This window comes from Centruroides vittatus, unplaced genomic scaffold (assembly GCF_030686945.1).
Source record: "Centruroides vittatus isolate TY-2023 unplaced genomic scaffold, ASM3068694v2 contig_883, whole genome shotgun sequence".
In the NCBI taxonomy this organism is placed as follows: domain Eukaryota; kingdom Metazoa; phylum Arthropoda; class Arachnida; order Scorpiones; family Buthidae; genus Centruroides; species Centruroides vittatus.
In genome coordinates this window covers 1,427,656-1,704,346 of record NW_027122575.1, presented here as the reverse complement: position 1 = coordinate 1,704,346, position 276,691 = coordinate 1,427,656, and the positions used below count along the sequence as shown (strand labels likewise).

General features: G+C 30.8%; 5 protein-coding genes and 1 pseudogene across 7 annotated transcripts; 4 read left to right on the top strand and 2 right to left on the bottom strand.

Moving 5' to 3' along the window:
* Nucleotides 1-8,157: 8,157 nt before the first annotated feature.
* Nucleotides 8,158-18,393, bottom strand: Rrp47 (Ribosomal RNA processing 47). 2 transcript variants are annotated; one of them, XM_067280372.1, is made up of 5 exons: nt 18,128-18,393; nt 13,796-13,862; nt 13,660-13,715; nt 9,885-10,008; nt 8,158-8,383 (listed from the first exon to the last, which is right to left on the bottom strand). In XM_067280372.1, the coding sequence occupies exons 1-5, from the start codon at nt 18,260-18,262 to the stop codon at nt 8,328-8,330; spliced, it is 438 nt and encodes a 145-aa protein (XP_067136473.1). In that variant the 5' UTR covers nt 18,263-18,393; the 3' UTR covers nt 8,158-8,327. The 2 variants fall into 2 exon arrangements, with proteins under 2 accessions (XP_067136473.1, XP_067136474.1); XM_067280373.1 differs by lacking the exon at nt 8,158-8,383 and adding an exon at nt 8,665-8,734.
* A 3,532-nt stretch (nt 18,394-21,925) lies between these two features.
* On the top strand, nt 21,926-27,445 carry LOC136983540 (sulfotransferase ssu-1-like; annotated as a pseudogene).
* A 2,027-nt stretch (nt 27,446-29,472) lies between these two features.
* LOC136983548 (double-stranded RNA-specific editase Adar-like) lies at nt 29,473-31,128 on the bottom strand. The gene has a single exon (XM_067280309.1). It carries the CDS (start codon nt 31,126-31,128, stop codon nt 29,473-29,475), a length of 1,656 nt encoding a protein of 551 aa, XP_067136410.1.
* A 10,059-nt stretch (nt 31,129-41,187) lies between these two features.
* Nucleotides 41,188-89,682, top strand: Sirt2 (Sirtuin 2). Of its 2 annotated transcripts, none has more exons than XM_067280368.1 (18): nt 41,188-41,270; nt 46,865-46,927; nt 50,145-50,172; nt 52,001-52,029; nt 55,013-55,046; nt 56,672-56,785; nt 63,874-63,915; nt 69,711-69,817; nt 79,295-79,351; nt 81,861-81,929; nt 84,351-84,480; nt 86,349-86,408; nt 86,698-86,753; nt 86,832-86,908; nt 88,471-88,522; nt 88,600-88,667; nt 89,163-89,229; nt 89,299-89,682. In XM_067280368.1, the coding sequence occupies exons 1-18, from the start codon at nt 41,229-41,231 to the stop codon at nt 89,386-89,388; spliced, it is 1,185 nt and encodes a 394-aa protein (XP_067136469.1). In that variant the 5' UTR covers nt 41,188-41,228; the 3' UTR covers nt 89,389-89,682. The 2 variants fall into 2 exon arrangements, with proteins under 2 accessions (XP_067136469.1, XP_067136470.1); XM_067280369.1 differs by having other exon boundaries at nt 41,191-41,270; nt 46,865-46,899.
* A 9,979-nt stretch (nt 89,683-99,661) lies between these two features.
* Nucleotides 99,662-108,580, top strand: LOC136983539 (lymphotoxin beta receptor inhibitor-like). Its single transcript, XM_067280301.1, has 4 exons — nt 99,662-99,715; nt 103,020-103,279; nt 107,387-107,544; nt 107,637-108,580. The coding sequence occupies exons 2-4, from the start codon at nt 103,035-103,037 to the stop codon at nt 107,810-107,812; spliced, it is 579 nt and encodes a 192-aa protein (XP_067136402.1). The 5' UTR covers nt 99,662-99,715; nt 103,020-103,034; the 3' UTR covers nt 107,813-108,580.
* Nucleotides 108,581-133,788: 25,208 nt separating this feature from the next.
* Nucleotides 133,789-275,148, top strand: spn-E (spindle E). The gene is made up of 36 exons (XM_067280367.1): nt 133,789-133,973; nt 145,449-145,515; nt 149,023-149,232; nt 159,637-159,858; nt 159,934-160,056; nt 160,132-160,212; nt 167,995-168,153; nt 168,230-168,333; nt 173,984-174,039; nt 176,383-176,440; nt 177,176-177,260; nt 177,999-178,161; nt 181,064-181,161; nt 190,026-190,157; nt 194,796-194,958; nt 199,989-200,052; nt 201,332-201,395; nt 203,469-203,576; nt 203,650-203,754; nt 211,516-211,623; nt 218,477-218,580; nt 222,965-223,036; nt 229,779-229,901; nt 234,437-234,524; nt 234,609-234,719; nt 234,799-234,912; nt 239,598-239,702; nt 239,799-239,921; nt 252,889-253,023; nt 253,378-253,518; nt 261,209-261,279; nt 261,402-261,608; nt 264,753-264,891; nt 268,985-269,091; nt 271,217-271,438; nt 274,883-275,148. Exons 1-36 carry the CDS (start codon nt 133,807-133,809, stop codon nt 275,010-275,012), a joined length of 4,329 nt encoding a protein of 1,442 aa, XP_067136468.1. The 5' UTR covers nt 133,789-133,806; the 3' UTR covers nt 275,013-275,148.
* Nucleotides 275,149-276,691: the final 1,543 nt, after the last annotated feature.

The window sequence follows — 276,691 nt, the reverse complement described above, 5'->3', positions numbered from 1 at the left end:
GCAACTACGCCGTTCAATTTGCCAAGCATTGCCTTGGCTCCGTCGGTACGTACTTGATGACATAAATCCCAAGATATATCTTGCTTTTTGAAATATGAATCTATCAAATTAAATCAAATCTTCTTCCGCAGTTGTTCTGGTTGGCAGACTTTTGCAAATTAGTATATCTTCTTGAGCAGCCATTCCATGGATATATCTCACAATAACGAGCAAGATCGCTAATCCAGCTCTATCTGTAGTTTTGTCAAGTTCAATAGTAAGGCCGCGACTCCACTAGAGCAAAAACGGCCGTAAAAGCTTTTAATCACGTGACCAAGATATTTTACGCCTGAGCAGGTCGTAAAACCAGCGTAAAAGCGAGTTGAGCAGTGTTCAACTTTCGACGCAAATACGGCCGTAAAACCGTACCATCCACCAATCAGAAGTCAGTAAAATCTAGGTCATTGTGACACGTGCGAAAATGGCGGAAAACGAGCTTTTGTATATGTTCTCTCGTGGCTACTTGAAAAAGAACTAGAATAGATCCGGAAAGATTTATCGAAGACATCGGAAAGTATTCATATATCTAAGACAAGAGGTATCCCGATTATAATAATGGATGCCTAAAACACGAGATATGGACGGCCAAAGGAAAATCTTTCATTTAGAGGAGTATATAATAAAAAAGCTAAGCTTATAAGTGCTGTATATTATCTTAGTAATTCAATAATAAACGTTAATATATGAAAGTAAAGATATTATTTTTACTACATTTGTAATTATAGTACAGAAAAAACTCGTAGAATATAATCAGATCTTTAATCAGATATATAATCTTTATATCGATATATTACGTATACAACCGTAATAGTACTGTCGCCGTAAAAACTTTGCTAACCGGACCTCCACCGCAATCGGAGCGCAAACGCAAATAGATCATGTGATTAAAAGCTTTTACGGCGAGGGGTTTTACGGCCGTTTTTTGCGCTAGTGGAGTCGCGGCCTAAGTCCTGTTCAGAAGCTTGCAAACGTCTTATGAGCTCATTTTCACAAAAATTAGACATACCTTTAACACGCTTTAAAATTGTAGTATCCGAAAGGGGGATCAACTAATTTAAATAAAATACAATCAACTAGAAGGGATACAAACTAACAATCATATAAATTGAAATACAATCAACTAATTTAGCATGTTCTTCCCCAATCATGGTAGTAACTACATCTTTTACACATGGCTTAATTAATTTTTCTGCGATCGTATAAGGTTCACCCTGTTGAGCAATATGATAACTGACACGATACGATACTTCCAAAGCATTATCATTATCTTTTTTTAACAAAGTTCATATCTTTTTTCTATTCTTCAACTCATTACATTTTCTTTTAAAATACTCAGCATTTTTATTTTGTAAAGTTATATGATTTGTTTCCAAATGTCTTTTCAATTTTGCGGGATTTAAACTGCTGTTGTGCACACATGCTATTTACATTCAATGCATAACCCTTTTGGTTCATTTTCATCACCAATCCATGTAAAACCAAATTTTATGTATTCTTCATTATACTTCCGCTATTTACGAATGGGTAAATCCGAATCACCAGACGACTTTTTGGTACTAACATCTGGTTCATTTTCAACAGTAGTAGCGAAACTAGTTCCCGCATCAGTGAAATGAAGCTTACCAGTTTTCAACCACATATCCATTATTGCTACGATAGTCTAATTAAATTGTAAATAAATAATAAGAGTTATCAATTATGATATAAAAACAAAATAAATACTCACTTGTACGCTTGTATGTGATTGTATTTAACAGATAGAATGAGATTAACAGAACTAATATGTGACGTCATGCGTCTTGATTGGTGTATTTGAAGCACGTGACTTTTACCGAATTTCAAGATTTTATTTTATCCATAAAATTACCCAATCTTCCAGTCTGAATATCGGTTTATTTAATACGTACTCACTTTTCGAACCTTTGTATCCGGTACTTCTTTACTGTCCACAAAACAAACGTTTTCGGCCTCACTCGAGGTCTGCCTCAGGTTAATTCAATGCCTGAACGCATTAAGAAAGTTTTAAAGGCCAAAAGAAGCTATACTGATTATTTAAGTATACTTTTTCCAGAAATATGATATAGACTTTTGTCTGCGTCAAAATCCTCCCAATGCATATGTTCTTTGTATGTTACTATTATTAATAAAATAATTACGTTGTTCAGATAAATATATTATAATTATATACATAAATATATAAGTATGCAAATAAATATAAAGTTTTTCGTACTAAATATGCTTTGCAACATTTTTCAGTTTTTTAAAATAGTCTCCTGCGTTCTTTGGGAAGATTTTGACGCTTATTGTATTTATGTATAACTTTGTAAATAAATATAATGTTTAATTACTTACTTTCGAAGCATTTAAAGTGTTTTATTAATTTATAAATCTATGTTAAAAGTTTAAATTCAATATAACTCATTAGCTTATGTAAGCATGCAGTCATATTATTTTTAATAGTTAAATCAGTTGTGAATTTTGACTACTAAGTCGGCTATTTTAGTCGTATATTCTCCAAAACTAACGAATTAACGACGCCATTGTGTATAAGTTTTCTACTGTAAAGTGTTCTTAATGTATAAGCTTCTCTTTTCTATTAGATTTCAGTTATTCAATATTTTAATAATAATAATAATAATTGAAATAGGCACCAGATTACACATTTAGAAAATTTTAACGTTTGATTTTCAAATGGAGAGTTTGTGGAAATAAAACTGAGCATTGGGATCAAAACCATGGAAATGGACGAGTTTGAATCCTTGGAATATACGTAGTATATTAGGAATTAATTTCTATTATATACAGTATAATGAAATGTCAGATAACATGATATGGATAAGAAGAAGAGATGACCTATTTTGATTTCCAATGATTAATTTTCTCGTTACTCAAAGTTAATATTATTTTTTTAACTCTCCCCGTCCCTGTGAACACTAAGATGGCCTTTTATTTTTATTTTATTTTATTTATTTTTTTTTTTAGCGATTTCACGTCGGTCTGCCGGATAGTGAGTGAAATAAGCCCGACAAATTCGGATAGACCATCCTCAAAAAATTCCTGGGTTTTTCTACTTGTTCCCCAGAGCAATAGGCTACCATCTTAACCGCTCGGCCATAAGGCCATTCAAAGTTATTGTACTGTTTAATTATATACTTTTTGCCTCGAATGAATTACTTAATTATCTCAAACTTCCAATTGGTGGAGATATCCACAACCTCCTAGATCGTGTTTTTGAATTCTACCATACGAGAGCGTGTCTTAGCAGCTATTAAGATACTGCTAATTGTTAGTGTAGGTCTGGAATTTTTAGTTTTTCATTGGTGACACGCCTTATAAAACCAGTTCAGGTAGATATTGTGCAGTGATTGGCTGCCGTAATGGCCAGAGTGTTCTTTATAAGTGGTTTGAAGCTGTATGCGATGTACACGAAAACATGATGCATCGAGATTGTCCATGTATTCAACCAGGTTGTTTCCGGGTTATTAAGAAATAAAATCGAAATAAGAAAATCGGTTACAAACTAATTTCAAATATTTTCATATTATAAGAAGTAAAAGTAAAAAAGTGAGTTGCGTAACTTTCCTGGCTGTTATGAGATTTTATTTTAAAAATATTTTTTATATTATTCAAAATAAATAAATTTGTGTGTAGCGCCATCTCTTATGAAATTTTGGTTATAAAACTTTCTATATTATTAATGACTATAAAATGGCAAAAGCTTAATTTTGTGAGTAGTGATGAGTTTTATAAAAAATTGTAAATGGTAATAACGAGTAAAATCTTCATTGAGTTCGACTCCCATCGAGAAATGACATGTGACCTCCATCTATCTCTCACTGCTCGATCTTTAAACACCAAAATTCATAGCCCCTTGTATACAAGTTACCACACCAAATTTCGTTCTTTATCTTCATCCTATTCCGAAATATTAAACAAAATAAACACCAACACCTCATGCACATACGTACTGTACGGTACATATCCTGGATTTGAGTTATTTTCACTGTTTTGGGTTCGAGGGATACCCAAAACGTCGAAATTTCAAAAACTCAGATAGTCAAATGTGACATGATTAGAATATTATGGAATGAGAGTCGAGGGATAGTAAAACAAAGTAAAGATTAAAACTGGTCGTAAAGCTCTTCAACTTCATCGTATTGGAATAAAAGCTAATATCTAATCATTATTATATGGTCGTCTTCACCAAGAAGACGACCATATGATAATGAGGTTTTCAGAATTCCATAAAAATTAAGGTTAGGTTTGTTGTTGAAATCACATAACCATTTTTTGGGCTGAAATTTGAAAAAAATTGTAGATCTATAAATTTCCACTGTCGCCCGTCTTTCGTTAATCTTCAGATCGGTTGTAGATAAATAAAATTCAAGACCACATATGGAAATCTTAGGGACAGAAGGCCCGATTAACTATATATAAACCGATGCAAACCAGAAGTCACATTATTTCAATTCAAAAGTTTCCCCCGAAAGGTGTTAGATGACTGGTATGGCTCCGTTGCTAACAAAAAAGTATGATGTACTGTACAGGGACAAGACTACTAATTTCAGGTGGAGAGCATATATTTTAAATTAAATAAATTAAAAATGTAATTAAAAATTGCAGCCCGGCATTGTGACGGTGGAACAATAAATAATTGCTCGTTTATAATTCAAAATATGCTATACACACATATGTATAGAATGTTCTGAGTAGTGAGTGCATGCATGCAGGTGACGAAGAGTGTGTACTTTGAAGAATAAAATTCAAATATATTTTAATATTATTTTAATGTAATGGTCGGCGATGAGATAGGTTGATGTTTGCATGATGACTGATGATATAGCTGTGCAGTTTATGGATATAAATAACGCTGAAGCATACATGTTCTTTTGCATCAGAAAACTTAAAAGTGCGAGCAACAGGTGATGAGTGATTCTCATCCGTTGAAACAGAGAAAAATTTAAAAGTGGGAATTCCATAATCTCTACGATTGGTTCTTCTTTTAAACCATGTAAAAAAGCAAAAAACTTGAAGTTTGCAAACTCCATGCTTTATTTATGTTAACGTCTTATGATTAAGTATATATACTAACGTTACACTTAGATAACTCATTATCAGGGGTCACAATTTGCGAAAATTTTATTCATCTTGCAATTGCTTTTTGCATCGGGCGATTGGAGTGACAAATAGCCGCAGAGCAGTCTGTAGAAAGAAAAAGTCACTTGGTGAAAAAGATTTCACAGAACATGAATCGGTCTTGGTTCGAAATAATTTCATTGTTAATAAACCAAAATTAAAAAATAAAATTGCTTGAGAAAATCAGTCATAAAAACTCTAAAAGTGCTCAGCAGATAAACTTATAGAAATAAAACGCCTTAATTCGTTGCTGAGAATAATATGTATTTTTCATAACAAACGTTTTATGCCTGGTTGACAGGCCATCTTCAGGTTAAAAGAAAATGGAATAGAAACGTTCCATGTACAGAATATAAATATTTAAATCAAAATTTAGAACAAAAATTTTTAAAAAATATCCAAGATAAACGGAAGAACATATAAAATTAACACAGAATAACATTAACACGAAATAAAATTAAAAATACAAAAATCATAAATCGTCCAATAAACTAAATCTAGTCTGAGTTAGTAGTGTACTTTTTAATCATGTATTTCCACGCTGACAGCAGGCTCTCAGCATCTCTCTCATTTAAACATTTTTCCCGTAGCCTACTTCTATATATTTCCATCTTCTCCGCCGTCATTGATAAAGTGGGGAAAGATATAGGTTTTATAATTGTTGCCTCATCCCATTTCACCACCGAACCTTGGACTTGCCACAAAACTGTAGCATTGGATCTTTTCTTTACGTTATATCTATGTTCTTTTAATCTTACTCTCAAGCTTCTGTTGGTGACGCCTATATAGTCTTTCTTAACATTTAGTTGTATGTTCTCATAAGGCACTTTATAGACACCTGGTTTTTCTTCTGTTCTTATTCTATCTTTATCATTTCTCAATGTCTTATATATAGGCTTATATATCTTATATATAAAAATGTGTTTGGTGAATGGATTGGCGATTGCTATAAAAGTCAAAGTGACCCCTATTGTGAATGTACGCTATGTTACTTTTTTCTTTTTTTAAACTCTTTCCGCCCTGTGGGCACTAAGAGGGCCTCTTTTAGCAAGGCCATTATGGGTTCGGCTTGGCCCACAATGTGGTGGCCGGGTGGTGAGGGATGGAGCCCGACATATCCGAACGGACCACCCCCCGAAAAATTCCTGGGGATTATTCGACCTGTTCAGATTCGATTCCGGGTCCCCCAGAGCGGTAGGCTGCCACCTTGACCGCTCGGCCATCCGGCCTCCTATGTTACTTAATACATAAAACCTTGTATCTATGTTATTTAATGAATTAAATATGTTTTAGGTTTTATGTTTATGCTTAATTTTCATTGTGAATGAGCCATTGTAGTGGTTACACTCCGAGCTAACTTGGCCTTGAAAACAAGGTGTTTTGGTCAACATACGACGAAGTTGCATGGGTCAATGGACAAATATCGTTCATTAGTTTCTTTTATAATTGCAGAATAGGCTAGAAGTCACGAATTTTCTGTTGTTTGAGTCCCCTTGAGGATTAGGAAAAGGGCAACTGAGACAAAGAGGGGGGGCATGTGCCCCAAGGTACGGGCACCTCTGATAAATTTATGTACTAAGTAAATAAGTTTTTAAAAATTAATTTCATATTTTCAAATTCTGTTTTATTGTGCACAAGTATTTAACTTTGAACCAAGGAACATGTTACCTATGGGCCAGCTTAATTTGAATAAAATTAATATAAATATATCAAACATTTTATAGGTTTTTTTTACCATTTCAAACTATATGGAACAGTCATAAAACATACTAGTAGGCTTTCATAGAGGCGGCCAAATATCTGTAGCATACAGGCGGCTAACAGCACAAAACATGCTCTGGATAGACATACATTGCTATTTTATTGAAAAAAAAATCCAACAACGCATTGCATAACTTTCCTGGATTCTGAGATTTTATTTAAAAAGTAACATATTACTAATCATAATGAATAAAATTGCATGTGACACCATCCGTTATCAGATTTTATTTTAAAAATTATTTTTTATTATAAAATGGCAAAAAACTTAATTTTGAGGTTACAGATGAGTTTTATGAAAAAAATTGTAAATTCTAATAACCAGTAAAATCGCCATTAAGTCCAACTCCACTTGCGATATGATACACAACTTCTCCCCACTTTTAACCACCAAAATTTAATACACAAGTTACTGCGCCAAATTTTGTTTCTTAATCATTACCGGATCCCGATATTAAACAAAACAATAGATATCAACACACACCCCACCCACCCCAATTTTTTTTTCATAGTTTTGGATTCAGGGGTCTCAAAACGTAGGATTTGCAAAAAACCCGGAGGATCAAGTTTTTGACAGGATTCCAATACATAACAAGCCAAGAAAGTAAAATTAAATGTATTACAAATCTGTAATTACAATGAATGAGAATATTTTGTTTGCTTTCTGTAACAGACATCAATTTGAATGAATTATAGGCCTGTTTCATATTTGTATTGATTTTCTTTGCTAACACTTAAAAAATTATTCTTAGATATATTCATATTTGTTAAAAGATCAATTAGAAATTGTAATTATATACTAATTATTAGAGGTATTATAAACTTGTAATTAAAAATTTTTAATAAAAGTTTACAAGTCACATTATTGGGTTGCAATTTTCAAATTGCAGACTTATAGATTCCCACTGTCACGTCCATTCTTCCTTAATCTCGAGAATGGAGTTAGATGAAAATCAAGACCAGATACCAAAAGCCCCCAATTAACTATATAAGAATTTCTGGTCTGAACCGGAAAACAGGATTTTTTTTAAATTAGAAATATTGTTAAATACCTCATTTTCTATAAACTTACTTGTATCTACTGTACTTGTAAAAATCAAACCAGTTAAGATTATCTGTCACTCAAAACTGATCATAAATTTCTGAAATTTTTTTGTTTTTTGAATATATAATGCCTATTTTGAAAACTTGATTTCACTTTACAAGAATTATTAAAATTATGAATATTTTTCATAAAAATTTTTATATATTTCAAATTTAAAACTTTACAAAAAAATACATTTAAAAAGTTCATATTAATAATATACACATGTAAACTAATTTCATTTTAACTGTACACTTTTTTTTTTTTTATCAAAATGTATATATTATAGCATATAAACTTCACTCTTCTGTTAGATAGATGAACTAGAATTAGAAGATTTTGGATTTCCTTCCTTTTCTTGTTTGACTGAAATATAATCATAAAAGTTCTAAGTTAAATCTTATATTTATTTAAATACAGTATACTTTTGCTAAACAAAATTAACTACTGAATGTGGTTGTTCAAGTTACTTAAAAGTTTGGCTTGGAAGGGAAAATGTAAAGAAAAAGAAGTATGAGGAGACTGTATACCCCATAAAAAAGCTGGTGAAATCAGGTTAAAAAAATAGAGCAAAAACATCTAAATACAGGAAACTTTTGTTGAGTTTTATTATACTTGTATGCCAAACTTCTTTCACTGATACTGCTCAAAGATGTTCAAATGTTCAGCCAAATTAATGTAGGTGCAACGACTTTAAGGCAGATTTTCCTCGGGGTCCTAGAGTATAAGTATGAAAAATTTGGTGCAGATTGGGCAAAGGGTTTACGAGTTAATAAGGGAATGAAATAACAATGAAAGTGTTAATTAATAGATTAAAAGTAATTGCAAAATGTCACATCATGTGGTAGCCAAATAACCAATGAAATGTTAAAATTTAAAAAATAAGTTTTAATTTCATAAATATTCAATATTTTTAAATAAAACCTTCAAAAGGACCACAAAAGTGGTGGTCAGCTCTTGAAAGAGCTATTAAGCATAGACACCTTCTAGATTTTCTGGTAGCTTGGTGTTGCTAAAATCTCTCTTATTGTAAATCTAGAGAAAAAATGATGAATTTGGGATTGCATAGTCCAAAATGATCAAATGAATTTATTCAAAATTTAAGGCTTCCATAGTCCTCATTGAAGACACTAAATATTTTAAATGTTATCCAAATCGGTTCATTGATCTTGGAGATATTAACAGTCAAATTTGGTACTTTAACATTACATGTATGGCTGAGCTCTATGATAAATACATTTATTTAAAAAATTTTTTTAAATGCACATATTAGTTTTATTTTCATTTTTGCATCTAAGTGTTCTTTGCAACTATTAAAAGTGGTTTTCATTGTTTTTATTTATTACTTCACTAAAAATTAGAATTCTTATTAAAACTTACAAATTTAATATGACTTTAATTAAAACAACTATTATGTAAATAATAATTATGCACTAATTAGAATAAATTAATGAAAATAAAATATACAGTATCATATTTTTACTGCATATTTTATTCAAAACATTTGTTATAAATACAATTAAAAACCAAATAAAATTCATTAACTTAAAAAAAAAAAATTAAAAAAACCTGGTTCAAATCAAGTAGAGTTCAGATTAGCAAGAATGCAATGTAATTAAGTTTATAAAAAACTTAAACCAACACCTTAATGTTCGCTGAGAGATTTATTAATTTAACAAACGTTTTCGATCTAATCGATAGATCATCTTCAGGTTAAAAAATTGATTAGATTGAAAACGTTTGTTAAATTAATAAATCTCTCAGCGAACATTAAGGTGTTGGTTTAAGTTTTTTATATATTGAATTCTGCTGGGTACGAGTGTGGTTTATATTGTAATTAAGTTTATTGAAAGAGAGAGCTTTTTACCGTCACTATCTGGTTCCCACAAAGAACTTCTCACAAATCTTTTAGCAGCTTCTTTGTCTATTTTAGGAGCCTTTTCCTTATCAGCAATTTCTTTTGCTCTTAACATGTACATTTTAATTCTGTCCTATAAAAATAAAAATTATAATTTACCTAGACTCCAAAATTACTACAGACTTTTATACTGATATTGATAAATCGAACTAAAACAATCAGTAGATGACTAAAAATTTCTTTTTTAATAATATAATATGTAATACAATAATTTTTGTTTCAATATTCTATTGTTATATTTAATAAGTGAAGTACAAAAATGTAAAATATGTATAGAAATGTTTTGTTACATTCTATATAATTAGAAAATATTGCAAATATAATTCACTTATTATAAATCACATATTAAAAGAAGCAAAACATGAACGTCACTCACACTCAATCAAATAAATAATTGCAGAACAAGTTAAGAGAAGGATCTGAAGTAAAATATTTAAATCTTTTAGCATGAGTGTTGGAAAATGTATAGTCATTCTCTGTTCATTCAGGAAATATGGTCAAACCAACAAAAAAATAGAATTAGTGCAATAGTAGAACTTTGTTTATAAAATAGTAGAAATTCATAGCACGGAGATTTTGATAATATGACTAGTGAAATATTAAAGAATTATTGATAGAAAAAGAGGCTGGTGAAGCAGATTTGGTGGAAATAGAATCAGAGGTAAAGCAAATCAATTCAGAGAAAGTGTAGAGGAAAATTCAAAGTTCTAAATTTTATAACAAAAAGCATGTGGGAAGGCATAGATTTAATAGAAAAACAGAATTTTTTTTCTTGAATGCAGATCTGAAAAAAGCACAAAATTCAAAAGAAACTTCAAAAATACATAACTCCATACCATGAAATTTGCAAAGATCTATCAAGCAAAAACAAACAAATGCAGATTACTGCATCTTTTAAAGAAAGAAAGAAGAGAAAGAAAATCTAAATGTTACAGAAAAATTTCAGGTATAAGTTATTCTACAATAGAGAAAATGATCTTGTTCAATTACGCTTAACAGTAAGGAAGAGAAAGAAAATTAAATGACAGTACATTATTTAACATACGTGTTCTGTTCAAAAAGTTCTTAAAACTTATTTTTCATGATGTCTTCAATCTACATTCTTTCAAAATGGATTTCAGCACAGAAAATAGGAAAAAGTCTGCAGAAGTGAGGTCAGGTGAGTAGGGTGGGTGGAGAATTGCAGGTGTTCCTGTTTTAGCCAAGAAGTCACAAATCAGAAGAAATGAAGAAACTTGTACTGTACATTGTCATGATGCAGGATCTACAAAATTTTTCCAGAGTTCAGGCCTTTTCTTTCTGGCACTTTATCTTAGGTACCTTAGTACTTCCAAATATTTCCAATTCACCATTTGTCCATCTTGTAAGAATTTGAGATGCACAATATCTTCAATGTAAAAAAAAAATTAGCATGACTTTCACTTTCAACCTGACCTGTCATGCTTTCTTTGGACATGATTTCATTTTTCCAACCCCTGCAATGAATGCCTTTTCGTTTCTACTTTGTATCTGTAAACCCAAGTTTCATCACCAGTAATAATTCTTTTTATGAAGGTTTCATCCTCATTGGCACAATCCAAAATATCTTGACAGCTTGCAACCCATGTGTCTCTCTGATCTTGTCACCAGTGGTGGCATAAACTTTGCATTGACATGATGCATCTGCAATTTTTCCTTGAGAATGCTATGGCAGGATCCTATTGTATATATTGTACTCTTTGATGATTTCTTGAACTATCAAATGATGATTAGAATCTCCACAAACTTGTGCAACATGAGTGTTGTCAGATGAAATCAATGGTTGTCTTCTTCTGACTGCTGAACATCCTTAAATCTCTTGAATAATTCATAACATGGCATATGACTAAGACACTTCTTGCCATAAACCTGCTTCAATATTTTATGGGTCTCCGTAAGTGTTTTCCCAAGCTTACAGCAAAATTTGATGTTGATCTGCTGTCTTGCATGTCAGTCATCTGCAAAATCACAGACCATCCTCTACATGCAAATAAATAAAAACCTGTAACATGAAAACTAATTGCAGCACAATAAGATGGCAACTGGTAGGTTATGAAGGAAGATCACTGCTACCCAACATGCATCACCATACATTGTTGCCAGATAACATTGCATGCTATTTGAAATGTTCCAGAAGTTTTTGAAGAGACCATATATATGTATCACAGTCTGTAAGATGTTTCTTTGGTTATTACTGTTTTTAATAAAAATTAAGTTTCCAATTATCTTAAAAATAAAATGGCATATTTTTGTTAACTTTTGGAATGTATTTCCTCTTTTCATACTGGTTTTTAGTTTTGATTTTGCACTATACAAAATTTTATAGGAACCTAACTGCAGTATTATACAAGAGTTACCTGTAATATAATAAACAGTGGGCAAACAATAAAATGTCAATAGAATGAGCAAACAATAGAACAGTATAACAGTACTCCTAACTTACAGCAACTTATGACTTGCATCAACTATTAAACTTAATTATATAGAAAATAATGCAATTTACTTTCTACTTAGTTAAGAAATTATATTAAATCTATTTATAAACATTTTTATACTTATAAAATAAAAATCACTATAATTTTAATTCTATGTTCATTCAGAGAGTACAAACTTTAGTAGTAGTAGTAGTAGTACTAGTAGTAGCAGCAGCTCCTTCAGACAGAAAAACAAATGAAGTTTATTCTAATTTCCAATTCATCATTGTTAATAAGAAATAAAATGATTTTAATATAAATTTTAATTCAAATGTTAAAATAAATTCAAGCCACAGTAGAACTTTGCTTAATGAGCACCTTGCACAATGAGTATTTCACATAACGAGCAAAACAAATTTTACAATTCACATAACAAGTGATGAGGAGAGAGGAAGTCCCGAATTGTGCACATGGGGCATGCTCCATCAGTCTGTGTTTAGTACTCATTCTGCTAGCATCTTAATGTCGCTTGTGATCACATATTTTTCCAAACTTGTGTTCACAAATATTACTTATAAACATCAACAATCATAGCCCATTATATAATAAACACGCCAAACGATAAGCCAAATTCTTGGGTCATTAATTTTAATGACCGATTCCAAATTAAATTTTAGAAATGTCTGAATTAAAAATTAACTATTTATAATTATTAAATTTAATACAAGGTGGAAACATAACTGCCCACCTCTAGTCAAATTAATTAATTTCTAATATTTAATTATAGCCTTTACATAACCCAAGAATTTGGCATATCGTTTGGAGTGTTTATTAAACATATTAGCTGTAAATTTTTTGTTTCTGCAAATCTAATTCTCATTCCAGGATGGTTCATTCCATGCTCGAAGAAAAGATTATGATGATTCACACCCCTTAACAGTGTATATTGTACAATTTTTTTTGAATAAACGTTATACATAAAACATTTGAGCATTTTTTCAGTGTGGAACGCATTATCATATTTTACATTAATTTCTATGGGAGAAATTGTTTCGCTTAACGAGTGTTTTGCATTATGAGTAAAACTCTGGATCGAATTATGCTCGTTAAGCGAGGTTCCACCGTATTTATGACCATTGGGTCTTGAAAAATGTAATTTATTTATTCAAAATAACTATTTTTTTTAAATAAAAAAATGTCATCACTTTAATAACATTGTTTCTTAGTAGTGTCAAAATTTTATTCATTAGCTTTGATAATGGTATGTAAATTATAGAAAAGTGAAAACTTACTATTTCAGCTTTAATTGGATGTTCTTTGGGATTCTCTCCTTTACACACCAAATACACTGTCAAGAGTATCAAAACTAAGCAATGTTTTCAAAATTAAAATATACTAAAAACATTTCATAAATATTTAAACACTTACTCCAAAACAATGAGTTCATTGTATATGCTGATGTTAAATGTAACCTTGCTTTCTCTAATGGAGTTAACTAAAATAATATTAAAATCAGAATAATTAAAAATTATAATTATTACAGTAAATACAAAAATAACATTTATATATACAGTATATTAAATATTTAAATATTAACATATAAATTTGTTAGTAATATTAAATTTTACTCTAAGTATACTTTACAGTTCTAACTATAGAATAGCTAATAACATTCACAAATACAAGTTAATCAGACTTAATAATAAAACATTTCTGAGCAGATAATAAAGAAAAAATTTTTTAATTTTTATTTTGTCACTTAACTAAGAAGGACAGAAGTAAATATCTGTATATTAGTCAGTCAAGTACTGAATTTATTACTATTACATCCTTATGTTAATTAATAGTTTAGCTGCTAATCAAGCCATTACATGTTGATTTATTTTTATTAGTTTTGTTTTTATTTTATTTTTTATATTTTTTAATATTTTTAATTTGTGTAATTTTTTACATGTTCTACAGAAAACTGTTGATAATATTGGTCATTAGATTTGAATCATCTCACAATTAGAATTTTTATGAATTATTTGAAATTTTTGTTATTCAACTGTAGTTGTTCATGGTTTTTACATTTAATAAAGTCATATTATTAAGTTTGGATCTGGCAAAAAGATATACAGTAAGATCCCATTTAATGCTACCTCACTTAACGCTGATTCAATATAATGCAGTCTGCTTGAAGCCTAAAAAAAGCTCAACATTTACGCTGATTCTAATTATTGCGGCATTTCATTGATTCGTATATGATACGATTATTTACGAACACGAACCAATCAGAAAAAAGTGGCAAAAAGGTGTATTTCTTTAAATCTATGTTTGGTGCAATTTTCGAAATCATGGATGCCATAGGGCATAGGCAATATCCACTTCACTTGACAAGAATTAACTGATAAATGTGTGAACAGTGTGTGGAAGAAGTTATGGGTGAAGGTATCCAAGAATTCTCAACGAGAAGAGCCCATCGTTGAATCGTTAGGTTGACCAAATTGTCAACCTAATCGATACAGTAGGACTAGGAGATGTAGAAAAGCAGGATATTGAGGAGTTACTGCAGATTTCTGGTGAGAGCCTTAACAATGACGACATTCAAGAACCAGCAGAAGAAAGAATTCATGTAGAACTGGAAAATAGAGATTCCAAAAACGAAGAACCCAAAGAACTTGCTACAGATTTCCTTAGTAAAAGTTTGGTCACGATAACCAAAATCGTTGATCAAATTGTAGCGAATGGTCAAGATTTTGAAAGGAGTGCAAATGCAAAATTAGGAGTTTTGGATGCGATCTTTTGCTACCGACATTTGATTAAAGAAAAAAAAAAAAACGACAAATGAAACTTCACAACTTTATTGCAAAAAAAAACAAATTTCAGAAAAGTCAGGACCTTTGTCACAAAAAATGAACTTTATATTTCTGTGTGTATATGTTTGTGTGTTATTTAACATATATTATTATGCAAATTAATATAAAAATAACTTAAAATTAAAGTAAAATGTTTATTTTTGGTCGCATGTTCACCTATTTCTATTTACTCTATGTTAAAATGACCTTGTTTAATGCTGTTTCGCTTAGCATTTTTTTCATCTAGGAACACATCCCCCGTGTTAAGCGGGGTCTTAGTTAATCTCAAAAAACATTTTATCAAGTAATAAAGTGACTCCTTAAAAATTATCAGCATTTTGTCTTATGGATAATATTGTTACAACAACACCATTATGTTTCTATTGTGCACTATTGATTCTAAGCAATTCATGAATCATATTAGAGTTTGCAATTTTAAAACACAGTGAAAAAGATAGCCTAAAAAAAGTTGTATGTCAAGAGGGAAAGTCTAGAGTCACCAATGTAAAGTCAGCACAAATTTTGGTTCTATTTCAACTTGGATCATGTTTCCTAAATTCAAAAACAAAAAAAAAAAGTAATTCCAGAGTCTAGCTTATTCCTTTAATATATAATTTATTAATGCTAAAATCCATTACAAAAAACCAGAAACTAGGGTACTTTTATGTTATGGATATGCACCTCACACTGCCATGTCACACTGTTGCATTGCTTATGAAATTAAAAAGGCTGTTGCTTTATGATTTCAAATGAATAATTTAAAGTATGCAAAAATAGAAATGTAAATAAGTATTATTTCAAGTTTTCAAAAGTTAGATGATTCCTTTAGGTAAGTTGTAAGGAAGAACAAAATCAAGTTATTTTGATGATGAGGACCCAAAGTCAAAGTAAAGTTGCCAAAGAGTTTAAATACACCCAGACTGCTATATGTGATTGCATGTGATTGATGAGAAGTCTAGATACAGCCTGTTAAACTTTTCAGTAACTTCACACTGACTGAGATTTCTCTTCATCTAAATAACTTGAACCCCTTACTCAATACCATGATTCACCTGTAAAAGAAATAAACAAACAACATAACTACTATGAGTCAACAACCTGTATATAAATTACCTCAAAGTAACTTCTATCCAAGAATTTACACTTTGTTATTTAAGAACAGTAGCTTTAATGATGAGAGTTTTGATTAAAGTAGGAGAAAACCCTTATTGAAAGTCATAAAACACTCATTCATTAATTCATAAAACTTATTGAAAATCGTAAAACATAAACCATGAACTTATTTTATTTTTTCAACACTTAAGAATTCTAGTTTACTGTAAATTATGCGATTTACAAAAAACATTCAAAAATTATATATACAAAGACTCATTAATATTTGGCCAATCCAGTATATTGAAGTTTCCATACAATTATTATAAAATGTAAGGACATGTGATAAAAACATCAAATTACAAGAAGCAGATAATGTTCCATGAGTATTATCTAATCATTACAAGTCTTGAGCTTGATAATGCCAATAATTTGATCTTCTTCTTGACAATGGCTCAAAATCATGTCACATTAATATTCAGTCATTACACAGACAAGGTAATCGCAAGTCTTTTTTTCATGTTAATATGTAAATCAAAGTCACTGTGATTTGTCATTTCTCATGCTGCTATTGGAGAATTCATATTAACCGGATTAGGGAAGTGCAACACTTCAAATGGGACAAAACAGTTGCAATACAATGTTTGAGCAGCATCAGCTGGTAATCTTACACCATGAGAAGGGATCTTCACACAGGGAGATTGCTTGTGTATTAAATATACCATGCAGTACAGTTGGTGATATCACAAGACAATATCAAAAAGAACAGAAGATAGAAGGTCAACCATGTAAACTGAGTAACCAAGAAAGGCTCTCTGATTGTGAAAAAGGTGAAGAAAAACCAATGACTGAGAGCACCTAAAATTACAATAGCATTGTTGCAAGAACGTAAAAAGCAAGTGCACCTGAAGACAGTTTGGAGGGTCCAGCAAAATGAGGCTACAATGGAAGAGTAGCAAGAAAAAGTCCCTATGTCAGCAAAGTGAATAGAATGAAAAGGTTAGACTTTGCAAATACCCATGTGAACAAGTAGTCAGCATGGTTGACAAATGTTATCTTTGCAGATGAAAGTAAATTCAACATTTTTCAATCAAATGGTAAAGTTCCAGTGTGGCACAAAGCAAATGAAGAACTGAAAAAACCAAATTTATAGGCAACTGTGAAACACAATGGAGGAAACGTAATGGTGTGGAAATGCATATCTGCAGCTGGCACAAGCAAACTGAAATTTATTGAGGAAACCATGACAAAAGAACATAACCTGACAATTTTCAAAGAATGCTTACACAAAAATGCAGAAAAGCTGGTGATAAGAAAAACATTCAAATTTTACCAGATGACAATCCCAAACATAATGCATATATAGTGCTCCAATGGCTTTTCCATAATTGCCCCAAAGTTATCGAAACGCATCCCCAATCGCCCGACCTCAATCCCATTGAGAATTTACAGGATGAACTTTGTTTTAGAGTTCAGAGAATGCCAATTACCTCAAAGAAAGAACTGAAAGATGAGGCTGACAGAAGAATGGGTAGGCATTGAGCCTACATATACAAAGAAAATTTTTGTAAATATGCAAAACCGTTTGAAGGCTGTAATAAAAAATAAAGGATACCCAACTAAATATTAAGACCTATTCATTTGTGTTACTCGAGACAATATTTTCACAATAGTATAGTAACCGAATATTTAAGTGGCTATTATTATACACATTAAAAACATCAACTTCACGTGGGGTGGCCAAATATTAAAGTGAGTCTCTGTATATTTATTTAAACTACTAGAGCCTATCAATTTTTTAGTCGTAAAATTTAAAACTGAGTGATCTTACTCTTTCGTCATCGAAATCAAACTGTAGTAAAGTTTGTAAAATATCTCCCATTTTTTCGAGATTGCCATGAAAAGTAACAAGTTGATTTTGAATTTCAGTCGGAAAATCGTCTGAATTCTCCATCTTCAGAATCATATTTTTTCAAAATATAATTTGAAATCTCTTAAACTGAAATCTTCTTATATCAATAACAGATATATATTATATGTGTACAAAAACAATAACACCGTTCCCACTACAATACATAAACATTCGATTCCAGTACGGTATAATATACAGTATATTTTCCACGTGTTTGATCATTTCTTTTATCGAAACAGTGTTGCCAGAATTACAACTCGTTTAAAATTGTTTGGAACAAAATATCTTTTTCTAAATTATCGTCATAAACTGAAAATTTACAATTTAACCAAAAAAAAAAAAAAAAAACAAAAATTACGAATACAGTAATTTTAACTTTTTTGTAAAAGTGAATAAATATTGGACTGAATACAAAAATATCATTTATGCCATTTTTTTAAAATTATTGTTTATTTCCTGCATTTGGAGCTGTCCATAAATTACGTCCATATTTTCCTGTGAATTTTAACTCCCCTTTTCCCTTGTCCCAGTTTTTCCAAGTTTCCGTAACCCTTTCCTCTCATTGGACGTCCAACGAAAGTCAATCCCCCTTAAAACCTTTATCACTATGAATGATCAATACCATAAGTACAAATGAAACATGCAAGAAATTTTGAAATAAATACAATAAAATGCATAAACTGTATAAAATTTAATAAAATAAAACGGACGTCCACTGAAATTCAACCCTTCCCCTCTCTACGGCCGGATGGCCGAGCGGTCAAGGTGGCAACTTACCGCTCTGGGAGACCCGGGAAAAATCCCCAGGAATTTTTCGGGGGTGGTCCTTCCGGATATGTCGGGGCCCGTCTCTCACCACCCGGCCGCCCCATTGTGGGCCTGGCCGAGCCCATAATGGGTTTGCTAAAAGAGAACATGATTTAATGTACAGTACAGTGAGTACACGGTATAGCGTAGCTAGTCTTTATTCAAGCACAGCTTTACATACCCTTGACCTTTTCGAAGTGTATTAGCTGTTCTCTTCACGACATGTCTAACACATGATGGTCAGACCGTGTTGAAAGTATAAAGCTCTTTGTAGTCGATCTGCCAGGCATTACATTAGCATTAGAAAACCTCTTGGAGTTGAAACTAACTGCCAAAACAAGAACAGAAATTAATGGAGCTATGTCTTATGTCACATCCTTCATTTGTGTGATAATGTCTGTTGTGTGGTACAGAGTGTTAGTTCTAGTTGATATCAGTAAGAAGGTTATTCAGTCCAGAAATGTAACGCTGGATGTCGAACTTAAAAAGGTTGATTTCAGAACTGACAAATCTTCGGAACAGCTGAAAAAGTACGTGGAGCGTGGAAAAACATGTTGCTTCTAATTTGTGCATAGAAGTGAAACTCTATGGAACTCGGGGTAAAGCAAAACGCAAAAGAAAAAAGTTCCATGATGAAGGCGCTACAGAAGAAGCAGATTTGTCAAAACAAGATGAAATAGATGAATCTTCTGTAGAAGCATATTTCAGAAAGTCTGTCTTCTATGTAATATTGGCTAATGTTATTGGCAGACTGACTGTTCATTTCAAATCTGCAGTGAGCATTTCTGAGTTCAGCTTCCGCCGGAAGTACCGAAGTACCGGCAATTCCTCAAGATGAACTGAAAGAAAAATCAAAATTACTGACAGATCAATATCCCGCTGATATCAGTGAAGATTTTGTAATGGAGATTAGCCATTTTCCATCTGTTCATCAAGCAAATTTTGGAGAGGGCCAACTGAGTCTATTGAAGCTACTGCATTGCTTGAAAAGATATAAGCTGGAAGGACTCTTTCCAAATATATGTTCTGCCTCCGTATTCTGTTAATATATTGTTTCATTATTGTTTATATACTAATGTGTATTATTGCTTTTATCATCTTTTACAGAAGTACTGTACGTCCTCTTTTTAATATACTGTATTTGCAAGTATGTTTGAATGTAATAAATGTACAGTTATGACATTGATTTGTATCCATGTGTAGGTGAGGGGGGCCATATCAGTCTTGTTCCAGCACTTAAGTACATGCAATAAAGTTTCTAAGGAAAACGATTAAGAGCTTGCTGCAGCGATCGTGTTTGTGTATTGGTAAATAAATTTGTCGGTTGTCTACTTTTTGTGTATTTAGTGTGCTGTATTGAACAAAATGTTTAAACGGCCCGCGCTCGTCATTTTCTCAGTTATCTGGCCCACTGTGAAAAAGTTTGGTGACCTCTAATCTAAGCGAACAATGTGAAAATTTTAAAAATTGAACATGTTTTTCACACCTACCTATTTTAAATTAAAACATGCACCGAATATTTTGCCTAGGGGTAAATAGGTTCTAAAGCTGGCACTGGCTCTACGCGTTCATACATTTCTTTTAAACATAAGCTTTTGTTTTTACTTCAGAACTGAAATTTATACATTTTTTTTCTTTTTGTTTGTTTTGGCCATTTCGCCCCATTAGCTTTTTTTCTATACCCATCGAAAGTTCGGATAGGCCCACAATCGGGTGGGCGGATAGGAGGGACGAAACCCGATATACCCGGGGTCAGACCACCTCTGAAAAATTTCTAGGGAGCGATAGGCTGGCGATTTAACCGCCTCGGTTACTTGGCGGTCAATTTTAATTAATTAAAAAGATATTATTCAAAATAGAATAAACCTTGATTTAGTCAAATTAGACCAATGATAATGATAATGATAATCATAAAAAAAAAATCCAGTAACGAGTTGCTTGGTCATTTTTGACCGATTGCCATACTATCCCTCTGTTATATATAAGAGCCGGAAAAGCAATAGATATAAACTTCAAACTTTTCTCATGAAACATATTGATATTAAATATGGATTCGTAATGGATATAAGCACAAATAATTCTATTGTAAAAGTTATTTTAAAAGAACTTAAATCAAGGCATATAATATGAATGTAGTTAATTTATTAATAAAGAAATAGTCAACAAAAATTATACTCCAAATTTTATTAATTTGTTATAAAACATCAAAAACTAGCTATGGAATTTTTAAATACAGACTGATTACATGGCAATTAAATATTAATTAAATAACTGTATGAAATATTTATTGAATAAATTATAACATAACAATTTTATTGCTTTTGTTAATTTTTTCGTCAGATGGAAAGTTATTTTTTTGAAAATTAAAGACAAAGTCTGTCCAAAAGGGACCACCATTTATTTTTCTTGCGTTCCAGACAACACATGGGTGGATAAAAGCAACAAGTCTGTATGTCACCAGTTCCTTTTTTAGAAATTACCTGTAATTTTAATTGGATGTATTTTGTGTTTTTTAAACGGACATTTTTAAACTTCTGGCAACGAGTAGCCTACGGAGAAAGGTCAGTTGCCAAGAATGTGTTGTCTGGAACGCAAGAAAAATAAATGGTTGTCCCTTTTGGGCAGACTTTGTCTTTAATTTTTTAAAAATTTTATTGCTTTTTAATTCGCATTATTTATTATTATTATTATTTCGAATTTACTTAGACCGCCATTATAAATAGTATTATGGAAGTAACACAACGGAAAAGTCGCTGTGCAATCTAGTGAGAGAAAATAAAATAAAATTCACATATTGTCTGACGTATTAAACGAAAAGTGCTGATATTGCTATGAAATGTGCTGATTGGTTTAACTGAAGCGACATCACGCTTGACGTTGCTCTCAAGTCGATTCTTTCCATAGATAGACTGTACGTACTTATCCTTAGAAGCACGATCATATTTAAGAGTTTCAACCTGTTATAAACGAATTAAATTAATGCATTAATTGTTTAACAAGACATTTCAATTAATAAAAAAGTGAAAATTTCGTACATCTTTAGAAAAGGTAGGAATATAATATACGTATTAGTTGAATAAGAACTTTATTATTAATTGCAAACACAGAACTAAATAAAGATAATTTGTTTCAGAAACGAGTTTTAAAACTTTTTCTTTAACTCATTTAGAATTTGTTTACAAAAATTATATTTAAATCAAGTATATTAAGTTTATTTTGACTACAAATTTTATTAAATTTAGTTTGTTTATTAAATGATGGCTAATTAAATATTGTAAATGCGCATCTCAATGCGTTTGGACAGTTAGGACGTGAGAATATGATGATAATCTGAGGATAAGAACTTTCTAAACCTTAAATTTGCTAATCAGCTACGACTTACACTATCTTAATTATTTCTTGTTATCTATTTAGAACAAAACATGATCTGTTTTATTAACAAATGTATCATAATAGATAACTGAAAAATTGTATGGTTATGCAAACAAAAATATCTGGCATGTAAAAGATTGCGCCAAGTAAAAACTATTTCAAAAATTCCTTATTAAAATAAAAATGAAGTAATTCTCAAAAAATTTTGGATTTTGCAAGCTTTGTGAAAAATTCAAGCAAGTTCAAAAAAATCCAGTAACAAATTACGTAACTTTCCCGGCTGTTATGAGATTTTATTTTAAAAAATACGTTTTATATTATTAATTATAATAAATTAAATTGTTTATGGCATTCATCATCTGTTATGAGATTTTATTATCAAAAACTTTTTATATTTTTAATTAATATATAATAGCAAAAGGCTTAATTTTGAGGGTAGTGATGAGTTTTATATAAAAAAAAAAAAAAAAAAAGTAAATGCTAACGACCAGTAAAATCTTCATTAAGTCTTCCGACCCCTTTCGACATACGATACATGACCTCCTTCTATCTTCCCACTTTTTCGGTCTTTAACCAACAAAATTTAGTAGCAACAATGCCCCTTATATACAAGTCACAATGTCAAATTTCGTTTCTTAATCATTGCCCCATCCTAAGATATTAGACAATTTATACGCTAACACACCCACATACATAATATCCACAGAAAATTTTCCCGTTTTTTGAACTTTTTGGGTTCACGAGGTCTCAAAACGTGTTCTGCAAAAAACGCGGTGGGTCAAATTTGACACAATTCCAATACCTTCCCATCTCATATATACGTAAAAGCCAGGAAAGTAATAATAGTCTAATCAAATTTCATAAATAAATTTTAAATTTAATTTTTACTTTTCCGACTGTTTTGTATATAACACGGGAAAGTATAGCAATCATATCAAATTTGACCCTCTGGGTTTTTTCCAAATCTCCACGTTTTTGAACTCCTGAACTCAAAGTGAAAAAACGGGGAAAATTTTCCATGGGTTATGTGCAGTGGTGATATTCGAAATATTTAACAAGGGGTTCGCTAGCAGAAAATTTCTCCCTGACAATCACCCACAAACGAAACATGGAAGTTTTGGCTAGAAATAAATACAATACCTTTTCTTGCAACCATATATCTAACAATCAGCGGCGTATTTAGAACGTAACGAGCCATGGGAGAAGGCCAGGTAACAATAGTATTTTACAGCTGTCGACCTTTTTTTTTTTTTTTCTCAAGGCAGAGAAATTCTTTACCGCAATATGGCGCTTCTACAAATACACACGTCATCATCTCTCGAGATACATTATACTTACTCTTTCGCTGTCCATAGCCCAACACGTCTTCCACACCATCTTGTATTGTCTCGCGCGCGTGGCATTCTGGGATCTCTCTTATGACTGGATCTACTTTCAAGAACACTCTTGAATCGATCGCGATTAAACCTCGATTGAAACGGTCGAGAGAGATCGCACCAAGACATACTCCCTCACCTTGCTCACAATCTAGATTGAAATACTCGGTGCAAACGGGGTATAAGGCCCTAGTTTAGTAGTATTACGGAGTATAATACGCATATTTTAATATATTTTTTTAAAAAAAACAAACCCACTGAGAAATGTTCCGTGTGTTTAACAAGGTTCGGGAAAAACAAACCCACTGAGAAATGTTCCGTGTGTTCGGGAACAAGGTTCGGGAAACTGAAAATTTTAACAACGGGTTCGGCCGAACCTGTGCGAACCCGCCGAATATCACCACTGGTTGTGTGTGTGTGTTTGCATTTTGCAGTGCAAAACTTTACAGCATTCAAACTTTACTTGCTTTTAACGAGCAAATGTTTATGGGTTATTGTATTATTTAATAACCAAACAAAACATATTTTTATTTTTAAACATGTATAATATTGCGATGAACAACTGATGAGCTCTTAGTAAAATTTCAGTTTTCAGGAATATGTATTGAATAATAAACTACAATAATTATGAAATCTTATTTACAAATTGTATTCTGATCACCTCATCCGACAAATCTGTAAAATATTGATTTTTAAAAAGTCTGATCACTTTATTCTAGAAATAAACCTCTCGTAATCGATTTGCCATATTTTCGTCAAAATTCATTAAATCGCAGTGTTAATGTGATATCTTTCAACTCTCTGATCTCTAGACTTTAGTCATTGGATTAGCTAGTGTTATCACTGCTACTCCATGAATTATCCGATAACGCTCAGTTTTGCGTCGTAAAAATCTCCATTGTTGCTTTTATACATGACAAGACTTATTGAGAAGTTTTCAATGCTTATGAAAACATCGCTTTAAACTGAAATCTATAATAGATAAAATAGAAAAATACAAATTAATTTATTTTATGAAATACAAGATTATTTTATTTATGAAAAGCACCGTATTATAATCTTATAACCCAACGTTATAAGCATTCTTTAGAACAACATGACGTCGACGATATTAATTAACATACCAGTAGTTCTTTACGATAGTTTCAATGTATAGCCGAAACGAGCCGTAGCTACGGGGGCTATGAGGTGGCTAAATTCCTTCAGCTTAGTTGGCAGTACCTGTATGCAGACGGCCGGATGGCCGAGCGGTAAAGGCGGCAGCCTACCGCTCTGGGGGACCCGGGATCGAATCCGAACGGGTCGAATAATCCCCAGGAATTTTTCGGAGGGTGGTCCGTTCGGATATGTCGGGCCCCGTCCCTCACCACCCGGTCGCCCCATTGTGGGCCTGGCCGAACCCATAATGGGCCTACTAAAAGAGGCCCTCTTAGTGCCCACAGGGCGGAAAGAGTTAAAAAAAAAAAAGTACCTGTATGTAGACTACTACATATGCCAGTGGCGTAGTGTAGTGGGGGCGATAGGGGCGGCCCGCCCCGGGCGGCACTTTTAGGAGGCGGAAAAATTTCACAATAAATAATATCTTGTAAAAATACCTAAATAAGGGGGCGGCAAAATTTTCCTCCGCCCCGGGCGGCTGACACCCACGCTACGCCACTGATAGGTATATTTTTGACCCGTCCGAATTCGATTCCGGGTCCCTCAGAGCGGTAGGATACCACCTTGACCGCTCAGTCATGCACATTATAGACATGCTCAGCCATCCACATTATAGACATATCTTTTACGGAATCCTTATCACACTATCTGTCGCAACTTTTTTTTTATGTAACAATGAGATATTTTGAAAAGCTATAAATTAGACGACTAGATGGTAGAGAAGGATTTTTTCCGGTCTGTGGAGGCACTAAGAGGACTTTTATTCCGTATCCATCGCGCACTGACGGGTTGATGACCGAGCTATCTACTTTCGGGGGAACCAAAAGTGCACCATCAGCCTATCACTTCGGGGAGCCAAGATGAAATCCGGATGAGTAATCTTAGGAATTCCTCAAGGAAAATCTGTCCCAGATATGTCGGGCTTTATCACTCATCATCAGGTCGGCCCGATTGTGGTCGTGGCAAATTCATAATAAGTGAAGAAAAAAAAAGGTGTTTTTGATGTCCCATAGAGCAGAAAAAGTGAAAAACGAAAATAAAACTATAAATTAAATTTATATTTTGCTTAAACAATTAGCTGTAAAGATTTTAACGATATAAGTTTATAAATATATAATTCATAATCATTTATTTTACAAATAAGTGATTATTATAAGTTATCTTATTAGTTGTATTGTATGACTATTTAGAGTATATTAATGAACTGTATGATTATTATTAAATGTAAATTTTTTTTTACAGTAATGGCCGAAGAAAAATCGAACACAGGTATACCATATCAAATTATTAGTGATCTCAAGTTTCCAAAATCATTCTTATCAGAATGCATAACTTCTACTATTCAATATAAACCGAGGAATGATGATATATTTCTCTCGACTTTTCCAAGATGCGGTACTACTTGGACTCAACAAATTTTATCTCATTTTTCATAAAGGAATACCTCCAAAAGATGGCAAAGATTTCTTGTTATTCTCTCCTCATTTAGAAATGATGGGAATAGAAACTGCAAATAAAGTTAGGCCGTGTGTCTTAAAAGTACACTTGCCATTTCACTTAACACCGTATGCACCCGAATCAAAATACATCTACGTTGCAAGAAATCCTAAAGACTGCTGTGTTTCTAATTATTATTTTCTGACAAGAACTACAGGAAAGATTAAAATAACATTTGATGAATTTTTCGAACATTTTATTACTGGAGAAATACCTTACGGAGATTATTTTGATCATGTATTATCGTGGTATAATCATCGAGATGATTCAAACGTTCTTTTCTTAACTTACGAAGAAATGAAGCAAGATATTCATGCTTCTGTAAAGAAAATTTCTATATTCCTAGGTGCAGAGTATTCTGAATTTATCAACGATAATAAAATAATGAAAAATATAGTTCATTTTAGTAGCTTTGATTTCATGAAAAATACAACAAATGAAAATTACAGTGCTATTCGTCTTCAAAAAGATAAAGACTTGGGGAAAATTCATGAAATATAAGAAAAAAGAAATGTTATAGATTCAAAGATTGTAAGAAAAGGCGAAGTAGGAGATTGGAAAAACCATTTTTCTGCTTCTCAAAATGAAAGAATAAATGAACTGATTCAATGTAGATTTGGAAATACAGATTTATTGCATATTTGGAAAGATTTATTATAACTCATTGTATTACTGGTGTAATATTTGTATTAGAAACTGAATTCAATGAAATAAAATAACTGTTAAATAAATTTAGCAAAGTAGACAATACATAGATGTCTTCTGCTGTCCTTATTCATGCACTTGAAGAAAAAATTAAGTTCCACGGCAGAGTCGAATTTTCATTTGAGGCTACTCGTCCACCTCAATGTGTAAAACGTTAAAAATTATTTTCCTCTGGCGACGGCACAATAAATAAATTTCATAAAAATTGTTTCTTTTAGTATAATTATACTGGACATAAAGGATAGTACTTTGCATTGCAATAAGCCTGAAATAGATCATATAGTCTGGGCATTACTGGATTATGAAAAAATTAAAAAAAGAACATATGTAAATTCTTTCATATACCAAACTCACAAATGTATATACAAATTAATTAAAATGTTTGCAAAACAGAGAAATTTAGTCTTATCAGTGTTAATATACAGGTTATTAATTTTCAGATCTTTAGTTAATTTCCGTGATATATTAATTAAATTGTCTTGAATAACCTTTGTATTGGTATCCGAGTACGATATTACAATATCATTTGCGTTCATTATAAGGTTGGTTTCTGGTAAAAATTTGAAAAGGTCGTTGACATAAATATTAAATAATAAGGGACCTAAGATAGACCCCTGGGAGACTCCTTTGTTAGATATAAAAGAATTTCAAAGTTATTTACCTTTATTACTTTTTATTGAAATAAATAACTTTACACGTGGACTTCACGAGTAAACGACATGGTTGACTTGCATGTGGGTTGTTTACATTAATTAAAAAAAAACGTTAACTCTGCTGCTACGCGACAGAGGGAGCCTTGTCATATTTTTTCTTTTTATTACAACCTTTACATCATAATTACGATCTGATAAATAAGATAATAGCCAGCACAACGGTGTTCCTGTCAATCCTATATTTTTAAATTTATTTTCGAGAATTAATAGATCAACACTGCTAAATTTTTAGAGTGATCAACAAATGCCGATGCTACTGTGACCTGTCGAGTCCCATGGTAACTAATTGATTAATAATGCGTCAGTAGTGGACAAATTCCTTTTATAACTATAATACAATGGAACTTCGGTATACGACCTTTATCCGTTCCTGATGTTTGGACTTATACCGAATAGGACGTATACCAAACCAACCTTTCCCATAAGAAGTAATGTAAAAATGATTAATCCGTTCTCATGTAAAAAAAACTCCTCTTGATATGGTGTATTAATGAGGTTGTAAAATAATTGAAACACTTGTAAAATAATTGAAACAGCTAAAACTTGTAACAGTCGTCCTGGAATGGCCTTTCTCACCTTCGCGTCACATTACTTGGATAGCTACATCTCTCTCCGCCCTATATAGCTTACACGACTTTTGTTCTAACTGTAACGATTGTTTTCTTTTATATAATATACAATTAATTTGATTTCGAACCTTGTCTAAAACCTCACCCATAAAATTAATCTGTTTTAAACTACATTTTGTGGTATTCGGCTCGCTGTCGTCTCCGAGGTATTTTCTACGCTGCGTCTAAAGTTCAGTTGCTGGAAACCGTCGTTAAAAGCATTTACGACCCTAGCCGGCTCCGTCCGGATATGTCGGGCTCGTCCCTCACCACCGCCCCATTGTGAACCTGGGCGAACCCATAATTGGCTTGCTAAAAAAAAGAGGCCCTCTTAGTGCCCACAAGGCGGAGAGTTACAAGGTGCACCCTAGCCGACTGCTGGCCTTTACAGCCTGAAACTGGGTGCATGATCCGATGCATACACAAACTCAATCATTTGCATATCTCTGTCACCACTACTCGCATTCCTTCGTGGTATTGCGATTTGACTTTTGAGGAGTGTATCTATATTAATCCGGAGGAAATTATATAACGAACGTCACAAAGATATACACTGTATACAGTATTTATAAATAATATGGCAAGTAAAATATTTTAAACAACTTTATTTTGTAAATTCAATCTAAAATGCAAATTTCAAAAAATAAAAAAAATAAAAAAAACGATAATAACAAAAGTAACAAATGCCATCACTTGAATTTCGACCAGAACTTTTTGCTTGGCTTACTTAAATTTATATGAACATTCAACATTTCTAAATTATAAGTTATTACAAATATGTTTTCACATTTCATATATAATCATAAGGCTAGATATAGTTTTGTATAAAAGTTAATTAGGAATCTATTAACTTCAATGACATTGACAAGACATTCAAGAACACATTTTTAAAAATAATATAATGCGCATTTAAAGTTAACATTAATACATTAAATTCGTATTTTTCTAACTGTTATAAAGATAAATCAATACCAAATAAAACAAAAATATATAGTGTTTGTATATTTGGTAAAATTCCATTGGTTTTATTATTCAAAATCATCTTGATGTAAAGGTTTCATTATCCAAACTCCTAAACCTGCATTTTCAAATGCTTCTTTCAAGGTGCTTTTAGCCGCTTGATAATTCAAGCAAGATTGTTTTGCTTCCGAATAAAACTTTGGTTTTCTGTTCAACTGTCGTTCAGCAGCAATTGGAATGTCGTCGTATAATTTATTAAATCGACAAAAAGACGCTTTCTTACTTAAACTCGAAATCTTTCCATTTTCTAACTTTCCTGTTGTTGAATTAATAATTTCAGGGCCTTTAAATCCGACTGACCAAGTAACACTAAAATCTGGATGTTCTACAAACTCGCAGTTTTCAGGATTTCTTACACAGCATATTTTAGGTTTATTTAAAAGATAAGTTTCCGGCAACGTTTTAAGCGATTTTTCAAAACGACCCCATAGAGCTCTAAATATATATCCAGGATAAACCTCACTTCCAAAAACAATACTTTCCAGATATATCGGTTGTATGAAATAATTAAGAAGAGAACCTTGAATGCCTAAAACGTTCCACGAGGCAATTTTATCAGAACAAGACATTGATATATACTGTTGTTTCTGCTGTTTAATTAACTCTGTTGCTTGATTTCCATCATTAACTTTAATAAGTAACGATTCGTTTCTGAATTCGTTTTTTGATCTTAAAACTCTACATGCAGTACGATGTAAAGATTTGCGATTAAATTCCTCAGGCAAATATATTCTCGAATCACCACAAGGTGGATCACTAACGTAAAGATGAAATTTTATGTTGGGCTTGAGTCGGTAACCTCCCGTTTCTTTACATTCGGTAAAGATTGAATCATTTTTCCGTCCAGTGGCTATCAACTTTAAATGACCATACAGAAAAAGTTTCAAACATCTTCGTACAAGCACTTCCGCATGACAATCATTCAAAGATTTACCATCCATGCTTATATTTTTTCTAACAATACATTTTGTGCCAGTGCTTAAGGCAATAATTTCTATTTTATGCATTTCAGCATCACGTGTCATGGAAATTCCGGCTAGTACTTTCCATTTTCTGTAATCTTCATAATGGACCATTACTTTCTGAAACGTTTCGTGAATACCACTACATATTCCATTTGCTATTGATTGAGGGAGTAAATATTTTTCCGGTAAAGGTACCTGATTCACATTATTTTTCAAAAAATTAATACCATACAAAGTGTGCAAAGCCGATCTCGCAGCTGCAACTTTGGCTAATTTTTTGGTTTGATCACAGCCTTCAAAAGTAATATCGTAAACTTCAACACTCATTGTGAACCTCTCCAAAGTAACTGATTTATTTTCTTTTATTAAATTAAATTTCAAATCCAAATGAAGTTCGTTTAGTAGCTCAACGGGATGTTTCCGTCGTACACCGGTATTCATTACGTTGTTGTGTATTTTCTCAGAATATTTTTTCGAATTATGAACATAACCAATTGCAGCTAATGCATTCTCTGCAGCAATACGTTTCGCCATTTGCTTAGCACGACTTTGGCCAGTAAATTTTTGATTATCGATTTCAAGAGATACGGTAAATATAGGACAATGCGCTGGTCCCTCACTTTCTACTGTACATTGTACATCAATGTTTAATTCGTATAATATCATTAATGCATTTTTCTCATGGCCGCTCTTCGACATCTTTAACGGTCGATCTGATGAAGAAACGCCTTTTCTCTTTAACGATTTAGTTGAATTAATATTTAAACAATCGCCAACTTTCATTTTGATATTGACTATAATTAAAAATTTCGCAATATTTCAAAATCATGCAAGAAATTGAGTAATTTTTATATTATAAAAATTCCAAAAATGTCAGTTACATACTCACGTTTTCAAAAAGTTTTTCGTGTTGCCAACCAAAAATAAAAATAGTAATTTGCTCGTTATTATTGACGTTTTGACTTTTCATGATATATTGATATTTAAAATCTATAAAATTATATTTATAGAAATAAAACGCTTAAATATAAATATAGTTTAATTTAAATAGATTGGATTAATTAGGTGAAGATATAGCACATTTACACTGTACTGTACAATCGACATCAATATTATACAGGGTTGCAAAAAAAGCAAGTTTTTTAAAAAAATAACGGTTTTTTTTGTTTAAAACAGCTTTCTGATAAAAAAAGGAGCATAGTTTTTTTGGATGTTTTAAAATTTGATTTGGTTTTTTTTAATATTCCATATTTACGATTATTACAAAACCGAGAAATAATTACTTAAGTAACGATTACCTGCTACTAGCATAATGATTTCTTGAGAAACTAAGACCTGGATTAACGAAAGCGTCGTATAATATGACAAAATTTGGTATTCATAAAACTTGTCCTAACCGAAATATGGTAGTCGGATGGCCGGATGGCCGAGCAGTTAAGGTGGCAACCTACCGCTCTGGGGGACCCGGAATCGAATCCGGACGGGGCGAAAAATCCCCAGGAATTTTTCGCAAGAATGGTCCGTCCGGATATGTCGCGCCCCGTCCCTCACCACCCGGCCGCCCCATTGTGGGCCAAGCCGAACCAATAATGGCATTGCTAAAAAAGGTCCTTTTAGTGCCCACAGGGCGGAGAGTTTAAAAAAAAACCGAAATAGTCGTAAATGTCGTTATATACGAGAGAGTCGGTTGTCTCAAAAGAAAATAATTCAAGATGGTCGATAGTATTTAGCTTTCTTGATCGATCAGTGGCATGCAGTCTGTGGAAGCGTTGCTTCTTTTGTATTTTCTAAAATATAAATACATATTGTGCGATTATCATCATAGACAAGTTCTTATATCTTTGTTTCATGTCAATGTATCTATTTTAGAATTAAAATAAATAAACTGTTTATTTTGTCATTTTCAGTATTTGTTTATAATTTTTAAAGAAACACAGCTTCCCTACCATCAAATGTCACTGCACGCCACTGTCAATTAGTATATTCAGATCTTTATTTTTGAATTTATTATATCGTGGGGTTTCCTGGGAGTTTTTTAAGGATGGAAAAAGACCGCGAAAAGAAAAAAAAAACAATATTTTATGTTTTGGGCGTTATTTTTAGTTAACGATCGGACTTGACTCCTTACACCACCATCCTCTCTCAACAAAAAGAAATGAAATTACCGTATTTATTCGAATATAAGACGATCTCGCATATAGAACGAGATGTGACTTTAAAGTTCAGAATAAAGAAAATTAGATTTATTGATACAATTCTAATTTTATTTCGTTTAATAACAAATAAAATATCAAATGCACGTAAATGTACACGCAAAAATTACTGGCATTTTAAACTTCAAGGAAAAATCTTGTGAAATCGACAATATAATTTGTTCACGTAAAGCCGGACAATCGGGAACCTTTTTTTGTTAATACTTAACAGTCGATTTCACTCTTCGTCGATTACACGTGAGTTTCTTCGAATTCTGAATTCCAAATAATCACCTGTTTTCACGTGGGAATGAATTACAGTAAATCTTATATCGGGCACCCGTATAATTTTGGAATTCAATTCAAAAGCTCTGCTTTTCCTATTGCTATTCATCTTTACTCCTGACAATACACAAGAACTATTCAAACGACCCAGATAAAATGCTTTTGTCTTTAAACACCAGAAGGTGAGAATCCGGTAAAAAATGCGAATACACAGTTTACAAAAATTATAGAAAAACGAAAAGAATCCTTCGTTCTCGCGTGTGGGACGACCTAAGTACTTGAAGCAGTGAAAAATAAATAAAAACCTCGTCTTTTATGAGAGTAAATACGGTATTTCTTTTAAAAGGGATTCCGAATCAATAGTACCAAATCAAGTGACTGTATGGTTTCCACAATAATTTAAGATTAACATTATGAGACATCAACATAGTACCGTACTAAGGTTTCTCATTTCCCGGTCTTTTGCTTGTCCCGGAATCCCGGGAAAAGGAACTGCCCGGGAATCCCGGACAAAATTAATTATTCTTAAGATATACAAAATGTCATGAAATCAAATGATTTAATTATTTTTCGTTTTTTAAACTAATTTAATACGTTCTGCATCCTCCAAAATCATATTAATAATGCTGTATAAGATATGTATTAAAAATTAGGTTAATGTTACCCTAGGTTCCGAGATGGCGGCGGGGGAAATTTTTCCCTACGTTGGAGACTGCGACGGGAAAAAATTTTTCCCTCGATTCAAGATGGCCGCGTTTCCGGCCGCCATCTTGAATATCTCTGCAGACTCCGCGGACGTTAACCGAAATACCCAAAAGAAAGAAAAAAGAAAAAAAAAATTTTTTTTTTACTCACTTTTCGATGGTGGTTGCCTACTTTATCCTACTTTTTTTCCCCTTTCCGATCCATTCTTTTTCCGGTTTTGCCAGCTTGGATACTTTCCTTTTCTCTTGGTGCGGCTCTTTTCTTCCCTGTTCTTTTCGATTCGGCTGCTCTTTTATTGATCGATTGGCGTTTCCCTGTGTTCGATTTATTACTACTTGGCCATATAAACGACAGAATGCAACCCCAAGAAATGTGACCTAATTTACTTTTAAACGTTCCTTCAAAGGCAGAAGTCTTCGTTCCGCACTTACTACATCGCAAGAAACAGCTTTCTCTGTTACTCCGATGATATAATTTGCATTTACAATCGCACGGAATGCGAACGGACTAGGTTGGCTGTATGCCTACTTTTACAGTAAATTTCGGAAATTTCAATGCGTAATCGATACGGGGAGGCAAACGTAGCTCCAAAAAGTCGTCTTCCATTGACTTGTAGAAATCACGGGTGGTGCAACTCGACCGAAATTCGTCGTTGAAACTCAAATCGGCAAAACTACTCATTATCGAATAATAGGCAATAAACTAAATGCGGGGAGGTGGTGAGGAAAAAAAATGAAATATCGTAACCAGAAAAAAAAACCACAGCAATTATTCCAATACGCAATTCGTCGTAACACTTCAGTAACCGATTCCAACTGGAAACTAGTCGATTTGCATAAAATTGCATTGAAATGAACAGATATCACGTCACAGATAGAGCATTTGCATATTCGTTCGTAACACCACTACGAATTTCCCGCCGATATTACTCTCGCACGACGTCACGACAAGGCTCCCTCTACCGTCGCAAATTTACACACGACCGTCACCGTTTCGAGGTTAGAGGATACTCGGCAACATCGTACTCGGGGTTGAAACCGAACGGGGAAAAATTCTCAACGACGTCGACGTCACGACTGTAGGGAAAAAATTTTTCCCCGCCGCAGTGGCCAAGATAGGGAAAAATTTCCACCGCCGCCATCTCGGAACCTAAGGTAACATTAACCAAAAATTACCTTTGAATTACGTAGAAATTTTCACAAATAGAAAAAATTTATTAAAGTTTGCTGGAAATTGCATACAGCAACGACAAAAATGCCTTTGAATTGAGTTGAAAATTAAAAAAAAAATGAACTTAGATCAAACTCCCAACTTAAAAGGTAATTTTTGATTTTTTAAATAAAAATATAATTCAAAATATTGTAAATTTTTATAAGATTTTAAAAAGCAAAGATGGTCAATACTCCGATCACTCAATATGATTCTTATTTTAGTAATGAAAAGTCTTGCTACCGAGAATGCCTTTACCGATTCAATTGATGTGATTGGAATCGTGTTTAATGCATTTAAGAGAAGACAAATATTATGTGTTTTCATCTGTATCCTGAAAGATTTCTAGTTCGTTTTCGAGATTGTAGTACTTCTTTTGTTCTCTAGTATTCTTGATTTGTCTACCTCGGCTTCATTAATAGAAAGATCATAGCCCAATAATTCGGCAGTTCGTTTGTCTTTAATAATCAGGTTATGAAGAAAAACTTCATACTTGCAGACTTCGTACTCGTTTGTATCCTTGCCCAATTTGCACAACTTGGCGTTACGCAGTTATTGAAGCTACTAAGCATGGTTAAAAATTAAGACAGCATAAGCACACTTATTCCAGATATTACTGGTAAAGAATTTTGAGAGTTCTGCCACAAATAAGCTACGTATTGATTATTGACCATTTGTGACCTGCCATAACGAACAAAAGTTAAAAAAAAACTAGTAAGTAGGTTTAAAATTAATAAATACAAATGTATTCTGACAGTTAATGAGTTAATGATACTTTCTATTTGCAAAATTTCCTCAACCTTAACATAAAATAAGAAAAAAGTGAATTTTTTTAAAAATTTGCGGGATTTCCCTGGGTAAGAAACATTTCCCGGGTTAAAAAAACTACCGGGATCCCGGAATCCCGTTTGAGAAACCCTAGTACCGTACGTAATGCCATAAAATTTATTAAAAAATAAAAATTTAATTTACTGAAATTTTAAAATGATATACATAGCTATTAAAATTATTAAGCGTTTATAATGGATATTAGAATTTAAACTCTAAAAATTATTTTAAAATAAAAAATATTAATGCACGTGATGAATTTTGTATCTGTTGATATCCTGTTGTTATTACTGTATTTTTATACCAAGTTGATATAAATTATAGTTTGACGATTTATTAATAATTTATTTAATTTATTATTTGGTATAATTAATAGTTATATAATACAACTAATAATAGTGTAATGATATATATTATATTAAAAAGTAACTACCAGAATATAAAAATTCACAAACAAAATGATAATATTATTTTTAAAACACTCTCTTCACTGAATAACAATGTTTGGACAAAATTTTGCCATCGACATTTTATAACACGAATATTTAAAAAAAATAAAATTTTCGAATTATTATACAGTCAAACCTGTTTTTATGCGCTCTTTTTATGTGCGATTTTTATTTGTGCGATTTTTTTAATGCGAATTTTTAATTTATGCGGTTTTTTTTGTGCGATTTTTTATTTGTGCGGTATAGTTGGCGACTAGTTTCGTGCGATTCGTCATGTCTCACGTTGACTTATTATAGCTAAATAAACTTATTATAGCATAAATGCACTTATTATAGTAATATTATTGCATGAATATGCGAAAAATGAAATAATTTACTTTTTAAGTCAACAAAACACCACCTGGACAAAAATATGTAAAACAGACGATAGACCAGACGATGCAGTCAAGTGCTGACATCTGTTGTCAATAAATTCTATTTCGTACGGTTTTGAGTTATTTTCTATGTGAGACTTTTTTTATGCGGTCCCTGTTGACCGCATAAAAAAATGAAGTTTCGTGCGATTTTTTTAATGCGTCTTTTTTAATGCGGTCCCTATCCCCCGCATAAAAACAGGTTTGACTGTATTATGTTTTATTCTAGCGTTGTCTTTCATTTTTGTATGGCGCGAAATTTGGAATAATCAATTTTGGGTGCGAGGATAAAAATGTTCCTAAAAATTACAGTTGTTCTTTTGTCGCTGTGTGCCGTTTCGATGTTTGTAAGAACGCCACCCGAGAAAATCTGAAACCTACCTACAAATGGCCTTCGCCGAATAACAAATCCAATAAAAAAAAGAGGTGAGATTCGGCTGTTATGAGATTCTACTTAGAAAATAACTTTTATATTTTTAATTACAATATAATAAATAAAATTGGGTGTGGCGCCATCTGTTACGAGATTATGAAAACTTTCTACATTTTTAATAGTGATGTAACGAATAGTATATTTGGCCTCAGCCGAATACCGAATATTCGGCTAGGAGCGTGGCCGAATACCGAATATTCGGCCAAACTATTTGGCTTGATTAACGCACGTACGAAAATTGGCGCGCAAACCGCATTATGGCAAGGATCGCGCACTCTGTTCTCTATTGGCCCGCTGTCACTACGATTTTTTCTTCCAGTAGGTCTAAATTATTTAAATTAATTAATTAAATTATAATTATTAAAGTTAATATGAGATGGAGCCTAACGCCTACCTCTAGTGTCAAATTGGTTTATAATTTATATAATAGCCGTAAATAGCCCGCTATGATTCGGCAGTTGTTGGTATTTAGATGTAAGTTATAACTTATAAGTTATTTTATTTGCAATCGATCTTTTTAACTCTTTAATTAAGCAGTAAAATTTTATTTTTACTATGTATTTGTAGACTGAATAGTGCCATAATGATATACCTTAGTGGGGACATATGGTCTAGTTTTTCCCCAGTTGTGGAACAGTTCACAAATAGATAATATATTTGAAGTTTTGTGATATTTTGTTGCTATAGTTTTTTGTCAATATTTTTAAAATTAACATGATTTCAAATGTTATCTTTTGCATATAATGAAAAATGCTCATTGTTTGCTTTATATATAAAATAAATTATATATTAGTTACTCATCTTCTAGAAATAGATAAATAATTCTTTCATTAAATACGATAAGTTTCAATAAAACGTTTCGTAAATCATTTTAAAATATCGTAAAAAATATAAAAATATACGCGAATACGAATATAACATAATTTACTAAACAATAATGCCTGATACATTCTAACCTACACGCCATCAATGCCATAAGATATCGGGTTATAGTATAAGATAAAGGCTATAATATTATTTAATTATGAAATAATTTAATACTAGAGTTAGATGCTATTTCTTATTAACTTTAATAATTATAGTTTAATTTTCAGAATTAATAAAAGTTACCAAAATGATAAATTTACTGTGTTTTTGTTATTTCTTACTCCTGTTTTTAGGTATTCGGTATTTGGCCGAATAGGCCGAATACCGGGTAGTAACCGAATATTCGTTACATCACTAATTTTTAATTATTATCGAATGGTATAAAATTGAATTTTGAGAGTTATCATTAAAAAAAATCTGTAAATACTAATAACGTATAATAACATCATCAATGATCCTACTCGTGATATGACACAGGAACCCCTTTATCTCTCCGCCCCAACGACCTTTAAATTACGATATTAACAATTAAGTATTAGTTTTTTGGAAACTTTCACGATGAGAAAGAGAGTACTCGACGCTCCATATACGAAGTAACATCTGTCATGGCGGACTTTCACACGGTGACTGTAAACCGCCGAAGATCGTGAGCGTCGGTACTTCTGATTGGTCATTTCATCATCCACTCTCTCTTTGTTTTGAGTAAACACGGTCTTTTATCTGATTTGAAGACGTGGAATGCCTGTAAGTGGCGTTCTAGACATAGTACAAACGATAAGTGATCATGTAACATAAACGTAAATACCTAAGAATGAGTATAAAATTGAATACTTATAAATTAAGCATCTTTAAAAGCAAAAGTGCGCCTTCCAAATAATATAGTTATTTGAGGGGACAAATTAAACCGGACAATATTCTGTAGGGGGGAACGCAAAACTAACGATAGTATGTCAAATCCATCAAAATCCCAATGAAACAAAAGTTTTGAAAGTACTGTACATTGTTGACCATGTTAAACATAAGTGGATGAACAAGGCTGTACTTTTCTTTTTTTAAGACACCTGATTTAAGTATTCAATTTTACACTCATTCTTAGATATTTACATTTATATTACGTGATTACTTATCGTTTGTTCTTTATCTAGAACGCCACTTACTGGCACTCCACTTGTCTTCAAATCAACTAAAAGATCGCGCTTGCGCAAAACAAAGAAAAGGTGAAATGACCAATCAGAAACACTGACGCTCACGGTCTTCGGCGGCTCCACGGTCACCGCGTGCGGATTAAAATTATGCGTCAGAGTGATGAGAGATGCATTTGGTCAGTACTAACATATGCACTTAGAAGTAGGTAGGAATCATCACGGTAATTGGCTATAGCTGTCACCTGATTTTGATGTCATTGCCTCCTTTTTTTCCTCTAGAAGTGCGTGATTGCATCATATAAAGATAGTTCTGTACAGTACTGTAGGATTTTTTTTTTCTTAGGACAAAATCGTAATATAATGGTTAATAATCTTAATAATACATTGATCCTAACTAAAAGTAGCATCGAAATTGATTATGAGCAAATTTACTAAGTATTGTACTGTACATAATGGTTCTCATATTTATAATATGTTAATTGGGCTACAATTTGAAAAAAATTGTAAATTTCCACTGTCGTCCGCCTGTCTTTTCTTAATCTCGAGAACAGAAGTAGATAAATAAAAGACGAGACAAGATATGGAAACCTTAGGGACAGGAGGCCCCGATTAACTATATACGAACTTTAGATGAAAACCGGAAATCACGTTACTGTATTTCAATCCAGATCTTCCCCTGAAAGTTGTTAATAATGATCTACAAGACTCTATCGTTAAAAGAAAAGTATGATGTACATGGGCAAGCCATTACTAATTTGAAGTGGAGAAAATATATTTTAAATGAAATAAATTTAAAATGTGATTAAAAATTGCAGCCAGACGTTGTGATAATGTCACAATAAATAATTGCTCGTTTCACATATACGTATATTTGAGATCACAATAAATACGCGTTAGCCAGTTTTATAGTTAATTGCATTACTCGTATACAGTATACTGTATATCCGAGTAATGCAATTAAGTATAGAAAATCAGTTTATTATATAAGCAATTGATTTTATTTTCAAGTGTGAAATGGAATTTTTTACAGCCTGTGCTCTTCTAGAACTTTGTCTTAGCACTATTTCATATCACCTGCGCCATTTGAGGTAGTTCGTGCTTTGAAACCCGATAAAAGTAAATGCTTGTGGTTAATACTTTAGCTCTAGATCAAGGGTATTCAGACTAAATTGAAGGAATTTAGGACTGATTAAAGTATCCCGATTTACTTATACATAAATTGACAGAGCGGTTAAGTTAATGATGCTATTAAAATATTCAACTTAATCTATATTTTAGAATTAGTAAACAGTCTTTCTTTGGGTATTTTACTTTGATGGTTGTTATGTACAGTATATAACACCAGAAAGTAATGAAATCATGTTAGTTGACCCTCTTAGTGTTCTGCAAATCTCAATGTTTTGAGACTCCTGGAGCCAAATAAGTAAAAACTAAAATAAAATACAATAATAATAATAATAATAATAATAAGCAGAGAGAAAAAATTCAGTGGATGTGTAGACATGGCGTTTATTTTGTTAATATGTTTGGATGAGTTAAACATTATGAAACATATTTTGACACGTTAATAATCCTCTCGGCGGCCCTGAATTTGGAAATGTATTTGGAAATATATTGAAATATATCATTTAGTTTATTAAAATGATTATAACCACCTGTTTTTTCTTTTTTTTTTTTTTTTTACCTTACTTATCTCTTCCCTATGTGGTCTTTTTGCAGATCTGTCGAGAGGAAGAGCAGCTGAAAAATTTCCCCTGGCCCGTAGTGATCCTACCCCTATAAATTAATATGTTACTCTTGCTAACAAAATTAGAATCTTTAAGGCTGATTTTTATTCATACGTAGAATGTTTCTTTATTTCATTTGTTAAAAGAAAAAACAAAAAACGAGCCCGCTCTACCACAGGATCGGGCCGGATGGCCGAGCAGTCAAGGTGATAGCCTACCGCTCCGAGGGACTCGGGATCGAATCCGACGAGTCGAATAATCCCCGGGAATTTTTCGGGGGGTGGTTCGTTCGGATATTGTCGGGCCCCGTCCCTCACCACCCGGTCGCCCCATTGTGGGCCTGGCCGAATCCATAATGGCTTGCAAAAAATAATTAAAAAAAAACCCAGGATTAAATATTAATGGAAGCGACAAAATTATACACGAAAAATATATATTATTTATTATGGTAAATTAATTGTAAATAATTTTGAAGAGAGCGTAACAGAGAAATTCGACGATTTCTGGGGCGTATTTTGGCCAAGCGCTAATGATGCAATATTTGTAATGCTGAGAACAAGTTTGTTTTGGTTGACGAAATGGCAGAAGGTAAATGTTAACAAGATTATTACGTAAAAATACTTACCGAATTTCGTTCTCAAAATAACGATTATAGAAAAAAGAGAGTAATAATCTATACTATCGAACTGTAATTACTTTTTCAGACGTATAAATTAGTAATCATTTATCGGAATTATATTAATTAATGAGAGATTTTACCCTTAACTTTTGATTTAAATGTGCCCTTTGATGATTTTATTGCTTAATATGTCAATTTCTTCAGATTATATTTTATCTTGTGAAAATCATCAATTTCTTATTTACTTTTTATTATTATTATTATTAATTATTTTTATATAACTTTCCGCCTTGTGGGCACCAAGAGGGCCTTTTTAGCAAGCCCATTATGGAGTTAACTGGACCCACAATAGGGCAGCCGATGATGACCCCTGAACGATTACTGGAGATTCTCGACCTGTCTGTCTCGGGTCCCCGGAGCCTTAGTTTACCACTTCTTGGCCATATGACCTTCTTATTTTGTGCAAAATGATGGCTTTTTAATTAAAAAGTTACTTATTATTTTAGAATTGCATTAATCATTTTATACTAAATATAACTTCATCAAAAACTGGAACAGTACATATAGAATTGCAAATCACACCTAAACACAAATTTTCCAGCAAATAAACGTAAAAAACTTACAGATTGAATGTTTTCGGCCACAAATTTATTGGTTTTCTTCGGGAAAAAACATAGAACGCTTTTTCCGTTTATTTTTTCCTGAAGAAGGCCGATAAATTTGTGGTCGAAAACGTTCGATCTGTAAGTTTTTTACGTTTATTTGTTGGAAAATTTGTGTTTAGGTGTGATTTGCGATTTAATCATTTTACTTATAATAAGTAATCGTGGATAAGATATGATAAAGCTTCTATCTTGAGGAAACCGTGTTTTGTATTTTCGTTTCTTTTCTTTTCTTTCGAAGACACAATGTAGTGACGTAAACTTAAACACTGGGCGAATTTTTCATCCTTTTTATTCGGTTGGAACGCTTTTTTATTACATAACGCGTTTCGGGCCGATGCCCCTCTTCAGCCAACTAAACATTAAAAAGTGAGAGATATACAAATATTTAAAATAAATATCGTGACAGTATACATAATTAGTTTTTTAGAGGTTGTTACCTTCTAAATCCTGGTAAGAGCTTGTATACCGTTAAAAGCTGGTCCGTACCTCATTCGGTAGTTTAGACGGATGTAATAGTCCAAGGGTACGAATCTTGATAAAAATTCCATAAAAAAGGAAGGTTTAGTATCAGTCTGTAGAAGTATACGGGGTTATTCTTTCACAAATCATATTCGTGAAACCATACCTGAGATTCGAACCATACCCCCCGAATAATTTTATCGGAAAAGAAACCTATTAAAAAAAAAGGAACATTCCCCTGCTAATGCTCGACCAGACATATGCAAATTAAAAATAGATCGTGCTCCGCAGTTGAGGTGGAGGAGTACGAGCTCAGTGTTAGACAACACACCGGAAGACGAATCTCAGGTATGGTTTCACGAATATGATTTGTGAAAGAATAACCCCGTATACTTCTACAGACTGATACTAAACCTTCCTTTTTTATGGAATTTTTATCAAGATTCGTACCCTTGGACTATTACATCCGTCTAAACTACCGAATGAGGTACGGACCAGCTTTTAACGGTATACAAGCTCTTACCAGGATTTAGAAGGTAACAACCTCTAAAAAACTAATTATGTATACTGTCACGATATTTATTTTAAATATTTGTATATAGTCATCTCTCACTTTTTAATGTTTAGTTGGCTGAAGAGGGGCATCGGCCCGAAACGCGTTATGTAATAAAAAAGCGTTCCAACCGAATAAAAAGGATGAAAAATTCGCCCAGTGTTTAAGTTTACGTCACTACATTGTGTCTTCGAAAGAAAAGAAAAGAGATGATAAAGCTTGTTACAATATTTCAATATCATAATCTGAATAAAGTAGTTATACGGTGAAATAATATTATTATTATGTTGGGTTTAGTGGGTTATACTCGGTTGACACCGGTGGCTGTGTACTATGTCAGACCAGAGAACACACCTGTAGAGGAGAGAACAACAGGTACAATAAGCACCCTATCCATCCTCCACAGATGCCTTATTTCCTGGGCAAGTTCTGTGTAATTGCTAATTTTTTCAGTGAATGTGTTTTGTACATTGTTAGTGTTTGGAATGGATATGTCTATAATGTATGTGATTTTATTTTGTTTGTCAATGAGTGTGATGTCTGGTCTGTTGTGGCACAGAGTGTGGAAGAAGTTATGGCTAAAGGTATCCAAGAATTCTCAATGAGAAGAGCCTATCTCTGTATTGTTAGTTTGACCAAACTCAACCTAATCAATACAGTAGGACTAGATGTAGAGAAGCAGGATATTGAAGAGTTACAGCAGGTTTCTGGTGAGAGCCTTACCAATGACGATCTTCAAGAACTGGCAGAACAAGGAATTCATATAGAACTAGAAAACAGGGATTCTGAAAACGAAGAACCCAAAAAATTTTTCTACAGATTTCCTTAGTAAAAATCTGTTAACAATAACCAAAATCGGGATCAAGTTGTAGCAAATGATCCAGATTTTGAAACGAGTGCAAAAGCAAAACAAGGCATTTTGGATGCAATCTTCTGCTACTGACATTTGCTTAAGGAAAGAAAAAAGCGACAAATGAAACTTCACGACTTTATTGCAAAAAAACAGAAATTTCAGAAAAGCCACGACCTTCATCACAAAAAATGAACTTTACATTTCTGTGTGTTCATGTTTATGTGTTACTAGCTGTTACCTGTGGCTTCAGCTGTGCAGATTTTGCAATTTGATAGAAATAACCCTCCCTTGGTACTTCACTAAGGTTCTCAATCATTAGTTGTTACTAATTTGGTAAAATTACTGATTTTTGTTTGTTTCAAACTATGGACTGCTAATGCACCTAAATTCAAGTTTCAAATATTATGGGATTCTGAGATACGATAAATCTGAGTTTAATTTTTTTTTGAAACATAAGTGACGTTATCTGAAATTCCCTAAATTTAAATTAATAATAAAATGTAAAAATACGGAGCATTTACAAAGATAAAACCTTTGTTGTTACCTTTTCCTTTTTGTCGTTGCACACCATCAGTAGTCCATCGGAAATTACAAAAATTACAGAGATGACCTTCCCCTTTAGGCTACTGCCTTCACAACAAACATGCAAAAATGGTAAAACGTCCTCTGGTGTTTCGCCACTATCACAATAATATTTTTTAAAAAATTAACAGTAAAATTGTGGCCGACGTTATTTCAGACACCATAGTAATTATTTAATTTATAACAATCTAAATATATAAAATTCTCACACGCGCGACAATCAAACACAGGTCTCATCAACTTATACTAACTTATAACCATCTTACAATTAAGGAAAATGGAAAAAAGCAAAAGGGATACGAAAGGAATAGAAATACCTGGGGGTTTTCATAGCAACGTGCTCTTGGATAGGACACCACTTTGAAACTCTCCTTTATTCATGACTCTCTTTTTGTTGTAGACCTTTCGTCTATTCCTGACTTTGTTGTTTGTCTTCGAGGTTTTCTGTCCGTACTCTATTTTTTCTTTCTAACTTCTTTTGCACTTCTCAGTCTCAGATTGTCCTTCTCGAGGTCTGGAGCACTCTTTTTCCCTCCCTACTTCTTCAAGGTTCTCACCAAAAGTGACTGTTTCTCTGTCTGTTTGGCCCCGGGACCCACACCGTCTTTTGTTGTACTTATTTTTGTGGAAAAGATAATCCTACCCAAGGGCAAACGGATTAGACAAGAAAGTTCTAGAAGGAATTCAGAACAAAGAAACAGGAAGGAAGGCTAAGATTAATTCAAATAAAATATACAAATATACAATATCATGGCTGACAGCCACACTATAATCGAACAAATATGTAATAACAAATTTGAATTTAAATGATTTGAACATTTGGTTAAAAAATCGTAATATGTAAATATTGTATGTTTGGAAATTAAGTTATTACCATCAGAAACAAAAAATCACATCTGAAATAGTACAATAGAAGCCGTTCTTCCGGTTAAGCCTTAATGCTCTCCCTGCAGGGGAATTTTGAAAAATCCCTTCTTAGTGTGCATTTCCATGACATACCCTAACTGTGTATCAAATTTCACCACTTTAGGTTCAGCGGTTTGCTCTGGGCGATGATGAATCAGTCAGTCAGTCAGTCAGGACAAGTAATTTTATATATATAGATTTAACATATATTATTATACAAATTAATATAAAAATAACTTAAAATTAAAGTAAAATTTGTTTATTTTTGGTTGCATGTTCCCCTATCCCTATTTACTCTATGTTAAAATGATCTCGTCGTTTAGCGCTTTGTCATCTAGGAATGCATCCCCCATGTTAAGTGGGGTTTTACTATATTTTCAAAACTACTGACAATAATACCCATGTTTATATAAAGTTTTTTTATTTACAATGATCCATACTATTGTATCCCAACTGATTTCCCTCTTTTCCTGATTTACCCTGTATATGTATACACACATACATACAATGTAATAAAATTTATTTTAAATTTAAATTATGTAGCAACTTTTTGTGTATTCTATAAACATTTTTTATGATTTGAGGAAACTTTTAGCTTATTAAAGTGTCTATTATAAGCTTAATTTATAATGAAGAAATATTGAAAGCTTGCTTAAAAACGTTATTTTGGAGAAGTAAATACTTCTGTATATAGTCTATAAAATCTTTATTCAGATAAATGAAGAATACATTTTTTGTTTAAGGGGCTGTCCATTAATTACGTCTGCATTTTTTTTGAAATTTTTTACTCTCCCCCTCCCCTTGTCCCAGTTTATCCAAGTTTCTATAATCCTTTCCTGTCTTTGGACATTCAATAAAGCTCAACTCCCTTAAACTCTTTATTACTTTAAGAATGATAGATATCATAAGTAGAAACAAAACATACAATAAATTTTGAAATAAATGTATAAAATTTAATGAAATAAAACACAGACATGCACTGAAGCTCAATCCTTTCTCTCCCCATTTGACTTGTCATAATTCCCTCCCATCCTTCTAATGTGGGCATCATTTATGGACAACCCTTAACCAAATAATTGTAATTTTCCATTTCAGTTGTATTAATTATGATATCACTTTAGAATTGAACTGACTTAAGCAGTTTGAGATTGGAATGATGATTGTTATAATTTTCAAACCAGTTTATAAGATTACACTTACATCTTGCCAAAAGGAAAGAAAAATTTCTTTGAACAGATATTAGCGAGGTTGAGGTTGAAGTTTTAAATGCAAAAACATACAAATGTCGAGCATGATTCCACTGACTATCCAAACACCATTGTCAAACTTCTAGGCTTACAGGAAAGAGGCACCGAACATCTGACATACATGTTTTCGTGTTGAAAACTTCGGCCTCAACCTCGCTATTATCTGATGTCAGTGAACATTATCAAACTCATGTAATGATTCTAATGTTTTAACATGGAAAAGATTGGCTTCTGTTTGAATTAAATATATCTTTAATGTTTTGTAACATGAAATGATGGATTTATAATTATTTTTTAGGTGGAAAAGAGAATTCAGAAGTTCCAAATAAGGAGGTGGTGTTTTACTTTGTACAAAAATTCAGTTAAGTTTTTATTTATTCCCTTAAGCTTTTAATTTCAGAAATACAGTAGAGTTCTTCAAACTCGACTTAATGTGGACTGAGAATGTGACAAGTTATTGAAAATGATGAGTTTTACAGATAGCAATGATGCTAGTCTAAATAGTGGATACTAATAGTGGCTATTTCTATTTGTAGTCAAATTTTAATTTTAAAAAATGTTGGCTGTTCAGTGGCTACTTTTGAGTTAGTGACATTTGCCTTGAAAAAAAGGCTTATATTCTTTGTTAACACATGAAATTGATGCTATTATTAAAATAGTATTGCAGGTGAAGAACGATAACTTATTTGATCCTAGTGTTAAGTTATATAGGTAAAAATTAGATTACAAGTATTATTTTTTAAGGATGAGTTTAATGGAATATTGAATTATTGAGAGTCGAGTTTCTGGGACTCCACTATATAATTAAAATTTGTTTTGACCAAAACAATTTTTATTCTAAACAGAAAAAGTAAAATGCAGATAATTAAATATAGTGTCAAAATTATGTGTTGAAGTATCTAAATTAAAAATGATGATGATAAACTTTTATTGTATACACAAAGGAATCAATAGGGAATATTTCTTATTTTCAACATTTTAAATTTTTGTATGTTCCTATTAATAATTTTAAATTAAAATAATTTTATTATTTTTTAAATTTTACAGTATAATAAAAGATAAATTCAATAGCATTTAACATATTTGCTACCAAAAATATTTTGTATTGCTGTTATCAACCATTTTGCTATAACTTTTTTGATCTGATATTGTTTACTTCTATTTCTATTAAAAGTTACATAAAAATTGCTTTTGAATTATTTAAGTGTTGAAAATATCAAAGCAAAAATTGTCTTCTGATGTAAAAATCAAAATATGAGTCATTAAAATAAATATTTATTAAATATTTTAAGTATTTTCATTATTAATAAAATAATAATTTCATTATTTATAAAATAATAACCTTCAAGAACAAAATACAATTTTATAAACAATTATTGGGCTGCAATTTCCTATAGACCTATAAATTCCTACTGTTGTCCATCCATCTGTCTTTCCTTAATCTGGAGAATGGAGTTACATAGAAGTCAAAGGGCGAAGGTCGTGTGGTGGCACCCTTCGATGCAACTTTCAATGCAAACCAGAAGTCATGTTATTTCGATGCGAAATTTTCCCCCAAAAGAAGTTAGATGACCAGAACAACTCTATTCTAACAGGAAAACTATGATGTACAGGGAAAAGACACTACTAATTTGGGGTAGAGAGCATTTATTTTAAATTAAATAAATTTAAAATATGATTAAAAATTGCAGCCCAGCCTGGTGACGATGTCACAATAAATATTTGCTTGTTATAATAATAATAATTTTTTTCATATATTTGTTCAGTTTGAATGGTTATATAAGAAGAAACAAAATGAAAATTGTATGTTAGATTATATAATTTATCATACATTTTATCTTACAATATTTTTATATATAATTATTGACAAGACTATGATCGTATTTATAAAATCTTAGAGGTATGAAGGAGTATATGTCAAGAGTAGATATTTGGCAGAGTATTAGGTGCCCAAATCATTTGCGCATAAAAAAATCCAGACTTGTAGGTAATCAGGAGACCGAGAACAGAGTCAAAATAAAATACAAAATGGCAACACTCTTCTACAAACAGGCAAAATAGGCACCTCACCCCATCAAAGTTAGGTGGGGAGAGCACCACCCACAGTCATTCTAAGAAGTGAACTCTGACCTTAGGACTGAACACACAGTATCTTCTATGTTAAATAAAATTTGTAATTTAATTTAGTAAATTTGGGAGTGCTTCAAATATGACATTAAAACAGGGTTTTATGTCGTTACAAGTGGGTTTTTTAACATTATCTAGTATAGTAAAATTGTGGGACCAATAAAAATTTGGTGTGTAGGGCAGAAGGCACCACCACGTGACCTTTGCCCTTTGACCTCACTTTGCTCCTAAACTCTAACGAGGAGAGACATCTTTTTACTTCATTTAGTTAACCTTTCGATTCGACAGCTGTGCTGATCTTGGATTTATATTATATTTCAACACTATTGTAAATATTGCATAGCCGATACAAATTACAGTAGAGCATCAATTATCCGACTTAATTGGGGACTGGGGTTGGTCGGATAACTGAAAAGTTGGATAACTGAAAAGTATGAAAAAATACATTATTAGTATAGTGTATTAGGCCTGGTTTAAATACTAGCCTCCCTTTCATGGTCGAGCCAGTGCTGCCAGCTAAAACATGCAAAAATTTAACAAAAATAGTATTAAAGTAGCCTAGACATAACCAAATATTGTAGCGCCACATCACTAGCGGACATTTGAATTTGCCGACTAGAATGCGGTCGGTTAACTGATAAGTCAGTTAATCGGGGGTCGGATAATCGATGCTCTGCTGTAAATAACCTATCAGTTTCTCAGTTAATTTTTACCGGCAGAACAAAAGACGTGGACATCACGAACAAGGTAGGACATTGCCATGTACAGATTTTAGCCACTCTGCTAAAGATGTTATATTAGGGTTAGGTTTGTTACATTCAATGATGTTATAATTGGGTTAAACTGTATATTGTTTGTGCAAAATAAAAAAATAATTTTGGACGATACAATAGCCACGATTTTTTTTTTTTTCAAAAACGGGAAATTTTCATTAGGCATCGACAAAACTTTAACCTGGGCTGACACACAATGGAAAGAAATTTTGACATGGATAGGTTAATTTCACTGAAAATGCATCGTGGACAGCCTCATGTATGTGGTTGGCAAAGTTTGAATGATTGCACTCAAAACCAGCAATACCAAAGAAGATTGGAGAATGAGAACGAGACCCGCTGGAGCATCAAAGTGATTCCACTCAATAGTGAGTCCTGTCCCAAATATGGCTTTGCTGTTTTACTTGTTTAAACTTTAAAAACAATATAAAATCTGTTATGTCAGTTTTATTATTTTAAAAATTATCAAAACTGTTAAACATATTTGGCCAAAAATACATGAAAATACCACTATAAAAATGATTGCTATAAAAACATCATTTACTCATATTAGGCATGTATGATATTGAATTATCAAAGAAAATAATTGATATTTGGTAGCAAATCTGTTAATTTTTGCAAGCATATAACAACATTACATTCAGATTTTATTCTGATATTATGTTTAAATATTTTCAGGAAGAAACAGGAGAATCATCTGGAATTGGTAAGTTTTTTAAAACATAATTTGTAGCTTTTTCATATTTGATTAAATGTAACTTTTTCACATAAACTTTTTCACATTTCTGAAAATTATGGAATATCTCCTTAATTTAAGTTTAAAAAATTACAAGCAGATTTTAAGAATTTTATTTTATTATAATCAATATAGTTTTTGTGAAGATTAGAGACAAGAAAAATAATATTTTGAGGGTGGTTTGATAAGCTAATTTCAAAAATAATCTGTTTAAAGAAACAAAAAATGTTTCAAAAATTTTGAAAATATTTTGACTTAAAAGACCATTATCAAGACCATTATTTAACAACTAATAGTTCTATAATATGAATTTTTCAGAAATAAAACAACAATAATATTCATTATGTAAATAATAACCTGATAATCAAGAATTGAAATAATTTTTTTTAAGTTCAAATATATTTCAGATTGTTTTAAAATAGCTGATTAAAATATTTATTATTGTAAAAGCATATGTTGAAAAAATTATATTAATATACAACTGTATTAAACTTAAAATATTTTAATATTTTATAATATTTAAATGTATAAATATTTTATTAGAAAAGAACAAAATGAAAATAAAATTAAAAAAACATTTGAAGTTAGAAACTATTTGACTTTTTGATCATCAAACTGCTATTCATATTATGAATATGTTAGTAAGAAATCATTAAATAGTAAAGTTTTTAATTTTAATTAAACTTACTAAACATTTAAAATAATTCTAAGTTCCACATAGAATTATTTTATTATTGTTTTTACTTATTAAAATTCTCATATTATTTTAAAATTTTAATATGTAAAATTCCTATAAAATTTAAATTAAAAAGATGAAAAAATGAAAAAAATAGTATACAAAATAAAAGTTAATACAGAAGAAGTGTAAAAAATAATGAAAATTAAAAAGTAATAATAATAATAAATAAATAAATAGATAAATATATATATATATATATAATGGAGTTAAAATTTGAATTAAATTTTAATGAATTAAAAGTTATAAATTGTAATGTTTTAATTTTCTAATGCTCACTAATATTTCTAATAGTTTTATGGTTCTGTTTTATATTTTTTTTATATAAAATACTTAAATAATACAAATCTTAGGGTTTGGAATTTTTGATGATATTCTTATAAAAGAATATATAAATATTTGTGTTAAAATTTTTTCAAGGCTTTTTTAAGTAAAAAAAGAAAAAATTATTTTATAAAAGTATTCTTCAGTGATGATTAATAATTCTTTATGAAAGCTAATTTGTATCTGAATGTTATTAATATTTAAATAAAAAATTAGCATGAAAAAAAATAAGTAGAAATTCAATAGCAATGTTGTTGATGATAAAAAAATATTCAGTTTAAATAAGCAAACAACAAACAAAGAATGAATAAAATTTATTCCACTTTTGTTCTACAAATGTCAGAGAAAGAAAGAAAAATATGTTTTAAAAAATTATGAAAAAGTCGGTGACTCCTAATAGCAAAAATAGACACACTTATTAATAATGAACTCTAATTGTGTACAAAAAAATTATCTTTATATATGAAATGAGAAATGTACTTATTTCTGTCGAGATGAATTTTCTCTCGATAAATCTTAATTTATTGAGAAAGAGAAAACTTGGTTAAAATTTTATTTTGAAAATATGATGATGATAATATATGTTTGATTGTTTGCATTTTCTATCACCTTCTGCTATTAATAAAACAATGATATTTTTTTACTTTAGTTAAAGAATACATTAAAAATATATTTACTATTACTGTAGAAATTAAATGCAACAGAGTATAATAAAATGTGTATATTTAATAATTGCAGGTCTGGATTGTCCATCAGAGCATCGTGAGGTAATGTCAATAAGACAGTAAATTTTATTTAATTTTATGATAAGTGTAAAAATATTTTTCAGCAAGTTTGATTAAACTTTTAAAAGAAAAAAATTCAGCCATAAAACTAACAAAATTTTTGATATTAAAATTATTTTGAATTTGTTTTATTGTCTTTAAGGGAAGATGTCCAAAAATTAATATATTCTATGTTAAATATGATATTTAATATGACAATCCACCTATACACACTGGGGTAAAACCACTGAATCTTCTTGAAACCTTTTAACCGTTCGTTTACAAACTTTGAGCATCCGCACCGGTTAAAAGGTTTCAAGAAGATTCGGTGATATGATATTTAATACACACTAAATAAGAACAGAATTATCAAATATAGTTTTCACTTTAATTTGATTATGTTGATAAGCTTAAACATTTCAAGAATTGCAGTGAAATGAAAGATAACACTGAACTTCAATAAAGAATATAACAATTGGTATTTGTGGTGTTACCTAAATAGTAAGCTTTCAGTATCTCATGCTTTACTATTAAACCTGTACATAAATGTTTTAAAAATATTCATTATATGGATACATATTTTCAGATGTTACTTTCCTTGTAAAATTAATTTTCCTTGTATAGCTGTTCTGTTATAAAGATTATTTGTTTCAATAATTGCATGTGTATTAATATTCAATTATAAAACAAAATATGTTTGCAGAAACAAATATATGATGTATGATTTTTGTAACTAGATTTTACCTTATTTTTGCATAAAATTTTGTTTTGGCTATTTCAATTAAAATGAAAATACATGAAATCACCACAGAAGCTGGAACCTTAGCTTAGAGCAAACTTTACACTTATAACACAACTTCCAGTATCTAAGTTTCTCACAATTGTTTCTCTTGAATTTTAAAAGATTTTTAGAAAATTGGTAGCTGAATTTTAAAATATAATGATGCTAGAAAAGATCAGTGGAATAATTTGTCTTTTTGGTTCTAATACCTGAAGAGATCCTTTGAAAAGACTGAAAACATTTGTATTTGTGAGAAACACAGGTACTGGAACTTGTATTATAAGCCTAAGTTTACTCTAATAAAGATATAATGTAGAATTGAAAACAGTCAACCAATTATTCTTTAGTATTCTTTTTATATTATTTATTTATTTCAGTTTGACACAAATCAAAATGAATAAAAGAAAAAATACTAAAAAAGTTTTATACAGCTTTATTTTATTTGTAAATGTAAAACTGTGAACTTGTCTCCTCACAATAGATTTATAACATTTTTCCTTGAATGATAATAGAATTATAGGTATAATACCCATGTTCAAGCTTTTATCATTTCAAATATCTAAAAAGTAGATTCAGAATGCAATTGTTTATCTTTATAAACTATCTCCCCTATTCATTGACAAGTTTTAACATTTTATTTTACATATTATTTTAATTTTATTGAAAAAATTATGTATTGGATTTAGTTTACTTTGGTTTTATATTTATGAATTTTGCTTTATATTTAATTTGATACATTACTCTAAAAATTAATTAGAATTCATATTCTGTAATTGTTAATTTTAAATACATAATAGTTTATTTACAGCATAAGTTAATCATTAATCATTAAATATCATAATTACTATTTATGAAATTATAATTTTTGATATTACAATTGATTCTTGATAACTGAAAGCAAAAGGGACAGAAATTTTTGTTACAAAAATTATCCTTACTTAGATTGTAAATATTATTATGCAATCAATGCAGTTAGATTTTAAATATATTACATTTTAATGATTTTATGATTATGATTTACAAAATGTTTGCCATTAATGAAAGAAATCTGATATATGTGGGTCTGACATTGACAGTTTATTTTGTTGTACTTGACAATATACTCAAGACACTTGATTGCTTCAAGATTATCTTGTTTCATGTGTGATATAGCTTCTAAGAAATTTTGCAAAAACTTAAGGACTTTTTTGGACTTCTTACATGTGGAAAGAGCAAGTCATTTGATATCAGTAAGATTTATTCATTTTCATTGTATTTACTTGTGTGTTTTTTACTTCAGCAATGATGTCATTTTCATATAATTGTGTGTTGTATTAACAAACTCAACCAGTCTTCCTGAATATAGTAGATAGATTCTGCTGAAAATTCTGATTTGTTTGACATGTCGACATTTTGTTGACCAAACTCTCATTTTGTAATTTTTCAGTGATGCTTTAAAGAACTTCATTCCAAACTTACTGAATCACTTTCAAAGTTTGTAGTAGATTAATTTATACTTACACGATTTATTTCTCATGCAACTTAACAACTTTCATAAATTAGCTTTCTATACTGCAATTTGAAATTTTGAATAATTTTTTCATCTGTAGGTTACAATCTACAGGCTATGTTTGATAGCAAAAACTAAACTGTTACAGTTTTTAAAGGAAGGATCATCAAATATACAATGCAGTTAATAAAAAGATTAATTTGTCTTTTTTGACTAACACTTATTTCCATTAGCCTATTGGAAAGTTTGACATCATCCAGTAGATATCTTCTATGTAAGATGGACAAGTTACAAAACATCTGTAAAAGTTCTTTCATTATATTGAATATATAGAGTAGATTTCTGCATTGAGATCTTTCTGGAAACTTAAGGTTGCTCATGATTGCTAAGCATTAAACAAATATCCACAAGATTTTTAGAATGCTGTAGCTTCATTCTTTTTTTTCTTATTCAACTAAAATTCTGTTATTAAATACAAATGCCTGTTCAGTTTGCTTTGCATTAATCAAATATTTTTTTGGAATATGAGCAGTCTTTTCATATTACCAATATTATCAAGAAAACCATAGACATAATTAGACATAAAATAAAATCATGAAGATTCTAAGCCAAATTCTTTGTTAATTCAAAATATAATGACATCTGAGTTATCAAGCATCCAAATATTAAACTATTTTTAAAAAATATTCTATGACAATAATTGAAATATTTTGTAGGACTCTGAAAATGAAGCTTCTGGATTTAAGATGAGTAAGTAATTAAATATTTTTATAATTTAATTCTTTTGCTGAATCTAAACTTTTACAATCTTTTTAATTTCTACCATTACAGCTATTTTAAATATTTAAAAAAATAATGATGATAATCAGAGCTATATGCAGACCTGGAAAGTCAGGGAATAAGATTTTTTAGCAGGAAAAGTCATGGAATTTGCAAATACTGCAAAATCCATCTGTTGCTTTTTGCTCCTCTTTGATCTAAATACATTTAAGTTCAGTTCAGTATAGGGGAGTCTATGAAAACTGGAGCGACCAAAAAATGGCAAGATTTGTTGCTCATATCTCGTAAACTATAAACAATAATCTAATGATTAAAATTTTGTAGGATAGAGAGTTTGTGTTTGTATTAAAAATAGTGGGTAGTGGAAATTTGCAGTTGTCTGTGAACACTGAAAATGGTGATGCTGCATGGCATTTGAGCAGTGTATAACTTTGGATTGTGAAGAGATAAGCCCTTGACATTGGTGTAAATTTGTACAGAATGACAGGATTTACAATATTATATAGCAATAACAGCCAATAAAATAGAATTTGTAAAAGTTACAAGCTGATAAGTGTGCAAGTTGAAGAAAATTTTCATAATTAACATCATTGGAAAGAAAAATTTAAAAGAAATCAAAAAAGCCCAAAATGACTAATGCTGAACAGTACAGGTTGTATGGAGAGCGTAAGAAAGCCAAGTGCGTCATCAACTCCGACATGAATACTTTCTTTGAGTGTGCTGTTGTCTGAACCAATAGATATTGACTTGGAATGTGATAATCTCCAAAACTTTATTCATTTACATCTTATCCTTCCTCTAATAACACACAGATGGATTCATACCTTAAACAATTGCAATTATGCCCCCATAATTGCAATCGTTACACAATCCTCCAATTTTTTGATGTGTGCAACATCTGATTAACCCTTTACAGTCAGTTGATGCCATGGGAAAGGCAAAGAACTGTCAGTCTGCTTAATAATATTGTGTACAGGACATTTTTCGACTGTGTGGTGGACCTCGCACAATTTGTGTATTTTTATTTGTTGTATTCTTCACTGCTGGCTGCATACAGTATGTGGAGATGATAATCTTGCCAATTTTGATGGATTGACAATCTGTGATATCTTATCTCTGACTGCATAGTTTCATCCTCAGATGGCCCTCCAATGTCTACATTTTTCAGAAGTGTACCAAAATATTGCCATAGAGTTAATGTTGGGTTGTCAAAAACTTCATTGACAATGACCTGCTTTCCCATCAAAACTCCACTGCTCCCATTGTAAGTTTCAGGGAGGGATGGGAAGAAATGTAATGACTTGAATGGATCTGTGCTGGATCAAAATAACATGCAATAAGCAATTTCTCCTCCTCACGAAGTGCATGATTTATTCTGTTTAAACTATTTTTAATTTTCCATCTTCTTGCTTTAACTAGCCCAATTAATTTGAAACTTTTATATTGAATTTATACTTGTAAACTAAATTAATTTTAAAATAATTTTCAATAGCATATTTAAATAGTTTTTATGAAATATTTTTAGCTATAATATTGAACTTTTAAAATAGAAATATATAAAAATATATATATATATATATATTATTATTATTTAGTGGATATGTTAAAAGGACTGTTCTATAGTATTGGACAAGAAAGTGATAAACCAGAACAGTTACTGGAGGAAGTGAATTTTAATGGAATTTGTAATTACATTAAGAAAGATAAATGTAAGTAATATTTTTGCTATTTTATGTAGATAATTATTGCAAAATATTTAGTAATAATATACAGTTGATTCCACTTAATTAGGACATGTTGGGACTAATCGATTTTGGCCCAATTAAACAAACTAATAATAAATTCTAAAATAAAATATGTAATACACAGGTAAATAAATAAGTAGGTAAAAAAATAATAATTATTTACTTATTTTAATGCTTTATTAAAGCAAAATACAGAAAATATTTGTACTATAAATTTTCCAGACTCATGATGATAGATAAACGATTTGCATCATGCTAGTATTGCCAAATATTAGTAGTGACGTACACAAGGGTTCCGTTCCTGATTGAACGATCTTTCTTTTCTCCCTTTTTAGTTAGAACTTGTTTGGGTTTGTTTGAAAGATACCTTACGGCCTTTCTTTGAGTCAGTTTCCTTCACTTGGAGATGGGCTACTTTGGTGGGAGCATCCATAGAATCCACCAGCTCCAGATGCTGGACCCAATGATTGAATGGCTGCTGTCCAAGTCTAGATGTAATCATGCACACAACACCTTCCAAAGGAACTCTAGTTGTCTTCCAACTTGGTTGAGAGACCTCAAAAACTTGTCTAGGGATCTTTGTTCCTTAGCTCTTAAGGGGATTGTGCGGTCCAATCTGGAGCAGGGTCAGAAGCTTGCATTCAGGTCCGCCTCAGACGGAATCCCAGTGTGATATGTCCTGCTTTGCTGACCCCCTTCAGAAATGTTGCTTTGTTTCCACCAGTCATTAGGCCTACACAACATTAGTGTATGTAGTGTTGACATATTTTTGGAAGATCCCTAAAATATATCAAAAATTGCTAAATTCCTTTTCTGCTACTGTCCCAATTAAGCATTTAAATTATGTATTAGTTTATTAGTTTGGTTTCCATTCTTTGAGATGTGGCCCAAAAAAGCGGCTGTCCCAATTAACTGGTGGCCACATTAAATGGAATCGACTGTATTGCCAATGCTTTTAGATCTTTTTCTATGTTGTATAGATCAGTAGTTCTCAACAAGAACATGGAACATTTCAGGGAGGCCACAGAAAAAATGTGAAAAATTAGGGAGCCACAGAAACTGTATGCGCATGTGCATGTGCCAAGAGGTCATCATAACTATAAGGGAATCATGTTAATTTACAAAGTATAACATAAAAATTTATTTTCTACTGTACAAATTAATTTTAAGTGTCACAGAAATCCTAATTGAAAATAACAAGGAGTTGAAGAAAGGAAAGTTATGTGAAAAAATGAAATTAAATTTCAGGGATATACTAGAAATGAAAGTCCCAGAATGGATGGTGGAGTAAATGTAGCTAATGTAGATTGAGACTACAAGAATGTCTTGTGAATCTGCAGAGTGATTCAGTACTTCATGCAAGATTTAGGAACAATCAAGACAATTTGTTGTTTAGTGTGAAAATTGAGGAAAAAAATTCCTTCAGCTTTGGGACATGACAAAAAATTTTTTATAAATTTTCCAAGTTTCCATTTGGTTTGAGTAGAGTCACTCATCTGATATTAAAAGCAGCTAGAAACAGATTAGATATTGAGAAAAGGGGGAGATCTTTGGTTATGTTTAATGAATTTTTAATCAAAGATACAAAAACATGCTGCTTCTCATCAGTTGCAAGGATCATATTAAGAGTCTTAATTTGACACTAACGCTTACATTTTTAAACATTTATCTATTTTAAAATCAAATTTATTTTAATAACACAATAAATTTTTTACAAACTTAGAAAGTATGTGCAATTTTTTTCCTAGTTTATAATTATAATTTTTTTTTTTTTTGATTTTTAGCTTTTTAAGTTTTGTGATATTGATATTTTTTAATTTTATTTTAAATGAAGGAATTTTCCACAATAAAGAAAACAATACTTATTGACTTGAAAATGTTTTCAGTTCCATTGTCTTCTAGTTCTAGCTTTCATTTCCAAGTTCACAATCCAATTCTTGCTTACTGTTCAGTAAAAATTTAACTTTCCAAATGAGGGAGTCACAGAGCTGAGCTGAGCAAGCCTCTAAGAGAGGCCATAAGACCAAAAAGGTTGAGAACCGCTGGTATATATTATATGTTTCAGTTTTAAATATAGTCATTTTCAATATATAAAAGTTATATTAAAGTTACATAAATGTAAAGAAATTTAATTATGATTCTAAATTTATTCTCATATTAAATATTATGTTTGTCTTTCCACATATAAGACTGTTTGGAAATGCTTACTGATCAATTAGTTTATAGCAGTGAATAACATCATCAATATTTGGTAGTCTCTAACCCACTTTCAAAGATTGATGAATCTGGTAACAACTGGTAAATCATTTTGTCCATAGAGCCTGAAAACAAAATGTTTAGAAATATGCTCTCAATAGTGATTCGGTTCAATGACAAATTAGGAATTAGTTATGTTTATGGGTTTTTTAAGTGAATCAATAAATAAGAATCCATTTTGTAGTTTATGCTTAGATGAAAATAATGATGTAATAAAAACTAGTCACTCCTGCAAGATACTTTGATACTGATAACACTAAATCTGTTGGAAAATTCTTGTGTCTCACTTCATTAAAAGAATGTCCCAAAGAAGTGAATATTTATAATGTAATTAAAGATTTAAAAAACTAAATTTTTCCACAGATAATGTGCTGTAACTGCAGATAGTAAGCAACAGTAACAAAAAATGAAAGAACTGGTGAACTAAATTTGTTTAATAAAAGCTGTTATAATGATATGTTTTGTTTACATTGTGTTGTTTATCAAGAGATGCTCACCTGCAAAACTGTAATTAAGTAGATGGATGATGTGGAACTGACAATTTGAAGAGTTCTAATTGCAGTCAACACAAGTAATGTGTTATTAAATAAATTTTTTACATTATACAAGAATAATGATGAAAAGTATAATGCATTACTTATAATTGCATAAGATAGTTTTAGAAGTTTTTATGCGTGTTTAGCATCTTTGTGAACTATGAAAATGTTTTAAATGTATTTGAATATAATTATAAAAGTTTAATGGAAAAATTAGAAAATAATGTTATATGTGGCTTAATCTTATCTTTAAAACACTTTATTAAAGTTTAGTTCCATAAATAAACAACTATAAGCAAGTAATTTGACAATTATTGATGCAATATTTATAATTAATAAACCTTAAAATATCTCAAGTGATCTCATACATAAGCTGATAATTCTTTGATTTTCCTTTCTTTAAATAGTTTTATAAATATGATGTCTAACAAAAAAATTAAAACAAATATAAAAAATAAAATTACCAAGTGGTTGAAACTTTAAAAACTGAACTGAATGCAAGATTTAAAAAACATTATTTTGGTCACATCTCCATTTCAAGAAATAGATATGAAAAGTTTTGAATGATTATGCAAAACAGACTATCATCATTTTCTGCTATTTCAATACTTAACTGGACAAATGTTAGATTTTCCTTAGTGGAAATTTATAATGATAATATTAAAGTGAACTCACTCAGCAAAATTAAATCAGAAACAACCAAACACCTTAAGTTGCTGAGAAAATTTAATAAATAACAAATGTTTTCAGCCAAATCCGTTGGCCATCATCAGGCTAAACATATTCGAATGCAAACACAAAATGGAACAAAAAATTTAAATACAAACAAATAAAATAACGGATAAAATATACATATAAGAAAGTAAAAAATAAATATAAATAACATAAAAAATATAAAAAATATGTATAGGTTAAATAAATAAATATTAATAAAACTTTAATAAATGCAAGACATGCATTTATCAATAAATTATATGAAATTCTGACAAATATAAGATATGCAGTGATAACAAAATCAAGGCATTAAATTAAGAGCTATCAAACCTCTTAATTAAATATTTCCATGCCGAAGGCAACCCTTCAGCATCCCTGGCATTAATGCAGGCATTATGTAATCTGCTCTTAAATATTTCAATTTTTTCGGCGCAAAACGCTAAAGTCGGTGAATGTACAGGTTTAATAATGTCTGCTTCACCCCACTTGACTACCGAGCCTTCAACCTGCGCCATCTGAGATAGAATTGTGGTGTTAGATCTTTTGCTGATGTTGTATTTGTGCTCCCTCAATCTAATCCCTAAGTTTCTATTAGTAACTCCAATGTAGTTTTTATTAATGCCTAGTTCTTGGTTTTCATAAGGAATTTTGTACACTCCAGCCATTCTTTCTTTATCAATGTGGTCTTTGTCGTTCCTTAATAATTTGTACAGGTTGGGAGCCCTCTTGAAAATTAACTTGGTATTTTTGCGGGCTGAGGTTTCCTTCATGATATCTTCTTTCTTTCTGTCATACATGAACTTTGTGAATTTGCGGAAATCCCCTCTTTGAGCTTTTGTTTTGTTAATCTTGTAGTTTTTGATTAGTGCGGTTATCATATCCGCCCTCTACCCTAGAGTTCTAGCGATATGCGATATCCTGTAGATTTCTTTTTGTCTATCAACCACACTACTGCAGTAGAGAAAAGCCCTGTGAACAAGGGCACGGAAAGCAGCCATTTTGTATTGGTAAGGATCATTCGAACGCGACGGAATGTACAAAGGGCTATGCGTTGGTTTTACGTACACTTTAGTGATCAAATGTCCTTCCTTGAATTCAATGTCAATGTCTAAAAAATGTATCCGTGAGGAACACGTCTGTTCAATCTTTAGCATGAGGCCGTCATCGTTGTTGTTGATTCTATTAATAAATTCCTCGATTTTCTGGTCATTTTTCCATATTACAAGGACATCGTCCACGTATCTTTTAAAATACATAATGTCATTCATGAAGCCACAAATAACACTCTTTTCTAACCTTCTCAATACAAGTTCACACAACAATCCTGACATAGGACTTCCCATTGGGACTCCCCTTTTTTGTTTGTATTGACGGCCATTAAAGGCAAAAAAAGATTCATAGCAGACAAGGTTAGCTAGCTCTATCAAATCATTATTGTAATTTGCCAAATCTGGGCTCTTGCTGTGCATGAAATCCAAAAGCGCTACCTTGCATGACTCAATTTTTATAGAGGGGTATAAGCTCTCATAGTCCATTACAGTTCCAACCTCATTATCCATTAAAATTAGATCCTGTATCTCATTAACCACATCCCTGGGATCCTTTGCCACATATATGTTATTCTCGAGCTGAGAGGTGAGAAACTTATGTAATCTCTTTTCAAGAAAAAAGGTTGGTCCTCTGCATCTTTCAACTATGGGTCTTACTTCCTTGCCCTCTTTATGGGTTTTGGCAAACGCAAATAATCTCGGCATACTTGGCCTAGGATTCCGACAATTTTTGAGAAAAGGTAATAAATTAGTGATTTTAGCTTTTTCAAGTTTCTTAACTCTTCTGTCAACGCTATCGATAATCTTTTCGTCAACACGCTCGCATTCGGTTTTCTTAATATAATCATCCAAAGCGTCATTATATGTTTGCCTTTTCATGATGACTAATGTTTTGCTCTTGTCCGCTCTAGTAGTAACCAAATCGTTTTCTCTAAGCCAGCATTTAGTAAGTTTGATGTATTTACCGGCATCACATCCTTTTTTCCAAGCCATCTGGTCTTTAATGACAGTTTTCCATCGGAGGTATTCTTTTTCTAAAGGATCTAGCCCAGATATTCCTCTTTCTATTTCTTGAATTGACGCATCCCAAGAGTTTGAACTTTCAGGGACATAGTTCGGTCCCCACTTTAGAAACTCCATGATCTTCATCGGGACTTCTACCCTCTACTTCTACCTTGATAGACAAAAAGAAATCTACAGGATATCGCATATCGCTAGAACTCTAGGGTAGAGGGCGGATATGATAACCGCACTAATCAAAAACTACAAGATTAACAAAACAAAAGCTCAAAGAGGGGATTTCCGCAAATTCACAAAGTTCATGTATGACAGAAAGAAAGAAGCTATCATGAAGGAAACCTCAGCCCGCAAAAATACCAAGTTAATTTTCAAGAGGGCTCCCAACCTGTACAAATTATTAAGGAACGACAAAGACCACATTGATAAAGAAAGAATGGCTGGAGTGTACAAAATTCCTTATGAAAACCAAGAACTAGGCATTAATAAAAACTACATTGGAGTTACTAATAGAAACTTAGGGATTAGATTGAGGGAGCACAAATACAACATCAGCAAAAGATCTAACGCCACAATTCTATCTCAGATGGCGCAGGTTGAAGGCTCGGTAGTCAAGTGGGGTGAAGCAGACATTATTAAACCTGTACATTCACCGACTTTAGCGTTTTGCGCCGAAAAAATTGAAATATTTACGAGCAGATTACATAATGCCTGCATTAATGCCAGGGATGCTGAAGGGTTGCCTTCGGCATGGAAATATTTAATTAAGAGGTTTGATAGCTCTTAATTTAATGCCTTGATTTTGTTATCACTGCATATCTTATATTTGTCAGAATTTCATATAATTTATTGATAAATGCATGTCTTGCATTTATTAGAGTTTTATTAATATTTATTTATTTAACCTATACATATTTTTTATATTTTTTATGTTACTTATATTTATTTTTTACTTTCTTATATGTATATTTTATCCGTTATTTTATTTGTTTGTATTTAAATTTTTTGTTCCATTTTGTGTTTGCATTCGAATATGTTTAGCCTGATGATGGCCAACGGATTTGGCTGAAAACATTTGTTATTTATTAAATTTTCTCAGCAACTTAAGGTGTTTGGTTGTTTCTGATATAATGATAATGATAGATTGAAAATGGTGTTCAAAGATAAAAACTTGATAATAGTATCATGGATAGATTTGTACAGTACAATAGTCTTCCATTTCTAATTTTATTTCTTAAAATAGTTTGTCATTTATGATTTAGTTCTATTTCAGGTTTTGTTGATTAATTATAATTTTAGCTGTAAAAGACTGTAAAATAGAACTATAACAAAGTATAAGTATAGCTTTTTGCTATAATATCTTTGCAAATTTCTAAGTACTACAGTTATTTTAAATTGCTAGCAAACAATTTATTTTTTCTTTTGATTATGTCTAAGTGCAAATAATTATTAATAAAGATATATTTTTTCATTTTTACAGGTAAAAATATAATTGTTATGGTTGGAGCTGGAATTTCCACATGTAAGATTTTTATATATTCACTTATTAAATTAGTATTTTGAATATTTTATTTCAACTTAAAATAGTTGAAATAAAACTATTTAATAATTTTAATTAGATAAATTTTAAAATTTAAGAATATTTATTTTTTCTTTTTTACAAGTTATTTACTTTAAATTTAGATTAAAATTTAAAACATTTTGTATCAAAAATAATTATTTTAATAGCATTCATATTAAAACTGTGAGCAGTATGAAACATCTAGAATAAAATTAATGAAATATAAAATAAAAAATGAAAATAAGAATTATATTTTAACCTATAAAAATTTCATATTACTAGTTACTAAATTAGTTACAAAACCATATAACAGATGGTGTTCACATTAAGGAACGATAATGATGATAATTTTAAGATGATTTAAATTGATTAAAATTTTTAAAGGAATTACCTTACACTGAAAATAACAGATGCTTTCTCTATTATTTTAGATTGTTTTTACAAGATATTTTTTTATAGGAATGAATTTCCAAAAAATTGCTAAGTAAAACAGTTTTAAATCCATGATATAAATTATATTTTTTATTTTTTTTAAAAAGATGGAAATATTGGATGCATTTAATTTGAAACTTGTTTTAAATTTAAATATTTCAAATTCATTCTGTTATTTTAGGAATTATTTTTAAAATATTATTTGTCATTTGTGATAGAACATTACTTCAAAAAAATAGATGAATAATATTTTTTCATTTGTTTTAAACTAACATTTTTTAGAAATATTTCATTATTATTATTATTATTGTAACTAATAAAAATAAATGTTTACAGAAAAGAATTATTATTAACAAGTAAAACAGCAAAGCCATTTTTGGGACGAGACTATGTCTCGGAGAGCGCGAACAATGCATGCGCAAATCTCGCACTTGCCCCTGTTTGTAGAAACAGTCTCAGCATTTCATATTTTCTTTTGACCCGGTTCTCAGTCCCCTGACTAGCTACAAGTCTGGTTTATTTTATGTGCGCATGATTTGGACACCAAATAGTCTGTACCAAATTGCAACTCCTGACATGCACTCCTTCATACCTCTTCTAAGGTGTGCAGCCGTTGACAGCAGCATGATTTTAGAGATGAGACATAGTCTCGTCAAAAATAATAATTTTATTATTTTAAAAAGTGTTTTAATGAAATAATGAACTACTATGAAATAATAATCTATAATTTAAAAAATTTTTAATACTTCTATTATATACAGATGAAAAAATATTTATTCTTTAAAATTTAAATATTTTCCAAGAAATTCTTTAAAATATTTTTATATAAATCTTTTCAAAAAATAATAATTAAATAAATGATTATTTATAAATTGAGTAATTTACTATTCAAGCAATATAAATACAGTAGAGCATCGTTTATCCGAAAGCTGGTCAACCGAAACATCTGTTAACCGAAAGCTTTCCAGTCGGACTGTGTTGTGCAGAATTGAACGTTTTTGATACTAGATTAACTTCTAAAGTATAAGTTTTTTGTTTTTATATTTTTCAATATATTTATTTTGTTTGTACAAAATAAAGAAAAAATTTTTAACGATACAATAGCCGATAGATCAATTATTATAATAAAAATTTTCGTTAGGCTTAAAATCGACGAAAATTCAACGTGAAGCAAAATGCAACGGAGAAAAATTTCAACATCGGATAGGTTAATATATTTTTTCGCACATAATCGGTTATCCGAACAACCCCAGTCCCCAGTTGATTCGGATAAACAACACACTACTGTATGTGCAACTGTAAAAAATTTCCTGCTAACATTGATTTAATGATTTTATTTTACTTTACCTAATTACATTGTAGAAATCATTTATATAAGAGTATTTTAAATAAGAAATCAGAAAATATTGAAAATATTTATATTCAATGCTAAGTATGAATATACAATATGTCTATGAATGATGTGATATCATGTCACTTGCTAGTTTTCTTTAATTACTTTGGATCAGTGATTAAAAATCACTAATGGCTGAATCCTGTTCAAAAGATGTTTTTTAATGATAGTAAATATGTCAATGTAATCTGAATGGCTTTGCCAAATAATAAGTTTGTTTCTACCAGTGTAGTCTTCTGTACATCTGAGAAATAACACAGTAAATGCATTAATAAAAAATACAGAATGTTTATACAGAATACAGTAAATACGGAATGAATTTTATTGTTAACTAAATGAAACATTTTATGTAACAAGTACATGTGTGTTTATATAAATATAAATACAGGGACCTGAACCTGACACCATGAACCTGACACATTTGAAACTGTTGTAAAAAATCTACTGCTCAGGAAGGATGTAAAGTAATGCACATTTTATGATGAAAAACTCAAAAAGTTTTATTAAAAAAATCAGTGAATCTCTATATGAGCTCCTTTTGTTGCATGTATAACATCAAATCTATACTCCATTTCCTGCCAGGTTCTTTCAAGCATCTTGGCAGCAACAGCATCTTGAATGCACACACGAAGATGTTGAAGGTCACAAATTGTGACACCGGTGTAAAACTTGTCCTTGAGAAATTCCCCCCCCAAAAAAAAGAAGTCTAAGGGTGTAATATCCGGCAATCGAGGAGGCCATGGTATCGGTCCTCTGCACCCAATCCAACAATCGGGAAACTGTGTGTCAAGGAAACGTCAAACATGCAGGCTCCAATGTCAAAAGGCACCATCCTGCTGGAAAATTAAATCTGGCTGCAAATGCGTGATCTGCGGTACAACAAATTGTTCCAGCATATCTAGATACGTAATGCCAGTCACTGTTTTTTCAACGAAGAAAAAGGGACCGATGATCAAATTCTGCATCAGTCCACACCACATATTTAATTTCAGGCTATCACGGATGTGCTCTATGATGCAGTGAGGGTTTGTGATCCCCAAATTCGAGCATTGTATGTATTCACTTTCCCAGATAAGTGAAATGTGGCTTCGTCAGAGAAAACAATGCTTGATTAGATGGTTGCATCTTGATCAATGCACCTTAGCATGTCAATAGCAAATGACTGCCTCTTTATGCCATTGTCAGTAACTGCAGTAATTTTGTGCAGTAACTGCAGTTTGTACACATGTAAAGTCTGTGGTGCAATACCTTATGAACAGTCACCCTTGGCATCTGCAGTTACTGCACTGCTTGTCATATGGACTTCCTTGGACTTCTTTGAAACATTTCTCTCACAGTTTCCACGCTTTCATCAGGCACCTCTGGATTGCCACCGCCATGTAATTTTAACACATTTCCATAACTTGAGAGTGTTCCTCAAGGGTGGCTCGAGGGAACACGCGACGAAAGTTTCGTTGCATTTGAATCATGGAATTTGTTTCAGCATACCACCACACAGCTTGCGCCCCCTCTTGTGGAGAAGCCATTTTGTGTTTGACTACTGCCACACCACCTACAGTCACTTTGGCAGGTTTTCAAAATTACCTATATAACTTCCACGGTTTCTCCGCCTAATGGAATGCACAACGTCTGATTACTACCTTGCACTTTGATATGGCAGTTGAAACAAATGTGTGAGGTTCATGGTGGACACCCTGTATATATATAGGGGGTTGAGTCATAAATGAGTTCGGTTTTCTAAACTAAAATTTATTTGCCAATAAAATGTATAACAATAGACTTTAATCTAATACATATTCACAGTTATTTTTTGCATAACCTGTCAATTCCCCCTGCATAAAATTCTGGTATTTTTGAATCAAAAACTCCTGGATGAACTCCTGACTCTGGTCATCATTTTGGAAGTGTTGCCATTGTAACGCATTCTGCATTATCTGGAAAAAATAAAAATCTTTGGTGCCAGGTCTGGTGAATATGGTGGATGAGGCAAAACACATCAGCCAAACTTGCATTGTCATGCAATAAGGTGATTTTTTTTTTTTTGTTAACAAGTGCAGGAGTCTTTTCTTGAAGTTTTAGCTGAAGCAGCTCTAACTGTTGAACATATACATTATTGCAGTAACAATTTCATTGCATGGCAACAACTCAAAATGGATAATTTCTTGATGATCCCACCATACACATAACAAAATTTTTCTTTCATGCACACTAAGCTTGGAGTCCAGTTGAGGCTAATCTTTTTAAATTAAATTTTTGTAATTGATCCACTTTTCATCACCCATAACAATTTTAGCCAGAAAAGGTTTTTCTTTATCCAAGAAAACAAGGTAGCAGCTATCAACTTTTTGTCCAGCCTTATTCCATTCACTGAGGTTATGTGGAACCCCAAACTCCCAGCTTACTCACTTTTCCTAGTTTTTGGAGGTGGATGATTGATGGTTGATTGGAATGTGTGCAGCTTCTCTGCTAACTTCCTTGTTGTTTGCTGTGGGTTTTTCTCAATGAGGACTTTTAAAATGTTGTCATCAAAGTCTGAGAAGTGGCCTGATCTTTCTTCATCTTTTAAAAACAAATCACCAGAACAGAATTTTATAAATCACTTTTGAACTGCTCTGTCTGAAATTACAGTGGAACCTCGGTATACGACCTTAATCAGTTCCTGATGTTTGGACTTATACCAAATAGGACATATACCAAACCAACCTTTCCCATAAGAAGTAATGTAAAAATGATTAATCTGTTCTCATGTAAAAAAAAAAAAAAACCTCCTCTTGATATGATATATTAATGGGGTTGTAAAATAATTGAAACTATTTGAGCACATTAATAAAAAAATAAATTTTATTATAGATTTTTAAAGTTATTATAGTAATAATTGCAAATAATTGCTTCTGATACGCTGTCGCCAGCACACTGTTTTTCAGTTATCCAAAGCAAAAGCAATTTCTCAACACGATCTAATGTCTGCGATCTTCATTTAGAAATTGGTTTAACCCCTTTCGCAACGTTAGCAGATTTAGTAATGTCTTTATTTTTCACGATTGTCGATATCGTCATTCTTGGAATACGGTATGCAACAGTTAAATCTCAAACATCCATGCCACCTTCATATTTCTCAACAATCTCTTTTTTCAGTTCCATTGTGATTCTAGTCAATTTTTTAGTTTTCTGTTGCTTTTCATTTGTCTTTTTGCAATTCATGATTAATAAAAAGTTTTACTTACAAATTAAAATCAGAAGAAATTTAACAAAGTTATAGACCATGGGACCACGAACGTCTAGTCTGGTCTAGTACACCAATAGTGCTACTTGTTCATAGATGGTGTGCATAATTGAATTAAGTTATATACCGAGCAGAATTTGTTTTGTCCAAACAGGACATATTCTGAATTGGACATATTCTAAAGCAGACGTATACCAAGGTACCACTGTACTCCACTACTGTAGACATTGTAAATCATTTTGTCATTTCTTCAGCATTATTACTGAGTTTAAACTCCCACAACATATGGCATATATGCACTTTCAAATGTTTCATTTTAAATGAATTCAAAAACAATATTTTTTTATTACATTATTGACACTTTAGTGTTAAAATTTACATTTAGAGACTATTTGCTAATAGCTACTAATAAAACTCAGTTGAAGGAACACACCATCTTGCAAGTATTTGACAGTCATTTACACCTACCCATAAACTGAACTTGTTTATGACTCAACCCAATATTATCTATATATTATAATATATTAAAAACTCTTAATACTAATTTATATTATTTTTAGTTTTTAAACATAGTAACATAATATAATTTTTGTGGCTTTTGTAAATCAAATAAGAGCATTCTTCTTATGTTTCTTTTTATGATGATGATAATTAATTTTAATTATTTAAGATAATTTGATTGAAAGTATCATTTTAAAATTTGTCTAGCTGCTGGAATTCCAGATTTTCGAAGTCCAAAAAGTGGTTTATATGCAAATTTAAAAAAGTACAATTTACCAACACCTGAATGTATGTTTGATATTGTGTTTTTCCGGGTAAGGTAAATCATTTATATACTATATTATAACTAAATAAAAAAATATTTTTTTGTATCTCTTGCAATATTTTAATGAAATATATCTGTCAACAGCTATTGATCTTGTACTTTCAATAAAATTATATTATGGGTTTAAATATTACAAATGTTATCTTTTTTGTATAGTTACAGCATTCTGAAAAAATTTATAAGTTTTATTTCTATATTACTGAATAAGTTTTGTTGAAAATACAATGTCAAACTTCTGTTTAAAAATTTCAGAAAATTATTTCATTTACACACATTGTAAAATACTAATTATATTTAGAAAGTGTAAAATTGTTCAAATAATTACATAAGATGTATAAAAAAAATATTATTTTATATAATTATATATTATTTTGTTTTGCTGGTTTTTTAATTAATTAAAATATGTTTATAATATTTTTTCTAAGAATCTCAGATCAAAGGCATTTAGAATGTAATCATAGTTTGGCTTTTCTATGTAGTTATACAGATGATAATGTCTTTTTTGTATTAGTAAAGTTTCCAATACACTTTTTAATTTCCTTCAAACAATGACTTTTATTTGAATAACTTGCATATCAACAAAACTAACTTTTCTTTTACCTTAGAAGAGTTTTGGAGAAATTCATTAAACTTTTTTCAGTAAGAAAGTCAATTTAGTTTTTTTGAATATTTTTGAATGATACTTGATATAAATTTTTTTTATGAATGAAGTAATTAATGATGATAAAATTAATCATAAATTTTGGTTTCGCAGAAGTACATCTAATTAAGTGTTGTGTGTTTGTCTCTGCATTTTATATCAGTGATTCTCAAAGTGGGGGTCGCGACCCCCAAGGAGGTCGTGAAAAATATTTGGGGGGGGTCGCTGAAAAATTGATTCTAGATCAATTTTTTTTAAATATTTTATAAATTTACTATGGGTTCATGTTTAGAAATAAAAACTATATAAAATAATTTTTACTTAAATAAATTGCACATATAAATAATAAAAAGAATATAAATATTTAAATACGAGCCTAACCCCCTCCATCCGGGATGTTTTTCGACACACTCATTCTTCGGGGGTCCTTTGAAATTTTTAAGTGCAGAAGGGGGGTCGCGGTCCAAAAAGTTTGAGAAACACTGTTTTATATCATGATTGTTCAACTTAATTATGCTATTGTTGTTTGGTACATAAGATTTTTGCAAAGACTCAAATTAAGTTGAATTCTCTGCTATAACTGTAGTCATGTCTGAGATGATAATATGCACTTAATGTTCTGTTTGGCTTTTTTTTTCTTTTTACTTTTTTATGTTGAGACAAATAGGGCTAAGACAGTCAATTACACTTCATAGCTAACTTGATGGATCTTATTTTAATGTTGAGAAACATAAAGGAGAATATGTTTTTGATGGATTTTGACAAAATATTACTTTAGTTTTATTTTGACTAACACTTTCATTTCATTTTCCAGTTACAAATAAAATACAAATAAAATACGGGTAATTTATATTTTATAATGCTTTTTTAATTATTAGATTGTTGCATATGAAATGGCTAATTCACAGCATGGGAGAGTTGAATCTATTTCATGGAATGAAATAATCTGTATGTAATGTATTATGTCTAATAACAAGCGGTGATCTTGTATGTGTAGTACAGACTAGCTTTATTTAGTGTCTTTCGAGAAACATGTAAGTGGCTTTAAAGTTGGCCATGTGACCAAGCCATATTTGTATGAGATCACATGATCTTAATCACAATCAGATACTGAAGAACAAAAATTTTTGATTTTTTTTTAATTGGAAAGACATGACTGGATAGCACAAGTGGAAAAAAAGTCATGTTTGTGAGTGCATGCATTTGGGATGAAAGATGACTTATTAATCTGTTAAAATATTATTTATTGAGAGAGAGAGGTTTTCCTCTTACAATACAGAGTCACTCGGAATGTTATAATTATTCCCAAAAGAGAAACTCTAAGGATGCTTTGTCCTGATTCTGGTGAAGAGAGTTTAGATGAATCTCCAAATGAGAGAGGCCGCTGGATAGTTAATGATGAACTTGATTGTTTGGAGAAGGACTTCGAAGTCAGACCGTACAGATAATTACACACACTAGGCATAACAACAAAATAGGAAAGGAGTCAGTAACATACAGAGAATAATGGGTGGACCAGACAAAAACTGAAAAAGGTGCTCTGTGTTCTTGAGACACTGATTTTATATATTGATCCCTCAATCTTACATTCTGATTGGTTTCAAACTTTCATCCTCACAACTCAATTGGTCCCTCCTCTGTTTCTAGATGAAATTAGAGATCTTTTCATGCTGTAAGAAAAGATCAACATTAACAATTAATTTGATGCTGAATTTGATATTTGGAGATGTTTGTTGATTTTTAAAACCCTCATTGTTTTAAATCAGATGGGGGTGTGTGCGCATGTGTGTGTACTTCTCATTAACAGTTACGGATGTTAAGCTCAAATGTTATTCATAAATCAACAGGAATAAACAAACAATCCTGTTATTACAACAGGATGCAAACAATTCAAATAAAAATTGCATTTGTTTGCAAAATTATTATGGGAGGAGTGTTGAGATGAGAGTTTATTTTCACCTGTAGCACCTCAAATTTGTGTAATTTTTGAATTAAAACTGAGGTTTAATATAACTTAACATGCTGGTTTCAAAAATACTGTGCAGTAGATATGTCTGCAAAATGAATGATATGATGAGGTGATTGAAACAGTTGACAATGAACAACTGAGCAACTGACCCAAGTAAAAAGTATTCAAAAGATGTCTGCTAAACTGCTTGCTTATTATTTGATAGTTTCCAGATGTCTGACTAGTCTAAGAAAGGTTATAAAGTTGGATAAATGGATGATCCACAAGTTGAAAGACAAAAACAAGGGAAACTATCTGAATGTATGTCTTTCTCTCCTGAAAAGATATAAAAGCATTCATTTTTGCTTAGCATTGTAACATGTAACGAAAGGTCTGTTAATTCTATATGGTAATTATAGATGACCAGTACAGTAGTTGAACAATAATAATGAATCCAGCAGGGGCAAAGCCAAGTCCACACTCACAGACAGGTTATAATGACTATATGGTACTTTGCTGCTGCTGATATAATCTATTATTCATTCCTGTAACCTGATAAAACTACAGTCAAACCTGTCTATAACAGAACCTGTATATAGTGAAAACCTGTCATTAACAGATTTCTTTGTCCCTTGAATTTTCTGCATAAATCAATGTAAATGAACCTATATACAGTGGAATGTGTCTAACACAGAAATGGAAAGAAAAATCATGCCATATAATGGAAAAGTTAGTATTCTCTGCCATTCTTAACTATCTGATGCACAATGTGGAATGTGCATTTTAAAAGGGGAGGAAGATTCTGTAGCTGTGCATTCTGCCAGGCTGTGAGTCACAGCTGTAACATGTGGCATTGTTGCCTTGGGCCTTGTTAACTTTATATGAGTATAGGTAAAGACAAGAAATTGCACTTGGTCAATACTAACTTTCCTTATTTTAGGGGAGATGTGATGACAGGATAGGATAGTTTTGTGGTATTGAACTGATGTATTTTGGGGGAGAAGGTTATATGGTGCTTTGTGAAGCACATCACAGAACTTAAGGACTTTGCTATTAGTTAAAATGATTCAGAACTGCTTCATCTGTTCCGTAAAGCAAAACTTTTAGCTGAAGAGCATGTTTGCAAGGAAAGTTCACTGCAAACTACTTTACTTGACTAATATTCCAAATCCTAAATATCCTATTTGTGTTAAGGGAAATGTATAAAATTGTGTTAAGCAGATTAAAGTAGCAGTTTGCATGTTTTTCATTGATCATTGAGGTAATTTAATCTATCCTCATCTCTAAAGTATGCAAGACATTTCTTTTTACATGTAGTAGGTAACCTGTATATAGCAGAAACCTGTCTACTACAAAAGGATTGCTCAGTCCTGTGAGATTCCATTATAGACAAGTTTGACTGTATTAATACAAATCTCTACTATGCAGAAAATTTATAAAAATTGTATACAAAACAACCAGCATTGGGCAGCAGACATGTAGTTCTGGACCATGTGAGAAAAACACTAGAAAATACAAATATTGGGATATAAATCTCTCTCTCATCTAGCAAGAAATACAATTGACTCATCTTAAAATAAACACCAATAAAGTGAATTTTGCTGTTGTGACAATGGCATTTTGTCAGGGCAACATTAATTTTTATGCAATAAAGCAAACAAAAACTTTATCAGAATTTGTTAAAACCAAAATGTAAATTATCTTCACAATTATCAAGAAATAACCCTGTTTCCAATAATGGTTGCTTTTTACACTTTTTGAAGTGAACGATAAAAAGTGATACTGTAATAAATGTTTCATTTTGAGTCGAATAGATTTTCTTTTCCTAGTGAGCAAAGACGTGTTTGACCTCCAATTGTAGAGCAATTCAAACATCTGGTTTTAGCAGACCATTCTACCTTATTCAGAAAATAGGAGTGAAAGTTTAAGGATGCCAACCCCTTTAAATGGATGCAGTCCCATGAAAATACATGCTTGTTTGTATATTGGGGAGTGCCTATAGTAATGATAGGTTTGGCTATTTTGCACCAAATTTGGCTCCTTTTTTACTTTGGCTACTTTTTGGCTAAGCATGTCCTGCCATTAATGTAACTTGAACTCATATGCCATACTCTACACAATAGTGTCAGGACCAGTCAGGACATTGCTTGATGAAAGTGATGATTCCATAAATTAAAGCCAGATTGACAATGACATTTAGCCATCTAAGCTGCCTTTCTTCAAAGATGAAACAGGTGCAGTAGCACCATATGATGCTATTTGCAATTTTTGAGTGACATGGATGACTATGACTATAAATGGCATTCATGATTGAAAAAAATACTACTATTTCAATCTTCAACAAAGGGAACGAATTCTTTTAGCTTTGTTTTCTGTAACCACTTTGATATACTGCTCCACACTTAAATAGTGAATACAGTCTCCTCATTTTTTTTTATTTGAAAATCATTTTTTGATTTGTAAATAAATTTAATTTTATTTAACTTTATTTAGTAAATTAATTCAAAATTTTAATTTAGAGATTTTGATTACTTATTAAGTCCTGATTCCCTAAATTTACAACCTCAACCCTGAAAATCATTAATATGAATTTTTGATAAAGCAAATTAACAACTGTTCCCCCTAGCAATTTGTATTACTGTAGTCATATGTCATGTCTTTGAAGACTTATTCACTTCCTACAAACCCAAGTTTTATGATGAAGATATCTATGTTCTTACTCATTGGCAGAAGTGTATTAATGCTGCTGGTAATTGTTTTCAGTAAAGTGGTAAATTATATACCTTATTTTATGATTTGTAAAATGAACTTTGTGAAATCAGCTATTTCTTATGCAATAATCTGATATTTAATACTCAAAACAGAAAATTATAATTTAATGCATTGTATTTTAATTTTTAATAGAAACACTGTTTTGTCTTGCAACAGATTTAGTTTTCTTTTTTTAATTAGTCATTGATTAGTATAATCGTAAGTTACTCTCTACCAAAATAATACTATTACATAATCATGCATTTGTTACAGTTAATCGGCCCTGATTTACAACAAGCATATATTTATGATGATAAAACTAGTGCATTAAAAAATTATTTTCAAATCTTAACAATCATTCGTGCTAATTGCACAGTACAATTTCTGTTAAATATAATATTGTAAAGGCCAATAATACACACTATATAACAAGTTTATTCATATTTAACAATAACTCAGGTTTGTGCTATTAGTACCAAAAGCAAAAACTGAACTAAACTTTCCATGGAGCTGCTTGGTCTAGAATTATCATTCCAATTCAATTTTCAAACAAGGTTAAAGTGAATTAGTAATAAATTAAATGAATAAAAATTAATAAATATAAAATCAATTTCATATAAAGTCTGTAATAATCTGTGTGGTTCTTGCTGCTTTCAAACATGGTTATTTCTTGTATGTTCCTGTGAATATTTGTGTTAATAAAACACTATGCTTAATTATTTAAAATTATTTTGCTTGTTTAATTAATTTATTTTAAAGTATTAAAGTATACAAAGTGTTAATAAATTGTAAACATTTGTTGTACACATTGATGGGAAGTACAATACATTCAAACCAATGTCTACAACAGCATCACTGTATTGTATATAGTATGTACAGTAGAGCATTAATTATCCAAATACCGATCAACCAAAAGCGTTCCAATCAGCAAATTCAAATTTCCACTAGTGCTGTGGTGCTGCAATATTTGGCTGTCTTGGGCTACTCCAATATTTGGCTGTCTTGGGCTACTCCAATATTATTTTTGTTGGTGTGCGTGTTTTAGCTGGCAGCACTGAGAGGGTACTTAAGGATGTGCCAGTATTTGAACAAAGCTTTTTTCCTCATCATGAGTGGTGAGTTTTGCTCCACCTCAGAGAATATAGCCCAAGTGGTCGACATCTCCAGATAAACCCAAGAAAAAGAAAGTTTTGCTTGTTTTGTGTGGTGTTTTTCTGAGGACTGTCGGGGTGTGTGTCGTGCTGAATCGGAACGTTTTAGATACTAGATTAACTTCTAAAATATAGTTTTTTTTTGTTTTTATATTTTTCAATATATTTATTTTGTTTGTGTAAAATAAAGAAATAATTTTTAACAATACAATAGTCATGATTATTATTTTTTTTTTTAAATTTTGTTAGGCTTAACATTGACAAAAATTCAATGCAAAGCAACACACAATGGATAAAAATTTTGACATTGGATAGGTTAATATATTTTTCATACGTGATCAGTTATCCGAACAACCCCAGTCCCAAATTATTTCGGATAATCGATGCTCTGCTGTACCTACAATAACTGATTACAATATACATATATAATATTATATAGATTTATGCTTGGTCTTGGAAACCATATTTCTTTATTTCCATTATTTTTATAGTTAAGACCAAACTGACTGACAATGAAAAATGTCAGAAGAGAATTATAATCCCTGGTCAAAAGTATGGAATAATGTTCACTTTGCAGTATACAATTCAGCTTAAAATGTATAAAAAAACCAGACATTAGATAATTAATTGTTTTCAACAAAATTTATTTGCAGTCTTGTGCAAGTAATAACAGAAAACAGATGAAAGCAATTATATAAAAAAAGTAAGAAACAGCATAAACACTTGAGTAACATCAGACAAAAATATGGAATATAATAATTATAGAGACATATAAATGGAATAAAGTAAATTAATTCTTCATGGGACTGCCTTTGACCTTTATTACTTCTTTAATACATCTCAGGATTGAAGTGATTAACTTTTCACATAAGTTTATAGGTATTTCTGTCCAGATGATTTGAATAGTGCAGTTCAATTCAGACAATGAAGCTGATTTCTTTTTTCAAACCAGTTTCTTCAAAACATTCCACAAATTCTCTATTGGATTTAAATACAGGCTGTTTGGTGGCCAATCTAAATGTGAAATGTTTTTATTTAGAAACTATTGGTGTAATGTTTTAATACAGTGGCCAGTGGTACTGATGCATTGTCATTTTCATAGATCAAGTTGGAGTCACCAAAGTGTTCCTCTGCTATTTTTAGCACAAGATGATATAAAATTTCCAAATAAAGCTCTGTATTCACTGTAGTGTTGACAATTTCCAAATGTCCAAGTCCTGTTACTGTCATGGCACTTCAAACAGTAACTCCATTTGGAATTTTGTTTTAGAAACAAGGTATTATGACAAACTTTTCATTGGGTTTTCTCCAAATTTTGCTGCCATTGTTATCTCCATATTCCATGAAATATGTGATTCATCAGAGAATGTAACTTATTTCTAATGCATTGAATCTTAACTCAGGTAGTCTTTTTCTTCACTGAAGACACTTTATTGTACATCTCAGTCACATAAGGTTTCTGCTTTGCTTTTCTTGATTTGTAGCCATGTTTATTTAACCTCCTGTGAGTTTTTTTCAGATTCATCCATACCAGCTGCTTTCTATTCAGCAGTTATCTCTCTGGATGACTTAAAATGTCCTCCTTTAATGATTTTGATGAATTTCTGTCTTCATGAGCCATAGTTATGCAGAGATATCCACATCTATGTTGATTGGAAATAGTTCTTGTGCTTTATATTTAGCTATAATTCTAGACACTGCACTTTGTGTACATTTTACATGTTTTGCAATAGTCTGCTGCTCTTTACCATGCTTATAATATGAAATTAATTTTCTTTGCATCACTCAATTCTGGTGTTTTTGGCATAGTTTCAGGCATGCAAACATTAAGCACAATTACAATTCTGCAGATTTAATCTCAAAATGTGATATTATACAACAGCAGTATCACTGAATTAATTTTACTATGGAACTATTATATATTAAACTTTTATCTCTTCTATGCTAATATTTTATATTTTTGTCTCTGCTACTGATTGGTAAAATGAATTATACTTTTTTTAATAATGCATAAAATTGATTTTGTTTTAACACATGCTTATGTAAATATATCCTATCAAAATTTACACATGCAATCAACCAGAAGATATTTTTAAAACTTGCCTTTTAAATGTTAAATTGCAGAAATTTATAATAGTATTCCATACTTTTGACTGGGGGTTGTATTTTAATTCAAGATTATCTGTATTTCTGATTTATTCAAACACTTATTGTAAATTTATATAAACAATACTGGACCAAATATATGGCTTCCAGAAAACCAGCTATTTTTGGTGGGCCCACAAAAAATAGTTTGCTGTGCAACTACATTGTTTTGGTTTCTATGGTATACACCTCACATGATGCCAGAAGAATTTTAAGTAAATTAATAAAGATATTAAATAAAATTATGTTCTTTAATTTTCATCATTTATGAATATTACACTACGCATAGTATTCTATATTTTAAGAGGACTAATAATGGTCTGACAGATTCTACTTTAGAAGTATATTAAATTTCTATCTGTTAAATACAGTTGCATTGTTTATTTTATATTTTAAGTATATATTTAGCCTATGTTCAGAAAACTGGAAAATTCAGAAATCCAGACCATTTCCAGTCCCAAACTTGCCAGATATTTAGCCCAGTACTGTATCTAAATTTACAATAACTTAAGAAAAATGTGAGGTTTTAGAAAATAATTTTATCCAGTAAACCATATATAAAAATGCTTATACTGCTAAAATCTTGTCAAAATAAACTACTTTTCTTTTGTTTAAATAAGTAAAATTTTTGTGTACAAAAGTTTCTTTAACATAAATTGATTGACTTGATTTGACTTAGCTAAATTATATGAAAAAAAAGAAAAAAGATTTCTGCCATATATTTATCATTTAAGAGTGATAAGCTAAATTAAAGTTTTAGATAATTTTTATATTAATAATAAATTACTACTTTTTAAATATTATTTCATCATATACTTGATTAATTTTTAGGAAAATCCTCAGCCATTCTTCCAATTAGCCAAAGAATTATATCCAGGAAAATTTAAGGTAATTAAAGATATTTACTTGAATATAAGCAAATAATCTACTCCAGTGTTATTCACTAAAATTAGACGTTAGTTACATTAATGTTTATTTAATTCATTATGAAACAAAGTTATTGAATTGAATAATAATATAAATATATAATCTGGATCATTTTAAAGCCATTGGAGTAAAAGTGTCAATTCTATGTAAGTGATATGAGTGAAAAAATTTCAAAATTTGAAAAATTACATTTTGAGAATATAATTTTCAGGTTTATATTGTAATCACAATAGATTTTCCTTTTCACTAATATTTGTAACTGAATAATACACAAATTAAAATGTAATTTTAAAAGTTTTGGTACAGCAGAATAAGCAAAATTATAAATTCTTGTATATAATTTTTGACTATAATAAGTCTTGTATAGTGTGCACATTATTGAAAATCTTTCGAACAGACAAAATACTCAATCTATAAATGAAAGTAAATAAAGACATTTAAAAATATCTGATGACTACACTGTGAAATTAAAGGTAGTATATAAAAAATTTAACTAAAAAAATGAAATTGATAAGAAATGAAATTGATAAGATTTTTAGAGAGAAAGACACTTCCTGTACTTTTTGAGGAAAATTGCTCTGCATCATTTGAGAGCCATTTTGTAATTTAAAAATATTTTTGACATATACTGAATATCACTTTATGTAATGTTTTATATTTATATTTGTGAGAGCCCAGACTTGATGAAAATTTTGGGAAAACAAAATTTTCTTAAATTGGTTTAAATCCCAGTGAAAAATTTCAATTTAATTACCAGAGGATGATTGCATCTTTCTCTCCGGAGTTACTTCCTTTCCTAGGTGACACATCAAATGCGTCACTGGGAACTAACTACAAATATCCACCATTGGTTGAAAATGGTAACATGGTCCAAAGAAAGGCATGAACAATGAGGGGGAGGACCCCCAGAATAAAAGAACGGGTCTGATGATGACACAGAGAGTTCGCCGATCCACCTCCCTTTCATGTGAGTGTAGTTTAACCATGCTCCATTGCCAATCCCTTCGACCATTGTTCACCATAGAAGCCTTAGCAACAAACATTTGATAGTGAACTGTACCATCAAGGAGCCTAACTCTACCCAACCTAGCTGAAACCTCTCCACCCCGTCATTAGGACATTTTGCAACCTCAAGACTTCGATCAAGTTGATTCAACCAATCAAGGTATTTAGCATCGCGCATAAAAATGTAAGCTTTCTCTCTTGGCTAGGAACCCATTAAAAAAGTACCTACTAGTATAAAGCCTAATCAATTATGTTATGCTTTATAAGCCTTATCCATTATATGATGCTATATAAAAGCAATAATGGAACTCTCTGTTACCCTATGTATATGTGTAAATAGTTTATATAATCGATAAACGGGTATTATTTTTTGTAATCGAATTGAAAAGTGCACTTCTTTCGCCCAATCCATTTCTATCCAGAGTCCAAGCACCTACAAACATGACCGCTCGCACAAAAAGGTTTCTGTGTCTGCCCGAAAAGATACAGTAGTGTCAGAAATATGAATAATATGTGACAATGTGCTTTTTGTCACATATTATTCATATTTTTCCTTTGTGACAGTTATGTGTATATATAAGTCTTGTGCAAGTGGTCACGCACGAGAACGAACAGGTTTGGGATAGAGGAGGTAGTCAAGAGACAGCATGCTGGAAATATCACTCTCCATTATGCATTAAACCATTATAACAACAATTTATTTAGTCAAGTTTATAAGAATTTTACAAGGTAATAGAATTAGTGGGAGAGTCTATTCCTAAAAGCAAGCTGAACTGAGAGAGAGAGAGAGAGAGCATTTACAATTTCAGACGTGAGTTGACAAATACTTGGATGGTTAGTGGTGATGATCACGACTTTTCAAGAAGGCTCTTGTTTTGTTGGTAACATTCAGGTACTTGTTCATGAAGAGGAGCAGTGAAAGTCCAGTGGAAAAAATTGACAGGAGTTTGGGAAGAGTGGCAGTCAAAAACAGCAAGGAGGTTAACACACACAATTTAGGCAGGCAAACTCTGTCATCATCTGTCATATTGCTTTTTATTCGGGGTCCTACCCCTGCCACTTTAATGCTCATTTTTGGTAAAGTTGACAGTTTCTCCAATCTGATTTTCTCTCATTTCCCTCGAGTAGTTTTTCAGAAGCTGTGTCACTCACAGTGGAAGTGCTATCTGTGGGTAAATCTTATGAAGTTCCTTGACTGCATTTGTGAAATGGAATACTTCTCCCCCCCTTTTTTGACCAAAAATTAAGATTGAAATTGCCAAATTTACACTAGCCTGGGTTCTCACACCTTTAATATTTATTCTGTTGTTCTTATTATTATTTAAAGTTTAATCAGAGTTTAATTCAATAAAATTGACATATTTCTTTAATGTTTCTATGAAAAAGAAACATTATAAAAAAACTATGTATATATTTTATTGCTAATTTTTAAAATTTTTGATTTATTTTAATTTATTTTATGCAGCCAACTCCTAGCCATTATTTTTTGAAGTTGCTTCATGATAAAGGATTATTATTAAGATTATATACTCAGGTTAGTGAGGTTCTGTATTATTTCAGTTAATGATACAATAGGTTATACTATTTTTAATTTTTTATGGAAATATGATAGTCTTTAAAAATGTATCTTAAACATATGTCTTAGTCATAAAACATTACATATTATATAAAGAAACATAATTCATGTATTATCATTAAACAAGTTTAGTAAGATGATAAGACTATTTTAAAAAAGTTACAAGAGTGAATAAAAACATGTAAAGTTTATATAATGTTATGAAACTTAAGTTATTATCAATCAAAAAAATATAAACAAGACTGGCAATCCAAAAAAATTCCTTAGAATGTTCACAATTCACATGAAATAAATAGGTCATTCTTAATATTTTCTACCATCAAATCACAAAAAGAAAACTTAGTATTCTCCATAATATTTAATCTAAAGCCATTCAAAAAAATAGTTTATTTATTCAAACAGAATTGTATCACTAGAGATTTGACTATATAGTGTATTTTAGAACTACAGATGATGATGCAAGTCTATGCAGAAAGAAAAACATGCAGTTATACTGTGTTTCCATTCACTGTACATTCTGTCCTATAACCAATATTTATAATTTAATGATTGTAGTAACTTAACAGAGAAGAGATTATCATCTGAAAGCTGAGATTAATAAATATCTGAAAAACCAACTATTTTTTTTTTAAACATGAATGGTCATACCTCTACAGTTGATTTTTTATGAATAAACATTAATTTTTTATAAACTAATTTCTTAAAATCACTTTATGGTTGGTCAAGAATTTTAAACTGAAAACAAAGAAAACTCTAAGTAAACTAATAACTACAGGTGGTCTACACAATTCAGGTATATTCAAAAGTAGAAACTGAGTAATTCAAATGGAAAATTTATGTAAAAAGCCATAACTGGATCCTTTCTAATTTTTCTTGAAGTTAGCATCTCAAATTGAGAATATATAGCTTATTCTCAATTTAACTATTGAGTCAAAAAGACTAAAATAATTTTTAACAAAAAATAATTTTATATTTTAATTAATAGTTTTATAATATTAGACAATTTCAGTTTTGAATGAAATAATATATACTTATTCTAAATGAAGAGAAAATGAACCATGAGATGAAAAATAAATACTGAAATATTTAAACTTTTATATTATTTCCAATTTTTTATTTAGTAAGTAAAGATTTATCATTCAAGCAAATGCTTCTTAAATTCTTGAAAAACAATCTTTTGTCAATCTTCACTTCCTCAGCAGATTACTTACAACAATACTCAAACACCAAAACACTTGCTAATCTTTTATCAGTTTTAGATTCTAATTTCTCAATTATCAAATTATTTCTTGGTATTTTATAACAACTTTTTGCGGAGATAGAATTTCCATTAGGTTTCTAACAGATTTTAATAATTCCAATACTTCATTCAAAATTTTGGATTCACTTCCCTGAAAACCAGCTAACACTATTTTTCTTTTTAACATCGTTGTTTAAAGTGCCCAAAAGATACAAATAAGAAAAATAATTTTGAAAAGAATGACTTGAGTTTGGCAAGCTCATCCACTTTCTTCACAGTGTTAGTTAAATATTTATCAAATTTCTTACTTAAATTGTTTAACCAGTCAAATTTTGATGATAGTTTCAATTTCACCAAAATTATATCAAAGTGCTCTGTCATTAAATGACAATGTTTGTCATGTGAATTCACTAACATTTCTATCTAACAAATTTTGTTAGATAGAAATCTTGGAGACTTTGAAAGTAGGAAGGAAGGGGGAATGGAAGATGATGGGCCAGATTGATTCACACCACTAATTAACAATACATAAATTGATAAATATAAGTCAATAAAATTTAAACCTTAAAAAAAACCAAAAAATAACTCACTATATAGTACATGTTCTTTTATCCACAAACAAAATTGTAATTTGACTTGTCAGTAAAAGTCATTAACACTGTTGAATGCAAGCAGCCTAGTCTAATTATAAATAATTTTTATTAATTTCAATCGAAGTATTATGCATATAATGATCTATAGAAAAATCATTAATCACTTACATTTTATAAAACTGTTTATAAAACTATTCAAACATTTATACATTATCAATTTATTGAAAATGAAAAATGTATTAAATTATGTTATTTTATCAATTTTGAAATTTAAAATGGTTAACTATTGAATATTATAAGCATAAATGATTCTTTTAATTATTCAAAAATGTTTAGCTAAGTAATAATATAGCTAATAAACATAATAGTGATTAATATATTTCGTTTTAAAAATAGCTATATGTGATTTTATTGTAAAACCAGGTTTTGGTTTATAACAATTTTTCTGATAGTTATAAGAAAAAGATTCAAATCCGTATTTAGCTATTGTTTTAATTTCAAATCCGTATTTAGCTATTGTTTTAATTTAAAATATTTCATTTTTAGAATATTGATACATTAGAAAGAGTAGCAGGTATTCCTGAAGAGAAATTAATTGAAGCACATGGAACTTTCTACACATCTCATTGTATCAATAGAAGTTGTCGTAAAGCTTATTCTTTAGAATGGATGAAAGGCAAGTATTTTATTGGATCAAATCATTGAAAATTTTATATAAATACATCTTAGAGAACAACTCAGTTTATACACATTTGAGATTGAATAGTCTCTTCTTACATCTGAAATCAATTGATAAACAAATTTTTAACAGTGGTTTTAACAAACCACACTCACCAAAAAATTCCATTTATTTTTTGCTTTTATTACGTGATTTATAGCCATGTTAAAGAAAATTTTAATATAAAAAATAGTTTAACAACAATAATAGTACACAGCAATGGGTGTCAACCGAGTATAACTCACTAAACCCAACATAATAATAATAATAGATAAAAATTGCATAATATTTTATATTAAAAACAAGTTGAAGTTTTGAATAAGATTGAAATTTTTTTTATCTCATAAGTATAATTTTGATCTGATTATACTCAAGTTTTAAGTATACACAATACATTCTTTCATTTTCTTGGAGTTTTCCCTCCACAAAGCCCTTTTAGTAGTTTCTCCAACTTTCTCACTACTATGTCCTTGGAAGTCCTGAGTTGGTCTGTTTCCACACTTTTTTGCCTTGTCTCTCTTCCCTAAGAAGTTAGGTCTGTATATTTCCAACTCTTAGCAAAGTAGACATTGTCATCTGAGTCCAGAATCTATACTTCTAACTGTATATTTATTTACAAGACAAAATATTTAGTGTCTAAGGATTGTCTAATGATTTACTTGGATTAGTTGGTGAAGTAAAATATAATTCAGTTAACTCACCTGAAGAGATCTGTGGACTCTGTAAATCTTTTTCTATATGAGGATCAATGTCAGCTGAAGGCAATTCGATTACTGTGAATCTTTCTTCACATACAAATTAAACTCTGTTATAAGGTAGGTGTTACTCTAAGCAGGTTGGTCCTTTCCACTATCCAAGTTTGTGCGATTCAGTGGAAGTCTTCCACACTTTACTAGAGATTGTTGCATTTAAAGGGATTTGATTTTACTCAAAAAGAAAATAAACTAGTTAAATATTATTTTCTTTTTAATAATTTAAATGAATTGATAAAACACAAGTTCACAAGTCCTGCATGTTGTTGAAGTTCAAGAGGAAAAGCGCCAACAGCTTCAGTGGTCATAACATGCGCTCCCATAATTATGAATTATTATAATTGATATATTTTAGTTACACATTTTAAAAATTGTTTTAACATTTTTAATGTTAGACAACAAAATCAGAATTTTCACTAACTGGTCTTATAATGATTTAAGTTTATTATAATCTGTATATAGGTCAGTCCCAAAGTTATTACAATAAGGGTGAATTTTATTTTGTTTATTTTTCATGTTAGGTTGATGAATAGTTTTTCTTTTTTTCTTATATTGTTTTTGTATGGACAAATTATTCAACAATACTCAAATTTGAAGAGAATTAAGTTAGGTTTAGATTTTATTCCTTTTATCATTGTTAACATAATCTGTTACATATTTTTCATTAATTATAAAAATTTACAATTTTATTGAAACATTCAAGTTTTTTTAATGTTATTTCTTCAGTTTTTAAAAACATTTTTAAGGTAATTTTCTCTAATTTGGTTCATTTGAGAGATATTGAACCTGTAATTGTCATTTGTATTTTAAAAATAGAAAACACACTGTATTTCATTATAAATTTACCAAAGTTTTTTCTGCGCCAATTATCAATTTATGGGAAAAATGTTTAATAACTAAAACAATTAGAAGTTAACATTAAACATTTTATGATTTATATAAACATTTTAAATTATTTTATTAATGTTATAGAAATTTAATTTTGTGTATAGAAAATGTTATTTATAATTTTCTTTAAACTTGTTTATTGAAATTTCAAACTTTAAATTAACTTACAATTATTTTATAAAACAGAGAAAATCTTCTCGGATGTTATTCCCACCTGCTCTAAATGTGAAAGCATAGTAAAACCAGGTAAATTATTTAAATTTAAAAAAAATCAAGTGTTAAAATATTTTGCATAAAGCAAATTTCTTACTTTCAAATATAAAAATTTAATTTTTGAACTTATTTAACTATAACTACTATAGCAATACTTTGCTGTACATGTTTTTAATGTACTGTTAAGAATACGATTATTTTATTATGTCTGGTTATTTTCAATAGTTAAGGGGCTTGTGAAAAACATATTTTCTATTTTTTGACATTATAAATAAATATAAATTCAAAATATTTAGTAATATTACATTGTTTCTTTAAACAGATATTGTTTTCTTTGGTGAACATCTTCCAGAAAGATTTTTTGAATGTATAGAAGAGGTCAGTATATAATAGTAGTATATAAAAAAATAATTTTTAATTATAAGTAACAGTGTGTTTTTGCTAATTTTTTAATAGGATTTTCCAATGTGTGATCTTTTAATCATAATTGGTACTTCTCTTACTGTTCAACCTTTTGCAAGTTTAGTTGATAAGTAAGTATAATTTATATATTTTGAAAGTACAGTAGAGCATCGATTATCCGACTTAATTGGGGACTGGGGTTGGTTGGATAACTGAAAAGTCAGATAACCGAAAAGTATGAAAAAATACATTATTAGTATAATGTATTAGGCCTGATTCAAGTACTAGCCTCCCTTTCATGGTCGAGCCAGTGCTGCCAGCTAAAACATACAAAAATTTAACAAAAATAATATTAAAGTAGCCAAGACATAACCAAATATTGTAGTGCCACATCACTAGCAGACATTTGAATTTGCTGACTAGAACGCAGTCGGATAATCAATGCTCTACTGTATATTCAAAAATTTTATTTAAAATAGTCAGTCATTCAGTTTGATTCTACTTATTGTTTTTGTGTTTGTCATAATCATTGTTTAAGTTTTAATCCCATAATGGTTAAAATTTAAGCAGTTTAATATTCATATTTTTAAACAAATGCTGGTATTCTCAAATATTTGAAATTTCCCAGAACTAATATTTAAAAGTTTTTTTAGATAATGAATGCTAATAAATTTCTCCAGGATACAAGAAAATTAATTGCATCTCACGGCAAATAATAATCTAGTGTAATGTTATGATGTAATGTATTCTGTTTTATGGCATTAAAACCAACATTTTATTCAAAATTGCAAGTACTTTTAGTAGTTTACAACTATCCACTTCAGGCTGATTCAATTAGATATAAATTGAACAAGATTTTTCATATTTAAATAAAATAAGAACATAATGAGTAACATTTTTTAAAAAAACATTCAAGCATGCATCCATGGAATGTAAGAAATTTGATATTTGATAATACAGATTAGAAGCTATTAAAAATAAAAGTTAATAAATTTTTAAAAACAAAATAAAAATAAAAATGAAATGCTCTTTCATATAATAATCTATAGTTTTATGATTTTATAATTTATAATGTGATCCATGGTTTAGGAATGTCAAATAAACAAGATTTTTCATATTTAAATATGAAAAATCTTGTTTGAGTCTAATTGAATCAGCCTAATCAGTCTAATTGAATCAAAGAGGGTAGTTGTAAACTATTGAAAGTACTTGCAATTTTGAATAAAGCATTGATTTTAATGCTGTAAGACAGACTACATTGTATTGTAACATTACACTAGATTCTCGAAGATATTTGGGATATTTTGTTTATGCACTGAGAAAACATTAATAAGCCACTCTAGATTTTTGCTCTTCACTAATATAATTTGAGATTTCTTTCAAAAAAAAAAAAATAAATATTTATCAACTGAAATGTACAGTAATATCAATTCTTCTAATAAATATAAAATATTTAAAACATCTTGTTGTTTATATATTTACACTGTTATAATTGTTTAAATATTTTCTACAATAAGACTGAAGTAAATAGAACTGTATTGTATTTCTAATTCTATTGATTGAACTGTTAAATTTTTCATGGGGACTTTGATTAATTTAAAAATTATTGAATTATAAATTTATTTATTTTCTGACTCTAATATTTGTGCAGTTAACATCTAGTAATAAAAGTTTAACACTTTTCTTTCTTTAGTGTTTTGCCAACAACACCTCGTCTTTTAATAAACAAAGAAAAATGTGGTCAAGTAAAATAAATCAGTCTTTTATTAAAAAAGAAGAAAATTACAAAATTATGACAATTGATTCCCTTTTAATATTTCAGACAAATTTTTTTGCTCAACTAGTGGGTCTTCACTCAGGATTAAATTTTGATTCAGAAAAAAATTACAGGTAAATAAATTTTATTTTTTTTCCTCACAATTTCCAAATAAAATATGGAAATATCAGAAAAAGTTTTAGTTCAATGAGAGTTAATTTCAAAATTAAATTAAGATAATAAATTTTAGAAGTGATGATTTTTTTTAACACTTAAAAAATTGATAAATATACTTGATTTAAAAATTTTTAATTATAATAATGTAAAGAAAACATCTCTCTCAGTTTAATCCTGTAATATTTAGCTTATTATAATAAATTGTCTCTTCAAATATGGTTCCAAAAACAGATTCATATTAGAGTTTAAAATTTTGAATCTGTTTTTTATTGATAATATTTACAGGTCAAAATTTTTTTTCTGTTACTAATTTTCACACACAAGTGTTTTTTAATGTAATTGGATTATACTTCAGAATAAAGTGATTATAACAATAATAGTTATTGTTAAAATTTTTTCCTATTTTCTAAATTATAGTAAAGTTATTTTGTTAAATAAAATTTTTATTTTAGAGATGTTGTATGGGAAGGAGATTGTGATGATGGATGCCAAAACTTAGCAGATTCTTTAGGATGGGGTGTAAGTATAATCAAATGAAGTTTTATATCTTTTATTCAGAAATTGAATTCTTTTGATGTATTTTTTTAGGATGAGTTAAGAGAGATGATTAGAGTTGAGCATACACGTATTGACGAGGAATACGAAAAAAATAAAAGCGAAGTACAAGATGATAAATGAATTTTTCAAAGAAGTATTTAATATTATCTATTATTATTATTGGTGACATTACATTTTCTTTAAAAATGTAAATAAAAAAAAAATTATATTGTTGACTGTCTTTAGAAAACTAAACTATAGTAACAATATTTTGATCATTTTCTACATAAATTTATTGAACTTGTTAAATATAATAAACCAAAATATAAATGTCATTTTTCTACTTTAAAAATTTTTTTTCTTAATTGTAGAAGATGAAAGAAAAACTTTCAAGTATGAAAGCAATAAAATAAATTTTATTTGTTCTTTTCTTGACATAGCTTAAGACTACATTCATTTGTTTAATAGTATATTTTATGTCTATAGTTATAAAAAATTTATCTAAAAAAAATAGGATTTTTATAATGGATATTGTTTGATAAAAATTAATATTTCAAATGTTTAAATTTATCAAAATCACATGCATGATAATTTGAAATTTTAAAATTGCACTCTAAAAGATATTTTTAAATATTCAAATTGAAAATAACAGTTTCAATATTCAATATTTTATTAGTTTTAGATAATTAGAATTTCAAACAAAAAACATTAAGTTACGTTTTCCAAATATAAGTAATCTAATAAAACTGATAAATTAATACCGAAATAAGCATGTATTTATTAAGTAATCTTCTGAATTATAGAAGCAAAATTTGTATTCCCAAAGACATAATTCTCAATATTAATATTGACATATGAAATTAAGTGAAAACTGAGACTTAACTCTGATTAATTTCTTGTATTTCAAGTTTTCTTTCATTCTGTCATCCATAGTATAGATGAAAAAAGGAAGTCCCTGTACTGATGAAAAATCATGAGAGTGCTTATGAAATTTGTCACTACAATAAAAGTAATATGTGTATTATGCTAATTTTTATATGCAAACAGGATTGATCTAAGGTAGAAAAAATTATCGAAATGTTAATAAAAAGATTACATATCAGAAAATGAATTCCCTTGTTATACAATAAATTCAATTTTATTCAAAAGATAAGATAAACATTTCTATCCCAACAACAGAACTAAAGTAGCAGTTGAGTCAGATATATATTATCAGGAGACATCATTTGAGATTTATGAGAATAGGTTTCCAATGCTGAAATCCATCATGCATTTAAATATTTCATCATAAACTTACAGAACATATGAATATGTTTCATAAGGATATACTGATTTTATAGATGTTACCTCTGAGTAGTCCCGGGTCTTCATCCCCTTGGTGCTAGAAGTGTACTCTTTGTTTACAAAATCAATATGCTCTTGTGAATTAGAGCACAGACTGCACAATCTGCATGTATAAGTTAGAAATCACAAAAATAAATGGTGTCATACATGAGGACTAATGTGCTTACAAACTATTGCAAAAATCACCTTACTGAAGGACATTTACAAAATTGTCAAGAAGGTGGTCAGTTTTTCAGTGTTTGACAGATTAATCACAATTTTGAAATCTCTGTTTCTGCTGATATTCAATGTGTACCTTTTTAACTGATATACTTTTGTGAAGTTGTAAAATAAGCATCTCACTGTGTTCTGCTGCTGTTTGTCTCAAAATTTACTTTCTAGTATTTACTATATACTCATTATCACAGTATATCTTACCCAAGAATATTTTCTTCTTTATTTATTAGTTTTTTCCCTCAGTGCTTCTAACATCTTTTCTTTTTGATATGACATTCATAATAAATGTTAATGTAAAAGTCATTTCACAAAGAATAGGATATTTTTAGATATAATACAAAAATTTAGATATAAATCTCTCTTTGTATATATGTTACCACTAAAGCTTGAAAGCTGTTAATGTGTACATTACCTAGCTAATCTCCTAGTTGATCTGTTAACGTGCGAAATCAAGAGTTTTCCACATTTTACCTAGGTAATCTGCACATTAACGGCTTCCTTATCGTTAAAGTTCAAACGTTTGTTTTTCTCGTTTCCTTTCCCTACTACTTCCCAAAGAAGACAGAGCAGAAACTGATGCATGCTCAATTTTAGCTGTGGTTCTTAGTAAAACAGAGGACGGCTTTTATAAACTTGGTACTAAAATGGGTATTTTAAAACATTTGTATGCAAAATCTGAATTCAGTGTTTGTAAAGAGAGATTTTGGTACTTATGGGTTAAGAGGACACCAGTCAGAAATTGCGATCAAACTCGCGTTTTTGAATGAAATTATCTAAATAACAATAGACTAGTAAATTTAACTTAAACAGTAATTTTTCTTCTTTTTAAAGTCGTAAAAATGAAAAAACAGCAAGAAGGATGATTATTGATATCATGTCTCTGATTCCAGCAAACAGAAGAAACGGTGGGAACGCACATTCTAACCTAACTTAACCTATTCTAATAATTTAGTTGATAATAATAATGGTAATTTATTAGAATAGGTTAGGTTAGGTTAGAACGTGCGTCCCCACTGTTTCTTCTGTTGGCAGCTTGTCTCTGATTCCAGCAATTTTGGCACCATAGGTAACATTATCTGTAATCATAAGAAGTAAGCAGTTTTTGAAATTTGTTAAATATTAAAACTAACCCTTTTGTAAATCGTTAATTTATTGTTTGACTTAACAATTGTTTTAAATTTGAAAAATAAAAACTTGCATTATTTGGAAAAATCACAATTTCCGACTGGCGTCCTCTTAACCCATAAGTACAGAGATGTTTAATGAAAGACTGCTGTAGAAATATCTTTACGTCAAACAGCAATAAAACAATACCTTGGTACTGGGCAGGGTTTCAGAAAATGTGACTGTAAATCTAAATGTACCACAAATAGGTGTGCTTTTCGCAAAAACCAATTGCTATGTAACTCAAAGTGTCACCAATCTTTAGATTGCGCTAATAAGTAAGCACAATTTTATCATAAGTTTTGCAAATTCATTTCCCTAATTGTAATAATATTTTAAACCATTTCATTTTTTGTATTAGAATCAATTATCAATCAATTAAAAAACTATCAACTAATTTGTTGATTGTTTGATTGTATTAACTTGATTCTTTAGATATTGAAAATTAAATAAATAATATTATGTTAATTTAAGCGTACAGAAATGTTGCTGTTGTTCCAGCAAAGATCTTATCTTCACTTTACCGAGGGCCTAGTAGGTAATGTGCAGATTACCTAGATCATCTGTACATTACCTAGGTAATTTGATAAATGGAACAATTTTTGAAACTTTAATGGATCACCCTAATCTGGAGATTATCTAGGTAATGTACACATTAATGGCTTTCGAGCTTTAGCGGTAAAATATATACAAAGAAAAATTGTTCCTTACTTAAAGTTTACTGTTTAATTCTAGAGCTTAACCTTTTCTGCTGCTCGCACCTCTCAAATTTTTAAAATGTGCTCTAGTACACCGTTAAATTTCTTTTTTAATTTAAGAGAATAGAATTTTTTTTCATGTGTATTCTATCTTTATGCACAGCTTAAGTGATTGAAGAGTTTTGGTGGATTTTTCTCAAACTTCTACTGAAGTGAGACTCAAATAGATAAATAGGAGTGTTTTCGGGATGTTTATCTGAAGAAGTGTTCGTTATAAACTTTGTGTTACTAATTAAACGTATAATTTTTAAATGTATGTAATACAAAGGGTGCATGGATGTTGGGTACATTCGTTTTGCCAATATAGCGTACACTATTACATCAATCCGATGTAATTTTACACTTCCTTGTAACAAAAATATAAGAATGACGTCAAATTGACGTAAATGTGTAAACTATTTAGGCAAACTAATGCTCCTAACATCCTGCCTAACATAGCGGAGCAGTGCATTCCATGTTAAGAATCACTGTTCTTGAGCAAAATTTTCTTTTAAATGAGCTATAATTTATTTAAACGTGTTATGCTCCCATGAATTTGAACAGTTGTGACACTTACATATCATTAATAATTCCTTAAGTATTCCCAAATTATTTAGGCCTAACCTACTAATTAATGACTTATAAGTTTGAAACACTGAAACTACAAGTTTTGTTGGAGTGTAATGATCAAATATTTTAAATTTAAATGAATATACTTAATGTTTTAAAAAAATATAATGCTTTACAGTTTACACGATGAGAACAAGGTATTTTCTATTTTCGACGGCTAACTTTTAGAACACACTTCGAAGCCAGTTACAAGGGACATCAATTTCATTATTGCTAAAAGACAAAATTTAACAGTGGACGGTTTCTCTCTCCCCTCCTCTGTTACATATTATGCAAATGAGCTATACTAGGATGCTTCGTGAAACGTGTCACGTGGTAAGATCGACAAAAATCTTTCTAGTTTTGGATGGTTAAAAAAAAAAAAAGTCAATAGAAGCTATAAATGAGCTGGTGAGAATCAGAGTGGTGTAAGTCAACTTTTAGTCAATTTAAGTTTTTTAAATGTTTATTTTTTTTAAAGAGATTCTAACAAAGTTACATGTTTAAACAAAAAAAATTACCTTTTTGTTATCACAAATTATTACTCTTTTTAGTAGTGTAGGCCTTATATACCTGCTGATTACTGACAAAAAATTAAAAGGATCTAAATGACTTACACCACTATCAATCTAAACACAAATAAGGATTCAATAAAATATATGACTTACATTGTTACTGATTTCACTTTATTAATTAAAAAAATTAACATTTACACTTTGTATCAAGGTCAATAATATCTTAAATATAGCTTTCATTGGAAAATGAGACATTTTTTGATTTACTTGAGTGTTTTTAGTCCACAGTTTCATCTTCATCGCTTAAAGGCTCAAGCTACGGTAGAGGCCCAATATCCTCCTCTTCTTCATTGACAGCAGTAACAATGTTTTGAAAAAACCCATGGTAAACTGGGGGAATGAATGGAAGGAGGTCAATCATATCCTTTTTCTTCTTTTCGCTTACTGGTCTTGTTCTTGAGTAGAGTTTTCCCATTGGAATATTTTTCAATTGTACTGGCCTACCCTTTCGTCCTGTTGGGGTGATATCTATGGTGTCAAACTGTACCATGTCTTGAATGGTCTCTTTATACTGGATGCTATAGGATTTAGCCTTTTCATACCTAATCCACTGCATTTGCAGCCAATTTACTGCTGTTTTGCTTTCATTTTTTTTCCTATTTGATATGTTTTGTTCCAATGCGGATGTTGAAAAAAATTCATCATTGCCCATCTCACAAACAATAAATTTCTTTTTTCTCTGGCAGCTGGTCATGATTTGTTTCCAATCATTTGGTAGGTAAATAGCCTTTCCCTTTGCAGCTAGTTCTACCAAACCAAAATCCGAATCATTCGGTAAGAAAGAATGACCAGACACTAAAAACTTCTGGTCGATTACTTCGATGTCTGTTTCATTGCTTTGTAAAAATCTCATTAGTGCCAAAGCCATTTTTATGTTCCGGTTTTGACCGGTACAGGTATCACTGTAAATTATGACATGTTTCTTGTCTCGAGCATGTAGTTTTAGATGCTTTATGACACAAGATGAAACTTCTTGAGAGCCTCTGGAGGCGATAGTTTCGTCCCAAAAATAAAATACTCCAGCTTCCGTCTCAAGATTATGAACTCCAAAGTTATAGCAATACATGTTTCGTTTATAATAAGCATCTGAAACAGATAAGACTGGAAATGGCAGTGCTTTTTGTAAATCAACACTACATACATAAATGTCCGGGTTTGTTTTAACGTTCTCCGCATCAGTTTTCATGCATTCCCTTGCGAGTTCAGCTTTCCGTAAATGGAGTTCATGATCCATGTTTAGTTGAGACAATTCATCCCTACTCAATTCAGGATTGCTTATTTTTATTTTGAATGTGTCACATTTTTTGCAAGTGTCTTTTTTTTGGTCTTTTTTGGTCTGTAAAAGTGAAGATTGAATTTGGTGTTGAAAACATATCTATAGAAATGCTCCTTAACTGGCGATTTCTGATCTTCCTGACACTTTTCCACATACAATAAATAAATTTTTCTAATATTTAAACTGTCACAAAGGTACCTTCGATGTTCATTGTTCTTCCTGGTATAGTGACTCTGGTAGGAAGGAAATGACTCAATATGTTTGCAGACATAATCTATATCTTCCTCCAGGATTTTCCTTGAAGGACAGCCTTTTATCCCTCTGAGATCTTCTCCAGGTAACTTACCTTCAAAAAGTTTTTTCAAAGCTCTTGTAACACGACCGTCTGACACACAAAATGTACTGAGAAAATACTTTTTGCATACTGCAACTGATATTCCTTGACTCTTCTTTAAAAAATATTTGTTTGCCCCATCCCTTAAAATACCACCCTCTTTACGTGGCCTTCTTTGCTTGATCTCAGTTCTTTGAATTAGCCCGCATATATAAGTATTTTGCCGCTTAAAATCTCCTAGTTTCCAGAAAGACTGAAACATAGATTGTCGCTCTTCGGTTGTTACTTTCTCATGGCAAGCCATTTTACAACTACATGGGATATCTGAAAATGTTTTCTTTGGTGTTATTTGACCATTAACATTCACATACCTCTCACCAGAATTTCTCAGTTTCTTAGCAATGCTTTTCTTATGGCATTCAGGCTTCCTGAGCCTTTTTCTAGTTTTAACTTTAGCTTGTGGACCATGAAACCATTATTTTCATCTGACTGATTATCTGATTCTAATGTACTAGAAATTAATCTATTTCTTCTTCCTATAAGGTTAAGTCTTTGTTCTAAAGGCGTAAGCCTATTTAAATTGTAGTCAGGATCCATATCCACATCATCGTTTGATTCAGTTGAGTCTGATTCACTAAGTAAATGTAACCTATTATAAGTTTTTTGCATAGACCTACTCATCTTTAAGTTATTTCAATGTCTGTTCAATTAAAAATAATAGTATTTTTATAAAATTCAGTTAATAAACACAGGCCTAACCTCAAAATGTCAACAGAAACACTTTTCTCACATTTCAGTTATAAAATAAGATTGCATCAGTTTTTAAACAACTTACTGTGGCAGAATATCAAACATGTTTGTCTGCATAACTAAACAGTATGTATTAATCCCAAATATAACACAAAACCATTCACTATTCACTTAGCAACACAAGCTTGTATGTAAACAACTTCATCAGATGACTTACACCACTCTCATTCTCAACACATTTGGGACATTCTAATTTTCAACGCTGACTCAGCACTGATCTCAACGTTCGTTAAAATTCGTTCCTTTTTTCAACGTTGAGGTAGCGCTGTTGTCAGCGCTGACTCAACGCACTCAGCACTCAACAGATATGTTGACTGCTACTTTCCAATGAATTGTGGGTAATTGGTGCTACATTTGAGTGGAATCCATCTTGCTGAGAATGGAATTATGGGAACTAAGCACTTCGTACTCGAGTTGGAACATCGTTGATGATGTCAAATTGTTGACTTCAACACTCAACACTGGTGTTGAAAATTGGAATGTCCCGATTGCCAGTTTAGTGTGAGATGACAATGAAGTGCTGCTCCCAAGTGGCCAATGGGCGAACTATTGACTTACTTCACTCTCAAACTTAACAGAATGGGGCATAACAATATTAAATATTGACTTAACTCATTTTTTTATATTTTTTGACTTACACCACTCTGATTCTCACCAGCTCAAATGTGAAAATGAAATTCATTCGTCGACTTAAATTTTAAATTGTTACTCTCATCATCATCGTATTGAATTTATTAAATTGCTAATAAAGAAAAATTTATATTTAAAATATAAATGTTAAATTGTGTTTAATACACTTAAACTATACGTTTCGATCGAAATTTCGGCATTGATTTTCTCGTAAAAACAGTATTTATATATCACACTACGTGTTATGAAGTAAAATGTATGTTCAGACATACAGGACTTGCTGAACGTTTTTGTACCTGAAATTCAAGCTCATTTTGATCCGGAAGAGACTGTCGGTGGTGATTCGGTGTTCGAATGCCCTCCTAGCCATATGGATAAGGAGGCTAACCACTTTACGTGGTTAGAAAAGGCAGCACAAAGGAGGCTGAACAGGATGTTCTCACGTCACAAAGGGTAGTCCGAGGAGGGGGCGATCCAACCCCAAATTTTCCTCGCTACCCTACAGAAATAGAAGAGATGTGCTGCTGTTTCCGGCGAAGAGTCACACATCGGATAGTCTACACTCGCAACGCCGGAGTTTACTTCTGGTGGAAAGTGCATTGTGCAGCATCCTCCACTGTAGTTCGACGCAGTGTTCGGGTATCAGCCCATCAAAACACCTGTGCCAAAGTGGCCCGAGTGTTTATCGGGAAAAGAGATAGAGAAACGTCAGGCCTAAGGTTGCGGTAAATTTCTCAAGCCCTAGATTTGACAGTAGGGAGATTCCCAGACGGACAGGTTAACCCATAAGGAGACAACATTTGTCTCTGTTTTATTAAATTTTGTAAAATCACAATCCCGAGCAAAAGCTCAAAAATCATGATATAGAAATACATCAAACAGAATCCGACAATAACATTAAACAAAACCCGACAAGCAAATATTTTAACAAGTTAGTACTGTATTACATTGCACAACGCGACATTTATCGACCAATAACCATAATTAAATCCTCCTTACTCTTTTACATAAATAATATTTTTTACCCACCTTCAGCGAACGTCCAAGTAGTTTATCTTTATCTTCAACAGTCTGTAAACCTATTTCAACATTATTCCGAGGCATAAAGCATACCTGTTCCACTTTTCCGGATGTTCCAAGAATATTGTCGCAGGCCTCCACTATTTCATCTACTTGTAACCGTTCCTTCGCTATTATTCGAATAGATCGAATCGTCCCATACTTTCTAATCCATTCTTCGTCCCTCGAGGAAGCTGATTCATGTTTCTCCGTCGGCATAGGTAGCTCCGAAGACGCCGGCTGGCTCGACGAAGTAAGGCATCCCTGGGTAGTTTCGTTGTGGGGTGCACTAGCCGTACCTGGAAGCTCCCAGGTAGCCGGTGACTGACTCGTTGATTGGGAAGGCTCACCCATCATATGGTCGACTACCGATCAAAATCGGCGCAAAAGATGTTAGAACAGTTAGTATAGTAAATCTAAAAACGAACTCACCAATAATCCTCGTAAATCCGATAGAAAAATCCAGTAAAACCTTCTTTGGTCAGTGTTTACACTAACCTATCTGCTTCCCACCTTTGTAAACAGATTTCACCATCTTCGGGGGTGTGATCGGACTTTTGACTGTTCATCTCTTCGGGATTCATCGTTTCCGGAGGGATCTCGATGCCTTCTTCGTCCGGGCCCTCGGCACTTTCGTCTTTTATAGTTGTCCCTTCGAGTTGGCTACGCTGCAGTGCAGTCTGCGTTTACGTGCTTTCGAAATTGCTCGTGGTATTTTTTCGCCCGATTCGCGCGCAGCGGTCGGGCGAATACTCGTCTTTGTTTATTTATTGCCGACCGGTTTCTCTTCCCTTTGCACCGGCCTGTCTGCTAGTCCAGAGTTCCTGCTGGCCATACAAGAGTCTAGCTGCATAATTTAGAACTAATGTTTACCAGAAAGCGAGACTCTTGTCTACTAGTATGGCTTCCATTTGCGATCAGACCTACTTCATTACGTAGAAAGAAACGCGCACTCTTTTTTACATTGTGACTAATCTCAATTATAATTCCCCCTATGTTCACCAGACGGAAATTCTGATACATTTAAAGTTGTCATCGCTTGCTTCCAACTGGCATATTCGATAATCAAATATTCTTTGCGATCTGTAAAAATTGTTGTTTTGTAATAGCGCGAAATGCTAGGTAACGCTTATTTTATTTGTATATTAATTAACCTATCGCCAACGTAAATAACAGGCCTGAAGCACGGGCGGGCCCCGGGAAAGAAGAGGCTCCAGTGCCGGATCCAACAAAATTAAAAAAAATTTTTTTTTTCCTTTTTTTTCTTTTTGACTCTACCGTATGGGCACTAAAAGAGCCTTTTTCCATGCCCATCATGGGGAAGGGGCAGGACATATCCAGGACAGACCGTCCATGAAAAGTTTCTGGGGTTCTTTGTTCACCTGTGTTCGATTATTCGATCAATTATTTCTCAGAGCAATAGGCTGACGTTTAATCTCCTCGGCCATCCGGCCGTCTCACCCCAATTATTGATATTTTTCGATCAATTATTGAACGAAAAAGTAACTAAAAACTAACACTAAACTTTTACTATTTTAAAACTTACACAATTAAAAATATAAATTTATGCTTATTTATACATTTAATTTCAATATATATATGTAATTACGAATATAATAGGAAATACGTATTTCCGTTTCCTAAATCTATTGCAATTGCGCACATCAATGCTGAGCACGTGGCATATCTACTTATTTTAAAATCCTTACACGAGGTTAGTTTTAAATTCAGTAACTTGATATTATTGTGTAGTTAATATTGTATTGATTTAAAGGTAAAACGTATGAAATCGATCTTGATTATGTTTAATAAACATAACATAATGTATTATTTAAATATAGTCATAGTTAAATTAATGTATTTAAATTTTAGGTAATTATATAGATAACATTTTATGAAAATAATTATAATAATTGCCACTTAAATACTGTTTATAATAATTAATTAAGAAAGATGGGTCCTTTATATCACTTCATGTTTTTAGACTGTTGACCTTGATTATATTCATCTCTCTTGTAGTGATTCGTTTCTGGGTCAGATTTGTGAAGTTCAAAAACATATGGAATAATTTATAATATAGTTTTAATTATTAAAGTAATGTAAAGTAAAAGTAAAGAAATGGTTAATATGGTTAATCTGTTAATTATTTCCTTATAAACATACTGTGGATTACTTCAGTGTTTCTCAAACTGTTTTGCTTACAAAACACTAAAAAGGCAAAATTTTCTGGCATACTTCCTATATGAAATTAAAAATATTAATAATTTATAAACTATGAGTAGTTATGTAGAATAAAGACTAGACTAGCTATTAAATGATCATAGATTTAATAAATCTTTACACAAATGGTTTATTTTCATTTTTAAAATATACTTTTATAATGTTTGTGGTGCACCATTTGAGAATTGATTGATTATTTTAATAAAAAGTTTTTAAAAAACCAATGGAATCAGGTAACTGTCTTTACCCAATTGTACTGTTAACCAGTACATGGAAAAATAATTCTCCTTTCTTCTCTGACTTTTGGAAGCTAAAAAATCTTTAATCCATTCACTTAATGGAAAGGATGATTGATTATTTTTTAAGAAGAACTAGAATGCAACCAGCTTCTTTAAATATCTGTACAAGGATTGATAGGAAATAGTTGCCATTATTTATCAATCTCAAAATCTGCAAGAAACATGTGAATGGTGAAATATTTACTTGAATGTAAGATGTATCTTAATTTCTACATGTTCACCTAATGAGAATTTTTTTTTGAAAAATAGACAACTTTAGACAAATTTATGTATATATAACAGAACTGAATTAATATAATCAGTTCTGTTATAATCAATATAATCAGCTCGTATAATTGAACACAAGACTAGACAAGAAGCATATCGCATAATAATCAGTTCTGTTGATGTAAATTTGTTAAGTGTTTATTACACAGTAAAGTAAGTTACTGTGTGACAAATATCAGTATCTTCTATTGTGTCAAAGTTGTAAACCCCTTCTCTTTTTGTGTAGTCTCTTTTGTATCAACAGCAGATTTGACATTCACATCTTTCCACTTTCAGAGTCAATTTTTGAGAGTTACTTCACTTTTATTTTGACAAAAAAATTTTTGAGGGACTGTTTTCTTTTGAAAAATGTAAGCTTTTTCAATGTACATTGGATGATTTATTTAACAGAATGTACTCAGAAAATAATTAAATTAAATTATCAAAACACATCTTATGTTACCTTATCATTTATTTCCAAAGATGCTGTTAAAAATAAACCCTGGTCTCAAATAAGGGGTTTATTTGAATTTAATAAGTCTTGGGGATGTGTATGTATTTAAAAATAAACCCCAGAGTGATTTAATCAAGGAAATGTGTATATTAAATACACTAATATGCAAAACTTAAGCAATGATTGTTTTTTTTGCCATAACACTGCAAATCACCAGGGAGACATGAAATTCAGAATACAGAGACAGTAGTTTGTACTTAAAGGATGAAGAAAGTATACTAGTGCAAAAATGAATAGAACATATATAGTATAGAATGAAAACCTTTTTATTATGGTCTTGCACTGAGCACTCTGACTGCATGCATATTGCATGTCCTCACATCACCTGTGATGTCTTCTTCCTGCATAAGAATCACTTTTCTATTGAATTGGGTATCCATTGTACTGTTCACAACAAGCCCTTTTCTACAATTTCATGGTTGTCTGCTTAAATATTACATTGTTGCTTAAGTTTTACATGCCAGTGTACTAAAGAACATTATAAATAATTTATCATCATCCAATAATGTAAATAAGTTTGTGAGAGCCAGAGTGCATGTTCTCCAGAGGGTACAGGAGGGTCTAATGATGTGTTCACTTGTTTATAATCGATCAGCGCAAATCGCAACCGTCAATCTCGTAACGGTCAAATCATAACGGTCAACTCTTTGATAACAGGTGCGTGTCTGGGAATTGTAACGGATAAGTTACGGCGGCGCTGATCGATTATAAACAAGTGAACACATCATTAGACCCTCCTGTACAGTGGGGTAATGGAAAAACACAAGATTTTTGGTGAAATTGGAGAGATTGCAAATGGGCGGGGTTGACATCTGGTGTCTTGGTCACAAATGCTCAATGTAGCATGATTTCTCTACCGACCTCGGACTTGGACAAAGCTAATAATTTATACAGTGAAAGTTGATTAAAATGGAAACCTGCCTAAATGGGAATAATTCTTCAGAACACAGTGATTTTTGTATTTAAAAATAACCTGTTTAATACAGAAACCTGCCAAACAGGAAAAATATTCGGTACCGTGCAAGTCCAATTTATACAGTTTTACTGTATTACTGTATTTACTTTATAAATTACTTTTCTTCTTTTCCATTTGATGTTTTGGAATAATTGTCTATGAAAATTTCAAGAATAAACATTTACTTTTTATCATAAAGTAATTCAGTTATGCTTCTTTATATTATAATACTATAAATAATCCAGAAAACTGTCTTCACCCAATTGTACTGTTAACCAGTACACGGAAAAATAATTCTCCTTTCTTTTCTGACTTTTGGAAGCTAAAAAATCTTTAATCCATTCACTTAATGGAAAGGATGATTGATTATTTTTTAATAAGAACTAGAATGCAACCAGCTTCTTTAAATATCTGTACAAGGATTGATAGGAAATAGTTGCCATTATTTATCAATCTCAATTTTAACAAAAATTTTAGAGCAAAGATTTAAAAAAATTTTGTTTACATTTTTAAAGATGTAAAAATATAGATAATGTTCTTTATACAGCTATCTTAAGAAATCATTTAAAAAATTACAATAAAATCAAATAGGACAATTGGAAAAAAATATTTTAAAAAATGGACTTAGTTGCTGTATTGATTTGAAATGAAATTTACCAATATTGCAAAACATTACTATAATCAAAATATTTTTTGAGTTTAATTATTGGTTAAAGATGGTGATTTTGGGAGAGTTTTTTTTATTTTTGTGAATTTTAAAAATGATAAACATTTTTGTTTTTAGATTTACTTGCACAGTATGGCACTGATATTACTTCTGTTAGTTTTTCCTATTGGATGCTTAAGTCACATGGCTAACCAACAACAAAATTATATGCAAGGAGCACAACAAGGTCACACGCATGGAGCACCTCAAGGGATGCAGCAAGGAGTACCCCAGCAAGGATATATGCAGCAAGGTGTACCTCCTCAGCAAGGATTTGCACCACCACAAGGAGTAAATCAAAATCTTCTTCGAGATAAAAGTCACATTCAAGATAAAGAGTATGTAATCTTTATTATATTTGCAAATTCATAAAATTATTTACTATAACCAGTGTTATAAACAATCAGCTATATAAGGCAGCAGTCAGCAACCTTTCTGACCTCACGGACCACTAAACTCACAATTTTGAATCCCATAGACCACTATCATAAATTTTTTTAAACGTTACAAAATCTATAGAATAATGATCATAAAAGTTCAATTTTACTATATTAATATGAAACTCGCATGTTTAATTATAACAAATTAATACAAGTCTAAAGTTCATTGCTGCTTGTTTAAAATAAGTTTATGGGTTCTTAGCGCTTTTCCACGAAGGACAACAATCGCACTCACAATATTGTTTATTGTTCATTATTTATTAATAACAGTCACTTCATATTTGGTTTTAGATTTGAATAAAAAACCCCAATGAGTGAAAAAAGCAACTAAGCATTTTCCATTTCTTTCGTAATATAATTTGCATAACCTTCAGTTGATCAATGTCCAAATTTCTCCACAGACCACCCAAATTTTCTCAAGGACCACCATTGCTGATTGCTGATATAAGGAGTCTTAAATAAATTTGAATACCTTACATAGATTTTGACATTTGTAAAATAAAATTTCTATGAAATGAAATAAAGACCATTTATAGCTTACTAGTAGCCCAGGATGCCCTCTAGTGGGCGTTCTAGCAGCATTACAAATTCCTATGAGGCACGTTTGATGCACCTAATATATGAAAGTTTTATGCTTAATTTTTAAAAGTTTGATGCACTTAATATACATAAATGTATACAATTCTTCATCTTAAAAACTAAACTTAAAAAATCAATACACAAACAGCAAACAGTATTTCTATATTAGAAAGTGAAGATATTCTTTATTCAAAATAGTTCAAATAAATAGAATTAATATACTTAAAAAAATCGAGTATAAACATATACAAATCTTTATCTTAAAAACTAATCTTAACAGATCAATACATTCATTATTCGCCCACTAGTGCACATTACAGGCATTCCGTGACAATAATAAATTCCTATTACAAATATACTGAATTATTTATATTGTTATTGGCCAAATGAATAATAATAATTTATATTGTTAATTTAAATGTTTAAAATATGACACACGATAGAGGCACCTCTAGTGCCCATTTTTGGCATACCGTTGCACGGACACGCTTTCAATGGGTTATATATACTAGAGGGCAAAAGTTCAGTTACAAGTATTTTTCTTTATTCTTAATTTAAAATAAAATAGAAACTTTATTAAAATAACAAATTTATTCACTCAATAGGGTGTGTGACCACCCCTTACAGCAATACATGCTAGACACCTGCTTCTCATACTCTTTACAAGGTTATTGATCAATTCATTAGGTATTAAAGTCCATTCTCTTTGGAGAGCAGTCCTGAGCTCATCAAGGTTTCTGGGTGGGGGACAGAGACTTCCCACCCGTCTTCCAAGGGCATCCCAAGCATGCTCTATCGGGTTCAAATCTAGAGACCTGGATGGCCAGTCCATTCTTTGGATTCCAACATCTTGAAGATACTGAGTCACCAAGTTCACTCTGTGGGGAAACTCTTGGAGCATTATCATCCATTAAAACGAAATCTGTGCCTTCTGTGTGAGCCATTGGATGAATATAATGCTAGAGTATCTCATCGCGATACCTTTGACCTGTTAAGGAACCTCCTTCAAAGACATGGAGCTCGGTGCACCCAGTGAGAGAGATACCTGTCCAGACCATCACACTACCTCTGCCGAAGTTGTCTTTTTCTCTTATGTTTGATGGCGTATATCATGTTCCAGCCTCTCTCCAGATAAAGCATTGTCAAGAATCACTCTGTAGGCTAAAGCAGGATTCATCTGTGAAGAGAAATTTGGTCCAGTTGTGGTCTGTCCAATCTTGATGTTCATGATTCCAAGCGCGCTTTTTTCTGGAACGGTGACAATGGAATACACACAACTGGGCATCTTGCATCAAGACCAACAGCAGCACGCCTTCTGGATACAGTTCTGACAGAAATTCTTTTTCCTGTGGCTGATTCAAGCTCAGAAGCAAGCATCCTGCATGTTAGTCCTCTATTGCATTTGGCAGTTACTTTCAAAAACTGGTCATCTTGCAGTGTGGTAACTCTTGGATGTCCTTCCACGGGAATTCTGGAGATATCTCCTCTAACTGTAAACTGTTTCCAGAGCCGTGAAACCACCATTCTTGAAACTTTTAGGCGCCTTGCTGCATCACCTTGACTAAGCCCCATTTCCATCCGTCCAATAGCACACCATCTTAAAGAATCATCTAAACGATGCCTAGAAGCCATTAGAATGTTAATGAATATGCCTTAATTAAAAAAAAAAGCAGTTTAAATAAAGTTTGATTATAAAAAACAACAAAGTCAAAGGAGCGTTCTAACCAGCAAAGCACTAAAGGTTGAATTAAACGTACGTAATTTGCATATTGACAAAATATCTTGCTATTTTCTTATTCGTCATGTAAATTTGCATATATGTCTACATTTTCAAAATGTTTTGGTGCTTTATTTCAAAAGTTGTGAGGCAAAAATTACTTGTAACTTAACTTTTGCCCTCCAGTAGATAGATTTTACCTGAATTTTGAGAAATATCAATTTGAAAACTAGATTTTTATTTATACATCTAAAAAATATTTTATTTTCAAAAATGTTTAGATAGGAAGCAAAACTTTTCCAATGAAAATTTTGTTCCTGTCATAAATGCAAATATGAGTAGTATGCAAAAATAATATGCAGTAACTATACTTAAACTTTTAGCTTTCTAATGCTTGATTTTATATATGTTACTGTGAAAGACCAATATCTAGCAAATGTCGAGATTCTTCAGTGAATGTCACACTGTGCATTCACACAGTTGTTTTGTGTATGTACGAAATATTTGCTAAGTATCATTATTTCTCACTTACACTGGCAAATGTTGACATTCAGCATGCACTGATGGTGAATGTTGAATAAAAATATTTTTCTTATGTTAAAAATGCAAAAATTGTACAAAAATGCAACTTTTTAATATGTGATATATGTCAAAATAGGAGAAAGCTTAAGTAACAGCACATGTAAATAAACTGTTGAACCTAAGACAAACAGTATATTCTTAATCAGAAAAGAAAAATAATACCAATAATAAACTTACATAAATTATGTGATTAACGTCATAGAATATTATTTATTGCAACAACTTAAACTGTTATGACACTTTGAATTGCACAAGAGTCCTTTGCTTTTACAACTGCATTTAGTCGTGCAACACTTATTTTTGCAATTGCAGTGTGTATAGCTTTGCCTTCCACTTCTCGAATTAGTTGCAGCTGCTCATCAGAGAAATCTTACCTAATCTAACCTAACATCACACACACCAACAAACCTTGCGTAAGACTGACAAACAGCAGTGTTCAAGAGTATAACAAATGGATGTGGCTTTTCGTTTCGACCTCCACCAAAGCTTATCTGTGCTTGTCGACATACACTGGCGATTGTTTGAATGTATAATAACATAACCAAATATTTGGTCTTTCACCAACGTATTTTGTATGTGTCGACATTCTCTAATTTCAGTCTTTCACAGTAACATATACATCAGACATTTTGCCCAGAAGTAAATGGATTTAGAACTATCAATAAACTTCAATAGACCAAGTAATAATTTAAGTTTCTAGATTCATATTATATAGCACTTAAAAGCTAGATGTATTTTGGCATTCAATTAAAAAAGTCAAATAAAAATTAAATATTATTATTCACACATTTTATCAACAAAATTTAATACATTTAAAATTAGTTATCTCTTTTCTAATTTTAGTAAATAAAATTAGGATTATTTAGTTTAAATGCACACTATTATATTAATTGGTTTTTCACGGTTTGGAGCCAATCTTTCATTTTTCTATACAGACAGTATCTTTTTTTACATGGATTTTTTGGAAATTTATCTATTGTGTAAAAGCAGAATTGGGTATATTTTTACTTGAAATAATTAAAAAACTTAAAATAGAGTTTTTCTAAATTTAATATTTATATTAAGAACACAATATCTTGAAGTTAGTTTTATAAAATACTTTAAAAATGTTTTTTTAATTATTTTAGACACATTAAAGAACATTTACAAGGAGTCGTTGATCATCCAGATGTTACGAAGATGTCAGAAGAGGAATTGCAATTTCATTATTTTAAAATGCATGATAATGATGACAATAACAAATTGGATGGTTGCGAACTAATCAAATCAGTTCTCCATTGGCATGGTATGAATTCAAATACTACAATATACAGTAAACAAAATTTACAAATTTATGCATTTATTATTTATTTATTTATTAAATATTTTGATTTTTAGTTGAAGAGAGTAAAATGATGGGAAATCAAGCTCCTTCTCAGGGAACTACAAAAATCTTTGCTGACCAAGAGTTAACAATGATGATTGATCCTATTTTAAATATGGATGATCGAAATAATGATGGATATATTGATTATCCTGAATTCATTGCAGCACAAAAGTCACGAGGTTTTTAAAAGATATTCACAGTAATTCTCAAAATTGATGATCAAAAATTATCACATCATTTAGTTATCGAATCTCATTACTGACTTGTTTGATTATTAAATTAGCATCACAAATATTATGTAATCAAAAATAGAATTTCTCAATCACTGTATAGCATAAATAATTTCTAAGATACAAAATTAACTAAAATACAAAAAATTACTATAATATAAAAAAAATTTCAAAAATTGAGAAATGCTATTTGAGAATAAGATCTGATCTGAATAAGTAAAATTTAATTGTCAACAATGTTACAATTTATATGAATATTGAGAAAAAACAATTTTTGGGTTTGTGTTTTTGTCATAGTGTACAAAGATTAAAATAAGTAATTAATTTTATTTGTGAAAGAATTTACAAAGTAAAAAGTATTGCTGCCTTACTAATAATGAATTTAATCAAGCTTTGTGATAAGTTAATTTTATAAATTTGTTAATGGAATGTTTATTTTGATATCAAAGAATTAATTATTTAAACAGATTATTTTTTCAATGATGATTAGAGTTATAGAATTTTGTTATTAGCGAGGTTGAGGCTGAAGTTTTAAATGCAAAAACATGTACGTCGGATGTTCAGTGCCACTTTCCTGCAAGCCTGGAAGTTTGACAATGGTGTTTGGAAAGTCTGTGGAATCATGCTCATGCTCGACATTCCAAACACCATTGTCAAACTTCTAGGTTTACAGGAAAGTGGCACTGAACATCTGATGTACACATTTTTGCATGTAAAACTTCGGCCTCAACCTCGCTATTTAATCAGAAAGAACTTAACAACATAAAGTTTGTTATAAAAGCAAAATAAACATTAATTTATTTAGATGAAAAAATTAATATACATCATACATATGTGTGAATGACTATTTTTTCAGGAATTAGCATTCCTGAAAAAATAAAAGTTCTTTTTATACATATATATGATGTATATTAATTTTTTCATCTAAATAAATTAATATATTAGAAATTAATTTATTAATTAATTTTTAATATAATTTTTACTTTAAAATTATTAAATTATATTAGAAAGTAAAATATTAATTCCAATTTCTAAGTAGAATTGTTTTTTCCACAAGTTATACTTTTGTTTTTTTGTTTTTTTTTTAAATATGTATATATATTTTGCCTACTAAAGGTGCCTTCTTTAAATCAAAAGTATTTAATAGGCTATATTTTCATTTCTTATTTTAATGGACAAATGAATATTATTGATTTGTTGTGTAAGAAATTTTGTAATTATCTTTTAATTGTTTTTTGGTTTTGTACAATCCTTAATGTTAATTCTAGTAAAACAAAATGTTGGTATTCCATATTTCAATAATTAAAAAAAACTGAAAAACAAGAAGTACAAATTTTAGTGAGATAAAGATTATTAACATAAATACTACAGATAATTATTTAAAATTCATATCATTTTTTAATTATTAGTTTTCAATTCAAAATAAAAATAATTTAAAATTATAAATCATAAGAATATTCTTAAGGTGGTAGGTCTCTAAATATTTTCAGAATGTTTAAGGAAACTTCTGGAAAATTATGACTTATTAAATGAGACTGTAATGATAATTATCATTTACATTTTTTCTTATTAATTTAATTATAAATTTAAGTATAATTAAATGAGTACTGTTTTTTAATTTTAGCACCTATGTGAGAAGAATCTCTTAAGACAATTCTTTAAAATTATATGCAACTAATATAATAGAATTTCCTATATACATTGTGAACTGTGTGTAAATTTTCAATACTCTAAAATATTTTATACTCTATTTACGGTTGAGAGCTTGTATGGGGCCCCAGGAATAGAGCAGACCCCTTTAATTTTTGTTTTTGAACAAATACAAAAAACATAAAAAGCAGTCTTAAAGGTTTTATTTTCTATTAGTGAAAATAACATTAATTTTATAGGTCTAAAAATTACTATGGGCTCCTAAATTTTCTGACCACAGGGAAAACTCCCCAGCTCCTCCTCCTTGAAAGCCTTGCATACCATCAAATTAATTTTAAGAGATTTTTTTTTATAAAATTTTTTAATAATTGACTATATTAATGATCATCGTAATAAATATTGTTGACAATTAAATTTGAGAAATTTATACGTATTTATAAATTAAATATTTTTTTATACAAGAAGAATATTTTTAACTTATAATTTTTGAAACTCTTTACAATATTGTATAGTGTAATTATATTTACTGTATCTGACAGCTTTTACTGTGATCAAAATATTGGTCTTTTACCAATTTATCATTAATGTTTATGCATCGTGATATGTATTTCTTGAAATAAATACATTCCATTTCTAACAATTCTTTTATTATTTCAAGAATAGAAAATGGCATAATTTGTACAGAAATAGAATTTAGAAATGATAGTATGTTTAACACATTATTATTAATAATAAAAATAACAATAGTAATTATGAAATTAAATTCAATAATAACATGTAAGTTTTAAAATAAAATAATCACTAACTTTTTAATCATTAAATCGACAGAAAAATTTAAATTTTAAGTAAAATAGAGCAAAATTTGGAGCAGAAGAGAAAAGTTCAAGTTATAGAATGAGATTAATCATATTTAAAATTTAACTAAAATTGTCAAAAACTTGATTTACAACAAAATGCCCAATTTCACAGAGTACATTTAAAAGTTACATAAAACATGAGAAATGGTTTATCACAATCAAAATAATCATCATTAACATGTATATAATTCTGCCAATGTGTAATGAGAACATGTCCTCCTGATAAAACTTTGGTAAATGGTAGGTGAAAAAGATCTGGTATAAGGCTGTTTTATTGATTGTTTTCTCAGCTAGGAAATGGTTCAATATTTGAAAAAAATGAACATTTGTTAGTGAAAAATTAGATGAGTATGCTGGATATGAGAGATCCCAACAGTTGTGTTTCCTGTAAAACATGAGGATAAGCCTTATAAGAACCAACATGACTAAATGCAGAGTAGTCAGTCTAGGTCTATGCTGATGCTCTGCATAATTTTTCATGCATTTTTGCAGTTCTGCATAAACCTCATTAATGGTTTCGGGGATACTATAGATTACCACCTATGGAATTTTGGGACTTTGAGTATATTTCTGAACTGAGGGGACCAAGATGAGTTCAACGATATCCTACTTTTGGACCAGAGACAAAAAAATAAGAAAGTTATCATACTTTTTTCCGATGATCGCGCAAAGATTGGGAGTCGCATTGCTCTCTCTACTAAGCCTATCGCGTCTTAACAGGCTGCATCTGCTAACTGTTGAAGGTATATATGGCTGACTTGCCAGAGTCAGCCATATATACCTTCAACAGTTACTCAAGTCAGCCATATATACCTTCAACAGAGGCAGATGTTGATCCACAAGCACACTGATCATCTGCAGTTGGAGTTAAGTCCTTTTCACACACCCTTGCACTCCTTGACCTCGGAGCCTACAGCCCCTCAGCAGCTGACACACTCGCTATTGCTTACAGTTGGCTAGTACTATGTACCACTATCACGGCTTGTCCAACAAACCTAACCTATCCCTCTGGGAGATGATCGTCACCGCTAGGCGGCGGAAAAATCTGAAATGGTGTGGAATGCACTGTGAAAGGCAAGAAATTGTAAATATTATAACTTACTTATTTTTCGTCTCCGGTCCAAAAGTAGCGTATCGTTGAACTCATCTCAGCCCCCTCAGTTCAAATACATATTCAAAGTCCCGAAATTCCATAGGTGGTAATCTATAGTACAGCCATGGTTTCATTAAGCCACAAGAATAAGTACTGGATTATACCAGCAGGAGACTACATACATTCACCATGACCTATTGGTGTGGAATTGGCTTTGTTGCATGCTTGAATTCATTGTCAATATACAATCACTACTCTGATCATTGATAATCATCATACAGGATCCTTTTTGTTACATATAATAATGAAATGCAAAAAACTATTCTTTTTCTGGAGAGATATTCATACTTTTAGATGATTTTCCTTGTTTCTCTCTCGATTCATGAGGCATCAAATTATTCAACTTTTTGAACTTCTCTATGATATCCCGATGTCTGGATACTATTGAATAATAAATTTGCTGTGCTGTTTAGCAGACATTTCTGAACACTTATGAATGTCAATTGTTCAATTGGTTATCAGCAATTTTGGTTGGACAACATTCCACATTACTCATTTTGTAAGCAAATCTCCTGCATGAGATTTTTAGAACCAGTGTTGTAATTTTGCTTGATGAATGTTGTATTAATGTGTGTGTGTCACTGGTTGCATTATGCCTGTCAGATATAAAGGAAGGAAAGTTGGGTAATGATGCTCAGTAAGTAATCCTGCTCATTTAGGTATGTCAAAACAGAATGGAATTGTGAATGTGTGATTCATACAGTGACATATGCTAGCTGGCCATAAGTCTATAGTTGTAGTGGTCACCATCAGAGTTTCTTTCATTCATGTGTTTGCTCTTAGAAAATTTTGCAACTGAGGATGAGTACATCTTTATTTTAAATTGTTATTTTTAATCATTGTGTGTAAATTATATTTACCATATTTCCATTTCCTGCTTTTTGTTTGATTTATAAGCTGTTAGGCCAACAAAAAAAAAACATCAGAATCCAATATGGTGATGAAGGGTAATGATGCTCATGTAAACTAAGTACAACAACCAGTGTCTTTAGGTGATATTTTACTTATTTCTTGTATTTCAAACCATACTAAATGGCAAAAATTTGAGTAGACATAAGAAAAACATTCAAAAATTCTAACAACTACTCCAGAAAATAACAGACTAGAGACATTGGAATGCAAAAATTGGTCACACAGACTGCAGAGGTGTAGAAACTCCAAATAATTATAAATGTGACTATTGTTCTATGTAACTCTTCTAGTGAAATTATGAGTGCCAATGCCCAACCATTGAGCAGTAATACCTGACATAGTTGGGTATTCCCACTTGATGAATAGCATTGAAAATTGATTAATAAAAACTTTTAAAATAACTTATATGTAAAGTAAATAGAACCAAATTATAAAGTACACTTTAATCTTATATTATATTAATAAAGTTTTGATGTTTATTTAAATTTGTGTTGTTTTAGTTGTCTTTTAGGTGCATGGCATTACCCTACTTTCTCATTACACAAATTTGGCTTGGCTGCATAGTAAACTTCAAAGCCCACTTAAACACTTCTAATAATCACTATTATGCACTGAAGATCATCTGGAGTTGACTTACAGTACAGTGGAAAGCCAAGTTTCCTTTCATTTATTACTGGTTATTCTTCAGAAGATATTTCAAATACAGATGAACCAGGACTATTGTTTTGCACTCTTCCAGGCAAAACTGTGCTTCAAGGATAAATCATGTTCTAGAGCAAAGAAAATGGGTTCTACTATGTGCAAATATAAGTGGAGAACATGAAAAATCTCTGGTAATTGGAAAGGCTGCAAAACCAAGATGTTTCAAAATATAGACATTGTTTGATTTCCATTCAATTGAAAATTTTGTAAAGGCCTGGATAACAATAAAAATTGATGGATTACTTTAGGGAAAACAACATTTGCCAACCAGTCCTCTAACAGATCAAATTTTGTCTAACATCAGTAAAACATTGTTTATATGAATGTGTTTGGTACCTTTGTGATAAACTATTTGAGTTGTTACCTTTAATCCATTGTGGTCATGCATTAAAATTGAAAATGGCTGATTTTTTTTTTTCTTTCTTTCCTTGAGGAAATATTGGTAGCAGGTGATCACATCCAAAACACCTCGTCTTGCTTTTGCACTCCTTTCAAAATCGGGATCATTTGCTACAGTTTTATCAACAATTTTGGTTATCGTTACCAAACTTTTACTAAGGAAATCTAGAAAAATTCTTTGGGTTCTTCGTTTTCAGAATCACTATTTTCTAGTTCTACATGAATTCCTTGTTCTGCCAGTTCTCGAAGGTTGTCATTGGGAATACTCTCACCAGAAACCTGCTGTAACTCTTCAATATCTTGTCCTGCTGTATCGATTAGGTTGGGTTTGGTCAACCTAATGATAGTGATAGGATCTTCTCGTTGAGAATTCTTGGATACCTTTTAGCCATAACTTTTCCCACACTCTGTTCGTGCATTTATCAGTTAATTCTTGCCAAGCAAAGTTGATATTGCTTATGGCATCCATGATGATTTTTTTTCTTCCCAGAATTGCACCAAAAACATAGATTTAAGGAAATACAGCACTATGACAAATTGCCACCTTTTGCTAATGGATTTGTGTTTGGAAATAATCATATTACATACGAATCAATGAAATGCTACAATCATTTAAAACAGTGTAAATTTTGAACTTTTTTTTTAGGCTTCGAGCAGACCGTGTTATATCAAGGCAGCATTAAGCAAAGCCTTACTGTATATGGTATAAAGCTAGCACAAAATTCAATTATGCAGATAAGAACAGATTGTTACAATCAATTGTAAGAAGCAAACAAAATAAACTTGCACTTTTAAAAAAATTACTCTTATTATTCATCACTTACTATAATGTCATATTCTACCCAATTCCTCAGACTAGAGTGTAAGTATAGTTCAAACACGATACTTTTAAAATAATGTCATATTATTTTTGCATGATATATGTATTCATAAATGTAGTGAAAGCTATATTTAAAAGTAATTTTCACAAAACCTCTAAAGGGCAATTTTTGTCCTGCAAATGTCCATTATATAGAAGTTTCACTGTATATACACATCCATCTCTGAATTTGCATTTCTCTTCTCATTATTAGGCCCAGAGGCAGATCTAGGTTTTCTGGGGCCTAGGGCTTACTGAAGTCCAATGGGGCCTCATTTACAATAAAACTAATAATAATAATAATAATTTATAGTATTAACTATTTTTTACTATATGATAAGTGCTCATTGTTAATGAAAAAGTAGTAAAAATTTATAATAATTCAATTTTTGTGGGCCCAGGGTTTAAGCCCTATTAGTCCCTATGTAGATCTGCCCCTGATTAGGCCTCATAAGTGATTTTAGTTAAATTAAGATTGATGGAACTTAAACTAGTGTAAAAAAGATGCCATTTTATAAAACAAAAAATGAAATTGTTTTAATAAATTTGGCTTCTAAGAACATTTCTGATCTACTTTAAGTCATTTCAGCTTTGTTCAGAATGTTCAAAATGGAATGCCAGTCCAGAAGCCAAAAAAATCAAAGACAATAGTAAAAGCTAATGATGATTTAGGTTCAAAATATTAAACATATCAATCTAGTTTTCCATTAAAAAAAACTATTTTCTATGCTTTTAATTTAGTTAAATTAATATAGTATTTTTCAAAAGAAAAAATTAATTACATGCATAGAAATCAAAAATTGATTTGTTCTGAAATTTTATTTCAATACTTAATTTTCTACATTCAAAAGATTTTGATAACAATCAACATCACTGTATTTTTAATTTTGTTATAACAAAATAAAAAATTATTGTTCTTTAACAAAGTATTGTAAATAGCTTATTTTCTTTTTATTATAAGGGTGGCTCCATACATTTGGTATTAAACAAATGCTGATCAAATGTCTGGCCAACACAAAGTAGTATGGATGGTTTACTTTGTGATGAATATTCAGTATTCACCACTTCCCACTCCTTGTTGGTAAATTGTGTCAAATCAAAGGGGCTGAATATTTGTCTCTGTGCATTTGTGTAACTTCTTGTTTTTGGGTTGCAATTTCCAAAGTTGCAGACCTGCAAGTTCCCACTTACATCTGATGCTTGTCTGTCCTTCCTTAATCTCAAGAATGGAGTTAGATAAAAGCAAAGACCAGAATGGCACCGATTAACTATATATGAACTTCCAGTTTGGACTAGAAGTCAATTATTTCAAAAATTTTCTACTGAACTGAATTAGATGACTGGCATGACTTTATTGTTAATGGGAAAAGTACAATGTACAGAAGAAAACAGTACTAAAATTGAGAGCAATGTAACAAAAAATTGAAGCCTGGCATTGTGATGATGACACAATAAATAATAGCTCGTCAGTCATTATTTTCGAAATGGAATGGTATAATGAAACTAATCAAGATAGAAAATATTCTTCACCAAATTGAAAAAAAGACTTGTTAATGGGAACATTTAGAACATGTTATAACAAAGTAAAGTAGGAGTATTAAAAGTGGGGTAGGGTAAGCCAAACTGATTTGCTCATTTTTCATTAATAGCTATGAACTACTAATAAATACAAATGTAGCAGCAAAAATTGTTGTTGGAAAATTGTCCATTTTCTAGATCTCGGAGAAACATTTGTCATTTCCATAATGAACCGATGCTTGGCAAATGGTGTGTGCATGTGTACTCACCACATGATAAACACTTAAGCAAATACTTTAGCCAAAGGCAATTATTTAGCATTTGGCAAATACTGAATGTGTGGAGCTGCCCTAACAATAAAATCAAGCTTGTTTTAATATATATATAACCCATGAATTTAAAATATATTTATAATTTGCAATTCTTACATGAAGAATTTGTTTTGAAATTTACATAAATATCTTTAACAAAATATTAATTTCATTTAAATAGTAATTACAGATAATTTATTCTCGACACATTTCCTTGATCAACTGAAGTTGTGCCTTCAATTCATGCATTTTTAAACCAATAGTTCTATTAACATTTATCCTTTGAGTTTCATGAAGTTTTCCTAAAAGATTATTATAATCATTTAAAACTGATGAAACTGTATCTTCTGCTTCTTTCATATCTTCACTAAAATATACGGTGCCTAATGACTGTCTCTGTAAAACATGAAAATATTGATTCAAAATTAATTGATTGGTGGTAATGTTAAAACAAAACTAATGTTAATATTCTATATATATAAATGTCTCTTAGAGTGTTAACAAAATTTAAAGAATTATTTTAAATTGCTTGAAATTTAATGCATACAGATTAATAAATTATACAGTACATGATGTCAGTAGCATTTATTTAATAATAATATACTGTATTTTACGGACTATAAGACGCACTTTTTTCTTTGAAAAATTGCCTCCAAAATTCAGGTGCGTCTTATAGTCTGTAAAATACGGTAATTAAATTGGTACCAAACATCCACACTACTATATTATTTATCTTTTTTTCAATTTAAGTATTATATATATATAAAATACCAATACTTTTATCCATTTTCCATAGGTGTTTCTTTCATGGGCAAAGCCTATTCATATATATATATATATAGGATTTTCCCATGAAAAGAAACACACATGGAAAATGGATAAAAGTATTAATTATGCCTGTAACTGTCACCAGATGGTGTTCAAAATGAACAAATGTTATTAATATCTAATGTGTATCACACTAAATTAGAAAGCAACAATACTAGATAACTGTCATTTAGAATACCTATGTATTTAAAAAGTTCCTATAATTAGTTTATCTTGTTTGTGTGTTGTTGACTACATCAACTGTTTTCTGTAACTAAGCCTTCTCTTTGATCCAATTTGATAGAGCCAACTCAGTGTTATATTTACATAACCACCATAATTAGTTTACTATATAATAATATATAGTTTAATGTAAGCCACTTGTAAAAAGAGAAGTTACATAATGTACTAAAATTTATGCAAAACAGTAATAAACAACAGTTTAAATAAGTTGGTTACAAAAAGTTATCCAAAAATTCTTGTGTAGAATGATAATTTCCTTGGGATAACCATATCTATACATTAAACTAAAGAGATTTTTGTTAACTGAACTCCTAAATTTTTTGGCAGATTAGAGTGTATGTGCAATAAATTTTTTGTTTTTGGATCCAATGATCCATTTGGAGACATCTGACTTCAAAGTTTTTAAATTTTGCTATTATTTTATATGAGGAGTTAATTTTTTGCAATATGGAAATTTCACAGCAATTCAATGTCAATTTACCAACAAGCCAATGTTTGTAGTTTATGAAGGAACGTGGCCCTGATAACAAGCTCTGTCTTACAACCGAATTTTCTGCTCTTTGTGTCCACTGATCAACAACTTTTATATAACTATTGTATTGTAAGGTTGTTTGATGGCTTAAGGATATCTGTCAAAAGCTAAATTAACTTCAAGGACTTTGGTTCAATTGTATTTACCATCTTTAAACTAAGTAACTTTTAAGTGGTATGCAAAGTGAACAAAAAGAAATTGATATACAAAACTATTTTGTAATCCATTTTTGTAGTTATTGTTGGGAGCATGAATATATTTTACATATGGTAGTCTAGACAAGCATTTCTCAAACTGTGGGTTGCAAAATGATACCACCTTTCACAGGAATACTTGTATTACTGAAATGTTCTCTAAGAACTAGAAACAATAGATGCATCTGTGAAGAACTGAAAATTTTTAACAAGTTTTTTCTTAAATTATTGTTGTCATTTAGTAATAATAAAATTAAGATTATATAATATGTGTATATGAAATTCATTTCTCTTTTCTGTTTTGAATAACATCAAAATACATATTTCATTTAAGATTGTAGTCATAAAGCCATTTAAGTTGTAATGGTTTGGAAAATATTTCCTTGTTTGTAGATTTATTGTCATACATAACAATAAATTATAAAAAATAAGTAATGGATAAATTTTGGCACAAGTATAAGAGTAAATGATTTTTAAAGGATTTTTTTTGTGTATATATTACTGTGAAAGACCGAATATTTGGTTATATTATTATACATTCAAACAATCGCCAGTGTATGTTGACAAGCACAGTAAGCTTTGGTAAAGGTCGAAATGAAAAGCCACAACTATTTGTTATACTCTCAAATACTGCTGTTTGTCAGTCTTATGCAAGGTTTGTTGGTGTGTGTGATGTTAGGTTAGATTAGGTAAGATTTCTCCGAGAAGCAGCTGCAACTAATTTGAGAAGTGGAAGGCAAAGCTATACACACTGCAATTGCAAAAATAAGTGTTCCACGACTAAATACAGTTGTAAAAGCAAGGGAGTCTTGTGCAATTCAAAGCAACATAACAGTTTAAGTTGTTGCAATAAATAAGATTCTATGACGTTAATCACAATTTATGTGTAAGTTTATTATTGGTATTATATTTCTTTTCTGATTAAGAATATACTGTTTGTCTTAGGTTCATGTGCTGTTACTTAAGCTTTCTCCTATTTTGACATATATCATATATTAAAAGTTGCATTTTTGACTTTTTTGTACATACATGAAACAACTGTGCGAATGCCGACATTCACCGGAGAATCTCGACAATTGCCAGATATCGATCTTTCACAGTAACATAAATACAGTGACCAGTTTACCAGGGTTTTTAAAAATTTTATATCAAACATTTGAGCACAGAACCATTACTAACAAATATATTTGGTTAAATGAGAAAAAGTTTGAGAAACACTGGTCTAGACTCTAGACTACAAATAACTTCTGATAAAGTTAATTTAGAATTAAAAATTGGAATTTAACATCTTTCTATACAAAACCACAATACCATGGGTTGTCCACTAGTTTATAAGAATTATCAGAAAAAAATTCAATGTAATTAAAGTTCCTTCAGTTTAACTGTGGATGTTAAATATTTAATTCTTCAAAAAAACCTTACATAGCAGACATTATAAATTCTAATTTATAACAGCTTTGAAAGCAAAGGAACATTAACAGAAACAAAATTATTGGCCATGCTTACCATTCTCAGATAAATGAAAAGAAATAATCGGAATGAACTGAACGAAGAGAATATGTCTTTTTATAGAAAATTGAAATTTAATAGAAACTTTAATAAAATTGTTTTAATTAATTAAATTTATGATATAAAGTCAAAAAAATAAAAGAACTTTTAAAATTTCTTGCACATTTTAATATTAACATCAATTGCATCTTAATTACTCTTCCATAAAACTATTTTACGAAGAGTTTCACATTAATTCACCATAAAATTTATCTAACAAGTTAAATCAGACGTATATAAGAATCGTTGGCCCGACAAATAACACTCCTCGGCAAGCGGGACCAATTAGCATCCATATTCGCCAATATATCTTATCGCTTTACGAACCAACGTTCGTCCAAGAAGCCGAAGCTTCCAATTATCAAAAAGATGTTCTTCATTTATCAGTTCAGTGTGTATATATTAGACAGACTGACAGTATATTTAAAGAGAAAGTACCCAGAAGAATCCTGTTTGAATTCCCTAAAGTGCAAAAGAACAATTACAAATTCTATCTTATATATTAAACCTTGTATTTTACTTCTAAGTTAAGAGAAGGGGAAGAATTTATCCCACACCAGCCTGAGAAATATGTAAAATATCTCAAGTGACATCCACTTACAGCATCTTCTAGTAGCCCGATAGCTTCACTAAATTTTTCCGATAAATTTTCTACGTTTTTCTTTACTTCTTCCTCTGATAAATTCTTCTGTAAACATAAATGTCTCCTTGGGAGATAAATACAAAATGGCATTTTAAGATCTGTGATGGAATTAAGTCTGTCGTACGATTTTCTCGACGGATTTTCGATGTATGCCCTACTTATTCGATAAATCGAGTTGTTTCTGAATCTAGAAGAAGCATTTCTAAACGAAAACCAAATAGCACTCATATTTGCCATATTACTACTAAAGGTTGCCATTTTCATAAAATTACAGCCTATGTTAATAAATGCAACTTATCATACAACAGATCTTAAATGTAATAAAATTTGATGAATACAACCACTTTAAAAAATAAATAAGAAATAATATATATGCCCGAATTGGCGTTTTATTATTATTTTTTTTTAACAAAAAGTTAAATTTTCTTCCTTTAACTATCTGAATTTTTTCCCCGTGTCCGAGCAGTCCATTATCACTTCTTGCGTGTATTATTAAACGTACGAAAAGCGCAGAACTCTACATTGATAAAGTAGGGTACTGCAAAAAAAAAAAAAAATTACCAAGTTGGGGATGCCACTATTATAAAAAGGCTAAAAAGCACTGGGTTAAGGCCTCATCCAACTACAGTAATCTCCCGTATAACACGCTCCCGTAAAATGCGAATTCGTACAACGCGACGAAAAAATTGCGACTAGTTCTCATACAGCGCGATAAACAGTCCCGTATAACGCGTAAGATAAATTTAACATTTTCACATAGTTTCTGATTTTTTGTTTAGAAAAGCGAATGTATACACTTACCTGTTGTTTATATATGAATAGTGAAGCTGATAGTTTAAAGAAGTAGCAGTTTATAAAAAATATAATAATACATACTCATTTAAAGATATAAGAGGAAAATAATTTTATTCAACTTAAAATAAAATTATGCACTTCACTGTTTAACATTTATTCACTATCGGAAGAATCAACAAATAAGTTCCAACGATGCCGTTTTGTTAATATTGGTTGTACAGTACAAATTTATTGACAACCGTTACAATTTACAGGCTTCTGAATTTGCATAAATTGATGTGTCCCGTATAACGCGATTTCCTACAACGTGGAACGTATCCCCCGCGTTATACGGGAGTCTACTGTATTGTTTCTTTGTTTGTTTAGTTAAGTTACGGCAACGCAACACTTAGGCGATCTGCCTAGAAGGAATGCCTTCCGGGAGGTCTTTTTAAGGGTAACTCGCCCCTATTCAAAAGTTACAGATGTGGAGAAAACCGGAAAACTCCACGTGGCCAGCCCGTCCAGGCGAGGCACGAACCCACGACCGAACTCCCAGTGTTCGGGGAACGGAACTGGAGAGCCTCCAACTACTATAGAAATCCAGGAGACGAACTCGAAAATTTTTCATGAGTGGTCGGGCCCGCCTCTCAACATTCGTTCGCCCTTATTGTGATCCCGGCCGAACTCAATGGGTATAGAAAAAAGGCCTTAGTGTTCTTAGAATGGAGAGTTAAGTAAAAAAGATGCGAATTCGAACCCGGGTTTCCAGAGCGGTAAACTAAATTATTAATATTACTATAGCCATTTGCTAGCCCGATAATTCGGCAGTTGTTGGTCTTTAAACTAATGCCTTTATTCGCTACGAAAAGTTACGATAGCACTGCGACAAATTCAAAGGCTCAAGGTCTATAAACAAGGTCCCTTCAAGATTTTTATTTTTAAGAAAAATCTTTAAAAAATTTATATATGATGATTCCATATTTTGCTACAGAAAAATTAATTCGGATAAACTAACTTCTAATACTCTGAATCACTGAGTCACATTATATTATTGGAATGAAAATAAAAATTATTTCAGAAAAATTAAACGAATAATTAAATAATACAGCCAAACAGCAATTTTGCCTATTTTGAAATTCATGATGATCCTAATCATCGGTCAATACCATTGTGGATCAGTTCGTACAATGATATTGATCGTTGTGAATGTCAGATACCGAACACTCTTCAATCCAGATAATTTGAATTGCAGCACCTTTCTTAGAGATAGAGAATTTCTCTATCAAATTCAGCTGACATTTAAAATTGAACGACTCTTGTTTCCTCTCGAATGTCTTTTTCATCTTAGCATCTTCCAAATTAAAAAAACAATGAAGAACATAACGTCGTATAAAAGCTTCGAATTATCGGTTTGAAATGTACTGTACAACTATTCCTGTGGATTTTCAGATAGGCAGACAAATATATCGACCTCTACACGTTACTTCTGGCGCTCCACATAACCCAGATAGCAAGACTACATCGATTCGACTTTGACAATTAATCAGGTGCATCAGATGCCGAATGAGAACGAAATCGGTTTATCATTCTCATCTAATGTAGGGCCGATATAAATAAGTACTGTACATAAGTTTCCACCGCGCTGATGTCTCATCAAATATCATTACCGATATTGGGTCTTTTTTTAGCAAGCTCATTATGAGTTCAGCCAGGCGTACAATGGAGCCACAGGGTAACGAGAAACAGGAACCGACATATTCGGATAAACCACCCCCAAAAATTCCTGAAGTTTTTCGACCTGTCCGGATTCGATTCCGGGTCCCCAGAGCGGCGAATTTGCATTTTTACCGCTCGGCCGTCATCGATGAGTCATCATTGTGAGGGTATTTTAATCATACCCATCATGGACTCGGCCAAGTTGTCATTGGGCGGCCGAATAGTGAGTGACAGTTTCCGACATATATGCTAGATAAACCCCAAACTACTGAACACTAAGTCAAGTTAGAAAATAACCTCCGAAAAATTCCTGGGGTTTTTCCAGTACAGTTCTTAGGTTATAGGAATTATAATATATATTTTAAAAATTTATTATGATGAAAATATTACAGAAGTTATTTACTACGGGATTGGTAAAGGAGTTTATGACTAAAATAATTTTTTCCTCCCGCGACTATACGAACTAATGTCACTTTAACTTTGCTTTACTGGCTATCCGATCGAGGTTAAGCATCTACAAATGGTTAGCAGCCGATGCCGATTAATTGCCAACCGTTCCTTAATAATTCCGATGTTATTCCGACATCTCTTTGTTACATGGGGCACTTTTGGGAAAGACTTAGAAGAGCTTTCACGAAAATCTACAATGAACAACTTCAAAATCGTAAAGATTATAATTGGATTATGTTTCAACCTCACATTTTTTTCTTTTCACGATAAAAATTTTATTTTTTGTAATTAACAAGCATCAGGTTACTGACAAGATGGCAGCATACCGCTCTGGGAATCCGGGATCCAAGTCGAAAAATCCCCAGGAATTTTTCGGGGATGCTCCGTCCGGATATGTCGGATTCTGTCCCTCACCACCCGGCAGCTCTATTGTGGGCCTGGCCGAATCCATAATTGGCTTGCTAAAAGAGGTCCTATTAGTGCCCACGGGGCGGAAAGAGTTAAAAAAAAAAGCATCAGGTTATGATTAACATTCTTCTCTCATTCAAACCGAATATCATCTTTTGTTAATTAAAAATATATAAAAAATCATCTAATTTTCTGGAATCTTATATTAAAAAAAAGAAATTAATTCTTAGTCACACTGTGTTTTTCTTTTTTGAATTAGTATTTCTCAAAACGGAGGTTCACCTATAAAAAAAAAGTAGAGTAGTCGCCTTATAGTAGTGATTTTTGTCGAAATTTGGCAACACTTTATTAGGTTTTCTGTGACGTTGTTCAGTCGGACGAAATTTGACTTTTGTACTGAATGTGAATATTACACTGTAACAAGAAGAAGAAGTCAAGGTAAATGACATTTATTTGTTAATTAATAGAACATAACATTTTACTTAATATATATAATAATTTAAATATTTTGGTAATGCTTTATAAACCATACACCAACGTTTTCAAACTATTTAATATAGGCAATGGTCGGGTTTAATATTATAAATTAGTGATGCCACGAATATTCGGCTACTGTTCGGTATTCGGCCTATTCAGCTACTTTTTTTAATATTCGGTATTCGGCCGAATAGTACCAAATCATGGAAAAACTCGCATATTACTCAAAAATGTATTTATTTTAATTACAAATTAATACCACTGATAGATTTTAAGTATTAAATGTAAGTTGTGATGAATGAAAACAATTTTTTTAGCATTTGTTGATAGCAAACGATTGCGCTTTTCCTTATAAACTATACCCACTTCTGAATGTAGCCTCTCACTATATATGCTACTGCCAGGAAACGATAGATAAATCTTAGCGAATTCTGTCAGGCTTGGATACTGTTTTGCATTTGCTGACCACCACTTGTAAAGGTCTGCCATCTGATCTAGGCGAACAGTTTTTATATAAAAATCAATTTCATTTACAATAGCACTTTTTCGGGGATACTATAGATTACCACCTATGGAATTTCGGGTCTTTGAGTATATATCTGAACTCAGGAGACCAAGACGAGTTTAACGATAACCTACTTTTGGACTGGAGATGAAAAATAATAAAGTTATCATACATTTTTCCAGCAATCGCTCGATGATAGGGAGTTGCGTCACTCTCTCCACTAAGTCGGCCTTGCTATCACAATCGGGAGTCGCGTCGCTTGCCGTTAAAATTGCCTTTAGTAGACGTTTCCCCCCTTTTTTTACTTTGTTCAAGAACTACCGTGAATCAATAACTAGTGACGTTTAGCACATGGCAGCCTGCCGGCGGCTCCCCTCCAGGAGGTCAGTCGGGAGCACGAACAGTGGGAATGACCGCCATGTTTGCTGCCATAAGTAACATTAACCGAAATGGCGATTGCGCGATGATCGGAAGTCGCGTCGCTCTCTCCACTCCCGTATCACGTGTTTAACCCTACTGGAGATGACCGTAGTCCGACGTCATTGTTTGCAGACTTTACCGCAAGATGGCAGTACTAGCAACTGTGGTGCAGTCTTCATGAGAGCATTAAAAAAGTATGGTAACTTAAAAAGTATGATAACTTTTTTATTTTTTGTCTCCGGTCCAAAAATAGGGTACCGTTGCACTCGTCTTGGTCCTGAGTTCAAATATATAATCAAAGTCCTGAAATTCCATAGGTGATAATCTATAGTACACCCACTTTTTCTCCACATCATCATTTTGCATATTTTCTGTAGCGACTTTTTCAAAACAATTCCAGAAACTGTTGTGTATTTCAATGGTTTTATCATTTTCATTGATATTTCTTTTCTTACGAAGTAGAGAAGAATCATCATCGGTACTAGTAGACTCATCACAACTAATTTTCAGAGCTTCTAAAAGAACTTTTTGTTTTGCTCTTTGCATTTGAACTAACCCCAGGAAACTGGTTTTGAAACACAGGTCAAGAAAAGGGGCAACCAGATATTTGTCATTCTCATCAAAGTTGAACAATTCAAGCTCAAATTGTGTTACTAATAGTCATAAGGACTATTAGTCATAAGTTGTCATAAGTTCTATGACTATTAGTCTATGACTATTAATCTTATACTATTAGTCTATGACTATTAGTCATAGTCATAAGTTGTCATAGGTATAACTAGACACTGTCACAGACAAAAACCTTTTACAGTGTTATATATGACAGAGAACTAATAGTCATAAGGACTATTAGTAACACAATTTGATGTAACAATGAACATAATGCGTGTCGTGACACGATCTACTCGGTTGGCAGTGACAGAACATTTTGCTTTTAATATATAAATAGACTAAATATAGGGTAGATGTACCAGTTTTGGCCAGTGTAGTACCAGTTCTGCCCAAAAAACAAATTTAACTTAAAAATATAATCACAAATGAAACAAACTTTTATTGTTAACTGTGTGAATAGTTAACAATAAAAGTTTGTTTTGTTGGACAGATTTGAATATGTGTGATTATATTTTTAAGTTAAATTTGTTTTCTGGCCAGAACTGGTACACTGGCCAAAACTGGTACATCTACCCTAGATATTTATTTGCCTTATATAATATTTTATAATAATATACAGTCGAGTTTGCATAAGTTGTCACAGGTATAACTAGACACTGTCACAAAGTCACAGACAAAAACCTTTTACAGTGTTATATATGACAGAGAACCAACCAACATTTTTGGCCTCCACCAAGGCCTTCATCAGGTTGAGTACTAATGTCATTCCCCTCCAGACCTCCAGAACGATGCACCCGAGAAATAAACATAGTATGTGTCGCGTTTCACCTCTCCGCCTGGCTCCGTTCGAATTCCTTGAACAGGTACCTCCACACATGCACAATCGAGTCCCTGTCCTTAAAGTTGATGCAGGTGCCTTCCACGTTGGCTTTATATATCTCCCAGGCCTCCAGGTGTCGTATGTGATCGTATTGAAAGGTCTGCCAAATTAACTTAGTGCTCTGGAAGTCCATCCGAATTTCCGGGTCGGTAACATACGTCGCCAGGGCGGTGGCGTGCCTGTTGTTTTTAAGGTCAGCTTGATGCTCCCGTAACTGTTTCTGAATTGAACATACGGTTGCACCAATGTAAACTAAATCCCTTCCGAACCTATTGTTCCTGATGGGGACGGAATAAACCCCAGGGGCCCTGCCCAGATTTATCCTGTCCTTAGTGTTGCGCAGCAGCTCGTAAATTGTGCTGGTTCTCCTATACATGATACTGGTGCAACAATGTCTAGCAGTCTCCCTGTATAGGGGGTCTAGATGCTGACTGTAACGGACGACAGTGTGGCCTGCCATCCGTAACGGGCTGTTGGGTGCTGCCTGCCATAGACTGGGCGCCCGCAACTGTGAGGACCACCACCGCCCTCCAAAAACATCTATATATATATATTGTAAACTTATTTGTAACTTTTGTTTATTTACTTTATATCCTTTTTATTATGTATTTGCATGAACCTTAATTGTATCATGGATAACAACTGAAGATGGTAAGAGGAAATCTTCCTATTCTACCAATCTAGGGACCCCCCCCTTTTTTATATCAAGTAAGTAGAATAAAGCGGTTTATCATTCAAAATATCACAACATGCCAGAGAAAAGATGAGTCATGACAACTCAAAGATGACTATGAAAGCCTGATGTCATCACAGGATAAGAAGACACCAACTCAGAGATGACTCTATGAAAGCTCAACGTCATAAGAAAAACACTGCCGATGAATCATCACCTGATGATGAACTCTCTTATGCTAAAAAGGTTTAAAAAGCAGAGCTCCAGCCAGAAAAAGGCAGTCAGAGAAAGCCAGCAGAGAAGGACAGTCGAGAAAGAAGGCAGTCAGAGTGAGGACACGGTCCCGTTAGAAGGACAGCTAGTAGGAAACAGCGAAATAGTCAGCAATTGTGGATACAGTTCCAACCTGAGAAAGAGTGACTTAAGAGAAGACAACTCAAAACGAGCAAGAACCAAACGAAGTGCAGTGAACACCGGAAACCTCCGCAGTCTTGGCCGTCAAGTCAACGTCACAAGAGAAGACATCTTGTTATCTGGTATGTTGTGAGTCGCAGAATATCTCCCTATTAGGTACCCCCCTCGTTGAATGGAAAAGAATAGGAAAATTTCCAAACAAAAATCGGTTTTTATAACTCTGTTCTAAACTTCCATTTATGTTAATAAATGTCCTTAAATTGGTTAAATCTGACTCTGCATTCTTCCTCCTGAGAGACTCATTCCTGGACTTCAGAGTGACTCTTACCCTCGTGCCTTAGTCGTCTTTTTTTTTTATCTCAAACGGTGGTGTGTCTGACAAAACACACCTGGTGGCAGGACTCTACCTAGAAAAGTACGTAATAACCCTTTTACGGCCCGATCCCCACACAACACTGCGTGGGGGAGGACGGTTGGCGTGGGTGCAGGCCAAGCCGCAAACCAAGCCTTTACTGTAGCCATGCTCGACAGCTATTTTTTCTATGCATTTAAGCTCTACCATGGTGTTGCACCTGTTGGTGTGATGCATGTAGGCCCACCTGGTTAGGGCCCTGAAGGCCACGATTTTGTAAGAAAATGGATCAGACAAGTTTGTGGGGATAAATAGCGGGATGTAGTCTGGTTTGTAGTAAACACTCGTTTCTATTTTGCCAGCGCTGAGGCGTAAGCCAACATCAAGGAAATGGGCGTGCGAGTTACTAAACTGATCAAAATTAAGGGTAAGACTGTACGTGTTGTCGTTTATGCACGCCAAAAACTCATCAACATTTGATTTGGTTTTCCAAAGTATAAAGATGTCGTCAACATATCTTCCATACACATTGATGTTTGGTAAGAATTTGGGCAATACCTTCCTCTCTAACTGTTGCACAACCAACTTGCACAGGTCTCCTGATAGGGGGCTGCTCGTGTTTACATCCCATCTTTGTAAGTAAGTGGTGGTGTTAAACTGGAAAACTGAGGTGTAGCACATGAGATGTGCAAGCTCCAAAATCTGCTTGCAATGCTGGTGTGCATCCTTCTCACTAAATAGAAGGCCTCTAAGAGCGCAGAAGCATGGTTGGAGACGAATCGAAGAGAAAAGGGATACGAAATCAAAAACTGTGACGTGTGGATCGTTCCCCACTTCTACCTATCGTAAAATATCAACGAAAGCAGTGGAACTGGTGATAGAAAACATATAGCCTTTCAAACGGCCAGAGACAATCTTGTGGACGGCCTTGTGGATCTGGCTTTATCCAAGACCGGTCTAAGCGATGGGGTCGGTTTATGCATTTTGGCAAATGCAAACAACCTCGGAGTGTCGGGAGAGGCAACCACCAAGTTGTTAAGCTCTCATTTCATGGCAAAGGAAGTGCATGTGACTCTTGATACCCAAGAATGTAGCTTGTCGCATGCATGGAGGTACCTGTTCGAGGAATTTGAATGGAGTCAGGCAGAGGGGTGAAACGCGACACGTACTATGTTTATTTCTCGGGCGCATCGTTCTGGTGGTCTGGAAGGGATGACATTTAGTTCTCAACCTGATGAAGGCCTTGGTGGAGACCGAAAACATTAGTTGGTTCTCTGTCGTGTACAACACTGTAAAAGGTTTCTGTCTGTGACTTTGTGTTACTCACTGCAGTGTTAATAGTAGAAGACGTTTATTGTGCTAGACACTGTTGGTTATGTACTAGTCAGTTTTCTGTGGTCCCGGCCAACTTACATAGGCATTAATGTTAAAAAAAAACTCTGGTTTACTCAACACTATTTAACTCGTAATCTATATATATAAAAACGAATGTATGTCTGTGTGTGTGTGTGTGTGTTTGTCCTTCATGCATTACCATACCATTTATCCGATTGCCATGAAACTTTGGGAAGTTGTTTAATACATTCCCGCGAAGGTTTGTGGCATATGTGAAGATCACCATTTCCCCCCTTTCAAAAATATATTTATATATGGATTAAGGCTTTTATGTCCAACAGATGGCGCTAACTTCCGACGACCTAAGTTTGCTTTTCTGTGAGGCATTATGCTTTTCTGTGAGAATGGACCTAAGCAGATCATTTTCTACCTATCTATATAAATAAAATACAACGTTTGTTTGTTCCTACCGATTCCTTTGAAATTTTGACACAACGTTGCATTCGAATATGCACGTGTTTTTATATAATATACATGTCGAAATTCTCCCTACGAGGGGGGGAGATGGACGGGATTAAGACTTACCGTGAAGAACTCGGCTTCTATTTATACTATTTTACATGCGGTTTTTTGCGTTTTTAATTGCGTTTTAATAGGTGACGTCAACAGAATATACACTAAAAAGGGATTTTTCGATATTCCCCAGCGGGGAAAGGGACAGGATTAAGGCTTACTGTGAAGAACTCGGCTTCTATTTATACTATTTTACATGCGGTTTTTTGCGTTTTTAATTGCGTTTTAATAGGTAACGTCAACAGAATATACACTAAAAAGGGATTTTTCGATATTCCCCAGCGGGGAAAGGGACAGGATTAAGGCTTACTGTGAAGAACTCGGCTTCTATTTATACTATTTTACATGCGGTTTTTTTGCGTTTTTAATTGCGTTTTAATAGGTGACGTCAACAGAATATACACTAAAAAGGGATTATTCGATATTCCCCAGCGGGGAAATGGACAGGATTAAGGCTTACTGTGAAGAACTCGGCTTCTATTTATACTATTATAGATGCGGTTTTTTGCGTTTTTAATTGCGTTTTAATAGGTAACGTCAACAGAATATACACTAAAAAGGGATTTTTCGATATTCCCCAGCGGGGAAAGGGACAGGATTAAGGCTTACTGTGAAGAACTCGGCTTCTATTTATACTATTTTACATGCGGTTTTTTTGCGTTTTTAATTGCGTTTTAATAGGTGACGTCAACAGAATATACACTAAAAAGGGATTATTCGATATTCCCCAGCGGGGAAATGGACAGGATTAAGGCTTACTGTGAAGAACTCGGCTTCTATTTATACTATTTTAGATGTGGTTTTTTGCGTTTTTAATTGCGTTTTAATAGGTCACGTCAACAGAATATACACTAAAAAGGGATTTTTCGATATTCCCCAGCGGGGAAAGGGACAGGATTAAGGCTTACTGTGAAGAACTCGGCTTCTATTTATACTATTTTACATGCGGTTTTTTGCGTTTTTAATTGCGTTTTAATAGGTGACGTCAACAGAATATACACTAAAAAGGGATTTTTCGATATTCCCCAGCGGGGAAAGGGACAGGATTAAGGCTTACTGTGAAGAACTCGGCTTCTATTTATACTATTTTACATGCGGTTTTTTTGCGTTTTTAATTGCGTTTTAATAGGTGACGTCAACAGAATATACACTAAAAAGGGATTTTTCGATATTCCCCAGCGGGGAAAGGGACAGGATTAAGACTTACCGTGAAGAACTCGGCTTCTATTTATACTATTTTACATGCGGTTTTTTGCGTTTTTAATTGCGTTTTAATAGGTGACGTCAACAGAATATACACTAAAAAGGGATTATTCGATATTCCCCAGCGGGGAAATGGACAGGATTAAGGCTTACTGTGAAGAACTCGGCTTCTATTTATACTATTTTAGATGCGGTTTATTGCGTTTTTAATTGCGTTTTAATAGGTAACGTCAACAGAATATACACTAAAAAGGGATTTTTCGATATTCCCCCACGGGGGAAGTGTTACACATTTATAATAGATACATTTTGAGCCACAACAACGCGTGGCCGGGTCAGCTAGTTACTGTATAAATTGACATACTTTTGCTGTACCACACTTGTTTAGAGATCTGATATCTCGACTCCCTAAAAAAACAAGTTTACATCACATAGCTTAATGTCACAGCAGAATCTGATTTTGCATTTTCTCACCTTTCATTCGTATGTTATTTGCAGCAAGTGTTTCACATTTCTGTTAGAAATGAGTATTCGAAACCTAAAACGTTTACTCTGAAGGAAAAATATGAACTTGTATCTGAATTTGAATGTAATAAAACTTTGCAAGCTGAATTTGCAAAACAAGAAAACATTCCAAGAACAACATTGGTGGGAATTCTGAATAAAAAAGAAGAAATTAAGAAACTTTTTCTTCGGTCTTCATCATATGTCTCGAAAACTCCAGAGAAAAGCGCCTTACAAAGATGTTAAAGATGCTCTGGTACATTGGCTAAAGCAAATTCTTTCATCAAATATTCCTGTTTCAGGGCCATTATTGAAACAAAAAGTGATGGAAATTGCTGATGTACTTGGAGTAGAAACAAACTTTAGTACCAGTGATGGATGGTCTGAGATATACATTGCATGTACTGTACAGTATAAAGCACTACTGTATTTTCCTAATTGGAGTTTTGTGGTTTTTTTTAACTTTATTTTAGTTGTCATATCGGATAACTCGACACACTTTCCCTGGGGTGTCAAATTTTGCAGACTCGACAATATTATAATAATATATTATTTTATATTGCCTTTAAAGACATTTTTATGCATGAAATACAGCTAAAAAGGTAAAAAAAAAAATTTTGTTTTGGGGTTTGGAAATGGATTAATCCATTTTATATTGTTTCTTATGGGAAAATTTGTTTTGGTTTAAGAACAACTTTTAGGAACAAATTAATTTTGAAACCTAAGGTTTGACTGTGTCTCAAATTGCTATTTTTAACCCAATCTTGCAACCCTGAAACTCAGCCATATTTTATAAGAGAAAAAAAGGATAGTCACTGGGTAAGGTGATACCTGAAAATGTATTAGTGTTAAAGCAAAGCCATGTTGACCCGATTAGAGTTATTTGTGGTCTATTATTCTCTTATAGCATGAAAACAAGTGAACTTTGATACAACTTTGTACAAGTTAATATATGCATATCACAGTTTAGACAGATTTTTTACTTCAAAGTAGCTGTATTTCAAACTAACTGAATTCCTTAACATAGAAACCTCTATATCCCTAGCTGGGACAAAGTACAGTTATGAACTAACAGGATTTTGAACTATCTGAGTTCAAATTAAAGAAAATTTTCTCTATTTAGCCTTAACTCTTGGCATGAGATTTCATGATATCACAATTCCAGGCTGCAATTTTTAATAACTTTTTAATTTAAAATATATTCTCTCCACCTCAAATTAGTAGTGACTTGTTCCTGTACATTATACTTTTCCTTTAACAATAGAGTAATGCCGGTCATCTATCTAACACCTTTCATGGAAGAAATTTTAAATTGAAATAACACAACTTCTGGTTGCATTGGAAGTTCACAAATGACACCAAACACGATTTGACACACGACTACAGTCCAAACTCAACTAAGAGCCTCTCACCTACCTCTCACGCTCATGTTAACCCGCCATCTGTGGGCTTTGTTCATAACTTCGAAAGTTCGTAAGTCGAATGTTCGTAGGTAGAGGACTGCCTGTATCTAACTTTGTTCTCAAGATTAAGGAAAGACAGTTAGGCAGACTGTAGGAATTTATAGATCTAAGATTTTTACAAATTGCAACCCAACAGGCTTAAACATATATCTAAATATATAAAATTACTTGTCCTGATTGACTGATTGATTCATTATCGCCCAGGGCAAACTGCTGAACCTAGAGGTGAAATTTGGTACACAGTTAGGGTGTGTCATAAAAATGCACACTGAGAAGGGATTTTTCGAAATTCCCCCGCAGGGAGAGAGGGAGAGCATTAAGGCTTAACCAGAAGAACGGCTTCTATTGTACTATTTTAGATGCAGTTTTTTGTTTTTAACTGCGTTTAGTCTTCATTGAGCACTTAGGTGTATTAAATTGATAACATTTCAGACATTGTTATAAATATTTTTATGTATTTTGATTTTTTAACCAAATGTTCGAACCATTTTAAATTCGAATTTGTTATTGCATATTGATTCGATTATAGAACGTTCCAGAAAATTTATCAAATTGAAAACAGTTTCGTTTGATTCTCAGCAGTTCTCATTATTCTCAGTGGTAGGTGTTCTATAACAATTACTGTGGATGTTGAAATACTGAATATAAATGGTGTTTGCTTACAAAATCCACATGGGCGAAGTCGCGGGTAATAGCTAGTTTTTTATATATTTGTGTGTGTGTGTGTATAGCATATATATATATATATATATATATATATATATTTTTTTTTCTAGTTAAAATTCAAACTTGTATTTCAATGTAATAAACTGATTTTTTTTTCATAGTTTGAATTGATTTTTCTTTCAGTTTTTAAGAAAGATGACAACGTCGGGAGAATTAACATTGGATCATATTTTAAATTTCTTGTGTGTTGAGAAAGAGCCAGAAAGAATTTTTGTACAACCAACTTTGACACGTGGATTAGGCATTGATAATAGAAGCACACATCCTTCTACTTCAGCAAGAAGAACTTCTACATCAGATTCGTAAGTTAAAAAAAATATATATCTTTTACATTACCTTTATGCAGTATAATGTTTTTTAATTATAAATGATTTAATTTCTTATAACTTATCTAAACAATTTTTAACTTTTTATCAGGCGCGATCTGTATTTTAAAATGAGCAGGCGCGACCAATCCTGGGGACAGACAATTTTTCTTTCAGGTTAAATAATATTTACCATTGTTTTTTTTAATTATCAGACATTGTAATTATTTGAAAAAATAATAATGTACACGAAAAAAAAATACAAAGCAATAAGGAAAATAAGGTAAAAATACAATGTAACATATCACTACTTTGAGCATTATTATTAGAGTCGTTGTCATTGGAACCACACATTGTGATTCACTTTAATGATCACTTTCTAAAATTCTTTTGCACCTAGGTTGCTTTCATTTTCATCATGTATAGTAGTTTTGGCATTTTGCTCTACCTCTTCTGAATGATCTTGAAGAATGTGAAGCATGTCTTGTAGTCGTATGAACCTATAAAAATATCATGCTTGCAATTGAAAGTGTAAAAGTTGTATAAATGAGTAGCAAAAATGAACCAATCTATTTTTCTAGTAAAAAATGTAAAAACACAAACAACATAATAGTTATAACTTATAATTTACCAATTAACTATAATATAAATAAATGTTTGCTTTTATTTAAAAAAAATATTTTTTTAAAATATATTTTTAAAAAAAGGTAAGAAAGGTAAAATAGCAGGTAAAAATGAAAGAATTACTAACATCTTTTCCACATATTCATGTAACACAGGCAGGTGCAATACGTAATGAGGATGGGTTATATGTATTTCTTCTGAAAAAAGTAACTTTTCTGAAACCAAAACATTTCTCACTCCAGTATTGTTTAGTGCACATATCCCTTTGAAAATACACCTACTCTTCAGGCTGATCACATGCACTTAGAAGCAAAGATGTACAGTACTGTACATAAGAGGAAAAATACCATCCTGAAGATGGGGTTGCACCTGATGAAAGATTAAATACTTAATGTTTTAAAGTTACTTAATAAGTTTTAATGAAATTTTACTTGATAATTATAACATCATTTATTATAATTTATAAAAATCAAAACATATTGTAGTGCTATGCGACTATGTATTATTATTATTTTATTTTCTCGGTTTCCTTTTTGTATGTATTGGGTTTTCTTGGTTTGTACCATGTCGCGTGGATTTTTGTTATGATGTCACCATAGGATACGTGAAAAGCCTTCTGATTGGTCCAGAGTGGGACAGTAAGTGAAGCAGACTTCCGGCGAGCGGAAAGTATAAATTGAGGAGCTCTCACGATTTAGGACACTTTTTGGTTGTTTTTGGATTTGTCGAGGAAGGTCGGAAGAGGAAAGGTCAGCAAGGACGTCGAAGTTAGACCGGGAGACCAGGAGTCGAGAAACGGCGACCATTTTTAGTCGGAAAGCACAATCCATTTCCATCGTAGTGCAATTGAGGAGTATCAATGAGGGACGTACTTCTGGTGACGTGAATTACATTCAGGTCTCGGACAGAACTATTAGTTTTGAGGTTTGATGTAAAGAAAAGGAATGCTTGGGAACTCGAGATCGTGTTGCATTCACTTAACATAATATCGTGATTCGTTGAAGGCTACTATATGCAATTATTGTATAGAAGGAAAACGTGTATGTATATATGTATATAGAGTATTGTAAATTTCGTTAGTTTTAAGTCGTGTATCATGTAAACTTGAGGGATAGGAAGTATCTCACAGTTATTGTACTTTAGAATAAATTACTGTTGTTTTGCCAAATTCGTGCACATGTAATTGGTCATTACTTGAGTCCTTAATATACATCCTTATTACATTTGTGGACTTCGATCATCGGATAATCTACAATATAAAGTAGACTCTGCTTATTGTAATCCTTGGATATTGTTATCAGTCATTTAATGTTATCAGCAAGTCCAAAAACATAAGAATTAAGATACACTTGTAAAATATTTAACATTATATATGTATTTTTGATGATTGTTTTCATGGGTTATATTAATTGTAGTGTTGATGGCAGTAAAATCTAACTATTACAGCATTACTTAATGATTATAAATAAGTACAGTAGACCCTCCTATAACATGAGTTCATATAACACGGATTCGTATAACATGGTGAAAAAATTGTGATCATGTTCATATAACACGCTAAAAGAGACTCGTGTAACACAGTAAAAAGTTATTGCCGACTCGTGTCACGACAAGATTGGTCGAATCTGGACCAATAGCGGATATTGTACAAACCATTAGGTTTAAACGAGCACTGGACCTACTAAAAAACATTTATTATTCAACGGCCATAAAAATTATATTTTTATTAATGATGTCTCCAAAGTTAAGTTATTTTTCTGCGAAAAATTTGCTGATCAGGAAACATGCGTTTGCTGTTTGACGAGCCGCTTCGCAACAAAAACAAGCTTAAGCAATGGCATCGTTGAACAGTGCACACTTGATAAGTAATCCTACAATTTTTTGTTCATAGCATAGTTTATATGGATTATTCCCAAAAAATTATGTGTGATTTGGAAAGTTGAGTCAAATTAGTCTAGAATCAATTAATTTTATGGAAGAAAACCTTTCAAACAGCCATAACCCCTAAACTGCACACGTGCCGGGCTGTGATTGGCTCATGTATTTAAGTGACTTGTACGACATGGATTCATATAACACGGAACGTATCTACGGTGTTATAGGGGGGTCTACTGTAAATAGTGGAAAAAGACAGCAGTCTTATTTTTTAGCTTCAACAGGTGGATTATAATGTGCAATCATTATTAGTTATCAGTCTAACCAGTGCTTTAAATGTTAATTGTTTTAGTTGCTGTTTGCTTATAGTACAATAGTTTAAATATTTGGTATTTTAAATACTAGTAATTAAATTTATTTGGCCAATTTTGTTTGTTTTTTTTTGGAATTGTTCTAGTTCTGTATAACTGTAAATGGATAAGTCAGTACTGGGACAGCATATGTGGTGTTTGGATTAGCTGTGTTATTAGCATTTAGTTTAATCTGCTGTTGTATTATTTTGAAAGTGTCTGTCTGATTTGTGTGTAAGTTTGGCCTTTTGGAATCCCAAATATTTGTAAACTTTGTCCTCATCCATGGAATGCAATTGTGTTTCTATATGTAGAAGCAAAAATAGAAAATATTTCTGATTCAAACTTTTTAATATTGAAAATTCTTTTCTGTCTGAGATTTATAAAAATTTAACAAAATCTTTTCTTTAACTAGGTTTTTATAAAAAAAAGTATTTTAGTAAGATCTATTAATTTTATTTGACCTTTTAAAGTTCATGTGCTTCGAAAGTTCAAATATTGATGAAAAACATGTCAGAGAAATCAAGCTATACAACCAGGTAAATATGCTTTTGGCTGTATTTGACCTGTTGATTATACTAGGCCAAACTCCATGTGAATGTCAGTGGAATAAGAGTGTGTACATTCTACTTATTTGTGTGTAATATTTTGTCATCCATGTGTAGAAAATGGTATAGAATGTATCCATGTTTAGTGTTATTTAACATGTTAGACAGTGGGTTTAAGGCCACACAGAAACAAAGTGGATTTGGGGATTTTGTCTTATGTGTATAAAACAAATACACATAAGATTTGTGTTGATAAAATGTTTTGATATATCTTGTGAAGTCTGTTGGTATCACTATCAAGTGTTGTATTATTTTATATATATAGTGTAGTAAGTATTGGATGTATTTTGTAGGTGTTGTATGCGTAATAACCATGGACGTGGAATGTTGCTGAATGCTTTTCTTTAATATATGTATTGTACTACAAGTTTCTGTTTGTGTATTTGTCATAAATTATTGAAGAGAGAAATTTTTGTTATGTGAGAATATTGTGTTGTTCAATGTTTTGGTGTATTTTAAATTTATCTTTGTATACTAGTACATTTATCAATTAACAGGACTTATTATACTGGAAAATTATGGATACAGATATTTAGTCTTACAGATCAGACTAAATATCTGTATCCATAATTTTCCAGTATAATAAGTCCTGTTAATTGATAAATGTACTAGTATACAAAGATAAATTTAAGTTATGATAAAGGACACAAAGGCATAATAATTGAATTTTGGTATATTTTGTTTGTGATTGACAATATAAGTGTTTTGTGGACATCAATGATTGGATTGGTCTGTATTGTGTAAGGTTTCTGGCATTGTCATTTTTGGGTTTCATATATGTAATGCCCTGTGTAGGGAGTTTTGTCACATCATGGGAATTGTTGATTGTGTGTTTAAAATGTTTGACTATTTCTTGGTGAAGGGATGTTGTACTAGAAATTGTGAATGTTATCTTTATCAAGTGTCTTTTAACTATTTTTTTTAGCATGCTCCACTTTAGTGGTGAAGTGCTTATGTTAAGACTTTTGTGTATCTGTCAGATGTGCACGTGCATGCACTGTTCAATATATTTATTGTGCATGTTCACGTACATGTGCAAAAGGGAACTGAACATCTTTGTTTATGGTCACTATAAGCTATAGTAAAAACTACACGGTTTCTCTGAAATCTATTAACCACATCCCTTACTGTATATTCAGTGAAAAATTCTTCCGAACAACTACTTGATTCCAAGAATTTATAAAATTTATTTTAAACAAAATTAATATTTGGTTTGCTTTTGTGGGTAGTTTATGGTATCAGGTTGGATTGACCAAGCTTGTTATTTTTTCTAATTACTTTTGAATGTTGTATGTATTTCCATCATACAGGGCATAATTTCAATATAAAAATTCAAATTATGCTCTCATTATTAATTATGGTGATGTGTTGTTTTTAAAATAAATAACTTACTGGAATATAAATGTAAAAAATGAAATCAAACACCTTAGTATTTCCAGCAACAAACTAAATTTAATAAAATAAGAATGTTTTTGACTATTTTCAATAGTCCTTCTTCAGTTAAGCCTCTTTAAAATGAAATAGAACATAAAAATAGAATGCCAGCAATAACATCATTTAAATTTAAAATAATAACATAAAAATAGTACAAATTAAACAGTAAAATAAATTAAAACAAAGTATTAAGAGAATTAATTGTTGTAGTAAAAAGATTTCCATGCACCGGATAGACTATCGGCATCTCTATGGTTGATGCAACCTTTGGTATTATGCGCCTTGTAAATCTCAAGCTTTTCAATGTATTTAATAACATGTTTATTAGTGGCAATCTTAATTATGGAAGCTTTATCCCAATGTACATTGATATATTGTTCTTTTGCGAAGGCTGCCAGGACAGTAATGTACAAGCACCAAGAACACCAAGAATCTTCACCTTTGGCAAAACTCATAAACCTAATTGTCAGATACGCCCTGTTATAGAAAAATGCGGCTCCCCTACGTTTGAACTTGAGAAACAACTTGTTAGATATATCCAACCACGAATTCAAGATTACCTGTATGCTATTAATAACTCTGTTCAACTGGTTGATAAACTCAGAAATATTAACCTAGAAGACAATGAATTTATGACCATAATGGATTTTAAATCATTATTTCCATCTATAAAATTACCACCTTGTTTTTGCGAGATAAGAGATTTCCTTTTTACGAATGTTAATAATGCTACAAAATTTTACGAACACAGAACTTGCACACCTAGTTTGTTATACTTCGTTTTTTTCATTTGAAGGCAACACATATTTACAACAACGAGGAGTTCCAATGGGGAGCCTGATATCCCCAGTATTATGTGAACTAGTATTACGACGTTTAGAAAGTAAAGTACTGCCTGTCTTCAACAATGACATAATTTTATATGCAAGATATGTGGATGATGTGTTCATCATTTGGAGGAATATTAATAACGCTCGAGAGTTCCTTAACAAAATGAATAACAACCCATACGATTTGACGCTATCATTGGAACAAAAAAGTGACCTGAATGTAAACTTTCTGGATCTATCCATCACTTGTAAATTTGGTGAAATATGGACGAACATTTATCGAAAGCCTAACTATCTACCTATTATTATTCCAAAGAATTCATTCGATCCCAGCAACTTTAAACATGCAGCCTTTAGATCTTGAATAAAGTGGGCCTATACCCACTGTACAAGTATTTATGACACATATAGAGAACTAAATTACATACACACAATAGCTGTACAACAGGGATATTGTATACGGGATATTAACGCTCTTATTGATAAATTTTGTAATCCAACAAGTAAACAACCTACTACTACCAACCAAGACTGAAAGGTAGTTCTCAATTATATTCCTTTCCTACATTCGATCTTTAAGAAAATAGCTCACAAGAACAATGTTAAAATGATTTATTGACATAATTCTACGATTTACAGAATTCTATGGAAAGATAAGTTGAAACTAAATCGAAACAATACATCAAGAGTATATTCAATCCCATTAACTGACTGCTGTTTTAATTCAGAGTTAGTTTATGTTGGTGCCACTATGAGGTCTTTAAAACAGAGGCTGCAGGAGCATAAATACTCAATTACTAAAAACTTGGACAGTACTGTCCTGACAGCCTTTGCAAAAGAACAAGATATCAATGTACATTGGGATAAAGCTTCCATAATTAAGACTGCCTCTAATAAACATGTTATTAAATACATTGAAAAGCTTGAGATTTACAAGGCGCATAATACCAAAGGTTGCATCAACCATAGAGATGCCGATAGTCTATCCGGTGCATGGAAACCTTTTTACTACAACAATTAATTCTCTTAATACTTTGTTTTAATTTATTTTACTGTTTAATTTGTACTATTTTTATGTTATTATTTTAAATTTAAATGATGTTATTGCTGGCATTCTATTTTTATGTTCTATTTCATTTTAAAGAGGCTTAACTGAAGAAGACTATTGAAAATAGTCAAAAACATTCTTATTTTATTAAATTTAGTTTGTTGCTGGAAATACTAAGGTGTTTGATTTCATATTTTGTGTTGTTTTTAGTATACAGAGTTTTTAGTGTGAGATTTTCCTTAATTCTTTGAATGTGTTTATTTTGGTATTTATGAAGGGAATATAAATCTTATATTTAGGAAATATTTCTTTTGAAATAAATGTGTATGTGTGTATTAATTTGTTTATGGTATCACTGGTCATAGTTGTTTTATTTTTTATTGGGGCATGTTATGCTGTGTATGTTTTTACATCAGCAACTGTTAGGTATTGTCAATGAGTGTCTGATCTTCAGTATGATCTAGTGTTTGTGTGTGTTGGTGTATCTGTTCTGTAACTTGTTGTTTAATATGTTTAAGTGTTGTATGTGAAATAAGGTTGTTCTGTATGATTTTCTTGTCTAATCAACAGTCCTTTGTTCTTTAACAGTGGAATTGTTGGTATTTTTGTGTGAATTTGTCACATAGTGTCTGTCTGTGTGCTATCATGAGTTTTGTGATGTGTAGTAGGCATAAACGATGGATTTCTCTTTTGAGTCCAGATATGGCTCACTTGTCAGGTGTCAGTTTTTCGGTCTTTAGAAAGAAGTCATGAGCTCACAGGGGTCCTGCATTTTCAAATTTCTAAGAAAATTTGATTAAAAAAAAATATTTTTTACAAATATTTTGGGGCTCCACTAATAACTTTTTTTACAAGGTTCTGCAAAACCTCCAGCTAGCTCTACTTGAGTCCATTTCATCAGCATTCTTTTGTAACTTTGGTGTTCATTGGCTGGATTGCAGGTGGAACATTTTGGCTGAGTTGAGGTGTTATGCATTGTGTATGAGGAAGGTGATGATGTGATTGCGTTGCATTAGCCATACTTGGCTAGTACTGCATTTGTTACTGGTGTCCCAAGAGAAACTTTGGTTTGTGGGTCACTCAATAAACAATGGTGGAGTTGAGTTTGCAACATCAAGATGACTGATATCAGTCAGTTTTTAAGAGATGTGACAATTTGAATCATGTGTATGGAGGTTTGACTTTTTTTTTATGAGCAAGAGGATGGAGAAGATAGGAGATGAGCTTTCAAACTTCTCTCCCAAGATAAAACTTTTTTATTTACCTTAGAAACATGTTTTGCTTTATACTATATAGTTGTCCCATTGTGAACATGTAAAATACAGTGTATGGGTATTCTTTTCTGGAGAGGGAAGTTCTCAAGGTAGATGGATGGGCAATAAATAGTGGCAATTAATCTGGTGAATAGTTCCAGGTTTGAAGAGATAGGTGGACAAGTAAGACAATTCACTTGTGCCAGTAAATATAGGTGTATGAGTTGACCAAAATAGCTGCCACAAAGGGTATAGTGTGCCTGACAACATACAAGAGTTACTTGCATGTTATCTTTTTAATAACTTTCTCTCTGTAATCAAAACATTTTATCCGCATATGTGTCTGAAATTAATCCTAGTTGATTTTGTAGTTGTTTAGGTCATGTTGATTACACTTTGTGACATTTTAGAATATGTGGGTGATTGAGAAAGATGTCTTATTAGAAGGAGAGGAAATGCTAAAACTAATAACTTCATATCTATTCATCTCTTTCTCAGCAAATAATTCACTTCAGATTCACCAACATTAATTTTGCTGAGAATAAAATTCTTTTATTTTTACAAATGTTTTCACCCTATCTGATATATAGGCCATCGTCAAGTTTAATATTATAAATGTTCCAAAATGGAACATATTGTTTTCGAATATTTTACATATTTAAAATTCAAAAAATAATTTAACTTTAAAATAAATTGAAAGAAGTATGTATATTAAATAAATAAAATAAATAAATAAATAAACAAATAAAACATAGAAAACAAAGCTAACTAGAAAGAAACATGATTAAAGGGTTTTTAAGTCCCATTTTTTTTTCTATTATATATTTCCACGCTGTTGGAAACTCATTAGCATCCCTAGCATTTAGGCAATGGTTTTTCATTTTACTTTTATAATTTTCTACCTTTTTCATCTCCAACACAACGGATGGAGAGTGCACCATTTTAATGTTTTAATGACTTTAGCCTCTTCCCATTTTACAATCACTCTTTCAGTCTGTGCCATAATTGCTAATATTGTGTTGTCATTTGTCAATGCTGTATCTGTTTTCACAGACATACCGCCAGGTTTCTTCTAGTCACACCCATATTATCTTTTTCGATTCCTAACTGTTGATTTTCAAATGGAATTTTATATACCCCAGCTTTCTCTTCCTTTTTTATGTTGTGTTTATCATTCTGTAGCAAGCTATAGATATTGGGTGCTCTTTTATAGACTATTCTCAAGTTTTTATAAGAAAAAGAAATGAAAAACCATTGCCTTAATGCTAGGGATGCTAATGCGCTTCCAACAGTGTGGAAATATATAATAGAAAAAAGAATGGAACTTAAAAATCCTTAAATCATGTTTCTTTCTAGTTAGCTTTGTTTTCTATGTTTTATTTGTTTATTTATTTATTTAATATGCACACTTCTTTCAATTTATTATAAAGTTAAATTATTTATCGAATTTTAAATATGTAAAATATTCGAAAACAGTACGTTCCATTTTGGAACATTTATAATATTAAACCTGACGATGGCCTATATTAGATAGGGTGAACACTTTCTAATTCTAACAGACCACAGATTTTATACCCATAACAGCTGCCATTATGTAATTCGTGCTAATATCGCTAGGTGTCAGATCTATCATTGGCACAAGCAAATAGATATGGAGGTTGGGCTAATGGAGAGTTGGAGGAATGAATGCACATATGCTCATACATCCTCACACCATAGAGATAGCTAGATAGAAAACAGTGAACTTATTTCAAATATTTCTGTGGAAGGATTTTCTTTCTAAAGGTTATCTCCTGGGGATCATTTTTCAAACCTTGTTTTGTGGACCATCAATCTAACTCGTCTTTGATTTGGCTGTTTGATCCATCCCAAATAGTTTGAGGGTCACCTTGGGGTTGATCCCTTAGTTTGGAATGAAGCTTATGCTCCCACTAGTCTTGCTCTGCAGTTCATTGGAAATACTAAGCTCTCTCATGTTAACAAGTGATGGCTAGTGTAAGAGTTACATTTATTATTATTTTTGGTACTTTTTGGTTAGCAGGGCACCAGTCACTTTCACTACATTTTTGGTGAGAACGATATTTTATTTTATAATTTCAAATATGTTTTAATTATGATGAATTAATGAACAATTTACAAAGAAATAAACTTACTACAATTATTTTTGTGTTTTGAGTATGAGATCTAGTTTCAGTGTCTCTCAGTGGGTTACTTGTTTCATGTCGGGCTTCTTCTAACTCTTCTTTTTGGTATACTTTCCAACAGTCTGAAATTGTTATACTACCTTCTTTCACGTCATTTTATATTGCATCAATTGATGTTTTAGCTGAAAGATCTCTCATGGTAACTAAAATACATTTTTAGCGATTCATGGCAAATTCCACTGAATACCCACTGTTGCGGAAGAAAAAGTCTGACATTTTGTTTTCTATCTGTAAACCAACTTTCGTATCACTAATGACTCTGTCTGCACCACCTAATTTTACAATGATTAGAGATATTATAGAATTGGCCCAAACATATTGGATATAATCATTCCAATTGACAATCGTGCTAGGATTATTTCCTAACTCACCATGTAATTTTCCAATTTCTAGGGAAAAACAAATTGCAATTTCATTGTCAGTTATCAAATGCTATATTCTAAAATCCATTTTAAATCAAAGAAAAACAAAAATGACTACAAGGTACAATTATGGCAAACTTTGATAAAAACATTACAGTATCTGCCTTTGAGGTACATCACTCCCAACAAGAAATGTAATTTACATGAACACAAGACAATGATTGACGCAACAATGAGATGCAGGACTATGCAAACAAGATTGAAAATAAAATGAAAATATGTAATTTTAACATTGAATATTAATCTGATTTCGAATTTACAAACAAATAACATAAAATAAAAAAAGATAAGTAAAATAAACAACTAGAAGTAGAAATTTCAGTTTGCAATTATACATATGCGTAAATATGCTAATCATTTTGGATATCAAATGTGTATTACCTATCATTGTTTAAATTCATAACCGAATTTCATAACTTTTATACATACTTAAAGAAAAGGATAAGTTTACATTCTAATTAACTTTGTACACAATTTAACCTAAATTAGAGCAATATTAAGATGTAAATGCAAATTGGATGTCATCAATTGACTGACACCTTACTAACCAAAAAGTACTTATTTTTTCTTAATTTTTAATAATTAAACCACAAGGACACTTTAAATATACTAATTACTTAGGGCTAATATGAAAAACTAAAAAATTTTTTCATTTCTTTTGAAATTTATTTTTTAGTTTTTTTATAATTAATTATTACAGCTGTTTCTTGTTTTTTTTCTTGTTTAATATTATAATCAATAATTTTTAGTATCTTTGAAAATAATTTGAATTGATAATTTTTTTAATGTTTATTTTTTTGAAAATTAATCAATTTTCATTTTAGTTTTAGTAGATCAGAAAATGATTATTATAAGAAATATCAAGAGGAGGAAAAACAGATAACTTCTCAGGTAAACAAATCAAAATAATAGCTTTTGTTTAAAATTTTGGTAATTCTGATAAAACATAAAATTTTATGACGACTGTCTATGTTAGATATTGTCAAAAATTTTTTCAATCATGTAAGAAGACTGAAAATATCACCTATAGTAGAATTGGTTTTTTCCTTTTAAGTTATTTTTCAGTTCTATCAAGTATAAATGTAGCTTAATCCAATGTTTTAGATGAATGTCAAATGATTGCCAGATTATATATATTGGGCTATATATTAATGCTGCTATTAATACTTCTAGGTCAAGTTGTTTTATATTTAATTGTTAATAATAGCATTAATATAGCCCAATATAATTTGGCAATTATTTGATATAAATGTTTATGATCAAAGCTAGCTTCTTTTCAGAAATAGTTAAACAGTTCTATTGTGTATACAATATTTGTGAATTTGTAGACTGATATGTAGAAAAATCTTGTAGATTTGTATTTTTGTTTCTGTACTTTCTACTGTTTTATTTTTGTGCTTCCAACAGTGTTTTTACACTGTATTACAAAGATTCAAATACAATATAACTTATCTGCTACTTTATTATGCCTTTTTTGTAGTCTGACAGTTTTCTTGTAGATCATATTAAATATTGTATTACTTAATCACTTTCCCTGTAGAGATGCCAGCAGATTATCTTTAATTAAACAATTAGTTAATTAAATATTCAGAAAATTCTGAATCTTTAATTTAATTCGTTTGTTTATAATGTTTGCTCTTGTGTTGTTAACAATTAGGTGCCATTTGTTGCAAATATACAATTAGGGATTGCAATTGCTGGATCCCTCATCCAGCAATCCAGCTGGATCCAGCGCATTCTTCGGCCTGCTGGATCCGCAAATACTCAATTAACTTTCTAAATAATGGCGCAAAAGTCTATGTTGTTGGCGTTGTCACTTTACTGCGTGCGCTATCGTTCAGCGGCAAGAGTGACGTTGCTGTTCAGTGCAGCATGTGCTACACCCCCTCTACACCACACCGCCCACCCTTTTACCTCTGTTGGTCTAATTGCCAGTTGACTTTCCGCTCTCGCTAAATAAAGTGTCTTCGCGCTAAATAAAATAAGTAACTCCTCTCCTAGTCCTGGTGCATAATTCTAACTCACTGCCTGTTGTGACGTCAATGAATCATGTGACGAAATGATTTATAATTGTTTGATGACCCTGAAATCAACTAGCGTAGAGGCAGAAAGGGCCTTCTCCATAGCGGGATATATATTCAATTCATTAAGAAGTAGGTCGGGAGACAACACCATCAATACCATTTGTTTCTTGAGATCCTACTTCCAGAAAAGTCAAAAAAATAACAGAAGTGATTGATTTAATTTTATTTAATCCTTTAAAATATTTTATTCTAGACAAGACTAATATTTTATAACTTCTACTCTAATTCTATTAAATAAGGGTTTTTAACTTGTATTCTATAAGTGGTTAGTGGGCTAGGCTAGGCAATTTTATTGTGAAAATTAGTGAGAAACTGAGACTACCTAGTTAGTTAAATTGTTAATTAAATTAATGAGTATCAGTATTTTAGATATATGATGATATGAACGTATGTGATTCATGATTGTGATAATAATAACTAACTACTAGACTACTACTAATTACTTACTACTTTACTAACACTAATAATTAACCACTTAGCCACTGATTATCTGTCCTTACATTATTATAATATATTAATACAAATTAATTAGTAGAATTACCTTTGCTATTATTTAACTTAAAGATTACATTAGAATTATAATCTAACTAAACATTTAAAGTTAATTATCTCTATCTCAAGTGTTAAACCGAACCAAAGTTAAATTTACTACCTAAATGTGTAAGAAGTTTTACTGATTTATAGTGACCAGTCTAAATAATAAAAGTTTCTTAAGTATTTAAAAAAAATGTTTTATTTCTTTAAAAAAAACCATAAATTGCTGGATAGATAGATAGATAACACTTTATTGCACCAAAAATACATCTGCGCTGGATCCAGCTGGAATGATGTTGGTCCAGCAAAAATCCAGCTGGATTGAAAACACTGCTGGATTGCAATCCCTATATACAACACACTCGTCAAGTAACCTGCATGTGTTGCATTTCTGCAACACACACTATATATTGAAATATGTACTGTTATTACTTCAGAGCAACACTCTAGTCATATAAATATAATGGAAATAGTTAGAGCATGGCCTGTGGGAATGGAAATTGCACTTGGTCCAGTAAATTTTTTTTTTTTTTTGATAGAATGCAAATATAAATTTAATTTATTTCCCTATAAAATATGAAAAATATTCACAATTTGCCTTTCCTAACGTTTTTCTTGCATAATGATCAGGAATAAATACAATATGAAAACATAAAAACCAATATTTAACAAACAATCTTTATTTTTTTGGGGGGAACAAAACATAAAAAAACAGTAAGTGTATTATTTTAGTATGATTATTCTATTTTTCTTGGATTTGTTTAGGTCCATTTATGCAATCTAGAATTTATGCATTTATGTGGTAGTTCTGTTGAATTTTTAAAACCTGATGAGCATACAAGATGGCATAATACAATCAGAAAAAACTCTCTCACAAGCCAGTCGCTGATTGGCTAATCATTTGTATTAGCCAATCAGCAACTGGCTTGTGAGAGATGAGAGACCAGCGACAGTCTCTCATCTCTCAGGACAAACATCAGGAACGGATTAAGGTCGTATACCGAGGTTCCACTGTATAAAAAATAAATTACTTAGGGGGTTTTCCAAGCATCATTCCATGTGGAACAAAGGTAACCAAGGAGTTAACCATGTGTTATACTAGCCATTTCTGGGAGTTTAGAGCTTTGATGGAACTGCCAGAATTTCATTATTTTTCTAACTAAATGTATTTCTTGTCAATCCTAATTTCCATTTCTAAATGCTTTATTATCTCAGTTTATAGGATATCCAAATATTAACACTTACCGTGCTATAAACATAATACAATAGAGCATCGATTATCCGACACATTGGTTAACCGACCGCATTCTAGTCGGCAAATTCAAATGTCTGCTAGTGATGTGGCGCTACAATATTCGGCTATGTCTTAGCTACTTTAATATTATTTTTGTTAAATTTTTTTTGTGTTTTCCTTGTAGACTGAGGGATAGAAACAGTTTAGTCTAAAAACAGATAGAAAAATTTTTTAGAGCTTAAGAGTTAAAGCCACTTACTTTTCAATGGTTGTTCTTCTGTTGATAATGATCATTCTGTTCTAGGTGAATTTGAATTGCATCAGATATTATTCCTGTAAAAACTTGAAAATAGTTGCTTGGTTACTGCATATAAAATTTAAACGTCAGTTAATAGACAGGTTACTAAAATTTTATAATTATTTTATATTTGATAAAACAATCTGATACATAAATTATGTATCAGATAAAATAACCTTTTATTTTTCCTTGTTAAAATCAATTTTTTAAATATTTATTTAATTTAAAATTTTTTTTTTTTTTTATAGCAAACATTCAGGCAAACTGTACATATACCAGGAATGGGAACAATGCATATTAATGAAATGGATGAAGTTGAACAGATGAGTTCTGTTAGTGATACATTACCTGATAACAGTAATCCATGTGATGACCAAAGAGCTGAAATTTATTCATCATATTTTGACCCTAATCATACTTATGATCCAAATCTTATTATTACATCACACAAAGAAAAGGTAAATTGAAAAATTTTTTACGTCTATAAAAATAACTACAAAGATTACTGTTTAAGATAATAATGATGATAATGCAAATAATAATGATTTTTTTAAAAGATAGAAAAGGTATGTTAATAAATATTATAAAAGCTAATTAATATTTTATGAGGCCTGTCCAGAAAGTAAGTACTGTTTGGCTATTTAAAAAAGTAGACAATTGAAACAAAAATAATTTAATTACCATTAAATTATACATAGCTTAATCTACTTTTTAACATAATTGCCATGCAAATTGAGGCATTATCATCTCTTGTTACTAAATTGAAGACACCCTGTTCATAGAATTCAATCGTCTGTGACTTGAACCATTTCTGGACATTGTAGTGATTGTTATTTGCTTTCTGGTATCACATGGCAAATCCACGTTTCATTCCTAGTGACAGTTCTTTTCAAAAATTCATTCCTTTCTCTTCATACTGCTGCAAAAGTTCTAAGGCTGATCCCATGCATTTTGTTTTTTGTATGTGCATTATCATTTTTTGGCATCTTGAACACAGCTTTTTGAAATGCAAGTGTTTAGTCACAATTTCATGCAGCAAAGATCTTGAAATGTAGGGAAATTGTAGAAAAATCGAAATTGTGAACTGTCCATCAGAATGAATCTTCTTTTCAACATTGTGCAGCAAGTCTTCATTGACTAGGGATGAATGGTCACTATGCTCCATGTCATGAATATTGTCCCTTCTTTGTTAAACATTCTAACCCACTTTCTTACCATATCTTCACTTATCACATTTAGTCTGTACATTTTGTGTGGTTGAACATTTCTTGCATTTAAAAACCTAATTATTGATTGTATTTCACAACTGGTGGGCCGCTTGATTGTTTTGAACATTATAACTGATGCTTAGTGATCCTCAACATGAACAAGAAAAACAAATATAGCTTGGTTACTTTGTTCTTGAGTAAAAGAGGTAACTATGCATGCATGACCAAAATCCTAGGAAGATATAGGCATATGGTACTTACTTTCTGAATGTGCCTTGTATCTTCTACTATACTTAGTGACAAAAAAAAATATGCACTTGGCTAGAATTGTTTAATTATTGCAAAACTTAGCATATGTCTGTGTCTCAAACAGATATGTAAATCATTACAGTTGTGGCTGATTGCATGTCAGGTAATGGCACCAGAGTGCCTTAAAATTGTTACCCCGGTATCCTATAAAAATGCTCACAGAAACCAGTCTTCAAAATTTTCAGTGTGCTTGTTGTTTGGCAATCTTTGAATGCAAGTCATGCCTGTACAAATCAAAAAGACATAATGCGTAGCACACAGAGTTTGACAAAAGATGCATCCACAGGCTGAGGATGTCTGTTTTGCTGAATTGTCTGCCATTTGGGTTGTTTGACATGTTTTTAAGCAGGAATTGAGGCAGAGCCAGATGCCCTGTCTCAGTGACAATGATGGGCAGGCTCTGAATACCCAGAAAGACCACCAGAAGAGATGATCATCTAATCATGAGACGAGCATGAACAATTGCAACAGTATCTTTCCACCATCAAGAAACAGGTGGAATCCTCATTGTAGTCTCTTTCCATACCATTAGTGGGTGTCTAGCAGAGGAAAATTTGCATGCATAGTGACCATTACATGTCCTGCCATTAGCATCCCAACATCATTGACTCTGTTTGCAGTGGTGTCATGAAAGAGAAGCATAGACTGCTATGAACTGGTATATTGTCTTTAGCAACAAATCCTGGTTTTGTTGGAAATGGACAGACATTCTTTAGTGTAGCAGAGCACTGGAAAGAATTTTAATTCTCTTTTACTGTTGAGTGGTACATTGCTCCTACTACTGGGATGCTGCTCTGGAAGACAGTCACTACTAGTATTCTTTCTCTATCTTATTTATGGTCACATAGTGCTGCCTGGCTCTGCATAGCATTACCAGGAACATTGATAGCACAGTGGTATGTTTAATAAATCCTTCAGTCTCATGTATTGCCTTTCATGGCAGGGCTGCAAACAGTATTTTTCAGCAAGATGGTTCTTGGCCACACACAGCTAAGGTTTCCCAGGAATATCTGTTATGTTACCATATTTCTTGGTCTGCACAGACCCCAGATCTGTCATCTATCGAGCCTTTATGGGACCAGATGGCATACAACTTTAACTGTCTACAAGCTTGAGGGATCTGGAGTGGTAGTTTGCAACATCTGTGAGCAAATTTGTTGTAGGATAGCATATGGTGCCTGTATTCCTCCATGTGCAACTGTATTGTTGCATGTATCCAGGTAAGAGGCAGTCCTACATGGTACTAAGGTATGTTTAAATTGCATTTTTGTATGATAGGAAATTGCTTTCTCTATATTGTAATCACTTCTTACCTTTACCATTACATTTGCACTAATAAAGTTCCATTCAGTTTCAATGCTTTCTCCTTGGTGCATAATTTTTTGTTAATGTGTGTGTTTTTACTTATTTTTTTGCTATTTTGTATGATTCTGTGACTACAGTAATAACTTTTTATCTACACAATACAAAGCAAAGTCTGAATTGTATTTTAAATATAAATTTAAATTTTGACATAAAACTAAATTTTTAAAACTGAATTTGGTTTAGTATAATTCTTTAGTTTTGCTTTGATGTGTATTGTGCAGATATAAATTTTACTTTTAATGCAGTGGGCCATAAAGTCTAACAAAAAGAAAAGTGAAAATAATTGTAGCAGTAAATTTGTTAAGAATTCCAATGGATTAATTCAACTGGAATTTTAAACCAAATTACCTTAATTAAAAACAACAAAGTATAGCTAGAAAGTTGGGCTATAATTTAATTCTGAACTATAAATAATTGAATTTGATTTATATTTTTAGTTACTGTTGACAGTATAAGAAGCAATTAATATATGAAATTTAATTATTGTTACACTATATTTAATGTATTCCCAGAAATTTCATATTTAAAATTAATGTATTGATAACAAATGTTGATTAAAACTACATTCATTTTATTATCACTCATAACTTGTACCATTTTGTTATAAACATTTGTAAAGTCCATAAACAACTGAAGTTGCTGGAGATTCAGTGACTAATTATAAGATCATCAAATGATAGATACTGTTTTTTTGGGCCATCAATACTGCAATCATGTAATTATGGGGCTTCTATTAATGAAGTAGAATATCTAACTATAAATCACTTTTTAATTCTTTGCCTTTTTATTTGAGATATTTAAGATTTTACTATTTTTGGCTATCTAGATTCTGTGAAATATTATAATTTTGTTGAGTCTAAATAATAAATTACTATAATAAATTAAATTGAACTATTAGATTTTGAATGATAAAAATATTTTTTTACTATTTATGGCATAAATAGAACTTATGCAAATTGCTTTTCAATTATTATATTATATTATTTCATACTATGATGTTATATATGTAAAAATCATTTGATTTTAAACTTAGAATCTGAACTCTGATTTACTTTAAATTCTCTTTTGAAGAATTCAAAAATGAAACTACAGGTATATCTCACCTTACGTCGGTAATTGGTTCCAGGAGAGGCAACTTAAATCGAATTTACTTGTCACTAGGCTAAACTACAAATAACTATTCCCAGTTCTGTATTTTATTTATAAATGCATTTTTAATAATATATGGTTAATAAGAATCTAAGTTTATAAGCAAATAAATTTTAGTTTTTAATACAGTACAGGAAAAAAGTAATCTAAATTTATGAATACATGTACAGTATATGTTTACAATTTGGCAATGTTTACTGTACATCGCGGACTCTATTTGTGAATGTGGTTTGCTCTAAGACATAAAATAAATGATTTTGTAAGGTTAAATAACAAATACAGTTATTAAAATTATTTTGCAATAGTAGAAAAAAAGTACTTTATGTTAAATTTACCAATATTTACATTCAATTTGTTTATTTACATTGTGGATGTAGATGGCTGTGGATAGTCAGCATCAACAGCCGATTCTGAGTATTTTAATATGATTTTATATACTTTTATTCTTATTTATTGTACAGTAAAATGATTTTGTGTGTTTTTAATGTTTTTCTAGTAATATTACAACTTCAATATTTGTGACAGACAGAGGTAAAGTCGAATAAAATGACTTAAACTTGATTTTTATTTTTCCATATATTATTTTTTTTTTTTTGACAAACAATGTATAATCAAGAACGACTTAACTCGAAACAATGTAACCCAAGGTATACCTGTATATGCATCAGTTTAAAAAAGTTTTTAAAAATATTTCTGTTTATAATCTTACTTTTTACAAAATTATGAAATAATATTTGTATTTTATTACCATATTTAGCACAATATTTAGTAATATTCAAACATTGTTTGCTTTAAAAATGAAATTCATTAAAATTCATTGCTATATCAAAATAAATTTTTTAGTCAAAACTGAAAAAGATGACTGCATGGGTATAAATCTTAGAATGAAACTTGGAGTTAAGAGTCAGGATATTTATTCAGATTAAGCATTTTTAGTACTTTCAATTTCATCTTCAGATTAGCAATATTTGATGTTCTGACAGTTCAAATAGAACAACTGTTTATACATAACTTTTTGAATCTAACTGAACATTACAAATTTGAACATTTCTTTTAAAAATTAACAGATATTTTTAAATTGCTATATATTAAAATGCTAAATAGATATATTTGAGGTAGATACAAAAATTATAAATATGAAAAAAATATATTAACATTCATGCGTAAACTAAAAACAAAAATAAAAATTGAAAAAAAAATAAATAAATAAATAAAGCTAAAATAAAAATACTAAGGTAACATAATTAAAAATGGTAAAAAAAAATAAAATAACAGTAAGTAAAAATTAATGAATAAAATAGCCAAGACAATAATGAAATATAAAAATATTTACAAATTAAAAGAAACAAATGTTTTCATATATCCTTTTCAACACCTTTCGGGAACAAACCATCACCCTGGAATTTTTAATGTTTTTGCATATTAAGGGGATGAGTAGCTTTAAATAAAAGGTCAACTCTGCTTTAAAGACTTGTGATATGAAAACATTTACTGTTTCTTCTAATTTGTGAATATTTTTATGATAAATAAAAACATTTTTATTTACTATAAAAATATTCACAAAAATACAGATAACTCCATTAGTATGTGCAAACAATTTAAGTGTTAAATCACAATGTGAAACATTGTTTCAGTCTATGGAAGTTTGTATGTAATATACATATTTATATTACAAATAAACTACATAGTAGTAATTATTAATTCATTCATAAATTATTGTTTTATTTTGAATGCTAGTGGGTAATAATTTTCAGGATAAATTTTTTCTGAAAATATTCTGCATTTTTGTTTTTGTTTGAGAAAGAATTAATATAGATAAGCTTCTTCATTCAGATAAAATGAAACTTAGATAATCTAAACTATTGATGCCCAAGCTTTTAAATTGGTGGTCCAAATTGTACACAAGTTATAGGTGGACAGACTACAAATATTTTGCATATTACGTAATATGCGGTAGACCAAAAGTTTCTGGCCTAACTATGTTTTAGAAGGTATAAAACAACGGTGTCATTTTTTAATATAGTTTCTTTGTAGTTCAATAGACTTAATTACATCTTGGAATTAGCATTTCAATACTCTTCAAAAATAGTCTGCAGTTTTATCTGTAAAATGCTCATAAATGGCCTCTTGCAACTCTTCAGGACTTTTTCAAAGGTCTTTTTTGAGTTTCAGAAACAGATGATAATCTCTAGGCACCAGGTTTGAGGGTGGATGGTCAAGCTCCTTGAACCCATACTCCTTCATGGCAGTCATGTGCACTGGTGCATTGTTCTGCAAGAGGTAAACATGATGCAAATTAATGCAACAAGTCTAACTAAAATGAATGTTTTCAAGTGACTTATGAAAATTAGCAAGAAAAATTGTTTTATTAGTTTAAATACAGATGATGCTGTCTGATACTATTATTATTTTATTCCTATCATATCTAAAATATAGTTAGGCCGGAAACTTTTGGTGCCTATCGCATACATAAAGTAGGCCTATTTCTAACATTTATAAGTGATATATCAAATATATTTATAGACTAGATTTGGCTTGGGACCATAGTTTGGGCACCACTGATCTACACCATTTTAGGATATACTTACACAACTTGCTTTACAGCATGTGACTTTGAGATTCTTCTAAAATGAGATATGGTCTTCCAATTATAATAGATTAGATCACTTATGACCTAAAGAAACAAATTTTGAATTTATAACATTTGAATTGAATTATAAGGATAATATAATTCCTGATATGTAGAAAATAAATAACATACATGTAATTAATTTTAACTATGACAATGAACTAAATGAATTCACTTTTTATTATTTTCATTATCTAAATTATTTTAAAGCAATAAAAACATGATTTAAGTTTTGTTAAGAGTAAAAGTTGGCTAGTTGATTGGCATTAAGAGTCTCATGGGAAAACAGTGGGGATTTTTCACATTCTTACAAATTTCATTAATTTTTCATTAAATAGAAGAAAGATTTGAGAATGGGGAAAGGCTGGTTTTCAAGGCTTTATTATTATTATTATTATGTTGGGTGTAGCGGGTTATACTCGGTTGACACCGGTGGCTGTGTACTATGCCGGACCAGAGTCAAGGCATAGCAACCAAAACAAAACTAAAATTAAACAAGTGTGTCAGTGTCAGTATTCAGGAATTTCCTAACAATATGGCAAGTATTCAATATTGTGGCCTTCTGTAGTGTGATGTATGTATTTCTATTCAATTGTAATGTGCCCAGGCTTTTGTGTAGTGTGTGTGGTATAACACCTGTACAGGAGAAAACGACAGGTACAATAAGCGCACTATCCATCCTCCACAGATGCCTTATTTCCTGGGCAAGTTATGTGTACTTGCTAATTTTTTTTCAGTGAATGTGTTTTGTACATTGTGAGTGTTTGGAATGGCTGTCTATAATGTATGTGATTTTATTGTGTTTGTCAATAAGTGTGGTGTCTGTTGTGGTAAATTGTTTTATCTGTGATTATGGCTCTGTCGTAGTACATTTTGTGCGTGTTGTTTTCCAATACTGTCTGTGGAATGTATTTGTAGTATAGTTCATGGATGTCTAATAATTTGTATTTCTTTGCAAGCTCTTGGTGTATTATATTTGCTACTTGATTGTGTCTATGTAAATAATCTGTCTGTGCCAAGAGCTTGCAACCAGAAGTGATGTGTTGTATAGTTTCTGGCACGATGTGACATTTTCTGCATGTGTCATTTGTGAGTGTTGTATCTTTGAGTATGTGTTTTCTGTAGTTTTTAGTATTTATGACCTGATCCTGTATGGCAATCATGAATTCTTCGGTCTCCCCAAACAGGCATCCCTGGGCTAACCAGCTGTTTGACGCAGTTTTGTCAACAAAATCCTGGGTCAGGTCGTAAGGATGCCTGCCATGGAATGCCTTTTGAGTCCATGATTGCTTAACGGTGTCTATGCTTTTTGTGTGTTGTGTCGTGTCTATATGTTGTGAGTGTAAGTTTAATGGTGTGTTATTCGAGTCTGCTAGAGTTACTGCTTTATGTAATTGTGATGTTTCTTGCTTTTTGTAGAAAAACTCTCGCAGTGACTGTATTTGTTTGTAGTGAAGGTTAACTGTCTCAATCAGGCCACGTCCGCCATCTTTACGTGGAAGGGTTAATCTTTCTGTGGCGGATTTAGGATGATGTTGTTTATGCTTAGTAAGTGTAGTTCTTGTTTTCCTTTGGAGTTGCTCAAGATCTGTGTGAGTCCAATGTATAACTCCAAAAGAATATGTGAGTACTGGGATGACATACGTGTTTATTGCTTTAACTGTGTGTTTTGCATTTAACTGTGTTCTGAGAATAGCATTTAACCTACTTTGGTATTCTTTAATTAATCTTTGCTTTATTTGTGCATGTTCTGTTAGTTTGGCCTGTTGGAATCCTAAATACTTGTAGAACTCACCCTCTTCCATGGATTCAATAATGTCTCCATTTCCAAGTGCAAAATCTTCTTTCTTCAGGATTCCTTTTTCTATGTGAAGTGTTTTGCATTTATCTAGGCCAAATTCCATTTGTATGTCCTTGGTGTATGAATGTGTGATTTGTAGGAGTTGATGAAGTTGTTTTTGTGTGGGTGCATAAAGTTTTATGTCATCCATGTACATGAGATGTGATAGTGTATACTGTGTTATTTTTTCATGCCTGATATTGTAGCCATATTGTGTGTTGTTTAACATGTTGGATAATGGATTCAAGGCTAGGCAGAACCAGAGAGGACTGAAGGAATCTCCTTGAAAAATTCCTCGCCTAATAAAGATTTGGTTTGTTTGTATGGAAGTGTTATGAACCCTGAGATGTAGTGTTGTTCTCCAGTGCTGCATAGTGTTTTGGAAGAATGTAATGAGTGATGGATGTATTTTGTACATGTGTAGAATATGTAGCAGCCAACTGTGCGGAACACTGTTGAATGCTTTTCTGTAGTATATATGTGCCATGTGTATGTTTCTGTGTTGTTTGTGTGCTTGCCATAGAATGACTGAATCTATGAGTAACTGTTCTTTGCATCCCTGTGATTTCTACGGCAACCTTTTTGTTGTTCCGTTAGAATGTCGTGTTCTTCAACATGTTTGTATATTTTGTTTGCGATACAGGATGTCAATAATTTGTAGAGTGTTGGAAGACATGTAATTGGTCTGTATTGTGTGGGGTCTGTGGTATTGTTGTTTTTAGGTTTCATGTAGGTGATGCCCTGAGTAAGAAAATTTGGCATGTCTTGTGGATTGATGATGATGTGTGTTAGGTGTTTAGCTAGTTCCTGGTGCAGTGATGTAAACTTTTTGTACCAGAAATTGTGAATGTTGTCTACACCAGGTGTCTTCCAGTTGTGTGTTCTGTTAACAGTGTATTGGAAATCATGTATGCTTATTTCAACACGGCGTAGTTGGTATGTTGTGTAAGTTTTTGTTCTCCTTGATCCAGCCTGCTTCAGCATTGTGCGTGACAGCACTGGACCAAAGAGAAGACCAATAAGTTGTGAGTTCTTCTTCTGTTGGTGTGCCACTGTGCTGTGTATCAGTGTTTGCTTTGTTATTAATTTGTCTGTAAAAGAGTTTTTCATTGTTTGTAAATAATTTATTTTGTTGTTTTTGTAGTGTACATGTTTTGTATCGTTTGAGTCTACGTGCTTTGGCAGCAAGTTTTTGTTCTAGTGTATCAATGTATTCTGTAATGTGTGTGTTGTGATGTTCATGTTTTGTATGTGTTTTTATTTTCTTGAAAATGTTTTTGAGCTGTTTCCTTAATTTGGGTGTTATGTTGTTTTTAGTGTATTGTGTCAGCCTACCTAATTGCTGTCTAATGTCATTTATTTGTGTTTCTATTAGGTTGTAACACTTATACAAGCTGACAATATAATACTTTTCTTATATTGAAATTTTGTAGACTCTTAACAAGTTCAAAGTTACTGTGCATCTCTTATGAATGATCCTTTGCAAAGATGAGAGGCTATTCACTGCTAATCTGAAGGGGAATTTATGGCTATTTTAAGTAACTCATAAGTCATAAGACTTTAAAATTTGACAGTAACTTTTGAAAGCACTTTATTATTTGTAAAATTTGATACTTTTCATTATGCCTTATGTCATGTTTTGTCAAGTTCCTATTTTATGCTGCATTGCCCAACAATTTTGCATCTCATGTATGCAATTCAAAATCAAAATTTATTTGAAATTAACAAAAATATTTTTCTAAAATACAAAAAATAATATATATATAAAATTTTTAAGTTTTAATTTATGCACACTACCAATTTTTCATTTGAAATCATAATCTGATTTGGCTGTGTCATTTCATAAGCAATTCAACAGCTCACAACACAATATAGCCTGGACCATAGGAATGTATTATGATGCAACATGGAGTATAATGGAAAAGTATCCTAAATTTTGTTTTGGATCTTTTTTATCACACTATCAATAAGGGAGATGTATCCTGTTTTTATTAAGTTTATGTTTTTCAACATTGCAATTTAGTTATTGTTGAAATTAATATAATTTAAGACATTCTGAAGTGAAATAAATTAATATATTAAAATTTAAAAACTTTTTTGATTAGTTTAGAAATTTGATGTTCTAAATTAGAAATAGAAAATTCTACTTTAAATTTTGTATTGCTTTAATTTCATTTTGATGAAGAAAGAAAACAAATAACTTTTTAAAAATGCAATTTTACTTAATTATTAATATATTCATATATTGTGGTATGACACACAATAAACTGATGATGAATATTTCTGTTTCACTTAAAACATAATTTTCTATACAGCTATTAAAACAATTTTTAATATAATTATGAACATTTTAATTTTTCAGATTATACACTTACTTGAAATTAATCAAGTAGTAATAATTCAAGGTGCTACTGGATGTGGTAAAAGTACACAAGTTCCTCAGTATATTTTAGACTATTATTCTTCTAAAAATCAGCATTGTAATATTGTTGTTACTCAACCAAGACGAATTGCTGCTATTAGTGTTGCAAATAGAGTTTGTCAAGAAAGGCAATGGTCTATGGGCTCCATTGTTGGTTATCAGGTAGGTAAACTAATTTACAATTAGTCTAAATTTTGAAAAAATATATATAATAAATTTATAATAATAAACTTTCAGATCTCCTTAGATAGTGTTAAGTCAGAAGACACCAGATTAACATATGTAACAACTGGAGTGTTATTACAAAAATTAGCTAATGAACAGAGAATGGACATGTATACTCATGTTATTATTGATGAGGTTAAAGCTGGTGTTTTAATTAATAATTTTAAAGTTTCAATTTTATCCAATTAAATAACATGTATTTTTATTTAGGTTCATGAAAGAGATAAAGATACTGATTTTTTATTATTATTAGTGAGAAGATTATTGAGGACAAATTCAAGAGGAGTTAAAGTAAGTCAAGACATTGTATATAAATATATAAATTTTGCATGCATGCCTATAAATACAAAACATGATTTTTTAAAAATATTTCATAAATACAGAAAAGTTATATTTTTCCAAATATAAATTTTAAATATTATAATAAGTAATATAATAAGTTAATTATTATTATAATTTATTTATAATTGTAAGGATTGTGGCATGAATCACTTGTTTAAAGTAATTTTCAAAAATGAACTATGTATTTTGTATGATAAATATATTAATTTGTTATTTTCCACACAAACTTTTGTTAGTCAAATTTGTGTGTAATGTCTAGATTGTAATATTGTGTGATTTAGTATTATTAATTAAAGTGTAGTATTCATATATTTAAATTAACAATGATATATGTTATTCATTTTCTCTTATTTTTTTCCACGTAATTTCTGCATAATCTTTTTCAGATGTGTTGAAATTGATAAATTTTAAAAAATTTTGAACTTTTAAACATATTGCAAAATTACTTCACAAATGAAAATATTTATAACATATTTTTCAAATTAGTAAATCAAAACATATTAAATTTTTAATTTATGAAATGTTCATATATATAATTCTTACCTCCATACAAAGTAATCAGATTTTTTTTTTATAAAATTAATTTTTTAAATCTTAAGTTGTGTCTTTTCAATTGAAAACTTTATATTCTTGGCAAATATATTTTCTATTTTAAGATAATACTGGCTGATCAGTGAATACTAGAAAATGTTTTAAAAGTTATTTAAGTGTACATGTACACACACACTGACAAGAGTATCAATAATTTACAAAAACTCTTTTCTATTAAAAATGTAATGCTTATTTGAACTAATATCATAATAATTTTCTCTCTTATCTGAATTTTATTAAATTGTTTTATTATGATAAAATGCTTCTGATAGACAGTTTGTTTATGTGAAAATACTATAAAGGCACAGGTTTACAACTAAAGTATCCTCTTGACAATTGAATATCTTGATGACTACAGATCTTAGCATGTTGCACGATCTCTCAACATTTGCAGAAAATCAGCAATTTTGCAATATTCTGACAGCTGACTTCTCACAAAAATTTCACTTTTCATGTTTTGATTTTAAGGATTTATTTAATATCCTTCAAAAGCAACCAACCTGTATGATTATTGAACTTTTTTTATAAAGAGATTGGAGTTTATTTCACTTTTTTAAACTTTTAAGTAGTGGCTGAAAGATGAATAATTTATTATTATTATGTTGGATTTAGTGGGTTAGACTTGGTTGACACCACTTGCTGTGTACTATGCCAGACCAGAGTCAAGGCATAGCAACCAAAACAAGACAAGAATTAGTGTGTCAGTATGTGTGTCTGTATTCAGGAATTTCCTAACAATATGACATGTATTCAATATAGTGGTCTTCTGTAGTGTGATGTATGTGTTTCTATTCAACTGTAATGAATGTTCTCATGCTTTTGTTTAGTGTGTGTGGTATGACACCTGTAGAGGAGAGAACGACATGTACAGTACAATAAGCACCCTATTCATCCTCCACAGATGCCTTATTTTCTGGGCAAGTTGTTATTATTTTTCATACAGCATGACCAAAATGGCTCGTGTCAAAAAATCAACAAATGAAACCTTAGTTATTAGTTACTGATTTAATGTGTTAACTGCCATCCGACTGCTGACCATTGCCTGACATTGCTATAACCGATGTAGTTTCACTCAAGGTTAAATTATCCTGGCTTCATAAGACGTTGTTTTACATCCTAGTAGTGGCCTCTTGCGGACATCTATGAAGTTGGTTTCTGGGGTGGTTCGACAGTTGGCATTCGAACCACTTTATCTGAGAGTGTTTTTTTTAATAGTGAATACTTAAAACAAAGAAAAGATATCGAAAACTAATTTAATTATTCTCTTTTATTACATATAAAGTAAATAATATGTATAAATTTGGTCTGACCGCCAGCCATCGTATGGCCTCATGAAGTGGTCCGGCGGTCGTCATTTTTTTTAAATAAAAAGCTATTTTATATCTGATAGTGTTTTTTTAATAGTGAATAGTTAAAAAAAGGAAAAAATATCAATAACTAGTTTAATTATTCTTTTTTGTTACATATAAAGTAATTAATATTAAATATTAAATATTCTGTGATCTTATAGTCTCTAGTTTGAGGCCATACGACAGCCCATCATCGTTGATATATTTTTTTTAATCTTCACTCTACTGACTGTTATATAATGACCCTTCTACGTATATCATAATATTAAATATCAAATTTTCTCATTGTGGCCTGAAAAAATGGAAAATATCATATTATAGTTAGCCTGATAAAACACAAAATATCATATTACAGGTGGCAGTTAATGTGTCAATATTTTTATTTCATAAATTTAAATACAGTAAAAAATTTTAAAAATTCAAAATAAAATATTTGCTATACTGAAATTTATTTATTACAATTCTATCATTTTAATCAATATCAACATGAAAGAATTATTAATTTAATTTATACAAAAATTTATCTTAGCTAAAAAAATTTAAAATGTCGTAAAATATTTATTTTCATTTCTAGAAATTTTTTCTTTAAGTAAATTTTTACTGATTTTATCTGTTAACATTACTTAAACTTAATTGGTTTGTTGGAGAAAATAGTAATAACTTTATGAATGATTTAAACCACAATTTTCTGTTGTTTTTATCTAGATCAGAGGTTTCCAAAGTGGTCAATATCTACCCTGGGTTAATAAGGCATTTTTGGGGATTGATTTAGTTTATTGAAAACAGTTCTTTAAAAATTATTAGTCCAGTGGGTTATGTAAATGACAGTTTTGGGATGTTGTAAATTTGTACTCTAAGTAGATCTTTTCTATGGAAACAATGTGTGGGTTTATATTGGCTCACCAGATTTACTTTATCATTAACTCTATTAGCAAAAAAAAGAAGGGGTTGGTAAAAGGTTGAGGAATCGTTGGAGTCTAAAAAGTTTGAGGACTTCAATGTAGATGCTGAATGTTTAATTCTCTGAATATAAATTTCTTCAAGTTGAAAAATTAGAGAAAGCTCATATTTTTAAAATATTTCTAATAAAGTACAAAATTGTTTTGTTAAACTAATATAATTATCTCTGTTTAAGTGGTTTTTCAAAAAGTATCCAGACTGGTTCTGTAGTGCAAAGGCAGTAGCATATTAGCTGGTTCAACTGCACAAGACCTGTTTCCAAAAATTTTAGCAACTCATGTGGCACTTAAAAACATGTATCGTCTAGTAGGTTGAGAGGTTGTGAAAGTTTGTCTTGTGGCTTTGAGATGTCAGAGTACAAAACAATGTGTGTGCATCAAGTTCTACTTTAAAATTGGTAAAACTGCTAAGGAAGTGTTTGAATTATTGCAAGTAGCCTGCAGAAATGATATCATTGGCCATTAGCAAGCTTTTGAGTTGTTCAGTTGCTTTAAAAAGGAAAGAGGATGTATCAAAAGTGACCCATGTTCTGGACAGAATGCAGAAATGATTGACAAGGTCAGAACTTTTGTTTAAAGTGATTGCTGATTGACTGTGCAGGATTGCTGAAGAGGTCCAAATTTTAGTGAGTTATCGTTACTGCATTAACTAAAAATTTGAATATGATTCCTGTCTTTGAAAAGTTTCTTGCTTGCTAACAATGAAGTAACATAAAGACTGCCAGGTTTTGTTTGCCTCTGATTTCATTTGAATGTTCATGTGATGATGATTTGTTCTTAAAACAACTTGTCACAGATGAGGATTTATGGGTGTATGGATATGATAGATAAAATTGCAATCCTTAGAATGAAGGAAAACTTTGTCACTGTGACTAAAGAAGGCATGCCAGTTGCATAGCAAAACAAAGGTGACGTATCTGTTTTCTTTGACTATGAAAACATTATCCACTATGAGTATGTTCTATCAGGGTAAACAATTATAAGAGAGTTGTACTTTGAGGTTCTAAGATATTTGTAAGAGGCCATCTGGAAAAAACAATCAGATAAATGGAAAAGTGATGAGTAGGTGCTACACAACAACAGTGCCTCTGCTCACATGGCATTACCCATGTATCAATTTATGGCAAACTATGGAAAAGTGCTGCTACCACACCCTCCATATTTTCAGACTTGGTCTTACCAGAATTTTCCTATTGCTGAGATTGAAGAACATTTTCAAAGGCTGCAAATTTTACATTAAATGGAATTCAAAGAAAACACTGACAGACATCCCCGAAATAGAGTAAGACTTTCTCAAATGTTTTCAGTAATGCAGGATTGTTGGACTGTGTATCACTGCAGGAGGAACCTACTTTAAAAATGACTAATATCATACTTCACTAAATCCAGTATACTGCTTGTATGGACATCAGTTTGGATACTTTTTGAACAAGCTGTTATTGAAATGGCTTGTTTAAAAAGTTTGAACAGCTGGATATTAAAATGTTTACAAAATAATTATTAATTTGTTCAACTAATAAGAATTTTATGTTAATTTGAAGTTTTAAGAATTTATTAATTTACAAAATAGTATTAATTTTTTTTAATTAAATGAATATATATAACATATATTTGTTTACTTAATAAAAAAAATGTTATATATATATATAAATGAGGATATTTGTTTGTTCACTATACACTCTTAGGACATTTGACCAATTGCTACAAAACTCAGCAGTTACATTCACATACTTCTAACTTACATTAGATAATGTCATACATTCCACCCCAAATTATTGATTGGCTTTCTACAGTTAATTTCTTCCTACATTTCATTTGCTGGTTTTACATGTAGTTCCATCTATTGGCAAAAATTTAAGAAAATAGAAAACTAAATATTTTCTTACAAAAAAAGATATAATTTTTTAAAAATATATATTATATCACTGAAATTACTACAATAATGATATAGCAGGAAATAGATGCTCCATTATGCCATTGCTGCGACAGGTAGCACATAGCACTTGCCTGTGTGGAGTGTTTTGCCCCTATACAGTACATTATACTTTTCCTGTTAGCAATAGGCATGCCAATTATGTATTTAACTCTGTTCAGGGGAAAATTTTTTTATTGAAATAATGTGACTTGTGGTACAAATCGAAAGTTCATATATAGGTAATCTGGTCTTTTTTCAATTTCCATATCTGGTCTCAACTTTCATCTCTATCTAACTCCATTCTTGAGATTATGGAAGGATAGACAGACAGTGGAAATTTATAGGTCTACAATTTTTACTTTCCTGTCTGTTATTGCAAAGGAAAAGTATGACAATCCAGCAAAAAATGACCTCCCAGATTTCTACATTTTTACACTTAAAACATCTTGAAATGTTTAGAAATGAAAAAAAAAACTTTAATGCTAATTTCTGTATGTATGGACATTTTGTGCCCATTAGTGGCTGAGTGGTTCTATCGCTAAACACTGGAAGTTTGGTTGCGGGTTCACGCCGCGCTTGGACAGGCTGGCCACATGGAGTTTTCCTGGTTTTCTCCATGTTTGTAACACCTGAATAGGGCCAGTTTTTCTTACAAGACCTCCTGGAAGGCATTTCCCCTCACGTAACATCGCGCACCAGAGAAGGCAATGGGGAACCACTGGTTGTAACTTCTCCCAGTGCCTTACTAACCTATGCCAGGTGTTCACCAATGTGAGGATTTCTGATATGGCATGCAGAGAGAGAGAGATGGATGTTTTGGGGACACAATTTTGTTCACCCTGTTTGAAGCTTAATAACTTGTGCTTTTTGTTGAAAATTTCTGAAATTTTGCAGGGAGTTTTGTTTATTAGGTGAATTGATGCCATTGAATTTTGGTTGTTAAAGGTCAAGTGAGTGGGGAGATAAAGGGAGTCCTGAGTATCTCCAGTAGGCTTGGACTTAATGATGATTTTACTCATTATTAGCATTTACAATTTTTTATAAAATTTATCCCTACCCTGAAAATTAAGCTTTTTGCCATTTTATAATAATTAAAAATATAAAGAGTTTTTAAAATAAAATATGATAATAGATGGCGCCCCAAAAATTTTAAATTTTTCCAGGAAAATTGAGCAACTTGTTGCTGGTTTATTTCAAATTGCAGCCCTATAACTCTCCGGTAACTGAGTGGATAAAACCACTGAACACTGGTAATTGGTTATGGGTTTGCGCATGGCCAATGGACTGGTCATGTGGAGTTTTCTGGGTTTTTTTTTTTTGTGTTAGTAACACTTGTATTGGGACCAGCATTACATAAAAGTTTTTCTGGGATGTATCCTTCTTGGCAGATTACTCAGGTGTTGTGTTGCTATAACCAAATAAACCAAACTAATTTTCTAACGAGTGATTATTTATTGTGACATTGTCACAATGCTGGAGAGATTGCTTTTAGTTTGTTATTACGTGTAAATAAACATAGTAAGAAAGTATATAATTTCTTATTTATTTTTTGGGGTTTCCAGAACAAATTAATCAAATTCCCACAAAAATCTATGGTAAATCAATAATCGGTTAACAAATAATTTGGATTGTGAACATGGTCTTGGAACAGATTATGTTCATTAACCAAACACCCACTGTATTAATAGTAGACCAGTAGACCAGTATTTCTCAAATTAACATTAGGAAAAACTATGATATCTTAAAAAATTGAAGATATATTTTCAAATTTGTGTCTACTTGACCATTGAATTTGTGCCATTTCGTACCATCTGAGTATCATGATAAATGTGACAATGGTAGGCTGAAATAACCAAACTCTTTAAATGGTTTTCATTTTAATCTTTTTTATATTATAGTATTTGATTTATATAACTACAAAGGTTATCTTACGTAAGGGCTTATCACACTGAATGACCAATCTAACACATTTTTAAAATACTTTATTCCTCTACTGTACACAATTTAAAGAATTTTTCAAATGTGTTAGATTTTATGAAATGTTTATTATATTTTTTATTTGTGCCATCACTGGAAGGAAGTTTTGTAATGTTTTACATAGTGAGGTGGATGAGTATCCTCTAATAAAAGGTCGACTCCGTCGTAAGACTGTTATTTTCCTGAGGTGTGAGAACATCAAAAGACTTGTTTGTATAGTCTTAATTGTGTATTTATTTTACAATTATAGTCCTGGCCATTTTATCACATAGAATATATGTATATATTAATTTTAATTCAATTATAATTTTTAGAGTTAATAATATCTAGAAGTAATTAATTGTTGGGCAGATGCACACACAGGATTCAAATTCAATATAAATTTATTCCATTTATTACAATTATAAAAACCATTTATTCTTTACTGTTTTGGATACTTTGCTCAGAATATATTTGAAGATTCAAAAATTACTTTTAGTGCAGTGGTTCTTAACCTGAGTTCGACCGAACCCCTGGGGTTCGGCGAGTCAGTCTCGGGTTCAGCGGAGGTCAACCACCTGACGTCATCGTGATGTAGAAACCGTATTGGTTTCGAAAACTAATGCTACATAACGTGTTCTATCGGGAAATATGCCTATATTTCCCGATAGAACACCTATTATATCTATGTTTTGAATTTGAAAAATTATATTTTATTTTTCCAATTAAAAGGGGTTCGGTGAATGCTTATATGAAACTGATGGGGTTCGGTACCTCCAGCAAGGTTAAGAACCACTGTTTTAGTGTGAACAAATTTGTATTGATTTCTATATTTAAATTTGTTTCTAGTTTATATGTATAAATTCATAATATTTTTATTATGCAATAATAAAATAGGATGACTTTTCATTTTAAATAATATTCTAAGTTTTAAGAAAATGATGATTTTTCTTTTTTACAGGTTATCCTCATGTCTGCAACTTTTGATACAACAAAGTTTGCTGAATATTTCTATGTACCAGTACAAAATAAATTAATGCCAGCACCTGTATTTGATATAGTTGGAAAAACAAGATTTGTACCAGAATATTATTTAAATAATATTCGAAATTTGGGACCTGTGAATAGAATTTTTTACTTAATGCTGAAAATTTTGAAATAATTTATTTATTTTTAAATGAACATTTTCTTTTCAGTTGCCTCAACTGGATCCAGGTTTTCCATGTATACCAAATGAATCTTACATTCTAACATATAATTTAATAAAAGTTTTTGATAGAATTGAAACGCAAGAACAAGAGTATGATTTTAAATTTGAAATATTTTTGAATTTTTTGTACAATAATTTTAAAATGTTATTAATTTTAGGCATTTTAACATTTTAAATAATAATAACAACAACAACTTAGATTAAACTGTTATAAATAAATGCATAATTTGCTAATACTCATTTTGCATTGAATTTTCAATGCCAAATAAATATTAGCAGATTGATTAAAGAAATTTTAATTTTGAATATAATAATTTAAATAATTGTATTAAATACATTGACATCTTAAAGTTCAACTCTTACTTGTAATATTTCTACTGCTAACTGTAATTTATTTATATATAGATATCCCTCAAAAACTGTTTTATTTATTATATTTAAGTATTATTTATCTTTCAGAATACTCTTTAAAAATCACTGATAAAATTTTGAGAGAGAATTTTTATCAGAAACAGTTTAAATAATGATATTTAATGAATTTTATTACCTAAAGAGAAGAGAAAAGCAAAAATTTAGTTATGGCATTTTTGAGAATACAGTGGAACCTCGCTTAACGAGCACAGCGAGTATTTTGCATAACGAGCAAAACAAATTGTAAAATTTGCCTCGCTTAACGAGCGATGTTTTGCATAACGAGTGAAGAGAAGAGGGGAAGTCCCAAATTGTGCGCATGTGGCATGCTCCATCAGTTTGTGTTTAGCACTCGTTCCGCTAGCATCTTAGTGTCGCTTGCGATCACATATTTTTCCAAACTTGTGTTCACACATATTACTTATAAACATTGACAACCATAGCTCGTTATATAATAAACATGCCAAACGATATGCCAAATTCTTGGGTCATTAAATTTAATGACTGATTCCAAATTAAATTTTAGAAATGTCTGAATTAAAAATTAACTATTTATACTTATTAAATTTAATATGAGATGGAAACATAACTGCCTACCTCTAGTCAAATTAATTAATTTCTAATATTTAATTATAGCCTTTACATAACCCAAGAATTTGGCATATCGTTTGGAGTGTTTGTTAAACATATTACCTGTGATTTTTTTTTTTTTTTTTTGTTTCTGCAAATCTAATTCTCATTCCAGGATGGTTCATTCCGCGCTAGAGGAAAAGATGGTGATGATTCACGCTCATTAACAATGTATATTGTTAAGGAAGGAAGTAGGCCTATATTGTTTTTTTTGAATAAATGTCATATATAAAACATTTGAGCATTTTTCGGTGTGGAATGCATTATCATATTTTACATTGATTTTTATGGGAAAAATTGTTTCGCTTAATGAGTGTTTCACATTACGAGTAAGACTCTGGAATGAATTATGCTCGTTAAGTGAGGTTCCACTGTAGTAAATAAAGCAGTTCTGTTCCATTAGTTTCTCTACATTTCCCAAAACATGCTAAGAACATTTCTGTGGTTCCATGCATAAAACTTGTAACCCACATTTCACTAAATTGCATGCTCTTGCCATTTGTGAAATGGTTTTCAAGTCATCTTTGTTCTGCAGAATCGTTGATTGTGTATATGGGGCCTAAGTTGAATGACAGATATCAGACACACACAGACTGAAGTTTACAGTATTGCATTTCTATGCATGATTCTTGTAAGCCACAATCCCTGCAGAAATGATGCATAGCAAGGGCTGCATTCATCTGTTAAGATCTGCAAATAAGTTAAATTATGATGGTTTATTAAATATCTTCATAGCATGGAAAACATAATAAAAGTTCTAACAGGATTCCTGATAATGGAAAAGGTATTGTGAAAGCATTCATCAACAAAAATACAAGATACAAAAGTCACTACACACACAGAGACACCCAAATGGACAATACCTGTCTCCAGAATTAAATCAACAAAGTATATGGCCTTTATATCAAGGATTGCACAACAACAGCAGAAGAAGAACTAGTGTTTTTCAGGATATTTTATGATATTTTCACCATAGAGTTTAACTTAAATTTCAGTCACCCTAGCTTAGATGCATATAAGATATGTGACAAATATAAAATGAAGGTTCAGACAGTGTTCTACAGTGGACTAAAAAAACAACAACTGTAGAATGAGCATGATCTTAATTTAAGGAAAGCTGAGACTGCCCAAAACTTAATGAAAGATGACTTTCATAAAGTTTCCAAAGGAAATGAAACCTTGGCAATTGTTTTTGATTTTCAACAGGTATTACCTACTCCTCACATGAACACTAGTTTAGTGTTGTACAGCAGGCAGCTGTGGATATATAATCTCTATGTTAGAGATCACAGAAACCAATCATACATACATATGTGATTAGAAGATTAAGCCATCAGAGGTCCTGAGGATATCATATCCTATCTGAACAATTATGTGATGACAAAGATATTGATGATAGGAATTTCTGCAAATTAGTTACATGGTCTGATTCTTGTGGGGACCAAACAAAAACAGGAATGTACTCTCATTTTGATATTATAATGTTCACATCAAGATGATGAAGATGCTGTGGAATACAATTTTTGTTCACCACATTACACATTCTTTGATTGTGATAGGGATTTTGGAGTCATTGAGCTTGCTGTGTACATTCCAGAATCTTGGTGCAAAGTTGTGGAGAAATAAATCCCTTCAAAGTAGTCAGAATGTCGCAGCAAACATATTTTGTATCTATACAGGAAATGTAAAGGGCACTGAACTTCAAGATGAGACATTTATAGGCACCCTGTCCAAATGCAGAAAGCTACAAGAAAAAGTTTCAAAGAAAAACTAAGGAGAATGATTGTATTCATGATGCCAGGGAAGTCTTACAGGAAACATTATCAGGAAGATGGGAAGGATTCCTAGAAGCAATGTTTCTAGGAATCCCCACAATGGGAGGCAATCAATTTCTGCTCCAGTCAATTTCCTAACCTTATAATACCACTCAATAAGTATCTGGTCTGACACATATATGACAACACTGTTGACAGATCCATATGATTTCTGGATGGTACCAATCTTCAAACAATGTGTCAAAATTTCATGACATTCTGACAATTAGTTTACAGGTTACAGTTGTTTTAGTAACCCCAGTTTTGTAATTTTCAAAACAGTGGATAAAAAAGAATTTCGTGTGTTGATTAAACATTTTTTTTTATGGGGAAAAATACTGTTTAAGCCAAACAGTGGCTTGATAAGCATTATGGAGACTCTGCATGAGGGAAATCAACTATTATTGACTGGTATGCTGAATTTAAGCATGGTGATACAAACACCGATGATGCTGAATGCTATGGTCACCCAAAATCGGCAGTTGTTCTGGAAAACACACAAAAGTCCATAAAATAGTTTTGAAAGACCGTAAAGTGAACTTGCATGAGATAGCTGACACTTTAAAGATATCAGAAGGTAGTGTGTTTACAATTTTACAGTTGCTTTCGAAGTGGGTGGCGCGTTTGCTCACACCGGACCAAAAACAACAACCCGTTGACAATTCAGAGTGTTGTTTGGAGCTGTTCAAGCAAGATAAAAAGAATTTCTTGCAGCAGTATGTGATAATGGATGAAACATGGATCCATTACTACACACCTGAATCAAAAAGATTGTCAGCTGAGTGGACAGCAGTTGGTGAAAGTTGTCCAAAGCGACCAAAAACTCAAAAGTCAGCTGGCAAGGTTATGAAATCCGTATTTTGGGACCTGCATAGTATTTTGTTCATAGACTATCTTGAGAAAGGTAAAACTATCAATAGCAAATATTACATTACACTATTGGATTGATTGAGTGTAGAAATCAAGAAAAAATGCTTTCACATGCAAAAGAAAAATGTGCTGTTCCACCAAGATAATGCCACGTGTCACAAGTTGATGAAAACAATGGTTAAATTGAATGAATTACACTTCGAATTGCTTCCTCACCCACTGTACTCTCCAGATCTGGCCCCCAGCGACTACTGGCTTTTTGCAGACATCAAAAAGATGCTCCAGGGAAAGAAATTTGGCTCAAATGAAGAAGTGATTGCCGAAACTGAAGCCTATTTTGAGAACAAAGACAAGTCATTGAAAAGTTAAAGGAGCATTGGAATGATGTATCACCCTTGAAGGAGAGTATGTTGATGAATAAAGTTTAATTTCTAAGACAAAATTGTTTTTCTTAGTTAGATCGGAGACTTATTGAGTGATGTGTTAGATATATGAAGCTGTGCACATACATTAGCAGAGTATCATGCAGAGTATCATGACTTATATGCAGGGCTTACAGCAAAGACTCCCAGAAAACTCTGGAAGAACACTGAAAGTTGCAACAGTGAATCAAGAAGAGTTAGATATTGAGCAAGCATCCAAATTTAATTGCATCCTATGGGATACAGGTAGGGAATTCGATCCTGGCCTTATTTCTAATCCCGGGATTTCAGGATTATACTTAGTTGATCCCGGGATTATTTCGGTGTTGAGGGTTAATAAAAAATAAGAAAGTCTTACAGAAATCAGCTCTTTAATCAACAAATCAAAATTTAGACAAAAATCAACGTAATTAAAATTTAGACAAAAATTAATGTATTTTATGGTATACACCTAGCTAATCTAATCACTCAGTCTTCATGTTAGTTATTCTTTTTCAAGCATCAGTGAGATTGCTTTAAACGTACATAAATTGAAAAAAACCTTTATGCAGGGCTGGATTTACATAAGGGCATTTGGGGTCGGTGCCCAGGACCCCCCAAAAAACTATGTTTAAACATAATTTTTTTTCTATTACTGCAACAGCGTAGTGTGGCCTAATTATGAGGGCCACAAGCGGAGAAAACCAAACCCGGAAAAAACCTATGAAACATATTGGAAAATTCCAGGAAAAAAATTTTACATAGGTGTTTTTCAATTAAATTAAAATAATTAGTTTTACACAATAAAATATATGTATGTTTACAATAACCTTATTTTTAAATGAAATTTACAACTTCCTAGTTGAAATCTAGTTGAAAGTACAGTATTTTGTGTAAACTTTCTAAATCATCAAATTTGCCTACTCTTAAAGAGGGCCTCGACCGTATTTGTGCCCATGGGCCTCTAATTGTTAAAACCGGCTCTGGTCATTTAACAGGTAACCCAGTGAAACTGCTTGCCTATCATTTTAGTTCAAAATACAAGAAGTTTTATATTAAAATGATAGGCAAGCAATTCTGTTAAGAGCACTCGCACTGAGCGTTTCGCTTTATACAGTCTATTTTGCAACTTTTTTAAAATTGTCAATTCCGAAAACCTCGGGATCAGGAAAACTTAATCCCAAAAATTTCGGGACTAAAAAGTGGTCGGGATCCTGGGATCAAATCCTCTAGATACAGATTTTTTTGCATGGAGATTTGCTTTTTGTAAGCTATTCATTTTTTAAAGAATTGTGGTTCTTTTAATGTACATAATTTAACAGTACCCAAATTTTACCAATAAATACATTAATGAATGCTAATGTTAAAAGTAATTATTTTGTATTTATCTGCAGTGATGCAACAAAGGTATGTTTCATTAACTTTATTCTCATTTTATTCAGTTTAACACACATGGTGGTTATGGGTTTCCTGCATGAGACCACAGATTTGTGAATCTGATTTAAAAAACTTAACTATTTCAATTTTTGCATAGAAATGTTAATAAAAATTCTAAAAATAATTTTTTTTAGTAAAATTTGCTAACAACATAATGATTTATAATCATTTTTGCAGACAGGAAAATGAAGGTTTGGAAGTGTGTCGTGGAGCGGTACTAATATTTTTGCCAGGTAATCAAAGTTAATTATGTAATTTATCAGTTATGTATTTTAAGATAGAATGATCTAAGAAAGTGAGCACAAATTGCTGTAGAGAACTTATACAGGAACACCAGGTAATGATTATACAGACTTCATTATCTATAAAGGAAATGCATTTTGGGCTATTTGCTCTTCATTGGTCCTTATTTTGTATGTATGTGGTAAAACGAAACAATATTAATAAATTATAGCATGGATTACATTTGTTTAATAGTTTATGAATATGCAAAAATTCCCTAAAAATAAAATTTATCTGAAATGGTATGTTTATATTGGTAACAACTGAGTTAAAAAAAAAGTTAAAAAAATATAAAGGAGCAAAACTAAAATAAAATTAAAAAGTAAATAATAAAAATAATCTTAAAATACTAATAATATGCAATAAAAGGGTATACCTGTAAACCATAAAGGCTAAGAAATTGCTAAAAATATTTGAAGAGCAGTTATATAAAGGAGAAAAATTATGAACTGAATATGAAAACAATTAAAAAAAACCCTAAAATATAAAAGATGTAAAGAACTTCAGTGTATGTCTATCAAATAAACTGATAGTCACTTGATACAGTGTTTTAATAAAATCCAGGGGACAGATGGGGGAAGCCTTTGCATGCTACACATATATTCCTGAAACCTCCAACTTCCACACCACCAGAATTCTCCCTGAAATTATTAAAGACGTATCTTGCTTTTAGTTCTCTGCTCTTCATTTACTGAGCATCAATCCACACTGATATTATTAGACATTTCTACTTGAACTTGTATCTTGAGTGTCTGGCAATTTCTCCCTCTCTCTAATAATTCTTGGAGAACTGTTTAGTAATAATGTCAATTTGTTATGATAAATAAGAGCTGAATGTGATACTCTCATAAATACCATGTCATTAGATATTATTGACATGAAATTTTTTTTTATTTAATTTTAGTTTATTTCAGTATTATTATTATTATTATTATTGTTGTACATTTGTTAATATTGTTTGATAAATTAAGTGGAAATGAAACAATTAAAAAATTTTTGTTTGTTACCAGTTGTATTTTTGATACTTACCAAGTTAGAGGTTCTGTCTCAAAAATTTTATTTTTCTGTTTCACTTATTTTATAATTATATCTACAATGAACTGATGATAGAAGTGAAATGAAAGAAACAGGAAAAAGAACTGGAATGGTTGAGTTGTTACCTTTTCTAAATGGCGTATCAGTGTCATGTTTATAATGGCCACTTTGGAAGTGTGGGTATTTTGTGGGTGGGCTATGAAAACATTTTCTGTTCCAGCATTTTTGCAGGATGCACACCAATGTGAGTCATGTAATGCTGCGAGGAATCTGCATAAAATTATGATAATTATTTTTGTTTAAATATATTATTACTAGAAATGAGTGAATGCTTTTGTTCTGGATTGCCTTTTGTTCTTGTTGTAATTATGATGAGTAATCATAAAATTGCTTGAGAAAAGAATTAACACAATTAGGATGGATATACAGGCTATATACATTAACACAATTAAGATGGATATACAGGCTAAGCTTGTATATCCATCCTAATTGTGTTCCTGTATGATTTGTTCTCTCAAGCAATTTTATGCTTATTCATAATTGAATGAACACTGTTTTTTCATTTTCTTGATTGCTTTCAAATTTTTTAAAGAGAAACTGTTTATTTTTGATAAGATTTTTTATAAAAAATGTGTGTTAAATATGATACTATGTAAATAAATATAAATAAATAACAACTAACCCGTTACAAAGCTATACACCCACCAAAGCCGAATTATTGGGCTAGAGTCGGCTATAATAAATAAATAATTAATAAGACAATTTGGCACTAGAGCTTGGTGTTAGGCGCCATCTCTTACTAAACTTAAATAAATAATTTTAATTTAATTATTAATTTAAATAAATAAAATTATTTATGTATTTAAATAGAGTTATTTATTTAAATAAATAACTCTATTTATTTATAGAGTTACTTAAGACTCTAGCCCGATAATTCGGCTTTGGTGGGTGTATAGCTATGATACTATGATTGGCATGAATTACACAAATCTCATTTTTTATTGTTTCATCAATAAATTCATTTTTTTATTTGGCAACTATATGAAATGAATTAAAACGAAAATCAAGCAGTAAGATCATATACCAGAACAGAAATAACAGTTTACAAATACATATAATGATTTAAACATTTATAATCATATCTTGTATACTACATTTACATGTAATACTTTACATTTTGATTATAGTTTTTTTTTTTTTGTTGAGAAATATTGCTATTCTTTTTCCAATAGTACTAAAAATTTCTTATACATTTTTAGGATATGAAGAAATTGGTAAAATGCGAGACATTCTTAGAGAAGAACAAACAATATATAAGTAATTATTTTTGTTCCTGTATTAACTTTTTTTTTTTTTAATATAATTTTGAATTAGATTTCTATCAATTATATATTATTATTTTTTCATTTCTAAAATTTTCATAATTTTTTCATATTTGTTTTCTTTTATTTCTTAATCTTTTGCAGAGTTTTAAAGAAAGATATCTTTTGATATGTTTTCTTCATACAAAGAAAAATAACTTGTATAAAATTTTTATATTTGTGTAGAAAAGATAATTTTTTCATTATTTAACATATAAAAAAAGTCAAAATTAAAAAAAATAATTTTATTTATCAAAATAACAATGAATGCTAAATCATTTATTTATGTAGTGGTACTTGAATTTTTAAAATTATTCTCTTACTAATTAATGGTTATGTTGTTTTTTTTAAATACAGTAAAATTGCTATGCATATAGATATTTTATTGTAAAATTTGTATTAATTTTTTTCTTTTCTTTTGTTTTTTAGAATTTACTAAATTAGTATAATATCAAATTTTTTATTTATGGAATGGAAGTACATCAAAAATTAACTTGTGTTTTCAGACCAAATTGCATTTTGGATAATAAATTATTCTGTGATTATTTTTTCATGAGTGTATTTAATTAGAAGCATGCAACATGACTCATAATTTAATTTACGTTATATATATAATTTGTGTGTGTATGTAATTTTTCTTTTTGTAAATGTTTATGTACATTTATTACTAAAATTTATATTATTTACATAGATGGTGGATAATACCTTTACATTCAAGCATTACCTCACAGGAACAATCACAAGTGTTTAAGAAACCACAAACAGGTTATCGTAAAGTAAGTTGAAAGCTGTCTTTTTAAATTAATAAACTTAATTATGAAAATCAATAAATTATAATTTCGGTCTAACAACAAAGACAATTATTATCTGTTTTAAGAAAAATGGAATGGTTAATTTAAGATTTTTTAAAATTTTATATTTTAGTAAAGTTTCACTCCTTGTGAACACTTCTATTTATCCTAACACTACTTTAAATAATGCAACAAACATTATAACAAAGCATTTTTGAGTTCAAAAATTAGAATTTTGAAGAAATTTTTTATCAAGACTATTTTGTTTAAAAGAATTTACTAAATAAAGACTGTTTTGAACTCAGTTTTTACTACAAGACAATAGGCAGCCTCATTCTAAAATAATGAAGAATTTTTGTTAAAGTTTGGAATTTCAGAACTAGATTACAATTAATTTTCTTGATTTATCTTCCAAGTCTAGATTTTATTCCCAAAAAGTCAATTGACACTGAAAATTATTTGAAATATATTGAGAGTATAAAACACTATTGTGAAAAGGAATTGGTGTTGATAAAATTAAATTTTTTTTAAAAAATGTTCCAAATTTCTTTTTGAATAAAAGCAAAGTATATATAATCTTAAAGATGTTATACTGAATAATACTAAACTTTTAATTGAAACATGATATTCCATTTAAATTTCTGGAACTTAATTGTCAGTTTTTGTATATAAAAGAAATTTTGATCTTAACATAATTACTTAAAGCATGTTTTCATTTTGCAGATAATTCTGTCAACAAATATAGCAGAAAGTTCTATAACTGTTCCTGATATAAAATATGTGATAGATTTTTGTCTTACTAAGAATTTAATGAGTGATCCAGACACTAATTATAGTCAGTTACAATTAGCATGGGCTGCAAAAAGTAATTGTAAACAAAGAAAAGGTAGGTTGTTATTTTTAAGGGTAGGAATTGTGTGTGTAATTCTTTAAATTTTTAAATTATAACATTTTATTCTTCAAAAATGAAGTGATGCAATGATAGTTTAATAACAATATTATGATGTAACACTTCTCGTTTTAATGTTATTGATACAGTGTAATTAATAAGTTTAGAAAAACAAAATATATCTAATTAAAAGTATTTTATTATAATTAAATTGTAGAAGATATTTTAAGCTCATTTCCATAGATAAATTTTGTATTGAAAGACTTTGATTTGACTTAACCATTTGAATGTTTGATATTGCACTTAACTGGAGTATATTTCAAATAACTTTCAATATAGGTCAGTCAAGGTCACTCTGGCAATGTCATTTTAAAAATTTACCATAAATCAAATTATTATTATATTCATACAAAAAATATCACATTTATTAATATATCTAGTTTCAGATAAAATATTTTTCAATGAACTTTTTTAGACAATTTGAAAGGAAAAAAAAAAAAAATATTAGAACTGAAATTTACAACTGCAAAATTTGTGACATTTTGTCAGATTTAACATTCTCTGGTTATGTTATTCGTTTCTGGCACTTAGCCAAAACAACACGAATAGTGTTTTGTACAACTCCATATAACAGAAGTGGGCAAGCAAGAGTTCAGTGGGAGCTGAAATGTAGGTTTTGCAAAATGCATGGAAGCTGCAGTTCTGTACTGTCATGGTAGATAGTATGGTAAGGTGCGCGATTTTATTATATAATATAAATATAATATAAAACAAATATTGAATTTTTTTAACAAACATATTTTCACAAAATTATAAAAATAAAATTGTAAAAACAATAATAAAAAACAGAAATTAACACTTTCAGCAAGAGCCGCATGTAACTTAAAAAGAGTTGCATTTGCCCATGTCTGCCATATAACATTTATGCATGTATGATTTTTGTTTTGAAATTATCACACATTATATCAAACATTTGTTTGGGATCAGAATTTTTATTCTGCTATAAACAAATGTACTTTATTCATGTGATATCAAACGAAAATCAAAATTTTTGTAATAAACATATGATCATCAGTAGTAATACATGTGACATTTTATGTATTTTTTTATTTTAAAAATATTGGCAAATGTTACAACTGAAAGTTACATAACAGCTTGAATATTTATGACACGTTGACTTCTTATAGCATTAATGAAACTCATAATAGTATTATTATTTAATGAATATGCTAAAAAGAAAAAGAAAAATTATCACGAAAAAATAAAGTTGAAAAAAAAGCATTCACTAAGTTTTATATGTCAACAAAACACCACTTGGATAAAAATATGTGAAACAAAGGATGGACATAGACATATATTTTATTAAAGCATACCATGTACAGTACATTCTGGGTGCCACATAAACATAACCCAGTTACAGAGCAAGTTACAAAACGAGGAGTTGATACAAATGAAAAAGGAACAATATGTAAAAAGGGGATACAAAGAAAAGACATATACATAAATGAACAGAAGTAAGATGTGATATATAACAAAGTGGAATGTTATGGCATAGTAAACGGATACAATAAAAAGTTCCACAGCAAAAGTACATACTGAATAGAACTTCCTCAAGAAACTGGAACAGTATATATAGATACGAACATACACCCAAGCACTAATTTTCCAGCAAATAAACGTAAACAAACTTACACTTTGAACGTTTTCGGCCACAAATTTATTGGCCTTCTTCAGGAAAACAACGGAAAAAAAAGCGTTCTATAAATAGAACAACGCTGCATTGTAAATTTCAAAAGATTGTAAACGGCTGTGATGTATAGTGTGTGACGTATTTTATGAGTCTAGGTAGTGTTTCCAAGCCATTGAAACAGGAATGACATCAGTGTTGATGCAGGTTCTATTCCTGCTAGCCTTGTAGATCTCCACCACCTCTAAAATTTTAATAACTTGCCGGTCAGAGATTTTGTGAATTAGCTTGGCTTGGTCCCAACAGGGGGAAATACCTGGATTGCTGGCATAACGAGCTAAAGCATTGGTGTTTCCTTTGCTGATGATATCTGAGGCAAAGGATCGAAATCCAAGGCAAATTTTTTGTGAAAAAAATTGATGAAAACCGAAACCAACGTTAACCAAAGTCAACAGAAACCAAGGTACCACTGTATATAGGTTGAGGAACTGGCAATGACTCATTGAAGAATTTGTGACCACTTTTGTTGAAGAACTAATGACAACTTTAATGCTTGGAGGAACTGGTGATGACTGCTGAATTGGTTGTTAGTTGTGTCATTAAAATGGCCAAATAGGGACAGCAGGTCAGAAGGTTGCGGGAAAGCATCCCTTTTGATGCTGAGAATATGTAGGAAGAGCTGTTCCCAGGTGTAAAAGTTGCTGCCAACAAATTTGTATTATTGATGAAAATGATAGTATTATTTTGATTAAGGTATTATTGGTGACATCTGGATTCTCACATAAATTTAAATCACTAATTTGATTAATTAACTTAGCTTAGTGTTTACATTTTATAGAAAAGTTTAATAAATTAATTTATAATTAATTAACAATTTAGAAATGTCTAAAACAAATTTGAATAGCAGTACAATAATTTTGTTGCTCGTATTTATTCATTAATGTAAGATTATGATATTATGTAGATGAAATCTATGTAAAAGGTGCATGAATATATTAAATTTTTAAACAGGTAATATGGAAAAAGTGATATAGTAATTTTTGGACAAAGATACTATGAGCCAAAAATAAAGACAAAATATTAAAAATAATATGATGAAATAAAGTATTCCTTCTACAAACAATTATAAAAAGATTAATAATATGCTATAAGTATATATAAAAATTCAAATGATATTTCAAATTACTTTAATAATATATTTTTTACCAACAGGACGTGCAGGGCGTGTTTCTGATGGAAGATGCTATAGAATGGTTCCATATGATTTCTATGAAAATCATCTGCCAGAATATGGGATCCCAGAAATGACTGTAAGAAAATATGTAAAACATAGACCTGGTGAAAAATAACAATTTATTGTTATAGATTATAAGAATAAAAATTTATTGACTCTTAATAATAATAATTGAGGAAATTACAATTAAATTTATTAATTTGTTCTTCAAATTTAGTTATGAAGTTTTTGTATATCAGAAAATGTTTTAGAATCTTAGAATTACAAAAATTATTTTAAACACATTGTTTTACATGAATACAGAACGACCACTAAGATTTCAGAAAAAAAAAAAAAAAATAGTATACAGTACCAACATTAGTGTAGAAAATACATATGAAGTGTATTATGCCATAATGTTGTAAATGCCATTTTTCTCAAAATACGTTTTATTGAAGAAATGAATTTTAAACACAATGTTTTCTTCTACAAAAAAATATTGTGCGATAGTTGTGCTCTAAGTGGCTATATTTTGAAGTTGAATTTATGTGCAAGCCATAACGTTTTAAGTGCCAAAATGCAAGCCACGTGACTTTTGGCATGTAAAATGTTACAGCTTATATTTACACCATTTTGTTGTTCTAAATAATTTGTAATGCAGTGAGTTTTTTACAATTTTATTCTAAAATTGAAATGAATTTCTTGAAGTATGAAATACCTAAAAAAAAAAAAAAAGAAATTTGCAGAAAATTGGAAGAAGAACATTCTAAAGAAAGATGGTGCAGTGGGGTTAATGTGATGAAAAACTGAGTTAGCATTGATGATTTCAATGCCTTGCTCCCATTTTTGGATTCCTCAAAAGAAACCTGGCATTGGTAAAATGATACCATTTTTAACTCCAATAGAACAAACCTATTTCAAGAAGATTCTAGCCAAAGCAGATAACTGAATGGCGGAATGCCTAGTAATTAATCTATGTAACTTTATTATTATTTGATATTTTTGAAATGATATTCGAACTTCCATTAATCTTTCAAATTTGAAATTTTTAAATACATTTTAACTTTTATTACATTGAATATCTCATTGTTTATATTTTCCTTTATTTATCATAATTATATTAGAATTGATAAAAGTTGCAGTCCAATTCCAAGTATCAAAACTGTGGGCCTAACATTGGTGAAGCCAGGAAGCAGCCCTAGATTATTACCAGTTTTTAATGTTAACATTAATATTGAATTTTTTGTAAATTGTGTTTAATAATTTAAATATAGTTTTTTGGTATTAAAAACTGTTCTTCAGCTGTAGAAACATTCATTTTTATGACTGCAATTGTTTTTGGCATTTACAACCTTATGCACTTGCACAATTTTGGTATTTACAACATTATGGCTCTAACCCTGTTTTTAAACATATTTTGTTTCCCTACTTTAGTTTACATTTTTTGTTTCCCTACTTTTGTCTCCCTATTACACTTAGGTGTTTGAAATTAAACCTGATGTTTTATTCCAAAGTGTAAATTGTTAAAATTACTTTTCTAGAACAGTGTTTCTCAACCTGGAGATTGCAGTGATATTAAAGAGGGGCTGCAAAACAATAATGAACTCATTTATTATAAACTTATAAACATTTTACTTACAATAAGTACACATGTAAAGAAAAGAAATTAATGTGATGGTTGCATGGTTGCATTTGTTTACATTTATAATTACAGTCAAAATTCAATTAGTAATAGTAAGGCTTACTGTTATTATCCCTTTGGGTGGGGGTCACAAAATATTAATTTTATTTATATTTACTATTTGGGGGGTCACAGAGCTTCAAAGGTTGAGAATCGCTGTTCTAGAATTTGATTAAAAAGTTCACTAGAAAAAGTGTTTTTTCTCTCTCCTGAAAAGTTTGTTTTTTGGCATTTACAATATTATGGTATTGCACACTTCATGTATTTTCTACATTAATTTTGATTTTTATATTATGCATAGTCTTGAAATATTATGAATGCCCTCAACACTTTATCTGATTAAGTATAGTTTAATTTCATAAAAGCATAGAAACTTGAATGTGTATACAAAAATAAACAATTTAATTAGACTAAATAATTCTGAGATTGTTTTAGAAATAACAATCTCAAGAGAATAACAATAAATGATTGGTTATCTCAAGTTTTTCAAATTTTTTCTTTGCTCTTTAAAATATACATTGATCAATAAATAAATTTAATTAGTATATACATTTTTTTTAAATAAGTGTGATTTACATTTGTTCATTGATTGATGCATCTTCTAATAATGAAAGATAATTTTTTTAAATATGTAAAGACAATGATTTCTGTAAATTTGATGGAGTACGAATATTGAGTTTGGGAGATAAACTTAATAACTAATAACATGTACATATGGAGACCAAAATCTGGTTAGGAAATTAGAGATTTTGTTTTCATCTCCAAGAAAGAGAGAAGTGTACAAGTTTATTTATATTTGAATGATATTGTGTTCAGAATATATCTTCTATTTGTATGTTTTTGTAATATAGTAGAATGATGATGTAAAGCTGATGAAGCGTAACCTTGAATGTACTTCAATAGACAATATATAAGTGTTCTGCAACCAGTGTGCTGGGTGCCGTCACAAGGTGAAAGCTGTGATGTTAACTTTTACATATTCTATTAATTTCAAGTTTTATTTAAATATTTTTATCACAGTTGCTGTGTTTCTTATGCTTGTATTTCATTCTCTGCTGCAGCACTGATGAAATAAGATGATGATAATACAATAAACACAAATGTCGTCCCAGTACTCACTTATTCTTTTAGAGTTATACATTGGACTCACACAGATCTTGAGCAACTCCAAATAAAAACAAGAACAACACTTACTAAGCATAAACATCATCCTAAATCCACCATAGAAAGATTAATCCTTCCACGTAAAGATGGCAGACATGGCCTGATTGACATAGTTAACCTTCACTACAAACAAATACAGACACTGCAAGAGTTTTTCTACAAAAAGCAAGAAACATCACAGTTACATAAAGCAGTAACTCTAGCAGACTCGAATAACACACCATTAAATTTACACTCACAACATATGGACACCACACAACACACAAAAAGCATAGACACCATTAAGCAATCATGGGCTCAAAAGGCACTCCATGGCAGGCATCCTTACGACTTGACCCAGGATTTTGTTGACAAAACTGCGTCAAACAGCTGGTTAGCTCAGGGATGCCTCTTTGGGGAGATGGAAGGATCGATGATTGCCATACAGGATAAGGTCATAAATACTAAAAACTACAGAAAACACATACTCAGAGATACAACACTCACAAACAACTCATGCAGAAAATGTCACATTGTGCCAGAAACCATACAACACATCACTTTTGGTTGCAAGCTCTTTGCACAGATAGATAATTTACATAGACATAATCAAGTAGCATATACATCAAGAGCTTGCATAGAAACACAAATTATTAGATATCCATGAATATACTACAAATACATTCCACAGACAGTATTGGAAAACAACATCCACAAAATGTACGACAGAGCCATAATCACAGATAAAACAATATACCACAACAGACCAGACATCACACTCATTGTGTCAATGAGTGTGATGTCTGACACAATAAAATCACATACATTATATACATGTCTGTTCCAAACACTCAATGTATAAAACACATGCACTGAAAAAATCAGCAAGTATGCAGAACTTGCCTAGGAAGTAAGGCATCTGTGAAGGATGGATAGGGTGCTTATTGTAACTGTCGTTTTCTCCTGTACAGGTGTCATACCACACACGCTACACAAAAGCATGGGAACATTAAAATTGAATAGAAACATATACATCACACTACAGAAGGACACTATATTGAATACATGTCATATTGTTGGAAAATTCCTGAATACAGACACACACTGACACACTTATTTAATATTTGTCTTGTTTTGAAATTACTATGCTTTCACTCTGGTCCAGCATACTACACAGCCATCGGTGTCAACTGAGTATAACTCACAAAACCAAACATAATAATACCATATTTTACGGACTATAAGACGCACTTTTTTCTTCGAAAAATTGCCTCCAAAATTCAGATGCGTCTTATAGTCCGTAGTGTCTTATAGTCCATAAAATACGGTAATAGGTTTGTGGCATTACAAAATTCTATTAATACAGTAGAGCGTCGGTAAGTGGAATGGCCGGAAAGTGGAATGATTTTCAGTCGGACTGTGTCGTGCTGAATCGAATGTTTTTGATACTAAATTTACTTCTAAAGTATAATTTTCATGTTTTTTATATTCTTTAATATATTTATTTTGTTTGTACAAAATGGAGAAATAATTTTTAACGATACGATAGCCTCGATGATTATTATAAAAATTTTCGTTAGGCTTAAAATCGATGAAAATTCAACACAAAGCGACACACAACGGAGAAAAATTTGAACATCGGACAGGTTAATGTATTTTTTCGTACAAAGTCGGAAACTGGAACAAATCATTAACTGGAAGGACCCCAGTCCCCAATTCGTTCCACTTTTCGACGCTCTACTGTAGTCTCATATCATACGTTTTTAAGGGGAATAACATTTTGGTTTGCTATGTTGAGTCATAGGTGTGCCGTGAGTAGAAAAAGGTTGTGGAACACTGCAATATATCATAGATATAGATATCATATTTATTATGTTGTAATTAAAAAAAGTATTAGCAAGTGATGTAATCAGATCAAGATAGATTCAATAAGATAATTCTAGCCATATTTTCAATTATTTTCAAGTTTAAAACTCAAAATCCTACAAATGTTTTTAAAAATTTATTATAAATAAATAATTACTTTTTATATTTATTATTTGCTGTTAACAGCTTCATATTTTTTTCTAAAGATCAGTAAACAAAGATTTTCAGAAAGCTAGAAAATGTAAATGAAAGAACATCAGCCTAATAACAATAATTCTAGCATCCCAATAGTTTGTGTTTTTTTTTTTCTTAAAAAGAAGAAACAATACAAATTATGAACATCAATTAATAAAAAAATAGTGGGTATAAGAACTAAGATGATGATAGAAGTGTCCCGTTTTATTTTTTGTAATTAATATAATACAACATTAAGAGAAAATTTTAACAACTTTGTTTAATTGTAAAAGTTGCCTTTTAATGATGAATTTAATATTAAAATATTAGTCTTCAAAGTTAAATGGCAATAAAAATATAGAAAACAACTGCAAGAGTTGGTTTAGTGTCAAATCATGTACTGATATAAGTTGGATAACAACTTTTATATAGCAAAATTTGATAGTTGTACCATACAAAAATTGATTAACAAATGAATTTACAAGTAATGTTAGAAAAAATCATACTTTCATAATAAATCTAATATAATTACGTATTTTTTAAAATTAATTAGTAATTTATAAATGTCTAGAAAAGGATTGGTTTAGAGCAGGGCTTGTACACTCACTAATTGAGCAACTGTTACCATTTTTTTTCTGTTTAAGTATTTCAAGTTCAGTTATCTCATTTGCAATCACATAAACATTTAAAACTAATACATAACCATGCAGATGATAAGAAACAGCATAAAGATTTTATTTTAATTCTGAAATACTTCAATGTCTGAAAAATAGTTGGTTTTAGAGTACTTAGATGGCATAACTGATAGAAACCAACTTTAAATTACTGGAAATTAGACTTAATATGAAAATTATCACCTTTAATTGTCCAGCACAAATGTTTTAACAAAAATAAAAACGTTTTCGATCGTTTTCAACGGTCATCTTCAGTTACAATTCAAATTCAAAAAAAAGAACGATAAAATAGAATTAAATACGAAAATAATATAAATGCGCATGCGCAACTATAAATATATCGTGCATGATGCCTAATATACAGAATAAATGAATAAAATTATGTAAACAAAAATACGTGGCCGCATCTCTTGTATGTTGTTATTGTTTATCTTTATAAAACGATTTCCATGCGGTTGATAAAGAATCCGCGTCTCTATGATTGATACATCCCGTTTTTTCTTGGGCTTTATATATTTCTAGCTTTTCTAGATGTTTGATTGTATGTCTATTGTTCGTCGGCTTGATGACGGAAGCTTGGTCCCACAATACCTCAATATCTTGTTGCTTGGCGTATGAAGCTAGAACCGTACTGTCCAGATTCTTATTAATCGAGTACTGGTGTTCTTTGATTCTTTGCTCTAAGTGCCGTAAAGTAGCTCCCACATAAACAATATCCGAATTAAATCGTTGGTCCTTTATTGGTATGGAGTAAACCCCCGTTAAAGAGTTCCGATCTTCTCTCTTCTTGTCATTCCTTAACAATTTGTAAACTGTCGGATTACGTCGGTAAACGATACGTATATTATTGGCCTTAGCAATTTCGTTTATCATTTTGTTCAAGAAGGGATAATAATTGATTACCATCTTCTGTTTACCGTTATCCGCGGGAGAGTGATTACTTCGATTCTGGAACGTTGTGATAAGTTTTTCTACTATATTTCTCTGGTAACCTTGTTGTGTTGCTATTTCGAGTATGTAATCCAATTCTTTATAGGTATCACATATGTTTGTGCAATGAGTATAGGCACGCTTGATCCAAGATCGGAACGCCGCATACTTAATATGCCTGGGATCCACCGATTGATTCGGGATGATGATAGTATTTAGACCCGGTTTCCGGTAAATGTTCGTCTTGATTTCCCCTTCCCCGCAGGTGATATTAATATCGAGGAAATGAACATTATTATAGCTCTCCTGGTCCAGTTGTAAAGTTAAACCATAAGGGTTATCATTGATATAATTTAGGAATCGTTGAGTGTTGTGCTATATTATTCCATAGAATGAATATTCATTCTATGGAATAATAAGCACAACACTCAACGATTCCTAAATGATATCAATGATAACCCTTATGGTTTAACTTTACAACTGGACCAGGAGAGCTATAATAATGTTCATTTCCTCGATATTAATATCACCTGCGGGGAAGGGGAAATCAAGACGAACATTTACCGGAAACCGGGTCTAAATACTATCATCATCCCGAATCAATCGGTGGATCCCAGGCATATTAAGTATGCGGCGTTCCGATCTTGGATCAAGCGTGCCTATACTCATTGCACAAACATATGTGATACCTATAAAGAATTGGATTACATACTCGAAATAGCAACACAACAAGGTTACCAGAGAAATATAGTAGAAAAACTTATCACAACGTTCCAGAATCGAAGTAATCACTCTCCCGCGGATAACGGTAAACAGAAGATGGTAATCAATTATTATCCCTTCTTGAACAAAATGATAAACGAAATTGCTAAGGCCAATAATATACGTATCGTTTACCGACGTAATCCGACAGTTTACAAATTGTTAAGGAATGACAAGAAGAGAGAAGATCGGAACTCTTTAACGGGGGTTTACTCCATACCAATAAAGGACCAACGATTTAATTCGGATATTGTTTATGTGGGAGCTACTTTACGGCACTTAGAGCAAAGAATCAAAGAACACCAGTACTCGATTAATAAGAATCTGGACAGTACGGTTCTAGCTTCATACGCCAAGCAACAAGATATTGAGGTATTGTGGGACCAAGCTTCCGTCATCAAGCCGACGAACAATAGACATACAATCAAACATCTAGAAAAGCTAGAAATATATAAAGCCCAAGAAAAAACGGGATGTATCAATCATAGAGACGCGGATTCTTTATCAACCGCATGGAAATCGTTTTATAAAGATAAACAATAACAACATAGAAGAGATGCGGCCACGTATTTTTGTTTACATAATTTTATTCATTTATTCTGTATATTAGGCATCATGCACGATATATTTATAGTTGCGCATGCGCATTTATATTATTTTCGTATTTAATTCTATTTTATCGTTCTTTTTTTTGAATTTGAATTGTAACTGAAGATGACCGTTGAAAACGATCGAAAACGTTTTTATTTTTGTTAAAACATTTGTGCTGGACAATTAAAGGTGATAATTTTCATATTAAGGCATAACTGATAGTAAATTTATATAAATAAATCTGATTCTTTTTGTAGAAGTTTTGCAATTATTAAATTAAAATTATTGTGTAATTAATAATATAAGATGATGACAATGCTGCTTATATCTAACAACAAATTTATTTATAATTAATATTTGTATAGCTAAAAAATACTCTGATAAAATTATTAAATTATCACTGTAAATTTGTCTGTAATTTAGACATTTTTTGGGCTGCAATTTGAAAAAATTACCAATGTCTGTTGGCATGTCTGTTCTCCTTTAATCTCAAGAATGGGGTTAGATAGATGAAAGCCAAGACCACATCTGGTCTTGGCTTTCATCTATCTAACCCCTTACGGTCTCAAGGCTCCAATTAACTACATATAAATTTCCGACCCAAACTGAAAACTCTCGTTATTTCAATTCAAACATTTTCCCCTGAAAGGAGTAGATAGATGGCCAACACGATTCTGTTGCTAACAGAAAAAGTATGATGTACAGGGGTAAGCCATTACTAATTTGAGGTGGAAAGCACATATTTTAAATTAAATAAATTTAAAGTATGATTGAAAATTGCAGCCCAGCATTGTGGTGATGTTGCAATGAACATTTGCTTGTTTATTTTTACAAAAAAAAAAAAAAATTATTTTACATCTTGAAATATAGTTTAATGGGTATCCTTTTTTTTTTGTGAACATTATGTATGTTCACAAAAAATAAATAAAAGAAAGTAAAAGTTTGTGAAATTAAAAGATTAAATGCTAAATTCTTTAGATATTGTAATCTTTAGAATTTATTTTAATTTTATAAACTTTGTTTTTTGTAAACATATGAATGAAACTGTTATTAATTTTTTTCAAATTTATATATTGTGTGTGCTTAATTTATATCAAAAGTAATATTTAAAGTAATTTTTTTCCTTTCTTTCTTTTTTAGCGATCTCCTTTAGAACACTTAGTTCTTAGGTCTAAGCAACTGGATATAGGAGAACCAAAAGCTGTTCTTGCTCTAGCAATTGATCCCCCAAAATTAGAAGATATAGAAAGGGCTATACTTGTATTAAAAGAGGTATTTTTTATGTAATTAATGTGTTATTTTGTTATTCACATATATATTTATTTTTGACCCACCTGAATTCAGAATAGTATTGCTCTTTTGTTGAGTCTTTTAGTTATGGAACTATTTTTTAAATTTATAAGTGCATATGATAATGGCTACTATTAATAATCAGTCATTTGCAAAAAAAAAAAAAAATAATAATAATAATGAACCCTTATGCATTTTAAGCTATTATTAACAGCAATAGTGGCTAATAGTGATGATAAAAGTGTAAAAAGGAATGATAATTATAGTCATACAAGTCAAAAGGCCTGATGCAGGCATTGGGGCATACTAAATTACAAATAAAAATATACTGAGTATTATACTGTAAAAATATAAAATAATTTATATTGTTAATTTAATTAATTTAAATAATAGCTAGGGGTGCCCATAATGGCTGTTTTTGGAATACTGTCACAGAAAGAAACTGCCCATTTTTTCAGCTTTATATAGTAGATTATCATTTTGTAAATCAAAAAACTGAAAATCTCATCTACTAGTCCCATATTTTATGCACTGACAAATTATTCAATTTTTCAAAATATTTTTCATCAATCTAAATGTTTTTTGAAAGAATTTTAAAAAATCTAGGATGAAATATATATATATTAAAATATTTCACATTGAAGACTAAATACAAATAAAAATTTGATGTCTTCACACATTCTTCACAACTGCTGACAGTACTCATGTTAATATTTTCCTATCTTTCCTTTAATGCTCTTTTCTGCTTACAAATATATAAACTGATTAAAAATCCTTCTAACACTGGATTCTTGTTAAAATATTTTAAGGAAAGTTATGAAGACATCAAATTTTTATTTGTATTTAGTCTTTAATTTGTAATATTTTAAATATATTTGTTTCTCAGCATGTTCTTGTAGCTGATGAGATGTATCAAAATTTAAAAAATCCTGCCATTTGTCCAGTGTGGTGAAGTAAAGTATAATTAAAGTTTTCAATCTATATCACCAAGAAAAGGACATTTAATGAAGATCCTTAAGTGATATAGTAATAATAATTTTTTTTTTCTTAATAGAATTAATAGGAATATCAACATGTTTGATTTATAACCAACAAGTAGTAGTTACTAAAGAATACAATATTCAGAGATACTACTATATTAACTGTATTTTGAAATACAATAAACACAAATATTGTAAATTCCATGAAGCCAAAGTGGAAGAACTGTTTTTTAATTTTGTTCTGAAGACCTGCTTAATCATTTGGCTAGGTGCACAATGTAGGACAATAAGGCTGAGTGATGAGAAACAGGGTTTGACATTTCTAGAACATACAACCCTTGAAAAATTTCTGAGTGTCCTGACCTGGCCTCAAACCTGGGTCTTCTGAAGCAGCAGACTGATACACCTTGATTATTTTGCCATAAAAGTGGAAAAGTTAGAATACTCATTGAAAAAGTAGTAATCATTTTCAATAAAGTTTATCACATTAGTGTATTAAAAGCAAGTTATATGATTGCCCATTAAACTGCTGCTTAATTGAAGCCTTTATCAGAATATGACTTCATAAAGAAATGTATGTAAATGGCTACAGAAATTACTTTCTAAAAAAAATGTCAGGCTTTTGCAAATGTATAGATCACAAGAAATAAAGTTGCAGATAGGACCAGTGAAAAATGAATGGCAATATTTCATTATTGCATTTTTTCATTGCTGCTGATTAAAGTATAGCGTAACAGATACAGCACAATTTTTAATTTTCACAAATAGTGGATTGAAATAGGAAAATAATTTGGGAAATTAATGTCTTTAAAAGAAACTAAAACACAATCTGGCATCTTCATAAGTCTGCAGTAAACATAGTAAATTAGACATTGATTACACTCAGCGTATTTGTATACAAAAATAGAAGCTGAAGAACATTGACAGAAACATGAATTAAAAATTAATGTTACATTGTTTATCCTCTCGAACATTACTTGTGTGGAAATCAAAATATCGAGATCTGAATTGCTAATTTCAATCTGCTGATTAAATAACAGTTTATACAGTTTGTTTCATAGATCCATCTTTAAAAATTATACATATTTTGGTATAGAGATATTAAATTTTGCAAACAAATTCAATATCTTTTCATAATTCAAATAAATGTTTTCTAGACATGCTGCTCTCCATTTTTAAAATGAAATCATTGTACATAATGTTTACGACATCATTCCTAAACAGCTTTGCTATTGGTCAAATTTCTTAGGGTTTCATTTTCTGTCAAATTTCTATGAAAAGTAGAAAATTTTCACTTTTGTGTTTCTTCAGTTTTTATTCATTGTGTTAATAGAAATGTAAAATTATGTCATGTTTCTATTTGTGAATACTAATAGTACTATGATACGAATACTAATAATGTTAATACTAATAATAATAGTAATCATACTTAAGATTACAGACAGTATGTACTGAAAATAATTGGTAAAAGCTGGCATAGCTGCTAGTTTTGAACCTAGATTGTCAGTCATTATTTGTGTTACATTTTATATATAGGTAAGTATTGTGCAGTAAAACATGATGATGGACAATGTCTTGGATGTGATCATAAACACTTCACTTTATATGAACATCATGTCTCAACTATATAGATCAGGACTGGCCAACCCAAATTGTTTCGCGGGCCATTTTGATCATGCGTAACATTACGACGGGCCACAATTTAGGCAAACATGCTTTTAAAAAAGTAAAACAAATACAAAATGAATAAGATTTTATTGTTATACCAAGAGTTCATACTTGCACTTGTGCATTATAACAATGAGACATGCAAATTTTCATTTATTTAATTGTTTTGGTATACACATAATGGGAACAAAAGTTTTAATAGATATATAATATTGCTTAGAGGGCCACACAATTTAACATGTTGGGCTGCGGGTTGGCCAGCCCTGATATAGACAGTCCAACTGCATTTTTTGAATAATATTAAGAAATCAGAGTATATCATACTGATGTTTGCTGATTTAAGTTGAATTGTGCTGAAGCATTTTATTTATTGTGTGGAAAAAACATTTATGGAACAGATAAAAATACAGTTGAACTGCCAGTTCAAAATCTTGTTTTTGGTGAATATTATATTGAATTGAAATATTATAGTGAATTTAAATTACTTGATATTTATGACAGAATTTTAGTATATTCTGCCTTTAAGTTGAAATTATATTTTTGGAAAAATAGTTTGCAGAGAAAAATGTTTACCATTTTCTTACATTAAAATCTTTGACACACATTTGAATTTCATGTTATGTATCCAGAAAAGTGCTATTGGAAGATTTCCAAGCTGACAAACGAGTTACAAGAAAGATTTTCTGACTTCAAATATTTAAAATATGAATTTTCATTTGTAATCCATTATCAAAATATCTTCATTTGGAAATATTGAACTTATAATGTGATTCTATTTTATAGGACAAGTTTTCCAGTATTGATATTTGTACATTTTATCAGTAATCAGGATCAAGCATTTAGTCTCAAAAATTATATCCATATACACAAGCATATATCTTTGTGAATAGTTCTTTTTTTGTGACAAACATTTCTCAGCTTCATTTGTACTTACTGGTGATCATTTAAATTTAAAGTTTTTGCAGAATGCAGATTTACTCCAAACTTTGAAGCTTTTTTTTTTTTTTTTATCTAAGAAAGAAAAAGATGTCATGTATATAAAAGTAGAGTTATCAGAAAAGACAAGTTAGAATTGATTAATAATTAAAATGATATTTGAAATTTGTATTAATCTATTGAGGTCCCTTTAAAAAGCACCACTGACAAATTCAAGTGACCTAAGACAGTTTTATAACAGACTTACACCACTTTACTCCACTTTATCAAATGAGTTTGAAATCAGTTTTAAGGTCAAAACAGAATCTTTTCTTCTTTTTTTACAATTTTGATATAATCTTATCATATACATTTATTTCTAAATTGGTGTATGTCTGGAAGGAATTTATTTTGAATTTGAATAGCATAATTAATAATACTTTTGCACATTGACATTGCAGATTTAAATCCTGATGTAAACTATTCTTTCACCATATTATTAGTTAAAATTATCTAGAGATTGGAACATGACAACTTTTTTAATGATAATTATTCATATTATTAATGAGTTTATTATACTAATAAATTTTTAGTTTTTTAAAATTTCAAAAATATTTTGACTATATTCCATTTATATTGGATATATTTGAATTCTGAATGTTATTTTATTAATTGTATGTGAATTGGTTGCAAGTATTTTTTTTACTTAAGTTGTTAGAGTAACTTCACTCATTTGCTGCTTAACTAATTAATATGACTAAACAAGAAAAATATCAAAGTTCAGTGATAGAAAATAAATTTTGGTACTCAATCGATATCTAAAATTATAGAGAATCTAATAGATTTTTACCTGATATTTATCGACTTAATTTTTTTTTATAAATGATAAATATGAGTTGAAAAGCATTTTTTCATTATTAGAAAAATACTTTAGTATTAATATCATTTATTAATTTTTAATTTATTTAATTAACTTAAATGTTTTGAATATAAGATTAATTTATATTATATCCTTTACAGTATTAATTGATTAATTATTTATATTAATGTTTTTTAGGTTGGAGCATTAGCAATGACTTCAAATGGTCGTTTAACATCTCAGGATGGTGATTTAACCTTTGTTGGTAAAGTTATGTTACACTTACCATTGGATGTAAAAATAAGCAAGCTTATACTGTTGGGTTATGCTTGCAATTGTTTGGAAGATTGCCTTATAATTGGTAACTTTATTTATTTAAATCTCCAAAATTAGTTTTATGTAGATACAGTTAACCTTTTAACTAATTGATTTAAAAACTTTAGATATATATTTGCTTAAAATATAAAGTACACAATTTAAAGTCTAACTTAGTGGAAAGTCATTTATAAGATACTTTTGCATACATATGAAAATGAGCCATTAAAACTTTAGGGGCAAGTTGATAAGAGTCATTAATGGGAACTAATAAAAATCTGTTTTTTTGTGAACAATGAGAATGGCATCTATATAAAGATGCCATTATCTAGTATGTATAATAGTGCAATATTCCTTATTAGAAATTCTTGAAATTTGTATATTAATGAAAATTAAAATTTCAGTCATATTATGCTATTGAACTGCAATGCTTAGAAATTCAAATTTCATTTCTGATGATTGAAATATTTTCATGATAAGTATCATAATTTCTTGTGAATAATCCATGGATTATGTGTTTTAAAGTCACTTTGAAAGAGGATATCAGTTATTTGTCAATTTTAAATTGCAATTATAATCTTGCCTAACAGCTTTGCTTCTGTTTCAACTTATCAAGAGTGGTTGTAAAAATTGTGAAATATTATTTGTCTCGCACACACTCATTTTTATTGTGATTTTTCTTTTCTTTCAGAAATCATTGAAGACATGTATATGTATGACACTTTTAATTATTTTCCACTTTCCTAATATAAGAAAGTGGAAAATTGGTATCATTAGACACACTTACTTAAACTTGTCTTGAAAGCTGATAAGATTTTGCTAATTCTATTCTTTCCATATAATAATTCTGAGAAAACTAAAAGCAAACTGGTGGTTTCAAATTATGTTTTCTACAGTGAATAAGAGCTAAGCAATTGCATATATTATTTTTTTTTACAAACATCAGCATTAATTTTAATTTTTTTAACAAGATGAAGGAAATTAAGGATGACATCATTACTATTTTAACTTATTTGTTACATTTTTTAAAATGGATACTGTAGAAATCTATTTTGTATTACCATATTTTATGGACTATAAGACGCACCTTAATTTTTAAGCAATTTTTTTTTAAAAATGCCTATAAGACGCTACGGACTATAAGACACACCTGAATTTTGGAGGCAATTTTTCGAAGAAAAAAGTGCATCTTATAGTCTGTAAAATACGGTAATTAAAGTAATATTTGTACACAATTTAAAACATTATTAAATATCTTGAAATTAAGTAAATCTTTGCACCATATTATATACTATAAAGAAATTAAATTGTTTTTCTGGAAGTGAAAGATTTTTAGTATACAAAGAATATTTTTTTTATTTTTCTTAGGTTAACATTGGTTTATATAGACAAATGTTCAAAAAATGAAACATTGTTATGAACTTATGGAATATTAATATCTAAATCATTTAACAATATTTAAATTATAAATGGAAAAATCTACAGGATGGTTTAAATTAAAGTTATTCTATTCAGTACCTTCTGCAGATAGAACCAATGAGTGAACTTTGTTAAATTTCATTTACACATGTTTCAGACCATGAGGAGTAGTTTTGAGGGGGGGATATTGTTCTAACATACACATTTAATTACTGACGGTTTTAATGACATTTGTAATTCTTAACTGCAGCACATACAATAGATCTCATCAGATCAGTTGCATGCTGCAGTTAAGAATGCTGTTTTGCAGTAGAAGCTGCTAGTTTTTAACTATGTCCACCACATTGAATGCACCCTCTAATTGATGCTAATGTAAATCCTCTGATTTACATAAGGGCATTTGGGGCTGGTGCCCAGGGCCCCCAAAAAACTATGTTTAAACATAATTTTTTTTTTCTATTACTGCGACAGCGTAGTGTGGCCTAACCACAAGGGCCACAAGTAGAGAAAATTAAATCCGGGGAAAAAACCTATGAAACATATTGGAAAATTTTGGGAAAAAATTTTACATAGTTATTTTTCAATTAAATTAAAATAATTAGTTTTACACAATAAAATATATGTATGTTTACAATAACCTTATTTTTAAATGAAGTTTACAACTTTCTAGTTGAAATCTAGTTGAAAGTACAGTATTTTGTGTAAACTTTCTAAATCATCAAATATGCCTACTTTTAAAGGGGCCCCACCATACTTGTGCCCATGGGTCTCTGATTGTTAAATCCGGCCCTGATGCTAACAATCAGAGGATGCCTGTTTTGCATCATTGTGGTTCATTCCAGCAGTGCTTAATTCATGCTGATTGTCAGTAATTAAACATGTATATGCCTGAATAAGATAATTACAATTGACTGAGAATGTTTTGTAAATTTAATGCCCCTAGTGGTGATTTCTGGAACTTTTTCTCATAACGTTCTTCCCCATGGTCTGAAATATGTGTAAACCAAATGTAGCAAAATGTTGTCCATTGGTTCTCTGCAAAAAGTTCCTGAATAGGATAGCTTTAATTTGAACAACCCTGTATATTGAAAAATAAAAATTAAAAAAAAAACAATAAATTATTTTAAATATAAAGGAATTAACAAATTATTTTAAATTTCAAAATTAATTTAAAAGTAATAATTAATAATGGATAGGTTTGAAAGTAATAGTTAATAACAGGTTTTAAGAGAGGTATTTAATGACTGGAAGATATTAAATTGTTTCTTTAAATTATTCGAATTTAGAAATAGTGGGCTGTATGATTGACAAAAGTTATTAAATAACTTTGTGTAGAGTTAGACAACAGTAGTAAAATAAATTTTTCATAACCATTTTTTAAACAGTAATTGAAGAAGAAAATTTTGGCATCTTATTGATTGGTCTGATGATTAGTTTGTCAGGTCCTTATCATTTGAGGGAGCTTATCTTTGGTTGACCAAGTATGATTATTATTATTTTTGACACTTAATGTAGTTTGTGACTCATTCGTAACTGTTTTTTTTTGTTTTACTTATTTTTTAATTACATTTACAATGAATTTCTGATAAAAATAAAATTTAAAAAAGGAGAGAATAGAATATCTGAAATGACACTTTCAGGATTATGATCTGCACCAGTTATGTGACATGTTTTTAACAGCAGTTTTGTAGATGCAGGCATATTTATTTTTATTTTAGCAATTTTCTATGGAGTATACACTGATGTGGTTAATATTTATAAAATTACAGTAGCTGAAAAGAATATTGTGAGGTATATTTTAATTACATTTAATTATTTTTGTTACAAAAATGTAAAACCAAAATAGGCAAATTTGAATTTCTAAATTTTATTCCTTTGTGGTGTTCAACAAGGATCTATTTTCAGTTTTTTTTTCAATATATGTAAACAATCTTTGCCATCTTAAGTCTCACATTGTTGCTTATGCTGACATTAAATTGATAAGTTCTGATCTAAAGATCCTACAGTCTGATATTTGCTTATTAAGCAATCTATTTGATTCTGCTAATCTCAGGATTAATATACAAAAAAACTGTGGTGGTGTGTTGTGTTTTAATTCTCAATTCTCCTTTACCTACTTTTTCCAATGATTCCACTCCTATATGTTGTTAATGTTACATCATTTAATGGGATCTGGGAATGATCTTTGATACTAAACTCACTTCATCAGATCTTTGATACTAAACTCACTAAAAATCATATCAGTAAAATAATTAAATCTCTGGCTATTAAATATGGAATGTTATGGCAATTTTGTAAACATAACTTTTCTAAAAGTGCATTAAGAGCTATTTTTTTGTACTAATTTTCAGTGATTCATAGATTATGGACTACCCATTTGGTCTATGGCTCTGCCTTCCCTCTTAGATAAAATTTCTAGAGCTCTTGAAAAAGTTTATCTATCTATCAATAAATTATGAAATTTACTATACACTCAGAATGCTAACTTTGTAAGGATTAGATTAGGTTTTCCTTCATTTTTTTCAGCATATCAAATATTTTGATTCGCTTACTTTATTTTAAAATTTTTAATGGTTTTATTTATTATGATTGACTATTTTTACATGTTTCTGCAAAAACCTATGACCTTCATCATGCATGTTCACTCCATTTTTTTGTTTGAGTGTATCTTAAAGGTCCTTTTTTTCATCATCATTCTCAAAATTTAAACAATTCTGATGATTTTTTTTTATATCTTAATTTTTTTGTTTTAAATTAAAATGTAAAAAAACATTATACAATTTTTACATTTAATTCATTTTTTTAACTTTTTTATTTGTTGTATTTATGTATGTATATTTGTTAATTTGGGGAGGCAGATATCAATTGTCCTTTGGGACTTTTCTGCCTACATGTATAAATAAATAAATACATTATTTGTATAATACTATAAAATATCACTTATCTAAAACTCCTGTAGGAATCAAATTAGCTATGCAAAATTATTTTTTGCATTCTGCTTTCACTTTCAATAGCAAATGTTTAACAGATTGAAGTTTAGACTTCTCTTCAGCAAACAAAAAGCTGAGTGATTGACTCTCAATGTCATTGGATATTATAAACATTAAAATTATTTTCTATTAATTTTTTTTGGAGTTTATTTTAACATTTAATATATAATTTAATAATAATATTTGGTAAATGAAACAGAAATGAGCAATATAATAAAAAAGAAATTTTTGTATTTTTGACACATGGCATTTGGAGACTCCCTTTCAATATTACAGTATTACATTTTTTGTTACCTATGGTGAAGTGTAATAAAATAGAAAAAAACAATGTTGTAATACTTGAGATGCTATTTTTTAAACTGTGTACCAGTAAGTGTCATGCTTTCAACAACTATTCTGGAGGCATGGGGTAAAGGATAGAGATGGGTTATGCAAAGGTCTTAGTTTTGTTCTAGTAATTTTCTGCATAGTATATGCTATCATGGATTACCTACATGAAATTATGGTATTTCAAATTAGTTAACTATTTACTTATTGTGAAAAACTTTACATTATTCTTCATACTTTTCATTCATGCTAAACTACACTAACAATGTAAATCTGTAAACTTTCATAATTTTATTTTTAAATGCTGAACATGAAATATTAAATAAATATATTTTTGCAGCTGCTAGTCTGTCTTTAAAGGATTTTTTTGCAAAACCTTTCCAGAAGTTTTTGGAAGCTTACAAGTAAGTTAAAAATGATCCTTATACATATATACATATATATATATCATATATAAATTTAGTTTTTATAATATTAAATTTTCTGAAAGAACATTGTTTAAATATATAAATTTTAAAAATACTAGTTATATTAAAAGTAAGAGTTTAAAATTTGATATTAAAATCAAACACAAATAATAACCTATTACACATTATTTTTATGTTTATTTTTTATATTATGTTTCTGAACAAATATTTAGTGATCTGTTATATTGTGACAATTTTACCATTCAGGAATTTGACTACAATTTGATGTGTTGTATGCAGATTTTGATTACTATTAGTACATATATTCATTATTTGTAATTAATATACAGTAAAACCTGTCTAAATGGAAATTAAACTCAAATAGAGTAACTTTTCTATGTTAAATTTTACTGTAAGTTCCTTAGATGAAGATATTATTTAAGAAGGATACTTGCATTAAATCAACATCCTTGCAGTAAATAACTTGATTATCAAAATGTAGTATAGTTATAGTATCATTAACATCATAGTGTTATATTGTGTTATGTTATTGACTCTTTAAATGTGGCTCTTGAAGCAAGTCTAGTTGGATCTTGTCTGCTATAAATCATGGAAAAGTAAAAAGTTCAGTCCATATATACTTTATAGTATTTGATCTAACTTTTATAGTATGTCAAAATATTATAACATAAAGCAGTGGTTCCCAACGTTTTCTAGGATGTGGAACACTTTTGTGAGCAATTTTCTTTAGCGGAACACTTACTTAAGTTAATATGAAATACATAAGCTTGTCATCAGTTATTTTATTAGAATTGAGCAGTTATAATTCAAAATCTCTACTCATATTATTAATGCCAATTCTAAGACAGGAAAAAATATACTTAAATAACTTTAATGGGAAACTTATGCCTGATGTAATGGGAAACTTGTGCATGATGTTTTTTACATATTTCATTCAGTTTTTATCATTGCCTTTATCTTATTCGAAACAGTAGTACACTCCATAAGTACGAGTTGTACATATATATTTAAGTTTATGAAAATTTTATGATTTTAATTTTTTGATATTCGGCGGCTCGAATACGATTGTACACTTTCTGATTTGCGGCTAAATCTGCGGAACACTTGGAAGATGCTTACGGAACACCAGTGTTCCGCGGAACACCGGTTGGGAACCACTGACATAAAGGATAGGATGTTGATATAATTTTTAAATTCCTATATATAATTACAATTATTTATTTATTTTCTATTAAACATATATATTTATTTTTAGATCACGTTTATCATGGGCTCATGGAACATTCAGTGACTGCATAACATACCTGAATGCATATAAAGTAAGTAAAGTGGGTGCATATTTAATAAAATTTTTAATATCTTAATGCTAGTGTTTTATGACAGACATATATAAATTGGTATAAGATTTTTATAATAATTCTAAATTAGAAGAAGCCTTCTGACTATGTTATATACTCTAGTCTGTTATCCAATATTGTCATGTAACTGAGAACATTACTAATAATAAAACTGAGTAAAATAGAATTTTTTTCTACAATGGATATTTATTTGAATAAAATATGTAAATATAATCTTATAATTAAATAATAATATTAAAAGAGAACATTTTAAATAAAAAATTCAATATAATAAATTAATGATTTATTGTTTTATTTAGTATAATTAATGATTAATTCTCATTTTCATTTTTTTCCTTTGCTGTAATGTTCCTTTAACATTTTCCAAGCATTATATCCATTGCTGTTGTCTCATTTTGTTACTCCATTTATTGATAAACTCCTTTCAAAGCCTTCATTCCTTCATTGTGGGTAATTCTTGCTTTCTTCTGGGATTCCTCATACAGTAAAACTTCTCTAACTTGAAGCTCCAAGGGCAGGAAAAACTTTGACGATTCAAGTTAGAGAACATTAGAATGAAAAATGCTGATTCTGAATAGATTTCTATTTTTACCTCTCTTGCATTATATAAAAAAATCTTTGATAGTTTTTGTTTGTTTAAAATAAAAAGTATCAAATGAGCTGTCTAAGCTCATTTAAGGCCTTTCAGCAAAGTGTTCAATGTAACTAATGAAATCAGATTTGCAGGTACATCTTGTTGAGATAAAGTGAGCAGTCCTCTTGCTTTGGACTGGAACATTGTTTCCAAATGGGTGTTGGACAGTAGATAGCCATTTGAAAATTTCATGGAAATCTGATAATTAGAATCAATTTGGATAGAATAAATATCAAAATTCAAGTTGGAGACTAATGTCTCCAACTTGAATTTCCTTCACTCAAATTTTATCCATTCTGAATTTTATTTAAATCCCTATTCTATTCCGTGAGACCTACCAAGTGCTTCACTTTCTTCAAGTTAAAGAAATATTTGAGTTAGAGAAGCTTTACTGTATTTTCATTTATGGAGCAGTTTATAAACTGTTTTGTCACCATTTTATTTTTTCAACTTATACATTGATATCCTCATTATTCATATTTCCAATAGTTTACTATTACTTTTCTTCTACGATTACTATTACTATTACAGTAAACTATTACTTTTTTTCATTTTTATCCTGATCATGATCAAATATATTATAAAAAAAAAATTAAAATAATAAGTGAAATGAAATAGTGAATAACAGAAGTTGTATTTTTATTTTTTCTTTATTTTTCCTGTTTATTTGAATTTTTATAATCCAGCATTATTCTGATTAATGTTAAGCTTTTACTTACAATATTTAGTTAACAGCTAAAATTCAATATCCTTTTTTTAAAGAAAAACTGGTAATATATAGATAAAATCAAAACTTAACAGCTAAAAATCCCCATTTTATTAATAACTAAATATTGTAAGTAAAAGCTTATCATAGAACATATGGGTTGTTGTAAATGTTAAGATGATGCTTATTCTTTTGTTGATATGTCTATGTAGATATAATATTGTATGCTACTTAAGAGGGATGAATGTATATGTCCAAAATGCATATTGGAGTCAATAAGATTGAAATGATAAAACAGTTACCTTCAAAATCATTTGTGGTCATTATGATAAGCTTGGTTTTGAAGCATATTTATAACCAATTGAAAATTTAAATCATTTACTTATGTTTTTACTGCTTTTTTTCATCTAAATCTATCCAAACAATCTTTCTTTTACTGTATATCACAAAACTTTAATAATTTTGATGAATTTTTATATGAAATGAAATGTATGTAATGTAAAAAAAGTACTGTATTACTTTTAAGATTTGTTGTTTTTTTCCCCTTTATGCTTTTGGGGTTGTTTGTTTTTATGATATAAGTTTTTTCAGGGGTGGAAATCAAATGTCTAACCATCAGACTTTTCCAGTAAATTTAATGAAATAAAATGAAAATAAATTTGGTTTTATAAATATAATAAATATTAACTTTCAGTTATGGGAAGAAACTACCCAACGTGGCCATTTTAGATTTTCTAGAAACAGACAAAAAGAAGAAGAATGGGGGAAAACCAATTTTATTCAGATAAAAAAGATAAAAGAAGTAAGTTTATTTTTATATGAAATTTATTTTTTATGTGGTTTTTGAATTTATTCATATGATTTTGTTTCTGCAGGTTAAAATGTTAGTTGATGAACTGAAAACTCGTTTAGAAAAACTAAATATAAAAACACCACACCAGGCAAGGAGGCAAAGTGTTGAAGATTATTTAATAATTAAAGTAATTTATATTTCATTTATTTTTGATTCAGTTTATATTGTTTTATGTTTTATCTAAATGAGAATAATTTACAATAAAATATTATGTATTGGTTGTTTGGAAAGTAATTTCGTTTTTTTTTTATGGGGGAAAAATAATTTTCTTATAATATATAAATATTTTATTGAATTATATATTGACCATTTTGGTCAAATACCTGTTGCCATCTTTCTGGTAGTAGTATGATTCTACATTCATAAAAAGTTTTGACCGTTGCTTACAAAAAACTGATTCAAGTGATTTTTGACATCCTCATTTGAAGTAAATGTTTTACTGTTTAAAAACTTTTGTAAAGACTGGAACAAGTAATAATCCAAGGGTTCCAGATCTGGCAAATATGGTGGGTGTGGTAGTACATCCCATCCAAACTGTAACAGTTTCTGACGAGTTACCAAACTTATGTGAAATTTGGCATTATCATGGTAAAACACTACACCTTTTTTGTTGATCAATTCTGGCCTATTCTGTTTGATGATGATATTCAATTTGTTTACTTGATGGCAGTACACTTTAGAATCAATTGTTAAATTGTCTGGTGAATGCTCAAAAAAAAAATTTCCTTAAAATCCCACCAAAAGAGCATCTCTCTTTAAGAACATGTGGAACCCATATATCGAGTTTTGAAATGAAACCAATTAGTTTCAAGTAATCATAAACAGTTCAATTCAACAAATTTAATTTCTTAGTGATTTTACGTGTTGTTATTTGGCGATTTGCTTTAATCAGTACCTTTATTTTGTTTTCATTGGCTTCAACAGTCCATCCAGAACATGGTGCATCTTCAATATTGAAATTGCCAGAACAAAATTTTATGAACCAATTTTGGCACTGTCTTTCTCTCAATACATCTTCTCCATACATGTACCACAACTTTTTTCTTGTTTGAATGGCATTTTGATTTTTGACAATAAAAAAGCAAAATATGCTGAAAATGGTGCTTTTGATTTTCCATATTTGATGGGACACCGAAAAAAAAAACAATTGTACGGAATCAAACAAAATTTTTTACAAATAAGCCTTAAAAATGTTAGCTGTCAAAATATATAATGAAAATGTGGTTTAAAATGAAATTGGCTGGTAAAAATACAACTAATTCCTCTAGTAATAAAAAAATGAAATTACTTTCCAAACAAGCCAATATTATTAGGATATAATATATCTTTAGATTGCATCAACTATTGTGTTGTTCAGAAAGTAATTTTGTTTTTTTTTCCCATGAAAAAAACAACTTTATTATAATATAAAAATATTTTATTCAATTATGTATTGACCATTTTGGTCCAATACCTGATCCATTTTTCTGGTAGTAGTATGATTCCATGCTCATAAAATTTTTGATCTTTGCTTACAAAAATCTGATCCAAGTGATTTTTGACATCCTCATTTGAAGTAAATGTTTTACTATTTAAAAAATTTTGTAAGGATCAGAATAAGTAATAATCTGAGGGTGCCAGATCTGGTAAATATGATGAGTGTGGTAGCACATCCCATCCAAGCTGTAACAGGTTCTGACAAGTTACCAAACTTGTGTGAGATCTGGCATTATCATAGTGAAACACTACATCTTTTCTGTTGATCAATTCTGGCCTTTTCTTTTTGATGATTATATTCAATTTGTCTAGTTGATGGCAGTATACTTTCAAATCAGTTGTTAAATAATCTGGTAGAACCTCAAAAAAAAAATTATTTAAAATCCCACCAAACAGGGAGCACCATTTTTTTTTTGTTTTAATAATGAATATCGGCTCTTGAAGTGCTTTGAGCCAACTCATCTTTTCTACTCTATGGTCACTTGCATTTGACATTGTTGTGTACAATCCATTTCCTGTCACCAGTTATGATTTGTTTCAAAAATGGATATGGATCATTTTCCTAATGTTTGAGAAACAAATCACAGATGTTAATGCAACAGAGCAAATCTATTTCTTTAAGAATGTGTGGAACCTATATATCAAGCTTTGAAACAAAACCAAGTCGTTTCAAGTGATCATAAACAGTTGAATTGGACAAATTTAATCTCAGCAATTTCTCGTGTTGTATTCAGTGGTTTGCTTCAGTCAATGCCTTTATTTTGTCTTCATCAGCTTCAGCTGGCCTTCCAGAACGTGGTGCATCTTCGATATCGAAATTGCCAGAACAAAATTTTGCAAACCTGTTTTGGTACTGTCATTCTGTTAACACATCTCCTTATATGTCACAGAATTCTTTTTCTTCCTTGAACAGCATTCTTATCGTTTCGGTAATAAAAGAACAAAATATGCCAAAAATGCTGCTTTCACTCTTCTGTATTTGATGGAATGCCAAAAAAAAAACAATTGCACAAAATCAAACAAATTTTTTACAAATAAGCCTTAAAATGTCAGCTGTCAAAATATATAATGTCAATATGATTGAATGAAAATGGCGTGTAAAAATACAACTAATCCTTCTAGTGGTAAAAAACGAAATTACTTTCCAAACAACCCAATATTTTATATTTTAAAAAATATATAAAGTTATTACAAGATTTGACAATTTAAGGTTTAGTGTGTGCATGATATTGATTTAATTTGATTTGCAATTTTGTTAATATATCATTTGTAAGACATATTTGTAATTTTCATGAAGTTATATTAGAAATTTTTTATTATACAAGTTGTTACCATTGTGATATTGATAACATTTTTAGATAGTAAAGTTATTTGCAAAGAATTATTCTGTTTACGTCAGAAAGTAAATATAATGTAATGTATAAATTTTTCAACATTTGCATATAAACAATTTACTGTCTTAGTTTCAAACAAATTGATATTTGTCCTTATCTGCATCATAATTCTGGCTTCACTTTATAGTGTAAGAAGTTTTCAATAAAATATATAATTGAGGAATTAATCCATTATATTCTTTATTTTCTTAATTTATTATCTACAGATTAGTTTATATTGTCTAAAATCAAACTAATAACAAAATTGGGCAACTTAAAAATAGAGAGACCATTAAATACAAATTGACAAGGAATTATTTATAATTGATTTCATAAATTTAAAAAATTTTTTAAAGAATTAATTGTCCAATATTTTCCAATTTAATGTTTGATTTTCTTTTATACAAATTATTCTTCCACTTAACTGTCAAATCTTGTAATCATATGAACAGTTCAGATATATTAAATTACCTATAACGGTAATGTAATATATCTGAACTGTTAAAAGCAAATTTAACATGGAATAGATTTGCATACCCATGACTTTGTTAACCAATATGATAATTTACTTCTGTTTAATAAAAGTTACATACACACACTAGTTACTAAAGACATAATTGATACTTTTTTTATGAAAGTTTTTCTCAGCTTTTGAATTGCAACTAGCACTTTATTTTTCGAGCTGTTATGTATACATAACAAGGGCAAGCATTGGAATCATGTGAAATTTGACCCTTTGAGAGTTTTGCAAATCTCCTGAATCCAAAAATGTCAAAAAATGGCAAAAATATTCCATGTGTGTTGGCATCTATTTTGCTTAATTTCTCAGGATTGGGGGTATTGATTAAGTAATGAAATTTGGCATGGTGGCTTGTATATGAGGGGCACTAATGCTATTAAATATTGGTTGTCAAAGGTCGGGGGTGGAGAGGTAAAGGGGTCGTGTGTATCTCCAGTAGGGTCAGACTTAATGACAATTTTACTTGTTATTAACATTTATACTTTTTTTGTTATGAAACTCATCTCTACCATCAAAATTAAGCTTTTTGTCATTTTATAGTAATTAAAAATATAAAAAGTTCTTATAACAAAATCTCATAACAGATGGTGCCACACACAGTTTATTTTTTGCTTAACCCTTTCCATGCTGGCCATCTACAGCAAATAATTGAGTGGAATTTGTCATGCGGCGCATTTTTTGCAGTTTTTGGATAATTTTTAAACCGCGATATTTCGCTTCAAAATCGTGCTATGTTTAATCTGTTTTTTGTGTTTGATTAAGAAAATATCACTGTTTACGATTGTTCAATTTTTAGTTTAATAGAAATTTAAAATAATAATAAAATTTGAAGCTTACGAACAAAATAAAAAAAAAATTAATTTACAGAGAATCGCTAAATTTTGTACATTTGTTAGTTAGATACATCAGTCTTCTTTTAAATAAAAGAAACCGCAGCTCTCTAGCTAGAGTGGGGAGAAGTTATTGCCATTATTTACACTATGTCTCTAATTACTTGGCAGGGAGAGGAGTCGATTGTTATTGTAAAGCAACACGTTAAAGTTTATCATCATATATTTCTGCTTAAAATAGTGAATATTTGACACTTTTTTTATATTTTTTCAATGTTTTATACAATAATACACTAAAATAAGCAATTAGTTAATTTTTTCCTGCAATTACGCAATATCCGGAAGTAATGAGTTTTTCGGTAAATTTTTCAGATAGAAGCTTTTGATAAGAAATCTTCTTGTCTAAATAAAGTCAAATAACATGAAAACTAGTAGAATTACAGCTCTAAAATGATGAATATAGCTATCTTTTAACATTTGTTTACATTCTGACTTTAATCACGTGGATTGGTTCTTCGCGGGAAAATCCCGACCAAATGGTTTTAAAAAAAACTCTCATTCGTTGAAGTTGATTCAGTCATAATATAAATTACCAATTAGAGCATAATAGGCGTAGAAACAAAATTTTTAAAGCCAATTAACAGCAAGATCTTCCATAGATTTACTATAGGGAGGTAGAGTTTCCTGGAAATATTTATTGCTAGATAGTTTTAAAAACATAGTTACTAGCCGAAATATTGTAGAATTAGCTAATTTAATGTCTAAGTACATTAAATTAGTTAATTAATGCTAAAAAACGATTTAAAAAGCGGATTTATTGCAATTGTTTACATTTTACTTGGAAGGTTGGAGATGGGACTTTTCGCGGCAAATTTTCCTTTCACAAGTCTGTGATTATTTAAAGTAATGTCAACAAAGACAGAAGATACCCAATAAAACTGTAGAAGGAGTTTCCCTTTGATTGTTTTCAGTCAACTGTGTGGTTAACTGGGAAGATTTGTTGTAGAATGGTAGGGAGTCCATTTTACCGAAATATTTATGGCCGAGGGGTGGTCACAAAACACTTTTTGGCTTAAACAAAGTCACTCGACCTACAGAAGAGTGAATCAAAGCTAAGATCGCTGGAAAATCGAATGTAACGCAAAATAATCGAATTTTTTGATTGATTACGCCTAAAGGCATATGTCGCATCACGAATTAACGGCAAATCATGTGACAAACACCTAAAGGTGTATAACCGCATGGAAAGGGTTTTAATGATATAAAAGTTTTTTTAAAAATAAAAATAGTTGGGAAAGTTATGCAACTTTCATTACTGGATTTTTTTTTTATATTTGATGATCAAATCTAACTTCAATTGTCACTATTACTATCAAGATGTTCAAAATATAGATTAAGAAAGTTTCTGCTTTTGCATTTCTTTTGATTTTATTAAGTTTTGTGTATAATTTAATATATATTTTAGCTTCTGAACTGCTGCTACATTTCTAAAGTTCTCATAGTACATAATTTTGTTTCATGTTGTGAATTGTAGAGGTACAGTTAGATCTTTGTATCTATTTTATCACTATTTCAAGCCATATAAATAATTGTTATTTGTTTAGATTAGCTCTATCCTTATTCAACAAATTGCAAAATAATATGAAAGAAGTAAATTTTTTTAATATATATTGTATGCAAACTCCTGAATATTTAGAATATTATAAAGATTATTTAGCAGAGAGAGAAACATTAGAATCTATTTTTAAATGATGAAGTCAATTCTTTGATTTTTGGACTACATAAGAATTTTTTCTTAGAAAAAGTAATGTGTGTGAATATTTATTTTTAAAAAACAATTTATGGCATCTTATTTTTGAAATAATTTAAAAATTCAATACAGTAGAATCCATTTATTGAAATCATTTTGGAACTTGCTATATTGATGATGATTGAATGATAGCATTGAATGAAGTAAATAAATATTAACTATAATTGGTGGAAATTGTGGTTTTATTACTTCAGATGATATTAAAAGAACTGTTATCTATACATATAAAAACAAATGTATGGCTGGCTATCTGTCTGTCTGTCTGTCCTTCCTTCGTGCATTACTACACCATTTATCTGATTGCCATGAAACTTTGGGAAGTTGTTTAATACACTCCTGCAAAGGTTTGTGGCATATGTGAAGATCACCACTCTCCCCTTCCAGAAATATCTTTATATATGGATTAAGGCTTTTATGTCCAACAGATGGCACTAACTCTGACGACCTAAGTTTGCTTTTCTGTGAGGCATTATGCTTTTCTGTGAGAATGGACTAAAGCAGATCATTTTCTATCTATATAAATAAAATATAACGTTTGTTTGTTCCTACCGATTTCTTTGAAATTTTGACACAACGTTGCATTCGAATACGCACATGTTTTTATGTAATGTACATGTCGAAATTCCCCCCATTGGGGGGGAGATGGACAAGATTAAGGCTTACCGTGAAGAACTTGGCTTCTATTATACTATTTTAGATATGGTTTTTTGCATTTTAATAGGTTACGTCAACAGAATATACACTAAAAAGGGATTTTTCGATATTCCCCAGCGGGGAGAGGGACAGGATTAAGACTTACTGTGAAGAACTCGGCTTTTATTATACTAGATGCATTTTTGATTGTGTTTTAATATGGTTTGTCAAGAGAATGTACACTAAGAAGGGATTTTTTGAAATTCCCCCCACGGGGGAAGTGTTATACATTTATAATAGATACATTTTGAGCCACAACAACGTGTGGCCGGATCAGCTAGTAACAACTAAAAATGTGTAACTTGAATGCTTGCTAACTTTAATAATTCGTAATAGTTCATTCAGTGTTGTTTTTATGCCTGCTACTTTTTACAGTATCATCTTCAACAACTGATAATGCATAATTGAAGTAATAAATGAATTATCTGCTCACAGTATAGCATTTATTACTGCTATACTGTGAGCAGATAATGATTAAAATCATGTTTAAAGCACTGAATGAGACTGACACTAACTGATTATGATTGTATGTTGTTATATACATGTTAAGGAAAATAACAAGAAAGAGCAACTTTTTGCATCTGAAGATAATGATAATTATAGTCTATCTCAGGTTACAATAAGTAAAATTCTATATTTTAACTTTTATGTTTTGGGACTTGTTGCTTCTGAGGACATTAAACATCTGATAACAATATCCATGATTTTCAATTCATCTGTATTCTATAAGTATTTAGTTCAAACTTTTCACTAATAGTAATAAATGAGAGAAGTTAAAGTTAAGATTTGTTTATTTGATTTTTTTTATGCAGCCTACATTGATTTTAAATTGTTTATAGGCTATATAAAAGTAGAATACAACTAAATAATGAAATTACTTTGTTTTTTGTTTTTATGCTTAACTTATGAGTCAGTATAAAGCCAAATCAACACAAGAAATAAACTAAGTTAATTTTATAAGTTCACAAGGCTAGTTCGTACATATAAAATATTTATATGATTATTTACAATTAATACTTGATAAAGACCTGCTCTAAAATATGTAAAAAAAAAAAAAAAAAGCTTTTAAAGTTATTTAATTTTTGCTTTTTCTTTATTATTATCATTATTATTATTATTATATTGTTATCTACAATCTATATAATTTTATGTTGAATCTAATTTAAACATTTCTTTTTGAATATAGCTTGTCATTGCTGCAGCATTTTATCCCAATTATTTTGTACAAGAAGAAACTGATGAAAAAGAAATTTCTAGACAAGTTAGCGGTAGAGATCCATTGAGAACAGTTGAGGTTTGTTTGTAATTATAAGCTTTTATAGTTTATAAATTATTTTGAAAGAATTTATAAAAATTTATAATCATTTTTGTGATTGAAACAATGAGATAGTAAATTAAAAAGTTTAGACATACAAGATTAGAGTATTTGATGTTGTAATTAAAATTTTTTAATGTTTTAATATTATAAATCTAAATTGAAGTAAAGAAAAATAGTTTTTAATGCTAACTATAAATTTTGATAAATTAACAGTTTGAAAGAAATATTAGTTAGACTGTAAATCACCATTCAACAGCCCAGAAATAAACCTAACAAAATGGCATTACACAACAAAAAAAATGTGTGTGTTGGTTGCCAGACCTGGACTTTGGAAATGGGAAAAAATAACACAAACAGATTAGTTCGCAACAATGATTAGAGTAGTAATAGTCCAAAATAATTGACTGTATCAACAAAACAAAGATTTATTGCAAATATTATGAATGAACTATGTACAAGATGTTAATAAAAAACATGAAAATACATTAGTGATAAGAAACTACACAAACTTGTAAAAAATCAGAACTATTATTAGTCCAGATCAAAACAAATGTTCACAAAACTTTCCCAACAATTGGGGAACTTAAATCTAAATTAATATTAATTCTCCACAAGAACTGACAAAGTAAAGCAGAACTAGATTATTTATAAACAAAACGACTCGTATAATCTAAACCATCTAATCATCTTACCAAAAACACCAGAAAACCTTTTATCAAGCAAACTCACCTTGCATGTTTGCAGAAGCTTCACTTTGATATCTTCACTGACACTGGTGTTTTTATACACCTTGGTGTGATGTTACATTTAACTGTGCCACTCTAACTCATTTGCATACATACAGTATAAACTAACAATTATTATTATTATTATTATTATTTTTTCTTTGCACTGTTTCAGTTATGATAGTATTTCCAATCTTTCCAAAATCCTTAAGAGAATTCTTTAACTCCACTTGAGATCACTTAATCCAAGATGCTGTTGATACATTGACAACGTCAGCTTTGAGTGTCAGTCATATTTATGGTAAGGTTTTATCATTATTTTAGAATTTTGTATAGGAAGGTGGAGTTTTTGTCCTTTGAACAAAATAAAATGGCTTCAAAATAAATAATGATAACTAAACAAAACCCCAAAAATAAAAGATAATATTTGGACTAGACTTCTTACAAACTGCTTTATTGCAGTGTAAGTATTTTTACTATATTACTACCACTACTATTACTACCAGACCCGGCCACACATTGTTGTGGCTCAAAATGTATCTATTATAAATGTATAACACTTCCCTGTGGGGAGGAATTTCGAAAAATCCCTTCTTAGTGTATATTCTCTTGATGTACCCTATTAAAACACAATCAAAAACACAAAAAACTGCATCTAAAATAGTATAATAGAAGCCAGGTTCTTCATGGTAAGCTTTAATTTTGCCTTTCTCCTCTACGGGGGGAATTTCAACATCTATATTATATAAAAACACGCACGTATTCGAATGCAATGTTGTGTCACAATTTCAAAGCAATTGGTTAAGAACTTTCAGAGATTTGAGATTAGGAACAAATGAACATTATTATTATTATTGTGTTGGGTTAAGTGAGATATACTCGGTTAACACCGGTGGCTGTGTACTATGCCGGACCAAAGTCAAGGCATAGTAACCAAAACAGAAATTAAAGAAGTGTATCAGTGTGTGTGTCTGTATTCAGGAATTTTCTCACAATATGACATGTATTCAATATAGTGGTTTTCTGTAGTGTGATGTATGTGTTTCTATTCAATTGTAATGTGCCCAGGCTTTTGTGTAGTGTGTGTGGTATGACGCCTGTAGAAGAGAGAACAACAGGTACAATAAGCACCCTATCCATCCTCCACAGATGCCTTATTTCCTGGGCAAGTTATGTGTACTTGCTAATTTTTTTCAGTGCATGCGTTTTGTATATTGTGAGTGTTTGGAATGGATATGTCTATAATGTATGTGATTTTATTGTGTTTGTCAATGAGTGTGATGTCTGGTCTGTTGTGGTAAATTGTTTTATCTGTGATTATGGCTCTGTCGTAGTACATTTTGTGCGTGTTGTTTTCCAATACTGTCTGTGGAATGTATTTGTAATATGGTTCGTGGATGTCTACTAATTTGTGTTTCCTTGCAAGCTCTCGGTGTATTATATTTGCTACTTGATTATGTCTGTGTAAATAATCTGTTTGTGCCAAGAGCTTGCAACCAGAGGTGATGTGTTGTATAGTTTCTGGCATGATGTGACATTTTCTGCATGTGTCATTTGTGAGTGTTGCATCTTTGAGTATGTGTTTTCTGTAGTTTTTAGTGTTTATGACCTGATCCTGTATGGCAATCATGAATCCTTCCGTCTCCCCAAAGAGGCATCCCTGAGCTAACCAGCTGTTTGATGCAGTTTTGTCAACAAAATCATGGGCCAGATCATAAGGATGCCTGCCATGGAGTGCCTTTCGAGCCCACGACTGCTTAATGGTGTCTGTGCTTTTTATATGTTGTGTTGTGTCCATATGATGTGAGTGTAAGTTTAATGGTGTGTTATTCGAGTCTGCTAGAGTTACTGCTTTATGTAATTGTGATATTTCTTGTTTTTTGTAGAAAAACTCTCGCAAGTGACTGTATTTGTTTGTAGTGAAGGTTAACTATGTCAATCAGGCCACGTCCGCCATCTTTACGTGGAAGGGTTAATCTTTCTGTGGCGGATTTAGGATGATGTTGTTTATGCTTAGTAAGTGTTGTTCTTGTTTTCCTTTGGAGTTGCTCAAGATCTGTGTGAGTCCAATGTATAACTCCAAAAGAATATGTGAGTACTGGGATGACATATGTGTTTATTGCTTTAACTGTGTGTTTTGCATTTAACTGTGTTCTGAGAATAGCATTTAACCTACTTTGGTATTCTTTAATTAATCTTTGCTTTATTTGTGCATGTTCTGTTAGTTTGGCCTGTTGGAATCCTAAATACTTGTAGAACTCGCCCTCTTCCATGGATTCAATAACGTCTCCATTTCCAAGTGCAAAATCTTCTTTCTTCAGGATTCCTTTTTCTATGTGAAGTGTTCTGCATTTATCTAGGCCAAATTCCATTTGTATGTCCTTGGTGTATGAATGTGTGATTTGTAGGAGTTGATGAAGTTGTTTTTGTGTGGATGCATAAAGTTTTATGTCATCCATGTACATGAGATGTGACAGTGTATACTGTGTTGTTTTTTCATGCCTGATATTGTAGCCATATTGTGTGTTGTTTAACATGTTGGATAATGGATTCAAGGCTAGGCAGAACCAGAGAGGACTCAAGGAATCTCCTTGAAAAATTCCTCGCCTAATAAAGATTTGGTTTGTTTGTATGGAAGTGTTATGAACCCTGAGATGTAGTGTTGTTCTCCAGTGCTGCATAGTGTTTTGGAAGAATGTAATGAGTGATGGATGTATTTTGTACATGTGTAGAATATGTAGCAGCCAACTGTGTGGAACACTGTCGAATGCTTTTCTGTAGTCTATATATGCCATGTGTATGTTTCTGTGTTGTTTGTGTGCTTGCCGTAGAATGACTGAATCTATGAGTAACTGTTCTTTGCATCCCCTGTGATTTCTACGGCAAACTTTTTGTTGTTCCGTAAGAATGTCGTGTTCTTCAATATGTTTGTATATTTTGTTTGCAATACAGGATGTCAATAATTTGTAGAGTGTTGGAAGACATGTAATTGGTCTGTATTGTGTGGGGTCTGTGGTATTGTTGTTTTTAGGTTTCATGTAGGTGATGCCCTGAGTAAGAAAATTTGGCATGTCTTGTGGATTGATGATGATGTGTGTTAGATGTTTAACTAGTTCCTGGTGCAGTGATGTAAACTTTTTGTGCCAGAAATTGTGAATGTTGTCTACACCAGGTATCTTCCAGTTGTGTGTTCTGTTAACAGCATAGTGGATGTTGTGTATGTTTATTTCAGGCAACAGGGCATAGTTGGTATGTTATGCAAGTTTTTGTTCTCCTCGATCCAGCCTGTGTTGTGCGTAACAGCACTGGACCAAAGAGAAGACCAATAAGTTGTGAGTTCTTCTTCTTTTGGTGTGCCACTGTGCTGTGTATCAGTGTTTGCATTGTTATTAATTTGTCTGTAAAAGAGTTTTTCATTGTTTGTAAATAATTTATTTTGTTGTTTTCATAGTGTACATGTTTTGTATCGTTTGAGTCTACGTGCTTTGGCAGCAAGTTTTTGTTTTAGTGTATCAATGTATTCTGTAATGTGTGTGTTGTGATGTTCATGTTTTGTGTGTGTTTTTATTTTCTTGAAAATGTTTTTGAGCTGTTTCCTTAATTTGGGTGTTATGTTGCTTTTAGTGTATTGTGTCAGCCTGCCTAATTGCTGTTTAATGTCATTTATTTGTATTTCTATTCTTCTCTGCCAGGCAGGCTTGTGATAGTATTGTGTTTTCTGTGTATTTGTCTGTGACTGTACTTTCAGTCCATGGTGTGTCACTACTGTGACTGCCCCAGCATAAACTAATGTATGAATGTCTGCAAGTGTAGAAATTGAATGAATGTAGTGTGGTATTAAGTGAGTGTTTACATAATTTAGTGTTTTTCCTACTTCCTTTGACGTGTTGATTTTTGGTATTCGTGGTCGTTGTGTGGGATCTGTGCCTGTATATTTAGTGAGTGTTTCCTGAAATATAAGTGAGAGCGTATTAACTAAATCCATGTCTATGTTATCAGTGATGGATGAGGAAGTGTCTGTAGTATCATTAGTGGTAATTGTTGTATGTGTGTTATTATCAATGCTTGTTGCTAGATTATCCTGACAGGTTACATGATCTTCATTAATGTTAGATGTTTCTGTCTGTTGATGTATTTGATCAGCAACCTGTTGTTTGATAAGTTCAAGTGTTGTTTGTGGAATAAGGTTGTTGTGTATAATTGTTCTTTTTTGATCAACAACCCTTTGTTCGGTGACAGTGAGGTGAGGATACTGTTGTGTGAATCTATGGTGTAGTTGTTGTCTGTATGCTGTCATGTTTGTTTCGAGTTTTGTGATTGTGTAGTAAGTACGGATGATAAACTCGTTCATTTCTACTGTCCATTTCATCCGTTGGCGTCATTTTCCAGCCTTTGTGGTCTGTGGATGCATTGCCACAGAAACACCAAGGCTGGGTTGGTTCTTCACATCTGTTGAGGGCATTGCAGTAGCCATGCTTGGGCCGGTGCTGCTTTCGCCACCGGTAACCAAGGAAGACTGTGGCCTATTTTTTGAATGTGAGCCTCTGCCTAACCCACGAACGCGGACTTTGTTAACCCGGGCGACGTCCGAGCCGGTATCACACTTTGATCTAGTTATTACCATAATAAATATCACCACAGAATGTGGGTGTGGTCACTCTTAGCTTCATTTCTCCCCATAAACCTTACTGGCATGGGTGTCCCTACCAGGAGCTTGTGCTCCAGCCTGCATTGCCCTATGGATCAGTAAAATTACTGGGCTCTCCCACCACGACCAGGTAGTGACCACGAGAGAGTTATTATTATTATTATTATTATTATTATTAAGGTTAAGATTCTAAAAGTTTGTAGCTCAAACTTTGGTTGGAATGGGTTTCTCAGAGGTCTAAGAATTGTCTGTTAAAATAGATTGAGAATTACTGTTATAAACAGTGAATAAAATTGTAATATCTTTTATTAAAAATATATTTAAAATTGTAAAAATGCCTGTTTTAAAAACTTTTTTGTGCATTTAGTTGAAATATGTTTGTGAAGATGAATTGGAAGTTGATTTGAAAATGCTAAAATTATCATCAAAAATTTTAATTGTTTAAATCGGGTCTCAAACTCAAATTCAGCAAAGGGCCAGTCAAATAGATATATAGATGATGTGGGTTGTATTCAATATTCTTCAGTAAAGCAAAACATACTGTAATTTAAAAAAGGCTCTAACAAAGGCCCTTTTGTTGCCAGACCTTTATGACTTATGTTAACTGTTAGATGTTTGAATTTTTTCTGTTTTAATCTCTGCAATTTGTTAGAAAATCATCAAGGCCACGAGCTGGATATGAACCTTAATGGGTCATATCTGGCCTGCGGGCTGCCAGTTTGCTTTCTCTGATTTAAATAATCAACTTCCTAGAATAACTTCATTTTCACTAGACTTTTGAATCCTCATTGTAAGAAACTTTGGAAGGAATTGTGAACTAGATTGAACTGTTATAATTAATCTAGAGAAAATGTAATCACTTTTCATTAACTTATGAGAAGTAATTTCATGAGTATATATAGAAAAAGAATTACATCATCACGGAAATTTATGGCAATTATGAACAAAATAAGATGTCTAAACTACTGGAGGGTCCAAAATACTTGATTTTCTAAGTTTTTACTTAGATATTATCTCATCAGCAATTTGTCAAATTCTTTTATGAAAAATTGCTGAAATTAAAGAATAATGGATTACATAAGCTCAGAATTTCAAAATTCATATTTCCTATTTAACAAATCATTTTACATGCAAAATAAATGGTACTGATAAGATCCCTAGTTGCTAGAGACATGAAAATACTATCATTTTAACTGCAAGTAGTAAATCTATCATTTTGAAAGAAGTTATCTCTGATCCAAAATTCTATTAGTTAATTAAAAATTAGCCTTAATGTAACTCAAAAAAATCCCACAGTTTAGGCTTTTAGCCTAATAAACTGGGTTATTTTGAGCTATAAGATAATTAAAATACATCTTGAGAACCTTTTAAGTTATTATGTAGGTGTTATTGGTAAAATATTTATTCAATTTTTTGAAAGTTTAACTAATTTTAGTTATAATCAATTATTTATTAGGTAAGAGGATTTCCTCCAAATCAAGGCCAGCTATATGTAACAGCATTAAAGAATTTACTTTCTCACTGTTCAAGAAATATGACAATACATTTTGAAGAAAGAAGGTGACTAAAGGTTTTTTTTATTTTTGAACTAACCATTAATAAGCATTTAAAAAAAAATAAAATATCTGAATAATTTATATACTTTGCTTTTTTTACAAACAAGCATTTTGTAGTTTATTTCCAAAACATTTTTATTTGAATTGTTTCTTTGGTTATCTAAAAGTCAGATTTTTGTATAAGTTTATTTCAATGAAACTTAAATCTGCAAAATTTATTGTTTTTTACAATAAATTATAATTGTTTTTTTATAAGAAAGCTTGTTATGTGTTTTGAAATTAGATTCTCATTTTTCCTATTATGTATAATAAACGTAATATTGAAAAAATTTTTATTTTTGTAATTTTAATGTAATATAGCATTAAAATTTAGAAGTTACATTCATTTTCATCAGATAAATTCACATTTTTAGCTTCCAACATTTGTTTGTTGTAAAGTTAAATTGTATAATTATATTAGGTTGCTTGGAAAATAATGGCCAATTTTTCAACTCACTTTTAAAAATTAAAAGTAATTGCCATTTTTGCAGTGTTTTATACAAAATTTTACATGCTTAATAAGTGATGTGTACTCTTAAATAATTCTATAATTTCTATCAGAGTACAATTTTGAAACATGTAAGCCTTTAATAATGAAGATGAAAAAAAAGAACTGCATTTACTTTTCTTACAAGAGTTCAAAGTCGGTCATAATGCTTCCCAAACAGCCACCAATATCAACAGAACATGAGGAGAAAGGTCCGCAAATGATTGGACAGTACAAAGGTGGTTTTAGAAAGTTTGTAGTGGCAATGAGAGCCTTGAAGGTGAAGAAGGTAGCAGACAGCCATGCACTCTTGACAATGAACTTTTGAAAGCAATGTTTATGTAAGAGTTCTAATGTCAGTTATGTATAAAAGATTTTTGTGAAGCTGATCATGTATTCTTTGTTTGATCTGTGAAGATTGGCTTTGAGTGCCTATTTTAAATTTGTTACTGCATATTGAGAAGTTCATTATGGTGGTTAACATTTTTCTCTTATTAGGCTTATTCCATAATCAGTTTAATGATGATTGAAGTGTGCAATGCCATAATGTTGTAAATGCCAAAAAAGAAACTTTTCAGGAGAGGTAAAAAAACACTTTTTCTAATGAATGAATTCATTTCAATTTTACAATAAGATGGTAAAAAACTCACTAGGTTACAAATTATCTGGAATATCAAAGTGATGTAAATGTAAGCCATAATGTTTTAAGTGCCAAAAGTCACGTGACTTGCACTTTGGCACTTTAAACGTTATACGTTTACATAAATTCATTGTCAAAATACAGCCACTTACAGTGCCAATATCGCCGCAATATTGCGGCAGAAAACATTGCATTTAGAATTCCATTTTTCAATAAAATGTATTTAGAGAAAAATGGCATTTACAATGTTATGGTATTGCATGCTTCAATTAAATATGTAATTTGTGACTAATTCTATTTTTGTATATTTTGTAATTATTTAACAATTCTCGTAGAAAATTTAAAATTGTGCTTATTGAGAAATGGAATCTTCTGCATTTGAAGTTGATAAATCAGTGTAATTTGTTGTCATCATGAAATAGATTTGTGAAACGTTATTACATTCTGTATTAATATTCTGCATTCTTAGTTTGGAATCTTCTGTTCTCACAATCAGAAGTTGTGGAGTCCTATATTGAGCTGAAATTTTCTTGTTGATTATTAGGGTGACACCAGTCAGTTTCATAGAGATCTGACAAACTTGGGCTGTATATATGGGGAGCCTTTACTTTTCCATGGATAATGACCAGAAGGGAGACAGGAGACTAACTTTTTTTTTTTGAAACGGGATTTAACACGTTAACTGCCATTCAACGTGCTGGCCGACATACTAATTAGGGCCGTACAGAGCCATCTGATGGCCTGTCGTTATATAACCGATATAGTTTCACTCAAGGTTAAATTATCCTGGCTTTGTAAGACGTTGTTTTACATCCTAGTGGTGGCCTCTCACGGACATCTATGAAGTTGGTTTCTGACTGCCGACCGTCGAACCACCCCATGAGGCTCATGAAGTGGTTTTTTTTAAATAGTGAATAGTTAAAACAAGGAAGAAAAAATCAAAAACTAGTTTAATTATTCTCTTTTATTACATATAAAGTAAATAATATCTATAAAGGTGGTCTCAACTGCCAGCTGTCATATGGCCTCATGAAGTGGTCTAACGGCCGGCGGTTATAGTTTTTTATAAATAAAAAGCTATTTTATATCTGATAGTGTTTTTTTAATAGTGAATAGTTAAAAAAAGGAAAAAATATTGAAAACTAGTTTAATTATTCTCTTTTGTTACATATAAAGTAATTAATATTAAATATTAAATATTCCGTGGTTTTACTCTTTCAACATTCCTCGAATACTTTAAAGTGATTCATCCCAAGATTATAGAAATTCTCTAAATAACCTAAATAAAAATTATCTCTATTCTCTGTATAATTATTTCATTAAGATTACAAAAATGTTGTAAATCTATGTCAGTATGTCTAAATATATCAACATTGTATAACAATATTCTGTGGTCTTATAGTTTCTGGTTTCAGGCCATATGACAGTCAGTCATTGTTGATATGTTTTTAATCTTCACTCTACTGACTGTTATATAATGACCCTTCTATGTATATCATAATAAAATATTAAATATCAAATTTTCTCATTGTGGCCTGAAAAAATGGAAAATATCATATTACAGGTGGCAGTTAACGTGTTAATGGATTAAAATGGTTATGCTGCAATTACAATTATTCACACAATTTTTATTTTACATATTTTTTATTTTACATGTTGTTGTTTATTAATTTTATTGTTTATTCTAATTGGGTATTCTTTGTGGTGGTAATTACTTGTTCTCCTGAACACTACCATGTATAAAGTTAAAGAATAAAGAACAAATGGTACTTGGTTATATGTCTACAACCAATAACAATAGAATGCATTTTGGGAACTTTAATGGGTCAAGGGATCTCAAATCATAAATATCTGAAAAATTGATAGACAAACAATTCACCTCGCATTTGATTGGATCTTTAAACTATTGTCAAAGCCTACTAGTTATCTGTCATTGATCCCTTTTTCCTGGGAAGTTTTCTCGTCTGTCTCTCCAATTATAATTACTGTTTCAACGTGATCAAAAGAGTCAACTTTTTACCAATATTAGATTAAATTTATTGTTTTATGTTTCTTAGCCTTATGATTATATTCATACAGTAGAGCATCAATTATCCGACTTAATTGGGGACTGGGGTTGGTCAGATAACCGAAAAGTATGAAAAAATACATTATTAGTATAGTGTATTAGGCCTGGTTTAAATACTAGCCTCCCTTTCATGGTTGAGCCAGTGCTGCCAGCTAAAACATGCAAAAATTTAACAAAAAGTAATATTAAAGTAGCCAAGACAAACAAATATTGTAGTGCCACATCACTAGCGGATATTTGAATTTGCCGACTAGAACATGGTCGGTTAACTGATAAGTCGGTTAATCGGGGGTCGGATAATCGATGCTCTACTGTATATATACACATGCATTAACTTTCAATAAAATTTGTCAAAAAATGATCTTTGGAACTTAACTTTGATCATTAATATACCGTATTTACTCGCATATAAGACAAGGTTTTTATTCATTTTTCATTGCTTCAAAAACCTAGGCCATCCTATACACACGAGTGAAGGATTCTTTGCGTTTTTGCAATAATTTTTGTGAACCGTGTATTCGAATTTTTTACCCTCTGGTGTTTAAAAACAAAAGTATTTTATCTGGGTCATTTCAATCATTCTTTTGTATTGTCAGGAGTAAAGATGAATAGCAATAGCAATGAAGTTCAAAATCACATGGGAGTCCAATATAAATTTTAATCCATTCCCACGTGAAAATAGATGATTATTCAGAAATCAGAATTTGGAGAAACTCATAAATGTAATCGACGGAGAATGGATTAGACTTTTAACAATTGGCAAAAAAGATTCCCGATTGTCCAACTTTACATGAACAAATTATGTTGTCGATTTTACAAGATTTTTCTTTAAAGTTTAAAATGCCAGTAATTTTTGCAGGGCAATGTGTGCATTTATGTGCATTTGATATTTTATTGTGATTAAACAAAATAAAATTAAATTGTATTAATAAATCTAATTTTCTTTATTTTGATCTTTAAAGTCACACCTCGTTTTATGTGAGATCATCTTATAAGTGAGTAAAAATACGGTACTTTTAATGTCTCACACTTTTTTTTGTAGTAGATAAAGATTTAGCAGATGTTTTAGCATTAATTAATTAAATTCTATTATATTTATTATTATTATTATTATTAAATAAGAAGAACACAGTAAAGTTTTTTTTTTTTATTAGAGCCTTAATTGAATTTAATCAAAATGAAAGTACTGGAATTCCACAAGCTGTATATTTGGCAGTTAAAATGAGGTATGCATTTTTAAATTGTTTAATAAATTTTTATAGATGTAAGTTTTAAATATTATACTGAATAAAAACTTTGTTACATAACTAAATTTTATTGATAAAAAAAATGATAATATTTTTATGATTTTCTTTTTTCTCATTTAATGAAAAAGCATTTTATAATTATCCAGAAATAATTATTACATTTATTGAAAATTTTTTTCTGTAACTATATATTTTTGCTAATTGCTAATAAAATTGGTAATAAAACAAAATTTTTTAGGGAAATTCATTCTAGCAGATAGAATTTTTATATATTTGCTGTTGCCATGTTTGTTCAAAATTTACTTGTTCCTTGATATCAAGTAAATAATACATTTATAGAAAATTTATGTTGATTTAATAAGGTACAGTTAGTGCTGAACACTGCAGAAATTTCATACTTAGGTACCTGATTAATTCAGATAATGAATGCTTTCAGATATTTTGTACTGAGAGGCATACTCTTTTTCCAAATTTTCAAAAATTCATATTAATTTATATCTTTGTCTAATGATTTAATAAAGATGGACTGTTGATGCTAATGTTAAAACTAATTAATTATTATAATATATAAAAAAAAATTGATAAATTGTTGGCCAGATGGCTTAGGCAGTAAGGTGTTGGTCTACTGCTCTGGAAGACTCGCATTTGGATCCAGGAATTTTTCAGGAAATGGTATATCCTAGATATGTCGGTTCCCATCATCTGCCATTTGGCTGCTCCATTGTAAGTCTAGCGAAACCCAAATTAGGCCTGAAAAAATGGCCCATTTAGTTCCCACGAGGCAAAAAGAATAAAAAAAAATTAAATGTTGACTTAGTGTGAGGACATGATTTAAGCAGGTATTCCATTTGGGAGTGCACACATAAGCAAGAATTTGTACATCATAGAAATACAGTGGGCGATCGGTTAACAAACAAATCGGATAATGAACACTTTCGCGAAAGATTTCTATGTTCAGACAATGAACACATGATTGGATAACGAACACCTCACAGAACAAACACAAGAAGAAGCAACGTAAAATAATGAATACTGATTGGTCTTCCCTTGTCTTCGGGCAACAATTCGAAACTTTTCAGAGTGTGGGAGATGTCAACATCAACACTCAACCTGGTATATACTGATTGGATAGTATTCCACCGAACTTTGAAACTCTCCCTTGTAATTCCAACCTTTTATTTTTCTAACAGAAACTGTATTTTTATAGTATTCACAAGACTGTCGGGCGGGCACTCGTTAAGTTTTGCATGGGTTTTTCTTTTCAAAAGGTTAGAGTATAATAGCAAAGGTAGAGAGTGGGCAGAAGATTCCTAATGTTGCTGGGCAATATGGCTTGAACAGGTCTACAATAGGCTGCAGTTCAATCTTATTTAAGAAAGATACAGTATAATCAAGAAGACTCAAGCAGCTAAAGGAATAACAAAAATCACGTCTGAGAAATAAAGGACATTGAAGAACTCATAATGGAACCTGAAACGGATCTGACGACGGAAGAACGCCAAGAACTCTCGAATGAAGAACACCAAGAAACTCAGTGAGATATGTTTTTTTTTTTCTTTTCTGAAAAAGTAGGAGGATGTCAGAACTACGGTCTTAGAATGATATCCAAACCAGGTTGAGGCTTGGGAATTTCTACAGTTACAATGCTATTAATTACTTCTGAAAAATCCTGAAGAAGAGAGAAAGCAATCGACATTAGACAGATTCTTTAACCCCACAAATGGAAAAAACATGACTAATAAAAATGCAAGAATGTGTATATGTTATGGACAAAGTGATTAATACAGGCATTATGAATAATGCCCAGTCATTATTCATAATGACCAACAAAATCTGGCATTGTAATAAATTTCAATAATTTATCAAATTGACCAGTCATTATGAATACTGCTATCATCTAGTCGGGCAAAGTGATGATAATACGTTGAGGAGTGATCATCCAAAATACGCTAGCCAATCAGCACTCATATCTGAATTGTGTGTGTGTATTGCATTTAGTACTGAATTTGGTGGTGGTTGCGACTGTTTGTGCTCTCAACAGATTCCTCTCGGAGGGGAGCCGCTGGCAGGCTGCTGATTGTTTAACATTACTAGTTATTTATTCACAGTAGTTCTTGAACACACATATCAATAACTAGTATGTATCAATATCTAGTGACATTAAACAATTAGCAACCTGCCGGCAACTCCCCTCCAGAAGGAATCCGTCAAGAGCACAAACAGTTTCCACCACCGCCATGATGGTGCACATAGGTAAAATTTTACCATTTAATTAATATAGTTAAAAGTACTTAGTTTTAAAAGCACGATTACATGTTCTTTTTAAAATACTTTGAAATAATTCACAAAAAATAAATATTTCTAAATGAAATAAGTGGAGTTTTTAAAAAATTGTACTCCTAGAATCTATATCCCACTCGGACGGGCTGGCAGCAAGAGTTTTTTCAGGTTTTCCTCCTTGCAGATGACACCTGAATAGGGGCCAGCTTTCCATCAAAAGTCCTCCCGGAAGGCATTCTATCCCCCCTTCTCGCGTTCGCCATCTGCTATAAGGCCGGCTCTTCAGTCGCTGATCGATCACCCTCCTGTCCTTCCGGAGCACAAGCGAACAGCAATACACTCCTCTATCAAGAATGAAAAATGAGAACCTATATCCAGTGTGATGAAAAAAATGAAAAGGTTCACCACAAATGTTTTCGAACTGCTGTGAAGTTCGAAAATGTTTGTGGTGAACCCTTTCATTTTTTTCGTCACACTGGATATAGATTCTAGGAGTACGATTTTTTAACACACCCCAGTGTTTTGTGTTGTTGTGGGTTTAACACACCCCAGTTTAATCAAATTAATTAATGTTACACAATTTAAAATTCAATACTAAATGCAATATGCACTCAACGTGATAAAATTGGCAACTCAGAGTGCCAATTGGCTAGCGTATGTTGGATGATCACTCCTCAATGTATTATCATCACTTTGCCCAACTAGGTGATAGCAGTATTCATAATGCCTAGTCAATTTGATAAATTAATCAATATTTATCACACTGCCTGCTCTTTTTGGTCATTATTCATAATGCCCGATTAATCAGTTTGTCCATAACATATATATGTAGTTTTATTATTATATATAAATAAATGTAGTAAGAAAGTATATATTTTTTATTTTTGGGGTCTCCAGAATGAACTAATTAAATTCCCATTAAAACCTATGGTAAATCAATAATCGGTTAACGAACAATTCGAATAGTGAACAAAGTCTTGAAACAGATTATGTTTGTTAACCAATCACCCACTGTGTATTAAAATTGCAGATTTGTTCCTTAAATACATAATTACTAACTTAAGCAATTTTTTGATTTATGTCAAATATAAAGAACTAATTTATTGACATAAATAAGCTTACAGTTAAATAAAATTTGTAATGAAAACTTGTACTATGTGGAAAAAATTTCTTTAAAAAATCAACTGAAAGTTACTTGTGTATTGTTTACATTTCTACTAAATTTCTACTAAAACTACTTGCTACCATTCTTTGATTTTATCATTGGTAGAGTTAGTGATTAGCTTTGTATGCAGTTTCTTAAACTTTGCATGAATGTATCTAGCGAGATAGTTTAAATTTTTGTGTGTAATAAGACTTATTAATAACGTCAGGTAAAACTAGCACCATTATACATAGAATATATACTAAAACTGCTTAATTTAAGATTTTTCATTCTCATTTCAGAACATCAACTTACATCTGTGTTCAAACAGAGATTTAAGCTGACCATGATCTGCAATGAGAATGAAAAAATATTTCTTGTAATAAAATATTTGTCTTCCTAAATTAAATAGTTTTAGTATATATTCTAAGAGTTATTTATTGTTTTTTGTTTTATAAGATTATATTGTTTTAAAATCACTTAAAATTAGAATATGTGAATTGTGATCATACTGTATAACTTTCTTATTTTAATATTTTGACAATTAATATGGACATTTACTTTTTTGACTGATGGTTGCAGATAATTTTTAAAACTTAAAATTACATGTTAACTATTTCATTTTTACTTTAAAAATATTCTAAGAGCATTGCAAAATGCTGGAGACTTCTGAATGGGATTGTACTGGATCTGTTTTTCATGGGTCAGCAACCTACAGATCTTTCAGAATGTTTCTGTGGCTCTTGGTGCCTTTCGGGTTGATGAATTATTATTATATTTTAGCAAGTATGGTTGAACCTGTATCTCAAATCTCATGAGAACAAGAAAAAAATTTGAGATAGACAGGTTTCAAGATATAGCAGTTCCTACACAGTATAAAAAATAATAGATTTGATTGGAATTATGGTATTTTATTAATACAATGGCAGATACAGTATTTACTTGTATTAAGTATAAATAAAATGTTTTTGACATACATTAACAGAAATTGTTTAATAGTTTCCAATGCCCAACTTTCTTCAACCAATAAGATGCAAGCCAAACTCATAGCCAATCAGAGGAAAGCAGCATTAATTGCAAATATGTACTGTATTGCAAGAGATATTTCTCAGCTATAATTTATGCTATCAAAATGAAGTCATTGAGCTTTGACAATATCTGCTTCAAATTTAAATTGAGGGAAATCAATTGATAAAATTTTTTCATTCTCTGGCAATTCCAATTTGTTATACTGTGAGCATTTGATTATGTGTAATTTCAATTACAGAGTTGTGTCTATGATTTGTCAAATGTTAATTTATTAAATTCTGTGGTAAAGGAATTGGTAAAAAAAAATTTCCACATTTACTAATTGCTTTGTTCTAAGAGACAGTGTGTTACTTTATTCTGACCTATCAATATGAAGTCATTACATAATTTGACTTGATGGTTTTGCACTTTTTATTTCAATGTAAAAAGGAAGAATGTTCTTTTGTCTAATTCTAGGCCTTTTGAAATTTGCATATTCTGCCAATTATTAAGCATTTGTTGTTTTTGTTTAATAAAAGAAGTAAAAATTTGTTTCAGATTTGTTAGTTCTTAACAGTAATCATATGTAGAAATTCTTGTATTAGTTAATTGAGTTATATCTAAAATATCATCAGCAACACAGTATTTAAATCCAAAATTTGTTTTATAGAAATGCTTTTCAAACTGGGATAATTATGTAAGATGATGCTGTTTTGATTAAAAGTGTTGATTAAAGAACAATTTTAAAATACATTAGTTTCTTTTCCATTTTTAGTTCATTAATTTGTTGTTCTATATTTTTTATTTTTTCTTTCTATATATATATTTGAAATTGGCCTTCAACTCTCAAATGCACTCTTATAGAATTCAGATAATCTTTTGTGGAAGCCATCTGATTAGTTAGTCTCTCATTAGATATAATTGAGAGGTTGCGGCCGACATTTTCAATGCAAAAACATGTACATCGGATGTTCAGAGCCTGTAAGCCTAGAAGTTTGACAATGGCATTTGGAATGTCAGTGGAATCATGCTCAACGTTCCAAATGCCATTGTCAAACTTCTAGACTTACAGGAAGGCGGCTCTGAACATCTGACGTACACGTTTTCACATTGAAAACATCGGCCGCAACCTCTGTTAATTAAAACTGGGATTCTATTTCATATATCTGTCATTGACCTATCCCATGTTGAAATTTTTTTTTCCGTTGCATGTTGTACCACGTTGAATTTTTGTCGAAGTCTAATAAAAATTTCATGTTTAAAAAAAAATAATCATGGCTATTGTATTGTCTGAAATTATTTTTTTATTTTGCACAAACAAAATAGACATATTAATAAATGTAAAAACAAAAAAAAATTATATTTCACAAGTTAGTTGGTATAATTTTTATATTAAAACTAATGACATTTAGTGTCAAAAATGTCCCGAGGCAGAGACAAGATATCTTGGGAATACCAGATAACAGGTTAAGGTGTTTGACATTTTATCCACATTTATTATTAGTGTGGAACTTAATGTGTTTGACTAACCTGATGATTTTCTGTGAAATCTGTAGATCTTTATCTATCTGTGAGACAATTTCTATGGATCTTTTTCTGTCAGTGAGTTGAAATCAGTTATTAATTTAGTATTAGAAGGTCAACTTGCCACGCACTTGACATATATTACTATCATGCTCTCAGTACAAAACAGCTAGAGAATGCTACCTTCAACAACAAATATCTTCAGACAACCAACTACAGAATATACTAGACAAGAATGGACAAATTCAACCCACAATAGCATATCTGAAGGCAATAAATTTATATACAGAGCTACAGGACTTACAATAGAACAACTATGACATAGAAAAAAGACTCAACAGGGTATACAGCAATATAGCTGGCTTGACCTGACACCTTCTGGCCTACCTAGGCCACAAAACCCCAAATCCAACCAACTTAGTATTAGGAGGAGTGAGGTGATCTTTCCTTTTACTTGATTTAGTAGCACTCAATATAAGTCTTCCATATTTTGCCAGAGATCTTTGCAAGATTAGGCTCCATTCTAGAAATGAATAAAAGAATTTGTATTAGATTAATATTATCCTCTTGATTGAATACATTTAAGAAGCACTAACACAAAGAATTCCTTCATATCACTGAAGCCTGAAACTGGTTTATTTAAATATTTAACTTTAATAAAATTTAATTGTTAATACATTCATAAACATTTTAATGTTAAAATTATCTCATTTTCAGTATAAATTTTATTTACAATGAATCAATTCTATAAATTTTCTCTTTTAGGCGGTTACGAATGCCTTTGCAGCTTCAGATATATGATAAAGCTGAGGCAAGCAGAAAATTGGAACAATTACTTCAGTTGAGAAATGAAAAATGTAGTAAAGAGAGAAGGCTGCAAACTAACAGGTTACTATTATTTTTCTTTAGAAATAATAGGCAATGTAAGATATACTACTAAATTAAGTAATGTTTTTGATTAAATTTTACATAGTAAAGAATTAACAAAATTTAATATAATAATTTTATTCTTGAATTTAGTATGGTACCAAGTTTCATGTATATCCATTTGTCAATAGTATATTGACAAATGGTATGACTAAAGAAAAGTATTTTCTTTTATATTGCAAAAGTAATATAAATTTTATATATTAGAAAAGAATTCCAAATGGTTTTTACAATGAGAAGAATTTAAAATACTGTGTAATTATTTTTTACATTTAATAATGACTTTGCTCATTGCAATTTTATCCATAGCTTAAATTATTTGTAAACTTCCTATTTCAAAACAAATGAAACTATGTTTATTATATAGTTAACAAAAAATGACAACAAATAAATTTTTTTTTCATTATCTACGGATTTCTAATTTAAAATCGTTAACTAGGATCAAAAACGTTTGTACTATAAGTGAATCTATTTAAAGTGGAGATCATAAATTCATAGAAAGTCATAAGAAAAATGTTTAATTGGGTTTCAATAAAGCAAAATCAAATGATAAACATCAAAGAAATCTTTATTATCCATATTTACACATACATTAAATATTTATTATTAGTATAATTGAATATTAAAAATTATTTTTCATAAATATTATTTATAATTGAATTTTAGAAGGTCCTGGTTGTGTTTCATCATTTTTACTGACTACTGCATTTTGATGTATGAAAAACAAATCTAAAGTATACCGTTTCCTGCAGTTTATTTTTGACAAGACTATGGTCTTGTTTATAAAATTGTACTGCTGTTTATATTACCAGCTTAGAGGTATGAAGGAGTACATGTCAAGAGTTGATATTTGGCACAGAGTATTAGGTGCCCAAATCATTTGCACGTAAAAAAATCCAGACTTGTAGGTAGTCAGGGGACCGAGAACCGAGTCAAAATGAAATACAAAATGGCAACCCTCTTCTACAAACAGGCAAAACAGGCACCTCACCCCACCGAAGTCAGATGGGGAGAGTACCACCCGCAGTCAGATGGGGAGAGTAGCACCCACAGTCATTCTAGGAAGTGAACTCTGATCTTAGGACTGAACACACAGTATCTTCTATGTTAAGTAAAATTTGTAATCTAATTTTCTAAATTTGGGAGTGCTTCAAATATGACATTAAAACAGGGTTTTATGTCATTACAAGTGGGTTTTTTTAAACATTATCTAGTATAGTAAAATCGTGGGACTGATAAAAAATTTGACGTGTAGGGCAGAGGGCACCATTGTGTGACCTTTGCTCTTTGATCTCACTTGTCTCTCCTCATTAGAGTTTAGGAGAAATCTTTTTACTTCATTTAGTTAATCTTTCGATTTGACAGCCGTGCCGAACTTGGATTTATATTATATTTCAACACTATTGTGTAAATATTGCGCAGCTGATACAAATTAAGTAAATTATCAGTTTCTCAGTTAATTTTTACTGGCAGAACAATAGATGCAGAACACTTGGTCGAGGTCAACAGACAAGATAGGACACAACCCAGTATTGTTTTTGCAAAATAAAAAAAATAATTTTGGACAATACAATAGCCATGATTATTTTTTCAAAAATGGGAAATTTTCGTTGGACATTGACAAAAATTCAACCCGGGCCGACGTGCAACAGAAAGGAATTTCTACATTGGATAGGTTAATTTCACAGAAAATGCATGATGGATGACCTCGTGGTCGTGGCTGGCAAAATTTGAACGATTGTGCTCAAAATCAGTGATACCAAAGAAGATTGGAGAACGAGATCCGCCTTAAGCGTCAAAGTGAACCCACTTAGTAGTGAGTCTCCGAGACATAGTCTTGTCCCAAATACAGTTTGCCATTTTACTTGTTTCATTTAATATTGTTTTATAACAAGATACTAAGTCTCTTGTCTTGCACTCAAATTTTCCTGCCTGTTTGTAAATTGGATAGTTTTTAAGAAAATAATTGATGATTTTGTCACACTTTGCAAATGTGTCACATAAACCATCAATGGATAGCCTGTTTTCATTGGGATTTTATTCAAATCTTCATTACTGCCTTTGATTTCTTCAATTGTAGGCTTATCTAACTCCTCATTTGTTAATGGCAAACCATGAGAATTGAGTAATTCTTCAACATCATTGAATTTTGCACCTCTAGCAACAGTAACAATTTTTGTATAAATCTGTCAAAGTCAACATAATGAGTATAGTGAAATTATTTTAAATGCAAGATTTTCCTCTCTACAGTATTTTCTTGTTGTGGGCACAAAATAATCTACAAACTAATCACAGAATATTGCTCTAGTCATCTGTGCTTTCTCATGCGATTTCCAAATTACTGGGAGTGAAGATTTTGCTATGTTTTTTTAAAGCTCTAGGATTTTTACTATGAAAAATTACCAAGGGTTTAAGCTTCTTGACTATTTCAAAGATTTGATTGTCCTTCTAAATAAATAAATGCTTTGTAAGCCTAATTCACTGTAATATAGTGGGAACTTTGTTAAATAAATATGGAATTATTGAAAGAAAAAGCTATATTATTTTCATTTCAGCTTAAGGTTTTTAGATTGATTCCTTGAAAAACTTTGTAACCAAGTTAGTTCTACTGTGTGTGTGTGTGTAATTATCATTTTAAAAATGATATATATATATATATATATATATATATATATATCATATATATAGTATTGGTTTTTTGCTCTTAGATTTAAATATCATCTGAAATGTAAGAAATAAAATAAATTTTAACTAATAAAGATTTAATAGTTTGGTTTGAGAGTTCTGTTAGAAAGAAGCTAATGTTGGACTGGAGAGTCAAAAATGTATTTTGTATCATCAATTCTGATATCTATATATTAGTCTATTCTGTTTTTATTAAGACATGACTCCATAAATAAAATAAAATGAAAATATTAATTTAATGGAGGAAGAAGGAAAATTATAAAAAATTAGAAGTAACAGATATAAAAAGTTTTTCAGTTATCTTGACTCATCAGGAATGCTGAAAACCGTTCAAATAGAACACCAGTGTTAGAAAGATAAGCTAGTAGATACAAACTATTAGTGGTTACAAAAGAAAAATTTTAAAACATATTGTATGGGAATCTACAGTAAAACAATATCATTATTTAAAATTAGATGTATAATAAAAGAAATGTATTTATCAAGTTTATATTCTTAAATATTTACAAGTATGCAAAGTGTTTCCAAAAATAGTGAATGATGGTTTATAGTAAAATGAAAATACTGTAGTTTATGTCAAATAATAAGTATTGTCATTGTCAAAATAATTATAGTAAAACAGATTTCTTGTCTTTTTATTAACATACTAAAGCATTTAATATATTTTTGTAATCAATTGACTTGAATTTCTGCTCATAAGTTTTTTATTTCTTTAAAATAAACAAAATTAAGGATAATTCAAATGTGAATTTTAAGGTAATACAAACTATGTTCGAGTCCTTTATCCATTTACATTCTTTTATTCCAACCATGAACTACAAAACAACAGGCGACTTGAAGTAAAACACTTCTAAAAATAACAAATGAAATACTATCAAACGATTCACAACACAATTAAAAATGATCTCGATGCCAACCTGTTCTTGTAGGCTACGGCATCTATAACATTAAAATTTAGTAAAAATCTTTCACAACAGCATTCTTGTTATATAATCGCGTTTCTAGCCGAGAGTCATCTGGCGGATTCGGGCTATCCAGAAATTATTTGCATAATTATACATATTTGCCCAGGATTCTTTTAGTGTTAGTCTTTTAGTTTAATTGTGTTGTGAATCATTTGATAGTATTTTGTCTGTTATTTTTAGAAATGTTTTGCTTCGAGTCGCCTGCTGTTTTGTGGTTCCTGGTTGGAATAAAAGGATGTAAATGGATAAAGGACTCAAACATAGTTTGTATTGTCTTAAAATTCACATTTGAATTTGACTAAAAGAATCCTGGACAAATTTGTATAATTATGCAAAATTAAGGATTTTTAATGGCCCTCTAACTTCTTGAAAAAAGAAATCAAAAATCTGATTAAATTAATAGCATAATTATAACTTCTTTGAGCTTTTCACAAAGGATAAACTAGATGATGATGATGACAAATATTTGCCACTGATAAATTTATCATGAATGCAAATGAACACGCAGTGCACTGTATCAATCAGCGATTATATCAATACTGTACTGTACCTAACGAAATCACTGATTGTTACAGTGCACTGCATGTTCATTTGCATTCATGATAAATTTATCAGTGGCAAATATTTTTTTTATCATCTGTTTTATTTTTTAAAATTTTAATTAGTGAGTACATTTTGTTAATGATAAAAATTATAATAATATCTTTAGAAAGTCAATAGTGAAGTATTAGAAACTTTTTTCACTTCGAGAAATGTAAAAGAGTATTATAAAATTTTTAATAGGATCATTACCATAATTTTTGGACCATACTTTGTATAAAAGATTATTGTTGTTTTTTTAAACAGAATTTCTATACAAGTAACAGATAATATTATAAATCAAGTTGAGCTTCCGTCTATCAGGACAACAGTTATTCATATATTTGCTACCTTTGTAAGTTATACAATCATAACTAAATAAATTTTCATTTATAAATTTACATTGTTGAAATACTGATAAACAATAAAAAATATACAGATGGTGGATTGTGGACATTTTTGGGCTCAATACAGAGAACCTAATAGTGAAAATTTGAATTTACAATTTTTAAAAGACACAATAAATGTGAATGGAGCAAAACATTTTCAGGTAAATTTTAAAATTTCGATTCTTTTTATATTATTATTTTTAATATATTTTAAAAGAGAAATACTTTTTTTATTTATAGCCAGTGACAGAAATATATCCAGGAAAAATAATTTTGGCACCATTTTTTGAAGCACACAATAGCATGAATTATTATCGTGCTAAAATTGAAGAAATAACTGAAGATGGCATTAAGGTAAAGTTTAAATTTTTTCTAGCATAAATTTATTTTAAAAAAAATAATGTGGTATGTTTGTTAGATTGAATTAATGTTTTGGAGTCAAAGCCTATTGAAAATAATAATTTCAAACTGATCCTATGACAATTTAATATATATACTTTGTTATATTGCAGGATGATACTGATTTAAATAAGTAATCTACTTATATCAAATATTACTTTTGTGAAAATATATTAATTTATTTAATATGGAGAATATAAATTTGAACTTTGCCATGCTGTTTTCTTATAAGCATATATACAAGGTGATAGAAAGTCTTAATTTATTTTTGTGAAAATGGTAACAAAATCATTTGTATGCAGGTTGTGTGAAACATGCTGATCCAAGAAGAGAGAATCACTGCTATTTGCACATGTTTTAGTCTGTACTTTCATGAAATAACTTACATGGAAGTACAGACAAACTTCACCCAGAAATTCAGGAAGTCTGCTCCTACCTGGACCAATATTAAACTGTTGATTACCAAATTCAGTTAAACAGGTAATTCTGGGAGACCCATCATGCCAGACGAAACTGTTTAACTTGTATAAACTGCAATAATGCAGAATCTGTGTTTTCAACCAGAAGACTAAGCCAGGTGCTCACTGTGCCATAATAGTCCCTCTAAATGTAGGAGATTCTTCATTACAAATTCATAAAACATGCATAACATGTCCAGGTGTTAAATAAGCTGGAGGAGGAGAGAAAGGACTATGCCACCCACCAAGCATTATGTCTCAATCTCTTGAAGGCTATGGAATGGGAGAATTTGATGGTACTTCCAGGTAAATTAATCCACTGAAACATGCACAAATCACTCTTCTTGGGTCTAGCCTATTTCATGCAACTGCAAACAAATGATTGTTACCATTTTCACAAAAATGGATCGGGATTTTTATAATTACCCTGTATATAAGATGACAGAATACAGTCAAACCTTGGTTTTTGAACTTAATTTGTTTCTTAAAGTTGTTCTCAAACCAAAACAAATTTTTCCGTAAGAAACATTATTTTATCAACAGATAAAAATGGATTTATTCATTCCCAACTGCTAAAACAGTCTTATTTTTCCTTTTTAGTTGTATTTCATGCATAAAAATGCATACAAATGCAATATAATATAACAACATCTATATCTATTCCATATCCATTTTATATATATATTAAAAGCAAACTGTTCTGTCACCTCCAACCAAAACTGAAATCATCACTTAAAAGTGCTATAAATAGTGACTCGACTCTGCCTGGATGAAATGTAACCAAATCAATGAAGATGGACAAGTACTTTATCCACAGTTTCCAAAATATAATGTTTCAATTGATTTGATTTTTAATTTAAATTTTAATTAATTAATTTTGATTTTATTTTTTTATTTCAGTTTTAATTTTGGTGTAAAATCCAGAGTTTTAATTATTATTTTATTATTTTTACTTTTAATTAACTGGCTATCTAGTATTAATAAATATTAAATTAAATATTAATATTATAATATATAATACTTTTTGTTATTTAATTTGAGTTAAGAACCTTTAAACACACATTCGTAGATGTCATTTATATATTATGCAAATGTCAATTAACACAGTTTTTATTAATTAATTTCATTTAAGTTCAGTTGGGACATATACCAATAAATAGATATAGTATCTTACTTGGATGCACATTGAAACCTAATTTGGTTAACATCATCATCAGTGGTTTGTGTCTTGGCATCTAATGATGCAAGGTGAATCTTGGCATCACTAACTTCTGAATTAATTCTGTAGTCCTGTCATTATTTGGTTGGGCTGTTAATCTTTTTTAACATAGGAAGTATAGGGAGTTGACCATCTGTCTCTCTAATCTGTGGTCGGCTCTTTCCAAGTAGCTTGTTTGGCAACCAGGGCAAATATAGTGTTCAAAATATTATTCGTAAACTGAATTGTTTGAAAAGCAAGGCATTCGAAACCTGAGGTTTGAGTGTATTTGAATTATAAAAAGTATTCAATATTTAAGATCTTGAATATTACATTGAAAAAAAAAAAAAAAAAAAAAAAAGTAAATTTGAATATTATAAATACTTCCAATATTGTGTCATATGTACAGTCAGGGTGGCAGATTCAGAAGTACCCAAAAGGAGAGCAGCTAACTCAAAAATTTAAAATATTTGATTATGTATCTTTTATTAACATGGGTACAACAATTTTATTGTGGATGATCTGATAAACCATATTTGCCATAAAAAGTTTTTTGGTCAAATGGTATCCTCTTGTTTTTGTCATTGACAGACACAGTGGTGAATACAAGAAGATACTGATTAAATCAGATAGTGCTTCTTCAGTACCTCTGATTTAATTTGTGACAAGAAAAGGAAGCAGACTAGATCCTAAACATTTTTGAATTCTTGTTTTTCAAAATAAAAATCTACAGTAGGTGAGAATGAGAAGAATTATTTGTTAAACTATCGAAGTTGAAATAAGAGTATTGTAGGCACAAAAAACTTACACACGCTGTTTCTAGCAAACAAATTAATAAGCACAAATGTTTTCGGCTGTTTAAAGGCCTTCTTCAGGTGCACTGAGGAGGGTTGGTAAGTCGGATAGCAAATGTTTACGTGACGTCATTGTTTATGAGGGGTTTCCTCTTACAAGTGACATCATAGCAGAGAAGGTTTAAACGAAAATGGCCTTGGAAAATATTTTAAGATTAGCCAAGCTGCGTGGACGATTGTCGAAGATATGCGAATTGCGAGAAGCGGAAAAAAGGAAAAGAAAAGGAAATAGAAAGAAAAAAGAAACCTGATAAATTTAGAAAATGCACGAGAGAACAAAACGGACAAGGAGAGGGTGGACCGGCCTATTTAATTAAGGGGGTTATCGAGTCCCTCAAAGAAAACTGCATTAACAGCAGGGATGCAGATTCGCTCTCCCCAGCCTGGCGGTCACTCCTCGATAACCCCCTTAATTAAATAGGCCGGTCCACCCTCTCCTTGTCCGTTTTGTTCTCTCGTGCATTTTCTAAATTTATCAGGTTTCTTTTTTCTTTCTATTTCCTTTTCTTTTCCTTTTTTCCGCTTCTCGCAATTCGCATATCTTCGACAATCGTCCACGCAGCTTGGCTAATCTTAAAATATTTTCCAAGGCCATTTTCGTTTAAACCTTCTCTGCTATGACGTCACTTGTAAGAGGAAACCCCTCATAAACAATGATGTCACGTAAACATTTGCTATCCGACTTTCCAACCCTCCTCAGTGCACCTAAGAAGGCCTTTCAAAACAGCCGAAAACGTTTGTGCTTATTAATTTGTTTGCTAGAAACAGCGTGTGTGAGGTTTTTTGTGCCTAAGATTTTAAATTAGTTCTAGCTTTGTGTGCAGAGATTGATAAAAGTATCTTAAAAAAAAATAATAATAATAAGTTAATAAGCTACTCCAAAACTCAAACTTAAGTTTGAAGTTTCGTTTCTTAAAATTTAGTAAATTGTTGTGTGTTTTCAAAATTTTTTTATTTATTTATTAATATATTGAAATAATTAAAGCAATTTAAATACTAAATAAATTATTAATTAATGAATTTGAGTATTTGGGGTATTCAAGATATTAGAATATTGAGATCCGGTTAATATTTGTATTTGAGAAAAGTGATATTCTAATTACATGAATGGCTGGTCATTCACATCATTGTTACATTTTGTTGGACAATAATGTGAATGGATGGGGTAGGGATGTCATTCACTACTCTAGTGAGCAATATTGGCAATGTGTTAAAACAAGACTACAACTCCCTGCTTGGGTAGTGGTATGAATAGACATGGCAGCCATTGCACTGAATGTATTGTAGTGCAATGGCTGCCATGTTTATTCACACCACTACCCAAGCAGGAAGTTGTAGTCTTGTGCAATGGCTCCTTCCAACTTGACGGTTGTCAAAACAGACTAATCCATTTTTTGCCAAATTATAAGGGAGAATATGCAGAAATGAAAAGGTTGCCAATAAACAGTTAATTGTTTGCAGCTGTTTAGTGAAGTTTATTTAGACATCATATCATTACAGTACATTTTCATAAGCTGTCAATAGATATCAGTTGCTGATATCCATGCCCACAAGGAAAAAAACATGTAATTTCTTGGGCTTTTATATGAAACTAGCTTTTAAGTAGATCATCACTATGAAGTGAAGTGCTACTAATTCAAAGCATAAGCCATTCTGTGAATGTGCTTTGAATTATATTACAGTGAATGAATTTGGATGGCTGAGGGATAAAAAGCATCAGCTTACTAATCTGAGGGACATGGTTTATAATATAGGTTAAGACATTTTCATGAGAGAAGGTGGTTCAAATATATTTTTGCTCATTCTGTGATAGGCATGAAAAAGGTCATCTTAGTGCCATGAGATAAAAAGTGTTTAAAACATAATTGTGAATTACTACTATTATAACTCTCGTTGTGTATACATTGATAGTATTTGAATTTTCAAAAAGTTTGGCATCACAAATAATAGGAAATGTGAACTTACTTTTTAATCATACTACATAAAATAGTATTTTATTATTAAATTAATTGCTAATAAAAAAATTCTTTGCAGTGTATCATTAAAGTTTGAAAACAACAAAGTAAACATAAGTCAGATGATGATTTATTTATTAAGAAATGATCTGTATTTTTTTTTATTTTTAAATAGGTATTTTTTATAGATTATGGAAATAAAGAGATTATTCCAAATAAAAGTCATTTGAAAGAAATTGATGCTTCAAGGACTCCTGATCTTTTAACTATACCTGCCCAAGTATTTGTCGTCTAATTTTTCCTGTTGAAAATATTAAATTGGTATGTTTTCTTATAAATCTTGATAATTATTTGACTTTTGTATTCTTACTATTAGGCATTTGAATGTGTTTTGTGTGAAATTCGACCATCAGTATTAAAAAGTAGTGATGGTAAATGGACAGATGAGGCTCGAGGATGGTTTCAATCAGCTGTGAACGGGCAGGAATTAACAGCAAAAGTGAGTGTTTTAAAAGAATAGTATTATACTACAGTAGATACATTTTGAATCTGTCATATTAAAACTGCATCTATGATTAGTTAACTTTAGATTTATATATAGTCTTATTATTTATATTAGAAAACAGTGTAATCTCAATTTACTCATTCCTAAAATCTCATATAGATCAAAATCTTTGAAATTGAGACAAGTGCCTTAAAGCAAAAATTAGTATTTTATTCTGGCTTAGTCATTCTCCTCATTTTTGCAAATAAAACTAACTTGCAACAAAACATTTATTTATCTATCAACCAATGATTCTAAATAAAATGAAATAGTCAATTAGGTTGTCCACAATCTAAAGAGAACTGTTATAATATGAAATGGGAGAAGGGTATATGATGTAACTATGTAAATTATCAGGCTTATCTTAATTTAATGGTGAGAAAACTAAAGTTAGTTAAGACAAATAAGTAAGCAGAAAACAAGTAAAATAGCATAAAATGAAATTGCTTTATAATTAATAAAATTACCAATAGAAGGATCTGTAATATAGAGATAAATTCCACTAATTTGCACAACTTGAATAGCACTATCTCTAGTAAATGAAGACATAACATGAATGACACAAAGAAAATGGAGACTAAAACTTACAAGGCATGTAATCATATGTGGGAATATTATTCTTTTATCAGTTGGTGCTTATTGTGTTGAGTATTTTGTCTCATAAATGGGGAAAGAAAGAGAACAAACAGCTTATTGTATCAAATTGTTGCATATCTAATACTTGTAAATAGGAGTCATACTGTGTGTGTTGAGATTGAAGTTAAATACCATATCTGATGATAAGTTTCACCTTCAAAACAAAACAACTTTGAAATAAAGATTTTTTTAAAATGTATTTATAAATGTTTCTGTTGCATGAAGTTTATATTCATTTATAATTGAAAATGGATTTCTATTATCTATTTTTCTAAATTAATTAATTTTCAAATGTTTCTAAAAGCTGTAATTCTGCATGCTCAAGTACTGTACATGTTTTGTTTTTATTTTAATATATTATTTATTTTTAACAGGATAAAATTTATATAGTAGTAATTTCTCTGCAAAACAAGTTTAAATATATAGTGATAAGCCCAGTGATAAGCCTTTACTGCCTTGGCCATCGGCTGCCAGCCAGATGGCCAAGGCAGTAAAGGCTTATCACTGGGGACCTGGGATGAATCTGAGAAAGTTGAAAAACTCCAAGAATTTTTTGTTCTACATATGTCTGGCCTATCCCTCACCACCTGATTGCCCATTGTGAGTCTGAAAGAAGCCATCTTGGTGCCCACAGGGCAGGAAGGAGGAGGGGGAAAAGTACACATATGCCAAGATTATGCTAGTTTTATCACTCCTATTAAGATTTTTGTTAGGAGTTAATATGAAATTATATAGAGTTAAACAAATATAAAATGATATTAAATTTCTCAAATGCTTCTATGAAGTTTTGCTAAAGATGTATTTTAAAATAATAATAAATGTTTGTAATCTAGTAGTTTTATTTAGAGCATATTTTCAGCTTTTGTAAATGGCCATCATTAGGTTCTAGAACAAAATGATTTAAAATACTGGGAGGGGGCACTTTTGATAGTGCTGGCTGTTGGCATGTTTTTCTACAACTTACTGTTACGAACTACATTTCAACTATTTGCCATTAATTGACTTTATTGAAGATGTCTTTTTCCACTGTGATACTTTCTTTTTTAATTTTGTTCTTTTTGCTTGTTAATGGAGGAGTCAAACTTAACCCAAGTCCAATGTCTTGTACACCACCTTCTTCACCTCACAATAAAGCTTTGACTTCCGCCAGTAAACATCATCAATCTCCAAGTGAACCAACATTGAAATCATTTCGACTGGACGACTGTTTTGCATTGCAGGATATTCCCTTTCAACTACTTTAGAAGATTCTGTGTTTACTTGAGGAACGTTTTGATACTATTCTATTGAAACTGGAAGAACTGTTGTCGAAATTTGACTGGCTGTCTAATTTGCATAAGAAGTATGATGAATGTCTGTCTTGCCTGAAAGGAGAAATTATTGAACTTTCGTCTTTTAAAACTGTATGTATGGATAAATTCTCTCTTCAGAATTATTATATAACAGATAAATAAAACTCACTCACTCGAGCCTGTAACCGGTGTGAAAAATAAATCAACAAGTTGCTTAGAATTTGTTGATTTATTTTTCACTCCGGTTATAGGCTCGAGTGAGTGAGTAATTATTTGTTTGTTATACACACCCTGGTGTGCATGAGGGAGCTATATTCTGTAGGTTCTGTATACAACGATTCGAAGAAAGATAATATTAACGCTTCCGGTTTGAGTGGTGATGACGAAGAAATAGTTAATAATGCTAATACAGTCGACTCTGCATGAGTCGACACCCCAAGGGGAAGTGGAAATGTGTTGAGTTATCCGATGTGTCAACTAAAGCAAAGTTGGAAAAAAAACCACAATTAATAAAATACAGTAGTGCTTTATACAGTAACATAGACTTACAAAACACTGTGTTCTCCATTTACAATTATTCTGTAGATGATAAACTGAAAAATTCGTTTAGTGTTGTTTGTTTTGAGCACTTAACTATCTCGACTTTCTTTTTCAACGAACATGAATGCCTTGAAAACATCATCTTTGCAATTGTCACTTGTTGGCAAGTAACATCTAAGGATTCTTAATGCCTCTGGCATGAGAAAATGCAAAATTGGATTCTGGTATGACGTTGATGTAGATTGCATATTTTCTTTTTGTTTATCTGTTATTATTTTATACATAAAATCTAAGTTAAGGCATTTTTATTAATATGTATATATATTAATAATAATAATGTATTATTATATTATTAAATATATTAATTATATATTAATAAATAAATTGACTCCCCCTCCTGAAAAAAAATGAGTTTGCACCACATGTGTGGAGTGAATTCATTTTTTCAGGAGGGGGTGTCAACTTATCGGAGTGTGGGGCAGCAAAAGTATGTCAACTTATCCAGTGGTGATGAGTTAAACGGTGTCAAGTAAACCGGAGTTTTTTAACATTAATGCCTATGTAAGTCGGCTGGAACCACAGAAATCTGACTACTTAACCGAGGGTGTTGACTTATAGCAATTTGACTGTAGTTTTATTGAATTATTTAAGACAAAACCAGGAGTCTATTCCTTTTATTAATAGCTATCGAATACCAGGAACTCTGCTTATTTTGTTTAAGCTCTATACTCAAGATGACAAAAGAGTGATTTTTAAAAATTTAAAGAAAATTCAGGTGTTGCCATCCTACTCATGCATTAGAGTCTTGATGATTTGTCATATAGATCAAGACTAAGGCATAGAAAACTGTTGCCTTGTTTTTTTTTGCAGAAGCTAAATCTTTGAATAAAAAAGTATTTCTGAAAGCTGATTGCCTGACAGTCAATGGTGACAAATTCACCTTCAATTTGGAAACGAATGAATTACAGAAGATTGATACTTTTTAAACAAATCCAGCCAAAATGGTTAAGTGGAACAATTACTAAAGAGAGAAATAAAACTTTAGTAATGAGAATATTGTCTTGGAATTGTCAAGGAATGTTGGATTTGGCATTGAATGACCAAAAGTTTATACATTTATTGCAAAATTATGATTTAGTTGCTTTTACTGAGACTTGGTTAACTAACTCTTATAAATGGTTCTTTCTTTGTTGAACCCAAATTTGTTTCTATATGAACAACTTGCTAGAAAACCAACTGGTCCTGGTTGTCCATATGGCAGTCTCATTCTTGCAGTTTCTCAAAAGCTAGGTTCCTCGGAGGTGTTAACTCCGACGGTCTAATAGTGATTAGATTTAATTATAGGAGAAATTTTTGTTCACTTGGTCATAGTTTGATAATAGTTCTTGTTTATTTGAGAATAGATCTTTATGATGTACTGTTAAAAAAATGGAAGACATGTTGATGAATTTCTCTGAGAATATAGTTATTTTGGGAGATATGAACACTAGAATAGGCGAGGAAGTAGATTATTTTTATGCTGGGAGTAATATTAATGTTTTAAATTCCCAAAGATCTAATGATTTAATATTGAACCAAAGAGGAAAAAGTTTTTTGCGGTTGATTAAGTCGCACGGATTATATATTTTAAACAGTCGATGTGCTTCAGACTATCCAGCTAAATTTACCTTTCTTTCGACAGTTGGTCTATCTGTTATAGATCTAATAACAGTAAATGCAAATTTACTAGACAGACTACTGGATTTTAGAGTTCTCGATATTTTAAATTCTGATCATTTTCCAATTTCAATATCATTTGAATTTATGACGGCTAGTGTATTGACTCTGAAACTTTCAAAAATTTGCTACATATGGAAAAAAGAAAGATTGGATGACTATTTGTCTTTGGTCAGCTCACTATATACCTCGGTTAGAGAGACCTTTCTGCTGGATGCGGAGAGTTACTAACAAGTAAGATGAACTATTAAAGACTTTGTTGACTTCAGCTTTACGATGTGGAATGGTTAAGGAAAATATTTCTTTATTATCGTTTGAGAAACAGTGGTTAGATCCTCAGTGTCTATGTTTAAAGAAAACAAGGAACCGAATACTATGAATGTTTCGAAGAAACAAGACTAGAAATCTATTGCACGAATACTGTAAATTAAATAAAAGATATAAGTCGCTATGTAAGGCAAAGAAAACATTATTTTTAGCTAAAATAAACTCATTATTATTGAAGACAAAAAATACTAGAGATTTTTGGTCACTAGTTAATAAATTTCAAATTAAGAAACCGTGTGAAAATGCTATATCTCCCTCGGATTGGTTGAATTATTTGCAAGAGTATTTCGCAGGACCAAATACAGTAATTTATAGGCATACTGATTTAAGTCTTGGTAATAATGTTCCTCTTTTGGATGACTTTATCACTTTGAGTGAATTGGAAACTAATCAGAAAAATGAAAATCATCTAAGGCCCCAGGTCTTGATAATATAAGAAACGAAATGATAAAATACCTTTCTACAGAAATACTACTAGATATGTTGGATATGTTTAACTCCTTTTGCTCTAGTTGCTCTTTTTCTTTATCTTGGAAACAAATTGCTCTAAAAATTATAAGAGGGAAAGTAGGCAGACGCCAACTAATTATAGACCAATTGCTTTAATTAGTGTATTTAGAAAGGTTTTTTTCAACTATTAGGAAATCGTCTCCGGAATTGGATGAATGAGTTTAATATGATAGGCCTAATATAACAAATGCTCCTTGGAGAGGTGTTTAACCTGTCCAAGGAGCATTTGTTAAAAATAGAGGTGTTGAATACAGTTTGTTATTTTGACTGGTCTTATTCAAATATCACTTTTGAGGAAACGAAGGAAACTGTATACTGCTTTTATTTATCTCAAGAAGGCTTTCGATACAGTCGATCATGATTGGTTATGCTATTAGCTAGGAGCATTGGCCTTTCTGCATTGTTTGTCAACTTATTTAACCCTTTCCATGCGGAAAACCTTTAGCATTAAGTAAATAGGTGGAATTCGTTATGCGGCGCATTTTTGCGTTTTTTGGGTAATTTTTTAAATCGCGATATTTCGCTTCAATATCGCGCTATATTCAATCTGTTTTTTGTGTTTGATTAAAAACATATTACAGTTTACGATTGTATAATTTTTAGTTTTATACATATTTAAAATAATATGAAGTTTACGAACAAATTTGAAGGTTACGAACAAAAAAAAAAAATTAATTTACAGAGAATCGCTGAACTTTGTACATCTGTTAGATAGAAACATCTGTCCTCTATTAAACAAAACAAACCGCAGCTTTCTACCTAGAGCGGGGGAGAAGTTATTGCCATTATTCACACTATGTCTCTAATTACTTAGCTGGGAGAGAAGTCGATTGTTATCGTGAAGCGACACCGATTAGTCAGCTGTACGACTGTGTCAGTCCTAGAGCTTTGCTCTTACTTTTGTAAAATAATTAAATGTATTCAAAATATATATGAATTCATTTGACAAAAATTTTAAAGCCAAATTAACAGCGCGAACACCTTCCATAGACTTACTATAGGAAGGTGGAGTTTCCCGGGAATATTTATCGCTAGATAGTTTTAAAAACATATTTACTCGCCTAAATATTGTCGAATTAGCTAATTTAATGTCTAAGTGCATTAAATTAGTTAATTAGAATTAAAAATCGATTTAAAAAGCGAATTTACAGTGATTGTTTACATTTTACTTCGAAGGTTGGAGGCGGGGCTTTTCGCGGCAATTTTTTCGTTTCATAAGTCTGTGATTAGTTAAAGTAACGTCAACAAAGACAGAAGAGACTCAATAAAACTGTAGAAGGAGTTTCCCTTTGATTGTTTTCAGCCAACTGTGTAGTTAACTGCGAAGATTTACTGTAGAATAGTAGGGGATGTATTTACCAAAATATTTATGGCCCAGGAGTGGTAACAAAACGTTTATTGGCTTAAACAAAGTGAATCGACATACAGAAGAGCGAATCAAAGCTAAGATCTCTGGAAAACTCGAATATAGCGCAAATTAATCGAATTTTTTAATTGTTACCGATCGGTAAGTTTCGCATCACCGATAAACGAAGAAGTCACGTGATACATACCGATCGGTAGCTAACCGCATGGAAAAGGCTAAGAGAGTGTTTTCTAATACTAGATATTTTATAGAAACTTTTTCATTTTGTACTGATTATGTTGAGTCCAATAGAAGGCTAACCTCAAGGAGAACCACCGAGTCCTATCCTTTTTATTCTGTTTTTGAACGATCTTCCTACCTTCTGAGAAGTCGAAGATCTATGATAGCATTGTCTTCTCATGTTGAAATTGACTGTCTTCTTTATGCTGATGATATTCTCTTGCTAATTCAGCTTCTTCGCTTACGGAAAGACTTAAATCTTACTTGGAGATATTGTGAAGATAATCGATTGACAATTAATTTGGAAAAGACAAAGCTTATGATTTTTCGTAGAGGTGGAAAACTTTAAAAAACAGATAATTTCAGTTTAGAAAATCATAAACTGGAAATTGTGTCAAATATCTAGGTATTTATTTTTCTTCACATGGCACATTTTCCTATCATTTAAATAAAGGATTACTTGCTGAAAAATCCAAAATCTCCAATCTCATCAAGTTACTTATTAAAATTAAAGCATCTTCATTAAATAATTATTTTAAACTAGCGGATGAACCCAGCGTTACTCGGGCAAAAAGTAACCATAACCAAGATTAAGATTATTACATTATAACCGATTTTACCCGTTTTTACCGAGTGCAAGAATTAGGTTACCCCTCTTCCCAAACGTATTAGAGAATTTTTAGATTGGTCTAAAAATATGTTTCATTTCTCGCAAAAATCCACATCTAAAATAGTACAGTAGAAGCCGAGTTCTTTAGAATAATTCTTAAGCCTCTCCCTCTCCCCTAGGGGGGAATTTCCAAAAATCTCTTCTTAGTGTACAGTACATTCTCGTGATGTACCCTAACTGCGTACCAAATTTTAACTTTCAACTCCTAACCGTTTGGGCTTTGTGCTTATTAATATTATTATCAACCCATCTCGATTATAAGATTATATCCCAGGCCATCCAAGCCCAGATATATCGCATCTGGTCGAATACGCTATGTTCTTACGGGAAGGCGTACATCAGTCATAGCGGTTACACTGGTTAATTTCCACATGTGCAGACTCTGGCATCCAATCGGTTACGGCATAAATAATACTCCATATAAATGAATCTCTCGCTTACGTAAAGAACGAGTTTCTGTGCCTTTCCAGCCATTAGCTTGGATGTAGAGTCGATGTTTGATAATTCGATGTTTGTTTCTAAATAAAAATGTTTCCTGCCGGTTTTCGTAAGCGATAATAAAGTTTATCTTTGTAACAATACATAAAACCAGAAACATTCTTTTTGGATTCTCGAAGAAGAAACAAACAAAATGGAAATATAATACATAAAACTAATCACCTATGAAGACAAAAATCTTACAACGGCTGAAATATTAACCCAGATGTAGAGACCGGCTTCCCACCGATTTAACGCGTGGCATTTATACTGGATTATATTCAGTCACTGTATCACTTTGACTACTCACACTTCACCGTTTGTTTTTATTCACTCACTGCACTACTTTGGAATTTTCACTTCTTTTTCGGTTCTTCCCTTCATCACTGATAAGAAACTGATATTTGAATCCACGACGGATCTTGCTTTATATACCCCCACCCAGTGGTGATATTTGGCGGGTTCGCACAGGTTCGGCCGAACCCGTTGTTAAAATTTTCAGTTTTCCCGAACGGGTTCGCCCAAACCCGTTGTTAAAGTTTTCCGAACGGTTAGCTTGAACCCGTTGTTAAAATTTTCAGTTTCCCGAACCTTGTTAAACACACGGAACATTTCTCAGTGGGTTTGTTTTTTAAAAAAAAAAATATATTAAAATATGCGTATTATACTCTGTAATACTACTAAACTAGAGCCTAATACCCCGTTCGTACCAAGCATTTCAGTCTAGATTGTGAGCAAGGTCAGGGAGTATGTCTTGGTGCGATCTCTCTCGACCGTTTCAATCGAGGTTTAATCGCAATCGATTGAAGAGAGTTCTTGATCCAGTCATAAGAGAGATTCCAGAATGCCACGCGCGCGATATAATACAAGATGGCTGTCGAACACGTGTCGGGCTATGGACAGCGAAAGAAAAAGTAATGTATCTGTATAATGATGACACGTGTGTATTTCCAGAAGCGCCATTTCGCGGTAAAGATTACCCCTGCCTAAAAAAAGGGGGTCGACAGCCCTAAAATATTATCGTTACCTGCCCTTCACCCATGGCTCGTTACGTTCCAAGTACGCCACTGATTGTTAGATATACGGTTGCAAGAAAAGGTGTTGTATTTATTTCTATTCAAAACTTCCATTTCATTTGTCGGTGATTGTCAGGGAACAATTTTCGGCTAGCAAACCCCTTGTTAAATATTTCGAATATCACCACTGCCCCCACCAATAGGTAGTCCCAGCCATACAAAAAAGGCTTTGAATGGTCCACAATGTTCCAGAATATTCCACAACATTCGAGAGTGTTCTGGAATGTTCCACAATGATCTGGGATGTTCCGGTATGTCCCTGAACATTTCAGAACATCCCGGAACATTCTGGAATGTTGTGGAATGCTCTCGAATACTCTTGAATGTTCTGGACTGTTCTAGAAATTTCCAGAGGGTAAAACTTCCAGCCCTTATATCTTCAACAGCATGCCTTCAGGTAAAAATGGGAACCTTCTTCATGGATGGGGGATAGAGGGCTACCACACCATATAAATCGCTTGATCATACCAAGACTCGTTTTTGAGTTTTAGCGGCACACACATTGTACACTTACTTTTATAATATATAATGATTATTTGATTCCTTGATTGTACCAAGTATGTTTTATGCTTTTCCAGTTTGGGGCAGTCTTTTAGTAGACAAATTTGAACCAATACAGTTATTCTACTTTAGGCAGGTTTTCCATATTAATAGATCTGTTTCAGAATCTGCAGTGAGAATGGAATTGGGAAGATCTTCCCTTGCTATTGGATTGTCGAAAAAATTGTTTAGATTTTGGAGAAAACTTATTGGCCTACCGGAAGTTGACTATCATAAATTAATACAGGTACTCCTCACTTTACGACCTATCTGCTTAATGACCACTTGCACTTACGACCAATCGCGTTTTGATTGGCAATTTGGGGAATCCCCTTTCTCAGCTTGAGTGTCTGTCAGTGGCAGATGGTGACATGCGCACTAAACGTACTATGAGGGCTATTTTTTAAATAAGATCCGTTTGTGAATAAGAGTGAGAATAATGAGCAATCACGGCAGTATGCATGCGCTTCTGCTCCAAGCAAGCTTGGCGCGCGTTTTGACGCCATTTGCAGCCATATCGTCTGTCTGTATGCCGAGCTGTAGAAGTTTGAAATGTTTAAGAAAATTGAGTCTCCCGCCAACTGTGAGATACGATCTGTTATTCGATTCTTGAGTTCAAGAAACTTGGCAGCAGCAGAAATTCACAGTCAGATTTGTGAAGTTTATGGTGAAAATGCTATGAGTGACAATAAAGTTCAAAAATGGGTAAGAATGTTCAAGGAGGGGCGAGTTAATGTGCATGATGAGCCACGCCCTGTCCCACCTCTGATTTCTGAAGATTTGGTTTGTGATGTGGATAACAAAATTCGAGAGGGCCGACAATTCACGATTTCAATGTTATCAATTGAATTTCCACAGATTTCAAGATCAGTTTTGTATACCATTGTTTCGGAGAAACTGAATTATCGAAAATTTTGTTCTCGGTGGGTTCCAAGACTGCTTTCTGACGATCACAAAACAAAAAGATTGGACAGCGCTTTATCGTTTTTGACTCGATACGATCATCCACACAGTCCGGACCTTGCACTCAGTGATTTTCACTTGTTTCAATACTCAAAGGAGTTCCTTGGTGGTCAACGGTTCAACGACGATGAAGAAGTGAAAACTGCAGTCGTGGTTTGGGCTTCTTCACAGGCGGCAGATTTCTTTGACGTCTGAATTCAAAAATTGTTGAGCGGTATGACAAATGTTTAAACAAAAATGGAAATTATGTAGAAAAGTAGATAAAAGTATGTAGAATATGGAAAAAAAAATATTTTAATGATATTTACAGTATTTTTCTTTTTATTAAAAAACGGACCTTATTTAAAAAATAGCCTTCGTATAATAGGCTAATAGCATACTATAATAGTCTTTTTATGAATAAATTTGAAGTTTGTTGCATAATTTGTATAATTTTACAATGATCCTATATTCCTGACGCAAGCTCCTCGCTTATCGACCAATTCACTTAACGACATAGTCGTTGGAACGGAACTCGGTTGTAAAGTGAGGAGTACCTGTATATACAAGACTTTCAAAGATAAATGTTAATTCTTTTTTGAAACCATGGCCTGTTATTGTTAAAGGATTACTAAATAATAATGAATTGTCCTCTAGTTATACAGTAGAACCTCTATTATCCGGACTAATTGGGGATGAAGGTAGTCCGGAAAAGGAAAAATCCAGATAATCGAAAAAAAATAATAATTGACAGTGCATATAGTATGAATAATTTTTATTTGTCTAGATTTACATATAGCTTCAATATTAAATTATTTTTTATTAAGAAATTCAATTAACGATTTTTGTTTAAAGCTAGCTGTTCTTTTGAAGCTGCTAAATCGTGAATACTTTTAAGACATATAAGTTGTCCTGGGTTACACTCTTCTTAGCTCTCAAACCCCTTCATGGCGACATCTAAGCACTGAAAAGCTTCAGAATATGTAGGACCAATATCTCTTACTTCGCAAATATCTTTGTCTTCTCGATCTTGTTCATCTGAGGCAGATATTTTTTTTAATTATTTCCTCATCATTCAAAATTTGGAATCCAGGATCGTTCGCATCGCAATTTAACCACTTGGTTACATCTTCGTCACATTCAGCACATTAAAATTTGTGCTATTGCTTCCACAATGTCTCCTATACCACTTTCTACTGTTTCTGGAATTTACTAATTGTCTTTTCAAAATTTTGTTCCATGCATTCCATCACGTACATACGGTCCATAAACAGTGTCGCAATTCGCCAAGTGCAAATCAGCAAATTCATACAATTTTTGTTTATTTTGAACAATCTGGATAATCGAAAATCCAGATAATAGAGGTCCAGATAATCGAGGTTCTACTGTATATATTTAAATGAAAGTTTGTTCTTTCTGGACTGTGATCAATGACTAAGAGACATATTGGTTAAAAGATGTTCATTATTTGAGTGAAAGAGGTTGGAACAGTGAACTTTTTCTTAATGGAATGTGGAGTCCAACACCTTATTTATTGTCTAATTTGAGTTATAAAATAAAGCTGCACAATTTAGATGAAATAGGTTTTTGATAAATATAAATGGTAAAATAATAAATGTTTTAGATGACTCTGAATGTTCTTTTTGCAGAACAATAGTTTTGGATATGAGAAAACACCCTCTTGATTCTTGCAATATTCTTTTGGATGTTCAAGTTGCTACATTGCCATCCGATTTTTGTTACCAAATTTTATTCGGTGATAGTTTTGCCATGCTAACTTTGTATAAATTACATAATTTCTTTGTTTATGTGTCAAACTTAAAATAACAATGTTCTTTAACCCCTTTGTAATAACACCTGTTACATCAAATAAAGATTGATTGATTGATTTAAAATACCAAACCACTTTATAAAAGAACTATGTAACCATCAGTATAAACGTAGTAGTAACGAGACTAAATTAACATTACTAGGTTACAAAGATTTTTATTATTTTATTCATTTGTCTAATATATTTTTGTCGATACCACTATTGGTAACTATTTAAAGCATTTTGTAAATTGGAATATTTTTTATTCATCCGGTTTACTTGGCTTGTCTAAAACTGTACTTTTTCCAAATATCAAAATTCAATTATCATTATAAGTTTATATTTATGATAATTTTCTGTTGTGTTAAAAATAGGATTTATGTAAATTTTACTCTTTTTGTTTGAATATGAGATAAGAGTACTCTGAGATATTTTCAGTTAAATTGTTTTGATTTCAGTTTATATTAATAATACTCCATTTATAAAGCAAAAAGTAATAAGGTTGTCAAAATTGGAAAACAAAAAATTTCAGTTAAGGACTATGAAATTATTTCTATTGGATATTGTTTCTTTCATATATTGTAATAAATTTCAAAATAAATTTGAAGTCTTTTTTAAATTTTATTATTATTCAAGGAATTTCTGGCATTGATAATGATTGAATTGTCTGGGAATTAATTGTTTTTTGTAATTTTTTTTACAGACATATTAATTCTATTCAAAATATTTAAAATACTTTTATGAATGGTTTACTAAGATATTTAATTAATTATTAAATCACAATATTATTTTTGTTTTTAGGTATATTCTGTAGTGCAAAATGTTGTGAGATTGGAATTAACTAGAAGAGAAGAAAATGGAGTTGAAATAAACATCAATGAACAATTAATCAAATTAGAATATGGTGAAAAAGCAGAAGAGAGTTATAGTTCTAAAGTGAGATTCTAGAGTAAACTAAAATTTTTTTTCTCAAAAAGTGATATATTATTGAAAAATTAGCTTTAAAAGTTACAAATAATAGTTTTAAATAAGGTTAAAAATAGCTTTAACGATAACAACTGTTTTAAAAACTACTTATTAGTTGTGCCACTTTGAAGAAAGTTATTTGATTTTCAGTCCCATAATTTAAAAAAAAAGAGAGAGAGAAAATAATTTTTTTTAAGAAATTTCATATTTTATAATTTATTATTTAATTAGTTGTAAATATAATGATTTATAATAAATAAGTGTTTTCGTATGTTCAAACTTTCTAAATAAGAAGCTTTTATTTAATTTCTTTGTTTTTTTTAGAAAAATCATGAAATGAGAAAGAAATTTGAAAATTCAGTTATTTATGAAAGTAAGATAGATGTTGACGAAGATACTGACTATGTGCATTTTACAATGAATGAAGTAAATCAGATCAATTCTTCTACAACGCCAACACAGAGAGTAAGTAATCTTAATAATTATGCCAAATTTTTCATGAACATGATCAGTTTCTTAATATAAACTTTTATAATTTTTTTCTTTTTTTTTGAAAAAGATTAAACTTAAAAAAACCTTTTTAGTTAATAGTTACCTTTTCAGATTTGGTTAGTATAGTTACTTTTTCTGTTATATTACTGAAATATTTTGATCAAAACTGTTAAGCTATAGTATCACTTATGTAAAAATTGCAACAGAAAACAAAAATTCTGTTTACCTGCCAGTTGTGTTTTCCTATAATGTAGAATGTTTTTCTTGTGGGAGACAGAAATTCAAGTAATATGTACTTTTGGTGCCATTGGAATAATGCCAGAATTGTAAAAAGGATGATATATTATCAATAGCACGAGTCATATAAAAGCTCATAATCAGCTTCTTTGTCTTACACACTTTTTCAAAATTTAAATTACTTCAAGTTGCAAGTTTGTTTTTATTGTAAATAATCAATTTTTCATGCAGTTGGTTTTGCCTGTCATGTTGATATGGTGATACACAACGATTCTTACTTTCTATTGGCTAGTTACTTCATTTCAGCATACAATAAGAGAAAAAGCTAAAAAAATTTTTAAACTGAAATTTCTAGACTTTTTTTGTGCTATAGAAATTAAAAATTTTTTCCTATTACTATTCCTTAGTATTTTTCTAAAATGAAACCAAGGCTTATTTGTAATCAGAATTATTTGTATAGTGATGGCCAGATGGCCAAGCCAGTTAGTTTACCAGCCTACCATGTATGAGTTCTGGAATCAAATCCAGATGAGTAACCTTGGGAATTTTTTGTAGTGGTCCATTTTGCATATGTTAGCCCTTGCTCCTCACCACCTGACTACTCCCATTGCAATCTGGCCAAATCCCACAATGAACATGAAAAAAAAGGCTCTCTTAGCACCAGCAGGGTAGAAAGAGTCAAAATGAATATATATTCGTCACTATGGTTGAAAAACTCAGTTACAACTTTTTAAAACAAGTTTTTCGTTTATAGTGTATTCACTTTAATTACAGCATCAACTGTTTGTGATAAAATTTTTGACATGCTGCTTGTTAATTTTTATTCCCATTTTATATTATGTATAATGATGGTATAGAAATCAAACAGGTGTAATTATCTTTAATTTTTTGATTGAAACCAATGTCTGTAACCATTTATTAAGTTCAAAAATAATGAAATAAAATAGCATTATTTTTGAGTTGTGTACTAGTCAAAAAAATAAAATAAAACAAATGAAATTTAGTGACTGTGGGTATGTTTTTAGGTGATTTATATCAAAGTTTAACTGTTTTAATGTGTTTATTTTCATTAGCAACTTGAGACTTCATTGATATTATGCAACTTTCAATTAGTGATACTTTAATTTTATATTTTTAATAAGAAAATTAATACAGTTTGAACAAAAACTACAATAATATAATTTTTTAGCTTAAAAATGTTTGTTTTGAGCTACACTTTTTGGCATTTACTATTATTTGAAGAAACAAAACAAATGGTTTTCTTCTGTTTTAAACAATCATCTTCAGGTTAGAAGAGAGAGAAGTTATTTTTTGATGTTTAGATATGTTTATTACTAAATTACACCAGTATTGTGTATTGTATTGTAATGGTGTACTGTATTGAAGAAACTTTAAAACAATATAGTTTTACAAGTTTCTTCAAATAAAGCATTTTAGAATAACATATAGTAGTTTGGAGTAATCACTGTTTTATCATAATACATCTTAATACTTTTAACATAAGAAAAAATTGAATAGCTTTTTCATTCAAATTATAGTGATTAGATAGACATATTTTTTAATTTAAAAGCTTACAATGAAATCTAAAATTTATCTGAAATGTGACATCTTGTGACATTTATTCCTTATTTTTTTATTTGTCAACAATATAGCTTCAAATATATGAAGTAAAAGCAAAAGTACACTTTTACAATTAATGGATATTAATATGAAGTGTCAAAATATGCAGTAAGACTCCACTTAATGCTGTTTCTCGTTTAATGCTGATTCGATATAATGTGGTCTGCTTGAAACCTTAAAAAAAGCTCAAAATTTACACTGATTTTAGTTTTCGTGGCATTTCATTGATTCATACATAATACAATTATTTATGAACACAAACCAATCAGCAAAAGGTGGCAAAAAGGTATACTTTCTTTAAATCTATGTATGTTTGGTGCAATTTTGGAAAAAATATAACATCAGTATGCCGTAGGAAATATCGACTTCGCTTGGCAAGAATTAACTGATAAATGCAGTGAACAGAGTGTAGAAGAAGTTATGGCCGAATGTATCCAAGAATTTTCAATGAGAAGAGCCCATTGCAGTATCGTGAGGTTGACCAAATTGTCAACCCAATCGACACAGCAGGACTAGGAGATGTAGATGAGCAGGATATTGAGGAGTTACTGTAGATTTCTGGTGATAGCCTTATCAACAACAACATTCAAGAACTGGCAAAACAAGGAATTCATGTAAAACTGGAAAATAGAGATTCTGAAAACGAAGAACCCCAAAAATTTCTGTACAGATTTCCTTAGTAAAAGTTTGGTAACGATAATCAAAATCATTGATGAAATTGTAGTGAATGATCCAGATTTTGAAAGAAGTGCAAAAGCAAGATGAGACATTTTGGATTCGATCTCTTGATCAGACATTTGCTTACGGAAAAAAAAAGTGACAAATGAAACTACATGACTTTATCACAAAAAGCAAGAAGTTCGAAAGAACCAGGACCTTCATTACAAAAAATGAACTTTACCTTTCTGTGTGCATATTTCAGGTGTTATTTAACATATATTATCATGCAAATTAATATAAAAATAACTTAATATTAAAGTAAAATCTGTTTATTTTTGGTCGCGTGTTCACCTATTCCTATTTACTCTGTTAAAATGACCTTGTTTAACACTGTTTCACTTAATGCTTTGTTGTCTAGGAATGCATCCCCTGCGTTACGCAGGGTCATACTGTACATTATATATTACCCTGTCTCTAACAGCATTCCATAATGTTTGAAAATTGTATGTTTTGACAGAAAACAAGACTTATTTTTATCTCATATAATACATCATATGTTATATTTTCCTGTGGGGAAAATGAGTGTTGGAATTTGTTGGCTGACTTGTGAGTTTCAAGTGTTGTCAACATTGGTGTTTCTCAATCATTTTATTAGAAATCCCCACAAAAATGGATAAAAGAAAATCATATACCGTATTTTACGGACTATAAGACGCACTTTTTTCTTCGAAAAATTGCCTCCAAAATTCAGGTGCGTCTTATAGGTATTTTTTTTTTTAAATTGCTTAAAAATTAAGGTGCATCTTATAGTCCGTAAAATACGGTAGTTTGTCATTTAAAAATAGAAGCTATTTCACTCAGAGTAGGAAAACTCAAAAATGTATTGAAGTTTCTTGAAAACTTCAGATAGCAAGATCAGTGCTATGGGTTGGTTAATGAAAAAACATGACATTCTGATTGCATCTGGTAACAGTGTATTAAACTGTAAAAAAAAAAAAAAATGTGTTGTCTTTCCTTTAAACTGCTGCTAAATATTGAAAGATGGAATCAGCATTGGCTAAGTAGATTAAAGAGGTACAGTTAAAGAATGTAACTTTTAGTGGTAATAATACTTGTGAAGTGGCAAAGCCACTCTTACTTCAAAATTACCCAAATGTTGATTCATCAATATTTAAGGCATCAAGTGGATGGTTGATTTTTTTGAAGGCATAAATTGTTGAAACATCAAGTCACTGGTGTGGGACAGAAAGTACCCAATAATGTATCTGACATTGTACAAACATTTTTAAATGACATGAAGAAATGCATACTGAATATGAACTTTCAAATTTTGATGAATCCCTGTTAAGGTTTAATTTGCCAGGTCAAATAGCATGAAGTGTTAAATTGCATAGCTGTATAAAAATTTTTACTTTTCCTTATAAATTTTTTTGAATCAATATACAGATGATATATAATGCCCTATTTTCTTATTTGAACTAACCAAGATCTTTACGGCATTTGTTATATATATTTATGTTTATTTATTTATATTTATTCATGTGTAAATTTAGTTTTATCATTATTATTTGTTTAATGTGGTAAAACTCAAGTTTAAATATTTGCACATTTTGGATCATTAGAACATAAGTGAAGAACAAGTTTCTAATACATACGTATATAAATGAGAATGATTGATTGTTGATTTGCTATGTATGCCTATGCTGTTGGAACAGTTCCTATTGTGAGAATCTGCTGTGTCGAGACGAGTACTCAAATCACCTTTTAGCGGCATTGGATTTGTTAAACCCACTCACAGGGTCAGTGGATGGTGATCAATTGTATTTAGGAGAGTTATTGCGATTCAAGTGGGGGGGGGGTCTGTGCATTCATTGATAGGGTGCCGACCTCAGAGTATATCCAATCCACATCAAATAACAAAAGTTTAATGAGCTAAGTAAAACGATGGATAAGTACAACTGGCATAAAATATATCTAGGTTGGGTGGCGAACCTATGGCATGCGTGCCCAAAGTGGCACATAAGAGAAATCATCTGGCACGTAATGTATCATATGATTTCTGTCCTTTTCAATCATCTTTTCTGTTTATCACCTGATCATCTTCAATCAGATTTTTTACATTTATTCGAATTAAAGCGTATTTGTTTAATTTTTTTAAATATCATTATTCGAAGTCTAAGACTTTGGCACGCATTAACATCTTTAAAGCTAAATATGCTTACAATATGGCACGCGGACTCAAAAAGGTTTGCCATCCCTGATCTAGGTCAATGACCTAACTATGTACACTTCTAATTACTGAGAGAGAGTTTACAATTGATTAGATAATACCTCTAGTTAACTGATGTCTTTGGATCCAGTTTATTTGAATGTCGGGAAGACTGTCGTGGATCTTCTCAGGAGGTTACTTTTGGAGTGGAGTGGAATGGAGATGGTGACAGATGAAGCTTGGTCTATGAGCTTCTTTGGGGAGAGTCCGCGTGAGACAGCAATTTCTGCCCTTTTTACCCTAACTTCTCTCCAACCGGTTGTTTGGATTTTTATCATCTGATGGGATGCACTGATGAGTTGAACCACCAGCTGTTCGTCGAAATGGGCGATAAGATCTCTCCACGGGAAGTCAACAGTTGAGAAAGGAAGTTTTATTTTCCTTTTCTTAAACATTTTTCCAGGAAAGTTACAAAACTGGATCATTTTTAATGACCAGATGATAATTTAGTTTTCCCCATTTATTTAATAAATTTAATCTCTGTTTCCAGAATCTCACACTATGAAACTTGGCAGTTATGTTTACATACTTCTAACTTAGATAGTTTATACATCCTACCACAAAATATTGATTGGATTCATATTTATCAATTAATTTCTGTCTACATTTGATTTGTTGGCTCTACATGTAGTACTACGAGTATCTATTGGCAAAAAATTCAAGAAAATAATAAATTAAATATAATTTTAAAAAATATATATTGTATTCATTTAATTACTGCAACAATGATATAGCATGAAATAGATGTACAGTACTATTACGCCATTACTGTGACAGGTAGCACATAGCACTTGCTTGTACAGAGTGGAAAGTGTTACACTATGAAAGTCTAAGTATTTAATTTTCTATACAGGTAGTCCTCACTTTATGACCTATCTGCTTAACGACCACTCACACTTACGACCAATCGAGTTTCGACCTGCAATTTGGGGGCCCTTTCTCAGTTTGAGTGTCGATCAGTGGCGAATGGTGACATGCGCAGTAAGCATACTATAATAGGCTTGTGCGTACTATAATTGTCTTATAGTACTATAATGGGCTAATAGTGTACTATAATAGTCTTTTTATGAATAAATTTGAAGTTTGTTGCATAATTTGTATAATTTTACAACGATCCTATATTTCTGGTGCAAGCTCCTCACTTATCGACCAATTCGCTTAATGACATAGTTGTCTGAACGGAACTCAGTCGTAAAGTGAGGAGTAACTGTATTTAACAACTCTGGTCTTTTCATTTCTGAACAGCAACTTCTTCATTCTAACAAGCAATTATTTATTGTAACGTTGTCACAATGCCGAGCTGCAATTTTTTTGTCACAGTTTCTCAAGTTTTTAAGTAGTGTTTTGTCCCTGTACTGTACAGTACATCATACTTTTCCCATTAGCAGCAGAGTCATGCCTGTTTTGTATCTAATTCTGTTAGGGGAAAACTTTTGAATTGAAATAATGTGACTTCTAGTGCAAACCAGAAGTTGAATATAGTTAATCTGGGCTGCCTGCTATTAAGCTTTTCACATCCGGTCATGACTTTCATTTATCTAACTTTGTTCTTGAGATTAAGGAAGGACAGGCAGACAACAATAGGAATTTATAGGTTACAGTTTTTTCAAATTGCAGCCCAACAAGTACCCTACAGTAACCAAGTACAGTAAAACCACTGAACACTGGTAGTCAGTCATGAGTTTGTGCATTGTTAATGGACTGGCCACATGGAGTTTTCTGGGTTTTCTTCACATTACTCAAGAAGACTTATGTAAAGCTGTCCCCTATTTAGGATAACACCTAAATAGGGGACAGCTTTACATAAGTCTTCTTGAGATGCATCCTTCTTGGCAGATCACCTGTGTCACATTGCCCATAACAAAGTAAACCAAACTAATTCTAATAATTTTTCTGTAAGTGCAATATTTATGAGGACATACTTAACTACCATGAAACCTGGGCACCCTGCCTCCTCCCCTGATTTCATATCCCTTATTAACTAATAAACCATTGCCCAAACTTTCTTCACTGATACTGCTTCACTGAAGATGTTCTAATGTTCAGCCAAATTAATATACATGCAACGATTTTAAGGCAAAAAGTACAGCTCAAAGTCTTTTTCTGTGCCAATGATTATTTTTCGTTGAATGTTAGAAACGTTAGAAAAAAATATGATATCTGAAAAAATTTAAGATATCATATTTTCAATTGCTGTCTACTTCACCAATGAAATGATAAACGTGACAACGGTAAGCTAATATGACCAAACTCTTTATATGGTTTTCATTTTAATGTTTGTTATATTATAGTATTTGATTTATATAACTACAAAGGTTATCTTACATAAGAGTTTATCACACCAAGTGACCAATCTAACACATTTTAAAAATTCTTTATTCCTCTACTGTACACAATTTAAAGAAATTTTTAAAATTGTTAGATTGGTCACTTGGTATGATAACCTTTATGTAAGAAAACCTTTGTAGTTATATAAATCAAATACTATAATATAATATAATATAATAGATGGGTTAGAAGTATGAAATAATTTAATAATCTTAATGTCTGTTATTTTTTGCCTGGGCAACACTGGGCTACCTACTAGTTAATGTATATATAAGAATTTCACATTAAACAAAAAGTAGTGATAAAAGTAAATTTATTCATGTGTAAATCATACTATTTGATTCTGTGATTTGAAAAGATAGATTTGGATGAACTAATGCAAAATATTAAAAGAAAAAAAATCGAATTAATCAATTATCACCAAGTAAGAGTTGCTATAGTTAATTTCTATAGCAATCAGAATCAGAAACAAATAATAAAATTATATCGGTTTTCATTTTTCTAGAAGTAATCGTATATATTAGATTCTAAATTTAATGTTTATTTCAGATACTATTGCATGGTCCATTTAGTGCACTTGAAACATCTTATTTAGGAATGACTTACTTAGGTAGATCCAGGTAACTGTTATGTTTGTATTTATATACTTGGTTTTAAATTTTACTTACTTTTTTAATTATAGATATTCTAACTTATTCTGACCTTAATTTCTAGTTATGTATTTTAATAATTATTATTCTAGACGTGTGCGAATTGACCGAGATAGCATTAATTCAGTTATTCTTGATTCTGAACCTCAAGACAAACATTCCAGATTGTTAGTTTCTTCTTATGTTGGCTTAAGTGCAGATGGTTCAGCAATCAATGCAAGAAATACCACTTTAATGCCCAATATCCATGGCTTACCAGCATTAGTTATTCTAACATTTGCACCATGTGCAGAATTCAGGTAAGATTTATTCATATTAAATTATTCTGTATTATAAAATAATTAATTTACAGGCTTTTAATAGAAAATTCTAAACATCAATAAGAATAGTATTTCAATTTAAAAAATATTTTGAAAACTTTACTACAGCAACATAATTTTGAAGATATTTGTTATCATATTGATACTGATGCTCAGAATCTTTCCATTATAAGTTCTACAGATGTGTGAGTGAACTAGAAAACATTTGAGCAACTGTTTTTGTTAATGTGTTTTGAGCAGTTACAATTACAGCAGTTTTTAAGTACAATCTATATAAAGTTTATTTTTGATTTTGTTTCTCATTATTTATATATTTTTAATTATCAGGACTACACTCAAACCTGTTTTTGTGCAATTTTTTATTTGTGCGATTTTGTTTTGTGTGATTTTTTTTGTGTGCGGTATATGAATTTCAATCAAATCAATATACTGCACAAAAATAATTGCACAAAACACATTGCACATATAAAAAATCACACAAAAAAAGACCGCACAAAAACAGGTTTGAGTGTACTCTTTTAATCATTCTAACTTGTATCAAACTTAAAAGAAACATATCTTCAGTCTATTCTTATGTTGGTTTTGCATTTGTACTTTTTTTTTTTGTCCTTGAATCATCAGCATTATTGCTGTTATACAATCTCTCTACACACCAGTTAAATATAACTATATATACTTTTCAAACCTGTTCACTGGAGTTGTTCTATTTTTAGAATCGCAATATGAATTTCTTTCGAAGCATTCGAATAAACATATCGAATGTTTATTTGAACAGTAACAGCCTATTCGGTAAAGCCTGAGGAAGAGCCCAGGAGGGGCAATGAAAATGTTTGCGATTCTAAAAATAGAACAACTCTGGTTAACAGGTTTGAAGAGTATTATTGCTCGGATAATTAAATTTTTTAACGAAATAAATGTCACTTTATAAAGAGCTTAACAATGGAAGTGTTACATAACAATGGAATTGTTAAGAGAAAGCGATGTGCAAGACGCAGATGCAGTTTTTTTTTGTTTTTGCAGGAAATTGAACATATTTTTAGACCCATCTAAAAATTTTCTAATTAGTCTGGAGAAAGTTGTTATTGCTGTTGTGTGACTCCACAGTAAATTATAATCTGTAGTAACAAATATTTTTGCTTTATGACTTAGAAAAACATAGGCATTCGGTATCTTCATATTTCATTATAATGTTTTAAAAATATATCATTTAAAGATTTCGTATTTAGATGTATTTTGAAACCGTGCCGGTAATTCTTGTTGTTTCTTAAACTCTATAAGGTTCATTCTTGTTTATTACTTTAAAGAAATATGTTAGGGTGATTATTTTGAATAGGTGAGTCTATATGTATGAAATAAAGAAAATAATACAACTCTTGAGACTAAAAAAAAAATTAATTTAACTTATAATTCAGCAACAAATATATTTTTTTCTGTGTTGTTGTTTGTTTGTTATCTAATGTTTGTTTGAAGGTATCTACAATATTATTATTATTGCTGGTGGATTGTGTCTATGTTGTTGTTACAATACATTGTACTGTGTTGAAAAAGCTATTGTATGTGTGAGTGCGCTGTGAGGTGGACGGAGTTGCACCTCTTTTTTCTCAGCTAACAGGTCAGGAGACCTGCCCACGATCAAGATGGTGGGTCGGATTCGTTACGCGTCACGCATTACGTGAGTGGAGGAAGTGGATGGGTCCGACGATAGAGCGGCGGTGGCGGCGATACTTGAATAAAAGACATTAACAACGAATAATAACAACAACAACAACAATTTATTAAGCCTAAAGCTACAGTTACAAAGGGGCGAGCTACCGTCGCCTAAGTTCGGATACGCAGAGGGAGAGTTTACATGAATTTGGGAGGTCATGCCTCATGATCTGGGTTGGTCTTCCCTCTAGGTCAAAGTATCCTCGGCAAGGTATTCCTTCATTCAACGTCGGGGTCCCTCGGGACTCGGGACGCACACACTGTCTAATGGACAATACGTAAGCAACTGACCCCCGTTCCCTCTCTCATCGCCCTTTTATCGTCTCGGTCACGTTCCTCTCCTCCACCAACCAGCACTATTCGGATTTTGTTCCTCATGACTCAATTTTTTCTCCATGGGAACCAAACAATAAAAAATTCTATTGTTAGCGTTTGGTTCCAGCGGGTTCGAATTTTCACATATGTATCTGTATTTAAAAAGTGACTGACTGACATGTTTAGTGTGGCTACTTTGTGTAATGTATGTGCTGCTAATAAGGCCTGTATTTTTAGACTTGTGTAGGTATTAACCTACACAAGAAGTATGCTCATGCAAGAAAGATTATAGGCACATTAAGTATCTTAGCCATTCTTCATGGTTGTTTATTTCATGGATAAGTTATATTTTGTATGTCGGTCGGCAACCTTTTTATCAATAATGGTGCAATATGAATTCGAGAGTTATTGGGGGCACATGAAAAAACTTCAAAATATTAAAGGTTTTATTTCAAGAAATAGAATTACATATACTTAAATTATAAATGTGAAACAAACAATGACAAATACAAACATCCCAATCAGTGTGACACCTGACATTGCAAACCTGCCAATTTGTTATAATTGGGAGTATAATCAGAATTACATGTTTTTAAACAGTTATCTAAATTAGAATCTGTGGCTTTGATATTTTGTTTTTAGATACATCGTATTCGAAAATAGATATTTGCAATTACATGTAGTTGCAAAATATGAACAAATTATTAGTGCACATTTTCTTAAAATAGGATATTTATCTTTATGAACTAAATTCCAAAACATGTTAATATTATCATCAAGACGTCCTTCTTTTAAAACAATATCGTTTTGCAGATTTATTATTTCTAATTTGTGAATAAGTGATTGGTCTACGATTGATTCCTTTAGCACTGGGACATGCACACACCACAACATTTGGGCAAATTTGGAAAGGTCTCTTCTGCCTCCAGGATAGTTGTTTAAGCAGACAACCTGTAACTTATATCAAATTATATATAATTTAATGTAATATAATATATATAATACATAACTTTTTAAATTCTGTTAAGTACTGTTTTATTGACTCTTATTAATAAATTGTTTTTATCTAATAAATTTTTTCTTTTGATTTTTGAATATTAGAACTGACATTCACAGAAAACATTATACTGGAGCATTGTGTGGACTGGGTTATGATGAAGAAACTGGCAAGTCATTTCATCCCGATCATGACATAGAATTAGTTTTTGAAACAAACTTTGATGAAGAAGATATTATTATGGTGAGATATTTTTATCTATTAAATTTTAGAAAAATCCTAGACAATAAAATATATTTTGGTTTCTTGGGATTCAGAAAAATAATGGAAAATTAACAAAAAACACTTAATGTTAAAGTGGAAACAATTAGGCCTATTCTTTCTTTCTATGGATATTTACATTTAAAAAAATTATTTTTTATTAAAATTTTTGAGTAGATTTTTTTAAAAATTGAAATTGGAAAAGTTTTTTTTATTATAGAAAATTATTAATTAAAATTTTCTTTATAATGGATATTTAATAGAAGAAATAATAATAATAATTTAGTGTGGCTACTTTGTGTAATGTATGTGCTGTAATGTAATGATATTATTATTTTAATTTGTTTCATAAATAAAGAAAAGTATCAAAAATCTCTAAGTTACTTAATACATTTACTGCTCCCATAGGGAGTGATGTCTCTAGCTGTGTATTCAAATAATGTTTACAGTTAGTTTACTTATTGAAACTTAAGAATAAGAGAAATATCCTCTGCAGACTGGACTGTTCAGTAACACTGACTACACTGTAAAAACCTAAGCATCGCAGTTAAGCAACTGTATTAACCATAAAGATGAAAAACAAATTTCATGCATTTGGCAGGCACACTTCACTTAGACCTTAATACCCCATTCCCACCCATTCATACCTTTACACTCCTGACTGGTTCATTCATATACTGTATATAATCTATTTAAATTTAAAAACATAAATTTGAATTCTGCAAACATTCCTTTTCAAATGTTCCATTATAGAACTTGTATCTTTAAACCTGGTACAGACCTCAGGAGGAGATCAAAAATGTTCATATTTTGTTAAAATGTGTTACTGAAAGGACTTGGATTTTTGTAGTGTATTCAGTGTAACTTAAGTACAATAGAGCATCGATTATCTGAAACAATTCAGGACTGGGGTTGTCCGGATAACTGATCATGTATGAAAATATATTAGCCTATCCCATGTTGAAATTTTTTTTCCATTGCATGTTGCTTTGTGTTGAATTTTCATTGATGTTAAGCCTAACTAAAATTTTTTTTAAAAATAATAATTGTGGTTATTGTATGGTTAAAAATTATTTCTTTATTTTGCACAAACAAAATAATTATATTGAAAAATATAAAAAAAAAATTATATTTTGGAAGTTAATCTGGTATCAAAAATGTTCTGATTCAGCATGACACATAGTCCTCAGAAAAACACCACACAAAACAAGCAACGCTCACCACGCACGATGGGAAAAAAGCCTTGTTCAAATACTGGCACATTCTTAAGTACCTTCTCATGGTCACGCCAGTGCTGCACACACATCAACAAAAATAATATTGGAGTAACCCAAGACATAACCAAATATTGCAGTGCCACAGCACTAGTGCAAATTTGAATTTGCTGACTGGAACACTTTCAGTTAATCGATGTTTCAGTTGATTGGTGTTTGAGTAATCAATGCTCTACAGTATGTTGAAAATATCAAAGAAATTATATAAAATATAATATACATTTATAAGTGTACAATAAACAATAATAAAAACAAACCAAATTTTCTGAGTACTGAAACACAGCAAACTTTTACAATGTCCTTGAGTGGGGGTTGGCACAGGTGGTATTGCAGTGTAGACATTCTGAAGCTTCGTCAGTTTTTGTGTGTGTGTGTGTATTTTAAATAAATATTTTATTACAGTTTTAAACATTTTATTTTCAATTATGACTATCTTGACATCTGTATACATTAATTTTTAAAAATACTGAAGTATTAATTTATATGAATGGTCTGTGACAACATTAATAATATCAATCAAACAATCTTTATTTGTTCTAAGGCAAACCTTGTTACAGGGGGTTAAAGTTATAACTATTTTTAGGTTACATATAATATTTTACCATTACTCTTTTATACATTTCTTTAAGTACAACAGTGGAATTACATAAATTTTATGACATATTTATGAAAATAAAATTCTTTAACTTCACATATTTTGTTTACATAATTTGTTTATGTAATATATTTGATTAATAAGGTATTTAAGGCAGTAATTTTCAATTAGTTCTATAGCATTTTAGCTTGTTAGTAATTTGAATAAAAAAGTTGTTTATTTTATACATTTCGTTTATTGCTAGGTTACCTAGCCTAGCTCTAAAGTTTAAGTTTTGGTTCATATAAGTTATTTTGGTAATTTGATGTTCTTGATGATATTTTTCTAATGCTTCACAGTCTTTAAACAGATGGAGTAAGGAAAAGTCACTGGATTTACACCAATAGCAGTGTTTTTTAGTAAAATCTATATAAGTGTTATTGACAGATAATGAATATTTGTTAAGTCTGATTTGAAGTAATAAACGTTTAATGTTCATACTTGTATTAGCGGTTGTAATGTTTGAATTTGTAGGTATATTTAGGGTATTTTAGTACCAAGGATGATAAACTGAATTCAGTATTAAATTTTGGTTCTTTATTATGGATTGTGACAAGGCTGAATCAATCATCAATGTATAGCCGTATTTTCAGTTGGCTTCTGAATTATCAAATATTGCACTTGAAACACCGAATGTTTGAAGTAATTTATTAAACTTGTTTTGCTGTGTGCTTTTATTAGAACTTGTGTCGTTGATTTGAGTTTGCATAATTTGATGTAAAACTTTTATATTGTCATCATTGGTATTTGTTAATCTATAATAAAATCTGATTAGTCTCTTCACTAAAAAAGGAAACAATTTATATCTGTTTGTTTCGGCTCTTATGGCATACCTGGGACTCGTCTTTCAATTTTAAACAGTTTACGTAGATAAGTAATGTGAAACTTTTTCAAATTGTAAAGCAAATCAAGTGCCCATATCAGGCTAGCATAGAAAATTGAAGGAGCAATTAACACATTAAATATTTTCATCTGTAGTTTCAGATCTGTAATTTTTAAAGCTGAACATAAATAGATAACATTGTCAATAAGTAGATTATTTAAGTAAGGGCTTTCAAATGTAACTGAAAATTACTGTTCCAATTAAAGGTTATACCTAAATATTTCATGTTATTCACACAATATTAATAATAAAGAATAGTAGTAGAAATTATACATGTATATAAAAGTACTGCTACATTTGTGGAAATATTGCAAATTATAAACTGGGTGATTTGATATATTTACATTTACTATTAAAAAAATATATATTAATTATTAATAGTTATTTGAGAATTAAGTGCTTCAATAATGACAATAAAGTGTGAAGTGAGATTTAAAAATTAAAGGAAAGAGAGGGAGAGAGAGAACCAAGTAGTGTTCACATAATAGGAATAAGTATTTTTTTAACATAATAATCCCTCTTTTTATTATTGATTTTTATTAAATCTTAATACCTTTTAACTTGAAAATGAGAGATATGATTAAAATGTTTCCATTCAACAGCTGTAAGGTTCATTCCGTTTAGAAGAAATTGTCACTGGTATTAAGACAATTCTCCCATTGATGAATCAGGTTAATGTCTGTCTGTCTGGTAGAAATTGGTTGCCTTAATAAGCTCTCTTTGCATCATCATCTTACTGAAACTATCATTCTTTCAGAGAGTGTTTTTCAGAGGACTGAAGGTGTGAAAATTACATAGCAAGAGATCTGGACTTTATGGCAAGTGTTCCAGAAGTCTGTAATTGTATAGCTAGATCACTGGCTTCTTATTGGCTCACTCTGGACATGGTACAAGTCATATGTGCAACTGCAATGCTGTTGAATGAAAACATTTTGATCATCTCTTAAAGAATATTCAAAAACGTTCTAGCTTGTGTTAAATTTAAATGTCCTGTTCACTTAAGATAAGCATTATATGAATAACTATGAAAGTTTGTGGAAAAAATTTTGTCTATATAAACAAATAATAATAAATTGATTTTTATCAGAACATTATTCAATTTTTTTGTGATATATTTAATTAATTCATACTATCTCTGTCATTATGGTTATTTTTTTAAGAAAAGAATTAAACTGTGTTTTTATTATAAGTTTTATTTTTATTTAAAATGTTTATCATTTTATAAGAAACTTTGTTAAAAGTATTGTTTATATATAATTAATATTTTTATTCTATTTTTTATAGATAAACACTGTTAGAATGGGAATAAATTTATTATTTGGTTCAGAAGGAAATACAGTTGGTATGGACATCTCCATAATACAGCAAAAGATCAGAAGAAATCTTTTAAAGTAAAAGATATCTTGAAATATGTCTAAAACTATATTTTAAAAATTTTTGTAATTAGCTAATATTTTAAGTAACTTAAATTAAGAAATAGATATTAAAACACTAGCATAAGCTAAATAATTAATAAGTAAAAATTAATCATTAAATTAAAAAATTTTTATATATATTAAAGCTCAGGTATTTTCATAATTTTCCTTTGATTCATCATTAAATGTTAGAGAATAATGTGTAAAATAAAATTATATGTAGGAGGAAAGGATTTATCATGTACAGAAAAGTCATAATCCAGTAGTTAAATTTGGTGATTTCTGTTAGAATCAATGGTCTAAGATACACTGTTTGCTATTCCCTGGAATCATTAGCAGTATTCTGTGTCAACAAAATATTTATGTTAAACATAAATATGGATTGTGTTTAGTACTTTGAAAGGGAAATATCAGCTAGACAATCTGCCGAATTAATAAATAATTAGATATGAAGTAATTTGTTGAGGGAGACTGTTAAGTTTCCATCTCATGATAATTTTAATTTAGAATTTCTGGAAGAAAAGAATCAGTCTGGGGTAGGACTCAAACCCATAACTTCTGCTTAAGGCACAGATGTGTTCTGCATGGTAATCAGAAGTTGTGAGTTCAAACTCTATTCTAGGCTGATATGTTTCTTCCAGAAATTCTAAATTAAAATTAATTTATTATTATAATTAAAACTGTCATGAGGTGGCAGCTTAACTGTCTATCTCTAGACAAATTACTTTGTATGTAATTATTAACTTGGCCTTATTACAGCCCAATAATTCAGTAGATAGTCCGGTGATTGTCCAATTAAAAATTGGGTTTGTTGAGTTGTCATTTATATACAGAAGGAAATATTTTTATCTAGTGAGATCTATTAAAATGTAATTTTGGTATTTGCAAAATAATTAAATGATAAGAATCATTGTTCATCTTTTACTGTCTTTTTTATAAATGTGACATATAACTTAAATATATCTGGGTTGATGTAGCTTAACAAGTTACAAGGCTAAGCTTTTTGCATTTTATGTAAACCTGTTTGATGCTCTGGATGTTAGTGAGGGTACCGAGGAGGTACGACGAAGTCGGACCTCTGTCTAATTTTGGCTAACAAGTCAGAGGGACTTGCCCATGAGTCAGAGATGGCTTATTTGTTGGTAGGGTTTCCTGTAGGGACGGGACTAATTTTCCATCCGGTTGAGTGTAGGAGGGAAGGTGGAGTCGTGGTAAGGCGATAGGCGAATATTCGAGCAAACAAGACACCATTTAACAGGATGATAACAATTTATTGGAACCAAGAGAAAACGTTACAAATGTCTAATATATATATCTATATATCCCTAACATGCGAGGAGAGAGAGAGTTCACATTGGTGGGTTCCATACCTCTTAGAGAATCCGATTTTGTATAGAGTAGTTCTGAATTCTAAATCCGTAGGATATCCAAATTCCTTCGATGTAAGAGACGGTAATTCCTTAGAGCAAGAGACACAAGGCACAAGATAACTCTTTTGGCACAAGTGATGCTGGAAGACCATCGACTCCCCTGAGGGGGGAAGGAAGCATCTTATATAGCTTTTTGATGGGAAAATCGGTCACGTGGCTGTGATCAGGCCATAGGTGTTCCCGGGATTGGAAACAATACGGCAAATTCGGGTGCTATCTATAAACTTAAGTTGCAAGATGATCTGCACTCAGCGTAAGAACAATGGATAGTTGACAGTTATACGGCTGGGGACGCATATTTTCTCGGCCAGGGCTTTTTCTAGCGAGGATGTTTATAATAGGAAAATTCTCAATTCAATATAGGGAACAATTATTATAATTTTACGTTCAGGGGAATTTCCAGATCTCACATTAGTTTCAAGAAAAAAGTTAATACTATTTTATAAAGCAAAAGTTGAGGAGTTAAACTAGAAATTTTGAAATTAGATCATACTTTAATGAATATCAATTACTTAAGAAATAATTTTTATTTTATTTTAAAATATTTGTTAATAAATTAGTTTTTTTAAATTTAATTTAATAAAATGTATTTTAAGTTTTAAATTTTAGTGTTATAAAGAATAAAACTTGCAGATATTTCAGAATGTTGATCACTATATATATTTTTTTAGCCTATTAAGTAAAGACAGAAATTCTGTAGAGCGAAAGGAATTTCGTCATAAATATAAATGGAAGCAAATTGAAGAAGAGAATATTCTGAAATCAGTAATAGAAGGTACAATCTGTGATTGTCCTCACGTATTTCCTCTTCACAAAGCTGTCAGATTAACAGAAGATATGGTTCAAATTATGCTACAAGACCACATTAGAGAACTGCATTTAATATCCAAAAAGTAAAATAAATTTCAGATAAGTTTACTAAAAATTTAATTGCAATATTTCTATATATATCTTTAGGTCTAATCTATTATTGTCATTAACTCTAATTATAGATTTGTCTAAATGTGATAATATATGATTACAAAGCTTTGACAAAGATGCACAATTGCAGTAGCTTTACATTGAACAGTTTATTACATTTTAAATCTCATCATTAGTTCTCTTTGAGAAATTTTTTATTTTAGCTATGGCAGTGTTTTGACAAAATTAGTGAGGGTTATTGTATTCTTATCTTTCAAGAATATAATATGTAGTTTTATGTAAAAAATACTTGTTTTCACTTGTTTTAATTTGAATAGTGTTATAATGCTGGATACTGTTGGAGAGTTTGTTTCTTGAGTAACTGTGCTATCCTATCAGCAGCTTTTATACTCTCTCTGAAAAAATACAATTTCTTTAACTGCGTTGATTATTTCAGAAAGTTGAGCATTTGATTTCAGGGAATCCACAGCAAATAAACTTAGGTGGACAAAGCAGTGAAAGTGCTTGTTCTTTCAAACTATGTCTTGCAGCTGCATCTGTAACACAGCAGTCAATTTTAATGTTATCCATTTTCCAATCTGAAGGATCTGTTTGAGGCATTTTTTGTATATTTTCTGCATTGCTATTCATACTGAGGGGCTGGACAGCAAGAATCAGTAATTGGTGTGAATCATCAAGAAGATAGCCATATCTTAACTTAACAGCTCACTTTGTATTCAGTTCATCAGTCCAAATGTCGAAAGTGAGGCAGACATTTTTTCATAATTGTAGCTTTTGTTTGAGCAATATTTTAATATGTCCAAATTGCTTGTCTAATCTTCTAACCAGAGATCTCCTGTGAGGTAACACAATACTGATCACCAGCTAATGTGTGTGTTGTTTGAATCCTTCATCTTGTATGATGATAAAACAAAGATTCTATAACAGTCACATACAGAAGAATAACTGTGATTGACAAATTGACTCAGTTTTTGATCCTCTCTTTGAAAACTGTTTCATCTGATCACAAGAATGCTAGGCTGAATTATAATTGAGAAAACTATACTTAGATGAAGACTGGAATTAGTCTTTTGATAATCTGTAAAAAAACATATATACACAACTTGTTGGCTTGAAACTGATGCACAAAAATTTGAAGATTGGTTTGAGACTGGTATGGATGTATTTGAAGACAGGTTCAGACTGAATTTTGTTTGGAGAGTAAGAGTTGTATTTTCTTAAATATTCCCATAGATAAATACACTCAAACCTGTTTTTGTGTGGTGAATAGGGACCGCATAAAAAAAGTCTAGCGTAGAAAATAACTCAAAACCGTAGGAAATAACTAGGAATTGCTTTAACTCCTTGGGCCTTTTTCTGCAATCCCTAATGGGAAAAAAATCCTCTAAGAATTTTATTTTTTATATTAATTAATTATTTCCACTTAAATACGAATCTAACATTAAAAAGTTAAAAATAATCGTTAAAAAATGATTTTATTTGATAAATATAGTTGCAGGAAGTGTTATTTCATTTAACAAGGCGTGAAATTCCCCTCCTAATCTAAAGCTGGAGGGGAGCTAACTTACCGCATCTGTTCAAATATAATACAATATTTCTGATTTTTATGCTATTAAAATACAAGGGGTCCGAAAAAAGTGAGAAAAAAATTTTACTGAATAAAAAATGAAAAAAACTTGCTGATGTCTTAGAAAACATCCAATAGAGTTTTAAAAAATTTTACAGAAGTCAATTATGTTCCAATTTGATTGAAATTTTCATATACTGCACAAAAAAATTCGCACAAATCGCACAAAAAAAGACAGCACAAAAACAGGTTTGAGTGTAATTTTTTTTTTTTGGGAAACAGTAGTAATGTTAAATTTTATTGTATATTCAAATTACACTTATATCATAATTATTTTTTATTTATTAATTTATTTAATTATTTGCCAAAGCCCAAAATAGTTAACACTAACTAAAAGTACAAATAGCCACCATACACAGATTTGGCCTAAATCTACTGTAGTATTATTACATTAGTACTAATACTTTCAGTTTTAAATCTTACATAATAATAATAAATGGAAAAGGAAATATTTACCTCATATCGAAAGTGGCTTTAAACAATTATTGCATATCATTTTTATTAGTGTTTTTTAAAAAGATGCCACAATATTAGAGTTTGAGCAATCTATGGTGTGTTGTGGCATTCACATGCAGTTAACACAATTCTTTCTATGCAAGGTGATTGGCTTGATTACTTGATAAAAATTCTTTATTGCTTATATTGCTTCATAAAGTCTTATATTTATTTATTAATATACAATTTTTAAAGCTAATAATGCTATGTAAAAAGATTAAAAACCATGCTGTTTCATTTGATAGGATGGATGTTGAGAGTTACTTAGTATCATGATAGTTTCAGAAAGTGGCTAGTAGGCTATTGATAGTTAAAAATTGTCGTCTGTTGTGATATTGATATAATTTATTGTCACTCCCTAGGAAAGAGTGCCATTCAACAGTAAAGGTGAGATTGAAGCGATTACCAGTGGTCTTCGACACACTGATGTGGTCATTGTACCTAAACAGAACTGGAATTAGCTAAAGACGATATGTTGTCAGTCCACAGCAGTCCATGCTCCTCTGTCATGGCACCACTGCAAAACAAAGCTGACAATGTTGGGGACACATGGTGGATAAAATTTGTTTCGGCTAGTTGCTGCCAATGGTACGGGAAATGACAGGTTCTGTAGCGGGGCTTCCACCCATCTCTAGATGGTGGACAAAGACTGTCACAGCTATTCATATTTGTCTCACAATCAGACAATCATCTCTCCTGGTGGTCTATCTGGGGTGTGCAGAAACCCACTGTGTATGCATGTCCTCATGTATTCACTGCCTCCAACACCACCTCAGTCATGTTGGAATAGCCCAGACAGTTCTCAAACTCCATCAGCTGTGCCTTGCATTTGAAGACCTCTGAACACACTAAGTCTCTAAAGCCTTTTTGTAGGATATTGGGAAAGAAATTTTAAGGCACTCTGGGTAACAATACCTGGTGTGCAATTGAATATTAACTGTAATGATTTAATATCTATCTGAGACATTATTGCAAAACTGTGCATACAGCTAGCTATCAGACAATCTGGTTGTATAACTTATTTTTGTCAATGAAAGCATATACAGAAAGAACAACTAGAGGTAAAAGTTAACTGGAAATAAATTGGACTGCATCACTTTATGATGACAATAATTGTCATATTTATTTTAATAGTCTAGTATGTATTCATTGTGCAAATTTAGATATTTAGAGTTCCAAATACAGAGTTCATTGTAATCATATTTTATAATAATTTTAGCTTAAACAAATATTCAAAATTTCATAAGATATTTTATATAAAAATTATAATAATTAAATCATTTTATTTTTCCAGTCACTCACAAGGGATAAATGTAAATAAATGTCGTCTGTGTGGTATTACTGTCAAAACATTGAAAGACCTCAGGAAACATCTTCAAAGTTCAGATCATAAAGAAAAAGAATTAAAATTATTTGAAGATTAAAAAGACAAATTGTTTCAAAGATAAAAGCATATCATTTTTTTTATTTTAACTGTCTGTTTTAAAGTATAAAACAGTAAAAGACTATTTAACTTTATTTATCAACAGTTTTAATATTTGTTTATTAAAAGATTTTGAAAATAAAGTTTTTATATTTTTAGTAAATTTACATATTATACATTTAATATTTTAAATTAAAACAAGAATGTACCAATTAACAGCAGTGAAACTGACTAATATCAATTACTATTGAAAACTCACATAATAATTATATATAAAAAAAAAAAAATAAATATGTGCTGATAATTTATTTAGCTTTTATGTATATGTTAGGCTCAAAGATCGAAATCGCTCATTGAGCGAAAAAAAAAAACGACCACAAAGCGAAATTTGTGTCGTAGCTTTCATAATAATTGACCACTACACGTTGTGGTGATTAAGAAAAGCCATAACACGTTCTGAACGTTAGCTAATGCAACCACGATACAGGATCATACGACGCACAGTGGTTTGTAACTTTAAAACAGTGAATCTCAACCCCTGTGCCGCGAGATTTTTGAAATGTTCCGCCACTGCGAATACCCGTACATAAGCGACGTCAGACAAGTAGTTCAATGGGTTCTACCTTCCTAGGACGCATTTGGAAATTGTTACCGGTAACTGCCGATAGTTACCAAAGCGTTTACACAATGTGACCTAAATAACCAACCATGTTTAAAAATCATTGTTATGATGACCTGTGGTACTTACCGAAGTAACTGTGTGCGCTGCCAAATTTTAAAATTATTAAAAGTGTACTGTGACGAAAAAAGGTTGAGAATCACTGCTATACAGTATGGATTCTAGGCTCGAAACATTTTTATTTACAATTTTTAACGTCGAACAACATTAGTTCTACAAGTTTACCTAGAAATTTAATTTTCATACATATAAAAATTTCAAATAAAATATATGGAGAAAAACACACTTTTTCTTTTGTTTTAATAAAAAGTGCTAAAGGTCTAATTACATAAAATAATAATAATAATAATGTAAATAAATAAAATAAAGAATTTCAAAATCTAAAAATTGAATGAAATTTTTTTTTATTAAAGATAAAGCTAATTTAAATGTAATTTTTTAAAATTATCTCTCTATTGTTATGTACCGTACTTATAACTGCATGTTGACTTATAAAATATTCTAATTAGTATATTAATATAACCTGATTCATCACTATAGCAACAATTATTCCAACATACGAGATACAGAATAATTTTGAGCTTATCAAACTAATTTATATTCATTAAAATCAGTAATGAAATCATTGCTGAATATAAAGGTATATTTCTTTGTCGTCATCTTTTCTAGTTAAATGTATCCTTTTGATCAAACTTTCTGTTCGTGTCTTAATCGATAGAATACAGGGTTGGAATCGATGCTTTAACAGTAACATCACGTTGGAAATTTAAGTCCTTGTGATGAAGTACTTTCGAGGCTTTCGTTGTTTTTACAATGGTTGCTTCTACTTCATATTTTTCATCTTCATTTATATTGTACTCGATAACTTTACCGGATCCTGTCGAATCTCTGTTCTTGTAAGGTTGGACTTTTACGCAATAAAATCTCAAAGAAAGGTTTCGTTGACAGCGAACGTGTCGCTAGACTGAAAGGGAGTTCCTTTGGGATGTTTAAGTAAGATT

What these genes read in the sequence shown, in the direction of transcription:
- Rrp47 (XM_067280372.1), bottom strand. Translation starts at nt 18,262, where the DNA reads ATGATTCTGAAGATGGAGAATTCAGACGATTTTCCGACTGAAATTCAA. An exon ending in TTGATTTCGATGACGAAAGA is followed by an intron (nt 13,863 to 18,127) that starts GTAAGATCACTC and finishes ATATTATTTTAG; the next exon opens with TTAACTCCATTAGAGAAAGC. An exon ending in AATGAACTCATTGTTTTGGA is followed by an intron (nt 13,716 to 13,795) that starts GTAAGTGTTTAA and finishes TACTCTTGACAG; the next exon opens with TGTATTTGGTGTGTAAAGGA.
- LOC136983548 (XM_067280309.1), bottom strand. Translation starts at nt 31,128, where the DNA reads ATGTCGAAGAGCGGCCATGAGAAAAATGCATTAATGATATTATACGAA.
- Sirt2 (XM_067280368.1), top strand. Translation starts at nt 41,229, where the DNA reads ATGCTGAGAACAAGTTTGTTTTGGTTGACGAAATGGCAGAAG. An exon ending in GGTTGACGAAATGGCAGAAG is followed by an intron (nt 41,271 to 46,864) that starts GTAAATGTTAAC and finishes ATTATTTTTTAG; the next exon opens with GTGGAAAAGAGAATTCAGAA. An exon ending in TGGAGCTGGAATTTCCACAT is followed by an intron (nt 63,916 to 69,710) that starts GTAAGATTTTTA and finishes AAATTTGTCTAG; the next exon opens with CTGCTGGAATTCCAGATTTT.
- LOC136983539 (XM_067280301.1), top strand. Translation starts at nt 103,035, where the DNA reads ATGGCACTGATATTACTTCTGTTAGTTTTTCCTATTGGATGCTTAAGT. An exon ending in AGTCACATTCAAGATAAAGA is followed by an intron (nt 103,280 to 107,386) that starts GTATGTAATCTT and finishes TAATTATTTTAG; the next exon opens with ACACATTAAAGAACATTTAC. An exon ending in ATCAGTTCTCCATTGGCATG is followed by an intron (nt 107,545 to 107,636) that starts GTATGAATTCAA and finishes TTTGATTTTTAG; the next exon opens with TTGAAGAGAGTAAAATGATG.
- spn-E (XM_067280367.1), top strand. Translation starts at nt 133,807, where the DNA reads ATGACAACGTCGGGAGAATTAACATTGGATCATATTTTAAATTTCTTG. An exon ending in TTCATATATTTGCTACCTTT is followed by an intron (nt 234,525 to 234,608) that starts GTAAGTTATACA and finishes AAAAATATACAG; the next exon opens with ATGGTGGATTGTGGACATTT. An exon ending in ATGAAGAAGATATTATTATG is followed by an intron (nt 264,892 to 268,984) that starts GTGAGATATTTT and finishes TATTTTTTATAG; the next exon opens with ATAAACACTGTTAGAATGGG.